At 38.8% G+C, this 288,358-nt stretch overlaps 13 protein-coding genes and 1 long non-coding RNA gene across 26 annotated transcripts in view; 5 read left to right on the top strand and 9 right to left on the bottom strand.

The window, feature by feature from the left end:
* Window positions 1-26,877, top strand: part of LOC109852233 (repressed by EFG1 protein 1-like) — a 35,759-nt gene extending 8,882 nt beyond the window's left edge. For 2 of the 4 annotated variants that reach the window (XM_020423199.1, XM_020423200.1), the window contains exons 3-9: window positions 17,972-18,232; window positions 22,706-22,886; window positions 24,933-25,067; window positions 25,279-25,430; window positions 25,604-25,973; window positions 26,117-26,306; window positions 26,555-26,877. In XM_020423199.1, the coding sequence (XP_020278788.1) occupies window positions 17,972-18,232; window positions 22,706-22,886; window positions 24,933-25,067; window positions 25,279-25,430; window positions 25,604-25,973; window positions 26,117-26,306; window positions 26,555-26,715 (1,450 nt within the window). In that variant the 3' untranslated portion in view covers window positions 26,716-26,877. Of the gene's footprint in view, window positions 1-6,764; window positions 8,236-15,823; window positions 16,045-17,971; window positions 18,233-22,705; window positions 22,887-24,932; window positions 25,068-25,278; window positions 25,431-25,603; window positions 25,974-26,116; window positions 26,307-26,554 lie in introns of those variants that run through there. The other 2 variants (XM_020423201.1, XM_020423202.1) reach the window with 2 other exon arrangements.
* LOC109852234 lies at window positions 3,459-6,168 on the bottom strand. Of its 2 annotated transcripts, none has more exons than XM_020423203.1 (3): window positions 6,090-6,168; window positions 5,881-5,987; window positions 3,459-5,588 (listed from the first exon to the last, which is right to left on the bottom strand). In XM_020423203.1, the coding sequence occupies exon 3, from the start codon at window positions 5,389-5,391 to the stop codon at window positions 4,489-4,491; it is 903 nt and encodes a 300-aa protein (XP_020278792.1). In that variant the 5' UTR covers window positions 5,392-5,588; window positions 5,881-5,987; window positions 6,090-6,168; the 3' UTR covers window positions 3,459-4,488. The 2 variants fall into 2 exon arrangements, with proteins under 2 accessions (XP_020278792.1, XP_020278793.1); XM_020423204.1 differs by having other exon boundaries at window positions 5,869-5,987.
* Window positions 26,878-29,698: 2,821 nt separating the features above from the next.
* LOC109852235 (potassium channel subfamily T member 2) lies at window positions 29,699-146,670 on the bottom strand. The gene is made up of 24 exons (XM_020423205.1): window positions 144,532-146,670; window positions 69,747-69,826; window positions 66,936-67,035; window positions 65,438-65,636; window positions 59,078-59,152; window positions 57,616-57,699; window positions 57,427-57,521; window positions 50,171-50,354; window positions 47,796-47,960; window positions 47,180-47,400; window positions 46,279-46,476; window positions 45,715-45,941; window positions 44,928-45,470; window positions 42,957-43,121; window positions 42,112-42,265; window positions 39,977-39,985; window positions 38,814-38,919; window positions 38,579-38,706; window positions 38,117-38,368; window positions 37,544-37,715; window positions 35,429-35,614; window positions 35,011-35,142; window positions 34,124-34,240; window positions 29,699-33,198 (listed from the first exon to the last, which is right to left on the bottom strand). The coding sequence occupies exons 1-24, from the start codon at window positions 144,990-144,992 to the stop codon at window positions 32,281-32,283; spliced, it is 4,971 nt and encodes a 1,656-aa protein (XP_020278794.1). The 5' UTR covers window positions 144,993-146,670; the 3' UTR covers window positions 29,699-32,280.
* A 54,898-nt stretch (window positions 146,671-201,568) lies between these two features.
* LOC109852237 (LON peptidase N-terminal domain and RING finger protein 1) lies at window positions 201,569-233,209 on the top strand. 2 transcript variants are annotated; one of them, XM_020423210.1, is made up of 9 exons: window positions 201,569-202,540; window positions 225,671-225,789; window positions 226,061-226,183; window positions 228,409-228,603; window positions 228,852-228,951; window positions 229,039-229,238; window positions 230,417-230,718; window positions 230,794-231,001; window positions 231,259-233,209. In XM_020423210.1, exons 1-9 carry the CDS (start codon window positions 201,979-201,981, stop codon window positions 231,619-231,621), a joined length of 2,172 nt encoding a protein of 723 aa, XP_020278799.1. In that variant the 5' UTR covers window positions 201,569-201,978; the 3' UTR covers window positions 231,622-233,209. The 2 variants fall into 2 exon arrangements, with proteins under 2 accessions (XP_020278799.1, XP_020278798.1); XM_020423209.1 differs by having other exon boundaries at window positions 228,852-229,238.
* Window positions 233,210-236,107: 2,898 nt separating this feature from the next.
* LOC109852231 lies at window positions 236,108-238,430 on the top strand. Its single transcript, XM_020423196.1, has 5 exons — window positions 236,108-236,278; window positions 236,337-236,457; window positions 236,592-236,743; window positions 236,810-236,959; window positions 237,036-238,430. Exons 1-5 carry the CDS (start codon window positions 236,189-236,191, stop codon window positions 238,281-238,283), a joined length of 1,761 nt encoding a protein of 586 aa, XP_020278785.1. The 5' UTR covers window positions 236,108-236,188; the 3' UTR covers window positions 238,284-238,430.
* A 442-nt stretch (window positions 238,431-238,872) lies between these two features.
* LOC109852263 (uncharacterized protein KIAA0513) lies at window positions 238,873-248,462 on the bottom strand. Of its 3 annotated transcripts, none has more exons than XM_020423262.1 (10): window positions 248,350-248,462; window positions 243,992-244,266; window positions 243,356-243,639; window positions 243,102-243,143; window positions 240,846-240,947; window positions 240,579-240,739; window positions 240,238-240,424; window positions 239,915-240,137; window positions 239,739-239,833; window positions 238,873-239,649 (listed from the first exon to the last, which is right to left on the bottom strand). In XM_020423262.1, exons 2-10 carry the CDS (start codon window positions 244,261-244,263, stop codon window positions 239,585-239,587), a joined length of 1,431 nt encoding a protein of 476 aa, XP_020278851.1. In that variant the 5' UTR covers window positions 244,264-244,266; window positions 248,350-248,462; the 3' UTR covers window positions 238,873-239,584. The 3 variants fall into 3 exon arrangements, with proteins under 3 accessions (XP_020278851.1, XP_020278852.1, XP_020278853.1); XM_020423263.1 differs by lacking the exon at window positions 248,350-248,462 and adding an exon at window positions 246,405-246,495; XM_020423264.1 differs by lacking the exon at window positions 243,102-243,143.
* Window positions 248,463-249,142: 680 nt separating this feature from the next.
* On the bottom strand, window positions 249,143-252,007 carry LOC109852261 (maltase 1-like). The gene is made up of 8 exons (XM_020423259.1): window positions 251,822-252,007; window positions 251,526-251,713; window positions 251,174-251,443; window positions 250,817-251,059; window positions 250,537-250,719; window positions 250,137-250,392; window positions 249,651-249,990; window positions 249,143-249,516 (listed from the first exon to the last, which is right to left on the bottom strand). Exons 1-8 carry the CDS (start codon window positions 251,976-251,978, stop codon window positions 249,438-249,440), a joined length of 1,716 nt encoding a protein of 571 aa, XP_020278848.1. The 5' UTR covers window positions 251,979-252,007; the 3' UTR covers window positions 249,143-249,437.
* A 1,596-nt stretch (window positions 252,008-253,603) lies between these two features.
* Window positions 253,604-256,343, bottom strand: LOC109852228 (maltase 1-like). The gene is made up of 8 exons (XM_020423193.1): window positions 256,166-256,343; window positions 255,888-256,075; window positions 255,522-255,791; window positions 255,173-255,415; window positions 254,894-255,076; window positions 254,498-254,753; window positions 254,012-254,351; window positions 253,604-253,904 (listed from the first exon to the last, which is right to left on the bottom strand). Exons 1-8 carry the CDS (start codon window positions 256,317-256,319, stop codon window positions 253,838-253,840), a joined length of 1,701 nt encoding a protein of 566 aa, XP_020278782.1. The 5' UTR covers window positions 256,320-256,343; the 3' UTR covers window positions 253,604-253,837.
* Window positions 256,344-257,163: 820 nt separating this feature from the next.
* On the bottom strand, window positions 257,164-260,505 carry LOC109852227 (maltase 1-like). The gene is made up of 8 exons (XM_020423192.1): window positions 260,322-260,505; window positions 259,990-260,177; window positions 259,610-259,879; window positions 259,269-259,511; window positions 258,977-259,162; window positions 258,129-258,384; window positions 257,541-257,880; window positions 257,164-257,426 (listed from the first exon to the last, which is right to left on the bottom strand). Exons 1-8 carry the CDS (start codon window positions 260,476-260,478, stop codon window positions 257,363-257,365), a joined length of 1,704 nt encoding a protein of 567 aa, XP_020278781.1. The 5' UTR covers window positions 260,479-260,505; the 3' UTR covers window positions 257,164-257,362.
* Window positions 260,506-261,148: 643 nt separating this feature from the next.
* On the top strand, window positions 261,149-265,740 carry LOC109852204 (arylsulfatase B-like). Of its 3 annotated transcripts, none has more exons than XM_020423148.1 (9): window positions 261,149-261,198; window positions 262,101-262,287; window positions 262,662-262,892; window positions 263,018-263,173; window positions 263,590-263,857; window positions 264,039-264,196; window positions 264,286-264,421; window positions 264,534-264,943; window positions 265,046-265,740. In XM_020423148.1, exons 2-9 carry the CDS (start codon window positions 262,108-262,110, stop codon window positions 265,523-265,525), a joined length of 2,019 nt encoding a protein of 672 aa, XP_020278737.1. In that variant the 5' UTR covers window positions 261,149-261,198; window positions 262,101-262,107; the 3' UTR covers window positions 265,526-265,740. The 3 variants fall into 3 exon arrangements, with proteins under 3 accessions (XP_020278737.1, XP_020278736.1, XP_020278735.1); XM_020423147.1 differs by lacking the exon at window positions 261,149-261,198 and adding an exon at window positions 261,878-261,984; XM_020423146.1 differs by lacking the exon at window positions 261,149-261,198 and having other exon boundaries at window positions 261,878-262,287.
* Window positions 264,799-265,300, bottom strand: LOC109852213. 2 transcript variants are annotated; one of them, XR_002249978.1, is made up of 3 exons: window positions 265,212-265,300; window positions 264,966-265,097; window positions 264,799-264,889 (listed from the first exon to the last, which is right to left on the bottom strand). It is a non-coding gene; the product is annotated as an uncharacterized LOC109852213 (long non-coding RNA). The 2 variants fall into 2 exon arrangements; XR_002249979.1 differs by having other exon boundaries at window positions 264,966-265,126; window positions 265,212-265,290.
* Window positions 265,741-266,315: 575 nt separating the features above from the next.
* LOC109852199 (protein lava lamp-like) lies at window positions 266,316-282,718 on the bottom strand. Of its 3 annotated transcripts, XM_020423132.1 has the most exons (12): window positions 282,674-282,711; window positions 282,489-282,581; window positions 281,074-281,247; window positions 280,448-280,810; window positions 279,987-280,339; window positions 279,085-279,850; window positions 278,810-278,918; window positions 277,064-277,192; window positions 268,261-276,949; window positions 267,499-267,662; window positions 267,360-267,414; window positions 266,316-267,181 (listed from the first exon to the last, which is right to left on the bottom strand). In XM_020423132.1, the coding sequence occupies exons 3-12, from the start codon at window positions 281,239-281,241 to the stop codon at window positions 267,157-267,159; spliced, it is 10,821 nt and encodes a 3,606-aa protein (XP_020278721.1). In that variant the 5' UTR covers window positions 281,242-281,247; window positions 282,489-282,581; window positions 282,674-282,711; the 3' UTR covers window positions 266,316-267,156. The 3 variants fall into 3 exon arrangements, with proteins under 3 accessions (XP_020278721.1, XP_020278722.1, XP_020278720.1); XM_020423133.1 differs by having other exon boundaries at window positions 278,852-278,918; window positions 282,489-282,718; XM_020423131.1 differs by lacking the exons at window positions 282,489-282,581; window positions 282,674-282,711 and having other exon boundaries at window positions 281,074-281,280.
* Window positions 282,719-282,983: 265 nt separating this feature from the next.
* LOC109852208 lies at window positions 282,984-284,461 on the top strand. The gene is made up of 5 exons (XM_020423152.1): window positions 282,984-282,991; window positions 283,297-283,414; window positions 283,506-283,773; window positions 283,906-284,123; window positions 284,228-284,461. The coding sequence occupies exons 2-5, from the start codon at window positions 283,298-283,300 to the stop codon at window positions 284,435-284,437; spliced, it is 813 nt and encodes a 270-aa protein (XP_020278741.1). The 5' UTR covers window positions 282,984-282,991; window position 283,297; the 3' UTR covers window positions 284,438-284,461.
* A 31-nt stretch (window positions 284,462-284,492) lies between these two features.
* The window catches only part of LOC109852200 (chaoptin), a 6,087-nt gene continuing 2,221 nt past the window's right edge, over window positions 284,493-288,358 (bottom strand). Inside the window, exons 5-15 of the mRNA XM_020423135.1 lie at window positions 288,170-288,358; window positions 287,759-287,983; window positions 287,468-287,689; window positions 287,122-287,290; window positions 286,499-287,031; window positions 286,213-286,407; window positions 285,866-286,150; window positions 285,648-285,773; window positions 285,448-285,561; window positions 285,105-285,340; window positions 284,493-285,006 (exon numbers count right to left, since the gene is read on the bottom strand). The exon at window positions 288,170-288,358 is cut by the window's right edge and continues 122 nt beyond it. Coding sequence (XP_020278724.1) covers window positions 284,718-285,006; window positions 285,105-285,340; window positions 285,448-285,561; window positions 285,648-285,773; window positions 285,866-286,150; window positions 286,213-286,407; window positions 286,499-287,031; window positions 287,122-287,290; window positions 287,468-287,689; window positions 287,759-287,983; window positions 288,170-288,358 — 2,583 coding nt within the window. The 3' untranslated portion in view covers window positions 284,493-284,717. The remainder of the gene's footprint in view (window positions 285,007-285,104; window positions 285,341-285,447; window positions 285,562-285,647; window positions 285,774-285,865; window positions 286,151-286,212; window positions 286,408-286,498; window positions 287,032-287,121; window positions 287,291-287,467; window positions 287,690-287,758; window positions 287,984-288,169) is intronic.

Genomic DNA, 288,358 nt, shown 5'->3' on the forward strand with positions numbered 1-288,358 from the left:
TCTCTTCGCGATATGTGACTTCGAGATTTTTTCCACACTTACGGTGATTGAATAACCGACCCCCGTGATCGAAAACTGTTAACAGATTTTTGTCTCGCGAGATGTGGCGCGCGAATACACCGCGCATCCCTCGTCAATTATTCAATTATCCACTTACGTGAATAACTGTAAAACTTACAAGAGCCTATATTAAAACGAACACGCGTACATCCGTAACGAAATTCTATTATCCACATAGTAAAAATATTCTACAACGGCGAACAAAAATATTCTATGCGGTTTCTTTGTGCAAACAAAAAAAGTGTGTTTACTTTATCTTTACAGTAATAAAAATATCCATTGTGAGAAGATCAACACAATGCGGCTTAGTTTCTTTCGACACTCGAAAGTGATCTTTGATCAGACATCGCTCGTTACTGGCATTTCAGATCGGAAAGAATAGTCTTTTGTATATTGACGGACTGACTGCGCCTCTCTCGATATAAAGGCGAAAGGCGATCGCTGCGCTCAACCTTATTTCCAAGTTAAAAAGCCGATTTATCTTATTTGACCACACCTGCAACTGGATTGATGAAGAAATAAGAGGCTTTCGCGGTGTTTGTGTGTTCTCTCTCGATCGTTCTTTCGAGGAACAATATAAACCTGTTCACCTTTTCAGGAGGGAAACCTTTCGTTGTTTTCTCTGTGCGCGCATCGCAAATATAATCAAATAGTTGAGAGACGAAAGGTTAAGCAGTCACGATAGGTCGCATTTGCATTACAACTTGTGTTTTACGTTCCTCTTCCTTTTTCGGGACAAGTTAGATATTTGATAAACGAAATGCGAGCTGATGCTTCTTAATTGGAAGATTATTAGTAATATCGTTGTTAATATATTAAAAATTAATAGAAACAGAAATTGTGGACTTGTTTCTCTTCTCGTTGCTACATTGTAGACCTCAGTGATAGTGGACGGTTCTGAATATTGGTACAGACAGGTTTATCGTGACGCGGACTGAATAAATCCGAGATCAATGTCTCTTGCACCGTTAACCCTGCGGCCTTTTCACGCGGCTTCGCTTGATCGAGAATCCGATCTACCTACCATCCAACGAACTCCGCTGGTTTCACGCCTGAATGACCGCGTAGATCGACAATCTTTCTTCTTCCGTCGCTTCCTTGAGAAATCCCGACGAATGTGGCTATCCGGCAATTTCACGACGAGAATCGGAGAGATCCGTTCGAGATTTCTAAAAAAAACGGACTTGATTTGAAAACAATTTTGACCTGATAAAAGTATCTTTTTTTTCATATCAAGACGGAATTAATTTTTGAAAGAAATAGATTGATAATAGATAATAATTAATAATAAATCTTGAAAACGTTTTTTTTTTTTCATCGCATTTTTCCCAAGAGCTTGAATATGCAATACTTATGATTTTCATCGATCTGTGAAGATAAAATTGCGGCTACCGGCAATTCGGCCCTTAAGGTAGTCGACGGAACACCAGCAGCGGAAGCGACGATTTTAAGTGCGGACTGAAAGACATATTTCGGGACGCGTTCTATATTTACGCGCGGGATGTGCGCACCTATGCGCACGAGAGAGCGCCGAGCGATTTACGCGTCTGCGACTCTCTTGGCATTCCACGCGACTTTCTTTGTGGTTCCCCCGAGTGCACGCGCACGCACGCACGCACGCACGCACGCCACACGCGCCGCTTCGGAATCTCGCTCGCCGGAATGCGCGCGAAACTCATCGTCAGGCACAGAGACTTCATCTTTGACCACCGACCGGCAACATTCGCGAATTTATGTGGCGCCTAAATTACGTCGCGCTGTCGCCTAATATGAATTAGCATTGTCGCTGACCGAGACGTTGTCCCAGCCTGTGTATATATCAATTGCCGGAATTAAGCCGTCGATCTATTCGTGAACGTGCGATACGAAGATATTGTAGACAAATCTATAAAAAAAGAAAACTACAAAGTCAATATTTTTGTTTGGTAGTACATCGCTTCTTTCTAAAAAAAAAGAAAAAAAATACAGGAAACTAAGGCACTTTTTCTTCTAAAAATAATTTTAGAATCCACTAGAGATCTAAAAGACACGTGTGCTCATTCGTGTCTACGATTTACTAAAAGTTCGGTCCAATGTTAGGTTTTTGTTTTTACACGTAGTACGCGTGAAATAGAAATGTGAATTTCAAGTTGAGAAACGCAAATGCTTATTCGAATTCAGTCGACCTTTACGAGCGCAACAAACCGCCAAGAAGGAGATTGCGATCATAATTCAAGAGAGCATCCGCCTTGGCGATCTGCGGCAACATTCCGCATAGTTTCAGCTCGTACGCGCCGTTTTCAGTCTAGCATCATTACGCGTAATTTATAATGATCGTACGGTAGACATCCTGCACGCTTCGCGGCTAATAAAGGCAACTTATCGTTGCCGCATATCACGAGAAATGACGCCCAAATCTTGTAAGCTTTCAACATGGCTTAAAACTTACGTGTCATCAATTTCAAATCTACTCACCGTGAAATCTAACCCTCCAGAAATCGATCGTGCACACATCTTGGCACAAACGGATTTATTCGACTTTTTCTTTCGCAGTTGCAGTAACAGCGCGTGATTTTTACGATGTTTTCTCGATAACGTAATAAACAAAAAAACAACAATTGATATAAACAATAATTATACTATATCATATAATTATGTTTTACAATACCGTTTTGCTCCCGATTTTTTTAGTTTTATAATTTTACACACGATGCACATTCTCAAACTGAACGGAACTGACGAATCGCCACGCGGTCGTCTTTCGAAGCAATTTGTACACGACGACTTGGGCTTCAGCTGACAACTCGCATATGTCGCAAGTTTCGATTCCCCGGCTGAAGTAGCTCGACGCTCTCTACGTCGTTTGCAAAGTGCCAGTTAGACGGAGAGATCCCTCTCGGGTCAGAAATTCATTCGTGACATTCTCCGCGTAATCTCGCACTGGCAGCGTTGTTTTCGGGCACACATACCGTAACGTTGCTGCACGCCGCGCGCGATTTAGAATCACTCGGCGAGCGAAATCGGCAGCGCGCTCCGCTGATGTCGTCGGGATTATCCGCGAGACAGAGTCTTATCGCGTGCGGAAACACGCCCTCTTCGGACACTTTGAGCTCCCGTATTGCGAGTACACCCTCTCGACGGAAATTTATGCGAACTGTAATTCATGTTTACGTTTGACGTGTTTCGTTCCGCTTGAGTTTTCTCGCTCCCGTTCTCGACATCTCGCGAAAGACTTGGAGTTTCGGCTGTTATGTACGAATAAACGAAATCTTAACAAGAGAGGAGAGAGATATTTATAACAATTAGATACAAAAGTTGGTTCTTTGCACATCTAATTTAATTACTCTGAAAAAAAAATACTACAAAGTTTCGAGCAAATAATAATATAAAAATATATCAAGTTTGTTACAAAAAACACTTTTCGTTTTACGCTAAAGCTATATTATTTACTAGCGGAAACAGTTTTTATAATTCGAGTAAGTTCATTCGAGTAAGTAACATAAAAATATATCAAATTTGTTACAACTTCTTGTTTTACACTAAAGCAGTTATATTATTTACTAGTGGAAAGTTTTCATAACGTTTTTTGCAGGCAAGAAATCTTTGTTACTTTTTTCGTTATATAACGCTTGTTTTACTATACTATAGTATGAGTACATAAATATATAGGATGTTCAAAAAAAATATAAAATATTTTAAAGACATTTAGTAAGCTACAAAATAAGTCGAAAAATCGTAATAAATATCTTGCGTTTCCTTCAATAAAAGGGGCAAAACAACAACTGTGTTATTTTTTTGCATAAATCATAATAAACATATAAAACAAAAATAAAAATAAAAATAAATCAAAGTTTACAATTAAGCTTATATATAGTATAAAGCAAAGATCTTTTTGATCGATGTAAACGTGCTAAATGTTTGTGCACGATATATTGTGAAAAAATAAAACAAAAAATAAAAATATCAAGAATGGCTCATTTGGGAAACAAATCGAATCTACTTGTTTACTGATACTTTTTGACTCTTTTTGCAGCGTACTAAAAATGTCTTTCTTTGAAATTTTTTAACCAGAAAAAAAAATTTTTACTCTTTAAAATATTTTATCTTTTTTTTAAACATTTTTATGTACATATTATGAGTATGTACTGACTCTCTCATATGTCATCTCGATAAATCGAAAGTTACTGAAATCATTTTGCTAACTTTCTTTACTTCTGCGGATAATTACGCGCAATTACAATTACAAAAATAAAACTAATAATAATGATGCAAAATAAAATATGTGTATAGTTATTACTATAATATAACTAATAATTGTATTAGTATAGAAAACTTACTACTTTGATCAATAATAAAAGCCTGCAGTGTTTCTTTTTATACGTGTTGGTGTACATGTCAATTTTGATTTACAAAGTTTGTAACAAAAACGAAAACATTTGCAGTTTTGATTTACATTTCGCATTTTATATCTTGCAAGTACTCATCATGTTGTTTGTGAAACTGAAGTATATGCTGAACTATATGTTTATATCGTGTAGGAGAATAGACAAGTTGCGTTATACCGTCGTTTTCGACGATAATGCACAGCTGCTTGCATATCGCGTATTTTAAAGACTCGGGAATGACGAGTAGGTTTGCGTGACAGTCGTACAGATATCTTGAAGCTTCCAAGTCCTGTTTTTTCAAATTTGACGCCAGACGGATGGCCACAAGCAACGGCAACGACTGCTGCACATATTCATCGGGAAGAATCAAGAGAAATATGGGCGAGAAGAGCATTCTCGGAAGATTGGGAAACAAATCAAAAGGCATGTGAGAAATACCCGGGATATTGAACTTGAGCATCCACAGCATTATGCTCGGGAAGCACTTAGCTATCTTTTGAAATGTGAGATCCTCGTTGAACAACTTCAATGGGTCATTGCAATACTTGTCGAAAAAAAGTTGCTTCAAAGCTTGTATGGTTCTTGCGTTCGAACTTACGGACAGATTGTACTCTTGTTCCAGATAATAAAAATAGCATATAGCAACGATATCTTTGTGTATTGCCATATTGTTTGAGAATACGATGTTGCGTATGCAATTATTATTGCGCGCGTAGTTGTAAGACAATCGGAAAAGCGCGTTGGGATAATTTGCTACGCGAAGACTTATCATGCGATGCTTTAAAATAATTTTCTTGATAACGGTACTCGAATTGACAAGAAACACCGAAGTGAACTTTTCATTCGGATGAGCTCTCACAAAGTCAAATTCGAGAAGTCTCTTTTGCGGACGGATGTTTTTTCTCAAAAAGCCGTTCATTAAGTCTATTAGTTGACGCATAAAAATGGTCTCGTCTGTGATTTCCATTATTGTTCGCAGTGCTCGAATATCAAGCGAGTGCAAATGTTCAACTTCGAATCGAAGGATAATTGCATTTCGTATGATCTTTGATTTTGAAGAATCACGATCTTCAATTGTATGTATGTCAAAACAATTGTCCGGAGCGTCCTTTTACATGCTGTAAGTCAGTCCGAGTTAAGCGCACACGCACCTATAGTTACGATCTGCGCATAAAAATCCGTGTAATATGTTAGTTTCACGTAGGTAGGTAGGTAATTCACAGCACAACGATATGTATATAATGGGTTATTATTATTACGTGTTAATATTATTGCGTTAAATCGTTGTTATTAAAACGATAATTGAGACTATGTAACGAGAGAGGCAGTAATTATATAGTATTCGAGAACGTTATTTGCGTCTCAAAAAATATTTACAACCGCGCAAATTATACGTGTAACATTTATATAAAGTTAAAAATTATATAAAAAAACATGGATTTACATTTTGCTGTACCTGTGCGACTATTATTCCGCAAGGAGAGTAGAAAAAGCGATTCTATGTGTGTAGGTTATTCCCGCATCATGTGTTTGTGTATCTCTAACGGTCACCTTTGCTAACTTCTGATGTTTCGAACCAGGTAAAAAATAAATACGTTAATCACTATAATACATGTGATAAGTACGTAGAATTAACACTCATCAATGCAATGTGCAATGTTGTACCTGTAATAATTCACCAAAAAGAAAACTGAAATAGAGAGAGAATCTTTCTCGCACGTGTTGTATGATTAAGACTTGTCGACCTACAGAACTAAACTAACTGTCGCTTCGTTACCACATGTATACGCTTGTATATGTATCATACATTGTGTGTGTGTGTGTGTGTGTGTATGTGTATTGTTTATATAGAATGTAGTCGGATTGTGTGCCGCGTCAGTAAGTTTCTTATTATTTGAATAGCGAGAATTTCAAATAATTTTCAATCGATCAATTGTACGAAAAATTAATGCAAATAAAAAATTGGTAACAATAGCAATTGTTAACAATAGCGCATGTAAAGTTGATTTAACATGTACTCTCGGCACGACAATCGAGAAAAACGATCAAAAATCGATAGATTTCAGCAGCATTTGTTTTATCAAATGATTATGTTTGAGCGATTCCGATTTATTCTGTATAATCGATATTTTCGTACAATCAATATTTTTGTTACTATCGCTTTTACTTCTCAGAAAATCTGAGTTTCGAGAGAAGGTCTCGAGATATTATGGTACATCTATAAGCATCTAATTCGGCGCCACCTGCGCTTCCTAGCTCGAGCGTGCGCGGCCGCTAGGCACTTATGAAACCTGCGCGGCACGCGGCTCGACGGCCAGTCCGATTCCTCGTCGCAGTGCGATACGGTCGATAGAAGCAAGCCACGTCGCGCAACCCACGGTGGTTGCAGTAAAATGCAGTGACGAACGCGCCATCGACGCGTGGCCACGCGAGGAATCATCCCCCCGTGAATGACCCGCTTTTCTTTCCCTCTCGCGCGAGAAGATTCGTTCATTCCGCTCGTAAATGTCGACGAAACCGCGACCACGTGAACGAAATGTCATTGTGAATTTCGGAGCACTCTTGAAAATTCGCGCATACGTCGAGTAAAATCTTAACGCGTGTGTTGGTGCGAAATTATATTCTGATTCTCGCAAAAAACAGCTGTTTGACATCAAAAGTTTCGCAGAGGTCTTCGACAATCGTCGGCTCTTGCAAAAAACTCTGATAATTTTTTTGAGACTTCGTTTATCATCGACCTCATATGCATAACAGCTGTTCGGAGATTTTTTGAATTTCTGAAGGTGATTTTGTTTGAGACAAAGATTTATACAGAATCATTAACAAGCTCGCAGATAATCATCCGCGAAATCGGACCGATTCATCGCGATCACGTGAATCGTATTTTTATTTTTTATTTTTTTACGTTTCTGCAAGTCTCGACAGTCGAAAAATTACGGCCGGAGAGAGTTTGCACAGATTGTCTCCATCGATCACTCTCTCTCGTCAGAATTTCCCGACGTAAAGAGTCGCGACACTAGCTACCGATCTGAGAGAGACCGGCGCAAAAGGAGGCAAAAAAAATTATCAAAAAAGTACAGGAAGGCGGATTGCAAACAAACACGCTTGAACGAACATCAGCCAACTATAAAACCGCGAGCAAACAGAACTGAAGCGTCACCATCGCCGTGACATTGGACGTTGCTGCAAAAACTGTTTACGTGTCAAGTCGATACCACGACAAAGATACTCTCTGTCGAATTCACGCGGCGAGCACTTATCCGACTCGTGCCACGTGTGAATCGAAGATTAAAGAGGAACATGTCTCCTCACGGTCTCACATTTTTTGACTATTGTACAAATTTATTGTGACGTATCAGTTGAAACTCGAAAGACAATGCTGTTTATTTCTAAACCTCTCCATCAGAAAGATATCGCAAAATTATCTTCGAGTCGACGCGAAGAGGAACGAGCGTTGACGCATGAAGAGACTGCAGTTTGAAAGTCGGAGGATCAAGGCGGACGAAGTAGAGGGTTGTAAACTATCGATTGACCCGTGTATCTTGAAGAGGATGCTCTCTTTGGTATCGTGAGGAAAGCGGAGTTCACGTCGCAGTCACGTGCGAAGAAGACGAGTAGAGCGAAGGAGAGAGAGAGAGTCGAAGTGCGCGAGGGAGGAAGAAAGACCGACCTTCACACACAGGCGGAGCAGGCGACGCCACGACGTCGTCGTCATGGAAAATCGATTCGCCGCCGACCATCATCACCACCCCGCTACAACCACCCGTCGCGGTGCAATGACCTCCAAACCGGGAAAATCCTATAGCGTGAGGTAAGTGGCTTCGTGGTTAGAAATCAGAGGGCGAATCGCGCGCGCGCTGACTCGAGGAGAAGGCGGGGGAGGAAGAACGGCGAACTGACAGAGTGAAGAAAGAGCCCACGAAGAAAATAACCGACGGCTTCACCCGCCGATGTCTCGACGTCTACGACTTTCGCGACGTTTTTCTCTATTTTACTTCCGGCCCCCGCGTGGCTTTCCGACGATTTTAAACGCGCGACGGGATGAGCGCCGCGCGCGTTGCTGCTTTTTTGACGGAAAGAGAAAGTAATGGTTTTTCTCTCTCTCTCTCTCTTTCTCTTTCGGGAAGCTTTGATGCTTCACACGCGATTGGAGATCTTGTCGAGGCGCAATTGAGGAAATGCATTGTAATATGCATAAATTATGGTCGTTGTAATTATATATTTTTTAATATATTTCTTGTCTCGTTGTACTATATATTTTTTTAATTTTTAAAGAATTTGTTTAAATTTTATAAAAGAGTAAAGTAAGTTTCGATGCGGAACACTTTTTCTAAGCGCATGTCGAATGGAAGTCTCGAGGTTGTTTTCCAAGAAACGTACAATTGTTCTTTTGAATCAATTTTACAATTTCGCGGAATAAATAACTGAAAGAGTCCGCAGAGCAATCATTGTTCATCAATTGCAACGATAATGAGGCTGTTGAAAGCGCTTGCTTAAATCGCTTTATGCTTCACGTGTTTTCGCGAAGCCCGAGTTTTTTAAACCGAACGTCGAAAGACAAGGTCGTCTTTCGTTCGCGCGACGCACGCACGATTCCGCAAAAATTCGCGTCGTCTCGCACGCAGCGCCTATAATTCGCGTGTTCGTAAACATGCTGCCGTCGCAGCAAAACGCCGCTGTTGTCGCATTTGATTCTGCATTCAAGAGAATAAAGAACTCATTCTCACATTGGCCATGTGTCGCTGCTAAATGCAGCTGTTTTAATTTTAGTTCTTTTGTGCGACTTGAGGCGTTTTATGACGTTATCGCATTCTGTTGTCAAACGCGTTGTCGAGCGCGTTGAGAGCGCGTTTTCCTCGCAATAATTTCTCGTTGCGTTTGTTTTTTTTTTTTTTATTCGATAAAGAAATGAGAGAAGATAATTAGCTATTTTCGATATTCTAAATACGTCGGCGATGTAAACTGAAGCATGTGCGCGCACATACACGCCGTTGCGCCGCCGATTTCGCGCGTCGCATCGTTCCAGAAGATTCCGAGCTGGCGTAGCCGGACCAGAGATACATAACTGACAGGCATAGTTATTATTTCGAACTCAGAGACTCCTTTGTGCGCGAGTGAGCGCACAGTCTTTGAATTCTCTTGGGAATTGAGATCGCCACCCCTTTTGCCGAGAGATCGCCGGAATTGCGCGTTCCGTAAATGCGCACGCACAACCAGTTTCAAGCATCGCATTGAAGTTTATACGCGCGATAGTCGAGCAAGATAAGGAAGAGAGATACGTTGCGGTTCGCTTTTTCCTCCGCGAATACGAAATAATAATTACAGTGTCTCGTACGTGAAACAGAAACGGATAAAATAAATAAAATCGGCAAAGTTAATAATAATTACACACAGTGATTTTAGTAATTAGAATAATGCTAATGGCTTTGTGATAAAAAGAAAGCAAAACAATTAGCTCTGAACAATGTTTGCTCCTTAGACTCTCGAGATTTTTTTACGTCATAAAATCCGATCGTGTCTCGCTCGTCGACTGCAAGAATCAAAGACAATTGGGAACGAAAAGTAATTGCTCTTGGTTCGGCAGAGCGTCGAGTCTGATTTTCAGTCCTTATTCCGATGTTCTTCGACTTACTCTCGATTTATAGCTCGGCGATCGAAATCGGAGCAACATGTGCTCGGAACTGTTTGATTCACCCACTTTTCAAGACCTTCGAAGCGACTTAAGTGGACTTTATTGTACGTAACGGCGAGTTACCGTTGTTTGTTCTACGCCCGATGATGTTAATTTTTTTTTAGCGACATCTTATGTAACACAATTGTGAAGACGCGCGATGGAAAAGACAAGAGAGGATTTGTTTTATAAATAGAACATTAAGATGGATCAACCTTGAAAAACAACAATGATAAGCATAAAAGAAACTTGGAGAGCGCTGAGTTGACAAGAAATTTAAACGCAATGCGTGTGCGTAGTAGAAATGAAAAGTATCCGAAGAAAAACTTTATCTTATTGACTCAATTAACAAACAATTCGGAGAATTATCGCGAACTTTAATTTGCACAATTAAATTTTACATCTATCGCAATCTTTTTTAGACGAATATCAAAAACTCGATGTCTAATAGTAATGTGCCATTAATCAAACAACGAACATTGTACGCCGCGTTACGTGATGAATGTTACATCGGCAATTACGTGAAAACGATGAAAAACACACGACCACGTGGGTTGTCGCGCGTATAAATAAATATTTAAGGTTCGCATTATCGTTCTCGGAAATTACAATTTTTTTTTTTTTTTTTAATAGATAGAACGGATACAGCCTTATATGTGGAATAGATTCAAAGCGATCTTTTATGCGTATGTTCTACGTATTATCGGCGAAAAAATAGACGCATAATCCGTACCACACCCTTTCGCTGTAATGATAAGTTTGCGCTGGAATAAGAAAAGGAGCAATCGCGCGCCAATGTAAACTCCGTTGTAGATAAGTTCTATCTGCTACGAGACACGAAGAGAGGAACACGCGCCGATGGGACGTTCGATAAGAAATCTGTAAATATCATCTTCTTAATAGAGAGGATTACTCTTCATTGATTACAACCGTTTGCTTTGTACGTAAAAATATCTCTCTATAATTGTGTAACGTGTGTGCGTCAGAAAAATAATTGACATCAAATGTTTTCACTCGAAAAAAATCAATTAAAAGAAAAAAATTATACGAAGTTAAAAAAAAAAAAATTTACTTGAAAAATCAATTGTTACTCGACAAATGTTTCAAAATGTGAGTTAGATGACGTAAATAGTTTGTTTCTTTAGACAGAGATATTTCCAAGGATGACATAATATATCGTGGAGTTATGAGAAAATATTAAAATACGATAAGATCTCTCTCTTAACGCGCATGCTAATGTAATTTATATCTTCGCACGAATAGAACGTTAAGTTTTTAACGACCTTTCTCTTTTTGCGGCAATTAGATGGCGTATTGCGGAATATGAAATTTAAAGGTTACGCATCAATAAATTGGTTTACAAGCAATTAAACCGAATTAAAAATCAAATATCTTTCTCTTTTGAACAAACACACGTAATTATGAGCGCATAAATCACGCGTGTGCGTCTGCGCAATATGTCGCTTTGATGTATTTTTCATCACGATTCGATTACATTCGTTACTTTCCGCGAAATAACATTTCGCGTGTTTTTTCAAACAGCGTGTTTCAGAATTCAGCGTGTGTGCGCTTTGTCAAAATACAGATGAAACGTATAAATCGTAAATATAGTATAAAAATAACACACGTTTTTGCGAACACACACGCACGGTCTACGCAAGATTCGAAGCGTTTCTTATCTTGTTCAAACTTTAATCAGGTGTGCGTATGACATGTCAAGGTGATATAAAGTGTTAATTGTCGTTGAGACACGTCTTCGTATATATCTGACGCAGTTGTACGTACATGCGAATGAAACATGTGAGTCACTAGAAATAGGACACTCTAGACGACGGTTCCGAAGGATGATTATTACGTACATATTGTTTTTTCCTCAAAGCTATTTTGGTAATTATATGCATTAGTATTGTTTCCTGCGCTATGGAAAATATTCTTATGTTGTAATCTCACGTGAGGACAATTTTGATGACACGCCCATCGTTAATTACTCTTCGAATACGACTCGAGGAAGTCGTTGTTACGGACGAAAAATATCAATTCTTTTGTTTTCTCAATTTTATGCCAAACAGCGTTCCAAAATATTCTCGCCGTCGCATTGAAAATTCGCGGAACGATGCGTCTTCAAAGCGGAATATTGGTTGACAATGGTGCGCCGTTGCGCAAACTGACTAATTATCGACTATTACGTCGGGCTAATGGCGCGTTCCCGAGTTGCGTCATTAAACCATTTGTACGGTCGCTTATAAAGTCAGATCAAAGAGAAAATTCAATGTAGGATCTGGAAGCCCCTGTGAGGGTCGAGGTCGTCCAGAAAATGTCAGCTTTCTGATAAAAACGCTCGCGTTCGCGGGTTCGTGTTAATTGAGTTCCGCTAATACAGTAAAGGCGTTGTAAAATATTCTCGAACTCAGAGATGAAGCTTGCATGAAGGTTTATTGCATATCGTAAAAGTTAGTGGATTTTGAAAGATGAGTTACTGTTTCTTTTGTTTTTTTTTTAAATTAACGGAATTGTATCAAACGTTTTCTCTCAGAACATCTTGGAATTAGCACACAATCGAGAAAAAATTGTGTGTCCTTTAGATTTTAGATGATGTTTGACTTTTACGAAGAAGTTTGTTTATATTTTTATTATTTTTTGGTTACTCTCTCTCTCTCTATAATTATACTATTATGATATTTAAATTTTCTGTTGCATTACTCTCGTGTGTGTGTATGCATTAAAATTAATAATTAAGTTGCCTGATGCGTTCAATTAATTTCTCAAGGCAACGCAATTCGAAACAAATTAATCTCAATCGCAAAGAGCGAGCAATTAAGATAATTATTCTGTTTCTTTTGTCAAGGCCGTACGAAGTGATAATTACGTGATAACATACGTTTTGATCGCATAAAGACATCTTTGATATCTCGCGGATTTTTCTGGCGCGAGAGTCTGCGCGTTTTTTTTCTGTCTCACGAGCGACCTCGTGTATCGAATTACTATGAAGTCGTAATTGATCGTCACCGGAAGCTGACCGCGATGATCTTGATCGTGTCATCCTCGCGCGTGCAACACACCGTTCGACGTGTAAAACAAGCAAAGAAATGACGTCATTTTCGGGAAAATCCGTACAAAACTTTAATCACGCGAGATTCGACGATGCACGTATGTATATATTGTATACATGAAATTGCTCAATTAAAAACTTTGCTAAAATCGATACAAACAAACTACTTAGCAGCTAATTAAGAGAAGATTTACTGTGCGATTTGCGGAAATCGTGGCGTGACGATGTTCGTTCCGTCGTTGTTTTACGCGCGGATTCGGCTACGCTGATAAGAGTTGCAACTGATTTTTCCGTTCGACGTGAAGCGTTTAGCGACGCCATATTTACGTAATCACCGTTTATTGCTCGCCGCGGGCATCGCCAATGAGGCGGTTATTATACCGCGGGTTTATTCCGCGTTTCGACTGACAACCGGCGACATTGTGATGCAGATTGTCTGATTGAAGCGATCTGTGTGTGACTCCCGGCCTTGAACAAACATCGGTATACTGTTTCGTGTGCGCTTGCCGGCGAAAAATTATGCAACGCTTATCAACCCTTGAACAGTCCTGACGAGGACGCGACGACGCGCTCGCTTGTATTGTACAGTGCGTTTCATATTACGCAACTGCAGTGCACTCAGAGAGAAAACGTGTCAGTCTGAATCTCATTTTTGTTTGTCACGCAAAAAGTTTGCGCAACTTAAACGCAGACTTTATACTTTACAACAGACTTTATTTTATTTTACAATTACAAACAGAAAATTAAGTAAATACGAATGTGAATACAACATCTATCACTTTCTCTTCGCAAGGTAATTTACTTTTTTTTCGTTGCAACATGATTCATCGAGTTTTACGTGAACTTTTTGTGTTCATCGAGCGCACTTGCACCATGCACCTCAATCGTCCCGTTAAATTTTAGATCGCCACTCGAGATTACTACTTTCCTTCGAGCAAATTGCCACTGAAAGTAGGTTTCTTTTCTTTTTACGGAAGAATACAAATGCATCAAAGCGATGAACGTCGGGTCCGTAATCTTATCCTATAATAAAGTATTCAAAAATGCAGATGGAGCACTCCGAAGGTTACCGGAAAATGAACTACGTGTCGACGAAGAAGAATAACAGTCGGATCGAAGGTCGCGATGATGCAACGAAAAGAAGTCTGGAGGATGACCGCATCGATCGTGTCTGATATTGAGATTATAGCACAATAGATTCTTTCTCTCGACGAGGAAGAACGATCGTTCAAAGAGACGGCCGTTCTTTGAACGCAAATGAAAGTAGCGTGCGAACTCGGAGTCTTTCTCTCTCTCTCTTTCTTTCTCCTCCCGGCCGGAAACGACCGGTTCTTCCTACGCGATTTCGTAAGGCTTCCTGTTGTGTCCTGTTGTTAATTGGCCGCGCCAAGTGTCAGCACGTTTCGGTGTCTTGCACGTCAGCTGTACGTGAAGCCGCACGCCAGCACGTGCCGTTGCTGTAAATTAAGTTCGTCGATAAATCGTTCAGATAACGAGAGAGTCACGGGTGGGAGTGCGGCGCTTGCTTGTTTCACTGCTGTGGTTTTTCGTACGTGAAAGTCATGCGCGAATTCGAAAATAATGTAAAATACGATCTCGCGACAAGATTCGAAAAACTTTCTTCCACAAAGATTTGCTTATTATAATTAAAAAAATTGCAAATCAAACCAATTAATTAGTACAATAATTTAATTTAGGATAAATTTTAATTAATCTCCAAATAAAAAAGTAAATTAAATATTGTTACAGCTTTCGCGTGTAGTAAATTCGGAGCTCTGTGTAGCGGTCGACACACCGCTATTATATTCGATCACGGCGGAGATCAATGCGCTTCCATTGGTCGCGAGCCGAGCGAAAGAGACGATACCGTGTTGTTCCAGAGCAGTGATTCCGGTCAGCCGGAATAGCGGTACACGCTCGGCCGTGCGTCTTTGAGTTCTCGAATTATTACGTTGCCGCTTTCCGCGAGGCGTACAGTAGCACGCTTTGTCGCGAAAGCGGAAGAAACCAAACGTGCATCGTGCACGAGAAGCTATTTTTTACCATCATTTCGCGGCCTTTCTTCTTTGTCACACTTTCCTTGCGTTGCAAACACAATCCAAATTGCGTTTCGCATCTTGTGGAGTAGACCGCATAAAGTAGAAAACAAAATGCGCATCTTTAGAACTTTATTTCATAAAATCCGGTACGTATTTCCGCAAATAAAAGTGCGATTCAAACGTGTTTCTTTTCAAGTGTCAACAAAAAGATTACAAAGAAAAAAATATAGATAAAACTAAGAATAAAAAAACTAATAAATATTAAATACAATAAACTTTGAATAAAAAATATAAATACAACTACGAAAAGAATGAAAAAAAAAAAAAAAAAAAAAAAAAAAAGAAAGACTAAATACAATAAACTTTGAATAAAAAATATAAATACAACTACGAAAAGAATGAAAAAAAAAAAAAAAAAAAAAAGAAAGAAAGACAGAGGGTGAGAGAAACCGTTTATGCGCTAACTTGGCAAATAGTAGCCGAACGAATTGCAACTCGCAAGGCAGAAACTGTCGGAAGAGTTCGTGCGCTTATGAACGCGCGCTCGCCGTAGCGCACGGGCAGTGCAGTCGCGGCGCAGCGACGCGGTACAGCGCACTGCTGCAGCTGCGCCGGGATAGTTGGTCGAGGCATGTGCGCCGAGTAACGGCTAATTGGCCACCTTTCCTCTCCGCGGGAGAGGAACCGTCTCTCTCTTTCGCCTGTGTCGTGGCCGACTCGTGCCAGTTTTGTTCGTTCTGTCGTGCAGTTTATACCGCGAGCGCAGACTTATTCCGACGCCGCGGGAGAGAACACCATGAAGTCCCGTCGGGAGCTTCGTTCGTACTAACTTTTTGACTGTCAGTCGGACACATTTACATCGTAAGTCTCGTTGTTCGTTGAGATCGATTTTCTTTCGAATCGAAGACTGAAAATAAAATAACTTGTTTGTCAACATTATGACAGAAAAAATATTCACGGAATATTAGGCGTTTTGGTAAAGTATTTTTGTATTTATTAAATATAATTTTTGTTGTTTTTAAATATACATGCTGCTTGTGTTATGTTAAAAATGTGAAAGACAAGAGGCTAACTTTGTGAAGACGAGAACGGGAGAGATAAAATGTCGAGAAATGAAATTCTTTTCATATCGGTTGCGAATTTGTGCGCGAATAACGCAGCCGCGAAAAAAGTGCCTTTGAAACTGACCGAGTGAGTGATCGTCGTGAAAGTGCATTCGAACAGGAAGTCTAATTGTGCGCTTCGGACTTTTATTTAACGTAACGCAACCGGTCATCGGAAGCCATGGACTTTCTTTGTAAGAAACAAAATCTCGGCGATAATCCACGAACTCGAATATTAAATTTACATATCGATTCTTGTGTTAAATTCGCGTTCCGTCGCGACGTAAATAATATATAAAATTCAAGCAAATGCACTGAGCAGTTGCATCGCGCCACTCGGCTATGTTTCTCAATTTCTCCACCGAATACCGCGAATTCTCGTTAAAATCTAGAAATTGCTCGGTATTTTCTTGACGACTTTCTTTCTTAATTGATTCGTGGTTAAATATTCCGCTTATGTTTTTTTTTAAACAAAACGATGCTATAGCTTGAAACCAATTCTGAAAACGCACGAGTTGTTAATTTTCCTCGCGAACTTGTGTGTGTGTGTGTGTGTGAAACCGCTACAGGAATAATATTTTCCAGAAAATTGGTCGTGAATTTTTTTCAAGCACAGAGAAAACAACGGTGGCCAAAAAAATTATTGGTAAAATAACGATTATCTCTCTCATGAGGAAACTCAATCTCGATGTTGCGCAAGGTTAAGAGCAGGTTAATGAGGCGACGCTTTCGATATAATGAGGGAGATCTGCCTCTCCTCGGCAGTCACGCCGGTCTCGACGTGCGGGCTTAATCGTCCGTCTAATTCATAGTTTCGCACGCGAGCGACGATTTACGTCGAAAGGGAATTTTGTTCTAATTATTCCGTTCTAGTTGCAAACGGCCTCGAACGTGCGCATCAACATTTCAAGTGCGACACTGCAGCGTCGGATTACACGTTGCAAGAATTAAAGTTTCTCTCTATCGATCTATCAGAGTCTCTATTAAATTTTATCAAACATTAAGAGAAACAAAAAACTTCATCGATGATTCGATCGCGGAGCTCGCGACGATCGAAAAAGACCACAGATCGTAAATCTCATTTCCGTGTGCAACAGCAGTACGCACGTATATAAGATTTAAATATCTACCGCTGTCTCAAACCGCGGAAGATATACACAAGCTGTGTTAATCGTTCGCGACACGCGTCAACGCGCAACGAGGAAACGAGATATTGATTTACACATCGTAAGAAAGTCCAGAAGCGTTCGTAGAGAGAAGGTGGTTAATAATTAAAGTTACCGGCGATCGGCGTTAATTGCACGTATCGGGGAACCGGTTCGCAGCGTGAGTTGTGTGATCGATCGTGAAGAGGAAACGGCAGCGGTCTTTATCAGCGCTTAGTTAAAACTGTTTTATAGCGCACATCGGTTCGCGCAGCCGAAGATCCTCTCTCGCGTTCTCCTGAAGAGCGTGCGATGCAAAGTAAGCAAAAAAATCTCAATAGTCGACTGTAATATTCCTGATGACGAGATGAGAACGTGACATGTAAAATATCAGACGCGTATCAATTACAATTGCGCGGATGTAAACATAATTTCAAATACTGTGGTGCAGCGCAGTGTAACAGGATCGATCATATTTTATAATTAATACATGCCGCGCGCATAACGCGTCGTTGATTGTTTTACTAATCAATGTTCCAGGTCTCCGCGAATCGGAGGGCCTCTTTCGCAATCGCTAGCTATGATCCCGCCTACCATGCACGGGCACGAGTTCAACCAGCCCCTGTCGAGGGTGGTCATGGTCCGTAAAACGGATCAAAGGACTTTCAGCAAGGGAAGACGGGGTGGCGAGCCTCTCCTGGAAACCGTTACCAGGGAAACCGTCGAACTCTTCAACGGCGGCCGAGCCGAGAGAAAATATACCTCCGAAACCAGAGACATCGTTACACCCAAGTCGAACAGGTTTGTCAGTTTTTTTTCGATCATCATTAAGTGTGTACGGATACGCTCCAAAGTTTCAAGCTTTGTCTCACTCGCGATATTAATTGAAGTGTTTACAGACGCGAGGAAGACATATATATATATATATTTTTTTTCTTATTTAAAAAAACTGTATAACATATATTTTTCAAAACATAAAAAATAATGTTTTGTTAATTTTCAATTTTTTTAAAGTTGGAAAATTTATTTCAAAGACACGATATGTTCGAGATAGACAAGCAAAATTAAGACGCGTACACGATTGAGAATTTAATGTTACATAACTTTAATATCGGCAAAACTGATGCTTTAGAAGGTAATGAATAACTCGTTTCTCAGCCGCAATTATCCTGAACGTCATTATATAGCTGTGTATGCGTCTCTGACAGAAGAAAAAAATATATACATATTCAAGCAGAGAAATAAATTGTTGGATGCGATTCGCGTAGCGTATCGAAGCAAGTGTACCGCTGTGTAAAAGTATAGATTTATGAACTCAGGCGGTGGTTATAACGCGATCTATAAATATATGTGTTTCAGTGTGATTTTTTTGTTCGTCTCTTACGTCTAAGAATTTTATGTTCCGAGTTTATTACGAAAACCAATTACCGTGTAACCCGAGAAAAAGAGTTCGAAAACCATTAATGTACACGGTAGATGCATGTAGTAATGTTCCGAACAAATTGATGTGCGTAGCGTAGTATTATCTCCCGCATTAGAAGTATTTCTTCTCGATGTACATACGTGACGATGAGGTTGCGCGTCTCCTCCCTGCACACAAACGTGTGTACCGGAAACTTGTTACACAGTTCGAAGTAGACAAAACTTTATCCGTCGTAAAGTTAGCTAGTCTATAGTGTGTTTCTCAGTTCCTTTCTCTTGGTGTACACAGCGTTTCAGTTTCGCTCGTCTCTTTTCCCCCCGTTTTTTTTTTGTCAATTTAATTTGTGACCGATTTAGCGTTTTTACTCCGATATTCACTGTGATAATGTGCGCGATAATAACAAAATTGTTTTCAAAAACGGAGAACTCGGCGAACGTTTTTCTCTGTATAAATAAGAAATAAGAAAAGAACTATTTCGAGAAAAACCGCAGAGACCGCAGGTTTTCAAGCGTGTGCTAAAAACGGAAGAGTGATACTTTGTGTTCTTTCCTTTTACCTTCTCCGTCGGTTACGAAAAACAAATCGAAGAAACATATCGTCCGACAAGTTTTCCACATTATTGCGGGGCGCACAATTAATTTCTCTCGGCACAGTCTCTCGCGAGTATAACGCTGGAAAACATCAATTGAGATAACTGATATTTTTTAATAGAACGTCGAAGTTCGAGTAATGAGAAATATTAGTAAAAGTAAGTAGGTAATTTTTTCTTTTTTTTTTTGTTAAACTTTAATTTAATATTTATCATGTTGTGTGTACCAATTGCCCTTGTAGTATGCCGTCGCTGAACGTGCACGGAACGAAAAAGAAGGTGGTCGGTTTTGTCGATCAGGTGTCGCCCGTCAGGTACAATCGCCTATGCGGCGCTGATCCGCTCAGTCTAATTGCCAAATTCCGATTCCAGTGAAGCGAGAGTAAGCATAGACTTGTCGCAAGACACAAGCGGCAGCACTGATAGTATTTTTTTATCAATGCCAGTTTACTTAGATGCTTTTTTTCGAAACTTCACTAGAATCGGTAAGTGGTCCTATAGTTTACTAGCGTACGACACGTAGTAGGTGGTGTAGAAAGCCGAGTGACAGCTGAAAGTTCGCGTGTTTGCGCTTCAAACGTAAGAAGATGGCAATTCTGACAAGAACGCCGTAAATTGCCGGCTTTCACAATGGCGTAACAGGACGATCGTTTCCGCGCGCCGCAGAAAAGAGATTTAAAGTTGTTGCTCAAATTGAAAGTATGAAAATCCCGGGAGAACTTTGGTTTTGTTTTTAAATAAACTATTGTTGCTGCATCTGATACTCGTATCTGATATTTAGATTTTAACGACAGAAAAAAACAATACAAGATATTTGGATTACGTAACGCACGTCGTCGATAAACCGATAATTTTGCGAGAAAAAAATGTTCTCGAGCCGTTTAAGAAAATGATTAATCGCCTTGAGGTACACTTTGTTGGGATTAAATTCTTATCTGCGAGGAGGAACACGTCGACGATATATACGATTCCGCCTACGCCGAGCAGCGCGGTCGAGAAAAAGTTTCTTCTCGACGCGACTTGCCTGAACGTATGGGGAATGAAATGCAGCGAGGTATAAAAATATATGAGATGAGGAATATGCAATAAAATACAATGCGCCTCGGGTCCATTATATCTCATTTCATCTCAGAATTTTCGACGATATATACTTGGATTTCAATTTTTCTCTTGACTCGTTTCTCTTTTTATGAAAATAATAATCAACAGTAAAAAGTGATTTTAAGATCGTAATAATTTGTAATTTGAAACAAAAAAATGTCAGAGTTGAATTTTATGTTTTTTGTATTTTTTAATTTGTACGTATAGATATTTTGTTTTTTTTTTTTACGTACAGATATTCAATTTTGAGTGTGTCAGATCATTTTACAATTTCAAAGTTATAAAAATAAAGATTTTCTTAAACAATAAAAGGAAACTAATATTAAAATGTTTGTTATGTAAACATTTATCATATTTGACAAATTGTTGTGTCAAAATCTTTTTATAAGATATACGGTAGAGTGTTGTACTGCGAGGCATGTCGTATTTCATTGTGATCGGGCCCTTAATGACATCACGGAGACTCATTCAGTCTCCTGTCTCTCTGGGCACGGACATAACAAAGGAGACGACAACCTTTCTCCCACGGCGACCATGGCCGTGGACGCGTTGCGACGACTCATAGGAAGAAGGAAGTACGTCCGCGAAAGCACTTATGACGATACACGCGTAGATAAAACGTGCGGTTCAAGTCGCTCACGTGGTCTTTAACAAGATCCGCCGTGCGAAAATTCTGAAATTTTCAGCTGTTTCTTGACATTCTGACGTTCTCACCATCTTCGAGCTGAATACTGACTCTCTGTGAATCAATCGTTGTCCGTTCCAAAAAATACGTTTTCCTGACACATCGATCGCGCGTAAAAATTTGATCGACGCCTGAACACACGTTACTTCGAAACGCGCGTTTAATATTCTCCGAACTGTTTTAAATTTCGAAACACGTTCGCATCATAAACGTACGACAATAAACAAACGACTCCTCGAATTCGAATAATCTCGGGTGTCTGAAAATTGGTTGTCTTTTTCAATCGACGCGTTTATTACGCGACAAAATTATACGGCACGATTGGCGACGGTCGTTTTCTGCTCGCATCCTAATGCGAAGTTAACAGCATCCGTCCGGCGGAATTGCCATTCATTAGTCGACGTGTAATCTTACGCGAAACGATCGCGCGGATTTTCATTAGCGAGCGCACAATGATTGGACTATCCGCGACACGAATTGTTTTACACGAGCGGGACAGTATTCAGCCTGATGTGAAAAAAAAAAAAAACACTACGGCGATGAGACTAGATTAGTGGCACCGTTGTAATCACGCGGCATTGCTCTTAGATGCCCTCACGATCATCGATTGTGCACGCCAAAATGACCGTGTCCAGGTGATCCGGACACTGATCGGGATCACCGATCATTTCATTGCCTCTTTTGCCTGCTCGCATCTCATGGAAAATGCATAGAATATCAAAAAATCATATTTGGAATGTTACATTTACACATCGTATGTGTTTTTTTTTAAATAAAAGATAATTCCTGCGAAAATAAATATTATATATATATATATAATTGTGATAAAATAATATAAATATAATATATAAAATGTTATTGGTCTTTATCACTTTACATTTTTAAATTATCAGAGAAAAGAAATTATCAGAATTTACGATAAACGCGTAATCTCGAATTACAATTTATTAGATCTTCAGCGTAAAAAAAATATGCGGATTATATTCGCACAATTCATTTGACTCATTCTGACTCACGAAGCTTGATGTCACACGTATATCAATGTTATCATTTATGGCATTTATTGCTCCTCTTTCTAATCGAATTTTTTTCATCCTCGAGCTTATTTATTTGTCTGTTTTCTCTCGTTATCGCTTATTCTATAACGTGCATCGATCGGCGTCTAACTTCGAAGTGAATGTTTTCTGCTTACACAATGTGAGTTTTTTATTTTTATTTTTTCTACGGTTTTTTTGTGAACTTCATTTCACAATTCTTGCAATTAAAATTACATACATTTGAAAGAAAATTATATTAAATAAAATTTGATTTACACATTCGCGCTCACAGTTGGAAACTTGGCTTTTAGTGCAAAACAAGCATCAAAAGACTCTCGATCTGCTTGTTTAAAAACGTTCAATGTTCATTGCGCGTTGCTGTCCGGAGCAAAAAGGAGCGTTTGTTTCTTCGAATACCATGTGATCGGTCTACTTCCAGGTCGAGGCCAGACTCGGTAAGGTCGAAGTCCCCGTTGACGGCGTCGCCGGCGTCACCGGGTCCGTTGTCGAATTCTTTGCACGGCAGTTTCCACGGCAGTCTAGGAAGCGACGGCATGTCCTGCAGCAGCGCCAGATCCTCCTCGGCGTCTCCCGATTCCGCAAGATACTCGTCCGCACAGGTAAAAAACGCGTCGACATTTTAACACGTCACATCCGTGTGAAAATTTATTTAGCCACGAAAAGCGAGGAAAATTCGCTCGGAAGATATGCGAACGCTTTTGAAGTTCAAAATATTTCCAAGGTTCTTTAAAGTTGAAAAATAAGGTTCTTCTTCTTGAACTTCTACCATCTAAAATTTTGAGATCTGAATAAGAGTTGAAGAGTGAAAAGGTTACAATTTCAAAATCTGAACGCGAAGAATGCGAAGAAAATTATATATTGCAACTGGCAGTAGAAACTTTCTTCAGCTCCGCATGCAAATGCGCGAAACAAAATGTTTTTATCACGCATCCGAATAAGGAAAGCAAATAGCATCACGACGCGAGCTGCGGATCGAGCTAACAACATCGCACGCAACGCTAATAAGCAATTAGATCGTGCTACTTGTGCTATATGCGATAGATCGCGCGTTTAAGATAGATGTTTTATTCATCGCTAAAATTACATTTTACGCCGTTTTATATTTTTATTCTTACATGTATGTTTTTTTTTTTTTTTTTTAATTATTTCAAACAATAACAGACGCGATTCTCACATTGAAAATATCAAGGAACGTGTATGTCCCTTCTTGATTGTAAGAAAATACGATTAGAAGCGAGGATGTTAATCGGCTACGTGACGATTTCTTCGCCGAGAGTTTCCTATTAATCAGTCCGCTGCGATCTTTCTTTATCGCGAGGTTTAGTTTCACCCTACTTGGTAAATTAGCCGCAGATCTCGCTTGGAAAGCGCAGCTTTGGCGGTCTCGCTACGCGTCGCGTGCGAGGCGGTGTGAAAGGAGCCTAAACACTAGAAGTTTCTTCTGCCGGCGGAGAAGTGCATTGCCACCTCGTGCGATGACTCAGAATCGACCCTTTTTCGAGAGTCACGTTTGACCGTTTGACCGTCCGTCGGAAAGGACCGGGCAGATCGGTGCGCCACAATTGTGCGGTTTACTTACGCGCGATGACTAATCCGTCAGAAGAGAGCTCATAGATTGCAACTCGCAAAATCAATCTTTCCGCTCCATTTTTCGCGCGCGCGCGCGCGCGTGTTGTCGCGTTCCCATTCGCTCGTCTTGTTTCCTCGTGTATGGTATATATAATGCGCGCGAAAAAAGTTCTTGCACTTCGGTTAACAGCCTTGCCCGGCAATTTATTAAACGCGCGGTTTGCCTTAATTATCACCGCAGACTACGTGCAGTTCCTGATTAATTAAAGAAATCCGTTCGAGTTTTGTTTCACCTAATTCAATGACAGCAGTTTCTCTTTTTTTTTATTTCGTTCCTTCAAACTCTACTAGTATAAAAAAATTGCTTCATTATTAACAAGAGTTAACAAGAATTATCAGAAAGTAAACATTAATATTACGCACGCATTTTAATTTTTTAAGTCGTTGATATTAGGTCTGTTCGTGTTGCTCGCACTTTTTGTACTTGTCTTTCGTTCTCCTTTTCTCACCAAAATATGAAACGTACATATCTTGTATCTTATTGTTAAATGCGCTGGGTGTAAGCAACGCGAACGGAGCCACTGACTCACTGCCTATTCTACACATGCGTCATGTGATAAGATATGGTATATATAAATAAGAACGGTCGTTAAAAAGCTCTGAAGCTATCGTCAGTTCGAGTTCTGCGAGAGGAAGTATCGCCGGTCAACGTTGTCGTGCATTTACGTCAAATCGTCATCTCTAATTTTATTCTTTCTTTGTAAGATACGTATGTAATTTCTTCTTGTTGTTCGCAATTGCGCACAGTGTCAGTAACATTTCGCAAAACAAATAGTGTGCGAATGTTTACGAACAGATTTTCTGATCGCGTGCACGACGATCGTACGAGATTCTATCTGTAGAACAATGGGAAATCGATATTCTCGGTTAGTATTGCCAAGCAAATTGTCCCACGTTTGAGAGATTGCACCTGATTTTTATTTATTTATTGATTTTTTTTTTCAAATTTTTATCAAAAAATTTGAAAGTTTATTTAGCTTTGATCCGTCATACGGTGTTCTCTCTATATGTTATAGATAACAAAGTCTGACACGCGTAAACCGTCTGTGCGCAGATCGGGGCCTCCGAAGGAATTCATCAACGTCTGCCTCGACACGCACAATTTCTACCGATCGCGGCATGGAGCACCGCCATTACGACTCAGCAAGCAGGTTACCGTTGATCTTTTTGCGCCGCAATAAAATCGCGGCCCCTTTCCCTCAAACCGAACAGCTTCCGAGAACGCAGGAAACTCGATTTTTTTATGTCCTCATTCGATCTTTTTACTTCTGGACGTTCTCGGAAACGTGGAACGGTCTCCCGCTAGCTATCTTTCCACGCCAGAAGCGCGGTGAGTAAACCTGACGATTTATATTTTTCCAGCTATGCAAAACAAGTCAAGACTGGGCAAACATACTGGCGGCTAGGGGTAGGTTAGAACACAGAGCGAATATCGATTATGGAGAGAATCTCTATTGCATGTGGAGCTCCAATCCAAAGACCGTCGTCGGTGGTGAAGAGCCGGTGAACGAATGGTACAAGTTTTTAAATTACATTATACGCACACGCGTAAAAGTATATAATAACATTTTATTTTATTATATTGTTTTTACTCAAATTAATAAATTTTATTTTTTCTCTATATTTCTCTCTTCCACAAACATAAAAAAAAACTCAACTCTAAAATGTAAGAAATTTTTTTACGCAGGTACGCAGAAGAGGCTCAACACCAGTACGGAAAGGAGCCCACAACGCTGAAGACTGGTCACTTCACGCAAGTGATCTGGAGAGACAGTACCGAATTGGGGGTGGGAATGGCCAGGAACCGGAACGGCGAGGTATACGTCGTGTGTAACTACAATCCCGCCGGGAACTTCCTGGGCAGTTTCACGGAGAACGTGCTTCCACCCGTGGATGCTAGTCCTACGAAACGAATTACCTTTACTGACCTGAAACAACAGAACGCGTTAGACGAGCAAGCGTGGCAGCAGGAGGCATTATTGGTTCACAACGAATACAGGAGAAAACATCGAGTGCCCGACTTGAGGTTGAGTCCGGAATTGACAGCTGCTGCCAAGGTACTTTTGTGAAAGTTACGATAATATCACAAGTACAATTGCTTCAGTGTCATGTATAATGGACTTGACATGAAGGAGGATAGTAAAAGAAGAAACAACAAATAAAAGCAATTGTTACGTATGTTTTTTTTTTTAATCCACAGGCTTGGGCGAATACATTACTAAATACAAACAAACTGTTACCTCAGTCGTCGTCTCCGTACGGCGAAAATATTTATTCGATGCAATGTTCCGATCCGAAATTGATCGTCTCTGCGAGAGAAGTCATTTCGAAGTGGTATTCCGAGAAGAAGGAGCACAAATTCGGCGTCGAGCCGAAAGTGCTCAACACATGTACGTATACTTTATAAAATATGATATTATGAACACACACATATAAGGCTCTTGTTTAAAAATATTAATAAAATAAATAAAGTATCAACAAGAAAAACTTCAAAGTCAAATTAGAACTTAAGTCGAATTTTGAAAATGAATGTTACAAGCATTCTCTTTAGATAAAACTCCGTTTTTAATTAATTTAAAACTCGTGACAAAATCAAGAGAATGTATTTGCTCAATGTCTATATCTCGTTTTCTCACAGGCCACTTCACTCAAATTGTCTGGAAAAACACGACCGAGATGGGTATTGCTATGGCAAAGCGAAACGGCACGTGCGTTATAGTGGCATGTTACCATCCGAGGGGTAACATAGTCGGCCAGTTCACCGAGAATGTACTAAAACCTGTGAAAAATCCCTGTTAACGCTTGATTAAGTAATTTCTGTCAATAATGTATTTATCAAATCGTGTATTTATATATCGTGCGTATATACCATGACGCAAATTACGCGAAATATATATATGATGTAAATATGATGATGATACTTGTGCATAGAGACGTAGAATAAAACACATTCCATATATACACACTTATGTTTGTAATTTTTCTGGGAGTTCTTTAATTTTATTTTAAATAATATAACTTAATTAAAATTTCTTTATAAATTAAATGCAATAAAAAAACGTCGAGACAAGGATAATTTTGATGGAAATTTTAAAATTGCTTATTTGCTTTATAATAATTTATTTATAATAAATTTACATGCACATCGCACGCATCGCGTTACAACGTCGCACATATATATATATATATATATTTTTTTTTTATATATATAGATACATTCTCTCTCTCTGTTTTTTTCTGCTTTAATTATTTTTACATTACGTACAGCCGTTTACAGTTGTATTTGTGGTCGAGGAATGCTTAATTACTTAAATCTTATCGTAAGAACCTGCTGGACGCTTCTGTAAGACTCGTGCCATTCGAAGAGAGCTCGCTCGAGGTGCGTCAAGCTCTTGCATAAACTTTCGAACTTACACGTCCATTTGCATTCGTGAGAAAACGTGTGCGCGTCTCTTTTCGACATGGAAAATAATATAGAATTATATCGCGATTTTATAAACATGGTTACGTCTAATCGCAAACCGGTGTGATAATCATTTAAAACGTGTAGATCTGTGTGAATATTATTCAAGAAAATGTGATTGTTTCACTATTTTTTCAAACCAAAATAAGTGTACGTTTAATCTTGCCTTCCAATTCGCTTTTTCAACTGTATTGTTTATCACCAATACAAGTGGAAAAAAACACGCTGCGTAAAATTTTCATGATATATAGACATCGACACAAAAATGTCAATTAAACTTAAATATACGCATTACAATTCTGCGAAAATCGCGAGAAAAAAATGATTAGTATATTTTCCTTCATCTCACATACTTAAATATAATTTATCTATAACTTCTTACATGATATCAATCTTGATATTGTAACTTCTGTTTTCTCACGTGATATCAATCTTGATATTGCAAACAAGTCAGACGGTTGCTACAATGCAACAGTCAATACAAGAGAACGTACAATATCCAACGGTGTTGATGAATATTTAAAGTAATCACCGTGTTCTCCAAACAATTTGTTTGCACGTCTCAAAGAAGTTGTGCAGATAAATGGCGGTACTCTCGCGTTATAAAGGCACGAGAATTTTAAGGAGCGATCTAAGAAAAATCTTGTGCTCTACGAGTTTTACATCACGAATGTGGGAAATAATTTCTATATTTCGTGAGATATGACAAAAAAGACGGTCTTAAATTTCAACTGTGTCAATTTCGTAATTTTGTTTTTTTTACATGACGATTTTATGTTCCAAAACGAAAAATGGGAGAAAAAAATTCGATCTTTCGCTTTTCGAAGAGTCGAGCGCACGTTGCACACGCGACAAGTAATTGTACAAAATGTTTGCACGTACGTTCATTTCGCAATTCTTCTGCGTGACTTGAGAAGATAACTTTTACGCAAGGATTCGCGGAATCGATCGTGCCCTCATTCGAGACGTAATTCAAACAATCTTCCTCGAGAGCAGCAAGCACCTCGCGAGAGATCGCCGTAACTTCGCCGCATTTAAATTGTTAAACGTGATACTCTATAGATTATAGATTTTTTGAATTCAGCTATGAAGAGTCAGGTCACACATCATATTGGGCTGATCCTATAAGTAATTAAGTATATATATACATTTTTCCCGATTAACATTATAACCGTTGTTTACCTCGCTTTTTTTCATGAGGAGAAAAACACAAACGCCTTCGATGCATCTTCTAAAAAATTCTCTCACCTTGGTGAAATCTTTGCAATTTTGTTTTCTCTTAAAGAACAAAACAAAATTTAGATTCTGTAATATTTTCGTGTTGTACTTGAAAAATTAAAAAAAAAGAGAACGTTTTTACGGATTTTCATCGAGATTACATTTGTCAAAAAAAAAAATAAAAGATATAACAAAAACACTGGATCACGATAAAAATTTAGAAATTGATGGCTCATACGCGAACTGATATTTATCTCTAAATAAAAGTGTCAATTCGATAATTATCCAATTGCATCGGACGTCTTTGCACAAATCTTTTTTCGTTTATATAAAACTGTCGAGCTTTTTATCTAAGGCGATTACTGTTTTTTTTTTTGGTTTTTTTGTTTTTGAGGGGGACGAGCTCGCGGTCATCAACATTGGGACCAGGAACCTGTTCTACTTACGACATAGAAAAACTCTTTGCCATCTTTCACTCGCTCTATCTACGTATATAAAAGTCTGCAGATCGTCATCGCCGGCGAAGGTGACGCGGTCTTTTTTGCGCTAACAATCGAAGAGAGAAAAGGATAAAGAGCTAACGAAGGAAAAAGAGCGATACAGAGGGAGAGAGAACAATTTGAGATTAAAAATTCAAACGAGCGACCAGATGTTGAAGAAGAGAGATCGATATTTCGTCTCGCGATCAGATACTTTGCGAGATAAATAAATACGATAACTCGAGACGCTGGACACGACACTGGATAGACTTGAATTTCCGATATTCTCGATCAAAGAGCGCAAAACGAGCCGCAAGCGAAAGAATTGGCGCGTTACTTATCTTACATTTTGATTTTTGTACAAAGTGCATTCAAAGACTCGTCTCGCGCGTTTTATCTCGTGCGAACGAATTACCGTATTAGTTTTCGTTAAAATCCGTTTAAATCTCTCTCTCCGACGAAGCGACTTTTTAACGCACATATTGTTTTTTTAATTAATTGTACGTTTGAAATTTAAATAATCGATGAGTTTTTGATTTTATGCTTTTTTCAGTTGCACTTTGTAATATTTATATTAAAAAATTAAATATTAAAAGTAAACGACATTATTTCATTGAAAATTATAGTTTAAACATCAATATATTAGATAATAATTTAATCAAAAATTAATATAAATACTAAATAAGCAAAGTTTTTGTTACAGAAGATTATTAAATGTTCTCTTTCAATGTTAAAATTAGAACTCAAATAGAAGTTTCTTTGTTACTTATTAAAAAGTTGTTTCATGGACTACTTCTGGTCGCGTAACTAATCGAGCATCTAACTTATTATTAGGCTCAACGAGAAAGCAATATATCGAAGCAGGTACGATAATACGACTCGATTGGTCGAAGAAACGTGTAAATTGGTCAACGAATGATTGCATTTGGCTGCGAGTGCCGTGATCGCGGCACGTCGCATCGAAAAATTAGATTCTAAGTATATTACGGCCAGTTGCACCAATCTGGCGATTATTATCAACCGTGATGCGTTTGTTCATTTGAAGAAACTAAGTGGTATATTAATCTTTCAAGCTGTCGTCGACTTCAAGCGTCCATTCAAATTTCATATAGTGTTGACAAAACTGCTGTGTTAAAACTACTTGGAGAGAAAATATTATTCGCTGTAAGATATATCTATAATCCAGTCGGTGCAACTTGTCTTCATCAATCGTGAATAAACGACTCTCGTGTTCGACTAACTAATTTAATTGATTAAAGCGCGAAAAATCACGCTTGCTCATCGCTAAGAATAACTGATCTTCCTCGATACGATACCCAGGAAACACGAATCGAGGCTTGAAACTGACACACGAGAGTAAATGAAGAAAAAGTCAATAGTAACGATAGTAATAGTAGTAGTAAAGAGATAAGTTTTCGTGCAGTTAATTTGCGATCGACTCTCGTCTATACCTCTCGTGATTTTCACGATAACCTTTTTTTATTCTTTCTGTCTACGTCGGTTTCAAATATCGGCCGTAAATCCTTGACGTCACATCGGAGAATCGTGCATGCGTGATCGTCAATCGTTCTGCGACTCGACATCAAAATCCACCACGTGGACGATGATTCGTCGTCATTCGCGCGACTAAAAGTCAATGACAAATACTTTTCCAAGCACTTAAATATCTCTCTCTCTTTCTCGCACGCTTAAAATACTCTTCCTCTCTATTTACGGTAGGATATTAATTTAACGTTGACTTCCGCGCGAGCGGCACTCTCGCAATGATATGATTAAAATGGTCATACATCGTATCTATAATACGTATCTATATAATAGACTCTCTTTCTCTCGCCGCGTAAATCTTTCTAATATAAAAGTACACTCGCGCTCGACCGCTGAGCGCGACGTAGGAATTGGGAAGGAAATGTTGTGTTTTTGCGAAACATTGTGCAAACCCTGTGTGCTGATGCGCGTCATCTCGTGTCACGAGAACGTGTGGAAGCGAAACGACAAAGCGGCCATTTCGAGTCATTTGTTTGCAATTTTTAATAAGCGACAAAACATTTCTAAAGAAAAAACTTTGATCTGACAACAAAAAGGTAATTTTTTTATCGTATACACGATATTTCACGACCTACAGGTAGATAATAAATATTTTGGAGTTTTTCAATTTTTTAACGAACTGGAAAAAAATATTTAACACAATTTTAATTTCTGTTATCATGAAACAAACGATTCAAAACGTACGCTCAACGTCGGTCAACACGCGACACGCCATTCCGAGTATCTTTCGCACACGCAACAAGTTGAATCGCGCGGTATTTTTGGTTTTTTTTTTTTAATCTATTTCCCATAAATATGAAATCATATGCACGAACGTCGGGACGCTAGAGGCGACCTAGAGAGCAAAACGTTTTAAGAACGCGGTGTATACTTAGGAATTACGAGACAACGTAATTAAATATCGTCCGAACAAATGCATATTGATTTCTCTGACACGACTCCTGTCGACGATCGCGGGTAGCACAGAACTATATCTGCGACGAGATTTTCCGTGAACATAAACTTCCGCGAGAAATCGACAAATCTGATCATTATCACAGTTTACTATTTGATATACCTGCGCTTATAGATTCACGAATTGTCATAAATCGCGCCGCTTCAAAGGGTAACTACCGAAAGGGTAAACTGGAGTGAGAATACGAGAGTATCAACTTGGCACTAAAAAACTGTAATTTTTAAGATTATTTTAATTGTTAAATACCAAATTATGTATTTTCGTGAACATCAGAAATTAATCGCGACAATTTGGGTGACTTATAAACTACATTAAGAAAATGCTTCGGATAATCAACGCTTACTGCTGTCAATTCAATAAAAATTGATTAATTCAATTGGATACACTGCCAAAGTATATTCTCGTCCCAAACTTGGAAACGCGAACTCGAAAATGACCTTCAACGAAAGGTCAATGACCTTTAACAAAAATGCGATATTCGAAACAGTCGTTGGTTCGACGTGAAACACCTTGCTCTCCGGCCGTCTCGTTCATCAGGCTTTTGGTCAGTCCCACGAGATACGCAGCTCGTACACGCTCTACCGATTCTCTAGATCGCTAGAGACGCCGCTCTCGGCGCCCAGCTCCTGAACGCCATGTGGGAACGCTTACAGCCACTTGTTTCGCGCCACGCCGGAGAGCCTGCGTCCCCACATAAGGTTATATCATACTATTGTTCCTTGAATGTGCTGTAGATCTTGCGCGCCGCCCTGCAACTGCGGGGACTGGCAGGGCGAGCCCATCGGACACTGAATCGAGGGTGGGTCGTAAAGACCGCCCAGAGAACCACCGAGACCGGCGCCGAGACCGGCACTCAGATTGGGTCCCAAAGCGGCGTTGAGCTCCGGCATCGAAGGTAAGCCCACATCGAGGATACCGGTGTTACTGGCGCCACCTCCGCCCTGCGAGCCCTCTTCGGGAGGTGTCACTTCCAGGCCAATCGAACCGTTCAGAGCGATCTTGATTGGATTGTGATTTGAAGGATGCGAGAGCGCACCCAAACCGATGTCCTCGAGACTGCTCTTTCGCCTGGTCGTTGCCGACAAGCCCTGCCTCAGAGAATTGCTACGTCGCAGGAGAATGTCGTCGACCACTCTAAGCGAATTGGAGCGACCGCGCAGTGTGCCGGCCACAGTAGGACTGTCCGGTAGAGACAAGGAGTTCGATTTGGTTGTACCCAACGGTGGCGCTCTGGCCAAACCTATGGTGGAGCCACGACGGCTTCCCGGACCGCCGGTTTGCAGACCCGCGGCCGCGACCGCCGCGCTCATTTGGGACACCAGCTGCGCCGAGCAAAAGCTGATGTTGCTCTTGCGCCGGGAATTGTGTCGCTCGAAGGTCTTCTGCGCGGAGAACGGACTGGGTCGCACCAGGTAAACGATGTCGCCCTCCTCGAGCTTAAGATCGCAGCTCGGATTGATGATCACGTACGACAGGCTGTTGCGCTTCTCCGACACGTCGTCGTAATCGGCGACCGGCAGATTCAACGACTCCATCCGCGAGCGCACCAGGTTCGCGATCTCCGCTCGTTCGATCTGCTGCGCGTGGTTGTCGCGCGCCTCGTCGCCGAGACTCACCGAGTACTGGCGAAAGAAACAATAGAATGTTAGAGCGGATCTGCGCCGATCGAGAGAGGTAATATGTTGCAATGATCAGCATATCACCGAGGTGGCCTGAATTTAATTGCGTAAATGCGACAATGAAAATTGTGCGTCGAAATTGTGCTACTGTAAAATGTGCGATGAAAAGTAAAAATACTGCACTCCGAGAAGATAACTTTGCGACGTTGTTCAGGATCCAACGCTTCCTGGTTGTGATAGAGAATAGCTTGATTAATATAAATATAAAATTGCAAGCTTTTCGAAATAAAAGACATTGTCAATAATCTACACATGTAAGTTAATATAAAAAGAAATAACAAAGCCAATTGGACAAATATATATACATGTTTCTCTTCGCTTGGGGGGGTGCCACGTGCAACAAGTGGCTCGATAAATATATATATATATATATATATATATATGTATGTACATATGCAGCTTTCGGGATTATTACAAAGCCGTTAGCATCTTCCATCTTTACAACAGCCACCTTCACGATATATCTGAACACCACAATCGATCAATCTTAAAATCTAAGCAATAGATAAAAAAACGGCTTCGGCACATGTCTGCGAAGGCCAATATCGAAAATCCTTGGCACGAGCACAATCGAGTGGAAGGATGCAATGACACGGCGTTCTTGGTTATTTTTTTGTTTTTTTTTTTGTTTTGTTTTTTACATGCGCTGCTGGTGCTGGCGGTAGACGAGTCTGGACGTCCATCAGACAGAGCGTGAGTGACAGAAAGAAAGAGGGAGAAAGAGAGAGAAAGAGAGAAAAAGAGAGAGAGAAAGAAACAAAGAGCGACAGTGAGAGAGGCGAAGGAGCAGAAAAATGAGAGGCGGAAGATTTGCACAAAAAATTGCCGAAAGAGAGAAGAACAGCCACCACGTCGACGTTTTACTCACAGCAGATGCACCCTTGTCACGGGTGGCGCAATTCGCAAGGCACGATGCTGCCGCCGAATGACGCACCTTGTACGTCACACCGACGCCGGCGTCGCTTTCCGCGTCTGAGTCGCCCTGCTAAAACGACAAGCAATTTCTACCCTTACTTATGATTTGCGCATCGCCAATAACCGCGATTTCGTTTTTGTTTTTTGTTCCGTACGCGTCGCTCGACCGTAACGCGATTAGATCGACCGGACAGCCGTTGGACTCCTCCCATCGACGTGTATAAGTACGCACGTGAGCGCTTCTCGCTGGAGACACGAACGCTCCCCGGAAACTCACGTAAACAAGTGTATGAAACCCTTTATATTCTTTCGTCGGAGCAATTTTTTTTCAATTTTTGGTTTTTATTTTGCAACGATCTTTGTCGCAGACAAATTTTTTATCAGAGATTCACAACATTTTTAAGATAGTAGAATTTTTTGTTACACTTTGTACATTTTTAGCTTGTTCGTCAAACTATTATATAGTCACTGAAAGCAGCGTTGTGAGCACACTAAAGTCTAGCACAATGCAAAGTTCAGAGACGCAAAAGACCGATGAAGTTGGGAAATGAAGATAACGTGCTATGAAAGTCAGTTTGTCAGAGGATGCAACAACGGCCCCGATTTTATCTACGCGCGCGGGAATCACAGACCGAGAGAATTACAAAAAATGTGTATATGCCGCGAGAAAAGATGGAACAGGAAATGAGGTCGAAAAAGAAGAGAGCACACAATCATGCGCTACTCACAGCCTCCCATTCAAAGAAAATTTTCCTGTCTTCAAAGAGACAAATATGAAACAAACTACTTCGGCTATGGATTTCTCGTTTTGAAAACGTGGAAATCAAAAATTGCACTCACATGCGAGGAGTCGGACATGGTCGTGTCCTGCGTCCTGTATATGCCGATCGGGATCTCGCAAGTGGTCGAGCAGAGTTTCTGATACAATCTGCCGTACGTTCTTATCCACATGTCGTCCTTCGTTATGCGCATCTGCAATGGTCATCATCGAAAATTCTTTCGATAACATCTGCTACGTAAATAAAACTTACAACGAAAAACAGATGTTTGCAAATCTGTTATAAATTCTTGTTTTCTGTTTTTTTAATAAAAAGATTAGATGAGAAGATGTTTTTTAGTTTTATATTTAGCAAGTTTAGAAATTGATAAAATGTCGAAAATTAATAAACTTCGGAATGAAAATTCATTGTAGCAAAACTAGAAAAAATATTTCGGAACATTTTAAAATATAACAAAATGTATTTTTGCGATTGCTTACCGATGTGAGAAATCCAGATCCTGGCGCTTGATCGACTCCCAGTAAGAGCCTCACAAATGTTATCACGTAGTCTTTGACGAACGCTTGATAAAGTAGAGTGTCCAACATCGATGCGCTGAAGACACTGCCTGCCGCGAACGGCAATCGAAACATGTACGATATGTGGGAACCTCTTTCCTTTTCTCTCTGCAAGTATTAAATCGTCAGTTAGTAAATATGTATGTAAATTATATAGTAAACTTTTTGTGCTTTTGTATACATTTGTATACAATTGTGGTTTTAAATAAAACCTGTTGCACAAACATTTAGAATTTTTATTTATATACATCTGGCGTAAAAATTATATCAACCTTCAAATTCCTCGATAAATATTTATGCAGCAAACACATCATGCAGTTGCTAAAATCGTTATTAAAATATATCAATATTATAAAATGTTTATTTAATCAATACTGATCGTCCGCAATCGTTTTAAATTGTTTAATTTTTATTTTATTTTATATTTACAATATATTCGACTATTTTAAATATTTGTGCAACTTTTCAAACATTCATGTCACATCATGCAACATAAAAAAAAGAGTGATGTGAATCTTCTATTCTTTTGTCAGAAAAAAATATATAGAAAATGGAAGATTGGAGATTTTTTGAAGCTCTGTTATCGCGTAAGTGCACGGCATGACAGTAGAAAAAAAATGAAAGACTCTTCCGACTCTTTGTAAAAAAAAAGATAATTTTTAATTTTCATAAAACTGATGGTTAATGGATATTGAGATATCGATTTATAAGATGCGATAGTTAGAAAGAATGTCATGCTTTTGATAAGATAAAGAGATAAAATAATACATACGCTTGCAGATAAAAGTATATATATGTATATATGATAAAATGAAAGTATTTATAGTATTTTAAAAAAGAAATTTACTCCAAAATCTACTAAGCAGTGTAGTATCGAGGCATGAGTCACCGTGCTATAACGTTTGCTATATAATTTACATTTGATAATATAGTAAAGAAAACAGTCGTATATCGACTTTCTGAATGTCACGGTAAAACAAGCATGTACAAAATATGTTAGAAAGTCAACACAGTCTTGTTAAAAGTTAACACAGTCTATTCATTCGTGTCTCTAAGCAGCGACTACTCACTAGTTGTGACTCTATAAAGTTATCAGTATTTTCCACGTTCTCGTCGCTCTCGCGAGATATTCATGAATCACTCTCTCTCTATGTAAAATTCGCGTTTTTCTCAATATTTATTTAAATTTATATCTGATATTTTCTCATGTTGATACTTTTTTTTTTTGAATACTTTTTGAGATAATCGACGTTAAATCTCAATAACACACAAACTGATGAATAAATCACATCTTTCAACCAGCGAATATATTCGATAATGTATCAATATTCATAAAGCTTTCATTAAAAAGAAACACTAATTACGCACTTTCTCAAAGTTGTCGTTACTTCCGTTACTTTATCGCGGATCAAAGGACAAAAGCAAACTCGCGAAAGTGTTGGTAAAGTTGACAAACGACGCAACGAGGGATGCATACGGAAAGGAGCACTTAGGAAAGTGGAGGAAAGTAGGTTTCCGCGCGCGGAGCGACTTTGGCCTCGTAATTTCTTTCCGCTTATTTCTAACAGCGCGGCTTTATGAGGTCGGAGATCGCAAATCTCGGGAGGAGATGCTTTTTAAGTTTTATGCAGCCTCGCATGCGCTGCATTCGCCAAAATGAGATTTGTGTAAAAGCCGGTTGAAAAATATTTTGCATCGCATTAGCACGCGCGACGTAAGATGAAATAAACAATTTTACACAAAGAATGTCACACATGGACAATCAAAAAACAATTTTTTTTCTCTTTCTTTTTCTCTTTCACGAACACTCTTTGCTATAATATTTTATAAATCGCTCATTTTTGATTGTGTGTAAACAATTACCGCGACAATTTTGAACTAGGTCAAGCAGATCGCGCGTATGTAAAATCGGGACATAATATATTAAAATACGAGACCGACGACAACGTTGGAGATACGTGGCAGTCAGTCGATCAATCAATTCAACAATCAATCAATCATCATTTAAAGACCGGGGAGTGAGTGATGTCGTGTTACCGGGGAGCCCATCGAAGGCTCATCTGAGTAGTCGTCATCGGTAGTAGCACTGAAGAGTACCTTTTCCATTTTGCTGAGATGCAAGGCGTACTTGTCGTGCGCCCGGAACTGCATGAAACGCATATTGCTCGATTGGGACAGCTCCGTGATACTCTTTATGCTCGGAAAGAATCTACAGAACAGATGAAAAATCATTTTTCGTTGAAGAAAAGAAACGTTTATGTAATTTTATGAGAATTGTAGTTTTTTATATATTTCTATTTCATTTCAACTTTGACTTACTTTTTGTTTCCATTATAATTTTTATATAAAGGAAAGGATTTAAATTTTATTGAAGTTTTGTTGGAGTTTGAAGTTGCAAGTATATAAATTTAATTTAAAAAGTATTTACACACAGTTGTGTAAATATTTTTACAAAAGACATTTCGAGATTCAAACATTTTAGAATATATAAATAAATAAGTATTAAAAAAGTGCACGGCTTTCTGAGAATATTCTTGCGTTTTGTGCTGCAAACTACATTGAAGTCTCTCTCGCTAAAAAATAATTTCTGCTACATATACAAACGCTCACTTGAACATGGTCTGAACCGCAACGATTGTGTTGCAATCAGCCAGAGTATCTTCCTCGGCGGAATTGTTGAGCTCTTTGTTTACGACCACAACGTTCTCCGCTAAGGTGATACCGGCCCGGAGAAGGTCATCCAGGCAGTCGATGGAGCCGAGCATCCAGTAAACCAACGGAAAGTAGGACACCGCGTCGAGAAACGCGATTTCCGGCTTTCTTTCCAGCAGAAGGATGATCGGATTTAACGAAGTTTTCGACCTGATAAATGTTTCTGCTCGTTAATCACTCGCAAAAACCACCTGTCTGTGCCAGTAAATTTAATTCCGAACTGGCGACGCAAAATATATTTTTTGCAACTCGATTAGAAAAAATGCTCAAATAGAAAAAAATTGCATGATTTCTTAATTGGAAACATTGCGTAGCCAAATTACGAATTAAAAGCGCAGCTTTTAACAACGCGACGTGTACCTAAAATGCGCCCTTAACGGTATTATGAAGTTGTAAATCCCATTGCTGGCGTAATCCGCCGCCAATATGATAGTTTTGTTCTGCCAGTTGTACTCTTTGGCGTTCCTGTAGCTGCAATGCTGGCAAACCTGATAGATCGACGAAAAAAAAAAGAAGAAATTTCTCCTTTACTTTTTATTCACAATTTTTATTTGCAATTCTCAGAGATTTTTATTTGCCGTGAAATCAGACGTACCTGAGCCAGTTGAAGGCAACAGAGCGGCTTCTTCTCCTTAAGGAGGTAACACAAAGTCGGCGAAACACCAATAAAAGGCGAAACCGGCGGGAATCCCTTGACAATCCTGTAACATTGTTGAAACTCGATTATCTCGCTTGGAGTGATACGCCTCTGTATGTATGTGTGTATTTGGTTGAATTTAAGCGCCGTGGTTTTTATTAAATATCTAGCCAGATGATAACGCAGCTACTTAAAAAGACGCGACGTCAGCCGATGGAACCGCCGACACACAGAGTTTTTGAAAGTAAATCAAAAATGGAATCGATCTTATCGCACTTTGTACGGTAGTCGGTGACGCTGTCGGTGCGCGGCCACGATTTTTACGCGAGGACACATATCCTGAGGATACGCCGGCTTCTTCACAGACAGTCCTCGCTCTCTCAAATGTCGTTTCCTGATTCTCAAGATTTCCTGAAAGCCAGGAATGGGTCTCATGGAGCAGATGAAAGGAGGCAAGTCGTTTTACACCACTCTTGGCTCCCGTGAGTATCATCGCGCGTCACGCGATCTAAACGACCAACGGGGGATAGTGGCCCCGATATTGGATAAGCGTCCGGAAGCATTTATCACGCTCATAGCTGTATTTGTTTGTAATTTATAATATCTACGATTATAATCGCTCTAAAATTGCTCGATGTTGTTTTTATGACTATGTTGATAATTATTTGAGATACGAATTTTATGACAGAGAGTTTATTTTTATTTTTAGATGTTTATCGTGTGTTTTCTCTCTCTCTCTCTCTCTCTCTCTCTCTCTCTTTTTCTCCGTGAACAATTTTTATGCTGCGTCAAAAATGTATTATTTCGTAATTATTTCTTATTTTGTAGTTTTAACGCATGTTTGTGGCACATATTCAAGTTTCAGATGAGAAACTAAATTTTTGGAAAGTTTTAAAAATAGTTTGCGTTAAAAAACCAAATCGCGTGTTTTACACCGCTACTTTCGACGTGTACTTACGACGCTTCGCAAACGGATCTCTAAATTCAGCTAAAATGTATTATAAATAAATTGTATATTGGAATAAAACAAGATAAAAATTAAAAAAAAAACAGGACAAACTGTGTTCTAATAAATAAGCAAATAAATCGAGATGTGTAGAAGCGTAAAACGAGAGACTCACCCTTTGAAGCTGCTGGTCGTGCGGCAAGACGGCAGTGCACAAGGACGATGCAAGAAGGAAGACATCGAAAACATCCATGAGAACATATTAGGGTGTCAGGCAGGACAGCATCGAGCAGCGATTTTCAACGGCACCGTCCGGTGCCGTTTTAGTGAAACAGGCATCGAGAGACATTGAGACAGGACACATCGAGCATTGACTTGCACGATTATATAATAATTAAGTAATTAAAAATAAATCAAAACATCGATGTGCGTCATCAAGACATTCGTGTCGCGCATCGAACGTTTGAAAAAACGATTTGACAATTTTCGCGTATTCGGTGTCGCGCACGAGAACTAGGTGGAAAAACACAATAAAAAAAAAAAATTAAACAAACTCGGAATCTTCGATGTATTCTTAGGATTCTATTTTGATGTATATATGTTCGTCTTGCAAAATTATGTTCTAAAAATTCCATTTGCTATGTATAGAGATATCAGAGACAGTACCTTTGCGTGTTGCTAGCACAATACAGATTGTTGCACAGCACTAACGCTACATCTAATATAGAGGAAAGAAAAATATGTCGAGATGTTCTATGAGAGTTGAAGAAAATTGACAGATTGATAATATCAATAACAAAAAATTCTCTTGGAATTAAGATTATTAGACCGCAGCAGAAGTTGTTGCGCCACGTTAATGACGCATAAAAAAATTGACGCACGGATCGACATTAGTTGTTCTGACTATTGAGGCAATGACGGCGTCAGGGGACAATCCAAGAGATAAGAGTGCGTCAGAGGGAATCGAGGCGTGCACGGGGTGCATGTTCGCGCGCAACACAAGGGACCATAAATGCCTCCCTCTTCCGATGATAAAGGATGAACGATACGATCGCGATGGCTCCTGTCGCGCTCGCGTTTTAACGCTAACGACGTTATTAAATTAAAAGTGCGCCGAGCCATGCGACTGTACTGTTCTCCTCGGTGAAATATGGATAATCTCCCGACTCTCTGGAGACCTTTTTGCAGAATTTCGCGTTAATGTGAGACGGGAAATTTGGACAGAAAATAGCAAAACTAGACAAAATAAAAATGACAGTTATTTTAATGAGACTTACTATGTACATGTACTCTGTTGTCGAAATTTGAGAAAATATAGAAAATACTTTGACAAAGTTCGGTATATTTTATATGGCAATCCCCGCAAGATCGAGCTTGAGGCTGATAAATGGAATTTCGCGAGTTAATAATTGATGCATTCTCGCTTGGAAGTGCTATACGACTGATAAAATTAGTTGTAGAGCTTACCAGAAAGAACTAAAATAATTGAATAAAAACTTGCATGAAAAATTAATCATTTTTTTCAAAGGTCGCTTTAAATTTTTCCTTCTGATCTGCTAAAGCCGATCTATTTGATCTCTATATCGCGCTTTTATATATATATATATATATACATATGTATATGTATATATAAAAATTCTCTCTTGATTTACTTCTTTCTGAATTTCATATAAAAGTTAAAAAGTAACTGTATACGTAATCTAACGTGCGTGTAAATAAAAAAGAAAACAATCGCGAATACATCTCTCTGAACTTTATAAAATATTTTTATTTTAACCTTTTATATAATAAACTGAACTACTATTTTTTTTAAGCTTTTGAATTAAACTTTAAAATATTTCTCTTGTCAGTGAAAGAGATTATCTCTATCTCTTTTCAAAAGTTTTTCAATTATTGTGCAAATACGAAAAAACCGATAAAAATACATACAATATGCAGAGGAATAAAATATAATATAATGCACATTTATAACAAAGTCGATGCACAAGACCGCGTCATGCAGGTGCACGAGACAAAGTGCGTGATCATCCTTATGTAAAAAGGATCACATGATCGTGCTAGAAATTGATGTGTGTTCACAATAAATATTGAAAAAGATTGGAAGAAAGATAAAAACGAACACAAGAGAAAAATCCCGCTAAAATAATTTCCTCTACTCATTTGACTTCTCTAAATCTTAACGAACTGTTCTCCGTGCTGCATTAATTGTCAAGGATCACGTTGTGAAGATCCTTCTACGATCCTTGAACGTAATGCATAATATCACGATGGCTTGACGAGAAAAAAAAAAGAAAGAAAAAACATACTTACGCGATCTTCTCGCTTGGCGATCTCCAGGGAACATCGTCGTCCATTTCGTCCTCCGACTCGTCACCTTCGTGATCTAAGGATTCCTGGCCAGGAAGGTGCAGAGTCGAGCTCGTCAGCATGTCGGGCACTGGTAAAATGCTCGGTCTTCTACTTCCTGAAAAAAAATTGCAAAGTAAAAGAATCGACATAAAACCGTGTGTCTTTAACTGTCAATTATTTTGCGAATATAATTTTAAATTTACGGAAAAACGAAACTTGTATAAAACAAGAACTTGTATAAAAATTTTAATATCATCTGCAAACTCTTATATCTTTTTATATGTAAGAAATATATAATTTAAATCTCAAAATAAAATCTGTCATAAAAAAATCTTCCATTTGAATCATTCACTGTAAGCCATAAAAAAAAAACTATGATTGATTTATACCAGTAACTAGACGTTCTAAATTTGTCAGTTTTATGCAGACATTATCGCATAATAAAAATGAAACACGGTCGTCTATTTGTGGAAACGACTTTTAAGAAAGTCGTACTCGAAACTAGTTATCAGAAATAACTTTAAATTACTTTACGTTGCACACATCGAAAACACTTTATCAAGTAAATAAAAAGACAGAAATATCCGATGAAATTATCCTACAGAGATAAATAATTCAAATGTTTTTAAATATCACTTGGCCTTCAACTTCAAGTTTATAGTTTGCTCGCTTGAGTTTTCATCGTTTAATAAATGCTTTCTTTACGTTTATATTTCAGCAAACACAAAAGATACGTAAAATTAATACTTATTAATTAATAATTCCGATACTAAGTGAATTAAATGAGATAAAACATTACGACCAACCTCTCCTTTGAGTAAGGATTTCCGGGCTAAGCAGATTGGGATTCGGATCAAGAGATCGCGGCACGTCGAGAAGATGATTTCCCGTAATCGGTGTTTGTGGCGTTGATTCACCTTCTTTCAAGCACTGTCTCGAGTCTCCGAATCCCCCGGGATCGAGATAAGTAGCTGAAACATATATAAAGCCCGACCGCGCGATGAGTGACTCTCTCTCTAATATCGAGATTATATCCTCACAATATTCAATGGCTCTACAAAATCGCGGCTCGTCGTAAAAGAGAATGGTCTCCGATAAACGTGAATGAAGAAGATGGCGACACGTGAGAGAAGATTCACCACATATTATTCGCATCAAAGAACGACGAGGAAAAAGCAAGGAGGTTATTTGATCTAACGCTTTTATACTCTATTTTACATGTTTTATATACGTACATTATTTAAAAAAATATATACAATATTAAAATTAAAAAAAAAAAACTTCGATAAATCAACTAAATTCACACGAAACTGCAAATTTATTTTTACTACTTATATTATTTCTATTTCTATTCAAACAAGTTTTATTCTCGGAAAATACGTCAATTAAACCAATGACCTTTCAGCTTATCGCTCAAATTCGTATCAATTCTCTGAAGCAATCGAGATTTATTACGGTGGTTTAAGTTCAAATGTCAGACGATGTAGATCTCGCATCGCGAAGCGAGGAATATATATTTTGCGTAACGACATTCGCGCGCAGTTTCCTCATTCAGAAACCGCGCTTATCGAGAGTTGTTGATGGCGGCTGAACTGAATGGCGGATGAACACAGTAGCGCACATAACACACACACATACACAGATTACACGTAAAGCGACGTGCAACTATAAACTGCGACAAGAAAGACGCGGATACATGAAAAGGAAGGAACGGTTTATAACACATTTCGTATGCGGTTTATCTTCCGTTAACATTGTGCATGAAAATTTAATCGCGCATCTAATTCAGTGCGCGCATTATTATCTTCACTCTTCCGCATAATTTCACTTCATAATATGAAACAGGAGATAAATTTACGATAAAAACAATGGAGAAAGAATCTTGTCGCAAAATTAAATCACAAAATTTGCTCAAATACACTAACGACAATTTTGTTGTTATTAATTTTTAATTTCTCAAGTAGTGAGTGGATATTTGGTAAACAAAAATACTGAAATCGTCAAGAAAATAAATTTGGAAACAAAAGAAAAAAATAATTGAGTAACTAGAAATCATTATCGGTTCCTTCTTTTTCTTCAAAAACCCACTGGTTTTGCTATGTTGTATTAACTTTATCACACAACTTTGATTTCTAATTTATTCATAGCTAGAAAAGCATTTGTGTCTTGTGTATTATGTACGTGTTCGTGTGTGTGTATGTGTGTATGCGTTTGATGAAATTCGATCAAGCGTTACGGATGATTTTCTAAAGCCTAAGCGACACTTAACTACACTGACTATTAGTGCGACAAATACGTGTGCAACGAAAAATAGATATGACCAGAAAATTAAAAATATTTTCAAATTGATACCGGTGTGAGTTGGTGCTTCTTTTCAATCGTTAATCTTTGCGTGTCCAATAGTTTTACTCTATATTTCTTCACAAAGCCTCAATTTTCAAAAAATCCTCAAGAAATCAATTTCGAAGTGAACGTACTGATATCCAAAGAGCTAAAATTATTCAATCCAAAAAATCTTTGCGACAAAAACGTGACGTTCAATTATTATTAAAGAAAACACCAATCTCTCTCAAGAGTCTCGACAGATCGCGCGAAGTTACGTGCCGAAAAAAAGTTTTTACGTTTTCTGTTTCTGCACGATCCGGCGAAGACCGATAATATCGTGTCGAGAAATCGAAATATTAGAACGATAGAGAAGTTAAGATCACAAAATAGACGAAGAGAAAAAGAAGAAAAAGATAAAGAAGAAGCAGCAGCGAGGCGCATGCGACACTCACGGTGGACATCGGATGCGAGTAAGTTGTGGTGTTGGTTTGGTGTGGGCGTGCTAGGGGGGACCTGCAAAATAACCTGCGGCGGCATTAACGGGGCCCTGTGACCTTGGGGACCGTTCTGGGAGCGGTCTTGCGCACGGGGCCCCGTGCAGGTCTCCTGTCTGCGCAGTGTTTCGCTCAGCGCAACGTTACAACTGTTGGAAAATCGCTGGTGCGCGTCGGCACCGTTGCTGATTGCTGTACCGTTCCCGTCGCCACCGCCGCCGCCGCCGCAGCTGGTGGATATCGTCGTGGTGGTTGTGGTGGTCGTCGTTGCGGAAGTCGCCCCCGTAGAGTTAATCGTCGTTGTCGTCGTTGTGTTGTTGGTCGTCGCGTTGCTCGTCGAGCCGTTGCTCGCGGTCGTCGCGTCCGTCTTGGTTTCGACGATCACCTGCGTACCTTCGCCAATCCCGCTTTGATTGTTCGCGACCACGAAGGCGGAATTTTCCTCCTTCGTGATGCTCATGTAGTAGCACGTGTCGGTTTTCTTCATTATATGCCGGGGTCCTGCCGTGTAAACAAAAGGTCCGTGATTCGGTAACGTTTTGACATTTCGCGTAAAGTGAAGCAAAAATACCGAGTCGTAAATTGTGTGGTTTAGCTTTTATAGTTTCTTTTTATTTCTCAAGTAAACGCAAAAAGTGAACTCTTTAAAACTTTCAAAATTCCTGTTTTTATTTATTAAACCAACGAACAGCTGGAAGTGACTAAAAAGCTCTTGAAAACACCCAGCAGTGTTTTGCGAGATTACCGGGATTCAGGAGGATGGTGTCCTCGTAAAACTCCGGAAGTTCCGCTGGTCTGACTGCGACGAGAGCAACTCCGTATTTCCGATGACTGTGGAACGACGCGTAAGTGAAGGATTTTCCCTCGTACTCTCCGAAAAAGCGAGAGTCGCCGAGAATTATGTGATAAATCTCGTTGCCGGAACATTTGCCGTACAGTCTGTGCCACTCTTCCTGCGACTGTTGACCCTCTCTGCGAAACAGAAAGGTTCTAATTCAGAATCTTCCTGTATTGCTTGACGTACTCGACGCAACAATTATGACGTTAAGGCAAGGTTTTTATTTCGTGAGAAAAATTTAATTCTCGTTACGATATACATTTTATACTTACGTAATATGTGCATTTTGTTGAATATATTATATAAAATATATTTTTAAAATATTTTAATATATTAAATATACGTGTAAAATACGCTTAAATAAATAATGATTGAAATAAAGAGAGAAAAAACAGGCCACGTAGAAAATCCGCACGTGTTCGTCGTTAAATCCATTAAGTAATTACGTTCGGTGATAGTTGCAGAACTTACTGTCCTCGAGACGTGTGCAACAACAGGGTGACCAACGTCGACGCGCCGGGACACGTGCAGTTGTTCGCTAAAAGGGCGTACTTAAATTCATCCTCGCACACCACGTGCTCCGCAAATTTCACGTGAAGCTTGTTTTCCGGACGGAAGATTTGAACGTATTGAGGAACGTTAGGCGCGAAGTCTTTGACCGCCCACGATCTACAAAATATAGATCCTCATCAAATTCTCTTTATAAAAACACACACCCACGTGCATTCGAATTTAATTTGGCAAGAGATTGTAAAGTGGAATAAAGTTTAATCTATTAAACAAAAACGAATAAGTTTCTCAAAGCTCGATGTAAAGTCGTAATCGCTAAGCCAAATATAAGTAAAAATTCGCAAAAAGAAAAAATACGCGGTTATATTTTATATTGACATATTTAAATTTTCCATATGCCTATTTTATTCTCTATTAAAAAAAAAAAAATTGCATCTAGAATATATACTTAAAGTTTCTCGTACTTCTTTTCGTCTGTAAATTCTTTGTGAGTTCCGATCTCGAAATTTAATTGAACTGTCGAAACGGAAACTGAATAAGCGAGTTTACTACTTCGAATATCGAAATTACGCCGAAGAGAAGCGCTCATTTACAAGAGATAGGTGCTGTACTTTACAGTTGCACACAACGAGAATTAGAGAAAGTTATGCGATTACGATCAAATCAGAACGTTTACTCTAAACTTCACGGAAAAACTGAAAGATGTTCGATGTTTTTTTAAACAGACCGTCGAGAAAAATATCAAGATTACAACGTTCTTGCAATAAAGAGAGTTCATTACGGCGCAAGAAAGATGAGAAGAAAATCGACCTTTACGCCGGATTATTAAGCTTCGTTAACGATTCTAATTGATCGTTCGTACCTGAGTATCGTGTGTTCGTCAGCAGCGGTTTTGTCGGCATAATTTCTCGCCGCCAATACAAAACAGGCTTCCGCTTCGTTCATTCTGGCTCTCGCGAGATCGCCATCCTTCAGACACGAACCTTGTATGTAGATGACTCTCTGCGCCCAGATCGGCACTTGCAGAATCATCCGCATCGTCGTGTCAAGCTCCATCGGCGACAACAACACCACGTAATAGTCCTGCGTGTATTCAGTTCGTTCTCGCGATTAACAAATTATTATAATTAATAAATAAATAAGAGAAAGAGAAAGAAAAAATAGTGTGTGTACAATTTTAATGTAACATTCACGTGTTAAAAATGTTTTCTCTATAAAAACCAAAACCTTAAATCTTTACAAAGAAATAAATTTTTTTTCGAATTATTTTGTAAAAAACAAACTTTTAATACAAAAAGTGCATTTCTAAGTTCCGGGTTGATCGAGAAAGAGAAAAGGAAACTGAAAAAAACAAGGGTTTGAGATTACAAACGTTCTCTTTAAGTGACAAACCGATAATTTTTACGAAATCAGAAGCTGCGTCTAGAGTAACAAAGCGAGTAAACTATTCGGGAAAGTGTAAACGTTCGTTGCCTAACCTGTAGCAAGGGATGGGCGTAAAATTCGTTTAGAAAATCCATGATGGTATCGGCTTGCAGCGTCGTGCTGCAAACCACCACGTGTTTTTCGCTCTGCGCTCGATGCGATGAATACGAGCCGCCCAGCTTCTGCCGCTCCATCCACGTGAAAGCTAACTGTTCAAACTGCAACCAATACGAGATAACCGATTGTGCAATCGGCTAATGTGTCTGCAAGCCGTAATGAGGTAGCGTTTCTATCCGTATGCTTGCGAGATTAAAGGACTTGCGAAAGCGCTCACTCGCCCTCAATGAGAAAGTAAAACGTTTCATCGAATATTATTAAATAAAATCTCACACAATTAAAATGTATTCATTAATTTTACGTTCGTTATACTTTTAATTGGAAAAAACCGCTTCGGAAATTATGTTTCTTATTTTCTCTTTTTTTTTTTTTTTTTTTCTTATCGCGCACAGTGTCTAAGATTTGTTGTATTTTTGGAATTATTACGAGTAAAATATAGGTTTTATTTTGAATATTTAAAATGTGAGAGGAAAAGATTATACGTGTTAATTTTTTGCAATTTCTTCTGCAAACGTTACTCTATGCCGTGTACAAATTTAATATATATATTGAGTCGTTTATGTCGTTTCAATGACTACTCAACTCTCCGTCACTCTAATCGCTCGAACTTGAATCTAAACGAGTAAAAAAAACACACACGAAGAAACGGGCACAAAGAGAATTGACACATCGTGTTGATCACACACGAGTAGGGAATGCACGTGCATCTCGTGTGCGATTGGCAGGCAATTTGACAGACAAATTACGGCAATCGACGAGGCTTTTCTACGTTGGATGAAAATGCAATCAGTCAACGCTGACGAGCGACAAGTAGACACTAGGCGTTCATGTCGCTTTGTACAATTAATACTATTTTTCGTTCAATTAAATTCGCGTTTAAACGCCAAAATCGCAATTGCAGTAATTAATCAGCTTGTCGTTCATAAGTTTATCGTTTTTCCTCCGCACGTAGTCGCTCGATCTTTTGATATTACGTAAAAAAAAAAAAAAAAAAAAACCTAGCTCTCACAATAGGCAAGTTTGTGTTGTGTATAAAGTTGCGCGGGAAAAGTACCTACGGAGAAAAGCACATTTCCCATATAATGCGCGATGTACGACGTGATATGAAGTAAAGTAATTTTCGAATAACATCGTTAACGAGACTTTGACGTACAGTAATGTGAAAGGCTCATGGAAGAAAGTTTTCCTTCGTGCTAGACCGCGATCAATTGCGAAAGAAAAGTTGCCATAGTAACGCGCATCCTGCAGGACACACAAATCTTTGTTAGCGACTGCAGTTATCACCTCGTTCGCTCTTGTTTTTTCTTGCGGAGATTGCCGGCATACGTGCGCAAATATGTATCCAACCTGCGCTCAGCTTCTTTATAGTCTCCGCGGGACGCAGCGAGAGAATATTGCAAAGCCAGAAATATACCGCGAGAAATCGCTTTTTATTAAACGTTGAATTCAATGTGAATTCGGACTTAGCGTTTGAGTCGAGTCGAATTTTTTTAACCGACGATATGAGAACTTCGCGTTGAATTTGTACCTAACGACGGTTATCGTTTTTTTTTTTTTTTTTTTTATCGTTTACTTAAAATTGTCGAAACGTGTGAATGTTCGAGAAAAGATGCGAGTTTTTATCGCGCGCGACATGTGATACCGGAATTTTAATTTACGTTAAAAAAGAAAATTGATGAGAGATTCTCCGGCGTATCAGCTACGTGAGAAATAAACATTTTATGTGCTCGGCGGCTGGACTAGAAAGAATAATAAATATCAGTAAAAAAAAAACGAGTCAACCCGCGCAATATGGTCAGGCAAGTCTTGTTTCGGTACATTTACGAGCTTCCCTCGGGGTGACTCGAAAATAACGTCTATAAAAGAAGTCTATGAGGCGAGCATCACTGTAACGACCGCGACTGACTCGCGCATTAAACGAAATGAATACGAGTTTAGTGCGGCGCGCTGTACGCCTTCACGAATGTTTTAGGATACTTTGATTTTCTATGAAATATTATTCACGCAGTCACCAAAAAAATTATTCTTGCAGAAAGTTGTTCCAAATCGACTAACCGTAGCTTTTGTTACAGATAAATAAAAGTTTCGAGTTGAAAAGATTCGCGATTTTCTTCTTCGAGACTCAGTTTCAATGTCTAGCAGATCTCTAACAGACTCAATTGTGACATGTTTTATTGATTATTTACATAGGATCGATAATTTATACAGTAAAAAAAAAGTCAAAATTTCTCTTTGATAAACGAAGTAAAAAATTGATCGATCATATCAATATCGTAATCGAAGTTCTTTGTGAAGACACATGCGTACGCACCTGCGTTGGTAGCACTATGAGCGCCACGCAGATCATGATGACCATGTAGAGCTGCGAAGGCCAGATGTCCGGTACGAAATCGCCGTAGCCCACCGTGGAAAACGTCACCACGACGAAATACGTGCTTTGAAACAAATTCAAATGTCTGTGCCCCGCTCTCTGAAAGTGCTGGATCCCGCATACGCTGCAAACGGAAAATTTCATTTCGGGGTCACCTCACCGAGGATTGATCGAGGATGGTCGCGCGCACGGAAACGGGACGAGAAGGAAATCGTTTTGCATACGTCCGTGGCGTAAATCTATGTCGTCTATAATTGTTTTACCGGGGCGAACTGCGGCCAACGTAAATTTACGCTTTCCATAGTTCGCGCCGTACTGCAGGCGATGTCGCCTGCACTAAATTACCGGCTATCGAGAATCGGGAGTTTGTCGTCATTTTCCCGAGCGAACACGACACACACAAAATCTCGATTCGGGACATTATAACGATAATTCGGGATAATTCCTTTGCCTATAACGATAGTAAAAGATTTTGTTTTTCGAATAATAGAATAGAAGTAGTTTCGTGTAAATTGACTTCCGTGAATTGTTGACTTCCGTGTAAATTATACAACAATAATACATATGCAAACATAACCATCTATTAGATGTCTAATTAACATTCATAACTTTAATAAAGATAAGATCTATAACGTCTAATGAAGATTATGTATAGCATATGTTGTTCCGCACGTACATATCTTTCTTTATTTTTTCTAATGTTCTTGTCTTTTAATACACGCTTTTTTACACTAAAAAATCGCTCTTTTGTTTTTATCGTGTCACAAAATACTAGTTTTTTTATCTTCATACTAGTTTTATAATCTAGTTAAAAAAAGATATAACAGTGACATGGTTTTCGCACAGTATAAATTGCAGATGCGAAAGTTTTACAATTTTTTTTTATTACTCAATGACAAAGCTCATTCGTGCATGTAAGATAGTCCGTTGAACAAATTACAATTACAAACAAAAACGCTGTTTGCAAACGCTCGTCAAACTGTGTGCGCAAATCATGTGTTATTTTAAATTCGATTAATCTTTTAACGCGAAGAGCATGAATCCAGAAACAACGAGTCGCAGCTTTCTCGCATCGTCAATTTTCATTGCTACCGTCATATCCTATGCAATTATTTTGCGAGCAAAAATTGTGTTACTGAACTTTTACTCGTTAAAAATTCCGTTGTTTGATAAAACCGTCCAATTGACGAACTCTTTTCTATCAGATCGATTAACGCGTGTGTGTTAGCAGTTTGATAAAAAAAAAATAAAAATAAAAAGAACCAGTCGCAATTAGCGTAACGAACTATCATGGCGGCTTAATCAATCAGACATTGACTTTTGAGCTGAGCGGACGAATTTACGTTACTCGACGATGGAAGCGCTTCCGCAATTTTTCATTCGACCGTAATGAAACGAATGCACAATTAGCCCGAACCACTCGAGACAAGATAAAACCGGTAGTCTCCGCCCTTCTCTTCTCTCACTTGTTCTTTTCCTTCGGTCGTAACGGAATTGATGTAACAGTTCGAGAAAAGAGAAGAGATTGAACTCGGAAAACCGTCGCCGCTGCCACAGCCGCCGCATATACCGGTCGTCGTTTATAAACGGCCGGCATCTATTATGCATGCGGCCCCGTTCCTATATCTATATCGACGCGTATATTTGTGCACCCTGTTCATTTTTCCTCCCTTTCTTCCGTCCGTCTGCGCCGCCGCATCATCGCGCTTCCGTTCGACGTCTCGTGACAGTCGAGCGTGCCCCATCACATTAATTAACAATAGACGGATCGATTCCGCTTAATACGTTGCGCCGCTACGGTTATACAATGCAATTTGTCGACGAACTAATTAACCCCACAACCCCTCAGCTAATGAAACTCATTTCGAACTGCATTTTGTTAAAAATAAAATTTTAAGGTAACAAAAAAATAAGAATCAAATTTTAAGGTAACAAAAAAATGTCTGCGCAAAAAAAAATGTCCGTGAAATAAGTAATATATCTCTCGCGAGATTTTCTCTTCTAATACAATTCAAATAAAAGTATAATTGAAATATTGCGGTAGATGAGGGCATTCAAGATTTTGTTTTACGCGCGGAAAACGCGTCGAAGGCGCGAATATTATGTTAAAAATAAAAAAGTTTCTCTTTCTCACTTGTCTGTCTTCCGGCGTTTTTCCGCGCGCACGAACTGCGAGTGATAAAAAATCCACGCATTTTCGTTAAAAATTTCATTGTTCTCTCGATTCAAGTGCTGTCGTTTGTTAGTGACGCTAACGAATCTCTTCCGTATTCAATTCAATTGAACATTATTTTCTCGGAAACAAACGACGTAGTCGAGAGATAGACCGTTTGCTCTAGCCAGTAAAAACTCGCAAAAATTGTGCGTATCTCACGAAGGTGTTTCACAAAGAGAAAAGAACTCAATTTTAGTACAAAGATTATTTTTACAATAAAGTTTCGACAGTCTAAGGTTTAATTAAACGCGTGTGAGATTTTTATTATAAAAATTGATATCTGAATAAAAATAAAATATTTGGAATTGCTATTTAATGTTAACCACTTTTATAAATAATTTATCCTAATATAATATGTAAAAGAGCACTTGATGTAAAAAAAGTTAAAATTCGAAGTTAAAAATTAGTAAAATCGAAATTAGATGCTAAGAATATATATAACAAAAGCGACAGTGCCCAGCCGATATCGTGTCGTGTTAAGTAACAGGTGTTACAATAACACAAACGTCAAAGCGATAAAAAAGTACAATTTGCATTTCATTAAAAGTAATAAAACGTAAGTATACAAAGATGACGTAAAGCGTAAAGGTTACTGGCACGAGAGATTTTCGTTCCTGTACACATTGTCAAAATCTCAAACATGTTTTTTCAAGCAAAAACCTTTTGCAAACACTTAAGCAAATCTTCGCTAATTTAGACACGGAACCAAAATAAAACTGGCCTAATTGTTTAGTATTTATTTAAAAAAACAGAATATAATTCAGCAAGTTTTTGAAAAAAAAAAGGTACGAAGAAAATTCTTCGATTGTCTGAATCTTGACATTGTTTCGTACGTGACTTTAAATGTTTGAACTGAATCTTCGCCAGCAATTTGGCACCAATGTTAAAGTCAATCTTAGACTTAAGTAATAAAAAGTATTAAATTTATAAAAACGCGGAAATTGTACAAAAAGTTAGCAAGATCGGTGCAACGCGAGCTTAGTTAGCGGTTTAAATCTGCAGATGCGATAGCGCCATAGCGTGCAACTGTAGCGCTTATCGCTGTGCTTACTACATTCACGGCACGGAAATCAAGCGACCCGCACGGCCCAATGCAGGCAATAATTAAACATTCTGAAGCGAAGAGAATCGCGTGAATCCCGCGACAGCGCAGCCACGTACACGCGTTACTTAGATATAGATATCTGATGTATGTGTGTCATGAGAAACCTGACTATAGAAAATCCAACGCACGTGTTTTCCTTTTAATTGAATTATAAAATTAATTTAATGTGTAGAGTTATAAGAAAGTAGTAATATTAAATCATATTTTCTTTCTCATATTTTAAATAAATTTTATTGCATAGTTTATTTCTACAGAATGTCAATCTCTTCTCGCGCCAAACAATTTTTTCATTTCACTTTTGTTATTTCCGGTCAAGCTGGAACATCTCTTAATGTCTTTCACAGAATCTCTTATTTCGTTTGTTTTTTTGTTTTTGTTCAGCTTTTTTTGTATCCTAGCAATGCACCTTTTTTCGGTGCATTTTTTCCGCGTCTCAAAGATATCGTCGCGACACTTTTACACCGCGCGCGTGTCCTTGTCGGCGCAGATAACACCGCCGTGCAAGGGCGAGCTAGCCAAGTGCGCCGCTCTAGAATCACACCGTAAATAATAAAGCTGCCGCGATCGATGGCGATACCAATCCATCTGCACAAGCCGGCGTGCGATTATTTATTAACACATGTCCCACATTGCGATCTGGGTCGATCAGACGTATTTCGTCATTTTCTCGCTCGTCCCTAACATTGTGGAAGGACAGCTGCAGCTTGGTTACAGGGATTTCCACTTTGTTTTTTTTTTTTTTTTTTTTTTTTTTTATGCGTCGACCTTTCGGCGTATTAAAACAGGCTGCGAGATATGAGAATGTGTATCCGAAATATCTCCGCATAGTTCTTTATTCTTAGTCTTCTATAATCACAAAAAACAGGTTAGATGAAATCTTTCAAGTTTGCGCGTTTAATATATATACGTATGTCTCATTTCAATTTTCCAAAATGGACGAAATGTCATTTTTCCAGGAATCGTGCGACACGAATTGTGTATTTTGTTACACTTGGCGCTAATGCTGCGCGTGAAAGTCTCATTGTCGCTGATTGCTACAAATTGCAACACGTCCGCGTTCGACACAATCCGTTATTTTTACTTTTTTGTTTTTTTTTTACAACCGCGCAACACAGATCGCCGCATATATATATATATATATATCCAAAGTCTGCGTAGATTTTCCGGTAGAATTATTTTTTTCACGACCCGTGTAGAACGACAGCTGCAAATTACCCGTGATTTGCAGCGCTCGCGCGCCGCGATGTGCGGTGGCGATTGAAGCTGCAAATCGCACCGTCTGCGTGTGACAGGTAATTGTTTCTTTCACATCTGCACCTGGTCGATTTTTGAGAAAGGTCCGCGGGTGAAGCTTTTCTATCAAATTGCGCTTGATTTTTATTTTTCAGATTGCAAATTGCTCGCGGTGTTTCGTTTTTTTTTGTTCATCGCGTCGCAGGAAAAATACGCGCGTATATTGTTTTTCTTATTGCAGATTTATATCGTACTTACAAGATACAGATTTTATGTAAATATGTCACACTCTCTGATCTGTTGGGATCAGACATTTGCATAAATAAATTTATGCGGTCAAATCAATATACAAGTTAATTTCCGGCTTCTCGCCGCACAGAATTTGTTGCAAAACCTTAACATATTTTAATTATCCAATTAATATTTCCGTCTCGTATCGCGCAATCAATATATTTTTATTTTCGCTTTCTTGATTTTTTCTCATTAACGAACGTTCGTTAAAGTTTCAGACGACAACTCGCGCCCTTTGATCTTCGCGCGAGAATTGCAGGAAGATCTCTCAACCATATATGAAAACTCGACTCGTTTACATCCGCAATCTAGGATTCTTCCTTCTCGCGCCGTCGTTTACAGGTTTTATTAGAAGATTAAACAAGACGAACTGCAGAGAGTCATCCACGGCTTGGATTCGTAAATGGGAACTCCCACCTACCAAGTCGGGAAACTTTTCTCGTTATTCGGATAATACAATAAGTCCCGCACGAGAGACGGGACAAATGAAATACGTTCGTTGTGTAAACTTAAATAACGCGTCCCGCGAATGCTATAACGGAAACTTCATCACGGTGGTGTCACGACACAAGTTCGCGGCGAATATCAATCTGCAATTATCTTATATTCACGGAAATATTTGCAAATTTTTACGGGATTAAATCGATTCTTCGGACAATAACGTCATTTTTCCATTATTGACGAAGCGTTATACAAGTTAGATTTTTCAAAGTTGTTTTCTCTAACTCGACATGTGTACAAATTTCAATTCCAATAAAAACAAACGTATTTATCAGGACTTAAAAAATAAAAAACAGAAATATTTGCAATTACCGAGAATAAAAGATACAAGTCTCACATAAAAATTAACATAAAAATCATCCGCGAATTAGCTTTTGCTAATTAATATAGACGCGAAGACAAACGTTTACTTTTTTTTCACTTTTTCAGCATGAACATTGTTTCTCGCTTTTCAATTATCATTCGGTCAAATTAAGCGAGAGAAAAAATTGTTGTCTGCACTCTCTCGTGTTTCGCAAACCGCGTGACGAGCGAAACACGTGAGAACAATATCGAGAGAAATGTGAAACGGCTGTGTGCGCGCGCGCGCGCGCGACAATTTGCCGTAATTCATTTACTCTCATAACGAAGCTAACAGATGACGTCGATCGTCTAGCGGTTTATTGTTGATCGATCGTGGAAAAGCGAAATTGATATTTTGCATAGGTACACACGTACTGCGATTTAATATCAATTCAAATAAAGTTGTCTGTTATTGCATACGTTCTCTCCGCCGTCAATTAAAATATTACAATGTTTGCTCCGCATATTAAATCCTCTCGGCAGTTTATATGCAATTAAACAATGTAGTTTTTTTTTTTTTTTTTTTTACATCTACTTTATACACAATCGTTTTAAATTGTTCGAACGAATCGAGTAATTGCACAGAGTTTTATTACTTGTACAAGTAATGGCCGACCGAAAGTTCAAGAAGTTGAAGCGCTCCTCAGCTAAGTTCACTTTACTTTAGAATGAGAACTTACTCTCCGGAAACTTAACCTGTCCCGCTAAGAATGTTCATCTTTGACGAACGAGGTAAGAAGTAGAACGGAGCAAACATTGCCGTCTTATTTTTCGCTTAATTACTTCTGTTAATTGTTGCGCACATGGCTTTGAGACATTCGCGAAGCTTGAAAAAACGTGCATTTGTATTGTTTATAATGTAACAAAAATTTTTTCGAACATCTCCGAACGGAATTTTCTAAGTATTACGACAATGTTATTACGAGACACGCGACAAAAACAAATGTGCATCATCGGTATTAATTACAGAAAACATTATTAAAACGTTATTCGGCCTTTGACCTTACATTGCCGTTATTAATTAACACCATCTGTGATTTTCGTTCCGATGAATGATTTAAATGCAGATATGTACACACGTGAGATTCTCATATAGTGCCAGCACGAGAAAGCTGTAGTAATTAGATGTGCGCGGTTTGCCAAACATTTACTCTGGCTCTATCCAAATTTATCCCCATAACAATATCGTCCACGAAATTTAGCCCGTATTAAACGGGACAAATATTGACTGCAATTTGGTAAACAGTCCACTCGGTGTGGAATCATGTTTCCGCAAAGGTGCGTTCTTTCTTCTTAAATTAATATTACATAACTTTCTACTAGTTACTCGGTATCGCATCGTCAATCGCTTGTGTTCAACACTCGAATAAGACAAAATACAATTATTTTCTTTTAATCAATGGTTTTCTTTTTTTCTTCAGAACTTTTTAAAGTGTTTTTGAGAGAATAACAGACACAAAAAAGAAACAAACAAATTGAATTCTATTTGTAGTCTTCGAAAGTACTTACCTAGTAAAGACAAGGCACAGTAACGTAGCGCTAAGGATCATCAGCTGCTGACTCAATGCGGATTGGGACTTTTGCATCGCCCTGTGTAGGTCGTTCTGAAATAGAATTACCAATTACCGTCGCTCGCGAATCGAATTTAAGCTCAACGTTAAATTAGGGATACGATCGGTTTGGAGATGAGCTACTTACAAACATATTCTCCAGGGAATGCTTTGCCAGCCAGCAATTTAGGAACACGGGAATGAACAGATTTCTCATTGGCGGGTACAGTAACTGCAAATACAACCCATCGATATCGTCAGTTACAGCGTTACGACAAATATGCTGCAGGTTTAATTATTTATAACTAATTACCTACATAATTCTATAATATCTCGGGAGAGAAAGCGAAATAACGTTTTAATTTGACAATCTTACAAATATTTTATTTCTGAAGAAAACCAAAATTGGCAAATGAAAATAACATTCTTACAATCAAATAAAATATTGAGAACGCAAAATTATAACCAATTAAAGAAAGAAAAATTATATTGCTTCGAATATACAATAAAATTTTGAACACACTTGTATTTATGTCGCAATTCTGATTCTTTAGGAATAGCTCTTGAGACATCTCGAATTTCAATAATTAACTCATTGGTTGAGCAATCGTTCGTCATTTGCAAACTGTACGATGATTTATAAATATCTGGCGTCTGTTTATATCAGGCAGTCGCAGATATTTATGGTGCAAGCACGGGGCTGCTCGGTCTGAGATCGAGTTTACTCGTCGTGCAAGCATCAAAGCACCGACTGTTACAGGATAGACAAATTTGCGTACGTGTTTATATGCAAATTCACCGAGCGCGATGGAAATGATCAAACGTAAGTCCGAACATAGGTATCGGTGAAAAACATTCCTTGTTTTTGTATCTCGCGGCCAGAAGATTGCCGATGCAAAAATAAATTTTGGAAATGAAGTTTTAACTTGCAGCAATTTAATTTTGCAGCATATTTGCCGTTATATAACTTTAAGACAATTTTAATTTATTGAGACAGACAATGTTTTAAACACGTTCGACTGATAATTAGTTTCCTTAAGAGACGTAGTTATTTTCTTTAAGAGAAAATAACTACGCGCAAAACCAGCGGTTTAACAGTTTACAATGTGTTATATCAATGTCACCGCGTGATCCAAAACTAATGAGGTTAAACTAATTAAATTCTACACTACCGAGTGCGCGTCACATAATGTCATTACGTACTGTCCACTGTGAGATAAAGGTTATTCCCTATGGGGCATGCAAAAAATCAATACATCATAGTGTCAAACGTGTATACAACTTGTTTTTCAAGTTAGCGTGGCTTCGCATAAAACAAACGCGTTTTCTGCGTGTAATTCTGAAAATGGTTTTTTTTTTTTTTTTTAAATTACGTTTTCATCAATTATTTTTATCCTTGCGCAATTTTAATTAATAACATTCTGTTTTTATATAAGATTTTGCGTAACTTCAATTTAATATAAAATCCAAGAAAAAAAATATGCGAGAGAAAATTATGTCGTTAGAACGGAGCAACGTGTGTAAACGTTGTTTTTTTATTTCAACCGTCAACCCAAATGCCAAAAGTAAGTAACAAATGCGTAAAATACATGATCCTCTTAGTGACTCACCGTGATTGTGAATGGGATAGTGTTGACCAATTCCAGGATGAAGTGGAAGGATAGGAGCTGCTGCCAGACATTTCCCTGTGAACATTACGAGGACAGCTCAACACACCCAGTGACAATTTTATCAGCGTAGCAACTGTGAGTTTCAAAAAATAAATGCGCCATGTTTCGCCGTCCTGTCTACAAGAATTACTAAAGCGATCTCGCGCGTAAACGTATTAAAAAAATGGAAAAAAAGCACTTTGACGACTTTAAGAAAATTCTTCTTTTTTTTTTTTTTTTTTCAATCGCTTTGCCTTCACATTCGTTACGTCGCGTTTATTTCCCTAAGAAAATTTATACTTGTTATCTCGGGACTGTGTTAAAACACTTTTTCCGGAAATCGTTTAAACTCGCGAATGCAGCGTTAAAAAACGCACAGCGAGTTGCACTCAGAGAAAACTAAACGGAAGTTAATAGACTCTTAGATTGCCTCATAAAAACTATCATTTGCCGCGGGCGGTAATTAACTTTGAGACAGAAAGGGTGAATACGAGCGTAATCGGATCAGGAAACTTCTTCGTCTCGCTTCTCCGGAAACTGTTGGCTGGCTTGACGCACATCTCATCGCCGTGGGAGAACGTGACGCGCATATTGCAATTTTTGCTCGGACCACGATCTTTCATCGCATTATGCATCCTTCCTTTGACGTTAACGACCGGCTCTTTATCCTGATAAAAGTTTCGCATTCACGGGAAGCAGCTGCTTAATTAGAACGGGAAATATTCCTCATTTATACGAAATTATTTACGCTAGGGTTTTCTTCCAACGAATCTCCTCTCTCGTTCGAAAGAACGTTGTTTGCCACGACTCTCTAGAATTTTCCATATAATTTATTAAAACAGAACGTGTGTAGGCACTTAGGCTACACGTTCGCGCACACACATGTGCGTTACACGTGTTCGGGAGAATATTAAATTAGAGAAGCATGTTCTGTGAAAAAAAAATGGCGTGTTTTAAAACAATTTTTTATTTACCGTCTCGTTTTATCATGGAATATTCAATAGGAATCATCATTATCGTACACGTTGTATGTTCATTTGCCGTATCGCAATTTTTTTATGTAGGCTAAACACACATCGAGAGCATTTTACGCTCATTAGCATTTTACAACTAATAACACACCGTCGTACAAATTAAATGCGCAACTTTCATGACAATGAAACTATTTTCTCTCTTTATCTTGAAAAATTATCACTTGGAAAATTGCTTCCATGCACGTCCGGCTTCGTGAGCAAACTAAATTATTAAACTTTTCACTTTGTGTGTTACACGAGTATTCAGTTTTACTTCGGGAAAAAGAAACTCGCGAGAATCAAAAATTTTATTTTTGACATAGTTCATAAAGAAAGAGAGAAAGAGAGGAATCGCGCGTTAAGTCTAATAAACTATTACATTTTTTTCGTACGCACGGTCTCTATACGCACGATTTTTCAAAAGTGCTGTTTCAATGGTAAAATTTCCTCGATCTCTTTTCTTTTTAGTAAAGTTTTTCTCGTTATACGTACGTTGCACATCGTATTATCGCAAATGGTACGGCAAATAGTACAAAAAAGCCGCAAGCGACGCAACATCGAGGATTGCAATCAGGCCAGCGACGTTGCGCAAATGCTCTCAACGATCATTGATCCTGCTTTTATTCTTTGTTCGGTTCTCTTTATACGGGGGATAGAATTTTTGTAACAAAAAATCTGCGCGAGCTACACGCGACACACACACACACACACATTTCTGTATCGGATTACCACGGTGTAAAGGACTCTCCGCACGCGCGTCACGGCAAATCCTTCACCTTGGCTCTAAAGCGAGTTGAAATTCCTTTGGAAAAGCATGTCCGATGAGCCGCTGTATACAGAAACGCGTGCCTGCACCCCAAGTGACTAAGGAAAGCCCGAACAAACGTTTACGAGAGGAACGTGGGAGTCTCATGACGAGGGATTCCTTTGGATCTAGACGACTAGTGGGTAAATTTTCATTTATATGCGGCTTTCATATATGTATCTCTGTCTTTTTGCTCGCGCGCCCGCGCAAAATAAGCTCAATTTAGATTTCCTGACGTGTCTTTCGATATCGCTTTATGCAATTAACCCTCGAACGCTAAATGATATTGCGTCCCATTTTACCAATAGACACGCTCCGCATAATAATAGCAAAGGGACGCGATAAGAGCTTCACGTAGATATGGCAATAAAAATATAAATAAATAATTTTTTTTTTTTAAATGTCATTGACAAAAATATTAGACGTGAGTTTCGAACGAAAATTGATTAATTTGTACGAGAAAATCTGAAATTTATTCATTAAATTTACTTCTTAAACGCAACTGCATATTGCGTCGCAAAAATTCAAAACAAAAGCAATTTTCCTTGTATCGAAGGTAATCGCTTTGTGTAACTTTTGTGTTTTGTATTGGTTCCATGATCAACTTCCGGACAACAATCACCGTCGTTGCGTCGCAGAAGGAGCATCAAGACAGCGCAGCATGAGCAAAGAATCTCGAGGAAAACATAAATCTTCGTCAGCTCTGCGACCGACGAAGTTTTTTTTCTTTTAACGTGTCGGGATTTAATATTATAAGGGCTGCTGCATGGGTTTACATACAACGCGCGGAATAATTTGTAACTTCGTAAGAAAGTAAGAAATACAAAAATGTCTAACGTGTAAGACAAGAAGACATTAAGCTCGAATAAAACACAATATAAAATAGCAAAGTGATTTTTCTCAGTTAAAAATATAACTTTTAATTATTCCGTTTAATTGTATTCGTTTTATTATCTTACCGTCTATTTAAAATATAACTTGTTTGTATATTTAGAACACAACTCTGTTATATTTTTATTCGTTTATTAGCAATAAAGTTTTTATAAGCACTTGCATACAGAACATTCATAATAGAACGCTCTTATTTCTTTTTTCTTTCTTAGAGCAAAAAATTGTCAATGCCGGAAAGACATCAGCGACGCATCCGTGCGGAAATATCGGAAGTGACAAGACGCACTTCTTCAACGGGAAAAATCTCCACGGGCTAATTTTCCCGTCGGTGTTTATATTCATCGAGAACACGAACGTGAATCTAAAGCTCCGCGAGGACCGGGTACGGTACAATAACCGGATAAACTGTTTCGAAAAACTCGACGACGATTAATATCCACCTCTCCCCCAAGGATTACGCGAACCGTTTCTTGCGTCGGCAATTTCAGAAAGTGTTCAAGAGAAGAAGCAAAATAAGATGTGTCTCAAAAACTTTCCGACGTCATCGTGACGCGCGAATTAAAATTTGAATGCGTAACACGTGAAGCATTTTTCGTGATGAAATTTTCATAGTAAAAAACGACTGCGAAAGACGGCCTTCATTATTTTTCTTCTTTCTTTTCGTCCGTCCCGTTGAATCCGCGAGATAACTTTAAGAAAATTTTAGATTATACAGCGCGCTTAAGAAATCGTCTTCAAAACGGATTCGCAAAAGCCTGCTTTTAGCGAAATGAACATTACACGATAGTCTTTCTCGCGAATTAGAAAATTTTACCTAATTTGCCGCAAAGATAATCACAATATAAGCTCGCGTATCCGACCAAGAAAACGACTTCTTGCATTCTACTTGCAACTTGGGTTTTTCCTCTTTGCGAAACAGAACTTTGAAACATTTCAAATAACGAGCGGAGAGATACTGTCGTTATATAAAAGAAACGTGGAAACGTTCTCGAGAGCATCGGGAAGAGATGTGCTCGTCGATCTCTGTATAATGATGGAACGTGCAATCAGCTTGTTACGGAATCCCATTACAATTTGTTTCCTTTCTGATCCACTAAGAGACGAGAGACGAGATCCACGTCGCGTGGTATCGCGACTGATACTACGTCGACTACTCTACTAATTTTCGAATCCGGCAAATCCCGAAGGATATCTCCTTCGACACGGTGCGCACTCCGCAACTCGCGGTTAAACTTTCAACACAAGAAAGCTTGATACGATTTTGCGAAGCGCACCGCTGCTTCCAAAATTGAAAGTGACTCCGAAACTATCGCCACACCGTTCGTGAGATATTCCGAGGGATAGAATTTAATTCACCATTGACATTTTCACGTAATCCAGTTAATTTTCTCAAATAATATCGACATTGAATCGAGATTTTTTGAATTATTTTTTGTTTGCTTATTATATTTATATGATATAAAGTGTAATTAAATATATAAAGTGCAATTAATTTTTACAGACAAACTTCGTTAAATGTGTCGAATAATATTTAGAATCGATATTTCATATCAAATGATTAAAACAGTATCTATAACTGTTTCAATGGCACTGTTTATACGAGCATCGTGCGGAGATTTCAACAATTGTCGCGTCTGTCGGAGACTTCGATGATTGGAAACATTTCGAAGGCTGATAAGAAGAATTCGCAAAAAATTCCATCGATCTAAAATCTCACGTGAGCAGTTGAAAATCTTGTTCGAATTTTATCAGATATACGTTGTATTTTTCGTCCATCCGGAATTTTCTTTCTAAATCGCAACGTGAAAAGAAATCAATCTACGATAAAGAATTGTTTTCGCAACGTTAGATTTGACGAGGGATTGTCTTACATGGAGGGAGAGAAGGTCGGAACAATCATTTCCGAGAAATTTGAAACGGAGTTTGAGTTACATAGCAAAACAAACCCATCAACCTCCCCAAGAGAAATATTGTGTTGCGAAGTTTAATAACGGCATATTCGATTAATCCGCTTGAGCGCTATCGACGAAACATTATCGGCTTATCGCCGGAACGCTCGATTAGAGAACGAATAGCGTGACGGACCTGTTATACACACCGTTGCAGATTATATCGCGAATTTTGCACACGCGTGCGAATGGAAACTTGCCGTTGGCTAAAACCGCGGAGATCGGATAATCATTTTCGATATAATCTTTACATCAGATATTTTTCTTATTTCAAACGTTATTAGTTATATTATTCCCGCGTACACAAATTTCCGTACAATAAATTCAAAATTTCACATTGTATAGTTTTACGTCGATCATATCGAATTAGATTTAAGCATAAAACTGGGACATGGAAAAAATGTCTTTTTGTCCATATGCAAAAACATATGTTCTGACAAATCGCTTCTGACTCGCTTGAACAGAAAAGAAAAGATTGTTGCTTCGTGTTTCACAAAGAAACACGTGTTTTGAAAAACTTTTGTCGTCGAGTGTTTAAATGTCAAAGAGAAAATCAATTCGAGATCGTCGACAAGAAAGAGATAACAACTTAGTGAAAGACACACACACATCGCGTCGTGTGCTTACTTTAATGAATTTTCTTTGAAGTCGCGAGCGCACGAGTGTAAAACTTTTTTGTGAAATTTCAGGCAAAACTCGACGGAACTTCTTTTTCTGAGAGCGAGAGTGAATAAAATAGTTTTCGCGAAATATACGTCAGTTTCTCGATATATGACCAAATCGATTCGAAATACTGGCTTAGTGAACCGTGCGAACGTATACACGTATTCCGAACGAATAAAAATAAAAATAAAATAAAATTCACACATTTATATTAATTCGTCCTCAATATGTTCATAAATACAACACGGTAGAGAGATTAGACAGGACGACGAAGAGATATAGCGAATCTGACAAAGCGCGCATATACTTTACTTATATACATGCAGAAACATGCAGCGGAATTTACCATTCGATGAAAATAAATATATCTTCTAAAGATGGCAAACAACGCTTAGTATAATTCAAGAATATTATATATATAATATTAAGTGTATGCAAAAGTTTTAGTCTTTTTTTTTTCATTTCCCTAGTAAAATTATTCTAAATTGAAATATCTTCCTATCCTTTTGTGTTTCTATAACACAAAAATAAAAGTGGCAGAAAATTACAGAAAATGAGAAAAAATATTTCCCAAATTGATTTGTGGTCACTGAATTTTATGATTAACAAGTAAAAGTAAAAAAAAAAGACTAAAACTTTTGCATACACCTAATATAAAGAATATTATATAAACATATATAGGTAATATCAAAATACTGCACAATATATATACATGTATATATATATATATACAAAATTATTTTAAGATTCGCGGAGAGCTTCGTGACTCGATAAAACTATTTTTATCAATTACAAAATATTTGATATAAAAAGCATCTAATTTTGCGAGGAAAGAGAATTGATTTAAAAAAAGAAATATCTCATGTAAATCCTACGAAGCTTTCCGACGATCAAGCTTATAAAATAACGTGCCTGTATATATAAAATAGATAATCCACCCATGAAATATTAAATAATAACAAGGAAACAATTTACTTGTAAAAAGTGTAGAAGAACGTACCTTGTAACCGAGATAGGCGAGCAGCAAGGCCTCGGTCAGCGACACCATCGCCAAAATCACTTGGACCACCCACAACTCGAGCGATCTCCTGACCCAGAGGATCGCGTCCCAATTGATGGTCGGATGTTCCTGGAACTCCTCCTCCGTCAGGTTCTGCGACGCGAGGAACTCGGTCTTGTTGCCAGGTGTGCAACCGTAACTAAGGAGAGAAATCGAGAAAAAAAAGATGGTGAGCAAGTGACGGACGAATGCGTCGATAGAGCGGGACAGATTGTCGCGCGATATTTGCGTGCACGAGTCGAACGGGTTCGATAGCTTTTTCGATATCGAGTGTGGGTCGTTTCGAAGAAATATATCCGTCATATCGCATGGAAAGGTCGCGAAAAAAGTCCGAAACAAGTTTGTGCAAACATATATGAGCGGAGAAAAAGAGAGAGAAAGAGAGAAAGAAAGAGAGAGAGAAAGAGAGAAAGAGAGAGACACGTCTTTCTATTCTATTGAAAATTTCGACATCGACATGTGAAACTTGCATAATATGCCGTCGATCTCGTCAGCTCGACAGACAGTTTCCTCGCGCGAGCAGCTCGGAGTTGATGATACGTGAACGGAAATTTGATCGGAAGCGATCGTAATCACATAGAGTTACTTCGAGTATTGAGAAATTTTACCCGGAACTGAATTTAAAAGGATATTTCAGAGAACACTTTCATCAAGAAATGTTAAATCTATTGATTCGACGGAGAATTCGCGGAAAAAGAAATCAATATAATTTCAAAAATTACTACAAAAAAAAACTAAACAAAGATGCCATGTAAAATTTCTTGGAAATACTGGAAATAACGGAAATCTTCTTGAAAACGCAAGTAATGTGAGTTACTTGCACCGTTACGTGTTATCTTATTCCGGATCGTGATAGGAATGTCATATGATATCATAATCAGACATGAATATTGCGCGACACTCTTTCCGCAAAGATAAAAATTTATTCGGAAAAGTATTCGTCGGCGATAGAACAGAAGAAAAGCAAACAAAGCAATTCGGATTTTGTTTACAATTTTTTTCAATTGTAAGATTTTTAAATATTTCTTCAACTTTTTTGTTTATTTTACTTTTTGATAAAATTAACGAGAGATATTGCATTTTAATAGTAAATAATGAACGGTTCTTATAGCGATCGAATTATTCAAGGAAAAGTAGTTTTAACAGTGACACGAGAAGCTGAAACAAAATTCTGCATATTGGTCCAACTACGCGGACGTATTCCCGCGAAGTAAATGAGACAAAAATGAACACGAGTCAGAATCGTGAATCGCAATATAAAAACAGACATTCAGCTTCAAAAGATAATGAAACAACAATACATTATAACGATATCCGTGTTTCCGCTTGAGCGATTGTTGATTTAATGCAGATGAAAATTCGATGCAAAACTCGCGTTTTTCCCGAGATACGAACCATTACATTCAAGCGTAAAGAATTTGCTCACGGCATCACTTACCATGCTGCAAACGTCGGATCGTTGTCGGTAATAACTCTGAATATGTACAGGAAGCATGTTAGCAGCTTGAAAAACAGATTTGCAAGTCGTATCCTCAAACCTGAAACAAGAAATTCGCATTTCTCTGTTCTCCGTAACTTTCTGATTTTAAAGTTCAATTGTTCCCATCTTGTATATGTAAAAACGTTTCCCATCAATATTTTTATTCCCCTTTTATAAGGTTTGCCGTTTCTTTCCGCGTGTCTTTCTTTTTTAATGTACGTCGAGAAATATACGTTCCAACTCTCTCCTACACAGAATTTACTAATGTCATTCGGTTCTCAAAAGAAAGAGATCCCTTATCAGCGCACAGCCGTGCGTTAAATTTCCTGTATAAATATCCACAAGGCATATATAATTTTTCCCGAGCGAATATCTTCGCGATATACCGCCAGTTCCGAAAAAACAACTTTGATTCAAAGTAACCCGACGTGAAATTTCTTTTACGTGAAAGAGAACATCGCCTGTAAGGCGCGTTTTATGAGATAAATTTTTATTCAGAATGTTCCCGATGTTTTCTAACTTTCGATTATTCGCGCGTAAGAAAACTCTGTAACAATAATAATACTTATTGAATTTTTTATTAAGATTCCCAACCGATGGTCTAAATATTATTTAGTGCTGTCTAAATAATGTGGCATGATATATTAAAGCTCGGTCGCGGATTATTGTGTGTCTCTTCAAAGTTACGTAATATAGTTTTCATCGAGACTTTCGACCGAAGGCCGGGCCTGTGCTTGCCTTCGCTCAACTCTATCGACCGTTCGGAGGCGGCTTTAACGATATGCTTTAACCAGTTGCCCGCGACAAACTTCACAAAGGGCAGCAAAGCGTTGACCTGTTGGGTTCACGACGTCCTAATGCAGGAGGTCAGGTACAAAGGTCAACGCCGATCCGAGAGAAGAATCCTCGCTCGCTCTGGCAACAATATCTATTATCGGCCGTCGCCATCAGCGGTCACAGAAAGTACGGAATCGCGCGCTCTTACGCGATATCCGCGGGGATGATGACGGCGACGATATCCGACGAGATTGCCTTTAAAATGTCCCCGCCATTTCGAAAGGAAGCAATCGAGACCGACGCGTTTCCGGCGAAACGTTTCACGACAATCCGACTATTTCCGACACAAATTTCGTCTCGAGAAGAAGATTCTTGTTTGTCGCATCTCGGAAGAAAAAATTACGTAATATTTTAGTTCTCGTTGTTATTGTTAACGTATTAAAGTGATCATCGTGTAGAGTTTACGGACGGAATTTTTAGAACGACGCTGCGCGATATTTCGACAAACAAGCTGCGATTGAAGATATCAGAATAATATATACAAATAATATATACAAATAAAAATGTAAAAAACATGTTCGTGTAATAATCGCTACTGTGCTAGCGCGTTACGATACAACGCAGATAGTAATACACAGCGCTATCAAATTATACGAGATAGAACTGCAGATATGAATTCACATGATTTCTCTCCCTCGTCGTATGTACGACGTGAGACACGTACGATCAAATGTATCGATATTAAAACGCGTGATATCACACGCAAAGCGTAACAAACGATTTCCCGACGACAATTGTGATCGAATATTATCTTGCGATAAATTCTTAGCAACGAAACAAAAACACACAAGACCAAAGACTGATCGCAGAATAAACTAATCCACAACTATAATTAGAACTTGCAATTTTTTTAATGCCGCTATCGAAGGAACAGGCGGCTAAATAAAGCGCTTGTGGACTCCCACTCGATTCATAATCTTAAGTGTTCGGGGAATCAATTTATGTTTATTCTTATTTGCAGTTATGTAATACGAATCGATCGTGATCGCTGTAACGTTCCGGTCAACGTGAATGAGAAATACTGACCTGAAATAATATGACGTGTCGAAACATTGATAGTTATCACAAATAACTTTTAAAAATATTACGCAGAACTTGTTTTCCACATTTATATGAAATCTTTTATATCTAAAAATTCTAAATGGATTTACATTAAAATTGACCTCAAAAGTTGTGAGCCACAGATGTGACACATAATATTTAGTAAACAGCGTTTTTAACAATGTTTTTAATTTTGAAACGTTTCGATTATTTATTTCTTTTTGATCATCATCAATCAATTTGTACGATTAAGTCAAAACTATTTTTATGTATTTTTTGCATGACGTTCTAGAAAATTTAATACAAAGTCAACTTGTTAATGAATGTTAATATTAACAAGAGCCTTGATTTATTCACGTTAATATCAAAATATTTAACTACGAAAACAGAAAGCCATCAGTCAAGCCAAACAAATTTAAATCAAAATTAAATCAAAACGTAAAAGTGATTATTTCGTTTATCACATAAAGTCAATTAACGAAGAAGAGAAAAAATTCAAAGTAAAACACGAAATCACGTATTTATTTTATCGATTACACTCATTCCGTGTGTCTTTTATTTTTCAAATTCGAGTAGTTTGACATATCGATATATTTTAGATGAATTTTTTTCCAACTATTAATTTTACTCTCAGTTTTTAATGTTAGAAATGTGTATATTTCCTCAAAAAAATATTTTGTCAATTTTTTATCATCAAATGTTATTGTAAAATCTCCCGCGTTTTTATGTTCACTTTTTTATTCAAATTTGACAATATGTCTCGTGTCGATTTTCACGTTTGTCATTGTTAAGAATATCACCCTTTAGATTTTTTTTTCATCAAAAATATTCCGAAAAATATAATTTAGAAAATATATAAAATTTATTTGCCCCATAAATCTCTCTACTCACTCGAACGTTGGTTCTTGATGAAGTACAGCTGCAGCCGTTCCTTGAACGTGTTCTCGTTCACATAATACTCGACGCGAACTCTGAAAACAGACAGACAATATTACCGCTAACTGATTTCGCAAACTTTCCGTAAGTGCTAACTAGATCGTTATCTCTAACTTTACATATACACGACTGCGCGTCCGACCGTAGTCGCAGCCGATAAACTTCAGCAACTTCCACATATTTGTTTGCAGTGACACATTGCGAAGCTAGCTTATCGCTAGTTGTTGCTGTTATTATCATTTTTGCGAGCGAACTTTTGCAACAATTTTCTAATATTTTCCAAGAATCCCGGATATCGATACGTAAGATGTGACGCATAACGTCACGCTAGTGAACACTCATATCTATTTCCGCACGGAAAGAACTTGTTGTTCCGCGGCTATTTCGAGATCAAAAAGCCCGACAAGACATGTCGTTTTATTATTAGGCTCGCATGACTAATCGAACAGTGCAACAGGACGGCGCGCGCATACGCCACTCAAATTCTCATTATTGCTATCTGCTCCGTATATGACTTGAATCATTTCTATTCAACTGACAAGCGTTAGTGAGAGAGAAAGAGAGAGGAGTGGTGTTTTTTGCAATATTCATTATAAAAATTAGCACATTGATTACAAATTACATGACGACGCGATGTCAAAGATATTCAAGCCATATTTCTCTTGTAATTCATTATGTTTCTGTCTTGTTATGTGTGTGTGTGTGTGCGTGGAAATGTGTAAGCGCATTGCGCAAAAAACTTAATTCATATTTTTTTCGAGAAACTTCAACTGTCGACAATGTTTAAGATCTCGACTTTTTTGTGGGAGAAACAACCTCACGGTTTAGATTAGAGTGAAAACCGTGAAAGGTCACTAAATTTAGTACACGTGAGAGATAATACGCGCATACAATCTTCATATAATTAAACTGTCAATCTACTCAAACGCGCGGGCATATAATTGTCTCGTTTATCAGTTTCATCGTGTCCATTATCGTCGCTCGCGTCCTCGCGTTCGTGCGCGCGTCCAAATTGAACCGGCAGCGGGGGTCAGGGAACGGAATCGCGAGCGTGCAACAATCATTGTTGTTATTGTTACTACTGCATCGAGGCGAACAAGTCGATCTCATTGGTCGACCGTTATTTTGCTCGGTCGTGCACCGCCGCAGTACCTATTTTTAGCCGCGGCAAATGCGTCGGCGTTGCCGAGAATAGCGTCGCGTGACGTCACTGGGCCGGCGTCGACAGGCGGTCTGTCGTACGCGATCGTTCCCAGTTGTTGAACTGGTTCTTTGACCCACATAACGTCACGAATGCCTGACCTAGGCTATCCGTCCTCGGCGAACGCCGAGAAACGGAAGGAAACGATATGGCGCGCGCGATCGAGAAGAACGAGCCGCGGTTGAGCGACTTCTTCCACTTTTTCTGATTCTGACGAGACGCAAAGTGTCAAGAAACGTTCACGAACCGCAACAGATGTTTTTTTCGCGAATCGCGATACGTTGGCGCGAGTTGCGATAAAAATAATTAATCGAAGTCGTTTTTCATCATCACGCGCGCTTTATTCTTTTGATGATTCAAGACCGATGCGATTGGTTTATATTTTGCAATCGAAAAAATAAATAGATACGTGTAAAAGTTCGACAAGTGTTCTTTTTTTCGAGAACAAGTTTTTCTATTTAGTCGTCGTAATTTTTCTAAATGAAATGTATTTTTTTTTTTTTTTTTTTTTTTAATATGTACGATGTTATCGCGCATTAAATACGTGTGCTGCATAATTAACGCTCTAGGCAAGCGCGTTTATGGAAAATAAGAAATAAATGTAAGAGATTGACGATATGCACGATTAATTATAAAAAAAAAGTTTGCGATAAGAAGTAGATGCGTCACGACGGGCGTGTCGAATTTTCTCTCTCTCTCTCTCTCTCTCTCTTTCTCTCTCTCTTTCTCTCTTTCTCTCTCTCTCCTTCTCTTTCTCTTTTTCTCGCACAGAGTTATTCAGATAATAAAACAATTTTTTAAATTAAAGGTTTTGGTTTACCAAAAACATTTAACACAAATTTGATCAAAATAACTTGTCGCATTGTAACGAGTTGAGTCGTAATTTTTATATTTTTTGACACAAAAAGTATAACGGATAAAGCAAAGAGTGTCTGACACACAAACTGTTTCTCGACGTAAGAGAGATATCGCGTATCGAACACACAACTCGCCGTTTCAAAATCATCCAGCCCGAAAGATCTAACGCAAAGTGACACGTATTGCCGTACTTCGCCGAAGCGTGAAAATTTTGTGGAACATCGGCGCGTAACGACGCGATCGTGAAAAATCGGCCGACCTCGGAGAAGAATTCGATACGCAAAATGCGAAATCCTTCAAGCTTCCGCGGGAGTGGTTATCGGAACAGCGCGAGCGATACAAAGCAAAATGTATCAGCGCGCGAGGTTTGTGTAGACCGAATATCGTTGCAGTTTCCGCGACGCGCGGTGCCTCACCGTGATCGGCCGTGCGAACGAGAAAGCGGCCGCGCACGTTTAGCAGGCCGTAAATAATGCACTGTTGAAATATGTGGGTCGGTGCAGTCGATGCTTTCGTTTCGAGGATAGCAGAGAGACCGCATTAACACACTCTGCCGATTGAATTTGTTAATAATGTTCGAAAGTGAATCTTCATTCGCGGCTGTTAATTTTAACGATCGAATAATGTTGAAAATACAGGTAAGCGCGACAAGAGACGCGCGTAATTTTACGTTGTATCTCTCGTCGACAAGCGCGACATCTAAAGAGAAAAAAAAACTACACGCGTGGAAGAAAAATCAGATCGCTGTTTGAGACTATCGCCACATTGAGAGAAGATCATAAATCACAGAGTTAATGGACATCAATCAGTCGTCATTTGGGATCGCTTTGACGCGGCGACAAATCGAGAACGGAAACGACGCGCTGCATCGTCGCGCGATAATTGACAGCTTCATTACGACGCCGTTTCTAATTACATCGCATGGGAATGCGGTTCACAGCGATCGTCAGCAATTTCCAATTGAAATTGCGTCCCGGGAGGTATCGCGAGGGGTGACAGTTGCGAGCCGTGCATCGAGCTTTGCATCTGTAAAACCGACGCAACTCATCTCATCGACGGAATTGATCGCAGCTCCGCGAAGTAAAGTCGGTCTTTTTAGATTGGTTCATTGTTGACGTTTACTTTCGGACCGGAGATTAGACCGGTTTATATAGTGCGTCTTAAATGACTTTGTCTTGAGCCGCAGCGTGAGAGAAGATAATATTTGCACAGCAATCGAATTAAAATAAAAAATAAAAAAAAAAAAATGTTTATTCAGCTTCGAAATAGAGGAAGCAGAAAGCACGTCGTTCCTGCGATTCCAATTAGTAGAAGAGATCGGTGGCAGTTCGTTAATTTTGAAATTGCAACATAATTTTAATAAAAACGTTTAGGTGAAACGTTCCTTCTCGGTCTAATTATTTTGAATCTAAAAAAAATCTAAATTAAAATCTCTCATTTATATATGTATTTATATATGTAGTCATTTAATTAAACTAAACCATCGCAAATAGTGAACATCTACAACAGAGAAACAAATTTTACTTATAATTTGATTTACATTCTATCCAGATGTAATTTGTACAAATTATTATCGTTAATAATTCTCTGTGTATATATTTGTGTCCAATAATCAGCGTAATAAAAAGCGGTTTAGCAAGCAATTAGGTTCGGATAAATTAAACTTGTATCGGCCTACTGAATTGTGGATTAATATGTATACGTTTGGGATCGGTGAACATGAATCGTCGGTTTTTAAACAGGATCACAAATCACTTTTATTTTAATGTAACGAATGTCTATATACCGTCCGGATTGGATCATCGCCGAAAGGTCAATCCGCAGTAATGAGTTCCGGAAAGTGTCGTCCCGACTTTTACGAACTTTCAGCGTTCCGCAAAGTATATAACGCTTTTACGTGATAGTGACGTAAATTTATTATTACGCTTTTAGCACACGTAAATGACGACACGCCCGATTATATAACTCTGATTTCAATAATTGAGTTATCAAATAGCAGAAAGAAACATTTACTCGTTCATGAGTTATTCATATTTGGATTGTCGCAATATTTATATACACATATATATATACATAAATACAAGATAGAGAGAAAGTTTGGTGTAATTAAAATAGATGAAAAATACAAAATATTTAAACAGAAATTAAATGTATCGTCGCACGTACTGGTATCGCATAAATGAACGATATGGTCGTACAAATGAATTTCGCGCTCTAAATTCTGTTTTCGCGAAGCACAGTAATTCGTTAAAAACCACATCTGTGAGAATTCAATTCGCGTTGCTCCTCAATTATCCTTGAGCTATTATTAGCTTCTAGTTTGTGTATACCGACGTATTAAAGTATTTGGTGTGGAATAAGCTGCGATTGCCGGTTAATTAAACTCCCGACAAGGAACAAGTGGCACACAGGCAATTCCGGGTCTTCCTCCACTCAATTGAGATACAATCGCGAGACGGGACCGCCATTTTCCGCTAGAATCATTAACAATCTTTGTGGTGGATTCACTCTCATTACTATGTACAAAAATATTATTTTGGCGTTTAAATTACATCGCAATTTAATTCAATATCGTTGATTCATTATCGGTGATTGTATTTTTTTATTATATATATAAAAAAATTCATAAAACTGACGCTTTATTTATTTATGATCTCTCTCCGAGCTAATTGATAATCGCGTTTATGCAGACAAAAACGATGAACGAATCCAAGCCAAGTACGCGTTTCTTTTTATTATTTATGAATTATGCAACTGGATGTATTTTGCTTTCCTCCGCTACGCCGATCAACTTTTTCACTTGTAACAATATTGATTTTATGGAAATAAAAAGCGCCATATATGTATGGATATGCATGAAATTATCCATCGTCAAATATATGTATCGGCAATGAGAGAGAGAGAGAGAGGGTGAAAATTTTCGAAGCCTTGGTTAAGCATAAATAATCTGGAAAGCAATTTGCATAAACATATATACATATATATTATGTGAGAAGTATGTACAAAGAAAAAATACGAGCATGCGTCGTATTCATAAGCTGCACTGCAGCTTAGCAAAACCCAAAGAATGTGTGTTACAGTTTTATACGTCAGTAATTTACATCATAGACGTCTAATAAGTACAATTAATAACTGAACAGGTAGATTGTACACTCGGTTGTACGCTAAAATGACTCATATCTACGCGGAATAATTGATAGCACATTTGCGATTGCCAGTTGATTCAGTTCAGCAACTGAATTTTGAATGTGAATCGATTACTTCTCGCGTGAGAAAAAAACCTCAACATACATTTTCGACATGTAAAAGATTTTATAGTATAAAAAATTTGCTAACAATGAATATCTCTTTTCTTTTCGTCGAAAAAAAAACCAAAGAATTTAATGAACGACCCATCTTGTGTGACTTCTCTCTGAAAATTTCGCATCATATACGACGTATTATAATTTATTCGGGTAGTAAGAGATAAGAGCTCGGTTTCGGAGTGGAGAGCATTCGGTCTCATGAATGTTAATCTTTCGCAAAGCAAGGACACGGGCTAGAAACTGTTCGCCATCTATATAATCAAAATGCATTACCGATTTCTTCGGTGTGTCTATAATTATACACCGACCTGTCTTTCATGTGAGTCGCGAATAGAACTAAGCCAATTGTCGCATAAAAATATCCATCGACAACCTTGCACTCCACTGACCGCTTTATTTACCGCAATATGTCATAACGTGTTTCCACGTACGTAAAGTACGGCCTTAACATGTACTCGACTCGAAACTGGATGGAACGGCCAAGTGTACGTCACAGAGTCCGCGATATAGTTCATATCTATATATATACATATATATATATATATATATACACGTAGATTGCGCTAGATTCCGAAAATTGTACAAGAGTTACACGTAGCAGATTGAAAAGTTCTTTTATATTTTCGCTGCGCTTCAATAAAAAAACACTCTTAACGTTCTTTGCGCAAGATTGCGACAAGAAAAGAAAATATAAACTTATCTTGCACAGCTAAGAGATACAAAAAATTAAATGATCAAATACATGTATGTATGTTATTTATTCTGAAAATACAGAGGTCGACAACTGGATCCAAGTTAATCTCAACATTATTTTATTTGATTAAAATACATTTGCATTTAATCCGAGTTTTTGCAATTCTTCTCTCTTTCCTATCTCGGAATAAAATATATGATATCTGTTTATTTTTTCAGTGTCCTAGGAGAGACTTCTTAAAAAGAACTACGGGAAATAAATTCAACAACATTCTCGTCTAATGACAAATAACAAAACAAAGCTGGATCTACCGAATTGTGGAGGATTTGCTAAAGTCTGAACTGATTGCGTCAGACCTCAAGAAGAGATTTTTTTCTTTAAGATTAAGGATGTGTAATCTCCTCATCTGGCATATATTGCAGAGAAAAAATCGGCTGTTACTTATCGTGGCGGCACACGTATAACATACGTGCCGTGGAAACAAAACGGTTGAATATTTTTATAACCGCAACTATATAAATGTTGGTTAAATTCGAAATTATTAAATTGTTGCATTAGTAATAATATATTGTATTTTGTAATATATTATACAGTTTGGTGTGTATATGCAAGAGTTTATTATTACGCAATAATTAACACACACCGATATGGTTCGCCACTGCGAATATTATCTGTCACAGTATCAAAATACGAATATTATCTGTTCGAAATCCACGGCCGATTAAACTATCGTGCCATCACGCGCAAATCTGATGTTTAATTACGATTAAACATTTTGAGCTCATATAAAACACGTAAATACAAAACTACTCGCTTGATAGCACTGCTCCACTAAAAGCAACTGGAAATAAATAAACGTAAAAAACAACCTTCAAAATTTATTTCTTAAAGAAACAAAAAATAACATAATTTTTACGTAAATATAATAATACGGAAAAAATTTTCATTTTTATTTGTTCTCATAAACAGCCGAATTTGAATCTTGCGAATAAATTCGTGGCGTGTTCGATATACGCAAAGGACGAGTGGCTTTTGCGTTCGCAAAAATACACATCCCGGCGTAAAACGGGGGTGAGAGTAAAAAATCCAAGCGCGTGGTTGGGTTAACACCGCGTATGTTTTGCAATATTTATTTCAGAACACACGGATTGGACCGCGGAAAAATCTACGTGTCGCTTGCAACGAGCGTCGAAAAACCGCGAGTGGTCGAAGCGAAATTTGTTTTTTCTCGGGGTCGCAGTTTCTTGCCGATATGCGCGTTTTCCAATTAGCCGTGATAATAATTAATCGCTTGACAGGAAAACGGTAATTATATAATAAACCGAATGCATTTACTTATTAGGCGCTAGTCGAAGTTTCGCGAGTGATCGCGAATTTAACTAATTTCCGTCGACGCTGCAATGTAATTAATTATTTTAATGCTCTATAGAGAAAATCAAACGAACCGCCCGAGTAACCGCTAAAAAGTAAGTCCAGCAAAAAAGCAGACGAGGGGATAATAACACTAGAGAAACTTAACGCGCAAAAAAAACGCCGGTGGGAAAACCACTTTACAGGAAACGACAAAGTGTAATTAATTTCGCGCGTTTATTTAACATCATACAAGTACCAAACTATTTTGTCTAATACATCATAAAAAAAAAAAAAACGTTTTTTTCTTGCAATTTTTGACAGGAAGTCACATATGTGCGGCAAGCGCACAACAGTAAATCCGCATCAAATAAACAAACATCGCTGACGAATATTGCTTGGAACAAGCAAACATTGTATCATACCCTCAAGTTCACTTTTCACTGCGGGAAGATCTCTCGTGACATTTGCCACATCCGATTGCGGGATGAAGAAAAGACATTGTTGACGGGTTTTCTCTCTTCCCATCTGCGCACGTATCTACACATGTGTATCTTTAAAGAGCGCTTCTCACACGTACGTAGAGAGAATTGCGTGCCGGACGGCTATCTCTCCCGAGAGAGCGTATAAATAATTTAGGGAGCCTTCGCGCGTCAGCGTCGTGACGACACACGGCGCAGTAATTAAGATAATACGGTGGCATATGCATTACGGGGTCACGTCGAGGGAGTGTCCTTGGCTTGACACGCCGGGATATGACACACGAATGTTGAGCGCGAGCTGTGAGCTGATTATGTGTGTCTAGGAAAATTTCGGTGACAGGAAGTAGGATCCGAAATATGCGCGTCAGATCTGTTTTCTTGAGTCTGGGAAACATTTCGAGAACAAATATCTTCTCGGGAAGTTTGTCGTCGCGGAGCGCTTGAATAAAATAGATTATGTCGGAAAATATAAATTATTCTTGTAAGGAAAAAAAATTTAAACTCACTTAGGAAACACACTTTCGCGTCTCCTGGAGGAGAACATTAACGAGAATAAAAAAAAAGGTAATTGACTGTAGACATTTCCTCGCAAGAGAAGGTCTACTTAATCCTAATGATCGCTCATTGTTGTGAATTAGAATCGTTCAATGTAAAGGCAATTACTTAATGACCGCTAATGACAAGAGACTACGACTTTTTTTTGTCACCGCGATGACAACAATTATATACGTCTTACAAACTATATAATACACATTAGAGAGATGTTAGAAATAACGCATAAAAATCAAAATAAAAAAATAATGAGAGAAAAGAGTGGAAAAACAACACGTGCTTGTACTGGTCACGTTTTTAAAAATACGTGACTAAAGTAAAGTCACGTGACAGTGAAAAGTGGAAAAACAATATGTGAGTAAAATCACGTGATTTTACTTTAGTCACGTGTCTTTAAAAACGTGACTAAAGTAAAGTCACGTGACAGGAAGAAGTGGAAAAACAACACGTGACTGTACTTTAGTCACGTGTCTTTAAAAACATTAGTTACGTTTTTAAAGACACGCACAACAAAGTCGCGCTTGAACGGCGCGAGGCAATACCGTGCCTCTTGATTCGTACGACATAAATCGAGAAACACATCCGAGAAACGTTCAATCAGCGTCGAGATAAAAGCGGCAACAATCATCATGAACGATAGAATCGATTATGATTATTTACACACGCTTTTTCTAGTAGAATGAGTCTAAAAAAAAAGAGACAGTGTGATAAATTATATCACAAATGAAACTAGTGTACATTTACGAGATCAACTTTCGATGTGATAGCCGTGTGCACGTGTCTTTTTTTTTTTTTACTCTCAAAATTATTCCTGTTGAAATCTCCGATGACGCGGTTATTATTTTGTGGTGTCGTTTTTTTTCGAGAATGCATTTCTCTGAGAATGATCGCGGAATTTCGTTTTACGAGACCTTAGAGAGAAGCTCTCATAAAACATTCGTGCTCACGATGACATTTAAGAATCACGCCACCGTGGAAGAAGCACTTTTCGTTTGGCGGTAAAACGAAAGAGGATATTGTATTATAAAGTCGACGTCGCGTCGCGTCGGTGTGACAATGCGGTGAATCAATTTCTATGACAGTCGACTGTGTTGATTATTATCTCGCGCCGAAAACAATCCACGCGATTTATTTGAAATAAATATAATTCTATTATACAAAAATGTCTTTTGTTCAAACAATACTTCTTGTTTCTTTATTCATTGTGGCAATTGACGTTAATTAAAAATATATACACGCACGTTGTTGTGCACATTGAATTCTTATACGTCAAATGCAAGTTTAATTAAACAAGTTTTCGACAGCACTCCACGAAATCTAAGCAGAAGTTTCGTCCGCTCGCTTCGTGAAACGCGGGTCAATTACGGGCATGTTTCGCAGAGCCGCGCTGATCGACGGAAACGCAAAATCGACTTTCTGGGCGTGGACTTTCGTGTCGTGCAGTTTGTTACGGGAACGGCGGATTCGCGAGACACGTTACGGAACTTCGCAGCAGGGTGTATCAGGCTGTAAAGTCGTAAACGCGGTCAAATCGAAATGAACAGCCAGCGCGGGACGGCACACAAACGTGACAATGCCTTCCTCGAGGTCGACAATATCGATTCGTAAACTGCCGGCGTTGTTGCGCTACGCCCAAGTCTAAAGCGGATACAGTGTGGACACATCGATAAATACAATCCGCGTGGCTTTCCACCTGTGATTTATATACTCGAGATTCAACAACCGCGCAAAATCGCGATAAAATCGGTTTGAAACAGTGGTAAGATATCACGAACGTGGCAACACTCTAACACAATTTAAATATATAGTTTGTTGAATTAAAAAATTTCGACTTTTACTTTTTATTTAAGTTGAAAAATATAGAATAAAAAAGTAGAATAAAAAAAAACAATAAAAAATATAGAAAAAATATATTTATATTTTCTAGAAATGTTTTTTTTATCTTTGGCGCATTTTTTTCAAACACAAATATACTAAATCTGATTAACAAAATTCTTTTAAAGAAAATAAAAAGTAACGGATATTTTCATACATATAAATACTATTATTTGATATTTTATTTAATGTTATTTGACTTTCTAATTATTTCGAGAAAAAGTTCACTGACATTCGCGCGATTAATCTACGGTCGTCGTCACGTTGTGCGAGATTCCATAAAACTTGAACGCGGAAGCTCCTTTCGTTTCTTTTTTTTTTTGCTAAGGAATCCGCGCGCGAGCGTTCGTGGCTAACTCCGCGCATTAAGTACGATATGTACTTAAGTATATACTATGTACTTAGATACGTATAATATACTATGTACTTATGTATGCTATGCGATACGACTGTCCGTTCCCGCCGATGCAACGTGACAAATTGACTTTCATGACGTAACTCTCCGTGCGGCCAACATTCCGGGGACGTGGGTGGCCGAGAGAGAGTTCTAAGAGGAAAAAAGGGTGAGCCGAAGGTGGTCTCGGTAATTGAGCGAAGGGATTTAGACGTCACGCGTCACTCGCACGCCTAGGGCTGAAAGAAGAAACTTCCCCCGTAAAACGTGGCGGCGTCAAAAGATTGTTCGATCGCTCGCTACAAGTCCGCCGAGATTCTTGCTTCTCCAGCTTTCCGTCAATCTGACGAATACTGTGCGAAGAAAAAGCCTCGCGCACTAACAATCGAATTCTTTCGGACATTATAAAGTGCGCTGTTTGGATATTATCAAGAAATGTTATTAACATAAAAGAAAAACCATTAAGTTTGCATCTTTGTGTTAAAAGAAAATTTCCCTATTTCTCTTCCTCTTGTAATTTGTAATGTATAACATTAGAGAAAAAAAGATATATAAACACATAAGATTGTTGTTGCTTAGAAAGTAAAATTGTGTGTGTATAATATTCTATATTTTTGTCTTCTTAAAATAAAAATCCGCGATTGAAAGGTTGTATTCAAGTTTAAGTGTGCGGAAGAACTGAAAAGTTTCGCAAGTTTTGAAAGAGTCGCGAGAAGAGCCCCGTTATTCTGTCGATTGTCTCCGCAGTAGTACGAGCGCTCTCTGATCGGACAGGCCCGAGTGTATGATCCGCCAAAACCTATTTCCCGCGGGTGCTATGATTCGATTCGGTACTCCATCCTTTCTCCCTTCTCTTCCTCCTCCCAATTCGGTTGCACGCGAGAGTTACCGCTCTACTTTTCCCTCTGGTGACTTTTTTCTTCGCGACCGCGTCACGTTTCTTCCTTCTTTTTTTTCTTACCTCGAGCATCACCGTGAAAGTCTCAACCCTCTTGAGATCTGTTTGCGAGCGGGAGAATGACGGAGAAGAACAGCGAGATACACAACTGCGAAATCTGGAAGAGAACGTGTCATGGAGAGCGCACAAGTTTTTTGATTAGTATTTCGCGCGGGAGATCGTCTCGCGCACAACGAAAAGAAAATTGTATAACGAGGATTCGGTGAACACGTTTAACCTTTTTTTCCCCCCTCGGTTTTTCAATCATACGCGACAAACACATGTCGGAGAATTGTAGAGACCGTAAAGCTTTTGTGCTTCTTCCTCGCGTCTCGAAATCAGATTCTCCAATCTCGTCTGCTGCGAGTAGTTGCTGTTCTAGTTTGAAATAAATCTCGCAATGTGAATCATGTGGGATTAGAAATGCAACTATGTAGCGCGATCCGTCAACTAGATTAATTTAATATTATTAAATATTAATAATTAATATTTTTTGTTAGAAATATATTGAAAATTATATTGTTAATAGATGGACGGAAAAAGAAAAAGCATGTTTTATACATTTAAAAAAAAATAAAATAATTCATACGAGTTATAAAAATAAATTTTATATAACTTATTAAGATTTACATTTTTATGTCATAAAGTAAAATATCAATTAAATCTGATCATGTAGATATGCACAAATAGAAAAAAAAAGATATAAAAACCTTTTGTGGGAATTTCTTGTGTGTGTATTTATAATTACATTATCTATATTTAAAATATAATTTATTACCGTTTTTATTTTTTTTTATTATTATTCTCATTTTAAATTACATAAAAAAAGAGAGAGCAATAAATAAAATATATTAAAATAACCATTTTTGCTTATTACAACAAATGAATGTTATTATTTTCTGATATATAACGTTGTAGTAACTCAAAATTTCAATAAAGCTTGTTTCGTCCCAATTGATTTAATGTGACCTTTGTATTTTGCAAATTAATCGGAAAACTGTTAATATTCCATCGTAATATTAATACATCAAAGTCTATTGTTATTATAATGTCATGATAGTAAATCAACTGTCGGAAAAGCCCGGATGTTGTCGCTTTTGTGCACATGGCACTTAGACTTTTGACAAATTAAACTTGTAAAATATGGAAATACCAGAAATATTTCTTTGTTGCACAATTACGGTTTGCACCGTAATCAAAGCTGTTAGGTGAAGGGCAAGACTTTGCAATGTACTGTGGTATATCTGTAGACAACATTTTTATTAGCCTTTCCCTCAAATTAAATAAGCTTTTTTCATCTCGCATTAGAATTCTTCTGAGAATCACTTGTCCTTTGAACCGCGCGTTATTTTTAAAACGGTTCGGTTTTTTTCAAAGATCTCTTTGCAAACCGCGATCAAAAAGACGAGATAGAAGAGGAACGCGTGTTCGCACCTCTTCGTGTTCGTTTGCTTGACGATGAGCGAGGTCGAAAGAGCATCGAATTTCATTTGGGTTTGCGAAAGCGCTGAAGGCGTTTTGTCCTCTTGTCCGACGATGTTCTAACGAGTTTTCGTCGAAGAAAACTCGTGTTTTCTCACGACATCGCTCACTTTAAGACGCCATAAAGCAGAAAATAGTCGACGTCAGTCCGTGCTGTTGTCGTGATATTTTGCAGAGCGGTAAGTAATATGTGGAACGCAGAATCTTGTCAAGGTGAATTTACAGTAATGCTTCGCTTGCTGTAGCGCGCGTGCACACACACACACACACACACACACAACACTGACTTTATCTTGGAAATGTCGTGTAAATTTTATTTACGCGATATTTTATATATTATTTACAATAAACGCCAGCTTTTACGCGTCAATTGCGGCTACGTCAATATGGCTACGTCTTCTCTAGATTAAAAATTAATTTGACAAAGTTTTGTTCTTACGTTTGGGTATAACAGATATCATAGAGTATAGGCAATATTTATCAATGGTGTCAAACAGATCGAGATTTTACAAGAACAAGATGTGAAATAAAAAAATTCTTTGTTACTTTTTTTCATCAACACAATTTTTACAAAAACCGTCTTTAAATATTACAATGGTGACCTAGAATCGGAGAATTCTAATTAGACATTTTTTGTTAATTAATTCACTTTCGAGCTCCGCGTAGACGGTCAAAAAAGCTGTCGTATAAATATTACGAACAGACCGAGAAAGTGAATTCTCACGTGACAGAGAGAAGTTTTTTCCGCTCGCGTAATATCCAATGCTGTTTTATCTCAACTCTTATGAGAACGCTGATAAGTTACATATTTATAAAGACCGAGCGCGAGGATATTTTCTCAATCGTTTGTTGAAATGTATTCCGATTGTGAGAGAAGAATCTTAATCACTGTCGCTTTGCTCCATATGTTTCAAGAATAAGTCGGTGAATGCTAATTCATTGTCACTCGCCCGAAGTAACGTTTTAACGAGACTGATCTACGACCTCTTTTTTACGAGGAATAGAATATTCGTGCCGCCTGAAGCAAGCGGCAAAACTGCAAAAGAAGCTTTGAAAAAGTTGAGAAAAATGTCAACGATACAAGAAATTAGAGGAGGAGAAAGAAAAATTTATTCACATCAACGCGAAAATTATTGAAAGAATTATACGTTCGATAATCTTCTTTAGCGTCAATAATTTCATTGTGTAACTGCAACAGGTGACGCATCCATTTCATACGTTATACTTCGCAGATGATTCGATTTTAAAGTTCCCGAAGCTTCTTAATGCCCGTCGGGCCGAAATTATTCCCAGACATGCGAACCATTCAATTCCCCTATTTTCTATCTTTCCGTTCCATCTCTTTACACGTCGAGGCAATCTCTCAAATGCGTTCTCTCTTTTTCGAAAAGCACGAAGTGCGCTTCGTGATTTATGTATGTACGCGTATGTACTGACAACGCGCGTGCGTAAACAACTCGCGATAATTAATCCGAGGAGGTTTGTTTGTGATCTTCCACGTCACGTTGGTTCTTTATCTGCTTTCCGGACGAGTACGATCGGTCGATTATATATAAGATGATCGATATACATTATCCAAAGCGACATTATGGCAATAACGAATCAATAAGTTCGCGAAGTTAAACCCGTCAAAGAGGAAAACCTATTGGAAATGAGGTTTTTGCGCTCGGGGCGAAAGTGCGAGGCGAATCTTGTAACAGAATTTGCAAAACTCGTTATAATCAGACGGGAGGGAATAATTTCGAGAACTCATTACCGATATTAACGACATAACGAGACGGATATTACGTTAAATTTTAATACCGTTTCTTGCTTTGATGGGATTTCGAGATATACACGCTGACCGTGTCGAGAGATCGAAGCGGCTGCCTCTTCTCGCGCTCGCGGAGATTGCGCTTCTCGTTATAATTGAATTGGATTTGTAAAAGTGTGATAAAAGTATTTCGCGTCAAATCTCGCGGCGCGCGATTTATTTATTAATTAATACGCGAACCACTCGCGTGTTGAAAAGACAAAAACGCGTGAAGCGCACGTTAATAATTCCGTCGCGAACTATTTTGTTTTGTTTTGTTTTGTTTTGTTTTATTTTTTGCGCGTCTCTCGAATAAATCTCGTGTACTCGAACTTAAACTCTTCGAAACCAACCACGCGTACTTGAATACACGCGCGTGTCATAGAAAATCACGCCCAATCAAGTATTTCACTTGTGTGTGTGTTTTGGCGCTCTCATAAATTAAATTAAAAAATACTTCATTTAATGACACTCCCGCTTACCAACAGAAATATGACACTTGCGAGCGACTCTTCATTTCGCGCGGTTATCTGTAAGCGATTCATTATGCTTATCAGAGCGCAACTGATACGGAATGGCAAATAGCGTGTAATGATCGACACGCGTAATTTCCCGTTGTTCAAAGGTGCATGAGTTGCTCGCTGGAATCTGTCGCACTGTACTGTCGTCGTATGTGTACGCGTGTAACGCATTTTTGATGTAACGAGTCGTCTTGTATAAATTATTTTGTTATAGAATTAAAATGTGCGAACCATTTTGGATAAAATTCGCACGCATCGAATGTTTCTTTAATTTAATAAACTTAATTATTAACACAACAATGGATATATAATTAAACTGACATATATAAATTCCGGACAGTCGAATTACATGTGCGTTGTCGTGTAACTCGTTTTACACACATCAAAATTTCAATGCTGCCGAACTTTACGTTCCAAATTATCGCGCTACAAATTAATTTGTAATCAATAAATAATAAGGATTTGGAATATAATTGTAAATTATTAAAGTGAGAGACTCGCTAGTAACGTTACTGACTTTAGAAACGTAACTGCCTCTTTCGAAAGATCAAAAGAGTTGGCATTAAAAAAAAAAAAAAAAAAAAACAATAAATAGAACTTGAAAGAAGAGAATTTTTAATTTTAAAGCTTGACTCTCGGCCTTAATATTATTTATTCTCTTGTCGGTGTACTCTTCTTCAATCACGAATATTTTTAATTTAGAGCCAACAGAAATTAAATTACATGTCATTTTTCTTCGTCTCAATTTTACTTTCTTGTGTAAAACACCTCGCTGATTAAGAGCCAAAGAAAATTTAGTTGGACAGATAATCTCACGGGGAATTACGTGGAGATTTTCAAGCTCAAAGTCTACTTCAAACGCAACACTTTTCTATCGTTTATACAAGCAAAAGATGTTGTTTGCTTTTTATTGTAAAGTAAAAACTTACGTTTTTAAAATACATGTCTCGTTTTTTGTCCTAAACTCTGCGATTAATTAGATATATTATGTCACGGGACGAACAAATGTGACACTTCTGGGACTTCGTGTTCCTCGCGAGAGGATTGGTCTAAGATCGAATTCACGAGAGATACTTGTGTGCTCGCGGCAGGTATATCCGTGGCAGTTGAGAATTGTCAGCTCGTCGCCCGAAACGTGCTGGCTGTCGCTTTTACGATCAATTTGCCGTCCGGGTTCGAAGCTCGAGAGAAACTGCCACTCGGCCGTGTTTCATTAACAGGACAAGAAGCGAGGTCCTGACGGGCCGCGTTGGATTTCCGGTTAGATGACGGCAGAAACGGCTGTTTGCGGGAACAAGGCATTTCGATTACCACGAACGGTCCTCTGATGTCGGTACAAGGACCGACTTTACGTCAGCACAAATTTGAATGTCCGCAAGTAATCGCATTCTCTACTATGTCACCCAACGACGCTATTTGGTGACAACATTGCGATTGATGTACTTACATTGTCGTTTTATACGTATTGTTGTCTAACTGTATTATCGTATCGCAACGTTTATTGCAGCAAACAATTGTTATTCAAGATATAGAAAATATTATAAATCACACCAGTATGAGAAATTGCATAGAAAAAAAAACCCCGGATTATTGCTTCGCGAGAAATGTTTTGTGATATTATTAGCGCGGAAAAGTTTAAAGTGGTATCGAAATTTCACGCGCGAATTGAACGGAGAGATCAATATGTGTACATCCGCGTTCCTGAGTTTGTCACGATAATTAAAACTCTCGAGATTATGGCTTCAAGCACAGCAATTAAGACCCGACGGAACTTGTATGGATAAACCCCCTTGCGTGTCCTCTTTCTTTCTCCTTCACTCACTCACTCACTCACTCACTCACTCTCTCTCTCTCTCTCTCTCTCTCTCTCTCTCTTTGCTATTTTGCGTTCTTCTAGTGTTGCGTTTTAGTTTCTGAACGCCAAAAGTTTTGAAACACGTTATACAGACCAGAGACAATTTAAGTATCTACGTGAAAACAAATTTGCTAGGAATCGTAATACAATCTACGTTATACCGCGAATGTTGTACAAAAATGATGAACAATAATAAATTACACCGCTCTTCACGGTTGTTTTTATCAGAAGAACTTTCGTATCGAGCAGAAAATCTCGCACGCGAACGTCAATGTGTATGAGTGATAACGCGAAGGATTACCTATTAAAAATATATATATACAATTTTCTAATTGAGCTGGCATTTCTGTAATGCACAATTTATTTTGCTTAGAACCGTAACTCGTAATTTTACCTACTTTCGCACTGATATACAATTCGCGCGAATTCCGCGAAGAAAAAATTAGAATAACAATTTGCCTGAAGAATAGCATTTCGCCGAAAGAAATTTCACGTTGAACGAAATCTGTCACGCGAACGGCGCTTGCGCGAACAAAAAAAATAGCGCGAGTTTATCCAACCGTAAATTAGAAAAGCAAGCAAGAACGTGGGGAAACACTTTTATTAATTCCGAAGAAATGCCTTGTATTTCTCTTTTTTTTTTTACATCTGCATACTCTGTAACAGAAGAATAAATTGGAAGTGGGACTTTTGTGAGGTGTTTTGTCGGAAGAAACTCCGTGTCGGGGGTGATATCTAACACGCGATCAGGGGGCGTGAGCAAAACACGGCGATGGTGAGTTAAGAAAGTAATAACAGTATAAATCGAGAGAGAGAAAAAGAGAGAAAGAACGTAGTTCTCTCAAATTGGGAAAACGTCATCACTGATGCAAATTGAAGAAACCAGAGAGACTAATTTGATTATCCACAGACGAAAGATCTGCTTGTTTAGGATCCATTCTTTGCTTCATTACGCGCGGAGAAAATACGCAGCAAGAGATATTAAATGATTATACGATACACGTATGTTATTTAGATTGTATTTGTACAAAAGACTGAATAGTAGGAGAGGCTTCGCGTGGGAGAGAATAGACCGTACAAATGTTCGTTACGCGGCCAAAAAGAAATCAAAGAATAAGTAGAGAGTCAATAGCACGCGCGCGCGCGCGCGCACACACACACACACACACACACACACACATTCGAAATGAAAAAATCCATCCGGCCAGTTACTTTAATTCTCGTTCGTAAATCCGGCTGTGAATGGCTCGCAAAACTTCAATTAGCCGCCAATTTCGCCGGAGTGACAAAGTAACCCTTTTTTTTTTTTTGCGCGCGCGCGGAATAAAAAGCGCACGCCACGTGTTGAAATGAGAAGAAAGGCACGTCGTCGCGCGCGTCATAATGGAAAACTTCCGCGAACAAAAATTCACGCGAATAAAAATTTGATAGCAGCTCGGGCGCGAGAGATTGTCATTATGTTTTCCGACCTATAGAAAGAAAGAAAAAAAAACTGTTCGTCCGATCTCTCGCCAACTTTGACAATTCTCTTTTTTTTCTCTTTCTCTCTCGTTGGAGAAAATCAAAGATTTTTACGATCAATCGAATATATATATATGTATGTATATATATTCGTGAAGAAAATCGTTCTTCAATTTTTCATTTCAATGAAATCGTACGTATCTCGATTCCGTATCAAAAGTCCGACGAAGTACGTCTTTCGAAATCTATATCTCAAATGTCTACGCGTGATGGTATTTTATTTACTTAGCATATATATATATATATCGCTTTCTTGATGCGAAAAGACTGTAGGAAATTTATTATGAACAAAATACATCACATTTGAAAGGGATTGTGTAAAGAAGCTTCGTCGGGATTCTCGCGTAACTGAAGGAAAAGTTCCTTCAGCTGTGAGCACATTTAAATCCACCTTTATCTCAACTTCCTATTTATCAGCGAAATCGGGACACTTTCTGTTTGAAAAACGAAATATCTCGAATTCGTCACACGAGAGAGGAAAATTGACGCCAACTTGGACACACACACACACCGATGATATTGTCTCAAAGACCTAATTCTCTCTCTCAATATTCTCGTATTTGCTAGAATGAATTACATACAATTCAGATGATGTTCAACGGTGCGCATGCACGCGACACGCGATATCTTGCGCATCGGCATTCGAGCAGCACACCAGATAAAACCTCGTTCCGCGCTCGGAAGAGCGCTATGACGTCTCTCTTGTTATTGATATACTCGCGATCGCGTCGTGTAACGGGATAGCCGGCGCTAAATACCGCATGAAATCAAAATGACTGTCGTTTGCTGTGTTTTAACGAGGGGCCGACTCATTTGCCGTTCAATAAAAACTTGCGGTCGTTATTTTCATATTCTCGTGAATTGAAAATAAAACGGCGGATCGCGAAATTAATTTCTTTTCTTTTTTGCGAAAGTCTCTTTTTCTTTTGATTTTACCTCTCGAACTATAGCGTAGTTAAGTGTGGATTGCGCGCGAGAAGATTCAGAATCACGCGGATTGCCGGACAAATATTTACTCGTTTGTCCGGACAACGCGGATCCAACGCGGTACATATGTCAGAATCAACCTCCTCCGCTCTGCCGGCAGAAAACAGTCGCGCGATTACGGTTGGTGCGAGCAAAGTAAATCGAGCGAGACTGCGACGCAAAATGGAAGGTAAAATGCGCGACGAAGAGAGGTAAGGATCCGAAAATCAACACCATGATTCTCGTAATTGAACGTTCGGGAAGGGGGATAATCGCGATTATATATAGAGTTTATTGAAGCTGTCGTTAATTATTCACGGAACCACGCACGGCGGAAGTGCAAGATGAATGGTTGCGTGCGCGAGTGCGAGTAAGGGATTAGATGCAAATTGCAAATTGGGTTAATCGTGTCGTCGCACAATTAATAGCGCGACGACTCTTTGTCGTGCTTCGTTAAAATTAACGAGACTTCAACAGATATCCGTTAGCGGATATCGTAATTATGCTAAGAATTGCGGTATGATATTTCATTGAGAACACAGACGTTTTTCTTTTTGCGAACGTAAAGCGCGTTGCGCGCAATATTTGTTACATTAAAAATTAACGCGAGCGATCGTCAAAGATCGGATACCTCGGAATGCGATCGTAGCTATCCCAACTGGTGAGGCAGTTGTAGCTGCTGTATCTGCTGGACGTCGTCATTGTTAGCGTCTTTCTCGCTGCGACATCTCGGATCCGTTCGGCCGCGTTATTCCACAGTGTCACCACAAACGTTCTCCATCGTTTCACCACACCGAAACTGGCGCTCATCTATGGTCGGACTTTTGGGATACAGTTCCGCGTCTCACCGCGTATCAATTCTCTTCAATATTTCTCTCTCCGCTCGTTCGTTGCTTCTTCCTTGAACGCGATTAACCAGACCGGATACTACTCTCGTCGAGGTCTTTGGTTTCTTGATCGCAAAAAAACTATCATCCAACGAAGTTGAACGTGTGTCGGTCCGATCGTGGTCGCGAGGCTACGTGTGCAAGTAGTGTGCCCCGCGGCAGCGCCAACGACGACGTTGGTTACCGTCTGGTAACACGCACAATCGGCCCCGTGGTGGGTTAACGAACCGCAAAGAAACTTCTGGAACACGAGCGCGCCTAACCGCGCTCGGTACCGTTCGTGGCACGATACATGTGTGTGCGAGGAGAGCACTACCCCACTCTTCGCGTACACCACCCTCTACGTACGCGTGCTCCGCGAGATCGCTCGTCGAGAAAATAATAAGGGAGGATTGAGAGAAAGACGGAGAAATCACGTCTAAGTCACTTGTACAGAACTTTGGACCACGTACGCCGCTAAACTTCGCTAAAATTGGACCGCCGTTTCAAACTCTCCCTTTCGTGGTTTTTTTCTTTTTTTTTTTTTTTTTTTAATTGCGTTAAGTTACCGATTAATTACAACAATAATTACATTACTGTACTCTTAAAATTATCCATCACCCTGGAATACAGATATGATACGACGCACGTGCGTAACAACTAATGGCATGCGTGCGTGCGTACGTGTGTGTGTGTGTGTGTGTGTGCGCGCGCGCGCGTATTAAAAATACTTCTACATTTTTTGGACCCGCCAACCAGCGTGCTCAATTAAGTATCTCGTAATTAGAAGGAAGGTGTGCCCGACGTGCTTGTTTACTCGACGTGTAATGTCGGGCGTCACATCTCCCCCTACGTGTCCTCCTCCCGTTTACCCCCACTTTCTCGTCGCCGCTCGCCACCCTGATATTGCTCCCTTAATCGAATACACTTATGCAAACTTCCCGCCCGCCGACGTCGCCAATTGTAATCTGCTTCTCCCTCGTTGCTACAATACTAATCTCGTTCCCCCCCTTGGGAAAAAGTTCATCCGGTATCTTCTTTCGATGCGCGAGAGGTTTTTTTCTCTCGGGTTCTCTTGCGTGACCTCTTCACTCTCGCGCGAAGCTCTTCGTAGAAAAAAAAGTCCGGCGAAAATCAGGCGGAGAAAAAAACCGCGGAAAGAAAACAGCCAACTTCTCTACTTTGATGCGCACTTTGCGCGCTTTCCCACAAAATGATGAACGATTACCGCGAGAACGTCGAAAAAAGTTCGTTAGTTCGGAAAAGCGATGGAAAAGCTGATGATGATGATGATGATGTCGACAAGACAATCGATTTCGCAGCAAATTGCCTCAACAGCGAAGAGTTGTTAAGATTTCTATCTAAGGTTTGAGCTTCGCCGTAAACTTGGCCAGCGACTAGTTGGTAGCCGCGGTGTGATTACCCAGGGAGACTCGACGTCGTGTTTCTCAAAGGAATTCTCCACATTGGAACTCGAAGACATCGAAAACTCGTTGAAGTCTCCTCGCGAACTCGCTCCGTGGGAACAAACTCGTGGAAGATTTCTTGCTCCTCGCGCGGTCCACCGCGTCTTTTTCTTTATCCTACCAATTCCTCCCCGCCGTGTCTTGCATGTTCCCCGAAGGGTATTCCCGAAACAACTTCGTGTTGTTTCTTGCACGAGTCAATCTCTATCTAACATTTCTGTTTCGTCACAAGGCGCTTCGAACATTTCATTAATTTCCTGAAGAACGTTTGGTCCTGATTTCAAAAGCTCTTCGACGTTGGTTTTGTGTTGGTCCTTTTGTTTTACGAACTTTCGCCGAGGTTTCACTCTCGAGTACGCGCGGATTTCTTTTTCTTTTTTTTTTCTTTCAAAGTTCCTCGTCGTGTTGATACTTGTTGGTTCTGCTTCGGGAATCGCTCGATTTGCCGATGTAAAAAGACGTAAGCGATTTTATCCCGGATTTGTAAACGTCACGGACGTGCGACGCGATCTCTCACTACGAGGCAACGCGATTTTCTCTTCAGGTACCGCATCTTCCGGAAGCCGCCGCTTCCCAGTCGCCGCGGTTGCTCGCGTCCTGTGCGGGCCGTTGTTTGACTAGGGAACGCCGCGCGGTACCACCATCGGCCCGCCTTGGTCCGCGCGTGCACCACCGGCCTGGCAGATCCTCCCCCGTGAAAGCTTCGCAAGCACAACGCGCTTCGCGTGGCCTGGCCTAGCGCCGACTAGCGGAATCAGCTACAACCTCGCCGCCGGGACAACGCGCACCCCCAGCACCGCGCAAGCTCCGCAAACTCTGGTCGCCCTCCCTTGATTCTTCTTCGCGCACCGCGACTCCTACAACGGGACACATTCGTGGTTCGTTTTCCCCTCCCCCTCGGGGGATAGCTGATAAACAAGGAGGAGTCGCGGTATAGGGGGATAGGATGAAAAATAGTAATTCGCGCGGTCGCGACGTCCGATATGATTTGCTCTTCTTTTTTTCACGGCGGCCTCCTCGTTCTCTCTTTTCTCCTTTGACTACCGTCAGATAGTGAAATATGAAGAGCGAGATGAACAAGGAATTTATCTCGAAATATGTACGTACATATGCTTGCTTATCTCGCGGAATTAGAATCAGCGTTAGATCGCACATGTGTGTGAAGAGATTCTTTTTTTCTTCGTATCAATGCGAGCGTTGTACGGCCATTGATTATTGTGACAATGCGATAACCATCGTTCTTTATTTCGCTCGAGGATAATGAAGATAACTCCCGTCTACTTTGTAAAGCTGCGGATAAATAACGGTAAAAAAAAAGAGAGAGAAGAACGGATGTATTTTTTTTTTTTTTTTTTTGGATTATCTTCGAAATGAAAAATTTGAAACTTACAATCGCGCTTGCAAAATGTAAAGCTGCGTCTGTCGGCGAAAATAAATTTAATTACAATAGGTTTTTTTAAAAATGAGAATGTACGCAATTCAAGATTTTTTAATCTACTATTTTTTTTTTTTTATTTACGTCGCTCTTGCGCTCGGTTATGACAAAACACACGTGTGTAGTTCGCAAATATCGAAAAACGTTTCGTTTGTAAGCGAGATATTGAAATGATTCGAACGAAAAAAAGCGAAAGAGCAAGTTATTAGTAAAAACGTGATAAAATCGCTTCTGATACATGCTATCTTTTTTTTTTTCTATCTTTTTTTTCGCTAACCATATTGCGTGTATGCAACGGGAAAAATATTGGGGACAGTTCATGTGTCTTATTGAAATAGTTTGAGACGGAGAGAAAAGTTGCGCGCGCGCGGAAACAACGAGATGAGAAATAACAACTCGCTTGTTGTGTTCACATATCCTGTGTGTACGGTAATTTCTTTACTCTACTAGAAATTAGTCGCTCTTCCCTTTCAAATAGCGAGTACGGCGGATGCACACACGTGTGTACGTTCGATCGCGCGAATTTTGTGAATTGCACTTCGACAATCCGCACGTTTCACATTTCTTGTGTTTCGTCGTTCACCGATACACGTTTTTCGAAATAACTCTCCAAGCTGAGATATATGTCAACGAATATGTTAAATATACTTGCCGCTGTAATATCAGACGCACCGACGGCATGTAATGAAAGAAGAAGTTATTTAATATTCCTACAATGTATAATAAATTATCTCTTTGTTATAATATCAAAGCGCATATCGCGCCGTGCGGATATATTAAACTGCATTCGCCGAAAACGACGTCAGAGTGGTATGATCTACGCGTGTTGTTGTACAGATCTCACTTCAATAGGACATTTTTCAGGATGTCTAATTTTAACTCTCTGTGAGAAAATTCGTATAAATGAGAAAATTCTCTCATTAACGAGAAAAAATTAAATATAATAGAATGAACGTTTATAGCAAAACAAATTTATTATTTCTTCAACAAAACGCGTGTTCGTTGAACGAACTTGTGGAACGCGAGAATCTGTGATGCATTTCGCGAGCAAAACGCACGTGTAAGCACATGATCCGTCTTTTACATCGCGCGCGATCGGACGACTGAATGCGACTCCGGTTTTCAACGGTGTTCAAGAACTTGCGGAAAGCCGCGATGATTTACGACCGATGTATAACTTACGCTCGGTGTGTGTAAAACATCTCGATATCAGAGATACAGATATTGTGAAAGAAAGTTGCACGAAAATGTCCGTCTTTTTTCACGTTTGCGTGTAAATTATTCAGACGCGGTTTATTTCCACAGAAATATTAAAAATGTTAGTTTAAAAATATAACATTTGTTTATTTATATTGAGACTAAAAGAGCGACTATAAATTTCGCGTTGTTCGATAAAATCTTATGTAGGTTCCTTTTCACACACAATGTAAAAAACGAACGGTTTGCTTTTAGAACAAGCACGTTTGACGTAACGCGCGTCATAGAATGAGAGAATTCTCAGTATTTAATTTCATTTAAATACTGATGAAGATGTGTGATGGAATTCCATAGTTCGCGCTCGCTATTATGTACATATCCGCGGTATAAATGAATATTCAATTAATGTCACGATTAATAACCCAATTATATGCGGATATATCACCTACGCGACACCTCGTTGTGACGCGTACATTCGATCTGAAAACCTTTTGAATAATATCCTTTCTTGATTGCACACGTTTTCTATTCCGTCACATTTTTCCGCAAATATACACGTTAAATTAACAGACACAGCGCAGAGAAATATTTATTACAAACATTGAATGCACAAAATTGTATTTCTCCGAAAAGTCAAACCCTTTTATTAAATTTTATAAGTTATTAATTAGTGGGAAAACTATGTTGAAATCGATTAAATTATCGCAAAACGAGCTAAACTCGGTCATACTAATTTACACCTTGAATTTTCCTCATTAGTAGTTCATAATTTAATTCTCGTAGTTTTTTATATTCTGGTTTTTACGAATTAAATCGTAATATGTTAAGAACACTTAAAGTGCTTCATAAAAAATGTGTGACCGCAAAAACTCGTTGATTTAAATACAGAGATCGATTAGATATATTTTCAATTTAAATGTTCCGAAAAAATGTTCGTGCTTACTGCGGCGCGTAAATAAAAGATGCCCGAGACCACTTTTCGTTATCGAAAAACCTCGAACCTTACGGGATTATTGCAAGCAAAGTTAATTTCTTCCAGGTCTTTTTGACGGATTGCTTTAACTTATACGTCGCGTCATGTATAACCAATGAACGTTCGATATTTGTTTCAGTAAAACTAAAAAAACAAATACGTAGAGTCTATAGTTCTCGTTCTAAAGTTCCAATGTCCCGAACTTACGAATGCGTATTTAAAACTGTCCGTAAAATATTGACGCCGTCGACCGTAAAACAAGGGTACAATACGAGAAGGGGATGACAATTCGTCGTTAAATACATCTTCAAGGATGCTCGACCACGAGGTGTGCGTAGAAGAAATTTTTCTTCGCACAGTCTCGGGAGAAATTTTCAATACCAGTTGCAATTCTAAACTACTTTCTTCTTGTGTTTATATTATTTATTATTTATCAATGGATTTTCTTAGAATGATAAATTTGTTCGTGTTTTCTTTTCCAATTTTATAGCGAAGTTCAATAAAAATCAAAATGTAATTTGCGGAGCAATACAAGTTCGATCGCAATTCGCATCCTCTTTTTTAATAAACTATTTAATTATGATATAATTGTGTTTGACAATAATAATCGTGCAAAAATTCACGTTTACTTCTAGTACATCGTGCTGAGTTCAACGTCAATGAAGACGCGCAGTCGCTAATATTCCGCTAATCGAAAATCAATAAAAACTGATAAGGTTACTTGGGAGAAAGCAATAATGGGAAATGCGGTCGCATTTTTCTCGAAACGAAAGTTAACGATATCTTGCGAATTGCAAGTTTCGCAATTTGGAAATCAAATTGTTCGAATAAAATCGATCTCAATTGTCGTACACGTGTACTTCGCAGATTCAATGAGATTGTCAACGAGCAAAGAGGCACATATTCGCTATTGTGATCTTATTGTGGGAATTTTTCCCGGACGCATTTTTCTGTCGCTAATAAATATTTTGTAATGTTTGCAGAGAATCGAGAGAGAAAGAGAAAAAGAGAGAGAGAAAAAGAACTGTCAAGAGGATAATGCTAATAACAAAGTTGCGCGTCAAGACGGGAAAACTTATTAACAACTTTCTTCATAATACTGACTTTCAGGGTACATGCAACTTTATATTACACGCGATATATCGGTGTGTGCCGCATACGTGTCCCGAGATAAAGTTTTTAAGGCCTAGTTTTTGAAGGCTTTCTACGTGTCGTCTGTTCTTAATTCAGCGAAAAGTACACGTTGTAAAAAAATTATATAAGTACGTAATATAAACTATAAAAAGTATAAAATACACATAACTAAAAGTACGCGTTATAAAATAAACGTTAAAAACTTGCGTAGTTACTTTTTAGAAAGTTATTATTTATGACAAATTAGTCAAGCAAAACATTTTTTTGCGAGAAAGAGAGAGAGAGAGAGAGAGAGAGACTGACTTCGAGACTCAAAGCACAGATATTGTATTTCTCGACCTCTATCGTTCTAATGATTAAAATGTCGCGTGTATATATTCTACCTACAATCGTAGAGCTATTCCCTCGAGTTCCTTTGACCCGGTCGCGTTCATCATTCACAATGCAAACCGAGTAGATCACTGTCATCTTTCTCGAAGGAGACGGTACAAAGCGAATCACGTCCTTGAAGACTCGTTCCGATGATCGTGAAACGACGCGCAAAATACAAAAACCGATGCGATTAAAGATGTAACCCGATTGAGAATCCACTCCCGCCGCATTAACTTCCAAAGTGATGGCGTAGAAAATTATATTATAAAGAAAACAAGCGTAAAAGTTCTAAGTTAGTTTGCACAACTGATTTTACACATTTGCATACACTTATGCATACAGTTAAGATCACGTGTCAGTCAAAACTGGCAAAAATACTTTTTGAAAATTGTTAAATTCTTTTTTGCTCGTAAAAATGCTTGTTTTGTATGTCGATTATTTTTTCCAAGTTGAAATAATCGATATTTTTTGCAAAAGAAGATAAAAACAATAAAATATATTTAAAAAAAAATCCATTTATTTGAAATAAATATATTCTCTCTATGCGCATCCTTCAAAAAAAAAAGAAGATGCAAATGCGAGAATGTCGGTGATTATCACCAGTCTTACCGATGATAGATGCGAGTGATTTATAAATCTTTTTTCTCGCATCTCTGCATCCGTTCTTACAATTCCATGCGCCATGTTCTCTCGTTGCAACGAAATCACGGTGGCGTCTCGTTTGTGTTCTTGACGAAGAGACGAGCTCAGAGGGTGAGTTACCCCCTTGCACTCTCTCAGGTTCACAAGACGTCCGTCACGATATCGCGGCGGCAGCACTCGCCGCAGCTTTTCAGAGCCGGCTCTTTGAACTGTTGCGAGGCGCCACCTGAACAGTATCTAACGCAGACGCTTGGCGAACATTCAGCTTGTTCGATTTCCCGCGTTTTCTCCATTTCAAGTTCCGCCGCCAATATATAAAGAGAAATGTTTCCTTTAGAAAGTTCGTATAGAGAAGTATGTGAGTTTTTTGCTCATCTCTCAGACAGTGTGTTTTTCATTCGCGATGCGGAATAAAATCATAACTTCGTGTGTATTTTTTTGCTCAGCGCAAATGTCATTATATTCCGTTTTGAAATTTTCACAAATGTACTTTTAAAATGTCTATCAATTTTTTTAAATAATTTGCTTATTTACAGATAAAATATACATTTTATTCTCTATTGTGCAAAATACACTTTACTTTTGCGGATAAAATATAAAATGTGCTTTTCACATAAAATACACATTTTGCTACACGTGAAAAGAAGAGAGAGAGATTCTATCACTTTTTTACAAAAAAAATAGAAATAATGTACGTGAAAATATGCATGTTTAAACAGTTTAATTCGATATATTTCTACAGCTGTGATGAATAATGTATTTTTTTAAGGTTTAGTCTTTATTTACATATAGATATGTTCATCGGGGAAAACGTGCGATATGATATATTATTATAATATTTCTTTGTCGCCGCGAACTTTAATCTCATTTATTTCCCAAATCCTGTTCACCCCTCCGGTTCTTACGTAGCTATAAAAGGGATTCTCGGCGTAATCGAAACTAATTGAGGCGCGCAACGGGAATTAGACCGCAATTAAAACAAACCGGCGAGGTCACGTTACGTTGAACGTGAGAGGAAAACGATAAGATTCCGTCGTGTTGTACCGAGAAATTAAATTGTAAATGTAAATTGTAATGGCTTATTGAGTAGTAAGTTACACGAAGTTACATTCTCTCAATGTTTGTTTAATAACATCGAAGAAAGTGATGCGTTGAATCACCATAATTTTTCTCTCGCATTTTTACCAGCAAAGATTATATCTCATTACACAGTGACTCGAAAATTACATATATTTCTTTAATTGCGTATAAACAATGTTTAACCTATCTTTACGTATTATCTGCAGAAATTTTATTTAATATCGAATTATAAAAGTTTTAATCGCAGATTTGATCAAATTTGTTGTAATTACTAAGTGAAATATGTCAGACACTTGACTCGCCCCAAGAAGAAGTTGCTTTCATGCTGAACAGCAGCTCGTGAAAAGTCTTAAGTGCTACAACGAGATGCTCAATCATACTTCGTCGACATATCTCATATCATCGTTCTCTCCTTGAGCTTTACTATCACTTCGTTACGAGTGTCTGTCAATGCGGCGATAGTAGTAAATCGACTTTACGAGCTCTCAGAAGTAAAGGCATTTATTCTGATATCGAGCGAAAATATACGAGCGGCTTCGCTGTCTGCGCCTTAACGAAACGATCTGAGCACTTCCGTTCTTTCTTTTCCCAGCTTCGAGGGATCCCCGCGGCAATAAAGGAGATTTGAGCCTCGTCGTGTTCGGTATCTCAAATTGCCTAAACTCACCCTCCGAAGATGACACAATAACGCGCTTCCTTATAGCGTTAAAAATATTTTGAAGCAAATATCGATATAAAAAAAACATATATACAATATAACATTTTAATAACATTCAGCGTAAAGTAAGCAACTCTCTATTAAGATTTTTATTAAAACTGTCACAACACAGGCTGTATTTTAGTCACGTTTTTAATAACACGTGACCAAGGTCAGTGACCTTAGTGTAATATTATAAATATACAATAACAAACGTGACCAAGATCAGTGATCTTACTATAGTATATATATAATACAATATAAAGTATAATATTATAAATATATAATAAATTATATACATATAATATATAATATATATATTTAATCATGTGACTGTAGTCACGTGGTGTTTTTCTTCTTTTCTCTGTCACATGTACATATAAGAGATGTCAGAAAGAACGCATGAAAATCAAACTCAAAAGTAAAAGGAAGAGAGGAGAATAGAAAAACAACACGTGACTAAAGTCAAGTGACAGGAAAAAGAATAAAAAAAAGAATATTATATATATTATATATAATATTCTATATCTATATATAATACACACACACACATATATACATACATATCGTAGTCACCGAGGTCAGTGACCTCTTTGCGTGACCACAGTCAGTGACCCCGCCAAGATCGCGCGACCGAGGTCATTAACCCCGCCAAGATCGCGCGGCCGAGGTCAGTGCCCCGCCAAGGCCGCGCGCCCGCGGTTAGTGACCCTCCCCCACCAAGGCCGCGCGCCCGCGGTCAGTGACCCCCCCCCACCAAGGCCGCGCGGCCGAGGTCAGTGCCCCGCCAAGGCCGCGCGCCCGCGGTCAGTGACCCTCCCCCACCAAGGCCGCGCGGCCGAGGTCAGTGACCCGTAAGTCACGTTATTTTAGTCACGTGTTGTTTTTCTACCTTTCCTGTCACGTGATTTTACTTTAGTCACGTTTTTAATTTTCTCTACGTATACGACGAACTGTCAAAATCGCTTTTCTGTCGTTATTTACTTTCTCGATCTTACCGATTCGATTCGACTCGACTCGACTCGACTCGATCAACCAACCAATCGGCAACGCGGAAAAGAGACAACAATAGATGCGATATATTCGATATCAAAACGCGCGCTTCGCGGTACAAAAGAATTTTTTTTATAAAGAAGGATATAGAAAGATACAATTTACATATAAAATGTTTGATTGTAAATCTTTTACATTTTTCTTATTTTTAATTTGAAATTTAATTTGCGAAAAATCCTCTATATTGTATGATTTCTTTATACGAATAGACATATATACGCCGGAAGCATTATATTTTTTATTTTCTGACATCTACGAAACGACGCAATATATTTTTGCCTCTGCCTGCGGTAACGAGACACTTATGACGCGCAGTTATCCTACCACGGCGAAGCAAATTCCAGAGACTGCCATTCGCTATCCCTTTGCACTATCGCGCGGCCGTACATGTCTGAAGAATGAATCACTAAAATTGTGTTTATGATGGCGTTTAACGCTTGTCTGTGTGAGAGTCGACCTTTTTTCTCTTATCTCCGATTCTCAGTTTATTATGTATATCCCTGAGACAAAAGCGTCTCCTTCTTTTTTGGGTTTGCCAAAGAGAAAGCGATAAGTACTTTAAGAGAAAGGGCAGAAAATCCTCGACGATGCTTCTCGCGAGATACATGCACGCTCGACGACGTATTTGGAACACACGTGCACACGATCATTCTTGATTACGTTAAAAACGCAAAAGCCGAAATACACTCGACTACTCCTCTTCGTCCGAAAGAGCGCGTGCTCTTCTTTCTGTGTATGGGCCTCTCTCTCTCTCTCTCTTCAAAACAACATTATTCTTTATTATCGTTTAATATGTTCCTCTTACGTACGAAGAAAACCAATTCGATGTTAATCGCCAACAATTATCTTACGTTCGCATCGTTCCCGTTATTTGCTGAGCGATCACCTGCTAATGACCATTTAAGTGTTAAGAGTTTATCTATTTAGATGAACAATATTGAACGACAAACACGTGGCAATTTTATTTTCCACAGTTACTTTCACTTTTTCTATGTCTCAATATAAATTCAACATTTTATTTCTAGCGCTTTCGACTTTGTTCGATGTTTCTCTGAACATTTATCATACGCACGCGCGCGCTCGTCTACTTACAATTTAGATTTAATGAGAAGTTTACGATTTGTTTATCCACGTAGCAAGCGGAACTTATTTTGCATAACGAGTTAACGCTAGTTTCAAGCGCGTTGTCAAATTAACGAGCTACAAAAAACAACGACTCTCATTAAATATTTAAAACATTCCAGTCACAGGGAGAGAGAAAAGCAATTAAGTGTTACTTCAGTATCGCAGTGTAAGTAAATAATAAAGTAATGTAAGAAACGTGTGCGTTGGAGGAATCATTCGCGCGACGTGCGAAATTGATTTAGTTCTAACAAAATACAGAAAAGTATTCCTCATTTATCGAGCGCGACATTTCTGGGTCACTGTCAATTGACGTGTGTGTATATATCGATTAATCACATCGAGCACGTCTCGAGCATGTCTCTCTTTGTCGATATCCACAATGCGGTCGTACACATCGCGAGTTATTGGCAATTTAGGAAGACAGATAATGAGAGAAAAATTAAAGATGAGAAATAAATAGGTTTCTCGTTCTCTTGAATATTCATTAACTAATTAATTGTTACTTCCATTCTTATTCCCGTCACGTTATCTCGCTTGATAATTTGCTTTGTTCAGACGCTAAACTATCCGATTCTCGGTTCTTTTCGATGTGATAAATAGAAGTAATCCCCGAGCTATTCTATCTAACAACCCCAGAATTATCGTCATCGTGTCGCGCCGTCATGCTCGTTAGACGAAGATAGTTCGACATAAATTCACCGCCAATGTAAACCGCACGGGCAAGCTTTGACAAAGGGGTGTGTTCGCGATTGGTTCTCATGGACGCGACGGAACAGACGACAATAGAGATTATCTATTCACTTCTCGCTTCTTCCAGACCTCTCAAATCGTCTCGTTACGCAATCTCTCGGTATTGGAGTCCTTTATCACGCGTATCGCACATTTAAACGTGTGAATTGCTCGATTAGAAAGAGCGCGATTAAAATTGTACAATAGTTGACGAAAAACTTAGCCGACGTGAAAATTTTATTAAAACAATTAATTAAAAAAAAATATACTGAAATTAATACGTTAAATTTTTTAATATTATTTTTATGCGCGAGTTGTTTTCTCGTGTATAAATATGGAATTAATTAAAATTGCGCGTTGATCGTTAAAAAGATCTGATATAAGTGACGGCTCGTCCCTTTGTGTGTTTCTTTAATAGTTTCTTTAATATTTTTTTTGATATAAAAATGTGAAAACTAGAAAGTGTCAATACAGTTACCGCGCTTTCCGCTTTGCGAGATGCGCGGTGGCGACAATCTCGATGCGATCAAAAGTTTTGCCGGTCGAGAAAAACGCGGTTGGCGTATCCAAAGCGTAATCCAATTCCGTCTACCGTCATTTTCCATCTCCGCGTTTTCCAGCCAGTTAATCGCGACTCGGTCTCGGAAATTCCGCCTATTAGGCGATTTTCTTTCGCCCGTTCGAAACAAGGAAGCGCGACTAATTTTCGACGAGGATCGCCGTCCGCGATGGCACACCCTCCGGGAGCCAAACGCAATTAAACAAGTTAAAAGTTTTGTCTTCCATATGGCGCGAAGTTATATATCTGCGTGGGAGCGGTAACTCTCCTTCTGTCACTGTGCGTTTCATTTTTGCTAAATGAGGCGTAATGAACAAAACTTAACAGCACTTCGCAATTTCCAAAGTGCATTTGTCGTAATTCTTGCGGCAAATAATTCGCCATTTGCGCAATTGATGTTCCAACGGAAATTATTAGATAAATAGAAATGTGTGTGTCATTGAATCTCATCATACTGATAAACAAAATCGATTCATCAAATAAATACATGAAATCAAATAGTCATGATAAAACTATGCTATATAATAATAGAAGATACTTAGAAAAGCTAAAAATCGAAAGAAAGTTTAATTTGTAAATTTTCTAATTAAAGCAAACTGATTCAAATTCACTGAAGTTGCGAACGTGCTTTTCTTTAAGTAAAATTTTATCAATTTGTAAACATTTGCGAATATTATTTGAAATTTTAATTATTATTTTGTAATAGATTTTGGAAATTTATTTATTCATTTGTATAGTGTATAAATATAACGTCTCTGATAATGTTTCCTATAATATAACACGCGTGTGAAAGACCTACGTATAATCCCTTTCATATCGCGCTTTAGTCGCTCGCGCTTAAATAAAACCGAATGGACAGGACTAATGCCCAACTATTGTGTTACGAGAATAATCACGCAGATACGAATTCGTATTAGCTTTAAATAAAGATTGATTGTATTTTATTGATACAGAGACGCGGGTAAATCTCACATGTAAACTTGATTTATCTTCTACAACTTTTAATCACCAATTAAAACTAACTTGCACACGCATAATATTTCAGAAAAGTTCCTGGAAAAATTTGTAAAATTAAACGGTAGAAAATTGCAGCAAAAGTTATATTACTCTTTTGTAATTAAATAGTTGAAAATGAGGATTCCTTCGAAATAGTTTCCAGCAAGAAAATCTGGAGTAGATCATTTTATATCTGTAACACATTCGTTACCGTGTTTTCATTCTTATCCTTTTCCACTCGTTTTCTGTCTAAGAGACAAGGCCGCACGACGAAGACGACGACACGAGTTTGCATTGGCGAGATAATGAGGCTTACATTTATTTCGAGATTCATCATATCTTTACAAGCCTCTCTTCCTTAAGTAGCGCAGCGTCTCTTGACCTTTGACCCTTAGGAAGTGGAGCGCACCTTACTGTTGTCCCGACTGCGTCTCGCTACTTCCATTTTACACAAAGATCAAGATGAGACTGACATTTGAATCGTAAAGATGCTACCGAGATGAGCTTCCGCGAGCTGACATTTCAAAATTGCGTGAATCATTTTATCGTCTTCTCTCTCTCTTGAGAGAGAGAGAGAGAGAGAGAAAGGTTTTTCATTTGCGCGATTATCATTTTACCGGAAATTATCGCGTAAGATGAAAATCGCTCAGCAACACGAAATAGAAACTGACTACGTTCTACCGGTAAATTGTAACAAGAGGGAAATTGCAGTGCACTATTTTTGGAAAGTTAATTAACTATAAACTCTTCTACTTAAAAACAAATGTTTTACAACAACTGATAAAACAGACACGTCATTCACGTTCAAAAGTTAAATGATAAAACACTGTAAACAAATTAGACCTTGAACTATGCAGGTGCACGAGAGATTCACACATGCATCAGATCGTGTAAAATATAAACGTTGAAATGTAATATTTAAACTTAACCAGAACGTGTCGAGAAACTAAGAAGATGCGCGACGAGAGTTCTTCTCGTAAATTTCGAGCTGCCGATGCTCTCGAGGGACGCTTCGAGCGGAAAGAAAGGCGGACACGTGGAACAAAAGTTTCAAGGAGGAAATGTTGCGGAACGTAAAGTTTACCTCGGTATCTGGAAGGCGATTTCGTCGAGCGAGTCGCTGGGTTGCAGAGGAGCCCGCTCGAAGAGTTTACTCGGGCCCCGATGGACCCGGTTGCAGCACTGCATGGACCCAGCCGTTGGATGGGACTGGTCCGTCCGATTGGTCCCAAGTTGATTGGCCTGGTTGCTACGGTTGCGTTTCTGCCGCTTCTTGCGTACCTCCTCCGCCTGACGGCGCAGGTTGTGCAGCCGGAAGAAGTACATCGACATGTCTGTGTCCGAGCACGCGAATAGTATTCGCAATCAAAATGACCGCTTCGTTGATTACGCGAAGTATTTCGAAGAGAGAGTAACGCGACAATTGTCGCATCGTCATCAAAGACTTTTGCAATTTCGTTTGTGATACGTTGAGAGAAATCTTTAATTACACGAGTTACGTATCGAAAAAGTATGGATTTTATTCTTGACACGTAAAAGAAAAGAGACTCTTCGCGCGAATAACTCTTGCGAGCATTTACATTTATACAATAGAAGTTGTATTTCGATGAAATTATTTGCTCGCGATAAGAACGGGATCCCGAAACGTGTCAGAGAAACGTTCTCCGCTCAGAAAATTTATTCTCCGCGGCGCGAGAATAGAAGAGAGAAAGAATACAAAATGCTAAAATGCAGTCTCTATCATAAAGGTTCTGAAGGGAAAGAATACGTTTATTCTTTCGCGTCACTTTTCGAACTCCTGATAGCAGAACGTCAGAGATAGTTTATTTTCAGAGCGAAATAAAGCGGTTGCGTTGATGAAAAGTAATTCGCACGGATGTGAGTCTCAAGTCGCTCCCGCGAAAATTTCTTTGCTTCTAATGTCACAATGTGTCAAGATGACGAAGGGAAAGGGTTGCGCCTTCGTCGTGAGCCTTCAGCTCTCGATGTCACTTACACAGTCGTGAAGTTTTTCTCAGAGACAAGTGTCTTTGCGAGTGTCTTTAGATTGTAAGTTTGAACAACTTGCAAATGACATCGGACATAAAAGCCGTTTCTTTAAAAAATAGAGAAAAAATATGAACAACAAGACTTGTTGTAAAAATTATATTTGAGTTTAGTAAAAACAAAAAAAAATGTGTCGCGAAACTCTCTCTTTGTTTACAATACTTCGTGAACTTAAAGGTCGGGATAACAAACGGTGACATTATAAAAATATAAACATGCGCACAACAATGATATTTACAAAAAGCGTTCTACAAGACTGCATTTAATAATATCACAACAATTATTTTCGTGTCGTGTACAAACAAGCAGATATTTTTGTTTTAATTTAACACACACATGCGTACATAAAAAATTAAACACTCATAGATTTCAATTTCCGCAATTTCTTTTAAAAATGTTAACATCTGTTTCAATTTCAAACGTTTTATTTTTATTCACGTGAAGGAACACATGTGTGTTGCTATCTCACAATCAGAATTACTAGCGGCATGGAACACATATCGTACAGAGAGACAAAAAAACACATCGTTCCATATGCAATAATTCACATAGCTCATCACAATCCTGTGAAATTCCTCGAAATTTAATATTCTCCGCTTTGGTACTTCGCTCTTTTTTATTTATTCAGATTTATGATCCTATAATATGCAGCGCGTATGTGCAAAAAATAATTATTACGACGGCGAGTTTTTAGCAAAATAAAATAAGTGTGTTTTTATTCAGCATCATGTTGCAAAAAGTTTTATATAAAAAAGATTTAAATAAAAAACAAATTGTTTAAGAAGTAGAACGTTTCTTTCAATCAAAATGTTTTAAAAACCGCAAAGAAACCACCGCAAAGAAACCACTTGACTTCGATACTGACAATTCATAGAAACTAGAAGAAAAAATAATTGTGTTTTTATTCGCTGCTAAGTAACTATTTGCTCGCAATATAAATTACTAGCGCAAGCAGAACAACTCTTATTTAAGTGGCGATTTTCAACACACTTCACATGCGACATATTTTACTCTATTGTGTACAGACAAAACAAGTAATAACTTCTCTCTCTATACAAGTTTTCTTTTTTTTAGATGTTTGATCTATTTTGGCAATGGCACAAAAAGAAAATTAATCAGTGGGTTCGAGGGAAGTTTAACTAGAGCTCTACCAGGGTTAGAACACATCAATTTGCGGAGTCGCAAAGTCCGGTCCAATCAGGATGAGCAAATTGAATTAGATGACATTTGCAGAAAAAGACGTACCTACGTGCGTAGAGATCTGTGTGGTCGTTACGTCCACATTTTATTAGAAAGACGTCATAGTGTCAAGACAAAGGCTTTTTTTGTCTTTCGCGTGTCTCTCCTTGTATTTGTTCGGATTTATGTGAAAACGTAAGTATAAAAATTGAATTAATATTATTATTTTTTTCAATAAAACTCTCACTCTCTTTAATTTAAATATTATGATAAAAACTTTATAAACTTTCGAGTCTTCTGAAAAAAAACGCGTGTGATAGTTTCGTATAAATAAATATTTACATAAAAAAACATATATATTTCTGTTATTTTTATCAGGACATTATCTTAATTATTTATACGTAACTGCTTTTATACGCTACAAAACTATTTGAATATTTTTTTTAACATTCAACGAGTGTAGTAAAACTTAATTAAAAAGTTTCAAAATTTTCTTTTAACTCGTTTTTTCTCGATATTACGTCTTCGCACTTGAACGCGAACTCCGCGCACTTCCTGAAGACTTTTCAATTGCAAGAGTGGTAAAGTTGCGTAACGGGATGAGGCGTTACGAAAGCAGAAAGATAGATGTTCGAGGCCGCGTTCATCATGTAGTGAAGTAAGAAAGCGGATATGTAGGTAACCCTAGTCTGGTCTAAGTAGTATCGTAAATTCACATCCACACCACCTTCATCTTGACCCCACGCGAGAGTAAGGATGTTGAATCCTTCGTCTTTCGTCCCCGCCGCAAATAGCTGTTTTACGAGCTACGGACTTTATGTCTTTCACGAAGATGACTGCCATCGTTTACTCCAAACTTTAAAACTGCGCGATTTATTTATCACAAATCAGTTTATTGTGACAGATAATAAATTTTGTAAGTTTTAATAAATTTTCGAAACAAAACTCCAACAAGAAAAATGTATAACTAGACTCACGTCGTGATATCGTAAAAAGCAGAAGAACATATTTTAGATTAAAAAAAAAAGAGGCACACACTCGAGAAAGACTTGATCAACATTTTTGTTTAACTTTTATTACTTATATAAAATAATTTTAATGTATAAATTGAATTTATTTCTATGTTAAATTAAAAGATCTTCAAAGTGTCCAAATTTATTATCTAAATAATTGTTGAAAAATAATTTTCGACGTTTCGATCAAAATATACATACACATCAAAGCGTTGCGGTGAATAGTAAGTGTCCACTTAACTATCATCAGAAGCATTCAGGTCAATTGCCGGCTGACGGTACGAATTGATATTTGTCGTTCGATATTCGCCTACGATACAATATCAAAAAAGTTTTCGTGTTTGTCACCGCGGTTGAAAAAAAAATAATCGTTTTCGATATTTCGTGTTTCGTATCTAGACCTTTCCGACAGATTAGGCAATCTCTCATCGAACTGAAACCTGAATTGATAAGAGCCGGAATGTCCAGGCGACTGCTAACCCAAGCCAATAAGGTTTCGATTTGTCCTTCATCTATATGCACAACTTCGGCAAGCTGCGAAGCGCAAATTCCAGATAGGATTAAATCATTTCTGTTTGTGCGCGCGCGCGCTTCAACCAACCCGTTTCATTTTGTCTTCCACGTGCATGTGACCTCGTTTCTCGGAAGTAAGCGTAGATGCGCAAACGCGCGCGCACGAAGAAGATGCTGATGATCTCAAATTTATTTACACTTAGAGATGCCGGTTCAATCTTTCTCTCGTTTTCTCGAGATTTTATATATTTGTCGAAGCGTCACTTGCAACATGTTTCTCTCGCTGCGTGTTGAAATCATCGAGGTGCTTGCTCGGAAAGACGTAAACAGAAAACGCTGCGCTGCACTTCGAGACTGATCAGAGAAGATTTAATTCATTTAGGATATAAATATTTAAGCGACGACTCCTGCCGTGCGCCGCGCCGTTGCGCATCGGATAAATAAACGATTACGTTCACCGGATCGGATGAAGATAAATGCAATAAGAAGTGAGTAACCGGAATCACGTTTATGGAATGGATAAGAGTAAAAAAAAAAAAAAAAAGAATTAAAACGAATATACATAGTTGCACACAAAGTGTAACTACTTCTTGTTATAGAGAGACAGGAGATAATGAAGTAAATTGATACAGATGAACTATGTCGTCATTTGATTCGATATCCTTTTCATTTACAACACAGAAAGTGTTTCAGCTTTATCGTCTTTCCCTTTTTAATTAAAAAAAATCTTTCAATCAATTTTTAACAAACAGGTAAATTTTCTCAAACTTACTCGATATTAAAAACCGCATTAAAACAACACACAAGATGTGAGATTAAATGGAAAGTAAATTTGCTTATTCGCATTTTGTAAGAGAAGTATTTTAACTTGTGAGGAGTATTTTAAATTTACAATTAAATCAATAAACGGAAATAATTCTACGAACAGACATTTCGAATAATTCTACTAACAGACATTTTGATGAAATTCTACTGTACGTGAATAATATTCGTAATATTCCAGTTTCCGTTTCGGAGAACGAATAAACAAACTGAACCGTAATTAATATTTAATCAATACGTTCAATTGATAAAAGCTCCTCGAAGATAATTAATAATGCATTTGATATATGTATTATTTTCTCAGAAATGTTAAATTATACAGTTAAAGAGAGAAAAAAGAGAGAAAGAAAGAGGGTGAAAGAGAGAGAGAGAGAGAGAGAGAGAGAGAGAGCAAAATCTGTGCAAATCCATTAATCAGTGAATTTTGTACAAAAAAAGAAAAAACAGCAAGAACGAAAATTTCGTTCTTTTGTCGAAAAAAATCAGCAGCACAACACAATTTGCTGAAGAGAATAACGAGAATGACTACAAAGCAATATAACAATGTGTGCAACCTTGTCAAAGTCTTCACTTCACGCTAACTAGACTTAATCCGAATTCCGTGAATAGCGACACTTCTCTACAAGAAAAGGGGATGAAGTCGAGAGATGCAGACAAGAGGGCGAATGTCTTCCAGAGATTCGTTTCTACTCTCTCTCGTAGATCCTGAGACGCGACAGGAAGGCACCAAGTGGTAAACTTCCCTCCTAGGCGCCAAAGATGGCCGCCGGCAATCAAAGCGCAGTTCTCTTCAGTAAGATTTTACTCTTGCATAATGCAAATTTAATTAAATTGCCTACGGACACCGGCTATTTCCTTTACTAAATGATTGATAAACGAGTGTTACCAAAAGTTTCTTTCTAAATCAATATAAAATACGTAATACGTTTTCGCAATCAAAAATGAAACATGTAAAAATTCAAATCTAATAAAGTCCTTGGATCAGTTTAGAAAAAAATCCAATTAAGAAAAACTCGCTGTTTCTACTTGCGTCTACGCAAATTGCAACTCACGTTGGGTCTTCTTATCTTTTCAGAAATTAAAAAATTTGTGAATAAAAAAAAAAGTTAACAAATTGATTTTCACGTTAACATTCTTATGTAAGATGCATTTATGTAAATACACACACCGTATTATGCAAATACACTTTTTAAATCAAAATATTTTAGTTTTACATTTTTATCTGCTCTCACAATTTTGTTTCTTTTGCTCTCTAGACTCTAAATTTGATCATACCTTTCCGACGTCTGCATAATATAGTTGATGGATTAAAACAACAACAAATATCGCAAGTTGAAGTTTTCCACTGGAAATTTCATGAGACACATGACTAATGTTGGTTCAACTAGATCTATTTTAGGATTCAGCAGACAATGGTGAAACTGAGTCTCTTGGGAGCACTGACCAAGATATAGAACAGCAAGTGTCAAGAGACCTCTGCAACACTCTTGTAAATACCAGTATCAAGCTGTGTGTTTGTATACACTTTGTAGCTTTTGAATTATTTAAGACAAAGCACATAAAACTATTAAAAACGTTTCATTTCTAAATTTGTAAATCCGTAATTCGGAAATTGTTGCCGCGATAACGTGACAAATTTTTGATAAACTAAGTAAAAATATTATTTGAAAACTTAAACTTCATCTACCAATTAGAGACAAGTCGAGAAGAGATCTTTTAACCATTTCAAAGGAATGTGAAATAATTCACAAAACTTTATCGCGTAAATTTTTCTGTCCTCTCCTATTATTTTTTTCTTCCTATTACTTTTCTCTTCTCCTTTTTTCTTTTTTTCTTTTCTGCTACACGTAACTCGTGCGGGTCATATAACTCGCACGGGTCATATAATTCGTGCGGGTCACGCTAAATTCCGGCGATAAATCTTAAAAAGGCGGCAAACAGTCGAAAATTGCCGGTTGCCGTGAATAAATCCTTGAAATTAATCCATTGTTCTCGACTTCGCTCTCAGCGAAGTGGCATGCAGTTTAATTCGGTTTAATTGTGAGTACGTACGTGCATACGTGCATTATGAACTCTATTACGTACCTACTTACATCATCTTTCACGATTATTTAAAAATCATCGGGAATACGAATAACAAAACGAAATGATATGCATTGTGCACGATACTTTGTTGTGTTACAACGTATTCTCTTTGCGACTTCAAAACGTGACTTTTATTGTTACACACACACACATACACCACGGCATGTGAACAAACTCAAAAACATTTAAACGTGAATTTCGCTGAGTCGAGAGAGAGTTGTGCATATCGAGAAATATTTTAGCAGGGTGGACAAAGAAAATACAAAGAAGAATACAAGCTCCTTCGATAGATATACTATTCCTCATTGCGAAGACGAAAATGCAATACATAAAAGTGCTTTTCGCGAGAGCTACTTGAGCGGATCGATGCGCGCGCTACTTTCGTCACCGTTGTCGTTTCAATGGAAAAATTCTTGGCGAAGCAATCATTTTACATTTGCGCGAGAGACGTACATTTACGCGACCAAATAAATCTTGTAGAAACGGAAAAAAACGTACGTAACAAGCAACCTCGTTGATTGACAATTTCAGCCATTTGGCGGTCTCTCGTCAAGGACATTTCGCTTCGCGTTTTTATTCGCGCGCGCGAGTAATGAATAAAATCGTGAAGTATATTACAACAATATATTTACATATTGTATATAAATATTTATATCTCTCTGTGTGTGGAATATATACGATAATATTTATATCTGCGAAGAGTGTAAAACCGCAACGTAAACAACACAAACAAAGACCAACAAGTAAAACATTATAAATTCAATAGGCTGTAACGGATACGGGGGGACTTAATTGTGAAAACACGTGAAAACGTGAGTTCGCATAAAACGTGATCAATTGTGTTCCTCAGGAATAACTGTGACACGCGCGCATTTAATGCATCACCGTGAACCAGCGTGTAAAAACTCTGTGTAACAGTTTAATTAAAGTACTCGAAAAACTCACGTAAATCCGAAACGAGGCCGCAGCACGTAATTGAGTAGTTTTCGTAACAATTTTTTCCGAAAAACGCGTCGTGTCCGAATCAACGGCAAAGAGCACGTACGCTCCGGACATGTGAAGCGACGAATTGCTGATAAGTACTGTTTTGTTTTGCGACGCAAGATTTTGCAGATCTCTCGTAATTAAAAAAAACTTGATTGCACAATAACGCGATGTCAACTCTTGTGCGTTGCAATTTTGAGTTTACGTTTATAATTACGTTAAAAAATTTTAACTGTAAATCTTAAACGGTTTTACAACAGTCACGGTGTCGGGTGGCGTTAAATTTAAATTTCTTGCAAAATCTCGCAACTGGGGGATTACCCAGTTGATGTTCCGTGTCAGCAAGAAGCGAAATCCGGTTACTTTGACTGTATATACAAAGCGGTCGTTGATGCGCGCGATATTTTCAGCGGAAAATGAGAAGAAAACAAAATACATCTCCTTGTACCGCATTTTCACAAAATGTCAGGTTTCTTTTTCGGGTCTCCGGAGAGCGGAGCCCATTTCGGCCCAGTTATCGACCCCTTTACGTTCGTCGACAGATGGCATTTCCCTTGCTCTCTCTCTCTCTCTCACAGGAACCGCGAACTCTGCCCTTTCATCTCATTTTCTCGGTTACGCGATTCTCAGGCCGATGCTTTATGGTCTCGCGGCTTCATTTGCGAGACATGCGAGATGTACGAGAGAGATGGCGGAGAGAGCCGAGGCGCGTGAGTGAGGTTCGAGTGCTGTTTTGCGCGCGCGCGCGCGCACACACATGCATACACTCTCCATCGCGATAACAGAACGCGCTCCTGGAGTGTACATCGATACGTGAAATTCCATGTTCAACTTCTCCCAGCAGAGTTAGATCTCTCGGAGAATTCGAGCGTTACACATAAATTCGAATTATATCGCCAATATTGCCGTCAATTTTACCTAGAAATTACCTAGAAATTACCGCGACTGATATCCCATCCACAGCTAAAAGAAAATCTACTTTCCGAATCTACTTATTTCCGCATTAGCTTATTGAAATTCTGAGAAATCGACGTCGGAAGAGATTCTTCTTCCACCAGAAATTATATATTGGCAAGGATTTGACTTACTATTTTTGATTCGCTACCTTCCGCAAATCGAGCGGAAGAGGAAATTATTGAATATAATAAAAAAACCTGTAATTAGAAGATCAGTTTTCATACGTTACTTAATAAATTTTCCCCAGTTTCTTCGACGCAAGAGAATTTCACCCACACTTGAAAAGTTATACCCAAAGTTACAACATAATCCGCCAAATAATTCACATGTGTTTAAATAACTTTCGATGGCGTGCGAGAGAAACACCACGTGTACTGTACTTATGAAATTTAAATATCGGGTCGGAATAACTTAGTCTCTAAACTTCTACCATCCCGTCTACCCTATTCGCGATGTAGATTCCAAAATTCGGCAAGGAAGAGAACCGTGTTTATATCCGCAATACGCAATGCGGTACGATGTGCGGCAATCTGCGAACGATCGAATAAATTTTCGAGAAGAAACTGGCAACTCGCTTTGCGGGTTTTTAAACGTTCAAAATCAAGAAGAAAATGTGAGAAACAAAAAGAACTATGTCGCATTACGAAACCTCTCTTTGTATGGTGAGCGTTGCCCGAACCGAGCTGTAATTGTTCAAAAGTTTCGGGCACATCGCTCTTGCTGCCGCAATGCGGAAGTGTCGTTAATACCGCGTGCTGCAGCAGAGAATGTTTACACGCGAGTTGATCTACCGATGTAATATAATCCGCTCCGCACAGTAAAAATGTAAATTCTACACAGTTGTCTTCAAAATTCGTGAAAAATTTTATCCAAATAAAGAACTCGTCAAATATTTCACGGTGCCGTGATCTCATGAAAAAGTAATTTAAAAAAATTCGGTCGAAGCGACTGTACCGTGAAGAAACTCTATCGAGAATTGCAAAAGAACTTTTCGAGAACTTTATGATGATTTTATGACTAAAGTAACGATTTTTATCTGAAGTTTTCACGGAACACTTCGGATGTTTCGTCCACCAGGTCTTACGGCTCGATCGACGAAGACTGTTAATGGCGTCTATCAGAAACGTAGAAACATTGTATATCGAAGATCTGTAAAGTTTTTAATTTTTTTTTTTTTTTTTTTGTTTAACGTGCGCGATGTCAAACTTACGTCGGTTGTGAATTTTGCACGATTATCGTATCACAAGCGAAGTATCGTTACTTAAAGTTTTACGACCGTTCGTACGAGCGGAGATTACCTGCTTTTAGTCTAGTCGAGATATCCACAAAGCTGTATATGACATAGCCGCGGCATGCACACATGTGGAAACACACACACACACAGAGAGAGCATTTCGAAAAAGCTTACAGTGTGAGATAAGCCTGCTGCTAAATCTCCCCTCGAATCGGGAAAGCTGTATGTGAAAATACGGCAGATCTCGGCAACAACTTCCTCTCACGTATTTATAGCTTTTCCTAATGCGCGACATAAAATAATCACGGCGGTACAACGAGAACCCTTCTGCGCAAGGAATCAATTTTGAAACGGAGCAAAAATATTGCATGTTCTTGTTCCTTCCAATTGTTTGTGTTTTGTGGGTAAAATACATGAACCTCGATATCTCGATAAAGCGCGTCGAGAATTTATGTAGCGTTGCTTCTTGCGAGAAACTCTTAAATTCGCAACTATATTCTCTCTCGGAGAAAATTTCCTTTTTCAAGATTAGCTGTCACGTCTTTTTTTAACATTTTACACAATTTCTACATTTACGGAAAATTCTCTGAATGTCGCTAAATTTTCGGAAGAAAGAAATAATAGTGAATTTCAGACTGCCATTTATCTCTCTTCCTTTCTCACAAATAAATGTATTTTTTATAATATTTACACCAAAATGCATATCGATTAAGCGAATTCAAAGTACAAATACTTGCAAGGTTCTCGTGTCTAGGTTAACATCAAAATATTTATTTCGCATCCATCAAAAATGTCTTTCATACACTTAACCGCTAATGTCATTACCAAACATAGGCGTAACCGAAAAGCCTTAGAGAAGACAGAAAGTCGATATTCTTGAGAAACTCACAAACAAGTTTGGTCATCAAATTTATATGCATTCCATATATTATAATATGTATATATATAGCCATGCACGAGACAAAAACATCAAACATCCAACCGGGCGTTCAATAAGCCGTCGAGCACAGGCTCGCCTTAGCTAATCAGTAATTAATCAAGGTGCTCGGACGCATGCTACACGTCAATGTGAAACATCGGCACTTACACTCAAGACATTTCGTGCAACAAGTACAACACACTGTCTCTGTTGAAGGTGGCTGTGTGCACTGTACCTGCCGATCGTTTCGCACTTAACACTTCGAATCGCACGCCGAGCTTATAGGGGCTTCTCCCGAAGAAGAAGTCACCTCGGTGTCGCGTGCCTGCTTAATGGCGGCGTAATCACGCCGCGCTATTCCGTCAACCGGGATTTGTTATTTCGCGATGAAAAATATCGTCGGACATACATCCGTGAATTCGGATTTGTAAAATGTCTACAAAAAATATCTCGATTTCCCGCGGCTTTCTTCTCCTGCGTCTTCCGTTTAAGAGGTAATTGACTTGGTTTGTTTCTCTAGAGAATGGCCCCAAAAATTAATTAAATAAAAACGACAGATGAACAGTTAACAGCGGCTCTGTAATGTCGTAATTTATTTAGGAATTGATCGAGGTTTCGCGCAACGAGACTCCTTCGTCGAAAAAATACAGTTTGTTTTTTCTTGATTTGGTCCACTCGTTGATCCACTTGATGCAGTCGGGTCGACTTTGATATGATGATTATGAGTAATGAGAGTTCTTTCAATTTCGTTTCGTGTCGTGCCTCTTGTTGATTTCTTAAGATACATAAATAGTCTAAAGCAACGCCGAGTGAAAGGTAACTGTAATAAAGGAAAAGAGAGTGACGTGTCATTCGTAATATGCAATAAAATCTAAAGCAATTACATTAACTTATTTTCTTTTTAAAAAATATTTGACGCGATATGTTTTATTTCGAACTACATTGAAATTAAAATATCTTGAAAATTATTATTTACGCGCGTTTTATATTAAAATACTCAGACATACAAAATAAAAATTGAATTGTAAATCACAATATTGAGATGCAACGAAATTCGATGATAATTAAACAAAATGTAATTGTTTCATCGTTGATACCGCGAATTTCTTTGTGTCTATTCCGACATCGCGATTTCTCTTATCTCTCAAACGAGAGTTAATCAAATGTTTAATCTGTAATACAATTTTTTTTGTTTAATCTGTAGTACAATTAATAAAGCAACAATTTGCTATCGAGCAAAATATAACAAATAAACGTACAAAACTATATCCGTCTTTCTCGACGAGTGATGCGAATTGATAAAGTGGCGCAAGAAGATAACGCGTTCTTAATCGCAAACTCAGTGGCGGCGTTTAAGCAGCTTTCCGAATTAAAGTGGCAGATATATTGCAAGTAAGAGCAAATATGACTGCCAATGTGGTTTCTACTATATGCACTTAGCATACTGACGCAAGTAGCTATCCATACTGACGCAAGGAGCTATCTGCATCAAAGGAGCCAGATAGTTCGAATGATATTAGGATGATATAATGTAAGTTAGTAAATTTGCGAAGAGAGAAACGAAGAACCGGCGTTCGTCATAGTGCACTTAATTTTATAAGGTATATATATATCATATGTATACATTATGCATTTTTATAATTTTTTTAATATTTAAGGGTCCAGCAGTTCCTTTTCTCCTTCTACCCGGACTGAATTTTTTCACAGATTATCGTTTTAGCAATTGAAACTATTTTAGAGAGTGTCGCAAAACAAATTCAAAAGTCGAAAGCAAGAGTCACCCTAACGTGTATAAATTATGCATTTAAATTCTTTTTTTTAATGTTTATGGATTCAAGGACTTTCTTCACCCTTATCCAATCGAGCTAAACTTTTTCGCACATTATTTGTTTAGCCATTGGAACCATGCTGGAGGGTGCCGCAAAACAAATCTAAAGGTCTAAAATAAGAACCACCCTAATGTATATAAATTGTGCATTTAAATCTTTTTTTAATGTTTAAAGGTTCGGATGCCCTTATATATTAATATATATATATATATTAATATATTATATATTAATACATATACCTCCCAAGAGAGAATGAAGAGCTTTATTGCGTTTCAGTATTACTCGCAGAAGTGAGGAAATTTGAGGGATGCCTTCGGTTAGCTAGGGACTAAACTGTCAACTGCAGGTGCAAAGTTTCACCGCATTATTTTATCAGTAATTAAGCTACAAATTATTCAATATCTATTAAATAGTGATTGTGGCCTAGGGGACAGGAAGTTTCCTCTTTCTCTCTTGCTCTCTCCGCATAAATAATTTTAATAAACTTGCATGTAGGATTGCGTGTAAAATATTCTAGCGTACGACAATTTGTGTCAAAATTACGATCGAGACCGACACGACGGTTCCTCGCATTGTTTAGCTTACGTTGTTATTAATTTTTACTTGTAAAAATACCTACAACACGTTCCAGAGTGAAAATTAACGCTTACATTCGCGTGTATTTATATTCTGGACAATGTAAACGCGTTGCGACCTTCGGCGTTTTGCAAAATCTGACTCACTTCTGACCTGTTAAAGAAACTAATTCGTTCGGAGGAAATTGTGGCCGCGAACTGTCACGTCAGTCAATACATATGTACATATATATGTATGTACTTTATTCCTGATATCAAGAAACGTTCCTCAAGAAAAGCTTCGGTTCGATAACGCGGCACAGTTAACCGTCAACAAGAAATTGCGATCCAAGAACGTAACAGTTGCGATTTCTGATGATGTGAAAATTGAGAGAAAGTGTCACTCGAATATGATATCGATACAAAACGTGAATGTCTAGACGTGAATTTCTACGTAAATCAATATAAATTTACAAACTTGAAATGTGTCACGTCGAGTATTGAAAATTTCGCACAGTCTTTGATATTTACGCGAAAAGATTCTAATTTAAGTTTGAGAACGTGGACTACGTTCTATTTGTAGTATTCTTAGACCAAATTTTGTTGTTACACGACACCGTGACCAATGCAGCAAACTCGATCGGCGATTCTGCATTGTTATTGCAACAGTTGCGAGCAAACGCTTTTCACGCATTAAAGAAGTTTTAGTTCGTCGTTGCCGAAGAAGAATTTTCGCCGAAGTCGTTCTCCAACGTTTATGGAGAATAAAATCTTCAATTTTACATTACCGAAACAAATTGCGTTTTAACGCTTATTTCTTTTACTTCGTTTCGACGTTCCAGGTATTTGCGTAGCTAAAATACCTCATCTCGCTAAAATCATATTTTGTAAAATTCTCTTTGCGAGACGATCGATCGATAATATTCAAAATAACATAGACGTCGCAAAACCGATACGAGATATTTTACGAGAATATCCCGATCTCTCGTTTTACTGATGTTTTTATCGGAACCGACAAATCTTCCTTGCAATAACGAGGTGTCTGACATTTTTACGCATTTATCGCATAAAATATGTAATATTTCGGACTTCTGTTTGAATTTAAGTTAGTTTGTTAAACGCAAACTAATCCACAAAAAGCGAATTTAATTTATATAATTGCGAGCAAGTTTTTTATCTTTTCTACGATTTGATGTTTTCAACGGGAATATTTCGCACGCGCGTTTGATAAAAAAACCAATCGTTTCGCACTGAAATAGGTTACATGATCGCTATCTCAACGAATTTGTACGAAAACTCTCAATGTTTGCTCTACAATGACAGCAGAAATGTGTTGATAAATTTTTATAGATAAATAAATGGAATTTTTTCAATTTTTTCGTTCTTTCTATTATTTTACTTAAAATAACAGTGTTTTTCAGAAAAAAGAAAGAAAGAGACGAACAAAATATTTAATTCGTCTTTTCAGACAAAAATAAGAAATCAAATGTTTTGATTATGAACAGTGTGTAGTTTCGCATTATCATACATGAACGGGACATTTGATCCTTATTATAATCTTTGAAATAAGACGATGAGAAATAAAAATCCCAATATCAAAATTAAAGAACTACAACGCGAGTTTCATGAATACCAAGTAATTTCGACGCGACGTCCGTATAATTAACTTTTCCCATCGTCGCATCTCGAAAGGGAGTTCCTCGCCCGCAACAAGCGGGAACCACGAAAGCACTTCAGAAACCATGAAAATTAGCTTCGGCCATCTGTCTTGGTCGTATTTTCGACAGAGAGTACTCAATTTTCTGAGAGCCACTTCGGGATTAGTCAAATTACAACGAGAAGCAATCTCAGATTATACCGCAAGAACAGAGAAAGTGAAGTGATTTGCTACACAGAGCGTGTATACGTTACTACACACAAGTCCGTGGATTCCGAATAAGATTGACACCAATTTTCCAAAATTATCTCTATAAAAAAAAGAGAAAAAAAAACGTCAAAGTAGAAGCTCCTCCCGCTTTGTGCAGTCTGTAAATAAAAATAAATAAACAAACTTTTCTTCAGAGTTCATTATCTGTAAACAATTTTCTGTCTAACTTGTATTCTCTGTCTTGTTTGTAATGAGAAAGCATGTAATGTAATATCTTATGTTTCTTCGATGAAGCAGCAAGAAAATTGGCTTCTCTTTGTCATCTGTAATCTACAAACAACTGTACGACGAAGAATTCGAGAGAATCACAAACCTGATATTCTGTCCTTTGATTACCCTAATACGTACAAAGGGGAAAGACGATGCCTTTCCCGCTTTGTAGCACGTTAGTTGCGCGCGATCGTGCTAACTGAACTTCTAACGAATCCGAAGCGGAAAGCGTATTAGGGGGATCGCAAATGACGCTTTTGTGGTAGGATGCGCGGAATGCGGCATCGAATCGGATTATTAGATTACGCGCGTACATCTGATGATCTCGCTGTTTCGAAAGGTCAAGCAACGGGAAGTTGCTTGATATTACCGTTGGTCGAACTGTTGCTGACGATCAGTTTTCCCGTCCAACCAATTCCACGGCGACAAAATCGCGTCGAAAAAAAAAACGATGACGGGGGGAATATCCGATTAATTGCGAGACTTTTCATTCGATCCCGTTGTCTCTCGCAAAAAAAAAGCACCACAACGTCGACGACGAGAGCGCGACGTGTTCGAGTGGGTCGAATAAAATGATTGAAGTCGGCGAGAGTCGCGCAAACGATAACAACGCCTACAACTACCATTAGTTGTAAGCGATATCGCACGCATCCAGTAATGATACATCTATATATATATATATATATATATGTTTCTTTTTGCGAAGTCGAACATTTCTCTTTTAACGATACTTTTTGTTTGCACAAGAAAAATAGTAGATAAACGAACTACTAATCGGACATGTATCAATGAGCGGACACTTAAAGAAATTAGTAGATATGTAATTGTCAATCACAGAACATTTTTCAATATTTTAAGTATTTTTTTAAGACATACTTTTAATTATTAGTTTCTAACTTTACGTAGATAAATATTTTGTTATAATTATTTCTTTCGTTACTCCTTTAAACGTCCGGTTAGAGATGCACTTCGTCCAGAGGTCTCATTAAGATCTTTTGCGTTGCGAATGTGGTTGCAGAGTTTTGTATTTGCACGTTTTAGTGCAAGTGTTGCTGCCGCTCTAATTACACCCGTGCGATTATTGCAACAGGACAAAGCAACGAGGTTTGTCGTGAATCTTCGAGGCAACAAGATGGCAAGATAAAGCAATAAAGAAAAGCGGAGTAATGAGAAAACTTTTCTTCTTAAAACGCGAATCGCAAATTCGACGTTGTAAAATACTCTCGGCACACAATTATGTTAGCGTTCAGATTAGCGTTCAGACGCAAAATATGAATTGGGATTGAAAATATACAAAAGAAAAAGTACATCGTTGACTGAGGAAAATAAGGGGAAAAGCGGTTTAAACTTACTGTAAGATCGAGTGACGTTAGATCCCGACTTCTCGGGTAACCACGGAGAACCGATCTAACAAAAACAGATTTCATTTTCTCTCTCGAACAGATCTGTTTACATTATGGCGCTGAAAGCAAGCCGCGAAGAAGAGAATTTATTTAATTCCGTTCGTCTCCAACGAACTCCAAGAGCGATCGGAACACGAGATGCTACAAAGGCGAGATCAAATTGATCTCGCAGGTATTATTGCGCGAGGGACGGAAACAAGAAACTATACGCGCGTGCATAAATTAAACGAAGCGGAAACAATATCTCGCGAAATTTCTCCGACGTTTAGTGAGCGAGATATAATCTCTCTCTTTCTCTCTCTCTCTCTCTCTCTCTCNTCTCTCTCTCTCTCTCTCTCTCTCTCTCTCTCTCTCTCTCTGTCTCTCTCCCTCTCTCTTTCTCTCTGTGTAATATTTTTCTTAGACTTGTAATATTTTTAAGTAACGTTAGTGAACCGTTTTTTCTCACTTAAATTTAATTTTTCTATTTAAAGTCGGGTGGCTTTCGCGTTATTATTATTACCGTCAGATAACTCATATCGTGCATTATGAAAATACACCTCCGTGGTCGTTGCAACGCAAACGCAACGACACGTTGAAATGAAACTGCTGCTTTTAAATGGGACCGCGCACATTTATATGAGAACACACCGCGTCGATGAAGACACGGTCGGTTCTTTCGTCGCGTAATCTCGCTCCGCGAAAATCTAGGTCACGAGTTAACATTCAAATCGACCGGATGTACACCTAATCCCGGCAATAATGGGATACCTTCAAAGTACGAAAGCTGCCACAATCTCGCTAGCTGAGGAATTAAGCGAGGACTCAATTATCGCGGCGATATAATGACGTCGTTTGTACACAATTCATGATTTGTCATTCGCTTGATTACAACTTCATCGTCCGAGCTGTTAATTTGCATGCCGTCACAGTCGGTCAGAGCGAAAGAGAGAGAGAGAGAGAGAGAGAGAGAGAGAGAGAGAGAGAGAGACCAAGAGGAGCGGTAAAATCTAGGCGCAAATCTCATTCGACGCACCACCTCAAAGGATATTTCTCGAATAAACGAGCAGAAAGGAACGTCAATACGATTTCACGGAATAACCTTAACGCTCAACGTACCGATGATCATTGATCAGTATACCGCACGTAATTTCCATGTAAATCGCATTTGTGTCCCCATCGTGATATACACAGTCGAGTTCGCAATTAAAGAGAATATTTCTTTCAACGAATTTGATTGAATGCACTAGTGCGCACTGAGTGCGTCTTCTTTCAGTGTGTAGTAAAATACTGAAATATTCTAACACTGAAATATTCTACTACACATTGAAAGAAGACGCACTCAGTGCGCACTAGTGCGTCCGATCGAATTCGTCGTTTGACATTTAAAGATGTCTCGATTCATCGGAATTAAAGTTTACGTGCGGTATGAAACAACATTTCGCGTAAACGGAAAACAATCGCGATGTAAAGTTCCAAGTAAATATATTTTGCAATACACTGTTGCCGTTAAAACTCATACCGATAATTGTTAAATGTGAATTTCGCAAAATTCACAGCGGACAGAATTACGCGTAAACAAATCCGTATAAACCGCACGCCCCGCACAGTAAATGTTCGATTGTTCTGTCCGGCGCAAATTTCGAGAATTTCTCGTAATTTTAACGCAACATGCAAATTGCCGGCTGCGCTCTAAAAAAAAAAAAAAAAAAAACACGTGTTAGAGGATACGCGCATGCGAAATGAGTTAACTATTTGCCAGAAAATCGAGCACCATCCAAACAAATGCGAGAATTATTAGAACGCGCAAAACACACGATAACTCGCGATAACTATAAAACTGTTATTCATTTCAAAAAATTAAAAAAAAAAAAAAATTGTTAGCAATCTTGATGAAATAAAAATGACCTTTTCTTTATCCATCGGTTTTCCGTTTTCAGAGCTTGTTTTTTTTTAAATCGCAAAATTGCCGTAAAATAAACTGTTAATTGACAAATTTTGCAAAACTGAAGCGTTCATCACGTTTCGCGCGCAGGTTTTATAATAAATTAAATTTTTCGCTGTATTAAATCATATTGCGCGTATACGCGAGTTGCAGGAGTACGGAATGAATATTTTTTTTCCAGAATCTCTCTATCAAGCGTGAAATAACAAAGAGTATTCAAAAACGATCGCGAACTTTTTGCTTTGCGTTTTGCCATTTTTTTTTTTCCCCTATTTTCTCCGTGCTCGTTAGCCGTCGGTGATTTCCCCCGAGCAGAAGTGGTTCGTTCATCGGACGCAATTGTCCGTCTCCGACCTCGCTAAGGAACGACAACTTTTGGTGCTCGAACGGATTTCCAAAGGAAATACGTCGAATGCAACTGCCGCCGCGAAAGCAAGAAAGAAACCACGGTAGGTTCGATCATAAATGTAATAAGTCGAACACGGTGTGTGTGTGTGTGTGTGTGTGTGTGTGTGTGTGTGTGTGTGTGTGTGTGTGTGTGTGTGTGTGTGTGTGTGTGTGTGTGTGTGTGTGCATGTGTGTGCGCGCGCGCGTGCTATCGACCAAGATGACGATAGAATATCAAAGGGATCGCCACGCACGAAGAAAAAGAGCAAACCGCAAGGGCAAGTCTCATGAACGCGCTGGCTTGATTGCGAAAGTGCCAATTAGCGAAAGTGTATCATCCCGCAAAGGCATTCCGCCGACCTCGTTCTTGTCCGTCCACTGCGGCAAGATTGAGACGCTTATAGCGTCAGCGACTTGCGACACGCAAGTCGTTTGAGTGTGAGACTCGCACGAGTCCTTGCCTCAAAGATCGATTTGCCACAACGTCAAACATCATTCAAAGGAATTACTGTGTACAGCCACAATTGTTTGTTTGATCATATAGACAGAAATAGTTGGACGTGGGAGTAAACCATAACGAAATAACGATGACAACACGCGATAAGAAATATTAACGTTTACTTTATTTAGCGTGTCCGAAAGACGTAAATTCTACAATACACTAATTACTAGAGAGAAAAAGAGTAATTTTATCTCGGTCAATTTTTGATATTGTGTGTATTTTTTTCACGTTTTTGGAGGTTTAGCTCTGCTCGAGGTTTTCTCTTCGGTTCGCATGGCGTATCGTAAACCCTCGAAAGCTACAAATAGATCAAAAGAATCCGCAGTTAAAACGGTGGTGTACACCACAACAGACAAGCGGAAATTGAAAATCGTATCTGCTTTTTTGAGTTGATAAACAGATAAAAACATTTTAACACGTTTAATTTGTTTAAGCTGATAAAAACACTTTTTATTCATTTAACTTATAACAACATACTGTTCGCGTTGTTTTGTAAACATCGGAATTTTAATTTTTGTTTTTACGTCTTTTCTCGCATTTTCATTAATTCTCTCAAAAAATTTTTTTTACAGAAGCTTCAGTTGAATTTCAAAAGATAAACTGCATAATTTACAAAAACTAATTTTAATTATTTTCATTTAATAAAAACTACAGACAGAAAGCCTTTTATAATTTAATATGCGCAAAGCGAGTCACAAGCTGCTCGGAGGCTCGTACAAATTCCATTTGCAATCTCGTCGAGATCATTAAAACTATCGGGTATTCATCTTCCCCGTTGGAAATTCACGCACGGATTATTCAACAACGCGTAATTTGGTCAGTCTACTTATGCCATGTATAAATAACATAGTGCCATGAGGAAGTACACAGTTTCACGTGCGTACGCGTCGCGAATTGTACAATCGAACGCAACACATGTGCGTTTCGCACACAAGAGAATATAATTTTGACGAAGTGCATATGCACAAAGCACAGAGAGATCTATTAACAAGTATTAAAGTACCAGAGAGAACATCACGCGTGGGCGTTAAAATAAAATTGCCTGGTCACAGACGCAATTTTAAGTACGAGAGAGAGAGAGAGAGAGAGAGAGAGAGAGAGAGAGAGAGAGAGAGAGAGACAGTAAATGTAATTATAAATTTTTACATTAGAATAATTTCATAGTCATTAAAAGATACTCCAAAAGTTCTACATATGCAAAGGATATTTTACATAACAAATTTTACATAATAAATTAGTAATAAACGATTAATTGGTTTAGTTTAATTTGCTTTTACATGTCATTATCGTGTATCGTTATTATTATATTAAATTAATATTTTTTCTACTGTTTTTTTTTTTTTTTTTTTAATGTGTTACATATCGATCCGTGTAGCAAGTTACGATTTAAGTTTTACGGTGACAACATATCTGCATATAAACATCAAATTAAACACTCGCTGTGAGCAATTTAATACATTTGTTACAAATGCATTGAATTTATACATGTCCTAGAGTGACTCTGAGCGCGTAATTGCAAATAAAAGCTATGTTTCACATGTCAGCTTAATTACACTTTTAACGTCACCGGTGCATGTGTGATACAGTTAAGTATGTCATAAAAAGAAGGAAGACACTCCTTAGTTTACTTTTAGCCCCATACGCGTTCTGAAATTCAAACTTCATTAATTCTAATTAAAAACAAAAAAAGAATATTTTACATGTATATTTGACTTTTTTCTGTAACATGAATTTTTTTATATCGCAGATTGTAAGATTCGAACGTTATTATTACGTGTAACGCGCATTTGTGCACAAATTTTTTACTATAATGAAACATTTCGATCTCATTTCGAATTATCGCCACTGCCGTTTTGCAAAATGAATTTTTTTTTCTTTACATCAAACCTTACTCGGGACAAATTTGCGCACAATGACCAATGTACTTACGCATTTATCATCCGTTAATACCCCGCGTTTATTTGTACAGATGTACAAATGCCGTATTTTCTCCGATTACCAAACACACACAGTATGTTCCGATTTTAGCGGAATTTTCGAAAACAAACTTATCAATTGACATTTGCAGATCGAAAACGCGACTGATGCATCCCACTCGACGGCGCGAGAATATACGAGTATACGTTACGCACGTAACTGAAGAAACTCGATACGCGCACTTATCTTGCGTTTTCAATTCGTCGTTTCCACGTTCTCAGGTTATCTCGCGCCCTCTGACCTTTCGTTTTCAATGACACAAAAAAAAAAAAAAACTACAACCGAATTCTCGAGATATCATAGTTGAAAAAAATATTCGACGTACATTACAACGTATGCACACGTGAGAGATTTTTACGTTTTCACTCAAGCGTGAAAAAAGCTGTGAAAAACTTTCGTTCGATTCAAGAATTAAAAAACACATCAGAGTCGTTCGACGATTTCACGAATTACCGCTCCAATACGCGCCATCGTTGAGAGTATTAACGTCGAATTCATTCGGCTTTTCTATCGTCTTTATCCGACGCTTCCATATTTACGTCGTGCTTTCATTGGCCCGAACAATGAGCGTGGCAGTTACTTTAGACCGAGACCGGATTAATTATCCGCGAGTCAATCTGATTTATCGTCGACTCTGGTCCTCAACGACGATTTTCAATTTGTTACTTCTGTTTTCCCGTTCTCATTGTTCATTTCCAACGACAGCGTTTATATTCTTCATTCCGCAAAGTTACCTTTTTATTATCTTTTTGAAATGTCACACGCAAAAGCACTCTAATTATTTAATTAATTTTTATCAAAGATTTTTACAAAATGTAAACAACAGTGTTACAAAATACATTATTTTATTTTTCACTTTGTTTATAATATATATATTTTTCTACGCTCTGTTTTTTATTCTTTAATTTATTTAAAGAATCAAAATTAAAATAATATAATTTATTTAAAGGATTAAAATTTTTTTCAGATTACATTGATAAAATATTTCGCCTCGTCGATATGGATTTTGTCGAAAAGACTTGCAAGATATTCGCATCGAGTTACAATAGCTTGGAATATAAAGTGAGAGCGGAAATAAAAATATGGTAATTTTTTAGGGAACCACATTACTCGCGAATTTGATAGTCAAAGGTAGGTTATCCGCGTATTGATGCGGAGAATCAAAAAGCGCCAATCGAAATCCGTCGTAGAATCTTATAGAGTCATTTTAAACGAAGCAAAAACAAGTGTTATTTTTGCATCACACACACATTCGAACTTTTTTTTTTTCATCGCCGCAATCATCACGCGTAGCAATTTCACTGATCCTCCTTCTAATAAAACGCGCTGCGAAATCTCGAGGGGTGACGAATTGTCAGCCAAAATATACTGCCCTCGTTATACAACTGGTAATGTCTCTCCGTTGCTAAAGCTCTTCGCACTTTAAAATTGAAATACAGCATCTCGTAAAAAACTCACCCTTGTTGACGAAGACTACGTACGTTTAATTTAATTTTTTCCAGGGAACAAAGCTTTATTTTAATCGAAAGACCAAAACATGATTACAAATTTGTGTGCCTCTCTCGCGTTTTCTTAGTATAAAAGTCATCAATGTTATTTAATTTGTCAATATGTCGATACTTCAAAACACAGTTTGTTGTACAATTTACGTGTTGCGTACAATTTTTTTTAGCGAACTTCATATTTTCGCGTAAGTATTTTGACAATACGATAAAAGAGTAATATGTTATATACGTATGTTTGCGCAGTCGCATATGTTTCAGATGAACGTTTCCGTTCTTCTGAAATCTGGAACACAAACGAGGATCGGTCGTTGTGATTTATCTTGTCTAATATTGTCTCTCCTCTTCCACCTGTTGATTTAGTCTCTCTCTCTCTCTCTTTCTCTCTTATATATATAATAATAATTAAATAATATAATAAATTACTGCAAGTTATACAAAGTGCTGCGTGCTATTGATACTAGAAAATATATCTAATTATATTCGCACACACACACACGTAAATTTTGAAATTATGTTCCTAATGTAATTATGTTTTCCAAATGTATATGTGTTGTGTACAATAACACATATTGTGTACATATACACGAAACTCGTGCGCCAGACTTGCTTTTCATACATAAATATATCGCATAAATTATACTGAATCTGACGTTTAATATTCATATCCATACTCAATTGTTATTATTTTCGTAATAAAATTTCGTTCTCGAATTACTTGCGAAGAAACAACTTTCAAACTCCGTAATTAATTGAAGCTCACGTACAATATACGCCTCTCAAGTGAATTATTAACTCCAACTTGCATCAAAGATTCGCCAAAAAAACCCCATCCAAAAAAGCAATGCACAGACGCGTTATACATCTACTCGTTTTTACACGGCGTGATCTTGATATTATAAAATTAAACAAAAACTACTGCCATTGAAATTAATAGTCACACACGCAAAATGTAGCAAGCTATAACACGTTACAACAATCTAATCTCTCTCCGTGTTCTAGTTCTAATCTTCTCTTCTAGGGCTCGAGAATAAAACTAAACAGCAGAGAGTGTAATAAGCTTTTAGCAGAAAGTGTAATAAGTTTAATTATACATCCACCAAAAATTGATTTCGTCTATTAAAGCACGATTTGGAAAGGTGGGGAGGAGAATGAAGCATTCCTAATCTAATCACCGTAACGCGCGTTCGAAAACAAAGAGTGCGCCGTGATTAAAAGAAACTTTTCGAAACACGCGAACTTTTCGAATAAACGTTGCAAACCTGTAATGCACTTTGCCTCGTGTAAATTAGTTCTCGGAAGTGATAAACTTTCGAAAATATTTGCCTCATTTAATCGAAACGAAATGTTGTCTTTGCGCTCCAATTCTTTTGAGGAACAGACGTACACTACATATCGAAAGCAATTATTGCGTGTGTTTCGAATATTTTCAAACCTCCGAGCTCGCTATCAAAATAGACTGCAACGTTTTTTTTTTTTTTTTTGTTCCTTTTACTCAAAGTGTGTTACGTCGACATCACTCTCGGATACCGTCAAAAAATCATAGAAAACAAATATTTCAAGATTAAAGATAACTGCACATCCGCACTATGAAAACACAATCAGCCGCGATCTGACTTGATTTAATCGGCGTATCGTCAATTTAAAACGAAATGTATATCAATTTCTCGATATTTTTTCAATGTATACACGTCGAATAGCGTGGAAACATCGTTATCTCTATCTGAGTGATATCTCACCAGAGATAAATTTTACAACAGAGAGACACGTGCAACACGTGCGCGGGTATTATATGGCAAAATAAATCTTATTATACGCTCGCAAAAATAAAATGTTAACGCGAATATTGCCAATGTAAAATAACAAATTGAAGTTTTACAAAACAAAATATGTTATAGGTACTTTAATACAAATCTTTCGCTCTTATCCTTGTGAAATTGTTAAAAATTTTAGTTTAACCGTGTCTCTCTTGTTTGTTACCCCCTTACGCTATTATAAATTATTTAAATATGATGCGCGCGATATACAAATTAATTAATCAAACCGTCACAACGCGAATTATCAACGTTTTACCTGTACAAAAGTGAGTTTGCGACATGTGTCAAAGAGTTCAGACCGGTGTCACATTGAGTTTTCTGAATATTTTAATTCCCATTATAGCGCATTTAGTTTGAGAGAGTAAGTGTTGGCCTAACTTCGATTTAATTCAATTAATCTTGGTTGCAACAGCCAGTGAACGTGAAAGTCGGTCTGTGCTCCATTAATTATGCATCGTATAAACTTGGGCCGCGCGTCCGTCATGTTACATCGTCTTCATCGACGGTCCGTGCTCCGATTTGCAAGTTACACGAAACGAAGATGTTCGCAAATTGCGTGCAAGATATTTCTTATGTCGAGTAATCGCATAAATAACAATTTTAAATATACGCGCTGCGCAAATAGCGTGCGTGTATCTTTTATTCATAAATTTGCGTTTGAGATTTGAGATTTATGAGCGGTTTAGCGCTAAGAGAAAAAGCAGTTGCGAGTATAACCGAGCGCTGACGTGTGAATACATAAAATAATGGTTTCTAGTTTAAATCTATTCAGATATTTCCAACATATTTTAAAAAGCTACGTAAAAAAATATAACTCCGTTGTGCATTTTGTATAATCGACGTTGCTTGACCTCTTAATTAAGATAAGTTTTTTATTGCGTGCAAAGCTTGTTAATTAAAAATTAGATCATTATATTTTATTTTTCATTAAATATCTACGTGTACGTGTGTTTGTGTGTTTGGATATATCTGATTAAAACTAAATTTAATGACGGAATGCGAACAAATTACGGCAAATTCGATATTCGCAAATTGGTATACGTGACGAGATGCAATCGTTTTCTCGAAGTGTTTATATTGAGAGACCAATTAATCGACTATTTAATGGGTGAGACTTTTTCGCGAGAGTTCACAGAACCCTTTTTGTGGGAATTCACTTTCCGCACTGTAATTGGCACTATCGCCGGGATTAAGTTTCTGCGATATAGCGATCGTGATTGGACCTCGTCGTCGTCGAGTCGTATATCCGTCTTGGCGGAACAAATCCAATCGTTACGTCCATCGTACTAATTGATTTCGACCGCTCGAACCTCTCTCCCGATATAATCTTCCTCCCCGAGATCTGCGTTTCATTACAATCACGCTGCTGTAAGCATCTTTACGGACTCACGCGTTTAAATATATCATCGTATATATAGAACGAAATAAATAAACTTACATTTTAACAACGTCATGTAAACGATTTAGAAGAACCACGCACACGCAATACATTTTAGTTGAAAGATCAAGGCGCAAGTATAACTACATCTAATTTTATTGAATTATTTACATATGATTAAAGTTATCATATAAGTAATAATTTTAATACTTTTATACGTATAAATCGGCGAAACTTCAATAAATATAAAGACATCCGCGACATCCTTGATCTTTCGCAGCTGCAGCTGCTGTTCGCGCGACACGAGAAAATCTTGGAGATATTTTTAGTCACGTACAACTCCCGGAAACGTGAAATATTAGTCGCTTGTTTTGACGAATGGAAGCATTTGTCGAAAAACAAACGCCAGAAGAGTTACATTTTGCCCCTCGCTGTCTATTCTATTGTGAAGAGAAAATCTGCATATTTATATTAAAATTCTTTCTCTCTCTCTCTCGCTGCAGATACATGCGAATAATCATGGTGGATGACCATTACAGAAACTGCGCAACGTTGAAAGCTGCTTACTCGACACAAATATATATATATATATATATATATATATATATATATATATATATATATATATATATATATATATATATATATATATATANATATATATATATATATATATATATGTATATATACAGCGTAAAACATAATTCCGAGTTATTTTCACGATGACCATATCGTCGGAGTTCTCGTAAAGGCTTTTGTGCCGGGAACACTGTTAATCGCAATAAACTAGTTAGTTTATAGTTGCTAATTAGCTTCGTAACAAAATGCGTACTCAAGATACGTGACGTGCGTAGCACGGAGGATAGATTTAACTGCTTCGTCTCGAAAAGATAACAAGTATCTCTCCATATCGCGAGATTTTCACGGAAATATCGTCGAGCGGAAACTAGCATCTCTTGCGGGAATTTTGCGCAAAACAAAAATTTAAATAAAAATGTTCGATATACATATGTATATATGCGATGTACACGATGTACTGTAACATGATAAAAGGTAGTAGCTAGTAGCTAGTATTACAAGGTGACGACATTCGTCTCATCTGAGACGTACTTAGATTTCGTTGAAAGAAGAAGATCCTGAGCTTCATGTTTTCTTGTCGCGAAAAATTGAGTTAAAAAATATGTACAAGTTTACTATTCGCATTTGAATATTCGCGCATAAATATCGCGACAATTATGTTAAACTAATTCTTTAGATTCTTTAAATTAAATAAAAAATAGTTTTGTCGCTCTCAGAAATTTGAATTTTGCTTCACTTTTCGTAATTTTTACACTTTATTTTGAACTAGTCTAAATCGACATGATTTGTACAAAAAAACTTTCAATTAGACGTAATTGAAAAACTATCTGCAATGTAGCAAAATCCTCGAAGTGCAATATTTTCTTTAATGATCAATGTTGCGTAAGAGACGGTAAAGTATAAAGGGGCAAAATATCTGCAGCAACAGGGCAAAAAAGATACCAGAATACGTCAGATACCCAGTGCACTCTTGTGTCTCAAGATGGCGCTCACGCGCACGTGCAAAGTATTTGAATGAAATATATCGCTCTCTCAATGTCAATAGCTATCAGTTAAAGTTTGATTGATCGACTTAATTACGCGATAAGTAGACTCTAATTCAAAAGTTAACATCTCAATGCACCACTTTATCTCCTAATTGAAAAGCGCGTTTTATTTCCAAAAATAAGAGCGAAGTCGGAAGTTTTTTCGCACGGAGAACTATATTTCGAGCTTTTCTACAGGATTCTTTAAGTACTTCGTTAATTTGAGTCGAACTTTGTTTGTTGAAGATCGAAAGCAAGTGTGTTAATGAATAAAAATCAAGCTAATACTTGTTAAAACGCGAGAGTTATCACGACAAAAATATACGTGAAACTCTGCTAAATATAATATCAAAAATTTACGTTTTGGTTACGCAAATGAATAAAAACAATGATATGAAAATAAATAATGTGAGAAACGTTTGCTGATACAGCAGTAAGTAAACATGTGACGAAGAATTGCGGAGATTTGTAAGAACGAGGTTTACAAGAGTTACGATCGTTTAGATGTACCTCGAAGTCTTGTCTCTTCCCCGCGGGACCTCCGATTAGTCACCGGGAGCACCTGGTCGCAGGAATCAGGTGCCATTATCTCTTTCTTTTTCTCTCTCTTTCTCTCTCTCTCTCTCTCTCTCTCTCGAGATCCTGACCCGTCAGAATGTCGCGACCGGCAAAAGCAGCGACGGATCACAGCGAGAGACGCGACACTGAGGTGACTGACCCAGTCTCTTCTTTTTCTCCCGAGTGATATATCGTCACACGTCGCGCTCTTCTTTCGTGATCGCTATCGCGCGATCGCTCGTTGATCACTGAAGGAGAGGTTTTCCGCATAGAATCGCTCACGTGCGTGACACCACCGCTTCTTCCGGCGCGCCGACAGAGACCTGCGTGCGCCGCCGCCGATCGTGCGCGCTCGCGTGCCAGCGACTGCCGATCGACAAAGGGTGGTGGCACGAATCGACGAGGGTGAAGACGACGTCGGTGATGCACGAGGTCGGACGCCGGCGATGTTCGTGAAACGCGAGGGCTGGCATCTCCACCGCACGACGGCTCGGAGGCGACTGGCATCCCGAAGGCTTCCGCGCCTCCTCCTGGTTGGTCGGTTCGTTGGATGGTTGGTTAGTTGGTTGGTTGGCTGGTTGGTTGGGTCGGCCGGTCGACGGTCGTTTGAAAGGCTAGTCGCACGATAACCCGCCTGCTAGTTTCCATTATCGCACCAGGCGCAGACGCTCTTCCAAAAAAAAAAAAAAACAATCAAAAAAACAATCAAAACACAACGCCCGGCTATTTTTCTTTCCAAATTTTCTTTCAATCGCTGCCCGTTTTTGTTGCCTCTCGAAATCGAGCGGATTATCGGCAGCTCATGATTATGATGGACAAATGGATGGTCGGATGAATGAAGGCTATTAAATGTACGGTTGCGCAGCTTTGTATAGTTTTTGTCGTACCACATGACATGCAATTTAAATGGAAATTTTGTATTGAGAGCAACGCAATTTTTCTCGTTAGACGTATAATCTCTTTGAGAGGAAGCAGTAGAGCGAGAGAAGCATTGATCGGACGTTAGACGAACTAACGATGTTTAATTTTGTGATTGTGTAATGTATATAAATTTTAATGTAAACTTTAATATATATTCCACTAACGTGCATACCAATAGAATTTAAACAATATCCCGATCCGATATAAGTATTTTAAAAACATAGACAATGCAGATAATATAATATTTATTTTATTGTAATCGTTATTTATCGATACAAAAAACTGTAAATATTTGTTTGCAATGCTTTGATACTTTTTTATGATAACGAAGAAGATCATAAAGACTACAAATGACATTAATGAAATTGAGTTTTCTCGCGCAAACTACTCGCAGGACGATACATCCTGTTTGTAAAGAAGAGTGTTTGTTGTGAAGTATACCATTTTTATGTTTGTAATAAAGATTTCCCGACGCTATACTTTTCGTCGAGCAAACGTGTCGCACGACTCTTACGATGCTCCGCGTGTTCTTTGATGTATTCGCGCTTTCCTTCTAGTGTCATATCACCCTTTTGACTTTTTTTTTTTTTTTTTAGATTCATAGCATTTCTCAAAGCATTTGCGAATTCATCCATCTCGAGTCTGCTCTTTGAGAAGCATGACCGTATTCTATTCAAACTCGTTCCGCATTCATATTATTCTTATTTTCTTTGGTCAATTTTATTTTATTTTAATTTAGTAATATCGAAAATGTATCTTCTCTTATTTTCTTGTAACAATTCAGCGATTTGTTGTTTTTTATGTTTGGTAATATTTTCTATTACTTTTATCACTTGTAAAATATTAAAATAAATGTTAACTCTCTCTCTTCTTAGTTGTATTTTCACGTGTTCCAACAAATGGAAAACGTATGTAGATACGATCGGTGGTAATGTATGAATTGTAGACGCCTGTACGAGGATAGATCAATATAGCTGTTGCGCACGAATCTCATGAGTATATTGCGAATGCAAGATATTACCCAGTTTATTCGTGAAATTGCAGAACTAATGACATCGTTATCTTTGATCTCATCTTACATTTACACAATGTAAAGTAGATAAAGATATTATTTATTTCTCTCTCTCTCTCTCTCTCTCTCTCTCTCTCTCTTTCTCAAAACACACAGAAAACTTCGTCTCTTTTTCATTTAAGTTTTCAAATGAGATTTATTACTTGTTACGCGATACTGTCGACTTTTATAGTCTGTCTTGGAATTTTTACTACAATTTAGTAGATGAAAGGGTGAATGTTAAAAACAGTGGCTCTTTTATTTTAAAATGCCTTCTTTGTCACTCTTGCAACGTTTATTCCGCGAGAATAGCGGCGACGGTTTTTAAGCAACTTAACTCGAAGAATCGGCGAAGTACCTACCTACACAAGAAATGTCGTCGCAATTTAAAATTTCATTAAGTGTACTTACAAAAGTTAAACGCGCCACGCGATATGCTGAGACATCTCCACTACATCTGAACTAGTATTGATTCAAACTTATTTAAATTAAAATTTATGATATTGCATGGTATTCAGTTTTTTTTTTTTTTTTTTAACTCTATAAATAAGCAATGTTTGCAATGCAAACAGTTGAAGATAAAATTTCCATCAAAATTGTTTTACGATTCTACTTGTAATTCGGAAAGCAACTTCGTTTATTTTCATTGGCAATAATCGCGGCAACAATCAGAATGCGAGACGCGTCATACGAAAGAAAGTCAACCGCTCAAATTTCGTCTCTTTTCGCCAAATCGATAAAGCTCGATCGACTAAATCCCAATAAACGCACGCACAAACCCTTTTCACCCTTTGCTGTTCTCAGCACGTTTCTTATAACGCGTTCGGGTTTTCTTCCGTTCTTTTTTCATGGCTTTGTCTTTGGAAGTTTTTTTTTTCGAAGTTTCACCCATAATCCCAAGATTCGCACAAATCCCCTTCGCTGACCTTCTTTGTGTATCGATATCTCGGATCACCGATCAACCGATCTCAGTTTCTATCAATCCGTTCTTTTTTTTTAAATACAAAGACAATTCAAACACGAACAAAAACCATCCGTCACGAACGTATCTCAAGATCGTCTTTTCGGCGAATAGGATAGAAGAATTTTATTTGACTTATCTCTCCCGAGGAAATACGTCAACGACGAAAACGATAAGAAAAGAGAAAGAAAGGATATCACACTATATATCACATCTATATAATATAGAGAGCTTACATATTTATGTCGGGGCCAAAGGCTATGATCCGAAACTCGCTCTTTGACCTTTTGCGATATTACAAAAGCGCTTAAATCTCGTACGCGCGGTCATCTAAAGAGATTAACGAAGAACGAGCTTCCAAAAAAAAAGGAGAAAGAGAAAAAAAATATGATGCTCAGATTATCCGACAATTTTGCCGGTGAGTTAATGTTGCGCTAGGGCATGAGAACGCGCGAGTAATTCTCCTTTATATGAAAAAGAAACCGAAAAAGCTTTAAATGAACACTCGTGTGTGTTCGAACGGCTCTGGAAGAATCCAGTTAACATTCAACGAAATGATGCGCGGTTTGCGTGTGACTTTTAAAGTTCAAAGTTAGTTAAGTTGAAACGCACACACAAAGCGGTCCCCCTTCGTACTCTTGCCGACAACTCCATTATTTCCAGGGTATAACTCACTCTTTACTCAAGTATCATAAAATTTGCCGTTAATTGCAAATGACAGAGAGAGAGAGAGAGAGATGTATGAAATTAGCAAGCAATTTAACCTGAGCTGAGTTATCGAAACGTTAAACGTATATACGCAATTAAAAGTTGCTTTTTTGCTCGAGTTTTTAATAGAGAAAAAATAAATAAATCCATCTAAAGCTATTTTGCGTCTGTAAGTAAGTACTAAGTACATAAATGTACGCGATGTATATTTGTACAGTCAAAAAGATCTCGAAGAAAAAGTTTTACGAAGTAGAAACGCCATGGCAAGACACATGGAACGATAAAATGGAACAATTTGTCTTTTATCAAATTGAGAAAAATAATAATACACACACAAAAGTGTTGTGTGAGAATAATTTTGTAATTTATAATTGACACATACATTTGCGTGTACAATAAAATAATGCTTTCATTTTTTTCCTAATTGTATAAAGAAACCAGAAATCTCTAAACAATATATGTATTTTTTCATCATTGACATGTTCAATTATTATTAAAACAGATGTCACACACGTGGAATGTTTTTTTTTTTTTTTCAATCCGTTATTCTTGTAGTTATCTTTCTATTCTTATCTTCTAGCAGCGATAGTCCTCTTTATTATTTTTCGATATCGTATCGAGCAGGGGATGCAGGATCATCAATTTATGACATAATTCAATGACAGAAGCACAATTTCTGCTTCGATGTGTCGGCTACAGACTTTCCAAAGCGCTTTAATAACCCTCTTTTATAATATAAAAGTGATTTTAATCTATTTTCACCGCTAGGAGAGTAACACGTTAAAAGAAACTGAAATAGGCAATTTAACGTGAAAATGAAGTAATAATGTATTCAAACAACGTTGTAAATGACCCGGACATAAAGCGGTTAACAGCATGTAACGTCTAAATGCGTTCTCACGTAAAACGTTTAACCGTCCATGTGTAAACAGTTCACGTAAATTATTTCCTTCGATATTTGTTTATCGTTTCGTGGCGTTTCTACTTCGTAAAATTTTTTCACTGAGATCTTTTCGGCTGTACAAATATACATCGCGTACGTTTATCTACTGCTTACGAGCGCAAAATAGCTTTGAGTAAATTTATTTAACATCTCATCGTCGAAAAATCAATCACGCAACATTGTCGATTAATTAATGTTAAGAAAAAAGTTAATGCAGTCGGGAGATAAAATTTGTTTTGCACCAACATATCTACTAGCGCTAAATAAAACAGTCACGGAAGATCTCAGGGAATCCGTGAAACAGAAAGTGGAAGCATAATTAGCAATATTTCAAGTCTGATTTAATTGCGAAGCTCGGAACAAACAAGCCGGGTTAAAGTCAAATTAACTGCGATATTTGCGAGATAATCACATTGAAAGTCGTTTAAATAATACCGAGAGAATCTTTTAATGAGATCGTCGTGTCAAGAATTAAATTCATCGAATGATGAGAATAGAATTACAACGACGTGATAGCTCAGAAAAACGCATTTTCCGTTTTATTCGGGACGCGATAATTTATTTTGCTCTCGCGTAATAAATCGGAAATAAATCCGGTATTTTTTCAGTGACCTTTTGAAATACGACGAAGAATTCTACGAGTATCAGGATAATTGCTGAAAGTGTTTATTATGGTGAATTAATCTGCATAATAATATTTTTTTACAACTTCATATATATAACTAACCTGCATAATAATATTTTTTATATATAACTTCATATATGTATATAAAAATTTATCACTACTAGCTTATATTTTCTCATGTATATATGTGTGTATTATAACATAATATATTACAAATTGTTTTACAATATGTTTAGAACCCCAGAGAAATCCCTCTTTTCTATTATACTCCCAAGATAAGACGGAGGAACATCTTAATAGAATCGATTATACATGAATGAGAAAATCTTTTACCTCACAGTTCCGACAGTCAATAAGAAAAGATCGATTACCCTGACTTTTCAGAAGGAAAGTTCATAGAATAAAGCGATAAAATATTCATTAATTCTCCGGATGAGTCATCATAGACAAGCTTTACACACTGCGCAAAAAATATGATACAGTGTTAAGCACACTTGTGTAATGTTTGCAAGGTTCTGTGAATTATCATCGGATTGCTAGTGCATTGCTTCCTGACAATTGATTTGTAAAACGATTAATTAAATTTTTTGTTTAAATTTTAGCACATTTGTAAATACACTATTCAATTGTATTCAAATACAGTGCTTTTGTAGAACAAACGTGAAATTGTTGGATGTCGGTTCTCACATTAGATTAAACTACTTCAATTTTCGTCGAGGAAACTGCACTCGACGTTAGCGCGAGACTTCTCGAAAGCTCATCGAGCTTTCCATTCCAGTCGGTAAGGTAGAAAAGAAAGCTCGATCAGATCATGATATGGAACTAGAAAAAAGCTCACGAGGCATCTACTTTACCAACCGAAGCGAGGAATTTTCATAATGATCGATGACGGCAAAATTTTTTATATAAATTTTGCAACTTTCGCGCAGATAAAGTCTCGCGCACTTCCAGCTGATGATAAGCGACGAATTGTCATCTTGCACGTATAAATATTTAATTATATTATATGCGTAATTATATGCAAAAGAGATAATAACTTTGAGTCTCATTAAACAGAAAAAAAATAATCGCGATTTAAATGCAGAACTATTTATTACAGAACTTTTGCTTAAGTTAAATAAAAGTCAGAACATTTTGTAGAATAAGACAAATGCTTGTAGTTGAAAGACAGAGATTTTCCTCTGAGATATGTACAAAACTATATTTTCTTCATTTTGTGCACGAACATTGCACGTGAAGAATGTAAATATCTCGTGAGTCGTGACAATGTGTCAACTGTTATTTCGCAAAATATATTTCTTTATTTAATGTTCGCTATATTTTTATATAAAAAGAAAAAATCTATAAAACATTGAAAAATGTTAAAAGTTTATTCGAGATCAAGAGGTGAAATACGTCCTTCGATTACGAAGAGTACGACGAAAGCAGCGGAATGACATACAAGTGAAAACAAATATTGTTACTTGCAGGCGACGCGATAAAAATAAACTTTTTTTTTCTTCCATATAGTCGAAGACATTTTTCTAAAGTAAATATCTTTGTATGTGTCACACTTGTATAAGACACAATGATGATCGAGTATAGCTTTACGTGTAAACTCGTATATAAGAAGACAGGTCGTTCAATTTATACGGTTCGTCATCCGCGGCATAATCGACCTAAGGCACCTAATCGAGACTTACTTCGCGTAAGTAATGTTATTAAGCAAAGCTCTTCACAGATTTAAAAACGGTACGAGGGGAGGAAACCGCATTAAACTCGACAGAATGAACATAGAACGCGACGAGGGAAGACATCAAGCAGTTGATAACGCCAATACCGATATGAGAGATACCTCGTCTTTTTTTATTGGCCATTAAACACGAAATACAAACTTGAATTACTTTCAGCGAGTGGCACATTTTATTGCGTGCGTTGCGATGAATTTTTATCTCTCTCTTTTTTTTTAATTTGTTTGTCACTTTTCCGCGAGAGCAGCGTCTTGCCAACTCGTGTGCCACAGCTCGTACTGTCTGTAATTGCGTAATTATTGTTCTTTTTTTACGACCGACGGTTCGCGAGTCGTTTCTCTATTTTGTCACATCTCGTTTATTCAAACGTCGTGTCGCTTTCACGCTAAATTGCATCGCAACGACGTTTACATGCGACGGCGTATGTCTAATGCAATTGTCATGTTGCTGGATTGACCTCAATATCGCGTAGAGATGGCTGGAAGGATTCGAATCCATCTGAGCGCAAACGCTTCGCGGGAGACATGTGTGATCCTAGTTGAAAAGCGGATGGATCGAAAGTAGATGGTAATCCATGATAACAAGCAGTATAAAAACCGACGTCAATGGAAAGGATACGATTGCAGACCTATGACATTTGTTTCCACCAAAAATAGCAATAAATTGAGAAATTATTCGCGTTTTTTGCAACCACACACACACACACACACACAGGATTGTATGTTTCGGAATTTTAATTTCATTTTTGACATAATTCTTAATTTGTTGAAATACAAATTTAGCAAACTCGCTTTATACAATTTAGATTTTAAAATATGTCTTACAATCTTTTTTGTAATTATTGCGAATATATGTGTTTTTCATTTCCGTCAGAGAGAAACAGCGCGCCAAAAAAAAATACAAACACGTTTCTCGAATTAATTCCTCTTAAATAAATGTCTCCCGTTTCTTTCACAAATATTAAGTTTTATTATTGCGCTGTTTACGAGCGACTTTACAACTCTTTTCAGCGAGCGATATTACGTACGAGCGAATATACAAATGCGTTTCTTTTGTTTGTTTTGTAAGTAAATTTCCGTCCGCCCTTTGATTTCCGAGCGAACGTTTTCGAGAGCGAATCTATATATATTTTATGTAGTTAAAACTTGCACGCAGTATATAAACATTTCGCTCCCGTAGTGACTTCCCGAAATATTTTTCTATTGGAATTTAGCCGTAAAAGCGAAACCACACGGAAACAGTGCGGTGGTAGATGGAGAGGACTAGCGATAAAGCGATATTCGCCACAAAGCGAGGCTTCCTCGCAACAAAGATGTTCTCTCTCTCTCTCTCTCTCTCTCTCTCTCTCTCTCTCTCTCTCTCTCTCTTGTAAATACCAATTCACGCAATATTCTGTGAAAGTCTGCGTGTTTCCTGAATATAAACATAGTTTTCTATCACGCGAAATTAACTTTACGATAATCGATTCCGGAGAATTTCCGAACGCGAATGTAATTGAATTCGGTTTGTTCTACTCGCTCGTCATAGTATCGATAATCTTGCTGATAACATTAATTTCAATTACTTACGTGCGGCTCGGAATAAAAGTAGCACAAGAGTGCCGGAGGTGCACTTACCTGAAACAAAGAAAACATAGATGTGAACACGTAATGAGAAAAATGCAATATAACAACGGCAGTAGTGTAGAAAGTTTTTTACTTGAACTCTCAAATTAAAAAAAGACCTTTAATTCACACTCAAGTTTGTGAACTCATTGTAATTAAATAGCATCCCAATTTCAAATATATAAATACTTTTTCGAATTACATTAATGCAAGCCACTTTCATTTTAATCCCGTGATTGCTAATACGCAGCTGCGGCTTTGACTAGCCGCGCAGAACTAGATTAATAGAAATTAGCATAACGGTTCGACCGTGAAGATGAGAAGAGAGAGCAAGAGAGAGTAAGCTCAGAGAGAAAGAGAGAGAGCAAGAGAGAGAGAAGCTGGCACGAAATATCCATCGTTCACGAAAAATCTCATTTTAATTTAACGACGAGGGAAAGAAGAAAGCACACTCGCAAGCTTCCCGTTGTTGCTCTCCCTAGAAGCGCGACGTAATGATCCCTTTGCGGTTAAAAAAAAAAAAAAAAAGAAATAAAACATCCTATCTTCTCTCTCGATCCGAGAATATTTTTAGAAAACTCATCAACTGACACACTTAAAAGCTAAAAAACTTCCACCAAAAAACAAACGGGAAAATTCCCCCGTGAAGGGTAAAGAAATGAGCATTGGGGTGAAATAAAACCCCCGACAAAGTCCGGCTTATGCATGATGTAAGATCTCGAAATTACTCCAGTTTTGTCATTTTCGCCGGAGCCGATCTATTCTCCCGAGAGAGAAATCCTAACCGCATATAAGACAATGTAAACCTATTTGTTTTAACTTTGTCGTTAAAAGCAAATATAAGCGAAAATGACCACACATTCGTTTTAATGCGCGCCACACCGATAAAGTTGTGAATTTTGCCCACTATCGTGTTGCCCAAACGAGAGACATTTATTTTGGCTCGCTATTGTAACAAATTTGAATGTAATGACCAAAAGATTTGCGCGGTAGTTAAGCGATTTACGACGTCGGGCGCAAAGTTTATTTGCGTAACAGTCATGAATATATAACAGATTGTCTGCGCAAAGTTCTCCGGAAATTGCTTTCTGAGAACCTGTATGGATGTATCTCTCTCTCTCTCTCTCTCTCTCTCTCTTTCTCTCTATTTTCTTATCACGGCTTATCTTAATATTAAAATCTAATGTATGTCTACGCATTTAATATGTATGTAAATTAGTGTTGAATTTGCAGGTTCTGTCTTTTGCTTTATTTCTGTCTTTTACAATATGCAATACAATTGCAAAGTATTAAAAAAACATCATGAAACCGGTCGTGTATTTAACTTAAGAAATTTGCATAGATTTCGTTGAAACTACAGTGAAAAAAACTGAATACTTCATGTTTCAAACATAAAGTTGAAATTTTTTCATTTTTCCATTTAGTTAAAATAGAATTTCTCTTCGATGTCGATGTATTTTTAAAAAAACATCAGAAATTGTTATTTTATTGTACGCGATTTAATAGGAAACTTGTGTGCCGCACACGAACTTCTTGAATGAACGTTTTTCTCATTTTTGCGATAAAATGTTTCACGTAACTAAAATCAATATGTTTCAATTTAAAAAATAGATATTATTGGTTTTTACTAGTTAATACCTTGTTATTCTATAACTGCGGCGAATCGTTTCGATAGCTTTTTTTGAGAAAAATAGATATTACATGTACAGATGTGCAATAATTCGTCAATTTCTGCAAAATTTTATACCAGGATTGCTCACAGCATTTACGCTAAATTTTCATATATATATATATATATATATAAATATATTGCACGTCACAAAGTGCAGCCGCAGTTTTATTTCTCGACATATCGTAGCAATCAATATTGGTTTTCGATGAAATAACGATGCAGACACGTTGTCGACATCGACACCGATGATCGATCATTGAAAGCTTATTCGTTGCACGCTCGTTTACGATGCATTCACGAGACAAAGCTTGACGATGAAAAAAGACAGTAATGGTATTATTAACCCACCATTACTCTTTTAACATTTTTATTTAAAAAAATAAAAATAGTCGGTTCCTTATGTTGTCTATTTTATCTGTATCAAAACTTAATATTACTAAGATCACGCGATCTCTTTATTGCATCAAACAAAAACTCAATTGTTTTAAAGAAATTAAATCAGGCAATATTAAATCGTGGAGTAAAAATATTAAAAAATAAAAATATTAAAAACAATGTTTGCCTTTTGTCATATAATTTTTATATGAAATTTGTAAATTATTTTTACAATAATTGGGAAAATTTCGCAAAATTACAACATTAGTAAAAACGTAACAAAAACATACAATATGTATAAATTGAAAATTAAGCTTAATTGCGAATAAATAAAAGCTTTGTTGAGTAAAATCATTGTTAAAAAAATAATAAAACATATCATATTTGCAAGCATTCGTTTCGATGACGTAAACCTTGATAATTGCCGCGTCGAGAAATTGAGTGTGCAAGATAATTTCAGGTTTCAAGATGAGTGATTTCATTTTCTCGGATCCTAAAGAGAATTAATCTCTTGTCTGTGTGACAAAAAATGTAATAAAGAATAGGTGTGTTCAGATGCAAAAACGTAGATAAAACATTCATGTTGCTCAAATTAAAAAAAAAAGAATCCTATTTGTGTTATTAATCTACAAGAGTTGCAATTTTTTTTTAGATTGAGGCCGTAATTATACAAAAATTAGACCCGCAAGATTGGAGCAAATAGGTTTCCCAACCAACCTTTCTTCCAGCTTGAAGGACGACCTGGACAGATCGCTCCATGCGCTCATACTCCGACTGCGCCTCCTGCAGGTCGGCTGCGGCGCCAGCAGTTTGCTGCTGCTCCGTCTCCTAGTGGACGCCAGATTATCGGCCTGAAAGTACACTCTGGGCGCCTTTTGCTGGGAAGTGGGCGGCGTGGAGGTCGGCGTGACCGCCGTCGAGGTGTGGAGTTCCGGCAGTGCCTCGTAGTCCCATGCTCTGGCGCCCATGTCGAGCAGGGGCACCGACGAGGCAGTGCTGGATCCGCGAAGGGGATCCCGAGGCTTGCGGTGATGAAACAGGGCGAGGAACTTGTGACACACCGACTTGTTTTCAGTCTCGCCTTTTTTCTTCTTCCTCTTCTTCTTCGTCGTAGCCGGCAGCTTCACTTTGAGGCGCTCGTGAAACACGCGAGATCTGCCGGCGGCGTCCGGCCACATCGTCGTCCCGTCGACCACATATCACCGTGAAGATTGGAAAGATCTCTCTTAGGAATAGTTGCGAGTGATTGAGCAAACGCGACGAGCGAGTCTCGAGAAACGACGAGAAGGAAACGACGTCGACGAGTCTTCGATGAGCATTTTGAATTATTCGTGCAATTACGAGATCGGTTCGTGTGACAAAGGATTTAGAATTATTTTGACTTGTCCCGGCTTGTCACTTTGTCGTGATTTGCGGTATAGCGTCGTGTTATTTTTTTTTTCCTATGTATTTTTAAAATCTCGCATTTTTTCTTCTCGCAAACAATTCGTTAATTTTGCACGAGTAAAATTTCGCGTAAATGCGCATTTCGTCAGCTCATTTTCAATTATTCGAGTCGCTCTCAGAGAAGCCGTTAATGTCGTAATATCTTCACGTTTCCTGAATTCGAAATGCGTACAGCGTGCAATAAATTAACAAAGTTCTCTCGCTCTTCGAGTTGTCTGTGTTTTTTAATTCCTCAGGAATTTCCTGTCGCTTGTTGCGCGTATCAAGGAGACAAGGCTACAAACGCGACTAATCGCTTGAAGACGTTTTCTTCGCTGATTGCAATCTAACGGAAAGTTTTGTCCTCTGTTAAAGGAGGCGAGTCGCTTAGCTGCGAGTAATAAAGCAAAAATAATTCAACAAAGGAAGAGCGACGGAAATAAATATCCGTATATCTCTCGTACTTCGCGAGAAGAGCTCTCAAACGAATCCGCTTTTGTCTATTGTTTTTATTTGTCAAATAGCTTTGCGTCAGAAGAAATTTGTGACAAAGTTTTTGCGAAAAATTTGATTGAGCTCTTTCGTTTCCTTCTCTCGAGAATGCGATGGAAGACAATGTCGCTTACAAATGCGATATTTTGCATTTTTTTTTTTTTTTTGCATCATTAACATTTCAAATCGCAACAACCGATGTTAGTTCAACAGATGATGTTTCCAACACCATTAACAATAATTCGTAAAAATTCCTGAAAACTTTTGTAACATTAAGTATATTCGCTTCGTTCAATCGATTTTCAACAAGTCACGTGATCACATTGTTTATTAAAAGCAACTTCTCTCAAAATTCGAAGTTTCAACAAGTTTTTTGTATTTACGTAACTTCTGTGTTATATTTTTACATTGTTACTACGTTTCTTACTATTTTTTCTTTTCTTGGATTCAAACTACGAAAATAACGTGTTTGTGTCGGCCACTTTTGATCATTCAAAAAAGCATCGAAAACATTTCTTTTTTGTCAGACGATAACTTCAGACGACAGTCGAGCGCGCACAGAAAGTGTCACACGTTTTATTTTTGCACGACTGTTACAAGAATTCCGATAGCAAAAAGAGAAGCTTAACTTTGCCACGCAAACTGCATCAAGTGACGCTCGTATCAAGTGCCATGTTTGTGGTTAGATAATAATAACAACAGTGACCGACCGCAAATACAAACGACGCAATCATTAACAACGCACCACGCGCGCAACTGCGCGAAAGAAAATCGTGCTCTCTCTCTCCGCGATTCTTTTTCCCTCGCGGAATCGTTTTGTATCGATTCGCACCTCGCTGGCGGAATGTCACTCGATGATATCTTGGAGCAAACTTAACATACGAGCACTTTGCGGTTGTACGTTGAAAGTTTTGACTCAACAATTTAGCAACTTTTAAAGTTGAGACGTTTTTCGACGCGTTTATCTTATAATTAATGTAAACCAACGTTTTTTTTTTTTTTTTTTTTTTTTTTTTTTTTTTTTTTTTTTTATCTTTTCTCAACCCTTATTCATTTTTTTGACTTTACATATTTTTTCATACAACTACTTTTGCAAATGTTGAATTTTGAGGTAACAATATTTGATCTTGTACAGAGCACCGGAGCGCAACGNCACTCGATGATATCTTGGAGCAAACTTAACATACGAGCACTTTGCGGTTGTACGTTGAAAGTTTTGACTCAACAATTTAGCAACTTTTAAAGTTGTTTCAACGCGCATAAAACTTCTCTCGTAATTAAATGACGACACACGCGCGCTCCGTTTTTTTTTTTTTTTTTTTTTTTTTTTTTTTTTATCTTTTCTCAACCCTTATTCACTTATTTGACTTTACATATTTTTTCATACAACTACTTTTGCAAATGTTGAATTTTGAGGTAACAATATTTGATCTTGTACAGAGCACCGGAGCGCAACGAAACGAGATAATATACATCGTTCGTATTATCTTTTCAGATAAATGCTCTATTTCACGTGAACTAGATACGACGTTCGACGAAAAAGTCCTCGAATCCCTCCCGGAGCTAAAGAAGTACAGCGTTACGTCTGATGATGCACATTTGATTGATCGCGATATTGTCGTTTGCACAACACGTTTCCGTGTGACCTGGATGACGTCACGTAATGACCGAAGGTCACGGTCGACGGATTTCTATAATGACGAGAGAACGCGCTACTGTGTCTGTAAAAGTGTTGTACGAGAAACGTACGCGATGTTGCATCAGCCAATTGAACAATTTCATACAACGTCGTATCGTTTGTAGAAAAAAAAAATGTTGTTTGGTTGTTAATTTAAACAACCGAAAAAAAAAATTGTTCAGAATCTGCTTCAAATGTTTGTCTGTTCTCTCTCTCTCTCTCTCTTTCTAATCTAGTCGCTAAAAATGTTCACTCGAGATCGCGGTCGCACAGATCGACCGGGAACATCCACTCGCTCGTTTCTTAAACTTCGGCTCGCGAAGATGCAACAAAACAACAACGTCGCGCAAGCACTTTGAAATCCCCGAGTGAAGAACAAAATCCCCGGATCGCGTAGAGAGGCGTGAGGATTTGATTCTGTATGTCTCCGCGCTAATCCCGTTTATAAAATATGTTAAACTCAGCTGTTCTTCGAGGATTCACGGTGACAAACTTAAAACCACCGCTTTTTTCACGCACTTGTGCGAATAAGTTTTTTCTTTGCACCATTTTTCTCTCACATTTTAAATTCGTGTATTACTCAAACCAGTCCAGTTTCTTAAATCTTTCTTCGCGGAGCAACTGACGAAGATGTGTGTATGTGTGTGTGTATGTGTGTGTGTGTGAAAAAATCTTTATCAAAGACGTGTTCATCAAGAGAATGTCAAGAAAACCTCTCGAGCACCTTCGTTTACAAAGTACAAGCAACACATACACACACACACTTGACACAGGTGGCAGCGTCTCACGAGGATAATGTCGTGTCGTCGCTTCGAGAAGGAAACAGATCGTTATCCACTTCGTCGTCTTCCGAATCGCTACACTCCGGAACAGGTGTCTGCATTGTCGGGATAGTCAGTCACGCGTGTCACCCAAGAACGCGACGAAGTCAAGTGATGCGACAACACTTTGTTCCTCGAAAGACGAACCTTTCGAAGGAAAACCGCAGCCCACGCAGGGAGATTACGCTCGGTCGTGATTCTCGCGCGCGCAACCCTCGCGGATTGTCTTGTCTCTCTAACCCGCCGGCCAGCAGAAAAGCTCGTGAATCTATCGGGTGTCGCGGCGAAGCGAAACGGCGAAGTGCCGCATCGTCCTTGACATTCGACGAACGCGCGTCGCGACGGACTCACAATAAGAAACACGATTCACGATCACACCCTGATAACTGGCCCGGACTGAGTTCGTGGAGTAATCGCGCGTGAATACGACGACGACTATCGCTCTCTCGCAGACACATGCACACACACGCGCGCGCACATACACACACTCTGACTGAAGTGGAAACACAGAAACAGATATATCGCAATCCCGAACATCCCCTAACGATCTATCTGATAAAAAGAGTAGAACGGAAAGGGAGCAAACGATATGGGCTGGATTATCGATGGGGTAACTTTTTCGCTGCGAGAGAGGAGGCTAGCTCGTAGCTCACTATCCCGTACTGCGGTACACGCTAGCGGTTTTCTCTCGCGCGCCACCCCCTCACTGCCGACCTTCCAACCCCCGTATTCCACCCTCCGCTCTCAAGCGAGCCAGCACCATCAAACGCGCTCTCTCATGCACCCTCTCTTTATCTGTCTTTCTCTCTCTCTCGCGCGCGCAGAATGTATTATCGTTGTACATCTCGCTCGCTCTCGTCGATGTTGTCCTCCTACTCCTCTCTTCGCCGTCCGTCCGTCCGTCGTTCTTACCGTCGTCGTCGTCGTCGTCGTCGTGAAAGGGCGCGCATACACGCACGTGGCGCCGCCGTTGTCAAGGCGACTGCGCCACTTCGGGATACGTCGGGAATCTACCTCTCATCATCTCGTTCCTGTACTGCTCTTCGTCGTGTACGAGTTTCTCGCAGATTGCTCCTCCGGGTGACGAATGCTCGCTAGGATAAATGGCGATGACACGTGCGATTTATTTGCCCAACGGCGATCGTGCTCGCTCCTTGCTTCTTCATCGTAAAATCGACCTCTTTAAGAAGACAAATGCTCTCGACTATTTCCAACGAGCTGTTTGCAAGTATCCTTATCGAGAGAAAGAGAGAAAAGAAACACGAGCTTTTGTCTATTCGTCATCTCGTTTTTCGAGATTCGCAACGCAAAAATTGTAAGAAATTGCATTCTATTTTTCGTAGTAAAAAAGCCTCGTGTTAGCTTTACGCTCGGATAAAAAAAAGTTTTTATCAACCTACGCTCTTTCTCGTAAAACGTATAGCTGTCTCAATCACAGTTTGTTAATTAAATCATTTGTCCGGACTAATTTTTCAATTGAGCACCTCTGCTCGAATTGCCGGAATAACCTGTGCTCCGTTAAGGATACGTTTGCGCAGTTTTGGGGCGTTGTTGTGCTATTTTGAAGCAACGGATAGAATGAATGGGATGACGGCAGCTTTCAGAGAGACAGCATCGATTCGCAGCCAAGCCAAACTTGCGTGACGAGCTTGCGCTGTAACACGAGCGGAGGGTTTGAATTCTGTATGAGCCACGTGGTTCAAGTATTTGCGCGCCCACCCTTTCTCGCGGAGCTTGCGTATTATGAAAAAAGTGTGACGTTACTAATGGGAACTTTTCATGCTCTTTTGTAATCTCGTAATCGCCATTTTAATGAAGTTTCGTATATTTATAGTATAACGACTTGTTACGTGCAAAAGTTTGAAACGTAAAAACCGTACACAACTGTACGACACGCGAAATAACATGGTACCTTATAATTTCTCGTGTTGCAAATGCAATTTAATGAGAGGGAATGATAGATGCGAAAATTTTGTTATTTACAAATTATGAAATAATTTTTTCAGTTTGTTTTTATGTTTGAGAGCTACGATACTTAACTTGTTTAAAATAAATGAAGGAGAAAATTGAATGAACGTGGAAAAATCCTCTTCTCAAATTTTCTTCTCTCTCTTTATTCTCTTCCTCTACAAATTTTTTAGAAAAAAAATTTGAAATTTGTTTCCAATCAAGAAAAATACTCATTTGCACGTGTAACACGCCACTCTTGTTTTAAAATGTTTCTCTAAATTGAAGCAGAATTAATTGTAGATTTAAAAAACCGCTCCGCTGTGCGCACTTATCGAAATTATCAAAAAGATTCAATTCCCGAAGAGCAGAGATGAATGCAAATAACGTAATTGGTAATCGATCGATCGACGGTTTTACCGAAAGCGCCCGCTTTTGCGTACTGTACAACACACTCAGCTCTATATACGTAATAGCGCGAAAACCACCACGTGAATAACGAACAAATGAGATGCGCGCTCGGTATATCGCATTTCACAGAAAATATATCGTTCCTTTGCCGCACATCTATTACTTTCCCCCGACTTGAATGGATTACTCTACTTGCGCAAATAGAAGAGAATTTTATGTCCGTTTGCATCAGGAGAGATGTACGTCCGAGATATCAAAGAAATATAAAGTTGTAATAGTGATCGAGTGCAACTAGTTTAGCCGCGACAGCTATTACTTTATGTATGATGGTTATTTGCATACTATATGTACGTAAAGCGTTTTGCATACTATATGTACGTAAAGCGTTTTAAGTAGATTGTGCGCGAAATTGCAGTCTCTCCCTCTTGTGATTTTGCGGGCTCTTATTGCTAATTTTACGTCGCGCCAAGTGATGCTATTCAGAATTTAATTATATCAAGCGAACCATACAGCGAGATTCAATGCATGATTAATTCGGTTTCTAAGCGGTAAGTTGCTTTCCAAGTGAGAGAGAGAGACGTGCGCCGAAGCACGAACCCGAATTTCATTAATACATTTTGACGATCCACGTGCGACGTAACGAGAGCAATTTGAGAATATCAACAAAACATCATCTCTTGACGTCAAAGTTTGTAACTTAATTTATAGTTTGTAACTAGCAAAATACATGTAAAGATTTATTTGCGTAAATATAAAGTGAAAACTGGCAAAGAGATTTGAACACAATTAAATGTTGATTTTTTTTTATAAATAAAAAAAAATTGGTATTGATTTTTAATCCTATTTTTATAATATGCAGAGAGAGAGAGAGAGAGAGAGAGAGAGAGAGAGAGAGAGATCGTATACACAGAGCTAATCTAGTACAATATGTGATATTAAAAATCATTATTTTTTGTTACAAATTATCTGCGATAAGTGAATGAGAGATCAAGGTGTATCTTCAAAATATCTACAGATAAAAAAAGTAAGTATAATACGACCTATTTTTTTTTTACAGAACTCACTTAGAGCTCTTCGAAACTCTCTTTCTCTGAGACTCGAGAGTATCAGAAAGAAAATTTATCTTTCGCGAAAAGAAAGATAAATCATGTAGGATTTGGGGTGAAGAAAAAATTTGTATTAAGATTCTCTCGGGAATGAAGCTTCTACAAGTATCTCGTAGAAAGATCCCGTGACATGTTTTTTTTATGCGACACCGCAATGAAATATGCATCTTGAATATAAATTATGTAAAACAAACGTATTTTACATTTTAGAAACTTCAAAAATTAAAAACTACATATTTTATGCAATATTTAAAGAATTTTATGTAATACATATTTTATGCAATTTACATGTGTATTTGAATACCAAAAATATGGAAAAAAAACACAGTTTTTAATTCTAATAAAATCTTTTTGCGAACTTTTCTCTTGTCTCTGTAAGACAAGAGAACTCTAACAAACGAATTTACATAAACTAATCAAATGCCTCTGAGAAGAGGTAGTGAATATAATTCATCGTTGTGTATAATTGTACTTTATTATTTTAAATTGCAAACTGTTACGAAAACGAAAGGAGCGCAATCTGTAGATTGGCGAGAGCATCCGCAGCGGAATACGAAGACGGAGCTTAAACACGCAAAAGCTCCAAAGGATGTTGAGCAGTCGATAAGGTAGCTTAGTGGAGAACCGGTTGTATATAGAGTGACCCTTTTCCGGTCGGACGGGGGTGACAATGCGCCTGTTGTTGACCCACAAAGCACATGTCTCGCCTCGTGCAGCAACTTCAGTGAGAGTAGCAAGCACGTGACGGTAAACGAATATGGGCTAAGCACGCTTCCTATATATATGAGACTGTTGAGTGGTCACAAATAGGCCAACCCGTATAGAATAGAATAGCGCCCGGCAAGTTCTCTCAAGTAATAAAATTTTGTATCGAAAGTTTCTACCTTACCTACGTTGAAATTGTTACTAAACTAAAAAAGCGAAAAGATGGAGAAACACAAAATACGTAACAATGCAAAATCAAACTCTCTAGATATCTCAAAATTTTTTTCTAAATTGAAAAATTTTTACAATTTAATCATTTTTATTACTTTTCTATATTTTTTTTCTATGATATAAATCGATCTGGAATGTAGAAATTCTTTTTACGTTAAAAATAATGTGCTCAACAGTTGAAATTGAAGAAAATATTCAAAACTGTATGTACTATAAGCACACATAAATTATATATTCTATCCTCTGTTAAAACACTAAAACCACATTGTAAAGTATAATTTAAAATAAATTTGCACTAGTGTGAAAAATTATTATTATTCGTGACGTAATTACGTGTGACAAGTAGACAAGATAACAAGGTAATTTTCACCGCTACAAACTTCATTTTATTTGCATGTTAATAATGTTGGTAATAATTAAAAATTCATTGAAAACATTAGTCGTTTTTGTGAAACATTAAAATCTGATGCGCAACGCGCAATTTACCGAATTGTGCGTGTTTATTGAACCAAACACATCGAATAATCGCTAAATGTTATGTCAAGTAATACGCGCGCGTGTGACGAACAAAACTAAAGATTAATATAATTTCAAAATATTCAAATTTTTTCAAATTTCATATTAATTGTTTAGTCACAACGGCAATGAAAAAACATGATGATGACAGCATTTTCATACTTCAAATAAACTTAGAAGAAAGCCCCTGAAAAAAAATCAAGATAGTTTTGAAGTTTTCCGTGTGAAAGAGCACCCTTATCGAGGCAGTAAAGTAATTATCGCGATAGAGCCATGTGTCGCGCTCGATCTTGTCGAATACTTTTAGATATTTCAACTATCAAAGTTCTTCTCTCTCTCTCTAGAGAGAGAGAGAGAGAGAATATTGCCTTTCACGAAATATCTTGATGATACACGTGTGTGCCACTTTACTCAAAAGAACGTTGCTTTTAAGTAAAGTGCAATAACTTACACTCTTAGAGGCACGCACGTACACGTTTAATATTTAATTAATAAGATACACAGAAAAAGGAAAAAAGAGAGAGAAACGTTATATATATATATACAGGGTGTCCCAGAATTGGTGTAACATCTCTCGTAGATAGGTAGAAGGAGTAAAACTGAGTCAATAGATCCTATATCATTTTGCTAGATTTGCAATAATTATCGAGATCTTAATTAACAAAGATCCGCGGATCGGGCTGTCTTACGCGCGTAGGACAGCTCAGCGCGCTTCGCACGATTACATTTTAATATGCATACGTTATAGAGAGAGAATATGCTTATATTAGCTCCACCCCCATATATTGCCACGGGTAAACACCGTAAGCGCACTAGGCTGTCTTACGCGCGTAAGACGGCTCGATGCATGCTTATTCGCTGATCTTTGTTAATTAAGATCTGGGTAACTATTGCGAATCTAGCAAAATGGTGTAGGACTTATCGGCTCAGTTTTACTGCTTCTACCTGTCTACGAGAGATGTTACACCAATTCTGGAACACCCTGTATATATAAAGTTGACGGTAAAAAGCAATACTTTTTAATGTTAATTAACACATGTTATTAGATTAATAAAACTTACGTGTACACTAAAAATAATCTGATTATATTGCAAATGCTAATTAGTTTTTTAAAATAATCTATAGCAAAAATGTCGCATTATATACATATAAATATATAATATATAATCAGATTATTTTTAGTGTACACGTAAGTTCTGTTAATTTAATAACATTTAATAACATTTGTTAATTAACATTAAAAGGTATTGCTATCTATTTCTACGCGACACTTTTATAATTGCGATTAGCGACTCAAACAATTGGAAACCATCTTGTGAATGTAAATAGTTGTTCGCAATAATGAAATAAATTTTTAATTTTCTGACCTAGATAGTTTCTGTTGTCTACTTCGATAGAATTGCTAAATTAATTGATGAATTAGTGATGCACTTCACAAACCTGTTCAAAGAGCACGCTCGCGAGAGCATAAATTCTTCAGTTGTTGCCAGTAAGTGTATCCGTTCTGTTTGTTTTGCCGATCGTATAAACTTTAAGTATTTTTTTTTTTTTTATCTAGGACATCTCTCTAGTAAAACCTAAATAATATTTTATATCTTGAAAAAACAAAACACGTTTTGTGTCACACAGTTCACGTAGTTCCAATACGTAGAAAGAAGAGATGTGAACACAGCTTTTTTTTTCAACTTCTTAATTAACGCCTTAATTATTAAAGACATTAAGGATAATTTGTTCGCACGTTTCGCCGAGATCCCGCAAAAATATATAAATTAGTTTTCTTTACAGTGTGTTGGCGTTCTTTCACAGAAACACGGTTTGATTATAAGAATTCAATTACCGTCGTTTCTCTCTCTCTCTCTCTCTCTTTCTCTCTCCCTCTCTCTCTCTCTGTCTGTATGCCGTTGAAATTCTTTTTTTAATACGCAGCATTACTCGGACGAGCTAATTAATAGAGAGAGAACAGTAGAGAGAAATATTATCTATTGTTTTCAAGAAAATATAATTACATAAGCACAATGTGCGTAAGAAAATTACTCGAAGAATCGTTTTAACCGCTCGCGAACACGTTTTTCCAAACTACGCTCGTTAATAATGCGGCAATATCGGTCGATTGTGAAACGAGAGAGAGAGAGAGACGCATAACGAAGAAATGAGATGTGGTAAGTGCATCGGTTTGATCAAAACACTGACGAGATTATTAAGACGATGCGTTTTAATGAACGATAATTACTTTCTCGTCGGATATAGCTATTAAGGATACACCCATGTCGATTCGCGTCGTAGAAAATTACGATCGTTCGGAAACGAAGTACAGGAGGAAGCAAAAGACTCTACGGTAATATCGATCCTGAAGTCGCGCAACATCCGTTCTCCCGTCTTGTTGACGTCCGATGATATTACACACAAACGAACTTTAATCCACAACAGATATATTACGAACAACAAAGTCGCACAACAATGACGTCGATATTGTGAAACAATGAGTTATTATCGCGACGATTAAAAGCTCGGGTAAGTAAACAAACGCGAAATCAAATTAATATGATGTAATTTCGATAGAGCATATCGACGGAGACGGACGCGACCGAATACAAGATTCTCACAGAGAAAAAATATTGCGCGCCGAATATATACAAAAGAGAAACTACACACGAAACGCACACGCGGAAGCTGCGCAAAGCTTTTCCATACTCGAGCGAGAGAGGAGACTCCAACCCGAAGGAAACAACAAAAATAGAAACGCTGATCGATATTAATCGTGTCAAGTGAGTCTTCTTTGCCCTCTACGTGAGCATAAAACCACGACGATTTGACTATAATTAATTGTCTAAGATTTCTGAGACGAAGACTTCTTTTCTTTTCATTAATTTTTTGCTCACAAAACCGATACACAGCACACTCGTGATATGTACAATAATTTTATATATAATATCTGAAATATCCGCATTTTATTCTCTCTCATTTCGTTCCAATTTCCTTTTAATCCTTTATCCTTCTGATACTTTATTTCGCGTGTATTTGACCGTTCGAGCGAACGACTTCGTTGTGTAAATAAGGTTTCGTAAAATGAAATAATTTGTTTGTCGTGTATACATACAAAAAAATAAATAAAAACAAAATACTATTCAACAATATTGTAAATATTACCGCAAATATTAAAGCGTTTTGTTTTATGCGTAACGTTTCATAATAAATTTTCCACGAACACTTGCCGAAACAAATAGAGATCAACGTGCATGCGCAGAAATATTATTTATATTTTATACATTTATATTCTATAAATACATTTATGTTCTATACAAAGCAACAAAGTAGCAAATATTATTCGACGACTTGAATGAAGCAAAATTCTCATTTATGTAAAATATTTAGAAGCGAATACGATGAAAATCATCTCTTCTTGATAACTAAATTAAACCGAAATTACGTTCGAAATTCTTGAGATATAAATTACTGGTAAAAAAAAAAAGTAACACAAACAGAAGAAAAATTGTTACTTTTTTTTTGATAGCATCGCCGGAAACGTAATAAACCTTCTAATGTCTAAGCAAACGGAGAGAAAATGTAAAACAAGCACAAAGTCTGCGCGTCTATCGTGAGAAACTAAACCTGGAACGTAAATATAAATCCCACACACAGAAGGGATCATTCATTTGTACACATTTTATTGTACAGACTCGCGTTATTAATAGAGAGTTTCTTACAAAGTAGCGTTGAAATATCAATAGTATTGAAATAAAAATGTTGATTTAAGAAATGATCAACTCGACAATTGCTCACAGTTTCATACGTAACGAGTAACTAGAAATTAATTTGTCGATCTCTCAAGGTTCTTTGAAAAATTATTTTAATTATGTAATTAATTACGCAAAATCGTGAAAATTACAAGAATTAAAACCGTCACTTTCGTAACAATACGCGAGCAATGACAAGGAGAAGCGACTTGCTATAATTTTCACGTAAAACAGAGAACCGCGCCGCGCACCGGTGGGTGTCTATCCACTATATCGCGAATAGCTCAGTCTAATCGCGACTGTAACTCTCGACAGGCAAAACTACACAGAGAAGAGGAAGTTGTGTGTTGCACTTGCACTTCCGACAAGGAGAAAATACTATCTCCCCCCGAAAGCAGGTCAAACCGCCCGCAGTGAGATTTTAACCGATGTTTCTCTCTGCCAGAACGCGACGGATAAATGTATCACGGGAAAAAGAGTGACGCGCCACACACGTACGCGTAACACACACTCCAACTTTGATCTTTTAATAAGCGCCGAAATCTAATTACATGTTTCCGCAAGAAAAATGCGAAAGATCCGCTCGCGTTTTCTCACGTCAAATGTAATAATAAGTTTGTTTAACGTAGTTTTTTTATCACGTAGACGAGAGACGTAAAAATTCGATACTCGTCACGTTGAGTCGGGACTTAAATACAAATGTAATAATGTTATTATTTAGACAGAAGCTATACAGATCGTAGAACTAAGAAATCTAAAGAAATTTGAAAGAGAGAAAACTTTTTATCGAATGAGTTTTCGTCACTGGTTTTGTGTGTTTCAAAAAAGGTTAATGTCTCTTCTGATATAGACCTGCGCTACTAACTATAGATATTGACTGAAAACTATTCGCGTCGCGGATTCCAGTTTTGTAAAAAAAAAAAGACTAATAAAAGATTTACATGATATAGGGTTATATACTGTAATGCTCGATCTGTTGCTCTGATTTAAGTATCTCTTCGTATGTCCGCACTTAGAACTCTTGTAATGTCGCGGATCGTGATAGACGCGCGCCATGTGTGTATAACCGTAATGGTTCTGTTGCCAACATGATATTGATTCACTCAACGTGAATATATGTCTCTTTTTCTTTCGATTCTCGCGTTTATCAGATCTGTCTTATGAAATCTGAATGTGTGTGTGTGTGTGTGTGTGTGTGTGTGTGTGTGTGCGTAGACAACAATGATATCTTGAATTATCATCACAATTAGAAAATTACTTTTTGACTACACGGTTTTATTTGCCCAGCAGATATCAAATTTTTGTAGACTTGAAACTAAAATATTTTAAACATTGTATACAGATTTATTTTAAATGTTTTCTTTAAACTATATCAAGTAAATTGTTATAACTATTTTAAATATAACTAATGATCAAAATTAAGCGAGAATTCAAATCATTAATTTTTCAAACTTGTCATTTGAAAAGAATTCGAGGTGTTGACGATCGCAAAATATTTGATAGTGTGTATAATTAAAGATATATGTAAAATGTAACGCTATCCCGCCTTATAGCCTGACCCTTTCTCCTAGTTGACTGTATGTAGTAACGGGTTTATTATTAGATTAATTATACAAAATATTTAATTGTAATAAATATTAGAAAAAGCGCACATGTGTTCGACAAAAATATACAGACGATGAATAAAAATTGCTTATATATTAAAAGCCGCGGTTAAAAAAAAGTTAAAACCGTTCGATTCTCTGACTTTCTAATTACCTCGCAAACCAAAGTAATTGGCAAAAGAATGTCTATATAAAACGTTGAGAAGTTTACTTCTCAAAGTTTCTCCTTTGATAAAAAGAAGATCAACGTACATACAAAAAATTTTAAAATTCGTTAAGACTTTAGAGTAGAAGAGATCGCGCGATTTTCAGATTACATAATGCGCACTAGTGTATAGTGAACATAATTCTCAGACGTCCGTAATAATTTACGATTTCAATTCACCGCGATAAAAAAAAAATCACGTTTCATATTTGGAGACACAAAATATATAGTCGCTACAAAGTGTGCGAAGTCAATCGAAGATACGTACGTTATTACCTTCGCCACCTAGTATCTCCTTTTGTTTCTATCGATTTCGCTCTTAGACGCTTGTCTTGTTATAAACTGTTAACATACCGTAATTACATTTTTTTTTTACTTTAACGCCAGCGAAAAGTTTGATAGAAAAGAGAACATTGGTGTATTTGTACTGGCAGGTCACAACGTACGTTTGCTAAAAAAAAACAAAAAAAAACAAAAAGAGACATGCAAAAAGCCAAGTGGTTTCAATGTTGTTCCACGCAGTTTTATTTGAATGACTTTCTATAGGACACTCCACCAAAATTCAATAAATATATCTCAATGCGAAGCTCAGAAGAATCGAGTTTACAAGCAACTTTGCGCATAAAAATATCGGGAAGAGAAAATTTTCGAAAAATACACGAAATATACACGAAAAGAGAAATGTTTTGTATCGTGTATTTTTACTGAATATTTGGGATATATTATATTTGAATATAAAGTACGCGAACGCAAATATATGCGCGAAAGAGACGGGAAAGCTGATCGATGAAATCACATTTGACACCCGCTTCACACAAAGCTCACTTCATGAGCACCGAAAAGTGCAAATCACTTTTACATATATTTTTATTTGTTACGTGATGCGTTACCACATAAGCACATTTGTTAAAATCAAATTTATCTAACTTTTAGACACAACGCGTGTAGTTCTTTTTTAAGTGCTACGAAACTCAGCAAACTGACAAACAATTTAAATAATAATCTTGTCTCCAACAACTGAAGCAACCGTAACGAGAAAAATATCACCCACAACATACACAAGAAAAATGAATCTTTTTTGATCAAATATATGAACACGACAAACCACAAATATATAAACATCACGGTAAAATTTTCTGTATATTTTATTCATAAATTACGCAGTGATATACCGAAAACAAGAGAGATGATAAAGCTAGAAATCTCCAAGTATTTATGGAAAACCTTTGTTACAATATATTTTCATACATATATTGAAATTTATGTACGATATATGCGCCGTCCCGCACTTTAAGATATTTACATATATGACATGTATTAAAGAGAAGAGAATATGATCATCTCTAAAATTTATATCACGAGATGCCGCGTATGTGTCACGATCTCGAGTGAGATATCTCTTATACGAGACGTGTCATAATTCAAAATATCGTTATTATAAATGCCACTCATTTTGCGCAATCTTGACACGACGTCGTGATTTCTCTCAGACAGCACGTATCTCTGAAAGAGATTTAAAAACGTCTTATATTGTATTTTATACGTTTTTAAAATATCTTTTGACTTTTTTGTGCTCTGTCTGAGTTAACGAGATTTCACACGCGTAGAGATCGTGCCTCGTGATACGCGAATTCGATTACATTTTTAGACCTGTTCTACAATACAGTCGTAAGCTGTAAGTCGTAAGAAATTAATCACAGATGATGACTAATCACAGATGAATAATCGATTGTGATTGATTAATTTCTCACGACTTACAGCTTACGACTTTATTGTAGAACAGGCCCTTAGAGAAAATGTGCAAGAATCTTTTTTCTCTTTTAGTGTCGATGTTTCAACGGATTTGTGCAAAATTTGCAAACGTGTACTCACCGTTCGCCGTCATCGTTGAAAGCATAATCGCCTAAGATGAGGTCGCGAAGTCTATACCTCGGCGGCAGGATGAGAGGCAGACAAGGATCAGGCTCGTTCATTTTGCTCCTCTTTTACGGTTTTTAAATGAATAATGTTGCGTAAAACCTTCTCTATACACCGTGTGGGAAATCGCGAGAGAAAACACTAAAGCGCGTCGCCACAAAATGTGTGAAAACCGTCTTTTTTAAACTGTCAGTTAATTATTATTTTTTCTGTACACGTTGCATGTGTTCGTCCTCTTCTACTTAAACTCACTATGTGTTAAGAAAATTATTACAATATTGTAAAAAAAACTTTTTCTTTTACAGAAATTAGTCTAATAAATTTACAAGATAAATTAATCAGTGACAAAAAGAGAGAAATTAAAAAACTGTAACTAATCAAATTATTTATATTTAAAGGTAACATTTTTGTGACAATTACATCTAGAAGTATAAATGTTAAATCTGACAATTGATATTTCAATTTAATACAAATATTTATAATAATTGCAATTAACGTTCCATAAATAAGGGAAGTGAAGAGCAGTAATGAGAATTTCCGCTCTCATTAAATTGATATTAATCACTAATATAAGAAATGTTGAGAAAAAAAGATCAATTGTAATCTTCTTTAGAACTCTGTGTGTTCTCCAAGTACTAATTGATTACAATCGCAAGGATAATCGCGACGTCATCTTCGTCTAATCGTCTTTCTAATTCGCAGTGCAATTTCGTTTTAATTTCTTTAAAATAACCGGCAAATTGCAGTTAACAGAAGCGTGTTCCAATTTGTTTAATTATTCAAATAGATCCGTAAATGCTGATACGCATACCAAGAATACTGATGAATTTCACAGAACTGAATTCCATCAATTTGCGCCAAAACAATAATGCTCATCCAAAGAAGCGATGTAAAAGCAGCTTAAATTAGTAATATACCGAACGCACAGAAATATTGTAAATAACGTTGTCAAAATTTTTACGCAACTAAAATTACATTAAGTTTTCGTTAATTACGGTAATTTTGGTATCTCTTAAATTATGTTAGATTTTACGTTAATTATGATGTCGTATATTATATTAGATTTGAAAGAGAGAGAGAAAGAGAGAGAGAGAGAGAGAAAGAGATAAAGAAAAATGAAATAAACGAGTTGGCACGGTAATTTCAAGATTATCTTTCTTCTTCTGGAAAATGTACGATCGAAGTGCAATCCATTTTATGCAGCACGGGTGCGCTTCAATTCTCATTCGATATCGAATTGTGAATACGTGTCGGAAAGTAGGAAAAGACACGAAGAAATGGCGTTTTCGAATCGCGAATATGTCCGTTGTAATAAGGCGCGTGAATTTCGATGCGCGCTACAAAATGATTCACATCGCGCTAACAAGCGTTATTGTGTCACAGAAACATCGCAAAAAAACTCTAAAATTCGACAAAAGCTTTTCTCCGTGACACAGATTCTTTGTCGCGAAAAAATACGGGGATTAAACTCATTAAAATTCATACGGACGACCGCGCTTATCGTTGACGCGCGTATCGTCAGAAGATGGCGAAAAGCAACAGATTTCATCTTTCGAACAATGTTCCGTTTCATCAATTTCACAAGTGCACATCTCGCTGAGATGTTGTACACGCAAATTGAGAGAGTTAATTTACACGCGGTGTATCTCAAGATAACCCACAAATTTTTCTTGCCGGCCGTGTAATAATAAAAGTTTTTTTTTCTGTGTAACATTATACATATCTGAGAGTAAACTTTTTAACTTATCAACTTTGACCATAACTTGAAAAGTAACAAACCGTTTTGTTCTCGCATCGCGATAAAAACTTGAATAAGTACTTTATTTTATACCCAAAATTTTTTATATTTCAATCTAATTTATTCAAAAGATTTTTCTCAACTATTTACGCCCAGCATGTTAAAAAAATTCTCAACTACAGTTTAAACAGTCTGATTAAAAAGATTATACGAGAATTTCAATTCATTTTTTATTCGTTCATTTTCACCTACAAAATTTTCGGTTGCAAAACAATATTGTCGTGATTCAGTGTTTTTTTTTTTTTTTATGAAAATACATAAAAGCAGGGATCGTAGGAAAAATCGTAGGGTTCGGTCGAACTTTATTTTCAATTTATCGCGAGAAAGGGTCTGGATAATCCCTTACCCGTGTATCGTCCACCTACGGCGATGACTGTGAAATCCTCCGCCCGGAACGGAAGCATACAGATTTTCCCGCCGCGGCTCTCAAGGAGAAACCGGGAAATTTAAAAGAAGTTATACCAGACGTGTCGCGATTTGCATTCTTTATGCTCGCCTGGCTCGCGCGATGGAAATTCTGTAGGAAGTTTTTTCATCCTTCGTGGGAATTCCCATCTGGCGTTGAGAGAGCAAGAGAGCGAGATATTCCTCCTACGACATCTTAACTTGAAATTTATCTGCTTTTGCCGACGAAATATCTCGCTTAGCTACACGGCTCAATTGCGAGCTCTATTTTTTTTTCTCAAAGAACAACTCGTTTGCGGTGTCGTCGTTAAGCCCCTCGTCGTGTTCTCATCGTGTGATAATAACGTACACACCATTAAAATTGCTTTTTTTTTTAAGTAAAATAGGAAGATCGATAAAATGATACATTATGATATGTTATGACACGGAATCGTAATAATAACGCTAATAAGTGAAGATTAAACGTTATGTCGCGTTTGTGAAAGAGAAAACAAAATTTCACTCCCAAAGCAAACCGTTTACGTTTGTCCTTTCCTTTTTTTCTATCTTTCTCCCTTTCTTTCTTTCTTTGTTCTTTCCTTACCGCGGAGTCGAATCAAACAAATTAACATTATTTCGACACACATATGTATGTATACGTACATATGTGTGTGTACATATATATATGTAGCACGAAAAGAGAGCGTCTTGATTTCCGTTCCAATTTCTTGGCATTCCAGGTTTCGAATCGTATTGATCGATGAGTGTAATATTTTTCAAGGATTTGCCACGACGTTATTTTGTGAGAGAACGGGAGAAGTAACAAACCGCGATAAACAATTGAACAGCATTCTGTCGGATCGATCGCATCCAGAACTCGACCACGAGCGGAATTTCATCGGTCGCGAGCAACGACACACGCTCCTTGAAATCATCGTTCGAGGTTTAATCGTTTGACCGCTCGGGAATCGATTCTTACTGAATAAGAACTACCGTGGAATCTAGTAAAGCACGCGAAGGCGGATTCTCCTTCCTACGCATTATATTTATCAAAGATGAAAAACGTATAAAAAAATTTTCACGTATGTTTTTCCAATTCTATGCATGTTTTCTTTTCTTGGAACGTCAATTGCATTACTTTGTACACATGTATTAATTTATTAAAATTATCTTTTGTCTCATCTGTAGCAATTAATTTTATAATTTTTCTCATTTATATATGCACTCTGATAAATTCTATCAAACTCAACGTGATATATCACAAATATAAGCTAGAATTTTTAAACTCAAAGAAGATACAGCTTTATAAAAATTTCTTTTTCTATCATCAGATGCTTCTATTATTAGAAAAATTTGTTTTATCTTGTAAAGTAAACAAAAACAAAGAAACTTGTGTAATTTTCCAATATAACATCAACAACACAATTTCAATTTTTTCTAATGAAAATCCATTAGTTACCGCGCACTTTCCGCTCTTGCTCAGTCATCGACGATCCGCGTCCACAGATTCGATTCGCCTTCGATCACCCAATCGTATAAACCTCCGCGGAAACTATCGTCATAAAAGTCCACAGAGTACCGCGGCACGTGCGTGAAAACCAAACACCACTACTTGAATCTACCGCGATCTTCCTCCCGGCGTGCATTTCCGTTCGAAATTTCCACGAAAAGACGTGCGTTCTAACGCAGATCGCGACGTTTCATGCTGTTTTCGAATTTCGCGTGAATTTTCGCTCGATCGCAACACCTTGGGTTTGTACAAATCGCACACGTGTTTTGCGCGTTCGAAGCGCGCGCCGGTCGACGTTTATCCGACGCTGTCTCGCGCTTAAATGACGCGGCTCGCCGCCCCCGACGATAGCCGCCGCGACGATACTGCCTAACGTCGCCCACCCTCGCAATGCCACCCTTGCCGATCGGTAGTCGCACCTGTTTGTTCTGAAGTACCGACGACAAAAAATAACGTCGTAAACCTTCTCGGTGGGAAAAAAACGTATCTCCGTCTATCTTGTTACTATCCCTTTTAGTAAATACCTTTTTACCTTTACTGTTACACTGTTGCGTCTGTTCGAGACCATCACACCTTTTTTCGCAAATTTATTTCCTGTAGTATCGTTTTTGCTTCATTATTAGTATATTTTGTCTTGCTTTTTTTTTCAGAATTACATTTTCTGGACTGTAATTACAGTCGCGACCTAATGTTTACATTAAGTGTATTCCCACTCCCAGGTCTTACGTACTGCAGCGTGTTCTCTATTTTTGCTCGCTCAGTGAAACTGCTTTAGCTTAGCCCCACCTTTCCCATTAATTATGTCGTAACGTAATGACGTGACGTTTTATGACTTTCTTTTTTTTATTTATTTTCTTTTGCATCAGACTTTTTTTCATATACGTGACGATATGGTAGCGTAATTACAAAGAAATCAAACAGAAAAAATGAGCATGAAATAAATGCGTAATGCTGTTATTAAAAGAATAATAAAAATATGTATAAATACATAAATATTTATGTTTTAAACTGGACAGTTTAATTAAAACCTATATATTTTATCGAAAATCCGTTCTTTTTTATTCTTCTAATCAACAAAGTGGATCGTTTATCTTTCATAACTAACAAAAATACAGGCTTCTATTTTCACACAAAACAACATACCGTACAAATTTCCATTAAACGTTACCACATAAAGAGAGTTACAGCTTTAATTATAATTTCTCTTGAAAATTTTTTTTACATTTTTTCAAAATACCTAACAAATATGTACCGCACTATTATTTAATATTGAAACTGACGTTGTAAAACTAATAACATCTATAAAAATACTTATATACGTGTACGTAGATGAATATTTGTTTATCGTAATAAACTTTTGTTTGTTTGTTTTTTTTTTTAGTTCTTTTATTATATCGGTTGCGACGTAAAACGAGAGATTCGTTACACTGACAGATGAATATTAAAACAAATGTTTTACAAGTAAGAGAGGGATCCGAGAGATATAGAAATATTTTTGTGAAAAATGCGGAAGTTCTTATGTGTTGCGATCGGAAAAAAAAGAGAGAATTGTCGATCCTTCGCAATAACAATGGCGGCAATTTGCTGCCTGTCGTGAGGAGATCGTGTGAAAATTTACATTCGCCTCGAGTCGCGTTACGGAGACACATTGACGAAGAATTATTATACCTACTAAAAAAAAACACTCTTCTTGAGTAAGAAGAATGTATGCGCGAAACGACTACGAACTTCTGAGGATGTATCGATAAAGTTGCGCAATAAGTTTCTGCGATTTTCTTATGTTAGAATGACATCGGCTTTACTTACTTCTTGTGACATTAAGTACGAAAGACATTAATCATTTGTGACATTAAACGTGACATTACGAAAATTAAATAATTTTATCAAAATCAATAGGGCTTTCTCAACTATTTTTATGTATATATATATATATATATTATATATATATATATATATATATATATATATATAGCGATAAGTTCTCAATAAGTAGTTATAAACATAAATTTTTTTTTATATCTTCAATGATAAAAGAGAGAGAGGAATTGTTACTGCGTAAAAAAAAACTTATAATGACATTGAGGCTTACAGTTGTAAGAAGCTTTTTCTGGTACGTAATCTTTTACGTTATGAATAATAGATTCAGGCTCTCAGAATACAACATTTTCTAAGCTTCCTTCTTAAGCTTTCGTCTCATCTTTTTTTCTACTTTCGTGCTTGCTATTTGTCGTAATGCTTATTTGTAGGCATTATATGCGCGTACAAAGAAACCTCTTCGTCATTCACTAGAAAGCCGATTTCCATTAAAAATATTAGAACACGTTCACGGGAAACTCTTCGAAAAAAAACAGCTTCGCTTCGAAAAGAAAAAAACATCAATTTCCTCTTTAAACGAAAATTTAAATGATTTTCTTTGTTTCTCGTTGATTTGTTTCGCGATCTCTTACCGCATTCCCATCCCGCTTTGAATAAATGCAAAACTTGAAATTGCACAAAATCCAATGTGCGATCACGTGTTCTAAGAAACGCATTTTAAAAAAGTATTTTTTTAAAAAAAAAACCATTTTCTAAATACTGTTCCAAGCAATCGAAAGGACTGTATAATACATATAAAAAACAATTGATAAGATTTTAATAGATAAATAACAAGCAATTATATAAACATGTGAGTGAATGTGCGCGGCGTCGTCTTAATATGCATGTTGTGCGTTGATGAGTCACGAATAGGTAATAAATTTTAATGATTACATCGTGATATACACTACGTAGCTTTTCATGCAATTATATCGATTTTTAGGTACAAAAAGATGGACGAGATGCAGCGTGCTGAAATACGTGCGAGCACGTACTTCGCACCACCATATCTGCATCGCGTCTCACCCACATCTTTTCTTAATGTCGTCGCATTTTATAAAACCAAGCAACGTCGCCAGACTGTCCCGACGTCATGACATGTAATATCAAAATGAGCCAATCTTTTTTGTAATATATATATATATCTCTCTAGATGCGCAAAATGGAACATTCGAGTTCATAAATCATATTTAAAAAAAAGATTAGTTCGTATTTCCGGAAGCTTGAAAAGTTTAAAAAAAAAAATTACTACAGAAAAACAAAAAATAACTCTATAAAACAATTAACAAAAATATATACGTTGCTTTTTTAGAACTAAATTACTCTAAATAATATGTGAATAGTTTAAATAATGGCAAGATTAAACAAATGCGTTTTTTATAATCCGTCTCTTTCTCAGGGAGTGATAAAATAAATAATAAACATTGTATAAAAAAAATTCAAACAACAGCAACCGATTATTCTATTCCTATTACTTTAAAGATGTTTTTGCCATCTACCGCGTCACTCGCATAGACCGAGTATCGAAGCCATTTCGATCAGCCTCTCGATCATAGGTCACGTCTAAAAGAGGAATGTCACGGTGCGAATATAGAGAATTTAATCGAATTCGCAAAATAAAGAGCTATATTCGTGTGGAGAATGAGGTCGCTATACATGTAGTGTCGCATTCGCGGGATTAAACTTTAAAGAAACAATTCTTCTCAATCACGGATTGTTATTTTCTCGTCAATATCTATCAATATCTACGTGAAAATACATAGATTGTTAATCGAATAAAGAGATAACTGTGTTTTAATACCACTTGTTTACATAAAATTTTACGACTGACTACATGATTGCGAAATCTGTATTTCTGTGTGTATGAAGTGGTTTTTAGACAAAACATTTTCAAAAGCGCGTTATAAATTAACGTGGAAAATTTTAAAGCGCACGTTCGCGTGTACACGTTGTACAAGTTGTGTACCACTATAAACAGCATAAATCGCAAACTCTCTATAAATATGCAAATTACTGTAGAAACTGTGCGTAAACATTTGGAAGCAATCAGTTGGAGTGCGCACTCGAAATTCGAGTTACACTCGAGAATCGACAATTCGCGTTTAAATGACCATGATATAAGGACCTTCCCACTTGTATCCGTCGTATCCGCAACATTATTTACTCTCTTTTTCTTAGCTATTTTGTAAAACGATAATGTCACGTTATCTTGTGACGTTGTTGTGTTATTGTGTGTGTGTACACACGCTCAGAAAAATAATATTACCAGTATTTTTTAATAAAAACATTACTGGCTAATTAAACTTTTACCGAAATAATTTATGCTCGGTATTAAAGAGAAAAATTACTTATAATATTGCATCCGTATTTATAGATTAAAACTTTTTTCGCAACACCAATATCATCATAAAAAAAGATTTCAATAAAACTATCAATTTTGTAAAACAATTTACGTGCAATATCACCACATAACTTATAGATATATAATATATATTACAAAGCTATATATGACGGGCGGTATGCCGCAAAGTCCAAAATCGATCATTTAACTTTATGAAGCATCTATTACGGAGGCTTGCAACTCTCTGAACTTTGCTCTCTAAAATCTTTGCTTTCCATCAGAGAAAGAGAAAAAGAGATTCGAGTTAAATTGCATTTAAATCTGAAGTCAACTTGAGGAAGAGAGATGGTACAGTTCTTAAGAAATTGTGATAAATTTTATCGCAGCAATTCGAGAAGGCTTTCTTTTACAAAAATAGTTTTTATCTTCTATCATTTTTCAACGATTCTTTTTTTTATCTCTCTTTTTCTCATCTGTCTGTTTTAGCAAATGGAATAAAAATTTACAACAGAGAAGGAGATATAAATTAAGAAAATCTTGCTCGCGTAAGCATGTATATAGTTGAGTTAAATGCAACGTGAGATTTAAGAATACCAATTAAGAATTGCTTGCAATTAAAACTGCGCTCGTAAAATTATATTGTGAAAATTGATCCTTAGCTTTTTTCGAAAACACCTCTTTACAGAAGAAGTACCCCCATCTCTATTAAAAACGTTCACCTATCTCTACCGTCAGTAGATAATTCGTCTACCTCGACAAGTAGTAACAGAGAAAAGACTGAGAGCGGCCAGACCCGTAAGAGAATGCGTAATTGCTTTTCCTGTAAGCCAGCGCAATGTCCATGAGTGGTGCACATTGGCAACTACGTAGCCATATCCACGAACGACTTGTCGGTACGTTATGTTCAAACGTAGACATGGTTTTATTCCGTGCTATGTACACAAGTCCAAGTATCGAGTTGAGAACGATCACGTGATCAAAGTCACGTGATTTAATTTGGTCACGAGACGTCAAAACAACGTGACTAAAGTAACGTCACGTGACAGGGAAAAAAGAAAAACCAACACGAGACTACAATCACGTGACTTTACTTTAGTCACGTGTTTTTAAAAACGTGACTAAAGTAACGTCACGTGACAGAGAGAAAAAAAACAACACGTGACTAAAGTCACATGACTTTACTTTAGTCACGTGTTTTCAAAAAAGTTCACTTTCTGTACAGTTAGGTTAGGTTAGGGTTAGGTTCACATCTTGAATCAGTTAAGGTTGACTGGTCTTGACTGATTCAAGATGTGAACCCTAACCAACTGAGATTTGAACCTAACTGGTCGTGGATGTGTCCACGTTTGAACACAACGTACGTACCGACAAGTCGTTCGTGGACATGACTACTAGTTGCCAATATGCACCATCCATGGACATTGCGCTGGCTTACAGAACGGAAAAGCTTATTACACATTCTCTTATGAGCCTGACCGCTCTCAATCTTCTCTCTGGTAACAGTATTTATACCACCTAGTACGTACAGTCGGTAAAGTGTAAGTATCGAGTACTGGTACTTGCAAGTAGCGTAAGCGAGAATTAAGAATACATATACTCTAGCGTATATAGAGATATAAGCTTCATTATCGATTGAGCAACAACGTGCGCGTCGAGAACACCGGTATTTTCAAATACGCGTTCCGCTCCGTGGATGCATCTCGCGCGTTTCCTCCGTCGACATGTTCTTTGATGCCTGCCCTTCCAGGTCAACGAAGACGCCGCGGACGACGACGGCGACGCCTGATTTCGTCGATAATGCGCCACAATGACGACGACAACGACGATGTTACATAAACGTCAAACGTCGCCGCCGCTTACGTAACGGAAAGACGTTCGAGGCGGCAGCGACGAGCGACGGACGGCGAGAAGACGACAACAAGGCGAGCCACAGGCGCGTAACGTAACATGTAAACTGCCGGTGTAAGTGAAATATTTACACGCTCATGTAATCGGGCTCTTATGCGCGTGAACGGATACTTACTTGCGTGCGCTTATGTTCTCTTTCACTCCTACGTACGAACACACGCCACAAAGGTAAGAAGCGTCGTTTCGTAATACGAGAGCATGAGCTGTTTCAAAGTCAGCAAGTACCGCCCCGGCTTTGTGTGCGAGTACACCGTACGGTGGAACTCGTGTGTAACAAGAGCTCGACGGAGATGCTGGAGGAAGCTGGAACAAAGGGCTCGAAATGAGAGACGTACGCGGCAGTATAGTCGCAAGGAACATCCTGTGAGCGCGCGCGTCGCGAATAACACGCAGGAAATAATATCCGCGACAACATAAGGGATATAACGGACAATGGTAAAAGGGCCATTGTTTTTCTGACGTAACAGATGACACGCGAATAAAACCGTCTGGTTTCGAAATAGCCAAACCCTCCTCTTGCGAAATCAAACAATACAAACAGATCTGTTTCTCAAGTTTTACTTAAGAAACCAAACAAAAAAAACTCACTTCACCGGACAACGAATTATAAATTGCGTAATGTTTTCTCTGAAATTTCTCAGAAAACGATTACAATTTGTATAAGCTGACCCTCAATACGAAAACATCCGTTCGCGCGAGATTAAGAGACGAGAGATTAAGTTTTAGTTTGGTGTAATAAATATATACAATTACACCAAATTTATTACACCAAACTTATATAAATATATACAAGTTTTAGTTTGGTGTAATAAATATATAGAATTACATTTACTTAGTTAAGACGCATTTGAATTGTTTTTATCGAAAGAGACGCGAATAAAAAACAAATAAATACATTATAAAAAACACATTGGAGATATTTAGGAAAAAAGCGTCAGCATTTCCTCAGATCCGTTGAGAAAATTCACGCGCCCACGAGAGCGCCGTCGTTTTCTCTTCACGCCCCGTATTTCCTCGCTCGAAATATCGATTAATATGTAATTCTTATCTCTTGCCTTTTCGCGTCTCCTCTCCCTCCTCCCGTAATTCGCTTTACGTAATGACAGTAATGTAACCAAATGTATGTAACGCTTGCATAAGATAGAGCCCCTCTACTCTTGCCTACTACACGTCGAGCGCCGGCACGGTATAATCTATTGTTTGGCAATAGTTATGGTTCGTTGTGTAACGGACTAGTTAACGGAGGCGATCGATAAGTAACGCGGCATTGCGTCGCACAATGAGACACGAGGCTGCGGGGGAAGATATCTTGAGGAGAGAATCGGGAGGGAAGTGAATTAAAAGAAATCCCTCACAGATTCTTCGACACGATTTTTTTGTTCTTTCTCATTTTTCTTTCTTTTGTTTTTGTTTTTGTTGAGGGGGCATAAGAAAAAATAGAACTACAACTTCGCGAGAGAGAGATCAATATTTATTGTATTTTCTGACACATACGAATAATAATTCGTTTATCTTCGGAACGATATCGACGAGCTACGCTAATAAGTTCTGCTAGCTCGTAGATATGAGAATAAGTAGATAAAACTGCGCAATCAACAAAACACAAAATAGATCAACTTTGTATTTAACTTGACACTCAAAACTGATTTTTTTTTTTTCTGCGCGTATTAAACATCTTTTGCTTTCCAAATGACGATTTTTTTCAATTTCAGTTTGCTACTGTGTGTCTTTTTTTAGACACTCTTATTTCAGCACATTACGTCAAGAGTTATTACTCGCATACACAATCAGAGCGACTATAAAAGGAAGGTTGACCTGTGTGCTACGACTATTTTAACACATAAAAGTGTGTAACCTCCTTGTGTCACAGTCTCTCAACAGAGAGTTGGCCGTATTATTAAAATAACCACATATATCTTTGTACAGATCGATCATTAAACTTTCATCTGATTAAAAAATTCAACAGAGTTTTTTTTAACAAAAACCTTGTGCAACTTTCTGTCGACGATAAAGTAATTCTTCGAGAGTCAAATATTGAAATATTTTATGAACTATTGAGCACAAAACGCGCTGTTAACGTATCGCGTTTTCTTTAGATGCCGCGGATGTTGCGGCATAGAAGGGCCCCGTTTCAACGAGTCGCGTCTCAGTCGATTCACAGATCGTTTGTAAAGGGAAGGAGAGTTTATCGGTTCCAATTTTCTCGCGGGATCGCTCGACAGTTTGTCACGGTTTAATCAATTTGCGTCGGGTACGTAATGAAATCTTAATGAGTTTTATTATCTGGATGAGAATCACGTAATCCGCTCTCGCAATAAGCGTTGCGGGGAAGGCGCGATATGTAACTTCTCGCAATCGCTCGAACGACACACACGTATCGTGCGACTATTCTGAAATCGTTCGCGAGTGTGAATACCACCTATGTACCTGTATCTCGCGCGCGCGCTGTGTGCGATGCCTTTCACCCCTCAAATATGGATTTTTGTGCGCGAAATAATTGCACAGCAATTTAAATTAATCATTTGAGAGTAAAAAATTGCAATTTCAAAAAAAGTAAGCGGAATTTTCTAGCGTCAAGTTATTCAATTGCAATGGGATATTTTTAGCGAATGAATTTATCTCACGGACGTTAATGAAAGAGTACAGCCACTCGCTTCGTATACGCGTCTACACTGATAACACTTTTATATCGCAAGAGATATATTCAATGATAATTATCAATCCGGAACAACAATATTGAAGCCGCATTTCAGTTTTTCACAACCGTGTGCACGCGTCTGTCTCGGTCACTATAAGTGACTATAAATATCGCGTCTTCGATAAGTTATAATCCTCAAGATAAGCATCAATCTGGCTGTGCATGACTGTAATACAGAATGATCGATACTTGCGAGAGAGAGGGAGAGAGAGACGTCGACTGTCCTTCTCCGAGAAAGAAAAAAATCTTTGTTGTAACCCCGAGACGTCGAATCGCAGTAATGTAATGTTGCGATTGCGATAAGTTACGATAAACATGTGTGTACACATATTTTTTTAAAACTTTCCTTCATCGATAAAATTTGTTTCGATCGTGGGTTAAAATCGTCCATAAATTATATCAACGCACAGAAGTATCGCTAAGTGGAGACTGATGTATGTATGAAGTCTAATCGTAGACCAGCGTTTTATCCGACTATCTTAATTTGTGTCGCGTTAAATTAAATTGACGCTCGTATCAACTCGTGCGCATCTCAATGTGGCGAGTATATCATGTAAAAGAGTTGACGAATATTATTTTTGACGCGTTTGAAACAATGTTGAAATGAGAGATTAATCGAGCGTGTCACTAACAATGAACATTTGTTTACGCTGGTCAGTGAATAAACTGATATCGCAAATCAATAACGAAATAAATAAGCGAAGTACAAAAAACGCTAATAACAAGGTCGCCAATGAGCAAGCTGAGATATTGACATATCACGCACACATTTATTATCATTTGTTTATTTAATGAAAATACTTGTGCAATCGTTAAACTGTGCTTTGCGCGTCTTAAAATGCGCACTCGCGTTTCTTCCATGCATCTCTCTCGATCGATAATTGCGGACAAAGAAAACAATTAAATCACATTATCTCGTCACGTTATCTCTCACCTCCGGCTTTGTTTCGAACATTTTTCACTCTGAAATGTTTATCCGACACATCGATTACTCACGCCTCTGCTATCGATAAAAGTTTCACGTAATCATCAGACAAGTAATACCAGTACGCGTGATGTGTAACAAAACATTTATCATTTTTAAGTGCTATTATAACTTTCAGATACCTCCAATAAATTCATCTTTGCTTAACGATATTTGTATGTTTTTTTACGGTTCTTTGTTTTGCAACGTCGTAAAAATAACGATATTAATAATTAATTTATCGAGGGATACAAGTCAGTCTTTTATTTCTTTGAATACCTTTTGTAATAGTTTTTTACTTGACAAAAACTAGTCAAACTGTAACTTCCCGCACTCTAACGTAACGTGATTGCTCGCGCGCTTAACGGTCGGTATCTCACGCATCGACGGCACGCGACAGACAATGCGCGCACGACGCGTGATTTCCTTCTTTTGTTTTTTTTTTTTTTTTTTTTTGTCACCTACTCGACGAAAACACACCCGCAGATCTCACACTTTGCACGGCTGCTTTTCCTTCTGGAGTCTATTACGTAAATTGAATAGCGTAAGCGCGTAAAGAACCAAGATCTTATCATATTAAAAAAGGAATTTCGCGATCATCATGTCCGTATAGTGAATATCGTGTTAAGCGAAAAAAATGTGCCGCTCTCATGACGTTGATTACATTGTACTACGTCAAGCAGACATTAGACGCCTATTACAAATCCAGAGAAATTACATTAGCAGTACACAAAATTATAATGGCATTAATTTGAGCTTCTTTTTTGAGAATATCCAAAAAAAGAAGTTAGATTAACGTTACTATGAGTAATTAATCAGATATTAATGTTACTATAAGTAATTTACAGAAATTACATTTTATCTTATATGACATCACCAATAGTGGCGTACTTGTATCTGTGTCGGGCACGTGCTCAGGCCGACGTGACTGTGACCGCTTTTGTGGGAAGAGAATTAATTCGAGATTACACTCGAATTTAATTAATTATCGGAGTCTCGATTCAGTTCGCCAAATCAATTCGCTCAATTCCACTGAAAGGAAATCACTTTGGGAAAAAATCCCAAGATGATGAGCGAATTCGAAGAACTCGGGACCTTCATTGTTCGCAGACCCCTGCACTCACAGACCGCGAGACCAGTAAGCCGACGATCACACGACGTGTGTGTTGTTTAAACGATCTGTCTTGCCGTTCGATGAAGAATGCGTCGGTTCAACTGCCAAGGCAGACTGCGAGAATTTTCGGTTGCGAATTCCTGTCGCCGTTCCAGCGCGAGCTGCAATCGCGTACCTAGTTCGGCCACGGTCGATTGCCGCAAGTATGCAGTCGAAGTTGCGCACATTCGTGCTTCGACACGCGCGAATGTATGCGCGCGTCTACATAATGTCGCGAATGTATTTAAACTTTACACTTAAGTTGGCATTTATTTGATCGTCAGGCATTGTAAAAAGAACACGTTGGTTTGAGAAAAATAATCGCGCGACGCTTCTCTCGGCAGAGAGGTGCGTCTGGTATTTGGAATTTGACTTTAAATGCGCGAAGAATCCTCGGGGAAAAATGTGACTGGGAGAATTGTAAATAATTTGTTTATTTATCGCGAAGTATATGCATACGTTTGCACTGTCGGCATTTATACTTCAACATTGTTTTTCTTTTTTTTTTCTTTTTTTTTTGAGAAAGAAACGCTTTTTGTTTTAACAAATTAATACAAACTGCACATTATTTAGTTCGCGTTTTTTCACACACACACATTCGCTCTTGAATATACATTTACTTTATATACATTTACTTTTCCCCCCTCTTTTGCCACAGCAGAACCATTCATTATGTAAATTATCTATTGCGCCATGTGTCAATTCGCGGACGGCATTACGCCACTTCGCGCGAGATATTTTTCTCTCTTCGATCACGTTGCATTGTGCACGCAATTTTCAGGGAGAAACGCGCACCACACAGAACGCGCGATTCCGAGTGTAAACGAGATCACTTTTCAATAGGCTGTGCAAATAAATGGACCGCGCTCGTGTCGTAAAGAAGATTTAATATCTCGGGCAGCGAGCGTGAAATATCTCGCTGCTTTATTGCTGGGGTAACTCGAACCCGTTCTCTCTCTTTTCGCGTGAACAAACGACTGATTTTTTTCCAATGAAAACATGTGAAAATTTTCGCGATGTCTCGCTACGAAACGCAAATTAACACTTTGTAAAAATGTTCAGCTACACTTCAACAACGTGTGTGTGTGTGTGTGTGTGTTGCTTGCCTCATTAAACGCGGTAAAGAATTTATTTCTCACGACGCAAGTCGCGCGTCAATCTCGACTCAACTGTATGTCGCTGTATTTTATTGACAACCGGACGTCGACACTTAGACGTGCGAATTTTAAATAACGAGGAAAAGTTACAACGCATGCAACGAGTTAATTGATTATAAAATTCTCCGCGCGCAACACGAAACTTGCGACGCGCATACGTTTAATGAAAGTCGGGTAAATAAACACTGGAAAACATTTACGAGAAAAAACAACAACAATAAACTTTGACAAAATATTTCAAAAAATAAAAAACTCGTTAAAAATATTTGTGGGAAAACTGATAGAAAAAAATTCAATCTTCTATCAAAATATACACACGTCTAACTGTACGCGGTATCAAGTTGCGCAAAAGTCTGAGATTAAATTACGGCGCGAATATTTGGACGTAGGTATCACATAATGAGATAAAATAGCCAAACTAACCTAGTTTATACGGTAGTAAGTCTCTCCCCTTTGCGTATAAGCCGGCTCCGATTTATCGCCGTTCCGAGTAACCGTTTCGAGGAGCGTCACAGTGCGCTCGCACGTGTCGGCTTCCGTCAGTTTTTAACGATCGCCATTTCCGGCGCTGCTTCTAATGTTGCGGCGCGTAACGCATTATTCAGATATGATTTTTTTCTCGCGCGGCCTCTTTCAGAATCATCGGCCATAAAAGTGACTAAATTGACCGTCGCTTTGTTCGCGCTTTCCGGTGCGCGCGCGTCTTTCTCTGTCTCTCTTTGCGTTTTGTTATTGTTTAAAGCGTTATGTCTCTCTCTCTTTCTCTCTCTTTCTTTGTTTAAATGCGCGCGCCTATTTTCGCGCGCGCTTACGCAACGATTATAGGGCCTCCGCGTTTTATTACACGAATATACGTACCTTGCGCAACTGTTAACTGGAATATATCGTCCGTGTATCATCCGTTTCTGGCGCGCGATGATATAACTTGAGGACTTACAGATATATTTATTTCACTATTTACTCAAACGCTAAACGTATAAAATATACATAACTTGTACACGTTCGAATCGTGAAAGAGAGATCTATTTATATGCAAAATGTCATGTACTAGATAACTTTTTTGTCTACGTATATCAAAAATTTTGTCACGCATGCGAATATAAGTTGTCGCCTGTTCCTGTAAGGTGTTACACTAAAATATGATAATTACACCGATTCTCACAAGGACGTCGGATGTTGAGCCGCAGGCAACCGTTAAATTTTCACTATGGCGTGTCGTAATTCGTTGTAATTGGTGAGTTGCACGCGCGGGAAGACACGCGGCTTTCTCAACCCACGGATCGATCAACGCAGGAAGCGTCGATTGACAAATCGGCGAGTTCAGCGCCACGGTTTACTGCCGATAATTACGTACAATCAGAGAGAAGGAGGCATTGTCCGAGCAAGTCAAGCCGCAATGACAATAGCGGGAGATCTCATTAACGGTGTTCCCCGTTAATGAGAATGAGCGGCGCTCGTCCGATTTCGACATTACCGCGCAGCCGGATGCGCTATTATGATGCGCGGAGTCGGCTCGGCGATTTCCTCACAACCGGCAAATCGACAACCGATCGTATCGCGCGCACAGGTCGCGCGCGATCAAAGCCAGTCATTGTTTGCCGATCGAAACATCGTTTCAAAATGAAACGTCACGGGTCGAGCAAAAATCTCGAGTTTTTTTATGCAAAACTATTCAGGGAAATTAAATGTTTATATAAAATACAATTCGATAACGATTTTATTTTAATTCGTCATTTGAAAAACCGACAGTAAAAAAAACTGTTTCTTTCTTTGTTTTCAGTTTGTAATTTAATTACGCTTCATTTTGAAGTAATAAATTGTCTCTTTGGCAATTGCCGCATAAAGAAAATGTGATGGAGAACACCGGATTAGGCGGCACAGTTACGGCACGGCCACGTGTGCCAACGAAACTACGTCGCGTGTCGTAAGAGTAGGTTGCTGAAAAACGAGCGGTTTCCAAGTATCGCAATTTTATGTTCTTGCGTCCTGTTCGAATTTTTCTAAAGGATCGGACGATGAAAATTAAAAACAAAAAAAAAACAAATCTGCGATCTTTATACTAAAGAGATTAAAAATTGTATTTATATATCGTTAATCTTGTTACGTAAACGTGTGTGTGTGTGTGTGAAAATTGCGTAACAGCTGCCGGCTGACGACACCTAACAGATAATCGTATTTTTCGATGTATATATTTTTTAAAGTACAATAATTTACGAATTTAAATAAATCACACATCTCGTGATGTGCGCATTACATCACGGACAATTATTAACGGGCACCGTCGCGCGCAAAGATGTAATAACGCGAATCGGGTCGTTCGCTTGTTACGGGTCATGAGTGAGACAATGCGACAATGTACTTTCTATCCAGCGCGAGAGATTCATAAATCTCCGCGAGCCGCTAATAAAACTATCCGGCCGTGAAGCGGCCGATTTTCCAGAGACGGGAGATGGCAACGTCATAATTCCGCGTCTTACTTACGTCGGGATCGCGACGACAAGAGCGCAAAAAAGATCGCCGCGCGATTTACGACGGGACGTGCTCACGGTGGCGCTCATTATGACGCTAAAACTCAAAACCACGTAATATACGATAACGTAAGAGTCGTTAAACGCATTAATGGCCATTGCGCAACGGATCTCACAATCTATTTAATCTTACGTAATATCGTGTCGGGTTTGGTGGTACATCGTCGCGCTGTGTTACGAAAAAATTCGACGAATATTTTGTTTATATAAAATAACAAACAAAAATCCATATTTCTCTCTCCTCTTTTTCTCTTTGACAAAAATAAAAGAGATATTTCTTGAATTTCTTCGAGATCTTTCTCGTGAAATTTTCTGACCTAACTGGTTAATTTTGCAACGTGGCGAGAGATGCGCGTTTCAAAATATTCCACAGTAGTCTAAAATCGAAACTCGAAGCCGAGCAAGCCGGTGGACTCGCGGCAACTCTCCGTACCGGAGTTTCCGTTTCGAGCGTTGCGCAGAATATTTCCACGAACTGTTGAATTGCGCGTAACCGAGAGAGCCGCCAGGTGTGACCGATGACTGTACACCGCGTTTCCTGGGTAACACCATCAAAATCTTTCTTTTTTTTTCTCTCTCACATCTTTCTCTCTCTATTTTCTCTTCTCTTCCCAACGACAACGTTACGACTTGCTCTTACTCCCCGTGAGCGTTAAAGTAAAGCTCGCTCCTCTCTCGGCGGCGTCTAATTCACGGCGCGTTACTCAACCTGCCGAAGTTACGTGACCGATCGTTCTGTAACAAGGCGTTACAGCGTCCCTCGTTACGAATTCGTCGGATCGAGCGTGAAACGCAGGCAACGTGCCGCGAATGTCTGCCGCCGCGATCCGCTTGCGCTGCATCCTCGTATGTTTTCCCCGGCAATGTGTACACCGTCGGGACGCGCCGTTATGCAATATGCATGTCTCTTCTTTCCGCATCCGTTTCTGGTCAGGAATCGACCGCAAATGATGAATCATAGCTCCGCGAGCTCGCCTCTCTCGAATAAATTCCTAATCGCGCGGTTTTAAAGTTCGAGTGAGACCGAATAAAAAAAACGTAAATGCATCGCGATGAAATCAAGCCTGCGATCGTAAATCGCGATCGGTGCAGATTTATTGATGTATCGCAATTTCATTGAGAAATGCGCCATTTTCATTTTTTTTTTTTGTTGTGATCTCTCTTGCGAATTTAATGGCTTCACATTTAGTTGCTACACTTTTTACGTGGCGAGAGAGAGAGAGAGAGAGAGAGAGAGAGAGAGAGAGAGAGAGAAATGTAAATGACAAAGAGGCGGTAAATGTTAATTAAGTAGAACTACTAAAACGATCTCTCGACTCGATACAGCATCTATAAAACCGCTGCAAGAAACCGATCGATTATTGCATAACGATTACAGATAACACTATTATCGCGTTACATTATAAACGTGTGTTCGAAGTGCGCGTAACGATATAACTGGTTTTTTTCTCTGATGCAATTATTATTCCTGATCGACGGACAGAAATCTTTTGAAAATGTTGTCAGAAGCAAATTTCTGTCTTATATCTCTCTGACCAAACAAGTGAAAAAAATTTGGTGTTATTTTAAAAAATTCTTCTTCTCGTCTGCGACGCACCGCGCTCGGCAATTGGCAGAGACATGCATTTGGTTGACAAAAAGCAATTCGAAAAATATGTCGAGATGAAGATACAATTTTTTCAGGTACATTTATTTTGGTTTTTACAAGCGTGCGCCGAGTGAGATAAAAGAAACGTGTCATATAACAGCCTGCATAAATATACACTGTATATACGCAGTTTTAATGTTATCTTGTATTAAAATATTTTGCATTACAAATAAATTTTCAATAAATTACTACTTTCGACACATACCGTGTCGTCGCTGTTTTTCGGCTCCTATGTTATTTAACGTCTACATTATTTATAATGCGCATATTATTATTTATATAATAATACGAATAATAATAACTTTGTGTTAATATACATCGTCTATTTCATTTTTACGTGTTCAATTTGCAAAATTGACTGTAAAAAAAAAAAAAAACTATCAGCGACAAGATCATCTCTCGAAAAAGCCTTGAACTCTTTTAGGATTAACTACTCGTGATGAAGTGCCGTAATAGCGCGCGAAGAGGATGCGCGCGAATGATATTTATTGTTGCTCGTCGCCGTGTAATGCACAAGTGTAAATCACGCGTAACTGCAAGTGCTTTAACGCTACGTGGGAAAATGTGTGTAATATGAAGACTCGGAGGTGTGATATAAAGGTCTCTCGCGCGAGCGAGAAGCGGGTGGGAGAGTCAAACGGCCGATAGATCATACTCGTAACTAATTAAATCCTTTCCCCGTTCGACGCGGTCGTCAAGGATAAAGCCAGCCGGGGCAATGTCCTGCGAGATTAGTTTGCGTAACGCGAGCGGCGATGTTACTTTTCTATTGTAAGCCATCTAAGGCCGGCAGCTGGAAAGATCGATTCCCCTCGGAGAGCAAAATAATTGTAATAAAGCAAGAGCAAACGGAGCTTGAAAATTTGATGATATCGCGCAAAATTGCACAACGTTCAATGTTTATTCTGTCTTCATACTTGCGTCGTAACTTAAGACAATTATTTAAGAACATTTTAGTAGAACTTTATATATATGTACATATACATATTGTGTTCTAGTATATATATATATATATATATATATATATATATATACTAGAACACAATTTAGATTACTCCCGTATATTCACAGAGAAGAGAGAGGGGGCCTATTTTAGACGTCAGGATATCAAGGACTGCGCTCGAGGCAACGTCCTGCGCCAGTTATTACGTAAGATAAGTTGGAAAACAGCGCGACCGTGAATTTATCGATTCGCCGCTTATCGTCGACCGCTTTGATATCTCTCGTTTGCTAATTCGTCCTCGTCCGCGAGCTCTCTGTGCTAACCGTTTCAAGAGTAAAAAAAACAATTTTATCTCTTCACGGAATCATGTTGTATAATGATCGATTCTTGGATTTCAAAATATATTATATTGCAACATTTTAAAGAGCGTGATCGTTTCGGAAGATAACGAAAAATATTCGCAAAACATAATTTTTTCGTCTCGCTTACGTACTTATCGTCCGTTTAGAAAAATCGAGTTTGCAACTTTTTTCTCGCGCAAATATTTTTATGTCGTTAAGCGCGCAGGAAAGAGTTGCGCGCAGGGCGCGATACTGGATGTTCGCGTGCGTTGCGGGATTAATCGGTTCTAAATATAGAGCGTGTAATAATAATACGCGCGTGTGCTCACGCGGTTCATCAGCACGTTAATGTCACACGATGCGGGCGCGATACTGGAAATGAAAACTCCCGGAGAGAAAAATAAAAGGCGAAAAGAAATTGCGAAATTTGTGAAACGCGAACAATCTTGAAAAGTTTATTTTCGTCCGCATAAGACACATTGCCGTTCATATCCCACATTGTGTACCACCACATTGTGTACATATTTATCCAAATTTATTTATCAAAACAGTGTGAAGATTTTTCGAGAGACGAGATAAAAAGAACTTAACATGAGATGCATTTATCTTCTCACACGTTTAACTTAATCTCTAACATTTATTCGGAACTTTCACCGAAAGGTTTCTTCTTCTTCTTCTTCTTCTTCGGTCTTCTTCTTCCACGTGCGATTTTCATTTCGCGGCAACGAGACTCGTCGTCGAGAAGCGACCGATTCCGTTGTATGTATCCGCGACGCGGATTAGGCAATCATTCGACATTCTCAGCGCGAGGCGTTATAAAACCCACCTTAAAAACAGACACGAAATAGGAGGGCAGAGCGACCAAGCGAGCGAGCGAGCGCGCGCGGCGCGCAAAAGAGAGAAGGAGGAGGAATCTCGTAATATGGTAATACCACACGTTCGGTGGGGCATTGACGTTACATAATGGTACACGAGAGTATATACGAGAGAGAGACATCGCGATACACAAACTGGCTGGCTATCAGAAACCTCGGGAGCCATTATGCAACGGAGACGCGGCTAACAAAGAACGACGCGCGCGCCTATTCCCTCGCCTCCTGATCCGGAATGCGAAATACGCGAATTATACTTTACAATTGCGAACGAAGACGTTTCGCGGAATGGATTCTCCGAATCGAACGACCACAAGACGAGACAGACGACTATCGAGAACCGACCGCGAACGAGATGCTGCTGCTGCTGCTGCTGTTCGCTTGACTTGTAAACTCGTTAGTTGAACGAGAGAGACCGTCCGTTGATCGAAGAAGGGCGAAAAGTGAATTCAGTCGTGACGTAATCTCGAGACGGCGACAATTCTGCCCGATGTCGTTTCTGCCCCCGCGCGCGCGCGCGCTTCTTTTTAACATCTTTATTATTCAACAATTAGAGAAAGCGCAACGAGAACGGAAGGCGCATGCACAACAATCGCCGTTACGGTAATCGGCTTGTGTGCGTGCGGTCTCCTCCTCCTCCGTTCGCGAATTCCTTTCATTCGATACGCGTTAATTATCGCGCAAATACCTCGGGTTAATCTTCTCGCGAGCATTATGACGACCATACAAGAATCCTTTGTGAGAACTTCGTACATATGAGAGAATCTCGCTATTACACGAACACATTGCACATTTGCGCAACGCGATTTTCTATCTCACATCTCTCCGCGGCGAATATAACAGATTGTAATACAAGATGTTTCTTCGAGATGTAAAAAAAAATATATTTGAATACAATATCTGATCATGAAAACGCTCAGTCATATAAACGGAGATAAAAAAAAAAAAAAAAAAAAATAAGAAACTCTTAACAGACACTCAAGACGCTTTAGAGTTTCCTTACCAGTTCGAGAATTCTGTTTTATTTTACCTTCATGTGAACACTCGTCCACGAATCGAAGAAACACGCAATTATGTATTTGCACACACACACACACACACACATACATCTCTATCTCGACTCTCTTTTATATATATATGAAAATTACCTTCAACACTTGTCAAAGAAATTGCTAGCGAGCGGGAGGACAAATAAGGGAGACCGGGCTCTCTTACAGAAGAGCGCATGTATGCCGTTGTATTTCGTAACGTTTGATTTCGCGTAGTCGCGAGGTGCCTCAATCTGAGGTCGGGTCGATTCGCGCACCTAACGATACGTAAGCAGTTGTTATAATGTGTACGGCGGCGATTTCGTCACCCGTGTCGACAATAGGAAAGCGCGCGCATGAAAGGTTACTTATACCCTTTCGACGTTGGAACAGTTATGAAATGCGGGGCTCTCGCGCGCCCGTCGATTTCTCGCCTCCGCGGCGAGATCGTCCCACGTCGTGTAGCGACAGACACACGTGCACACAGAGACACAGAGAGAGAATTTTAAGGACTGCATCTTACAGACGCTCGAGGTTTTATCAGATTTTTGAAAGTTATTTTTTCGGTAAGAGGAATCTTACATTTAAACAAACGCAATAGACTCCCAAAGAGAGAGAGAGAGAGAGAACGTACGTAAATAAATTATTACGAAACTTGCAAATACAATACAGCGACGACGAATATCACCGTGTGCGAAGTAACAAACACAGTCACACGCCGTAAACTACGCCGTTAATTTACTCCCGCGCGAGGGAAAATGGCGGTAAATTATGGATTGCAAAATTTTTGATAAGATTCCTGCGGTCGATACGGCGCGCAGGAATGATGCGGCAACACCGAGAACTTCCGGTGCGGTGGCCGAATTAACGACGCGGTTTCGAGAAGCGCGTCCCGTGTTATTTCGCATCGAAGAAGAAACAAAAAATTAGGTGTTGTTGCACATTTTTCTCTCCGAAGAGCCGAATTTTTGTATTACTAATTCTTTGCTTTCTGCGAAACGAAACACGCGTGAAATGAAAGCCGCGATTGCACGAAATTTCGGCGCGAACGAATGCGCTTCCGGAGCGATTCTAATTTTAACCCGTCACGGCCAGATCGGATTACATAAAACGTTTGCTTCTCGTAAATTCCGTTCTTCTTACGATCGGTCGATCTTTGAAAAAAAAAAAAAAACGAGAAGAAACGACTTTTATGTCCCGCCGCTGACGATGGCCGACACGATCCACCTTGCCGAGCGCTTTTATCCGCGGCGCTAAACGTTTGTTTTCTCGCGCGAGATCTCGCATCACGGAAAAACAGACTGCGCACGCCTAACGTTCGTTAAACGCGGCGTATCGGTAGCGGTGTTGTTTACACATTTTCTTGCGAATGACAGCAAGTGTGCGATGTTTTTTTCTCGTTTGTTTTCCTTCTTACGTTTGATCGTGCCGGAAATGCGATTGTCAACAACGCGGATGAGACGCGTTATCGATAGGGCGAGGCGAGAAAAATCTATTTCCGCGAGAGACACGCTTCGTTACGTAGAGGTAAGAGACAAAAGTAATCAAATAATTGCGATTTAATACCTGGCAATATTTCGTCAAAGCTATTTTATTGACGAGCGCGTTTGTTTCGCGACATCGGTGAAAATAAGAATGACGATGATTTGCTCACACACGAGTGATTTCTCAATACAAGCCGCAAATCAAACGCGAATCGCGAACTGCGCGGGCTCTGTGCAAATAGCACGAATTGTTTGCGACATCAATCGCAGAATTAACAAAAACTTTTGTACGTACATATGAAAGAGTTAAGCGGATAACAAATTAACGCGACAAATACACAATTCGGATCCGCAGAAAACGTACATAAGCGATGCTAAATAATGCACGTTTATTTTAACTTGCCTCCAAAGTAAACTTAGATAATTCATAAAAATAAAATACGAGTCACCTTTTTTTTTAAAAAAAAAAAAAAAAAAGATGTTTTAATCAACATCGCGAGCTTGCATTTGTGCAACCAAACTTCCTTTCCTGCCACGTCTGTTCGAAATTTTCTCGACAATCGAGAACGGAGGTATACACTCGTGAGGTATACAACAATGCAAAGGATCGAGATCGCGTTCCCGTCCGTGTGTGCGATCGCACTTCGTGCCCGTAGACGAGTCGATTGTCGAGTGGTTCGGCGTGGCGGAGAAAGGCGGGCACTCTTTTCGGCTGCCTGGCCGTGACCCGTTTCTCATTACATAAGCGAGCAAGCGCGAAATCGTCGTTGCCTCAGCGGCGGCGGCGGCGGCGGCGGCGGCGGCAGCAACGACGACGACGACGAACCAGCGCTTGTGCGATCCGGACGAACAAGCTGACGCCGAGTGAACATCCAGACAAGGTCAGACTCAAGCCAGCAGGATGCAGCTATGCAATCCGGCGAGAGATGCGCGCGTCTCTCCTTCTTCTTCTTCTTCTCTTTTCGTTCTTTTTTCTTCTTTTTTTCTCGCGCGCTTCTCGAGATCGCGGAGAACGAGTCTTTGTTCGAGAGAAGGACGCTCGAAGGCTGCCGAGGGATGACCAGGCAGAGAACGCTAGATGGAATATCGCTAGAACATTATTTCACGTTGATTTGCACACACACACACACACATAACAAATGTTGCAAAAGTGTACGAAACAAAATTGACTTTCAATTTTCTCAAATGAAAAAATATTTTAGCTTCACTAATATTTATTTCACAGTTGTTTGTAAGCTCTCTCGCAAAATAAATACATCGACAATACTTCAAACGTCCGACAGAGCGGCGATACAAAAATATATTCGACGCGAGTACACTTCTCGGAGAGATTTCTTAATTTCGTATTTTTAGATTGCTCGCGCGGAGAGAACCGATCTGGTTAATAACTCCTTCGAGCGAGAATCGAGTTTTATTTTTTTCTCTCTCTACTTGAACTTGTTTGTTAATATCGCGCTTAACGCTCTAAATTACGTACAAAACTATACGAAAGATCAAATCTGTCTTTCCTACGCGAATGGAAATCAGCACGACTGTAACGAAACGTTTCTGAGTTTTTTTTTTTTTTATATTCGCACTTATTTCTCGTCGATTGAAAATTACGAGCGGGATCTCGGGTAATTAATTCCGTACCACGGGTGAAAGACTTAGTTACGACACAATTTTGCATTTCGAGAGACGCGCGCGGAATGCAGATGCGGGTAATGCGCGAGAAAATTGCGCGACGGTCGGGAATACGATGAAGTAACGTTGATGTAGGGGAAGAAAATCGCGTTTAGGACACTTTAATAGCAACGTTTCGCATAACGAGAAACGAACGTGTATATATATATACGGCACGATACGGTCGTTTTAATCGCGCGGCGCGAGTCGCGGTAAAGCCGACGCACGGATTTGTCCCGTAGTTCTTTAATCTCGTGCGCGCGCGGGAAGCACTTACGTAACGCGCGCGATCCAATTTAGCCCGTTTCTTCGTCCGTTCTCCGGTGATACCGCGCTGGAGCAAGCGCGCGCGCGCGCGCGCCCGCCGTTTTCGCAATTACGAGGCAATCGCCCGAGAAATCTGCCGACTCGCCAAACGAAACGCTGTGTATTAACAACACACAGCTCTAATAACGTATTATCGCGCGAGCTATTATCTCGATCTCGATGTTCACGACGACGAGCGAACGTTGCGTATCGATTATGTGTGTCGTTCGTCGCAAATGAATCATCAAACGTGACCGAATATTAACGTAAATTACGAGCAACACGTTTTTGTCGCGTAATAAACACACAGGAGAGAAAATGACAAATCTCGAACATTTCCTTTCGAAATGAAGTCCTCGTAGAAAAATGTGCGGAATATGTGTGCGTTTTAATTTTTCTTTTTGTTTTTTAACACTTAACAAGATTTTCGCATTGTAAATTACGTTCACGTTCGTATTGCGCATTCGCGCGCCGCGCACGATAAATATAAATTGCGCGATTTCAGTCGACGCGTATCTCGTTTCCGGCGAACGATAGCGACGATTTTCGTCAGACGATATGTGTCGTCCGAACTCTTTGACAAAATGTTTCCTCTGAAAGTGATTTAAAAAAAATCAACGCTTTCTCGAAACAAAGAGAATTTGCGAGAATTTGTATTCACATTTCGCGCGTGCGCGTCATAATTTAAAATTCTACTCTCAAGACATATACTTAAATGCATGAAAAATTATTCACATTTGTTGAATACATTTTATTTTCAATGCAAAACGTGATTTGTCTGCTGCCGTGATTTTTACTAAAACAAAAATAAAAAAGGAAAGAAATCGTTCCTTCAAATTGGTCCTGGAATATCAGCCGCAACTTTCGGCTCGGCAAATTAGTGACATCCTGCAATCACGCACGCGAATTTTGGTGCTCCCTTCGCACCACCTTCCCGTCCGGTCTCGTTTCCTTTCAACGTGGATCTACTTTTAGACCGGATACTTGCATTGAACGAGCCCTTGTATGGCGTGCGAAACGTTTCGAATTCACGACATACTTCCATCCAGCTAAGTATGCGATGGCATTTGCGTAGCGCCGATAGTCTTCTTCCTCAAAATACAGACATAAAGCGAATTTTCCGTGAGGAAGAAAACTCCCTAAAATAAATCGCAGAAACCTACTTTGCAAAATCTGTATATGTGTGTGTTCGAGTTAATTATCTTCGTCCGCGCTGTGAGAGCTCGTAATTTCGCTATTAAATTCCTCGATTACACTTGCGTTTCATCCGTCAATGTCAACGTTGTCCCGTCGGCGTGTGACAGATTTTTCGACGCAATCGCGCGCTTATCCTCGGACGCGAGATAGTGACATAATCCGGCGAAACTTTGTGTGCTCAGAAACTTTGCGCGATGTATCGGCGCTAAACAAACAAATTCGCTGCGATTAATTACCCATCTGGATTGCGCGCGGAATCTGGTATCGACGCAAAATTCTCAAACGCATTCGCGGGGATATACGGGGAGAATGATTTGCGCAAGTTTTCAACGTTACCTCAAGTTTAGTCAACCTTGATGTTACATACGCTCGCTCGTGCGCGCGCGCACATTGCGTAGATGTTAAACGGACCATTACGTAACGATTAAGTCTAGCGTTAGTCAGCGGCCACGTAAGTCCCTAATCGTCTTGGCTTACAAATTGCAAAATCGACCGTACTAAATTCCGGCGCAACTGCAATAATTGCGAAAATAATAACAGCGAGATAGTGCAATCGCGAATTTCTCATATCGCAACTTCAAATTTTATTAATTTAAATAATGAGCGAGAAAATAAAGTACGACACGTCCAAGTCACAGAAAGAGATATAGGAAAAATTAAAAAAATCCATCAAAGAATATGTAAGTTTTTATAATATGTTGTACGATAAAAATAAGGTCGTGTAGTGTCGATAAAAAAATAAACCGATTTGATGAGCAAGCCTCGTAAACTTCGGAGGGATACGTGTCCGTCGAAACACTTGCACGTAATCGCTTAGCCGATTATGTAACGAGCATGATGGCTAAACTCGCGTATATTCAACGAATATTCAACTTTGTGGTTCGCGGCTGCATACTTCGCAGCCCATCTCAGCGAGAAATCAAGATGACACAATATGAGTACCTACCGCTCCGGGCTTTCGTAAAAGATTTCACCAATCGTTTGCAACTTGATATGACTGTAAATAACATATATATATATATATATATTCTTCAGATGATTTGTTGACATTGGATGAAAAATTCTATCGTTTATCAAATAAAATACTCGACGTATTTATCGACAAGTTACGAGCTGGTCATATCCGGTTAGAGATATGAACCTACGAACTTCACAGGACACAAAAACCTCAATTGTATTAATATAACTCTATCGTCAATTTTAATTTTTTTTCAAAAACCTAAAAATTAAAAGACACCCCAAGAACACGTAAAAACTATATTCGTACAATTTTGTATCGTTACTTTTTTAATCAGACATATTTGTCAAATTGTAATTATTCTGAAAGAGATGCAGATGTAAAACGATTGATATTAAAAAAATATTTTAATTTTCATCTCAACTCTTGCGCTTAACTTTATTGAAAAGTAACATTCGTGTTACGATCATTCGAATGCAGTCTGCGACGACCGTATATTTTATCGAACACGCTAGGTATTCGCGCAACTATTTGGGCGGGGAAACGTCGTTATCATGTTAGCGGCAATGCTCGCGACTGATCGCGCTTTTGCGATAAATCAACCGCTCCCGCGGCGAAACGGTAATAGCGGATGCTGGAGGAGGGTGAGATCGATGCGAATTGATTTTCGCACACGCCCGATATCGTCGAATACCCGCCCGTTTTGCCCACGCAGAAACCGCGCCAGCGCGCTATGTAAATCACATGCCTACGTATGCATCCGACGCGACGTGTGCATTGTGGGAGAAAATTGATCTAGAGAGGAGAAAATTGCAACGACTCTCTCGCGAGATGAGGGGTAAATTCACGCGTTGTGTGAAGCGAGTGCGCGGTGTGTAATAATAACAGCGCGAACGTGTCTCCGCGCAACACGCGAAACGACCCGGAGAATGATGAAGGTTCGCAATTAGTGAAAATTGCAATGGGCGATGATCAAGCGCAATTAGTTACGTATGGATGAATTGCGTTCTGCTGATAGGTCAGGACGTTTCGGCGCGACGACAAGAGTTGCAAATCAGTTGAAAAACCGATTTCTCCGAGAAAGAGAGAGAGAGAGAGAGAGAGAGAGAGAGAGAGAGAGAGAAATAGAGATTTTTCATTTCAATTAATTAGCAATTACTCTCTCCTTGCATAAACATCGGATTACCACACACGAGATAGAAGTACGTGAAGTCATCACGTGAATTATTGTACAACGCCAGATGTACAGATATGATTGCAATTGTAAGTTAAAAGTGATTAAGAAGATTTTAGAAGCTTGTTTTATGAATTACTGAAATACTACGCGCAAGATGACACAAACGAAGTTGTGAAAACCTAAGTTAACCTAAGTTAACGTAACACGTGCGCGTAAAACTCGAAGAATTTATTAGATTGTCACGATCACGAATCGTCGTATATATACGTGCCAGATGTTTCTCTCTCTCTCTCTCTCTCTCTCTCTCTCTCTCTCTCTCTCTCTCTCTCTCTCTTTCTCTAAGTTCACAGACTATGTAATTCTCAACATTTCGCAAAAATCATTTCGGCAACATAATTTCGCGTTGCCGCGACGTAAGAGTATATTTTCATTGCAGTTGCGCAAATTCGGGTCATAAAGCGAAATCGCTACACACGGCCCACACTTGAATTTTATTGGAGACGCGAGATGTGATTACGCAATAATAAAATAAGATGTTTCCATCTCGTATGAGAATGCCAACTATTTCAAATGCGGTTTTGATTTATCGGTTTACTTTTTTTTTCGCACATTTCCTGGCGCCCGCGTTTCTATTTGGTCGAGAAAATATCGACTGAATATCTCAATAAGATAAGTACACGTTTTTACAATAACTAGCACAATACAGACGCGCGTTAAGCGCACGCTGTTATTGTTTTTATTTTAACATGTTGTGTTAGTAAATTTAACCTGTCACCGCTGTGACAGCTAGTATATACGTCTTACAAACCATATGATACACATGATGTACATATGAGAGATATCAGAAATAACGCATAAAAATCAAATTCAACAAAAGGGGAACAGTAGAAAAACAACACGTGTCCAAAGTCAGTGACCTCACCGCGGTCACGCGACCGAGGTCAGTGACCCCGCCGCGGTCACGCGACCGAGGGCAGTGACCCCGCCGCGGTCACGCGACCGAGGGCAGTGACCCCGCCGCGGTCACGCGACCGAGGGCAGTGACCCCGCCGCAGTCACGTGATCAAGGTCATTAACTTTACCTTTATATATTTATAATATATATAATTACAATATAAGATATAATATTATAGATATATAATAAATTATATGTATAAGATATATTATATTATATATATGATATATTATATAATATATATTATATACTTTAGTCACGTGGTGATTTTTCTCTCCTAGAAACGTCCCCAATAAGTGTCGAGATAAAAGTGGCAACAATCAATATTGAGAGAATTGATTGTGATTGACACACGCTCTTTTTCTGGTAGGATAAGCCATTCGAATGTCGAAAAAAAAGGCACCGTTATTCACAAGAAACAGAAATGTCGGCGTTACGTCGTTCCCGTAAGACGCCCCATAGTCGCGCTCGTCTACTAAGGAGGCGTAATCGCGCCATTTTCGTAATTGCATTATTACGAGGATAGGCGTAAGCATCTAGGCGCGCATTGTGCAAGCGCGGCCGCGCGGCTTTATTCATTACATCGCGCGCGCGACGACAAGTCAACAATCGGATGCTTCACAAAAAACACTTAATCAGAAAAACGGCGGGTTGGGAAATCAGACGCCGCAACAAAGTCTCGTTAAAATTTGCTAACAAATTGCAACACGCGCATCGCGTTGAAAAATTACTACAAATCTTTTATAGAGATATTCAAAATTATATAATTGCTAATACAATTGCTAATGGACAATACATTTTTCTTTTTCAATTAATTTTTATTTAATTCGATTAAACTTTTGCCGTACGGTATATGTAAAAAAATGTGGTTTCGAATTTTCTAGAAAATTTATCATCGAAAGATGGCGAGATTGTAACGGTTCAGTGTTTGCGAACGTCAATTCGCAAATGTCACTTCTCACAAATAAACAGACTATCTCCGCTTCTGTGAAAAAAAAAAAAAAAAAAAAAAATTACAGTGACAAACACAAACATTGAAATATTGTAAACCAATATGCGTATCAGCGTTGTCGCGCGTTTATATAATCGTCGTAATCGATGACGAGGCGGTCACCGCTTCGCAACATTGACGTCTATCGTTGCAAATGATCGTATTTGCAACCGGCGCGCGTCCTAGAATATCACGCTTGTTAGATAATAGGAATGCTACGCTTGTCGTGCTTGCGACATATTTTATCTTGTTCGACGCGATCGGCTAAAATTTATCGATACTGTTTTATCGAAATTACCTCTCTGAAGGGAGTCTTAAACGTATAAACCTCTTAATTACATGCGGCAAGACACAACGTGACGTGTGTGCTTGATCCGATAAGAATTTGCAGTTGAGAGATCACTGCGCTTTAACTTGCCTTGTAGGGACATTCGCGCGTGAACTGAAATCCGAGTTCAGTTCGGTAAACTGGAAATAGATCGCAGTGTGCATGTGTGCATGTGTGTGTGTGTGTTTTAGCGTTTACGTGAACTACTTATGCGCTCGCGAACGTAATAATATACGGTTCCACCAAACGTCAGGCGATCACGATAATTTGCGCAGAACAAAGATCCAAATACGTTTACATAAAAAAATTATATGAATTTTTGCGCGAGATTAGATCTCGCGTACTATTGTCCGAGCAGAAGGCAAACACATATTATTATTTCTCGTTTGCTTTTAACAGAACGAATATGATTCGAATTGAAGTTCAAAGAGTGTCGATTGTTTTATCAACAATATTATCAACGATTTTATCGCAGTATCAACTCAATCGCAACAAACGGCTTGTGACCTTTCTGGGAAGATAAAGCTCGTACAAACAACAACAAGTTAATAAAAATCAATACAAGTAATTAATACGCAAACAATGCGTAATTATCGCGCTCATATACGCTATTTTTTATATATTTATCGTCGCTGCGCTAAGCACATTTTTACACTCGACGTCCGACGTGTTAAACGACCAACCGTAGTTGTCAAAACTACAACGAGTAAAATTGTCTTAAGTAGAAAAAGACATAACAATTCTTCTTCTCACACACAGTAGAGAGAAATGTCAAGTCAGACGGAAAAGTGGGAAAAAGTTGACACGGTCAGACTTGAATTACACGACGACAGTGGACGACGACGCGTCGTCGTGTCGCTCGTAACGGACGATATATCGCAACAAAAGACACGAGAGCAGCTTCCTTTGTTTAAACGATACGGCCTAAGTTTAGCGTGCGAAAGCGCTAAACACTCATTATTCTCGGAACTGTAAAACGCCGGGTCGTCATCTTGGCAAAGCCGTCGTGTTGCGATCTTGTGGCTCGTTGTTCTCGCACGGGGCAGTGACATAACGTTGTTGCGCGCCGAACACACGCACACACACGCGCGCGCGCGCGCGGCGCGTATGAGCGTGTGCGAAGCCACGATAAACCGCCTCGTAATGGATGTAAAGAAGATATCAGAGATAGCTCTTATAAAAGAGAAACGAGACGAAACAGGGGACGGGTGAGACAGAAATCGTGTTCTGTGACGTTTCCGCACAGTAAAAAATAAAAAAAAGATACTGTCTTCAAAAACGTTATTTTTCTTTTTCGTGTAAAGAGAGAAGCACATATATCTTTCTTTACCTTTAAATAAAAACATAAATTTAAAGACTGTAAAAGTATTAAAATCTAAAAACTTATCTCTGATATTTAAACGTTGTATCGACTTGTGTTACACATTTACGGAGTGTTTCAAAACGCAATACATTGTGTAGATAAAAATAAATAAGAGAATTCACAAATCATAATAACATTACACAAGTAATTTTGAAAACATTAATACTTTTTTATATTACTTGTAAAAATTATTAATGTTGAACATAAAAAACGACATAAGAATCAACTTTGTTAGATAAATATACTTACTGTAAATATATTTACTTAGATTCGGCATTGCTGGTGAAGAAAGAGACAAAGAGGAAGAAGACAGAGAGAGAAGAAGAGATTCATTTAGCGCAATTTCCGATTACATTAAGTGTGCTCTGATTTGAGTTGAGTGCGACGGCTTCTACGACGTCGTGAGTGTGTGTGTGTCGCGTCCCTATCCCTCCTTTCGCGTGCACGCGTGTGGTACATGCGTGCGACGTACGCTTGCGCGTCGCGGCCGACGTTACGTAAACCCCCTCTACTCTAGTGGCGTTGCACGTGGTCGATCGCGGCATACACACGTGTTTACCCCGTTAGCGAAGACGCGAAGTGGTACAAGTAATTTCAGCTGTGTAATTCAATTTTCTTTTTAATCCGCTCGTCAACTTGTTTATGTAATGTATGTTTAATTACAACGTAATAGTACAACGCGCGTTTGTTCATTGTCTAGAAATCTTACATCTACGTCTGACGACAAAAAGAGTGCTTCTGTCTCTTTTTTTTTTTTTTTTTATTTTATTTTTTTTTTCACATTAGAACGTCAGACCGATCAGGTGATTTGGAGCGACCACAAGACGCTGACTTTGAGCGATAGTTGACGCGATACTTGACATGTTCTTGCAAGTTCTGTATATTTCAACTCGCAAAAGTGACGTGTTTACGGCGGGAACGAAAGATACGATGAAGTTTTGACGAGCGGTCGCTCGATTAAACTCGTCAAAGAGAGACGTTAATGTGTCAGCAAGCTCGATTTCTTGCGAGAGAGAGAGAGAGAGAGAGAGAGAGAGAGAGAGAGAGAAAGATGCGTCGCGCTTGCATCCCGCGACACTGTGCATAATTTTGCAGTCGAAAATACAGCCGGCTACCACCTCCCTCGACAATACTTATAGCAAGTACCGTCCGACTCGTGTGTTTATAGTTGGACGGAGTTGTTTGTCCGTCGTAAACAAGTTTACATCGCTGTCTAATTAACTGCGCAGTGAAATTCACACTTGATATACATGCTTCATGCGTCATTGCGCTTCGACGCGTAATTTTCCCACGTCGTTTTTTTTTTTTTTTCGAATCGCAACGCGTAATTTTTTTCTTCTTCTTTCTTTCGAGCGGAAAAACGCAAACGTATTTTTGTCGGTATGTTCGGAGACGTCGCGACGTCTCGTTCTCAACGGTCGCTTTATCGCGACAAAGAAATATTTGGAGAAGCCTGTGAATTACGCGGCTCTGTACAAATACACAGTAGCGCACGGAAAGGATGATGTATCGGAGTCGGCTTTAACGTTGGTATAAATCTCGCGACCCAAACTTCCGCGAAACATCGCGCGCTCTCTGAATCGCGCGCTTTGATACGTAACCAACACGTTACGTCACCGCGCAAGTGTGCTTTTATTTGTGTGTGCACGAAAAGCTCCGCCGTTTTAATTAAATAACGGAGGAAATCTCAACTGAATCAGCTATGCGGAGAATCTAGAATCAGATCACGTGATAGCGTGTATCCTTGCGGTACTCGGTTTCTCCGCGGTACGGAACAAAAATCTTCTTATTCGCCACTGAATTAACATTTGCAATGTGAATACGTTAAATTGAAAAAAAACAAAAAAAAAAAAAAGAAAAAAAACAGCACGTTATTCGATAACCGTGAGTGTATTTATAGCAAATAAAGTCAAGTACGGTGCGGATTTATGTAATATACATTTATGTAAATGCACAATCGTTTTGTGGTTCGCACACACAAACGCACACAAGTACTCGTAAATAAAAATCACACTCGTGACAGTTCGGAGAAAAAGATGTTATTAAACACATAAATTACTCGCGCGCATCATATTCAAAATAACAGATTCGAGAGAAGCAATTACATCTTTAACGATGTTATGTAATTATTATTTTTTTTTTTTCTGTTTCTCAACGTCACGATAGTGCGTGTATATTTACTCGTGTCCAAACTCATATGTCACGTATAAATCATGGACCATCTCTCGATTGCGATTTTCTAAGCCATCTTTTTTCGTCACATGTGATTGAACGATCTGTCTCGTGACGATATCGGAAAGATGTTCGTGTAACTATCATTCATATACTCGTCGAGAGATTACGCACGTAGGCCAAATCGGCGACGCGATTTACGCTCATTCATTATATAAAGCTAGGCTCCGCTGTCTAATGAGAGCCCGATTTATTTTTAGTCATCACCGTGTTGCTTTTATGCGCGACGTCCACCGATTTTGTTGAGACCGCGCACAGTCCGTCCGGATCGCGGTTCTCGCGCGGTCAAGTCACGTTTACGCAATCGCGTCGCGTCTAGCACACAGAGAGAAAGAGATATATATATATATATATATACATATATACATATACGTCCTCGGCGCGTGTGTGCGGGATCCGCGCGTGCGTCCACGCGCGATCCCTTCCGATCCGATCGCGCCCCACTCGTGTTTCTTCTGATAACGCGCGTCGGGAAATCATCGTTTAGCATAAAGCGTTTATATAACAAATTACGCTACGCAGCATGTGTAATTTTAGATGAACTAATGGGAATTTTCCTTCTCGTAAAAACAACCATTACAGCGCGATGTCAAACTAGCGCAACAAACGAGGATTTGAAATGTGTTTACTCGCCGACTTCGCGTTACATTCTACAACGATAAAAACTCGAGAAAAATTAGATTGCGCCAGTTATGTGTGTTTTAGCGCGCATCCGGATTGCGCGAGTTTCGCACGTCGTCCCGTTCGCGTCCGTCGTCGCGTTTTAGTTTTTTTTCTCCTTTTTTGATCTCCTATTTGTAAATTAATTAATCGACGGAGCAAAGGAGCCGTTTACATAACGGCGTTTTACCTCCTCTCCCAGAGCTAGTTCTAACCGCATTTTTGTAAAATGGCGCAACCTCTCTCTCTCTCTTTCTCTCTCTCTCTCTTTCTCCGCGAGCGAGACGTTTCGGTCGTGAGTATCCGGTCCGATCGAGGAATCCGAGCCGCCGTAAATATCAATTGGTTTTTTGATCAAATGTGTGTATTGAACTCGTTGCTCAACGCTCTAGTAAACGCGCGGCCACGTAAGACGCCTAATTGCGAAACGCCGTATTTAATAACGAACGCACGCCGACTGAGAGTTGTTATGTCAGACAACTTCGCGACGCGAAGTATAAATCGTCGTTGTCTCTTTTGAGAGTATACGTATAAATTAACAAACAAAAGCGATGGCCGGCGGCGCGACACGTTCACTTTGTTATCCGTCTACTTCGATGACATGAAAAACAACAGTGATTTACACAAACCTGAAGAGCACGATAACAAGATATTTGTTTTTTTTTTTTTTTTTTCTGTCGTATACTGGACGAATTTTCGGGACAATTTTTAAATTTATATAATTCTCTCCTGAAACGTTGGAATACAAATTTTTTTACGATATTACATAAGACGGGAGCGAGAAAATGATAAAGGAAATGAATTTAAGAAATTATGCGTGTCAATTAATTATCGATAAATATATAATCAGATAGTACCGAATTTATTTTTATCCGTTACGTTCCTAGTGTATGTAATCGCGATTCTATTCGAGAACGAGATTCAAATACTAACGCAAAAACCTCGCCTCGGAAGGCTTCGCGATGTTACCACACGATTTTCACAACGATGACAATCACGTTTCGGCCACGTCGTCAATATACATGTACGTATATACGTACTTGACGACGAATTCGGTTTTGCATTATGCATAAATAAAAAAAATCCGGCGTTTCGTCCGCGCCGCGCTTAAAGGAGCGGGTTATACGACAACGACGACGACGATGCGCGGTCGCTCGCGCGCCTCACCGACCGTGTGTAAACCATTTACGTAACGGCAAGAGATACGCCGTATTTCGATGATTAACAATTTGTTTTGCGATCGGCAAAGGTGACTCTTTGTACGACACAAATACCTTACGTAAGTCGTCAGATAAACGTGCGAATGCAGCTGGAGATTAAGCACGCGGTGGCTTTTCGGATTTCGAGACGAGGAAATTGGTGTTTTTTTTTTTTTTTTTCTTCGTTCGCATCCTCCGCGCCGCCCCGATTGTCGTGCTTGCTTTTATCAGAATCGACTGCGACGTTGCAACGCGCCAGACGTCTGAAGATGTCATACACTTATCATCGGCTTTCTCTCTCTCTCTCTCTTTTGTGTTTTTGTTCGATTTGTATCGATGTACCGTGTACTTGTTTTCGTTTCTTATTTATATCGTTATCAATTTTAATTTTCCTTGTAGCAATGTACTTACTTTTGAAAAACATCCGCGTTCCGTCTCGACGGAACAACACACTTTTAACATAAATTCTCGCTGCCCAATTACATACGCGCATACGTACGATGCGTGTATAGCGGTACGGTCATCATCAATGATGTACGGGTATGTATTACGCGTGTTATTTCTCGGTACACGTACCGTTACGCAGAAACTGGAAACAATTTCGAATATCACACAGCTTCGAAGAAACGAATTTCGTTTATGAATATTATCTCGTTTCTGTAATCGCGCGCGCATTTGCCTGCAAAATTATTCTTAACGCAATTTTTTCGTTTTTTTTTCGATCTTTACATTTTTCCTGTTTATCTTTTTTCAGCTACGCAATCTGTGATATTTAACGACACACTTGCATAATTGGTGAAACAAAAGTAAATAAAACTTGATACTTGAAATTTCTCACGCAATCGCCAAATATTTTTATTCGTGACACATTTTGCTGAGAGAGTCACAAGGTGGCTTCATCGCGTCGTTTGTTATGTTATGTTGGCACTCTACGCAAACGCCGTAATCCAAATACGCGAGTATGGTCACGTAAGAATATATATGCGGCATCATTATAACGCGCGCGTTTGTCATTCCGAACGGACAGCTATTGACTGTCATTTACCTCACATTCTGACGCAACATACGTGTGATTACGCGCATAATTTTTAAGCGCGATTTGGTCGCGCTGCAAATGGCGAACGTGCGCGACAAACGACGCGAATTAACATCGTGGCCAAGATAACACCGTCAGAAAAGACGGTGAGAAAGAGGAAGAGAAAGAGAGGAAGAACGGAATTTCACAGAATATTTTCACGTGGAATAATACAACAATATATTTTTATAAACAAATCTTTGAAGTGCTCGATGAGAACCAACGCGTCTAAAAAAAGAAACGAGGGAAGACACCCTGTAGATAGGGTGGCGGATCCGAGGGGTTAATCACCCCGTGAGCCCGCCATATATTGATCTCCCATTCTTCGCCGCCCTTACCCTTGTCGCTCTCACGACAAGGTAGTGGTTCTCTCCCTTCATTTTCGAATATTCTCCCTTCGGCGCGTCTGCGTACTTCCCCGCACGTACCACGCACGTTACTCACACGCATCGCGGACGAACGAGAGAGACAGAGAGAATATCCTCAGGATCGGAGCCACTGCTCATGCTCGGTGAAAACTCCGGAGCTCAGAAGACCGACATCCGCCGTCGAATACAAAGCGGGATATTTCGTCCCAATTGAAAATTCGCGTTATTTTACGCGCGCGTCATTTTCCGTATGCATTTCGTGCGCATCAACTGTGGCAGTTGCGTACGTTCTCGTTACAACGCAATTCGTGATCGAACACTCACGGCGGTGAGAGACCAGAGGGAGATTCGTTTTCACACAGAAGCACCCCCGGTCGATCGAGCCAAGGTTGCGCCAACAAGTGTCCGGGAAGATATTTCGAACGAGGGTTCCGTCCGTAAGAGATGAAAGCGGTGAGTTTCGCGAGTGAAACAGGGCGACAATATTTTTCGATGAAAATGAAAGCGTGCATGATGAAGAAGAGAATGACGAAGGTAAATAAAAACATCGTACACTCGATACGTCGTTAGACTAATCGATAAGTCGGAACACAAAATTGACTGACGCTATTGATGCCAAGGCGATATCGATAACTACTTACGTAATCGTGTGTATATATATATGTGTGTGTGTGTGTGTGTGTGTGTGTGTGTGTACGCGCGTGCGATAAGAAAGTGCGGATTTGTGTAACTCGACGTACTTATATAAACTTTGAGAGATTTTTCGAAGAGTGTGAGAGGGCATTTCAATGAGTTGATTTTTTCACGCGCTCTCATAACAATCGCGTGATGATAAGAAAACTCGAGACCGTGTTGTGTACACGTAACGTTCTCAGATCGAAGGTAACGTAAAACTGACGAGTTAAAAAAACATTTTATTTCAATAATTAAATGCTTAACGTTAACGTACAAAAATATTTACACATTAAATACTTTAACAAGATAAAAAAAAAAAAAAACGATAAAAAAGCAATTTAGTGAGAATTTATTGTACAAACACGACCAAAGTAATATTTAATGTACGTAACAATCATGTGTTCTAAATTATAATTGAGCAATAATTGTTTACCCGATCGTAACACACAATCAGATAGAACCTCAAGACAAAGGAAGATTAATCTTGAGCGAAGAAACTTAAGACTGAATAAAGACCCTTGCTATATTTTCCTTTACGATATATAGAGCCGATAATAGATAAAGCAATAAGAGTCTCCTATCAATCCACAACACCGCGAGCGGACGCGACAAGAACCATAGAAGAACATTAAAAAAAAAAAAAAAAAAGACAAAGACCAGAGAAGAGCATCAACAAGTTCACAAAGCTTTCGTATGAGGAAAGAAATCCTAACCGCGCCACAGTGCGCGACAATAACAATTTGCTCAATCGTCTGAGCGGTCCCGAGATCAGGAGGCACTCCGACAGACAAAGGAGACGTGACGCGACGACGCCCGGTCGAGTGGGAGCACAGAGCGTGTGCGGCAACAACACCTACGCATATCGCGGCAGACACAACTCCGAGTTGAACTCGAAGCTATGCGCAGCGTGCTCCGTAATTCCCTCCACGGTTCCCACCCCACGTAAGAGAACACGCGTGGCGCTGGCTTCGTGTTTCGGAGCGTGCTGCTGCACTTCCACCACCGCTGCGCCGACGCCACCACCACCACCACCACCACCATCACCACCACCACCACTGTCACAATCGCCGCCGCCAGCATATCGTCATCACCACCCCCGGCTGACGGCCAACCGACCGATCGGCCCCCCCGACTCTCTGACAGTGGCTCGGCCGACCGATGACAGCCGAGGAGGCGTCAGTTCTCAGTGCGCCAGCGTGCCGTGTAGAGCGGTCGCGCGCGTGTTACGTGCCAGTGGAGCACGGCGGTCGTCGCGTGGACGATCAACTGTCAAACTTGACGCGTGTCGCTCCGACTACTCCGGTGAATCCTATTTCCAACCGGTGACTCGTCCGATTCGCAAAGTTGGAATTAAGTGATCGGTGATTCTTTCCGCGAATTTCTGTCGCGGAATTCCCACGAGCGATCTTCGGGAAATTTTCTCATTCTCGTAAGATGCGCGTGGTCGAGTGGCTCGTACCGTGCGGACGTCCGTTATACTGCCGCGAGTGATTCATAGAAAAATTCCGCGTCTAAGGGGGGAAAACTATATAGTCCATAGAGTTCAACTTTTTTTTTTCTCGTGTGTATAAAGTGATACGTACGCGCGCGAACACACACGCGGACACAACGCGCGATGACCGAGCTCGCCGAGGAGGCGTTCACCTCGCGCAACTACCACCTGGCGGTCGAGCTGTACGAGCGATGCCTGAAACAGCAGGGACCGACGTGCGAGGTGCTGCTCGGTTACGGCGATTCTCTGACCAAGTGCGGCCGCGTAAAGGAGTCCATCGGGATCTACTCCAGGTGTTTGGCCACGACCTCCGTGCCGATGGAGAGACTCAAGCATCTGGCGAGCGCGCTTCTCGAGGATGTGGTCGGTACCGGGACGACCTCCCGACGGAGAACCGAGACGTCCTTCGCGTGTCCGCTGTGCGAAGGCACCCTATGCCAGCCGGTGACCGCCGGTTGCGGTCATACGTACTGCAGGAACTGCGCGGACTCGGCGAAGAGCTGTCGGGTGTGCGGGGCGAAGATCGTTTCCGCGGGTGAGACAAACGTGCTCGTGCAGAGACTCGTGGAAAGATGGTGGCCACGCGAATTGGAGGCCAGTCGGGCCAGACACGAGGGTGATATCCTCCTGAGAAAGGGTCACCTGGGTCAGGCGCTCGAGAGATACAACCTGGCGGTTCATCTCGGTGAGTAAAAAATCCGCCGCCTATCCCGCCAATGATGAGGTTTTATTTCGCGTTCGTTTCCTTTTATCGGTAACACGATGTGATTACCGAGCTCTCTTCTTGTTGCGCAAAATGACGAGAATAACTTCGAACTTTGATGCAAATATGTGGAATTGCGCGACACATTTTGTTTGATAAATACATTACGAGCGCCGACTAAGTAAGTAGTAGCGAGATAATTGAAGTCGATGGACGTAAAAGTAACTGAATGAGAACGTTAATGGAGGCGGCGGTTAAGAGAGTTTATACGAACTCGTGGCGCAATATCCGGGGGTGGCGTATTATTTGGATATTACGTAACGATTATGAGTCACGCGGCACAGACTCGACTAATCGAGTTTTTTTTTTTTTTTATGCCGTTCGTTCAAATTATTTTGTGTATCGCTCGTCACAGAGGCGACGTTGCTGTCAAAATCAATTTATTGCGCGTCACGTCACGTTTTTCTCTGCGTAAAATAAAATAAACAACAAATTGGAATCGATTCGCGTTTTTCAAAAATCAAGTCATCATTCGCGCGAGAGGACGATGACAATCGTTCGGAAGCAGATGTTCTCGATTCCTGATAAATCGAACAGACGGTGCCGTTTTTGATTCGCGAGAGCGAAGGTTCACGACACACACGTGCGGTTACATAATGATTATTACGAAACATCTAATCTGAATAAACGTTTTAGCCGAGTCGGTAAACCAGAAGTGTGCGCTAGTTTATATATCACGTGTGTGAGAGATACTATGCGCGAATTAATCAAAATCACGAGCGTTTAGCGTTCATAAAGTCATACTTGTCGGTGGTGAAGGCACCGAGAGAGTTTGCTTTATATAATCCGCGGATTAAAACGGATAGATCATTTGCTGAAGCGCGCGGCACGTTTGAAGATCTATATAATAGAGAGACGAATGCAAACATAAACATATGAGAGAGAGAGAGAGAGGGAGAGAGAGAGAGAGAGAGCAATTTAAGCAAATACGCAATAATAATAATTTTAACAACCTTTTTGCACGTAACAATTTATCATGTAGGACTCGAACAATTTACGTGAGACTCTTGGAACGTTAAGAAAATAATTTCATTACTTTTTTCTTTACTAATATTTTAGTGATAATTTTGTTTATTTACATGATGTTATAAAATGTGCGCGATGTGTGTGTGATTTTATGTAATTATTGCGCTTTTATGTAATTCTTACGACGCGCGTATAGAACACGATAACGCGATGAAAGAAGCGCATTATAATATTTCGCGCTTTTTTCCCAGAGTTTTTTTTTTTCTAATTAAGAAGCAAACTCAAAGAGAAGCGGAATATCTCGCAGATGCGTATTGATTTTCTGTTTTTTTTCCCCAATAACAAGAGAGCAATCGCTTTCTTGCTCTTCCCGCGCGCGTTACTCACTTCTCTACAAGTTTCGTTCTTTTTATCACTTTGTGTGTTGAATAGAACGCGATTATTGACCCCTTGGCGCGAAACGATTCATAAACATCTGTCTGCTTTTATCTCCCCGCTCAGGTTCTTTGACATTGAAACATGTGATTTCAACGTATTAGTCGCTCTACGCGCGCACATAGTTTCTCTCGTTTGTTAAACAAATAAAAAATCTAATGATTTGTGTTTCACCTTTGACTCCACCTTTTACTATATTCGAGAGAGTGTCTCTCAGTGATTAATTCCGTGACAAAGCTCGCGAAATCTCGGATTTGTCGAAAACACGCGAGTCTTTCGATCCGCGTCGTTTATTGTCGCGCGGAACGAATTTTCAGAACGCGGTTATTGCCGATATCCGGATATTTCAATGAAACAATGATGAATTTCTCTGAGAAACGAGAGAATCAAAATGTTCCCGAGAAGCAACAGTCAGCGTGTCACGATAACCAGAGATGCGATGTGCATTAATCGTTTCGCGCGTAGGAGAACATCAGATAAATTTCGATAAACGAGATAAACTTTTATCAAGAGAGTTTAGTTTCGCAGAAACTGAAGATTTACGCGAAAACAAATACACACACGTGTTGCGAGATGCAATTAGAAGAATTAAAGGTTAAGAACGATTCATTCGGGTGCGCGCGCGAGCAGAGAGTGAGTTGTAGCCGAGATAGGTCGACGCACGACGCTCGCGCGTCTCTAGATATATACTTGATAATCGTTCAGCTCTATTAATATACCTGACGAGAGCGTGCGAGGGCGAGAAAGAGAAAAAGACAGACGATAATTCAGCGAAAGTTAGGAAAGCCCGAGAGTTTCTTCAGAAAGTCTCTTACCTTATTTCTCTGCTTGAATTATTCTAAACATCGGTTTTAATTCGATTCAAAAGTGTGTCCTTATCTCATTTTTTTTTTATTTTTTTACAATTAGTAATTATTTTCATTTAAACTTTTCGTGACGTTGCGAGTATTTTTCCCGACGTAGAAAATGCGACCGAGTGTGAATGTCCTGAATATCGCGCGCGTTTTCTTTCGAGCTTATGTACATCAAAGCGCACGAAACGCGGTGTGTGTAGTAAAGTGCGTGGAAAGGAAAACGTCGACCGCGCGTTCAACCACGACGACAACGACAACGACGACGACGACGACGACGACGACGACGACGACAACGACGCCGTTAAGTTCACGGCCAGTCCGAGGCGGTTCTTGCATAACGTCTCTCTTGGAGAGATCGGTCTGAATCGACGAGCGTTCGGAAGAGACACACGCTATATCCACCCGTGATATATCCCCGATAAATGTTTTACCCGCGGTTTTGAATCAATCGTGTCGCGCGTCACCCCGAACATCATACGAATTGCAAAACCGTCACGGAGAAAACAAAGTTTTGCTATTATACGACCAGCGGAAAGACCTTGCTGAATTGTTTTTTTTTTTTTTTTTTTTTGGTTTATTGACAAAACAGTTTGTTGGGAAAATCAAAAGTTCAATAATCTTAGTCCAGTGTTTTTCTTGGCGACAATGTAGCAACTAATGTTGTTTGTGCTGTTTCAGTAAATTCTGTTTTTTTCTCCCCCATTATGTTTCGAAATTTTGAATTCTCTCTCTTTCGTCCTCGAGCGATAATATATGCGCGTACGCAATACTAGTTTAATATTCTTAATACTAGTTTAGTATTCGTTTTTAATATTCGACGACTTTTGCGTTCTCCGATTATTTTTGATAAAAAATAGCCTCATCGGCTCTCCATTAAGTCGAATAGTTTCAGAAGATGCAAAGAGAAATCAAAACGCGAAATAAACTTCATAGTTTCACGGAAACGAGAAATCATTTTGAGAATTTATTAATGATTTAAAGTAACAGAATTTATCGCAGTTCTCAGCGAACAGGTGTTAAATATTCGTCGTTAGGTTACGACGAACGACGCACGGGATTATCGATCATCTCGAGATCGTTTCGATCGTCGACTCGCGCCGATTTTCGAAACGGATTTGCAGAAGTTTATCGACGATTTCTCGCGAGGTTGAGTCGCGAGCGAGGGAATTACGAAGAACAATGACGCGTATGTGCGATAACAAGCGAGTCTTCGTGACTAATCGACCTTGCCAAGATCGTCCTTGTTATCTTCGTCATCGCGTTGAATAAGACTGTGTGTTCGCACGGAGAAAATGTTTTCAAAGTGTATAATCGCGCGTGTTTGCGACACGTGTGACAAGCGATTAAATTTCTTGTTGCCCGTTGAAACGTGCGTGCATTTTTTTTCGCGATCAATAAGATCCACTTTGGCAAATGAAAACTTGGGGGAAGAGAGCGCGCGATTTTTGCGTGTTTTGAGGAAGTTCTCGTGACCGTGAGAGAGAATTGAACGTGTGCTGAATGTGAACAAGAGATGTGAAATAAATTAAATAAAATTAATTAACGTAAAGAGAAGAAAGAGATACACAGCGGCACAAGACAAACGACTAGTGCGCGATGTATTTTTATATTTGAATGAAATTACTGCGCAAAAGAGAAGAAAATCACAAAAAACAATGTCTCTCCTAGCGTGCGATTATTTTCGGCGAACACAATAACGTACGTACGTAACGAATTAATCTAGTATCTTTGTAACGGATCAACAAAAATGACGTAGTTATTTACATGTGTAAGCGATGCGTAAATTCTGCGCGCAAAGCAAATCGGAGTCTATTCGGAGAACGTATCGAGCGTAATACAAATATAATCGTCGAGAGTTGAAAACACGGAAATTACGCAACGCGACGTTATCATTCGCATTGTGTTTACTAATGTACGTTCAGCAAATGAGCGGTCTTGATGTGAAAATGAAATTTTGAGAGATGCGAACAAAGATTTCGCGCTACGTAGCGAGCCATCTGCTGCGTTATTCTCGTGCGCTTGCACCTGTATCGAGTTCACCTGGCCCGTCGGATCGATTGCGATAATTTTAATAACGCTCTTTTAATTACGTCGCATGTTCTATTTTAAGAGAAACACTTTTTCAGCATACGTCGAAAAAAAAGGAGACGAACGAAATCGTTCCTCCGTTTCGCCGGGAAATTATGTAACACAAATTAAAACTTTGTTGTACACGCTTGTAAAAAAGAATCGAATATTGTAACGACGAAGATGGTGTTTGTTCTTTTACTCGGATTTTCGGAAAATTTAACAGATATTTAAAATACATTGCAAATTGCTAGAAATAATGACAAAATTAATGAAAAGTGAGTTGAAACAATTACAAGTGAGTTAAAGCAATTAAACGCGTATTTGTTATCTGCAATTTTGTCGCGTACAATTAATTCTTAAAATCATTAATAATTTTCACGCGCGACGACGTGTTCGCACGTTGTCTCGAAATCGCGCTCGTTTTCCCGTCCCCATTGAAATAACTTGTCCGCTAATAGTCGGGACGGATTGCTGTTTAGAGGGAGAGAATGTGCCACTCACGGAGTTGCATCTCGCATAAGCCGGCCCACGTTTCTCTCCTCCGCGTGTGTATTCACGAATCCGCGGAGTTTCGCTTCTCTAAAGACGGCTATAATTAAATGCGACGCGTCGCTGCGCTTATATAGTACAAATTTAGCGCGCGCGTCGCCGGTGCAACGCGCTCGACGAAATAAAAGCGACGAACTGCGAAAAGGAGCGCTGGGGTTTTGACTCAACTTGTGCATGCGAGCCCCACACACATATTGGGAGTGGCTTATATAATGATCGCCGACGTTTGCTTTTCTCGTTTAGTCCCCCGTCTCGTCTCTTTTCTCGCTCGCTTATCGTCAACGATAAGCTCTCCGCGAAATTGCTCCCGTGAAACCGATGGACAATGGCTTTTAACGTCACGTTCGATGACGCTGTCACACGAGGCAAAAAGACTGTGTAAAAAGAAATTGAATTTCTCACTCTTCTCTCTGTATTAGCGTCTGTTTTTGTTTTTTTTTTTTTGCAAAATATATTTTATCTTTTTTTATACGTATATTATTTCAAAAATGTTAAACTTGTCTGACTCGAGCGTGTTCATTGTTCGAACTATTTGTCGCAACGTTTACTGATATGATACGCGATATCAGGAGCTTCAATATAAAGCGCTTATGCAAGATGAAACGTGATATTAAGCGGTGTAGGTGGCGATAAAGCAGAGTGTTTTTTTTCGTGGAACGCTATTTTGGATCGAATCGGTACACACACATCTGCGGTTTTTACTCGCAAGTTGCTAATAAAAGTTAGAATGAAAAGAAGAGAGAAATGTTGAAATTGTCTGAAAATATCACAAAATAATTTGAATAATTTTTTTTTTTTTTTACTGTTGCATATTACGAAGATTTTTATCGTGCAATTAGAGACAAAACTTCACTTGTTTTTGCCGAAGCGCTAATAGCTGTTTTGAAGCGGTGCAAATTAGAATCATTGTAGAACATTCGTTTGATGATCCAATTCACTGCAATTTAATTTCTACCAGCTAGCAAGTCACAAATAGCCGTTCATTTTCTACCGTAACCAATGCTGCGACGACGGTTGGGCACGACATAGTTGCTCAGCGCACAGTTTCGAACTTTACTCTATAAATAACATAACAATAGTCTAATGCTTCGCTAAAACGTGCTGTTAGAATCTCTTCAATCTTTTCAGACGAATTTCCATCGCGTCATTGCGTTATATTATATTGAAAAACGCAAAAAAAATTTTAATTTCCAGAATTAATTACAAAAAAGAGAAAAATATATATAAAAAAAAAAAACGTTAACGTACCAGTGCCAACCTCGATTCAGTGCTAGCCTCGATTTCAGTTATTGCTTAGCAACTACATTAGATATCAAAACGCAGTCATTTTTTGTTTTGTCAAATTATCAAGAGACGCCAGATTGAAAACACACTCGGGTGTCTCTTGCGCCAAGTTCATGCGCGCAACAACACGTATACACCCACACACGTGTACGTAATATAGCACAAAATGCGAATTAAACGAAACATATCGCACAGCTATTTGTCGTGCGCATAATCCGCGGCGCGTTTACCGCATTAACCTGAAGAAGGTGTGAAAATTGCCTCGCATTCGCGTGGGTGATATGGAAATAGGAACGTTAACCTTCCGGTCAGCGGCTGCCGTTACGTGTGTGGCACATCTTCGCAATTCCGCGTTGCAGATCGTCGTCGCGATATATGAATTCCTCATTGCCGCGATCGCGTCATGTCGCCCAGGAAAACACTTGCTTTTTCTTGAAAGAAAAGTTTTCCCGGATTAGCGAGAAGATTTATTAGAGTTACTACACGGGACAGGCAAAATTTGCTGACCCTGTTGAATTTCGTGTTTCGTCGGCAAAACAAAGAAGACTCGGCAAATTTTTCCGAGCCGGCCGTATTGGAACAAAACTCTTTTTTTTTTTTTTACCGATCGAGAAATCGACTTTTATAAACCGATGTGAAAATTCGCGTCTTCGCCGAATGATTCGAATAATTAGTTTTGAGCGAAAGAGAGAGAAGTGACAAAACGGAACATTGACAATAGAGGAAGTTCGAAGTTTCGCTACCGCAGTTCCGCTAATAGTTCAGATGTCCTCGACATTGCTGCCAATGTTTGCATATAAGCAAGTAAGTTTATAGTTATCAGAGAGAGATTATACATTTCCTGTCCGCTATTCCGGGGATCCGTTCCCGAGAAGTAGACATTTTTAGCGAGAGAACTTCTTTCCGTTGCCGAAAGAAGTCGCTTCGTTCTTTTCGTCGCGTGGCTCGATTTAAACTACTCGGTATTGAAAATCTAACTCGTAACTCGATCGATTCAGCAGTGTTAAATTTCTCGGCGAACTAGTCGCACAAGTGAAAGACTTTTTTTTTTTTTTTTTTTTTTTTTTATAAAAGTGCCAGCGCACTTCTGTCGTATGTGTGTCGAATATTTTTCACTGTGTGAAAAATACCACACGCGAGCTTGAAAATGACAAATAGTGGCAAAAAGTTTCGTCAATATATGATTCTGATCGCGACCTCGCGAAGGTAAAATTCATTAATAATTGCCGAGCTCAATGATACGTCAATTTCTTTAAAAGTTGAGTTTTTCTTAGCTTCGAAGTATCGAAGAAGTTCTTATCGCTTATCTTCTATACGATTGCGTATTTGTTTTTATTTCCAACTCCGCAAGACATTGCGATATTATTATCGAGGACAATCTCCGTGAAAGAGTGTAACTCCATCATCTAAATTGTCCAAACTTTATACTCGGGAGCCGCGAACTTCAAATAGAACTATAATTAGATGGAGAACTGATGGTTTGACCCAAGAAACTTTAACTTGGAGAGAAACGCGGTGGGAAAAATGAGAAAAGCGTCTTATCGAGAAAACATATTGGGTCGCGAAACACACGCGCGCGCGTCCCGAGAAGAAACTCTCTCGCGAATAGTCCCTCGACGAGTACTCGACCCCAGCACGTGTATGGATCTCTGCCAAATCCGAGATGTCATCGTCAATTTGAGACGCGCCCGAGTCCCGCAGGAGAATTCGCGCGAGGACGCGCGCGCATACGGGTCCTATCCGTATCAAGGACGCCACGGCTTGCTCCGACGATGATTCGCCAAAAAGGAGCAACGAAACTGATTTTCGGGTCAGGGCCGATCTTCGGTGTGGGGGGGGGGAAGGAAACTTATTTCCGAGCGAACACTCTCTCGGTGTTTCTCTTTTCTTTGTTTCGCGATTGTTTCTTTGTACGGTGAATCACAATTATAGCGGTGCGTTAGAGTGTGAATGTCTTTCTAAGTGCTCAAGTGCTTTTATTTTTTTTTTTTGACATCAAGATCGTTTTGCATTAAGTCTGAGATTTTTTTTCGTTTGTTTCGCGGACGAGTCTCTTTGCGTTTCACGACTTTCTGGAACACAACAGGTGCGCGTCGCGTCATCGATGACACATGTGTTTTCATGTTCTTGAAGAAAATTTAATCTTACCCGCGAATCATAACAAACGTAATTCCGAATTCGATTTGTATTCGATTTCGATCAAAGTTGCGACACAAATAATCAAAAATCAATCAGCGTCGCGTAAAAGCGGCGGTAACAAACATCGAGACAAGCCGAGAGAGAGAGAGAGAGACGTCCGATTCTGAACACGTACATTTTATTGTAGATAAGAGAATAAAATGTACGAGTTAACGTAGAAACACGCGTTTGAGACAATTTATCGGATAGTAAAGTTTCAGTCGTAACTCACGCGAGATATGAATCTATAAAAGTATGAAGTCTGCGATTTTGCGCGATTTATTTTCAAGCTGAAACAGCTCTTTTTTATTATCGTGTCTCCGTTTCCTCTCGGAGTTCTTTATCAGATTCATTTGTAATTAATATCGTTAACCGACTCTTTTGTTCTCGCTAGAGCAAGTGGTTCGGGCGGTCGCTGAAATTCTCAACGCAGTTTAATTCCATTACAAAATGCGAAGAAGGAAATTAAAAATAATTGATGAAAATTAACGCGATACAAATCTCCCCCCCTCTCTCTCTCTCTCTCTCTCTCTCTTTCTCTTTTGACCTTGCGGATACACAATATTAACATTTGAAGTGTTATTCGCAAATGGTTAATTTTAAACTTTTAAGAAGTGTTCACGTCTACATAAAAGTTCCAGTTTACATAAAAATTACGGAAATAACATTGGTGGCGTTCGTGAAGATTTCGCCGATTAAAAAGTGGGTCGCGTCCTCGATTCTTACGATCGCGTCTATCCATCAATCGGAACTTGACTCGTTTTATATATCCCGTTGAGTCATCAGTCACCAAACGTATCTTTCCGTTGATAAATGACGTTCATTTGTGCATTGTCTCTTTCTCTTTCTCGGCAACTTATCAGAAAAACTTCAGAAAAAAAGGACACGTGTTTGTTCGATATTAAACTTGTACGAAGGATAAGAGAGAGGGGGAGAAGGGAAAGATAAGAGGTTTGATCACATGTAGAATATATTTTCTTACACGTTCTATTCCTCTCCGTGTTGTGGAACGATGAAATGTAGGTTAGTAGGTTTTCCTTGTAAATTCTGAAATAAGTTTATGTCCTTACATTTATTAAGGCAAGCCGTGCATGCCAACTTCTTGCTGTGTGTTTAGATCTTTAATTCAACGTTTCTCTTTTTAGTTTATTCAACCTTGATCTCTTTATTTTGCTTATATTCGCGTCTTGATTAAATACGTACATATACATGTACATAAATCTTGCTCTTTTTTTTTTTTGTCCCCGAATCCCTGACGCTGTTTATGTATTTTTTATTGCAATTTCTGCTCGAGCGCGTCTACAACGTAATCTCTCTCTCTCTCTCTTTCTCTCTCCCACGACATTTGCCCCCGGATATATTTTTTTAATTCACATGTAATTATCGATCTTTTTCCGAGACCCCACGCATAGGGTCGCTTTGCGTTCTCCCACGACTGTTTTGCCCGCGCGCGAGTTACGCGATCGATGCATAATATCGGCGTCGGTCGGTCACGCCTGAGCGAGCTCTCGCGCGGCAAATCCGCGAGCGCGTTTCGGTTGTGCAATTACCGCAGAGCGAAATTAATCCGTCGCAGGCGCAGCCGATTTGTGTCAAGGCGAAGCAGAGACGGCAGTCTGCGCGCCGCTTTCCTCGCGTTCGAGGGTGGCGTTGCGCGCGGAGATGCGAAAGCGCCGAGAACAATGTGTACATGTATCACGCGCGAGATGCGAAACGCATCACTGCGCATCATCGGTTTTTCTCACATCATGATTTTTTGAATCCCGCCGTCACTCCGGTACAGCAACATTTTGACAGGATTTCCCGACGGTTTTCCCGACGGAATTATCGCGCGTCGGAAGATGTTTCGCAGCGGTGCGAACATGATAATACGACAAAACGATAAATAGATTTTCAAGTAGGACATCTGTCGTACAGATGTTACAATAGTTCGTTTTTTTAAGACTATCGTAACTTTATTTTAAGATGAGAACATTCCAGCGGCTTCCAGGCCACGGTAGCTCGAAATGCGCGCGCTTACCGTCCCGCTATCTTATTTTAAGAATCTGGCAGATAAAAATACGATATCAAGATAAATGTGAATTCCATCTTAATCATTTTTTGTGACATAATATATACTTTTTTTAAACACAAATTTTATTTTATAATAGATTAGATTCATACGATTTTTAATTTGTACGTGCGAATAAATACGTATGTACAATATCACAATTCCGGTCTCCGCTATGTGACAACGAGGAGTTATGAAGTTCCGTGAATGAAGCGATTATCGACGGCCACGCAGAGGGTCTCACGAGGTTGCTTCTATCAATGCGGGGTGCTTAAATTGATTTAGTTGCTTGAACTCTTACGTATTTTCTAATTGAGCCCGATTACAGTTCGCTTCGCCGAGAGAGGCGTGAATATACCGAGTGATAAAACTTTACACGGTACGTTGACTGAAAACTTCTGCGAGTATAGTCTTAGATTTAGCAAGCAGTACTAGCTTTTGTCAAAACGTCGCATCTTCTAATGGAAGACGACAATTCTCGAACGAGCGGATGCGGCAAATTATCGAATCGGTCGAAAGCAAGTCGACCGAAAATACAAAACCCGAGCGTGCAATTGTCGTGAATGTACGACGTGATCCAAGAACAATAGAAGAAATAGAATGCGCGAACGAGCTTAAATACGACTTTCGCAACGGCGGTATTTGTTTTTGACTGTCGACTCTCTCGACTGTGAGTCACCGCGGGACAATCCGGATGACGACCTGGCGGAACGACGGAAATTCGGGTGATTCGATGCTAAATAGGAAATCCACGTCAAGCGCGCAGACCGCGCGCTTACAAAGTCGATTCGGATCCCAAGTCGCGGCGCCCACATCGCGACTTTCGCGACCAACCGGGACGAATTACGTAAGACACGCGCGAGATAGATTCGCTCTTACTCACTCGCAACTCGAGTTGCAAGCGCGGTCAATTCGCGTGATTCACCGTTTATAATCCGGATGGGAAGCTTTTCCTTCAAATTGAGAGAGGGAGAGAGAAAGAGACAGAGCGATACGCCAAAAAAATATATCGCTCCATCTCGCCTGTCGAGATAAACGCGGTGAATTGCGTTCGCAATTAAATAATGGCTTAGCAAGCGAAATTTTTATCCGAAAAGTGATTTACAATTTCTGCGCGAGAGATCCGTGATTTACTTGGGGAATTTATTTCTTCGCCTTATCGAACTTGGAAGTTATGTATGTTGTTGCTCGCGATGATAAAGAAAAGGTCGAGTACGCTCTCGGCGTTTTCCGATATTCTCGACGATAAAGAGAGGTTCGGGAAACGCAAATGGAAACTGGGTCACAGCGCGCGCGCACACACACACACACACACATACACACACGCAACTCGCCTTTTTACTCCGTCCCGATTCGTGTCCTTTTCTGTATACATGCAGGTATTTAACATTCTCCATGTTGTAATAGATCGTCGAGAAACCGGAATCGACTATTGTGAGAAATTTCGAATAGCTGAGATATAATGTATATCTAGATGAGATTATCTACGTGGTCTCAATAAAGGGAGTATCGATACGGTGTGATGTCGAAAATCGTGAGTGTCAGCGGTGATTCACGTGTGTTTCAAATTCGTTAGCTCGACCGCTTCTGACGAGCGGTCGATTCTTAAAGACCGATTTCAAAATCTGCTAAATCCAAGTTTTATTTGAACATATATCATTACTGATCGCGGCCGTGAACATTTTCGATGGTTCGCGCCGCGCGAGCGTGCGATTAATATTTAATTATTCAAATTAACTTCTTTTTTTTTTTTTTTTTATCTTCTTTAGCGCGTCTCATTTATTAACTCTCAGAACGTAGAGCGAACATTGGTCCATTAGTCCATCTTTGATCTGTTTCGATCACTCTTGCACCGTTAAAATCTTTTGCTCGCCTTTAAAGCCAGAAAAAGAAACGTCTAAAACACACCTACTTTATGCAGATTACTCCATCTTCTCTCTTTCGCACTTTTAACATTGCATAATAAGGTAGAATGTGAACAACGAGAGACGATTATGTAAAATTTACGAAGGAATTCGACGAGCAATAACAGTTTAATGCGTCGTAACAAGAACAATTTTAGCATTAATTCAGACGATTGTTTCGAAAAAATGCGTGAAAATATACTTAAAGATGTGATTATGATATTGAATTTTGAAAATTGTTTTTTTTTTTTTTTTTTTTAATTTGGTTAAACGTGAGATTTGTTCCTGAGCTGCAAAAATATTTTTATTTTTATACAATTGAAATCACATTTCTATTTATTTAACGATACTTATTTTCTCGCACGCGCAATTGTTACTCGATTCGTTTGTTTTCGAACAGGCGAAATTCCAAGCTGGCATTTGAAGATACTCGTTACAGTTGACAGCGAAGAGTTTCATTATACAATCGGTATTGCGAACCGCCAATGATAACAATACTACCCGTTAGAATCTTCTACCTAATCGTATTCAGCGCGAGTGCCTCTTTCGCGAACGACATTTGCTCTCGTACACGTGATTCCCACCACGTAAGCTTGTTGTATAACTTATGCGCTACGCAAAACGGCGTGCTTCACATCGTCGTAACAGCTCTATCCACACGTGCCAAATTACGACCGCGACTCTTATCAACGCGCCGCGTTTACGTAACGACCTTCTCCTCCTTCTCTTCCTCCTCCTCCTCTCCTCCTCTTCCTCGATACCTTTTCCGCCAACGAGGATCCCCACGGTTTATCGCCCCCGAACTTTTAATCACTTCCTGCGCAAAGCGGGAGAACAAATTGTCAACTATTGCGTCACGTTACGCGGGCTCGACATTATGTGTTATAAACTTGTTTAAAAAAAAAAACAAAATCGGAAAATAACTGTTTTTACACACTAAAAACTTGACGCGCGCATACTGTTTTTTTTTTTTTTTTTTTTTTTTTTTTTTGTTCGATTTACGGACGTTGATACGAGAAAACAGGCGCGAACTCACTCGCAGACGCATCCGGTGGGGTTAATTATCTTATCTCCGCCGTCGGAGAGAACGTCCGGAAGCTCCTGGATGCTCCGGTGACGGAAACCGCGGAGCTGGTTGGCGGGAAACGCCCCAGAGCCCTGGGATGGCCGGTCGATACGCGCGCAACCGACGACGGTTACGTAAAAGGGAATAATAAGAGCGACGTGTGCACACATGTGGGACTTTGCCGGCCGGCTCTGGGCGCAAGTCTCTCCCCCTCCTTCCCGCGTATTCGCCGAGATAAGATAGAGAGTCCGCGGTCACGTGTCCGGCGTACTGTCAAACTTCTCTGTTATGTAAACTTTGCGCGCTCTCCTGGCGAGCGGCCATATGCCTCCCGCCGCGTTTGTGTCGCGACGCGCCGCGTCGCTTTCGCGCCATCGGGGACCCCGATTTATTTTCGGTGGAGCGTGCCCTCCGATCGCGCGACGGATACATCGCGCGTTTCCTCCTTTCGTCGACGTTGTGCATCGGAAAAGGGGAGAAAAAAAGCCCTCCCGTAACTCGCGCGAACATTTTTGTCTCGTCTCTCCCCGTGTCGCGCTCCGTTTTGGGATTCCCATGCAGAATCCGAATCGGAAGCGGATCTAACACGTGTGCGCGTTTTAAAAATATAAAAAGCGGGATTTTCGTTTTTTTAAGTCTCGCGCGTACGTGAAGGTAAAATTGTTTACTTGTGTGCGTATTGGGAATTATGTGTCGCTTTGTCATTTGAATAACGTGTTCAGCGTTGATAAATATAAATTTCAATTATCCATATATTATTTCTCTCGGACGTGCCGCTCTCGTCACTGTGCATAGCGCACGTCGTGTCGTGTGCGAGTTACAACGCACCGCGAAGGCGGCGATTCTACACGTACGATAAAGTCAATCTGCCGTAACACACGTACATATGACAACTACACAATAACCGATATGAAATACAATGTGTCGCCCACGCCGCTCTCAAACTGTCTCGTCGGTTCTCCACGGTTTTAAACTGAACACGCGTAAATATCCGTCGGCAGAAAAATCTGGAGAGTTTCTATATCGCAAGAGAGAGAGAGAGAGAGAGAGAGAGAGAGAGAGAGAGAGAGAGAGAGAGAGAGAGANTCCGTCGGCAGAAAAATCTGGAGAGTTTCTATATCGCAAGAGAGAGAGAGAGAGAGAGAGAGAGAGAGAGAGAGAGAGAGAGAGAGAGAGAGAGAAAGAAAGAGAGAGGGAGAGAGAAAGAAAGAGAGAGAGAAAGATAAAGAAATAGAGATCGCGCCACCGACAGTGCATAAAAAATAAATTTGTAAAATAAAAACAAATTTTTATTTCTAACCATAAAGAAACTAAAATTTTTTTTTAGAAACTAAAATTACTATATTCTCTTGATAATGTAATAATAATATTCGTTTACAACCAACGCGTATCGCGTAACGCGTGGCTCGGTTAAATCCATCTGCTCGTGAAGATCGGCCGATTGTGTGTGTGTGCGCGCGCATAACGATAGATTTATATAAATGGTTACGTTGACACCGTGCGCGCGCGGAGCGCCCCGACCGCAGTCATTACATTATCTAACGAGGAGCGCATCGCGTTAGGTAGGCGGAGATATTGTACCCGTCTATTTTGCCACGCACAGATTTCGAATTATGTCGCGGGAACGATCCTATGTAACCAAAAACGATCGTGAACTAAAATTAGAAAACGAAGACGAGTTTTACATGTGTGACGATACTTTGCGCGTTACGTAACGATATAAAATTTAAGCGTCATGACCGGAGGAAAATGAGATGTGAAAAGAAACAGACAGGCGGATGTTACGGATTACGTTAAAAAATCGCTTTTTTGTTTAATTAAGAGCCTGAACAAATAGCGGTCGATATGATAAACATTGCGAGTTTCTCTGGAAACTGTGAGTTGTCGATTGTTCAAAACATCGATTGTGAATTTCTTAATTTGGAAAGAATAGCACATGAAGAGAGATTACATAACACACACACACACACACACAGTGTGATTATGTAATGTGTACACCAGTATTATATCATTAAATTGAGAAAATGTGTATTATTACGCCAGACGAGTGCTAATTATTTCGCGTTACAAAAGCGATTCTAATTCTCCTCATTTACGCGCGATTGAAGCCGCGCATCGAATCTACATTTCAAATTCGCACCGCGTAATATCACGGTAAGATTTATATTTACATTTTCGATCGCGTTCGTCTTGATTTGACACCTGTCGCGTACAGATAAGATATACGCAAAAATTGTGGGACATCACAAAATTTCCGAATAACAAACAAAACAAACACAACCGGATCTTTTGTTCTGTTCTCTCGCCGTGAAACTCGTTCGATCGACGAAATCGCGATCTCGCGGATGTGCTTCGGATCCGCCGAAAATTCGCTGGTTTCCCCTTCGATTTTTCTCGAGATACGAAACTTTCGCCCGGGACGTGCGCGCGCGCAGGGTCGGCGCGTTTCTGTCAATTACATAATAAAAACCCGTTATGTAAGGACTAGCGCTACGCATAATCGTATAGGCAGCGCTCCCGGCTCTTCTGCTCGTCTCGACACGAAATTGATTGATCGATTCTCCGCGTGTGTCGAGCTTTGCGTTATATTGATACCGCGCGTCGACGCGCACAGGTATATGCGTGTGTGTGTAACGACAAATATTTTTGGACGCGCGCCGAATGATTTGAGAACGAACCGAATTGAGAGATTTCTCGGGATTCGGTAATTAGGGAACGTTGCGTTTATTGGTATATCGTCGATGATGCATCGAGACCTTGAAATTTTATTGGCTGTACGTAGTGAGATATTACGCAAGAGTCCGCGATTGCATGTGCGAAAGAAGAAAAAAAGGTTAAGTAATTTATTCCACAATTTTTTTTTTGTTTTTTATTTCTCCAATCACAGATATGTGTAACAATTTTTTTGTATAAATAATCACGAGATTAATTAATCGAATATACCTCACGCCGGTGTTGGAAACCGGAGATCAATAACTGCGGAGCACGTGGTATAAAAATATTTGATAAAACTGGTAAAAACTGACACGAAATAATAATAAAAATTATCTAATCTTGAATGTCGATTACGCGTCGAAATCTTATCTACGTGCATACGCAATGCAACGCGCTGCATATTTCAAACTTCACGGCGTTTCTGATGTGTTTCAAGTGCATTCATATTTTTTTTCGAGAAAAATTGTTTCAACGAATCGAAGATTAAAGATTGTTTTCAGCTACTCACACTTAGTAACTTCCTTCTGAACCGAGTCGCTCGATCCGTTGCGAGCGCCTCGAATCAATCAAAGACAGGAGAAAATGAAGAAGTATGTTAATGTCAAGAAAAAGAGAGAGTAGGTCTCGGGAGATAGTCTCGGGAAACTCGATCGAGAGGAAGTATCGGTGGCTGCGGTACTTGACCATGAAAAAGCAAGCCTTGACTATGCGCGAAGCCGCGGATGAAGGTTACTATCCGCGCGTCGTGGAACGCGAGAGACCGCTTTCTGCGACCGAGAGAAAGTCCGGGCACTTTCCAAGGATAATTTCCGAACAAGCTAATTGCACCGAAACTGGGACGCAGAGATATCTGCCTCGCCGTGATATATTTATACAGAGAATTACTAAAATAATTATTGAGATACGAGGTGTTGCACACGCGAATAATTAATAATTCATTACGTAACACACCACACGTCGCGAAAAATACACGTTGTAAATTTATGTTCTTCGTTTAAAGCAGATGTGTCACAGCGACGAGGTGTATCTCGGCTTAATGACGAAGCTGACGAGAGAGAGAAAGAGAGAGAGAGAGAGAGAGAGAATTGATTTTGTTTGCAACAAAACCGGATATTAAATTTATCGAGGAAAAAACAGTGGGCGTCGTCGAGGCGAGCCTCTTTAGATTCGTACCTATCGTCTGTTACATACGTCGCCCGAGACATCTATTTTATATATATATATATATGTCCCGCGTTACATAATATTACCGTTTACAATGTGAGCTCTCGGCACGCCGGCGAGACGTGTCAGCCAGCGATAAACAATGATTTCCGTGCTCTCGTTCGAGGAATTGCGCGCGGTCATAGCGCGATCGTAATTTCCTACACGTATCTCACTTGAGTTATCTATTTTCCACTTAAACTCCATTTAGTCCGGTTACAATGTATACGTTTATAAATATACATAGTGTGTAACTCCGGGGAAAAGGAAGAGATTACGTGCGACTCAATGAATGAATTAATTAAGTGGAGCAATTAAATGAGAAGATTTTACATATATTTAGATTAATTGCGCAATTTGAAAAGCGAAAAAAGAAACGCGTTGGAATTGAATCAAAGAACGTATCGCGTTAATTGATCGCGTCATTATTTTTTTTACGTAATATCCCCCGCATTGAACTGATTTCTGCTTCTTAAAGAGATAACCGACAAATTTCGTTTAGAGATATATTTGAAGATTTCCAATCGCGGAGACCGCAATTAATTAGCCATCTGTTTTTCCGGAAATCCGATTTCAATTTGCTGGGAGACACCCTGTATATTAAATCGCAGTTTGGCAAACGGCTCTCGCGCGCTGTGATACCGCGCCGGGAATCATTTCGTTCTTACGTAACTCTCAGCTGGAACCGCTGACTGGATCGGGAGCGTTCGGGGGCTATTTCAGACGCACAACTGAATTTCCGTAAAATTATTGTTTGAAGTTGTCATTCGTGCATTAACTTTTACTTGCGAAACATCTCTCTCTCTCTCTCTCTCTCAACGATAGGAGATTGTGTCGAAGAAATTTTTTTTATCGCTCGAGCTTCGATAAAAAGAAGCTGCGAACGTCGAAAAGTCGCGATCGCAGAAATTCGTAAAAATTTCGCAAGTTTCTCACGAAGTATATAAGAGGCGATGAAGATAAACTATGCGAGTTAATGAGAATAACAACTTCGCTCTGTGACAAATTATCATTGATTCGCCGTTAAAACTCGATTAACATAAATGATGCAAGACGAGACATTCCGAGAGAAATACTCGGAACGAATAATTTGGCAGATGACGCGCGGCGAAGAGGATTCGCGCGACGACGTACGTTCGCGCTTGATACGTGTCGTGCGACACGTGGAGCTTTATTGATCGTTGCCAGAATAGAAAGGCGAGATATATGTGAGTCCTATAACCCTCCCCTTCACCGCGGCACATAGATAACCGAGAGATGTCACACACATCGTGGATACATTGTGCATCCTCCCGCTAGCAGATGAATAATACCTGCCGAAATGACTCGAAACGAAGCATCTTTGCGACCACAGTTGATCTAATAGGTGCACACGCATCTATTCGACACACAGTTTAGAGATTGTGTGTGTGTATGTGTGTATATGTGTGTGAGCAATACTTTACTGTATTTTCACGCAGAACTCGGACTACGCGATGTGCAGCGTTCCCCGAAGATTGTTTTATAAATATCTTGTTGTTACCGCGGGAGGACCTTACTTCTCTCTTCTCTCTTGTTCTCTATCTCTCTCTTTTTGCGTAAATAAAGTCATAACTCGTACGTGTCAATGCGCACAAAAATTTCAATGCAGATTCTTTTCGTTTTCACTGCGGAGAAATTCATTAAATTTTATTAGATAATAGAATCTCTCTCTCTCTACGTCGAGATCACTTCTAAATCGAGATCCGGTGACATGCGAACTTCTCTCTCTCGTTTCCTTAAAGACGTAATTGCACGTGGCAAGTAGCATCCAACGACGCCAGCAACAATCCGACGGCGACGGCGGCGGTGGCGGTGGCGGTGGTGGTGGCGGCGGCGGCGGCGGCGGCGGCGGCGGCGGCGCAATGGAGTAGTACGCGCCGACGGGTGACCGACCTTTACGTAACGCGCGGCTGTTTGCTGCGCGCCGCGTCGCGTCTGCACGGATGACGTCTACTCCGCTGCTGCAACGACGACGATGCGCCGAACGTTGCAGCTGCATCGACGCGGCGCGCCGCGACTCAGCCCGCGCGACGCGTTCGCTTGTTCGGCTCGACTTATATGCGCCTGTATTTCTTTTCCCTTCCCGCTTTTCGCTTCTGCTCCCGTGTGTGTTATTGTCGCGGTTGGTCGCCGCCGGCCGGCCGGCAGGCCAGCCGGATGCAGGTCGCGTTCCACATGCAACAACGCGAGAAAGACCGTCGCAATATTTCCACACTCCCGTAAATCAGCCGTTGTTTGCCAACGCGGAATTTTGGATGAGGTAACGTTTTGAAAACTGAAGAGAGAGAAAATTATTTGGGATTTGTTTTTCTTCATTTTTAAACGTTGCAAAATTCACTGATTTTTGTGTTTTTTTTTTTTTTAACTGACACTCTTTTCATATGTTTCTAAAGATTTGTCGTAATTTTTTGTCACGACTGGTTCAGTTAAAATGGCGATGCGAGTAAGAAAATTGGCAGCGTGTTTGCAGCAACAGTTCTTGCTCCGGTTCTCACGTGCGAGCGCTCACAATGCAATACGGCATACGTATCCGCATGACGCCCGTTAACTCGAGGGGGGTTCTCGAACTCGGCATCCCCCCGGCGACCGCCGTTCCCCTCCTCTTTCTCTTTTACCCCCGTACCCGCTCGTCTTCTTTCCCAACGAAGGTCAGCAGCCGTCTGTCGCGCCTGGTTGCGCACGCGGCATCGAACCTCACTCTTTCTCTCTCTCTCTCTCTCTTTCTCTCACACGGCGCGCATCGGTGCACTTTCGTGCGCGATTTAGGCATCTGTGGCATAAACGCGCGCGCGCGCGAAGAAGATTTTGCTTGAATCTCATGCGCGCGAGAATCTCTCCTGAGGAATTTGTTTCAAATGCTTTGTTCTCGTGTTTGCGTCGAAACAAAATGAAAAAAAAAAAGCTGACGACAAGCGAATATTTTTCCTTTTATTTCTGGAAACGAGAGATTTGAATAAATTTCTTTTTTATACATTTTGTTTTGCTTGGTTATAGCGATGAAAAAAATATACACGCGAAATATTTTATCCTCTAAATGTGTTTATCTGGAGATAAAAAGAAAAATATAATGTGATTTTTATTGTCAACTCAAGTGGAGTCGTCACATGTCGTTATATAGAAGTGATTTATATTTTTAACCGAGGCTACGCGAAAGAATTAGTCATGTGTACGTGTCCTTCCTGCTACGTATACTTTATCGGTATTTAAAATGATATGAAAGTTTGTCGTGTAAATATGTCACTTCAATACGAGAGAGGGAGAGAGAGAGAAAGAGAGAGAGAGAGAGAGAGAAGTTTCAAATGCAAATTTAGATTTATTTAATCGGCATATTTCTAATAAAAAAAAAAAAAAAGAAACCGGTTTTAGCTTCAACTTAGTTATATCAACCATTCACATTCCTCCGTCGCTACAACAGAATTCTATTCTTAGTTCAAGCTCTGTGTGTTGCTCTCTTTGAAAGAAAAAGATTTTGTTAAAGAAAACACAAGCGGGATGGGGAAAAAAAGCACAGGCGTGAGTTTGTTCTCGCGCATTTAAATATTTTGACGTTGCTCAAGACCAACTACGAAAATCCCTTGGCTCTCTTTGAGTGGTTCGAGTATATCTCGCGAAGGTTTGAAGGCACACTCGAGAGAGATACGGAAAGACACGAAACGGCTCTTTTCCAACGGCGACCGTGTTTTATGGAGATTATTAACTAGGAGTGACTAATAAACACTAGTTATATACGTGTGTTAATTAAGAATTGATTTAGTTATCTTAAAAGACAGATCGGGTCGTTAGATCTCTAACGATCACCGGTTTGATCGCCGTGAGCGATCGATTGATCATCCGCGATGCTGGAACCTTGGCATTCGATTCGAGCAGACAGGAAGAGCGTGTTTTTTTATCTTTTTTTTTTTTTTCATGGCGTTTCATTCGAAGAACGACCGGCGCTAATGAATGAACTTGTTCGTTGGTATCCCGTTGTACCGTATTTCTTGCTGCTTGGCAGTTCACGCGGAAAATTGCGTTCTCTCGCACGCACTTTGTAATCGCGCGCGGATGCTTACGTAATTGAAATCGTGACTCGATTTGCCGACGAATAATCTCGTCAATTGTGCGCTTATTGCTATTAAATGTTGTTAATAATCATTTCGCCGGAAATGGAACAATTTCACACGCACGCACGCACACACACACACACAGAGAGAGGTTTCAATTGGAATTGAATCGTTTTAAAGCGAATTTTCTCCGAATGTAATTGATTCAGAACGAGAGAAATTATTATACGAGATGTGTGTGAAATCGCTCGCATTTAAAACAACGACGCGCTTAAACATCAGATTTAACGCGGTTAAATATCCGCAACGCGTTTTGCACAACAACCTCGAATGCAATATAATCGAATTTTAAAGCCTGTCTCTCTCGCTAAGACAACAATCGCATTTAACTCGAACATGATGATATAACACTTGTAGGATGAGTCGTAGACGGATAAATTCAAACATAACGCGCGCAATTCGACGAACAACTTTCATGGGATTCTTAAGATCCGATTTAGGTTACTTTCAAAACAATGTTCGCGCAGCGATTAGGTTTCTTCGAGTCGCGTCTCCAAAGTAAAGCGAACCGTCGTAGTGGCGTTCAAAGACAAGTTACGTAAGCCGATTTATGAGAATCGCCCCACGTATTTATCTGATGTGTACCGGGTGTTCGAGAAACGCGGCAATTTTATTTTTTTTTTTTTTCTCGAAATAACACACACGATTTATCGGCGGATGTTTCGAGCGCGATTACGCGCGCGTCCTAACTCCGTCTGGGAAAAGAACGCGCGGAAACAAGCAGGCAAGTCGCTCTTGAGTTACTATTTTATTGTTTTTCTGATAAGCGATATTGTGTAGTTTATATTTTCGGGGTGGAGTTAGTTTACACGTGTCTCATTTTTGCTTAATTGTTTTTTTGTTTTTTTTACATGATATTTCGTAGTTTATTCAGTCAAATAAAACTTTCTCCGACGATAGCGCTATATAACGCTCGGCATTCGCGATGGTGACGCGACGCACCGGAAATTCGTATCCGACCAACCAAGGGATCGCAGCCGCGAAGGCAATGACATTGCTCACAATGCCAGGATGCGCCGCCGCCGCCACCGCCGCCGCCGCCGCCGCCGCCGCCGCCGCCGTTTGCATCGGCCGATGGCATCACTGTCGCGTCGTTTCCATGAAATGCGCCGCGCTCGTAAATGAACTGCATTTTTTTTTTTTTCCTGCAAGACGACGAGTTCTCCCGCGGAATGAAACGAATCAGAATACCGTTGTTAATCGTAAAAAACCAGATTTCTCAGAACGCATGCGTATATAAAATGATCTTTTGTTTACAAAAAATGTTCTTTCGAATACTGTGATTTAAATATCGCGCAAATATGTGTAAAGTTACTGCGTATTGCGTTGTGTTACAAGTTTACAATTAAATTATATTGCCATCAATAACATACAAACAAATACGTGAAATTTATACACCTTTATTTATTTAATTTATTTATTTACAAAATATTATTTGCGTTTCTCTTCTCTTTCATGCAACATTTAATTAAACAAATATAATCGGAGATCGAATTGATTCGGTTAGTGTTTCGCAATGTAGAACATTTTACATTCACTAGAGTATTTCCTGATATTCCCACAAGACAAGTTTCACATTGTTCCGATCTGGAAATCTCGTTCGCCAGATTTGATAAAGCATTTTACGAGCTTGTGTTTCCTCTTCGTGTTTCAGCACCGAATAGTCCGCTGCATCTTAGCAACAGGGCTCACGTATTGCTCCTGTTGAACAGGCCTTCAGCCGCTCTCACGGACGCTGATCATGCAGTTAGATTGCGGCCAGACTGGGGCAAGGTGAGGAGGCACAGGACCAACGCCTACGTATAATCGGTGCATGCGTCAGATAAACCACAAAAAATTTATATTACATTTGAACTTTACAAAAACAAACAAAAATGCACATCCCGATTTAAAAAAATTCCACACAGAGCTGTGTGCTTAAAAACATTTTTAATTGTTATAAAAATTGTTAGAAATTATTACACTCTAAATTATTATTTTATGTTTGAATTTAATTTAATATGTTAAAAGACAATCGTATTTTTATACTATTTTTGTGATTTAGGGACACTATAGAAGAGGAATCGCTTTGTCGGCGCTCGGAAGACACGAGGAGGCGCTCTACGCCCTTTGCATGAGCGTGGCGATTGACAAAAATCCGCAAGCTGTGCGTCACGAGTTGACCAAGGTATGTTCGCGATCTTCATTCAAAAATTTCTAAAGAACTTTAATTTGCCCAATTAAACATTTCGAAACGAAACAGTAATCAAACTTTGTACAAATTTATCGTGTACTCGCGTACATACGTACATCAGCCGTTGCGGAACGAGGGCGCGCGATTGAGAGGAAAAGAGAGAGGATGAGAGAGAGAGACAGACAGCAAGACGTTGATCGCCAGATCACGAGCGTGGAATTCGCGTTGCTCGCGCGCGCGGAGATCGCGATCGCGCTGCCGGTGGAATGCATCCGAAGGCTGTGCTCGATGCACCGTCTCTATCCGGAAAGCATCAGTTACACAAAAGAAACGCGTGCCGCGCGCTGTAACGTTTCCGGCACGACCGCTGCCGGCCGTGCCGCCGCGGCTTAATGACTCGGGTACGATCGTCGTCAGGTGAGTGACCCGCACTCGCCGGGGGCAACAATAACTATATATTCGCGCGAGCAAGCGAGCGAGCGAGCGTGCAATCGAGCGATCCGCGATGCCGCGGCGTTCTCGCGAGCGAGCAATTGCGCCGTTTTCCACGTGTTGTTCTTTGCGCTGTGCACACGACACAGCGTCGATATATCGATTCTTCCGCCGCGAAGTGACGCACAACCCCGCGCCGCTGCGTTTCCCACCCTCCTTCTCTGCTGCATAATGCAGAACTCTCCTTCTGCGTCGAATTTTTTTAACTGTCGTGCGCTCCTTTTCTTTCTCTTTTTCTCTCTCTTTTGTTTTTTCTCTCACTCTCTCTCTCTCTCTGTCTCTTTTCTTGAATATAAATTCTCCTCCGATTTCCCCCGCCTCCGTCGAGACCTCTCATCTCGCGATTTCGTAACGTGTCTCTTGAAAACTTCGACGTACATGTGGCGTAGAGTTTTTTTTTTTTTACGTTAAGAGAATCTCAGATCGCGCCTTGGAAATGGTATTTAAAAACAAACGCAGTTTACTTACGTAATCGCGTATGATCGATAATCTATTTGAGTTTTTTGCTCGTTTTTTTTTTTTTTTTTTTAAGGTTTCTCTCGCGAACAACAACTTGTCTCGTCTGATTTTAAAGAGAATTCGCGCGTTTGGATTTTTCAAAAATCAAAATTGTTATCTCAAAAACGCGCGCGCGCGCGCGCGCGTCGTGAACGTCACGTCTTGATTCTTGTCTCACGTCGCGAAAAATTATCCGATCGTCGCTCGCGCGCGTTGCGAGCACCGCAATGTTGCGTCATACATCCGCGAGGTCCAAAACGCGCGTTTGAAACAATCGATGAGCGTTAAATAATTCAAATCGTGATAAAGCAACGCGCGTCAAATTTCGATGCTAAATAATTGAAAAATAAGAAACTGTGTTGAATTTCGATCGCACGGCGATTACATAAGGCCGAAGCAGCCCGATGGCGGAATCATTGACGCAAGCTGCACACTGCCATTATGTAAGATCGGAGAATCATTCTTTCCCGGTGCTGCTGAATTCAACGATCGAGTCCGCATTACGGAAAGCGCACTTTTACTTTTCTCATCCCGAAAACTCGTCCCACAAATCGATTAAACCACGTTATTTCGCGAACAAATTGTCTCGATTAATCGACCGAACACTCTCTCGTTATGGAGCGTTTTTTTTGTACACACGCGAGACGCGTAAAACAAAATGCACACGCGCCGAAGTTACCAAAGAAAGAACGAACGGTTGCCCGTACCTGGCAAGAGTTTCGTCTAGAATTTCTGCTTACTTGTCGCGGTCTATTAATTTTCAATGTTAATCCTCCGCGTTTGAAGCAACACACACAGTTTACGTTCGTGCTCCGCGTAATAATAACGATTCTGTTTCGTAACCTCGATTGAAATCTCGCAGATGCAGCTTCAATGAAGGATGTAATGCGCCGTGAAATTATTTTAGCTGTCGTGTGTTTTTCACATCTTATACAAATTTGATATTTAAAAATTCAGAACTTGAACATCAGATGTTAAATCATCGAACGTTAGACTTTACAATTATGTAACACAAGTGTGTGTACAAAGTTACATTATATATTTCGCGGAAAACACAATATGTTTAAATCGCAAAAATGTGAATCACACATTTATGTTACGCTTATAACACACGTTAATCGGACATTTCGTCGAATAATTAATTTGCGATAATTGCTGCGCTGTGTTGGATTTCCCACACAATTCAATTAGTGCGTACGTTAGCGAAGTTCGCGGTCGTGTGTTCGCAGATCCTGCACAGAGTGCTGTCACCTGGGGTTCGTCGACAGAATGTCCTGTCGTCACGCACGTCGTACAATCTAACGAAGAGCGCGTCACGCACGAGAAACCGTCACCAGTTAATGAATCCCAAGCGTAGCCGACGCTCCACCCCGAACAGGTCCGATTGCGAGGACAATAGCAGCGACGAAGAAGAATTCAGTCAGGTGCGCAAAAGTTCTTCGCACAAGTTTTTTATTTTTTTTTTTTATTTTGTTCGTTGAAAATCTTTTGGAATATTTTTTTTTTTTTTTTGTAAAGTTGAAAAGTTTGTTCACGTGATTGAAAAACCAAGTATTCAATCGCACGAGATAACAATGTGCAAAAAACTTGAAAAAAAAAAAAAAAAAACCCGACTTACTCGTTTAATTACGCGCGTATATAAACGCCGTTTGGTTTTTATCGTATTTTGCAGACGATAAATAGAAGACTCCGATCCTCGATCGCGCCGCACGTCAACACGAAGTTACAAGCGAGTCTGGATCGTCTCTACCAAGATCTGGAGAAACTGAGAAGTAAGTTTTTGCGTATTCCGACGTACGAGCGTCTGTTTTATATTCCTGAAAAAAAAAACATATCTCGTGAGACGACGTCGTTTGCAGGAGTTGAACTGAGGCCCGCCGAAATCCTCCTGCCGCCTCTTTCCGGCGGCGCTGCCGGAGAATTGGATTGCATTCTGTGTTGCCGCCTGCTCTGGAAACCCGTCACGACACCGTGCGGTCACACCTACTGCTGGATGTGCTTGGACCGTTGCCTGGATTATTCCTCCGCGTGTCCTCTGTGCGTCACGTCTCTGGCTGACGTAAGAAGAGCTTCTCTTTTAATCAGTTTCAATTAAATTCATAAAAAAAAAAAAAAAAAAAAAAAACAACAAGTTTCGAAGAGACTCCGTCACGCATTTGCATGCTCCGCCTTAATGCGGAGGAAATTGCAGCTGCTACAAAAGTTTACTCGACTAAAGAACATTTTGATATCTTTTTTTAAATAGCAGAGAGAAAGGGGGAGAACAAAAAAGAAAAATTTTATTTATTCAAATGTAAAGAATTTACAATTAAAAAATTTACAGTAAAATTAAAAAAAAAAAACTGACGTTGGAATCGAAGCATTTGCTGTGCACTTTCTGCATCCGATGTGTGCGAACATACTTGGTTTAATGAGATAAAGCTTCGACGTGAAGTCCCTTCGAAAGCTCTCGTGTCTTAAAAGCTGCTTGTTAATCACGAGTCGTTGATCCCAAAGAAATTGGCTGGGAAAAGCACGTAGACACGAGAGATTCTGCAACACCTGTCCGTAAATGAGACGTGATGCTTCCTAGCGGTTAACGATGATGCTGGCAGATTGAAATGATTATTGTTTGCGGTCACCGAGACCATCATCGGTGGTCTTCCGCGTTCGTGGCGTCATTATACGATTCCACGGTGTGCAAGCGCATTATATTTAATGACGATAAGGACAACGATGGCGAGAGATCATGCGGCGCGCCGCTCCTTGTTTCCTTGTGCCATCTCCGGCACAATATCGATAATTTACTTGCTTGATTGTCTAGAAAGACAGTAACTCTTCTTACGAAGAGACGCTCTCTTTGCTATTGGGGAAGCGCGATTAACGGTATTGCGTAAATCGCCGCGTTGTAATTTTATCACAGGCCGTTATACCGAGATGTATTTAAAATATCCGTTATGTGACTGCAAAAATATATCCTCGAGAAAATTAAATAAATTAGCTTAGTCATATATCTGTTAAACAAATTATTTTAACGATATATCTATAGAGTATTAATTGGGATACGATAATTATTTTTACTTTCATTTGTTTTTTTTTTTTTTAATCTTATTTTTACCACGAGCTTCTATATTTGTGGCCATATATTCGGGAATACAACCCGTTTGTCCCGTTTGAAGACGTTTATACGATCGTTTATACGACGCGACAACGCAAGTGACAACTCGTAAAACCAATTATCTTCTCGTCTGCTTTCAGTATCTAGCCAGTAGTCAGAAAATCGTGACGGACTTTGTGGAGAGAGCGCTGAAAATCGTTGCGCCCGCAGAATATACCTCCAGAGCGGTGAGTCACCAACTCGAACTGGTCCAGGGACTGGGTCTTCTCGGTAACGAGCAGATTGCCGTCTTCATCTGTACGACCGCCTTTCCCTGCGTCGCCTGTCCCCTCTTCGTCTACGAGCCTAGGTACAGGCTGATGGTCAGAAGATGCGTGGAGAGCGGAGTGCGTCAGTTCGGAATCGCCGCGTGTCTCAACAAGGAGGCGACCGGCACTAAAAGGTAGGCATCAAATGGTGGTTTTTTTTTACGACACGAGTTTAAAAACGACGCGATTGTAAACTTTGGTGTTTACAGATACGCGGAATACGGCACCATTCTCGACATTCGAGATCGAGTATTGCTCAAAGACGGGTGTAGTATTCTCAGCACGGTCGGCGGTAGAAGATTCAGGGTGCTTTCCGGCGGGGAAAAAGATGGCTACGACACGGCGCAAGTGGAATTTCTCAGGGACACGGTCGTGCAGGAGGATCAGTTATTGAATCTCCTGGAGCTTCACGATAAGGTGTGAAATTTCAGGCGAGCCCGAATCCGATGAAATAAAATTGAATTTCAAACGTTATTTTTCTCGCAACTTAGTGCCACTTGCTTCAAATTGATTTTTCGAAAAATTTTATTGTCATTTTATTCTCAACAAACTTTGTATTATTTATTTTTTACTTTTATAATTTCATTATTTTATTTTATTTTCTTAAGATAAAGAAATTAAAATTCTTCTCTTCAGAAGAAAGAACGTATAGATATATCGTCACGATGATGTAGGTACGAGCCAAGGGCCGAAGATGGTGGGACACCGTGCCGAGTTCTCAGAAATCCGAGATCCAACGTGTATTCGGACGCATGCCGGACACTGAAGAGGACTGGACGCGTCTGCCGGACGGTCCCGCGTGGGCGTGGTGGCTGCTCGCGATCCTGCCGTTGGGGCCGCAGCTGCAGGTAGGCATTCTGGGCACCACCAGTCTGGAAAAGCGACTGCGAGCCATCGAGAAAACCCTCGACCATATGGAGCAGAGGCAGTTGACCGTCGCGGCCGCTCTTTCCGAACAGACGACGACGTCGTCGAGCATCTGCAGGGACGGTCGAGCGATCACGGAGACCGCGATGTCGGTCGTTCAGCAATCGTAGAGAGCAACGATACGACTCTCGACACTTCGGAAGCAACCGATGTCGTTCTGTGGCCTGGAGAAATAGGACCGCAAATTTTTTTTGTACTTCACAATGAAAGAAGGTTCGATAGCAATCTTGAATATTAGAGTTGACTGTTTTGAAAAAAAAATCCTAAAAAACTAATTTCTTGAGAAAATCGATTAAGACACACACACACGTACACTCACACTCACACAATATGACTATATAAAAAATAAATACAATAAAAATATACAAAATACAGAGATTTTCCCAGCGATTGCGAATCTTGAAATCTGCATTTACTTCAATTCTTATATTCTCAATATCTTATTGCATTCTGAGCGCGAGACACGAATTTTCTCTACATCCAAGTCACAGGAGGACATTCTTGTCTGTTTACGCTGTCACAATTGGCCGAATCTTTTCTATATGTATATGTCGATCTCCCGTTCGTCGCCGGCGCGACGTAATTTTTCGATTGACCCTTCGACTTCACTCGACGTACAAAGTACCTAGTAGGACACGTAAAAACTCTTGAAATGCCGCGTAAGAAAAATGGGTCGATCGATCGGCAAACGCTGTCTCTCCCAATTTCGCCGGAAATTTTGAGCGTTTCTTCTTCTCTCTTTGTAGATCTAATAAGGAAACGTTTAAACGTGTCTCTCGTCGATTTGAATGAGTTTCGGGTGAAGTTTTGAATTTTCAATCTCCAAACGCGAATTAAGCAATCAATATTTCATCGGCAAATAATTTAGAATATATATTTTTTATTTTTATCTCGTATTTAATAAATACTTTGTTAATAAATCTAAACCAAAAACTAGACTTACTGTTACAAACTACACTTATATACAAAGCAAATGTCTAGCAGATTTTATTGTGAGCTATTTCACAACAGCATATTCGAAATATGTCGAATTTGAGAGAGACACTTTTAACGTGTTTTTTTTATATGTTAAGTTCCAACCTCTCCGAGCATCGTGCTCGTTAAACTTTCTGCAGGACACCTTATCGAAAGAACAATAAAAGTAACGATAAAACTTCTCAAATGTGCCGAAAATAATATTCATTATTTTTTAGTTTTACAACTTGAAATTTGTGTTAACACTTTTTTTACTACAGTAAATACATCTTTTTTATTACAGTAATACATCTATGGAATGTAGAAACTTATATGAAAAATTATATAAACATTATTGGCGCACGTAATTTGTCTCATCAACATTTCTCCGGAATTAGAATTGATTTCGGCCGGAAATAATTAATTACGACAACATATCTTAGAACAATCGAACATGTTTTTCGATAAGGCGTTCCGATCCTTTTTGCGCTGTTGCAATACGCAAATCTGTTCTTCCAAAATATTATATAAAAATATATATTATGTATACCTACATATATATATATATATGTATACACACATATTTATGTATACACATTCGAAATACGCGTATACGTGACAATCGGAAGCAAGTCTCGTCCCGTTTTAAAGCGAGTTTACAATATAAACCTTTTTGTGTCTCACACATAACGCGGAAATACTTAAAAACCTACGTAAGCGTCTTATTTGTAATATAGAAAAAAATTAATTAAAAAAAAACAGGCACACCGAATTCTTATAATGTGATAGGAATGAGGCTTTAGTCTCTTTTTTAAAATCTGCCGTATACGAGAACATCGTCGAAGGATTTTACTCGCGAATGTGAGAAAAACTTCGCTGTCTGACAAATAACAATACGCAACACGTCATATTTATGCACGACAGGGAGCTTGCTTCCTTTTCACGTAAATACGTCAAAACCTCGTGCACGAAAATTCGTCGGTGAGCGAATGCATCAGACAAAACGTCAACAGCTGTGTGTGTATTGTCAGCAAAAGAAGACTATAGGACAAAATATGTCTGTGAAGTGCGTATACTCCATATGATATAAATTTATATGAAAACTAAAACGTTGAAGAAAATTGTTCGTTAATTTTTGCGACGCCGCGATTATATAGCGCGCGCAATTTCCACTGGTGCCATCGCTCTGCGAACGTTCCACGAGTTCTGCCGGTACAATCACGCGCGAAAGCGCGATTGTAGAGAGAAATTTGATATATATATATATATATCTCTGAAACGTGTTATTTACTCTCGGGAAAAAAAAAAGCGCAAACAATAAAGAACCAGGAGATCCTTTTCCGTTCTTCGTTGTCATTGCACAATCGCGGATCAAGCGGGCGAATCTCTCCCAGATCGGACTTACTGACGGGTTATACGTGTATAATTGTCCGTGCGAGATTCACACAACAATTGATGATACCGATCCGCGCGTGTCCCCGCGGCTCGAAATCCTGAAATCTTTTTTATACCGCTTAGGTTTACTTCTTAGATTTTTCTTAGAGATATATTATATATATACGACTTTTTAATTACGCGCTAGCACATAATAATTTATTTTTCACATCGGCTTTTCGTACCGTCGAGACACAGCGATCGTCTGTGAGGAGCTAGAAACGTCATATCAATCGCGCAATCAAATATGAGAAGAAACATAAGTAGTAAGATTGTGTCGTTATTATTATTGCTTATTTACATGAAGTTTAAATATTTCAAATAACTTGATTAATTAAAAGGAAAAAAAATTTTAACCTGTCACATTTTCTTCAGATACGCACTTTTCACTTTCTAAGAAGAGTTAAAAAGTGAATTTTTTTTCTCTCTTCGTTACGAACGTTAAATTTAGCACTGCTTATTTGTTATTACAAAATATGCGTGGAGGTGTGTTTGAATCGATAAAAAGAAATCAAAGAATTATTACGTTTAACGTAATTACAATTAAACGCAAGATTGGCACAGCCTTAGTGTATGTAAATGTCTCCGATAATAATGACGACATTCTCTACAAAATGATGTACCTCGAGTATGTCCGTTTGCGAAAGTATAAGGTAAAACAAAAAAGTACGATATAAGAAGTTTTTTAATCGATCGACATATTAACACGCGATTTAATGTAAAACACTCTCCGTTCGTCTCTACGGTAATTAAAATGATGAGAAGCACATCCTCTACCTAGATTTATATTCTATTCTCTAGACTTTTATGAAATTGTGAATCATGCATTGTGATATTACTATATAGCCTATCTCTTGTATATTGTTATTATTGCTACGTTACTACTACTACTACTACTACTATTATACGTAATGCCACAATTTTCCATTTTTACTTCAACATTTCTATATTTATCTTCATCTCTTCATATTAAAAAAAAAAACTATTGTATAATAAAATATCACAAAGCCAAATTGTTGTCGAATTGTTCTTCTTGCGTTTCCTGCACTTTTGTAATAATTTTTTTTTTTAGCACAATATTATGCTAGAAAAAGAATTCTCGAAAAATATTTTCAAAGATATTTTTTATTACATCTTACACGCAGTAAATAATATATTAACTAATATATTACTATGGTAATAATATTTTTCTCTGAATTTTATTTTTTTTTCTAATTTATTTGTTGCGTTTCCTCCTCCTATATAAAAAATGTGTACCGCGAAGTGCGCGTTTTGATATCGAATGTATCGCATCTATTGTTGTCTCTTTTTCGCGTTGCCGATTAGTTGGTTGATCGAGTCGAGTCGAGTCGAATCGAATCGGTAAGATCGAGAGAGTAAATTAATGACAGAAAAGCGATTTTGACAGTTCGTCGTATGCGTGGAGAAAATTAAAAACGTGACTAAAATAAAGTCACTTGACAGAAAAGAGTAGAAAAACAACACGTGACTATTTAAAGTAACGTGATTGTAATTTATATTATATATAATATTAAATATATAATATATATTATACATATAATTTATTATATATTTATAATATTATACTTTATATTGTATTATATGTATTATATATATACTACAGTAAAAGGTGACAGCGGCGGGGTCACTGACCTCGTCCGCGCGGCCGCGACGGGGTCACTGACCTCGGCCGCGCGACCTTGGGCGGTCACTGACCTCGGCTAAGCGACCGTGGTGGGGGGAGGTCACTGACCCGGCCGCGCGACCGCGGCGAGGTCACTGACTTTAATTACGTGATTATGGTATATATATAGATATGTGTGTGTATGTATTATATATAGATATAGAATATTATATATAATATATATAATATTCTCTGTTTTACTCTTGTCCCTGTCATGTGACTTTAGTCACATGGTGTTTTTCTACTCCTTTCTGTCACTAGACTTCAGTCAGTGTTGTTTTTCCATTCTCCCTTTTTTCTTTTATTTTTTGAGTTTGATTTTCATGCGTTATTTCTGACATCTCTCACATGTACATCATGTGTATTATATTGTTTGTAGGACGTATATATTAGCTGTCATTGCGGTGACAGGTTAAGTTCACTCACACTACACGTTAAAATAAAAGCAACAATAGCGTGCGCGTAGCGCGCGCCTGTGTTGTGCTAGTCTATTAAAAAAACACACATTTTATATACGTTGCTAATCACATGCATATCGATTTTTTTTAAATCGATTAACCGCAATATTCAGGGTGAACTTTTTTTCTCGACGAAGTCGCGAGACTATGAGCAACAAAATTGAATACTTAGCGAAGTATTCGGTTGCACCTCCGCCCAGCAGAGATTATTACGGACTGGTAGTTCTTCAAGACGAGGTATGTTGATAAAACTTGACATTTAATTTGCCGCCTTTCGTTAATTTCACGTTTCTAGGTAATTCTGTATTTGTGGAAAATCTCTCACGGACCTCATAGAGCACCGATCGAACATCGCGTCAAATTTGTTGATTTCGGTCAGAACAAAATCTTGCACGATAAAATATGTCACGGATTTGGTGAGACGTTTTACCTTCCAAAAGGAATGTTCATTTCAACAGATTCTGTTCAAATTTCTTGACAACAAGAATATAATTAATTTAGTTCAATTTTATGAACAGTTTTTTTTTCAATCTTGTGCGATTGGTTGCAGGTGAACATTTATTTAAATACGTGAGAGATATCGTCGAAGGGAACAGAAACACGTTTTTGACTCTGCCAATATCTTTGGTCGAAAAAATATCAAACTATTTGTCATTCAGAGATATTCTAAATCTATCTTCGTTGTCGCGCGTTTCCTACGAGGTGTTCAAATCTTGTTTTCGAAACGATAAAACTTTAGCAATGCTTTAATTTTACACATTGGCTTAGATATTCAACAACGATTCCATCTGGAAGATACTTTACGACAGAGACAAAACAGTCAGAATCAGCTTGGAGGAGAACGAGAGAGCTAAAGTATATGGTTGGAAGCAGTTATATAAAATTAGACAAATGCAGACGTCAATCAAAGGCCAAAAGGTGAAAGTTAACGAGTAAAGTCGAATAAAAACACTTTTTTTATTAAAAAAATATAAATAATATTTATATTCTCCAGAATTCTCGGACTCAGTCATCGATGAAATCTGCGAACTATGTGAAAATCACTAACTCGTCGCTAAAACTCACTACTGGCGCGTCGAAACCCGCTTCGAAGACATCTCCAACCATCACCACGGTGATGAAGAAACGTTCAGAATCTTTGAACGTCGTAACGATTCCGCTGTCTAAAACGATATCCAGTACTCGAGTCGGCGCAATCGCGGACGACGAAAAATCGATCTCGCAAAAGAAATCCGTTAGAAACGTTAATTCTGTCAACGCGCACCAGAAAAAAAATGTTCAAAAAGATCTCGTCGCGTCAAAGACAAAATCGAAGAAAAAAGAAGCAAAAAGTACTGCCAAATACGGCGAAGTGTCTGACAGACAGCAATCTAAGGCGGAAAAATATGCTGATAAGATCGATAACGTCATTAGTAAGATGCAAGAAGAAACGTCGAAGCCACGGACTTCGAAGGTGTCATCTTCAAAGAGTTCCGCAGAGAACGTCGCGACATCTTCGAGTTCGGTGCAGAATTCGCGTAAGAAAAGTCTTCGATCGGGAACGAAGACCAAGTCTGACAAGGTGGCCGCGTCGAATTCCGAGACGTTTAACACCGACAAGGATGATCTGTTTCCCGTGAAAAATAACGATTTCGAGCTAGCCGATCTGATCGAGGCGAGTTTGAAGAACATTCGAAGTCCGCGGACCATATTCGATCCCAATTTTAGTTACGTGCAACAATCGGATGCAACAAAGTACGCTTCAAGGACCAAAAACGTGATTCAAAGCATCCCCAAAGTAAAATATCCCAAAGGTATCAGAAACGACGTTCCTTCGAGCAACTTTTCCAACAAAATAATTCGAGGCGACGGGATTCTCGACAAGCTTTCCGAAAAATCGGAGGCGTTCAGCGCGTCATCCGTCGAGTCTCTTGTGAACAACAAAAACTCATTACCGAGCGGGGACAACAAACCCGTTAGATTGACCGAGAAATTTCTGCAGACTCAAGCGGAACTGCGAGATGTTTTAGATTGGAAACGGAGCGACTCGGCGTCATCTGAAAAACGATGGGATTTATCGAACTTCCGAAATAAATCCTTCAGTCCGAGAAAGACGATCGATGAGAAATTTCCCATTGCCAAAGGACCGTTGAAAAACATCTCCTTACTGAACGCGTACGCCTCGAATAGTTTGGAGAGTAGAAAGGACAATCCGAGAAAGAGCGTCGCCTTGAAAAATCAAATTTGTTCTGCGAACAAATAGTTCAACACAACTCGCCTAAATGAAACTAATGAAAAATTGGTCTTTCTAATAATTTCAAGAATTCGAAGAACAATTGCACGTTAAATGAAATATAATATATTGTGAATTTAAAAATTGATAAAGATATAATTGTTAAAAATTGATTTTATAAAATTATTCTGTGACATTAGGAATATTATTTACAAACTTGATGAAATGTGAGATGATGAAATTTATTTATCTTTTATACTTTCCGAGTGTATTATATATATATGTATAATATATATATATTCCATGTTTGCAGATATATAAAATAAAATACAGCATTAATTTGCACTTGATGATATGTGTTTAGGTACAAGCTTTTGTTTTTTTTTTTTTTTTTTGCAGATATTTAGGTATATTGCATGATGTAATGATGATCTTTTGATAATCAAGCGTTGGACAATGCGCAAATTACAGATTACAATTAGCTGGTACACTCGTTATTACAGGAAGAAATGTCGAATGCTTACTAGTTTACGCATCTTTCGTGTGTATATAAAAGTCTCGGTTACAAAAAAAATCATAATTTTCAAAATTACACGTTTTTTTTTTTTAACACGCGTGTGACACGCGGACTACCGTATAATATAAATTTTACGTTGGTTGTCTCTACTACATAATAAAAACATTTTCTTCTCTCACTCTGCACGTTATAAGAAATCGCACTCGATAAACCACGTTTAAGTCGAACCGCCAGAGACTCCCATGGCAGTCCCGACATTTTCAAAAGTTTATTGTCATTTCTGTAACTTTATCGTTGCAATATAAATTTCAACATTTTATAACTCGAACATCGAAACTGTTCTTCTTCTTCTCTTTTTTTCAAAGACGACTTTCCGCTTCTCTTGCGGACTTTTTTCTTTTGCTATTTTTTTTTTCTGCGACATTAGCATTGTGAGATATTGTTTTTCTTAACGCATAAATTTTTGTAGAAGAACTTTTACATTAGAATCGTAAAAGAGAGCTTTAATATTGTTACATATATAGTAAGACTCGGTGTACGCTCTTTCGAATTTAAGGCGCAAAACTGTGCAGTGTTTGCTTCTCTGAAATTGACGTGTCCAGCGTCGAAGGTGACATAAGATTCAACAAACGTCGAATTTTTACATCAACAACAGCAACAAGATTTTGTTCGTGATTGACGAACTCGCCACGCTTCTCTCTCGGTATGTCGAAAATACAGTTCGGTTTGTCGGAAACATTTTCGAGAAGATGAAACATTGCTTGAATGACTTCAACTCCAAAGCGATTTCCGATATCGACGCGCTATCTCTTCATTACCGCCACGGTTCCGTCTCGTCGAACATTCGATCTATGTTATCTTGCAGCATCTTCTCTTGTTCTGCATAAAAAACAATTTTTTTATTTTTGAAAATTTATTTGTTATTTATTTGTTATTGTTTTAAAAAAAAAGGATATAAAAGTGATCACCTTTCGTTAAATTCGCTATGGTGCATTGTTTTCGTAGGAACTCTGTGCATAAAGTTCGCGACAGGCCGAAAGCATGCATGTTGCACGTAAAAGTCCTGGAAGAAATTATCAAACGATAAATATATACGAATAAAAAACACAACCGTATTTAATTAGATAACAATTAATATTTATACCCTAATTGTCCGAAGACGATATTTGCTTGGAACTTTCGATCCTCGGTGGCGATGCTTTCCTGATCCAAGGATTTCGGTCGCGGAGGCACCGGTCTCGACGCTCGCTCGCACTGAACCGCGTCGAAAAAAGCAGCCGTCCAAAATCGCATGGACGTCCATATCGGCTGAACACGCAAATGCGTATAGAGGTATTCGCGATAAGGCTCTAATCCCGGAACCTCGACTAAAAAATATTTAAACAAATATATATGAGCCCATAGCTGCGCTAAATCTCGTTAGCTGTGACACAGTTGATAAATTTTTTTTTCATTAAAGCTCGTTACCTTCGTGGTAGAAAGTGAAGCACATGTTCATGAGGCTTTTAGCGGGCGCGAAGTCGTCCGCCTCGTGACATTCGAATAACGCGACCGCGAAGTGTTGCGCTAACGAATAAAACGAAGCTTCCGAGACACACGCGCGCGCCCTTCTCGCGTTCACCACTCTGGAGAACCATATTCTTCCCGATTCTGTCTGCAATCGCATCGAAAGAATCGTTAAAAATCGGTCTCGCAAACGTTTTCTCAATGTTTTAGCACCTTAAACTTATAACGTTCAATGAATATTTAAATACATTTTTTTTTTATGTATTATTTATGCGCTTTTGGAAGATCTGTTTGATGCGTACTAGAACCATTTGTCCGAAATTAGCCTTCTGCTCTTGATCGATACTGTTAGGCGCGTCGAAAAGCAGAGGAACGAAGGCCTTCATGAACTCAGCGGCCGCTTCTTCCGACTGGCTGTCGGCCGACAAACTCGAAGCCCATGACTGAACGGAACACGACGATCCTGGAAAAAAAACAAAATTTTGTTTTACTTTTTAGCATTTTCTTCGTCAAATTGTCAGTGAAAAATGGCGTTAAGTGACACGGATATAAAAACCAAACCACGTTACCCGATCTCTGCCACATTCTGCGACCGTCCATGTTCGAATCCAAACTGGTGCTGGGCCCGTATCCGTCCTGATCGCTTGTGGAATCGCTACTACAGGGCATGTCTACAATAAGACGCGAAACTTTAGTCGCGGGCATTCGTTGAAACGTAAATTGTGATCAAGCTGATTAATGCTTCGCGCTCGCAAAGGCGACACTCAAACTTGCAGTCGAATCTAATCTAAACGACTTATTGTATACATGTACAGAAAATAAAAAACGACAAAGGACGAGTTTGTACTATACTACGCACCAAAGTGTTTTAGCCGCTCTTGCGTATACAATTGCAACGCTACGATATTTACAACTAATTCCGCGGGAATAATCGGAGATACAGAAATACAGAAATTATATATATATATATATATATATCTACATATAATATATATAAAATTGCTAGTTACAAGCGTTACTTTTTCCATGTTTTACCTCGTAATCAGCNTGTAAAATATATTATATTTTACATATATACATATATATACATGTAAATATATGTATATTTCAAATTACTATTTTCCCGGGGAAAAAAAGTTCTTCGTATAAAGACAAATTCTATATCTGATATAGTTACATGTAAATCACAAAATTGAGACGATCTCATTGTGTATTTGATCATTACCGGATACAGAATTTGTTCACATGTGGAGAACTTTTTTTTCCCTTTTGTTATATAAAAAATTTTATCAACTTTGTCTCCGGTATTGTTTCTCTTGTTTAATGTGTTAGATTTTAATATATTATTTTATATGAAGTGAATGTGTGTGTGTGTGTATTAAAGTGAATGTTATGATGATGTCTAGAGTTACCTGTGGTAACTTGACGATGTAAATTTCGCAGATGTTTACGTGAAGGTGAAAAACATTTCTCGAGTGAAATATGACAACGCACTTATTGTTTGTGCAAATTCCTATCATTATTGCGCGCGTAATAGTAACGTTAACTACTATCTCCGTATTATGTACGTTCTTGTCAATTATGTGATAAATTGCGCAACATTACGGAAACAGCGGACACAATGGCGCCCGGCATTTATATGATGATAAAAAGTGTGTGCGCGCGCGTTGAACTATTACTGTATTTGTGTCACGCGAAGAAAAGTGTGTGGCGCAACTTCTTTCCACCTACGTGTGACAAAAAACAACTGAAAGGAAGAACCTTCGTCGGGGAGGTTAATACACATTGGATGCAATCGAAGTGCACAGGCGAATCGCGTGATCATATATATGAGGCACACATACACACACAAGTATAACAACATCTTATTGCCAACAATATCTGGATGCAACAATATCTGGCAAGAAACTACTGGTAGTGTTCCGGCGTGTGTTCGAATATATAAGTGTGTCGAAGAGGGAGCGTGTTGTCACAAACTGTCTGTTGTATTGTCAGTCGATTGTCGTGAATACGGAATAAATTTATTTGCAATAATTGTTTTTTTTTTTAATTGTTTTTTCTTTCTCTTTTGTGTCTCGGTAGCATGTGGTAAAATCATCGAGGTGACCTGAATTCTGACTTATTCAAGATCGCTCGAGAGAGAGAGAGAAAGAGAGAGAGAAAGAGAGAGACTCCTTTTCTCCGTGGAGTGCTTCGTAAAATGTTCAAAATCAATATTTACAGGTCAAACAGCCGCGAGAGCTTGTCAGTATCGACCCACGAGAATATTCGAACATCGGGTTGCTCGGGGCAAATCGATTGTTCTAGTTCGCTAATCACATTCAATATGACGAAGGAATCTGGATCGGAAATTCGAGCGTGTGATGAAGGAAAATGCTTTATGCGATGGTGATCAAAGTATCGAGACTTTTTACATATAATTGGTAATTAATTTCGCAATTAGAATTGCCGAGATAATTGGAATTGCACGAGGATCATGAATATTTTATCAGATTTTCCAGAATCACGAGTAATATTTTCTCTGAAAACTACCGTTTGAAGTAGCTGATAAATCGGCGCACAATTAATTATTGAAATTTATTTATTTTTCATTTGTTTGTAGATATTATAAAATATAAACATGGATGTTTATTTTTACTTTTTAAGCAGAGACTATTAACACAGTAGTTTAGTAATTGGCGCTTTATTGGTGTATATTAAAAAACTGCGGTGAAGTATCGATACTTTAAGGTGAAGTATAATCTCTACGTGTAGGGGACTGAAGAGACTCGTGAGAGATCACAGGGGGCAGTCTGCACACACTGACTGACTGTGTTTGCATTTACCTAAACGGAAAACAACCGTCTGATAGCGGGTCGGCGCCCTCGCTTCGTGAAAAAAAAGAAGAGCACATCATTATTTCCATTTCGAGTTCTCAGATAGAGCTGTGTGTGTGTGATCGCGACAACCGCGCGAGAGAGAGATAAACGCGCAGCTGACGACGTCGAGGATGAAGTAAGTCTCGCACTGAGAGAGACTCTCTCCGATTCTCGTTTTCGTCGCTCGCCGCGCGAGTTAATTGGACGCGCGGTCTAATTACCTGCTTTGTAATTCAACTTCTCGTAAGGATCGGGCCCGGTCGCTTTGATGTCCTGCTCTTGAAGGGGCTCTATACTTTCCTGACTGTCCCGATCGGGACTGATGTCGTCCTGCTCCGTGCGGCTCTCCTGTTTCTTGCTCGAGGCCGATCTCGACGAGGCTATCTCCTCGTAGGTCATACCGGGCGGATACTTGCGCGACCGCGACATATTGGCGCTTCCCTGTCGCTCCAATTTGTGCCGCGCCATCGCCTCGTAATCTTCGTACGACAATCCCGCGCCGAATCTGCGAACGAGAGATATCTCGTGTCGTGATATTCGTGAGAAACAAATATCACGACTTCTATCTATTTCGTGGCGCGCGCGCGTGCGAGCCACGTTACGATATACGCTCGATAAACATGCTAATCGCTTGCTAACGGGTTGTGCGTGTAATTAGAATTTATATTGCGAGAAACTTCTGTTTGCGATAAAAACCGCTGTGACACGTACTTTTATACAGTAGCTTGTGTGTAATAATTTAATTTATATATACACAGAGTACAACGTACATATATCACATCGCAATGCCTGAAGACACGTTTGCATGTGTCCTTTATGTAATTGGAGAAACGTTTCGGGATAACAAAAACGCTTACCTGGGAAGTCGGAGTTTCCGTCGTCCTAATTGCTCCTCCGGCTTAACGGCCTGAGGTGGAGCCTGCGGTGACGACGGTGGCGTAGAAGGGGTTGTGGTCAGCTCGCTTTCCTCTAAGCTACTACTAAGAGCGGATCCTATTCTGTTTCCTAGGCCCTGAAGGTACTCGCCGCTCTCGCCCAAAGCGGATCGTACCGACCTGAGAGCACCTCTGGTACGTCCAATTAACGAACCTCCCCCATTGGTCGGCAAAGCCGTCGTGACGTCTACCATATTCTGCAACGAGCAATGTAGATATTATTCTATTTATCTCTGCGTTACACAAGCATCTCGTTGTTATACAAGAACCGTTGCTGTTCATCAGCGCACGGAGGAGTGCCTTTCTGGCTCGATAACGAGTTATTTGTTTCAGCCATCAATTGCCTATCATATAATCCACATCCGATAAATATGCAAGGAAATATGTAAATGCGAACTGAAATTAATGATTGAAAATTAGAATGTGTTAGTTACGCGCGACACAGCTGGCGGAGATCAACAGGTAATATGTAATTTGATAATTTATCTGTCACGTATTTGCAATTTTAATTGAAACAAGTGTTTTGTGACGCAAACAAAATTGAATCTGAGATCTCTCTCAGAAGTCTTCGATGTTTTCGCACGCGCCGTAGTATTTGCTTTATCGAACTTATATTCATCGTTATATCATCTCGCAAATATTGCGCTGTTTCAAGCAATTAATAAAAATTCACTATAAAGTAAAACTGATTTCTCTGCGTATATAAATTTGAGCGTATAAATTTGACAAATGGGCGAGTTTAACGAATAAACTTTTAAACGATATTCTAAAAGCTTTTTAATCAGAGCTGCAAGCGAGTTTTTTAAACACCGTATCAAAGTCAGTAACAACACACAAAACAAACGCACGCGGCACGAAAACGAATTGAATTTTCGCTTCGAACAGCACACAGCGCGGTGAAAAGAAATCTCAACAATCTGATTTCGCTCCCGAGACCTCGTTTGACTGCGAAAGGGCTTCACCGAGAAAATCGGCTCGGCGCCGATTTCTCGTAGTTTCGCGGCGAGGCGAATTTGCTTGAAAACTCGCGACCTACCTCGCCGATCGTAGGCTCAATGTCGCTCCTGCGAACAAACGAGTACGGCTGAAAGTAATCTGAGATAAGAGACACTCTCATTTTCAATGTATATAGGCCACCTACAACCACCCACGCGCGCCTATGCGCACCTGTGCGTAAAGCGATAACACGATGTGAAACGCGGTGAAAAGCGGAAGGTAATTGAAAGAAAGAAATCGACTGGAAGTGATATTGATATTTCTGCTGGTTATGTAATTTGAAATCGCTTCGATTTGCGGTCGAAGAGAAAAACAAACAAAATGTGCACATTGTTTGAAAAAGCGATAAACATCGTGGGTGTGCGAGGGAAAAAGTAGTGAATTGCACATTGCGTTGTGATAATAATTAATATAACTATAATATATAACTATAATAATTAATATCTATAATAGAAACGCAAAGGATGTCATTAAATATAACAATATACAATGGCGTGTATTTTTAATGAGAAAGAAACGCTCTTTATGTTTTCTACATGTTTAAAAAGAATTTACGTCAATCAAGACGCGACTTATCGATCGATTCATCGGCGACGTAATTGCAATAAGCATCTTGACTGTGCGTTTTTTTTGTTTTTACGCTCGTTCATTCAATTATCATCGTATTACACAGCTTGCGATCTTTTGCATTCGAATTTCTCACTTCAAAAAAAAGCGCGACGGAGAAAGGACATTTATATGTCGTGTTCTACTTTTTTTTTTTTTTTCGTTGACGTAGAGTTTCTTTCAAACGCTTTATTTGACGCCCCCGGAATTTTGCGCAAGAAAAGCAGCGTCACGAGTGCGACATTAAACTTTGAAATAATAATCTCTCTCTCTCTTTCTCTCTCTTTGTGTGTGTGTGTGTACGCAAAATTACCTCGTGTACTTCAGTCTGTTTGAATTAAATATTGTAACACGCTACTCCAGATTTTTTTTATGTTTAAATATTCACGTAGAAAAAAATCGCAATACGTAAAGGAAGTAACAAAAAATAAATAGGCGATTTATCGAATACGGATATTGTGCGACGCACATACGTGGTCGACTGGGTGTGTGTGTGTTACAGATTGCAGAGAAACTTCTGCTATTGTGGAACTAAAAACTGTATGGTGTTGACCGCAGAAGATAAAAAAAATCTGACGGATATCCTTTCGAGCGTGCTGGTTTTAATTACACAACCGCATGTGAGTATTTTTTTTATAAAAAAAAAAACTTACTTTTGCTTTATTTTGCAAAGATTCTTTTTGATTTTTAATTTATACACAACATTAATATGTAATTAATCACAGTAACTTACACGTTAAAAAAGAAGCGCTCACAAGATATCGATCGAAATATCACCTGAAACTGTACTCTTGAATATCGAACGTGTGACATTTATGTGCGTGTTTTGTATCGCCATTGCGCGGGAGGATGCGCAAGCGGTGCGATTATAAGAGAAATTCACAATAAGGTTTCTACGAACGTTGTCGTGCGAAACTGCCGAAGCGGAGCTCTCATCGCGATGTCTAAAGATAGATCATCGATTAGGTCCACATGTCTATGGCAAAGTTTGACGGCGCGGCAACAATTTTCGATGTGGGTGGGAATTAGCGTGGGAGGCGGGAAGGCGCATAACATCTCGTGAAAATCGTGTCAAGGATCGTTTGCATCTCGGATGCAATCGAGATTCGAATACGTTAATCAGCTCAGAGGTAGTAAAGACTGTAAATCAATTATTCGCGAAAAAACGTTACGCAAGCGATTTCGTCACTTCGGAAGTCGCGAAATGCGCGCGCGTACGTGCACTGCAATCGCTATCGTTTTTATTTAGGTTCAACGACCCAATAGGAACAATAAACGACTGGTAAACAATAAAAAAACAATGAGAAATTCATCGTGTCACGCGGATTATGCGGGAAACTGTCGCGATGTCGCGCGGGCGTATGTGGGCGATTGTGTTACGCGGTGGAACACAACTGCATTGCAGCCGTTATCTATATTATGCAGTTTCGCGCTATGCGGGAAACGCGTGCTCGTTCGCGTGCGGACATTTCTGAGTGTGTTTGCGGCGCACGAGGGAGAAAGTGACACGAGAGAAACAAACGACTTGCAGTTTGCAATATAGTATATTTCGGAAGCGGAAGCTCTGTGACGTCACGAAATAAATAGAAACGTATATTGACGTTTATATATTCACAAAGCAAAAAAAGAAATACAATAAAACCGAGAAAGAAAATAAGAAAGACCTAAAAAACTAAAGTCAATAAAAATGTACGAGAAACTTTTTTTTTGAACCGATTATAAATATCTTTCACCGACAGTGTATTATTGGCAACACGGGCAATTGCCATAAAAAAAAACGCGGTATGTGTCGAGAGCGAGACAGCGAGAATGCGGTTTTTTAAAGAATAAAAAGCAGTGCGAGACACAATATTGCACTCGATATAACAAACGACATCTCGTCGCTGTCCAGTCGAGGCGTCATTATGAGCGCGCGACACACATGATTTAAATGCATTCAAACCGGAAAAAAAAATGTCAAGCGCAAAGAAACGTCGCAAAGTAATCAACTTACGAGTCGAGTCGCCGTGTGATTGCATTTGCGAAACTCAAGTTTGCCACGTAATTAGTGACAATATCATAGAAATGAATGAGATACCATCGAAATTAATTAGATTTATGTCTGCGTCTGTCGTGATTGTAAGTCTGTTTTAAATTATCGTCCGAATCTCTCTCACATTTTACGACATATGTTTCGCTCGTCGAATAAGTCTGATATTAAAAAAAAAAAAACTATCCCGCAAGTAGATTGAAAATTTTAATTAACACTTCTTCAAAACAAAATTCAATGACACTACTGTATCCAAATATAAACATTGTAAAATGAAGAGCATTGGCGCGTTACAAAAATACTCCGAGAAACAGACAAACTGGAGTCGAATATAACTCTCTCGAGAACGAGATGTGCAGCTGTCAAAACATACGTTTGTTATCGTCCTCGGTAAACTGTTTTTCGGATCACATTTATATAACAAAATTTATTAATTCCGCGATAAAAAAAAAAAAAAACAACCGCGAGATAACGAATAACGTGTACGCGCAGATAATAATTATTTTAATTATCGCAAACGTATATAAAAAACATAATGAAAAAAATGCAGATACATAAAACGATGACACGAGTGGGATTGCAGGCGCAACGTGCGGCTTTCGCGAATCGAATTTCGGTGTATTTTTTTTTATGTCAGATCTGCACTTACCGTGCAGGGATGAAGACTAGAATTTGGAGGGCGATCACTGTCACCCTCGCCGAACGTTCGTGGACACGTGCGACAGTGCTCTTGACATACTACTATGGACTTGCATTATCACGAGCCTTGCAGCTGCCTCAGGGACTATTCGCTCGTATCGTTGCATCGCCCCACCACCTTGCACGATCGGATTAATAAACGCGCATGCGTTTATTGCGATCAATACGAGGTCTCGATTTACCGGCCTGTTGATTAATTCCCGGTCGTGACAAAATTCGCCATCCCGCGCGCGCATACTGGCGGTCGGTATTATGCCAGCCAACAATACATTACGTCGCCAAATTCAATTGTTCAATACCTATGTGAAAATTAAACGACAAAAATTACGAAAATGTGGAATTCAATAAAACACAATGCTTTTGAAATTAATTTTTATTACAAATCCAAGTTAAGCAATTATGTTTTTAATTTAAACAATTATAAGTAATACACAACGTGATTGTTTCATTCTACACTTTTGAGAGATTTTCACCTATACAATCTCAAAATTTTGTAAACCTTGATGCAACGACAGATGGGAATTCTTACAAGAGTAATACTAATTAAGAGCTTATCATTTTTTTTTTTTCTTTAAGAGTTGGTATCGTTCTATGCAACTGAACCAAAGTCTTGTAGATCTTGTAGTGCGATTCGCTGTCCACCTACTCGTTCGCCAAATTCTCTGCTCATCTCTTTCTCTCTTTTAATTAAATATTATTTACGTAATAAAAAAAAACAGGAAAGTGAATATAGAAAAAGCAAGTGAGTTTTTATATTTGCTTTATTTTACTACTGTAGAAGTCATATAGAATGTACTTGATAATGGAAGCGTAGGTTTTATATTAACCTATTTTCAAGATTACGTTTATCATATATTTTCTTGTATTCTAAGAAAAAAATTACAATTTATACATACAACCTCCATCTATATTTAATAAAAAATTTCTAGTAATAGCTATTGCTTATGTAAAACTGATTGATCAAAATTTTTCATATTTTTCTTGCTCTGACAACAGAATCCTCAAAAAGCGAAATTATTCCCATCGAAAACAAGCATATCATGAAAAGAGTACTGGAAATGTTAAGACTATAGCAGCTTTCGCAGGCAGATATATCTCGTTCGAGAAAACCAGCGATCTGTAATACAAAATATTAGATTATAGATTACTTGCGTTGTAGACTTATCGTAATGTCAAAAAACAAAACATTCTGCCATTAATTCAACATTTATACATAAATAGTTTAGTGAAATTAATATTTTGAAAACATACCCTTCTTTCACACCGGAATTCAAACTGGCAACCTTTACTTTAAACACAGCCGGAAGCTTTTCGCTCGATAAATTTACGGTTTGGTTCTTCTGGTCACTGAAATTGATCAAAAGCAGCACGTAGCGCAAACCATAGTTTCGAATAATGACAAGAACGCTGTCATCATTCGTTGTAATCGATCGGTAGCTTCCTTCCCTAAGAGCTGGTTCCGTTCTATGCAACTGAGTCAAAGTCGTGTAGATCTTGTAGTGCGACTCGCTGGCCGCCTTTTCGTTTGCCAAATTCAATTCCTTNTAATTTTNATTCACCGGCAGCCACGTCGAGTTGGCCGTGCTGAAACCTGCAGTAAAGAACAAGGGCGATCGATAATGACGATCGATTTTAAAATGTCAGCAGAAATATATATTAATCACGTATTTCTTATTTTTGTATTAGAAATATATTATAAGTGTTTTCATAAAAAATTAAATAAGAAAAATCTTGTACCTGCGTTTTTCGTCGCGTCCCATTGGAACGGCGTGCGTTCGGGATCGCGAGATATAGTCGCGTACGAAGCTTTGCCGGCGAGACACGCCTGAGGATCTTGCGTGTTTTCCCAGGTAATGTCTCTCTTGTCTACCATGCCGATTTCGTCACCGTTGTACGTCACCGCCATGCCTGGCAAGATCATGGACAACATGGTCATCTGATCCGATCTGCCAGGAAAACGAGAAGCTACGCGCGGATTGTCATGATTTCCTAACTGGAACGGTCATAAGTAAAAACCATTTAATTGCAATATATTAATTATATTAGTGTATAATATATGTATAATTTTGTATGACGCATGTTCTCTTATATCGGCAATAATTTTTATTTAGAAGAAGGGATTTTGATAAGTACGTACCACCCAATTAGCGACTTCGCCATCCGGCATTGCGTTCATCCAGAGATCTATTTCATATTTGTAATCCAGAGCGGATGACTCATTAGTTATATTTCGAATAAACTCGAAATTGAAGGGCAAGACATCGTATTTGTAAAACTCTATTGCCTTTTCCAAACTGGTATACGCCTCTATTATTATTAACTGAAAAAAGACAAAACATTTTACGTCGTGTAGAAAAATCAAGTTTTAGAATAAAAAAAGTAAAATGAATTTTATTTGAAGAAAGAAAAGGTTTTACCTTCTGATCCTCATTGCGTTCATCAGCGTACTGGTCTACGTATTGCCGCCATGTTCCGAATAACTCGTAATTACGTTGGTCATTAAAAGTATAAACGTGGTCTAGATATGTGTAATCGTACGGTGTAGCGTCTTGTGCGTAGGACCTAGGCTCATCCCTCAATTGTGAATCTTCGAAAATGAACCCGGCGGAATCGACACGGAATCCGTCAACACCCAAGTCCAACCAGTATTTCAAAACATTCTATAACAAAATACAAGAAATTCCAATACAAAAAGCACGAACCTACCGTTATTAAGTTGTAAAAAAAACTTGGAAGAAAGAAAGAAAGATGATACAAATATTTTTCGAACTTACTAGCATTTCTTCTTTCACTTCGGGATTGACGTAGTTCAAATCAGGTTGTCTGTATTCGAATTGATGAAGATACCATTGTTTCAGTGACTCGACGTATGTCCACGCTGGGCCATTGAAAACACTGATCCAATTGTTGGGTGGCGTTACACCGTCGTTGTTTGTACCGTTTGCCCACACAAAATAGTTCTTGTACTTCTCGTCACCTTGAAGAGCCTTTTGGAACCAGACGTGTTTGTCGGATGTGTGATTCGGCACAACATCTAAGACTACCTACAAAAATAAGTGGAATTGGTTTTTTTTTTTTTTTTTAATATGTTAAAATACTATGGTAAATTATTAAATGATATCATACTCTTAGACCAAGTTCCTTAGCACGCGCCAAAAGTGTCTTGAAGTCGCTTAGAGAGCCGTAAATTGGATCGATTTCGGTGAAGTTGGAGATATCGTATCCGAAGTCGACCATGGGACTTGTGTATATAGGTGATAGCCAGATCGCATCGATACCACTTTCCACGAAATACGGCAATTTGGATGTTATTCCTAACAACACACGGAGAAATCAAAATTTTATAAATTGATATTTTCGTACTAGGTAACAGTTTCTTGTATATAATTATAGTTATTTTTCTTTATCAGAAAAATATTTACCCGGTAAATCTCCTACACCATCGGCGTTCGAATCGAGCAAGCTTCTGGGATAAACCTGATAGAAAACTGTGTTTTTCCACCAGGCCTTGTTGTAAATTGCGGCAAGAGAACTTCCGCTCACAAGGAGCAGAAGTGCGCACAACGTGAACGACAACATGATACCGTTTGCATTTGGACAGATTCAAAAGTGTTTATATACTAAAGTAGAAGTCGCAAAATCAGTTGTTATGACGTATTTGCCTGTGTTATATACGTATAATAAATCATTATTTCATTAAAATAAACAATAAATCATAATTATGTAGCATGACAGTCATAACAGTGAAATTACTTAAAGAATTTTTCTATTATTGAGACAAAAATAGTAACACAAGTCAGTAGCTGTCAAAGCTGCATAGACTGTAAAAGATCATCGCTATAACAAATAAGTAATGTATTTTTGATTGACAAATAGTGACGTTTTTTTTTTTAATTAACATGCACACATAAAGTGTTCACTAATAACACATAAATAATGATCTAATGTTGCTTAAGCATGACATATTTCTATTAATTAATTTTTCTAGGAAAGAGATATTCTACCATTGTAAATTAAGTATTTCCTGTAAAAACATATGTAAAAAATATATGTAAAAATTACGTATGTATTACGTTACGTATGTATTACGTTACGTATGTAAAAATAGTCATGCGTTTCAAACAAATTAATTGATAAATTGAATTTTGCATTGATAAATTAATTAAATTAATTTTTATTTAAAATATTTTGTTATGACATGTTGTTTATAAAAGTAAAACATTTCTGATAACAATAAAAAAATAGAATAACTTAAAAAGTCTAAATAAAATATTATGAAAAATGTTAAACTCTTTGAATTTATAATATATTTACAAAATATATCAAAAATATGCGAAATAAATATTAAAATATGTATAATAAATTTCGAATATAATCGTATATTAAGCACATTTACATTTTAATATTGAAGTTAATACAAAAAAATTTATTTCTAAACTTTTTATTTTTATAAATTTTTATTTTCTTTTTCTGTTTTGAGCAAAATTTCTACATAGATTATAATAAGTATAATATTTAAAAGTTGTAAAGTTTTTAAAGGTACTTTTATATTTAATTGAAACAAAAGTCTGAAGAATTATATTTACTTCTGAAAATATAGGATATATCCGCTCAGACTAAGACGTTCGCCGTAGTTGTCTAATGACAACTATAATATAATTTGCTCGACAAAAACTGTTGCTGCGATCTGCCATCAGACATTATCCGTCGGCTCTGAATGATATGTTTGCTATGATCTACTAGTGAGTATACGCGCTCGGCAATTCTCATATCTGATTTTCCACAACATAATAATAATATACAATTTAAAATAATTGAAGTCTATAGAATTGGACGCAGAGTCAAACAATTAATAACTAAGTTCAATCATATGTTGCGCAATCACTCAATAGTTTACGACCGAACAGAAAGTACTAGCTACAATGTTATTTTTAAATAAGTACCGGTATACGGAGTACTTAGCTGCGTTGCGTTCAGTATATTTTAAAAATTAAAAAGCTTTTATGAAGGTAAATTATAAAAAGTGGAAGACTTTATTTATTTCTTTCTTTCTTACAATTAATAATATTTAAGAAATAATAAAAACAGGAAAGTAAACATAGAAAAAGCAAGTGAGTTTTTATATTTATTTCATTTTATTATTGAAGTCTTATAAAATTTACTTGATATAATAAAAGAGTAGGTTTTATATTACATTTACAAGATTACCTTTCTTTATCGTTTATTGGTCTTTATTACAGGAAAAAGATTACAATTTATGTACGCAAGGCAGTCTTTTAAAAACTTTGTTGGTGCTTTCAGGATAGCTACTGCCTGTGTAAAAATGTTTGAAATTGTTACATGATTTTTTTGCTTTTACATCAAGATATTCAAAAAGCGAAGTTATTTCCATCGTGATCGATTGTGAAAAATTGCATATTGGCATATTAAAATGGTATTCATGAAGAAACGTAGACTACGGCAGCTTTCGCAGGCAGAGATATCTTCTTCGAGTCAACCAGCGTTCTACGAAATATAAAAAATAAACAATTTATTACGTCATCAATTTCTCTTGTTGCTAGCAAACAAAATTTCTTTGAGTACTTTAGAAAGATAAGATTTTAAAAACGTACCCTGCTTTCACACCGGAATCCAAGCTGGCAACTTTCACCGTAAGTAGAGCTGGAAGTCCTTTATTTGATAAATCTACGATTTGGTCCTCGTCGTCCTTGAAATTGATTAGAAGCAGCACGAAGCGCGAAGCAGAGTTTCGAATGATACCGAGAACATTGTCATTATTCGTTGTAATCGATCGGTAGCTTCCTTCCCTAAGAGCTGGTTCCGTTCTATGCAACTGAGTCAAAGTCGTGTAGATCTTGTAGTGCGACTCGCTGGCCGCCTTTTCGTTTGCCAAATTCAATTCCTTNTAATTTTTATTCACCGGCAGCCACGTCGAGTTGGCCGTGCTGAAACCTGCAGTAAAGAACAAGGGCGATCGATAATGACGATCGATTTNAAAATGTCAGCAGAAATATATATTAATCACGTATTTCTTATTTTTATATTAGAAATATATTATAAGTGTTTTCATAAAAAATCAAATAAGAAAAATCTCGTACCTGCGTTTTTTGTCGCGTCCCATTGGAACGGCGTGCGTTCGGGATCGCGAGATACAGTCGCGTACGAAGCTTTGCCGGCGATACACGCCTGAGGATCTTGCGTGTTTTCCCAGGTAATGTCTCTCTTGTCTACCATGCCGATTTCGTCACCGTTGTACGTCACCGCCATGCCTGGCAAGATCATGGACAACATGGTCATCTGATCCGATCTGCCAGGATAACGAGAAGCCACGCGCGGATTGTCGTGATTTCCTAACTAGAAGAGTCATAAGTAAAAACTATTTAATTGCAATACATTAATTATATATTGTTGCATAATAAGTACTTTTGTGTGACGTATTTCATTTTTTTGATTATACAAATCGTTACTGAAGTACTTTCTGTCTGAATACGTACCACCCAATTAGCGACTTCGCCAACCGGCAATGAATTCATCCAGAGATCTATTTCGTGCTTGTAGTCTAACGCAGACGAGTGGCTAGTTACATTTATGATAAATTCGAAATTGAAGGGCAGAACACCATACTCATAAAACTTCATGGTGTTGTCGAAACTGGCATACGCCTCCATCACTAGCAACTGAAAACAGAATATTTACATGCTTACGTTGCGCGGAAGAGACAATTTGACTAGAAAACAAAACGAAATAAACTGTTCAAAGTGTAAGTTTAGCACCTTCTGATCCTGATCGTGTTCGGCAGAATACTGATCCAAGTATTGTCGCCACGTTCTGTACAATTCGTAAGTAAGAGGCTGATTTTCAGTGTGAATGTGGTTCAGATATGCGTAATTGCTGGGTGTAACGCCCGGCGCGTAGGATCTAGGGTCGTCTCTCAATTCTGAGTCTTCATAAAGGAATATGGCGGAATCGACGCGAAATCCGTCGATACCCAAGTCCAACCAGAATTTCAAGACATTCTATGATCAAATACAAGAAAAGATTGACACACATGTAAAAAGCTGGGAATTATTTTAATTATCAGTAACAGGATATGAAGGTTGTAGAAATATTCTCATTGCTTACTATTAATTCTTTCCTCACGTCAGGATTGTAGTAATTCAAGTCAGGCTGCCTATATTCGAATGCATGAAAATACCATTGTTTCAGTGACGCGACGTATTTCCACGCGGAACCACCGAACACACTGAGCCAATTGTTGGGTGGCGTAATGCCGTCGTTGTTTTTACCATTTGCCCACACGTAATAGTTCTTGTACTTCTTGTCACCTTGAAGAGCCTTTTGGAACCAGATGTGTTTGTCGGATGTGTGATTCGGCACAAGATCCAGGACCACCTGCAAAATTAAATATTAAAAAAGAAAAAGAAATAATTGACAGCGATGTAATTTGTTTTTTTAAATATATTGAGAAATTACTAAATAATATCATACTTTTAGACCAAGTTCCTTAGCACGCGCCAAAAGTGCCTTGAAGTCGTTTAGAGTACCGTAAATTGGATCGATTGCGGTGAAGTTGGAGATGTCGTATCCGAAGTCGACCATGGGACTTGTGTATATAGGTGATAGCCAGATCGCATCGATACCACTTTCCACGAAATACGGCAATTTGGATGTTATTCCTGGCAACACACGAAAAAATAAAATTTTATAGATTGACATTTTTGTACTATGTAAGTTTTTCTTACGATGTATGTAAGAAAAAGACTCACCCGGTAAATCGCCTACGCCATCGGCGTTCGTATCGAGCAAGCTTCTGGGATAAACCTGATAGAAAACTGTATTGTTCCACCAGGCCTTGTTGTGAATTGCGGCAAGAGAACCGCTCACAAGGAGCAAAAGTGCGCACAACGTGAACGACAACATAATGCGGTTTGCATTTGCATAGATTCAAAGGTGTTTATATACAGAAAATTAATTGTTATCGCACGATACTTGCATCTTAATCAAGTGTAATAAACATTATGTTATCTTAATACTACGAAAAACGGAAGCAAACAACAAAGGTGTCGTGGAAATGAAATGAAAAATTGAGCTGACTTATGACAAATAGATGAAAAACAGCTGAAGCAAAGTTTGAAGTAACGATAATGTGCGCACGTAGTATTTTTTGTATTATAATATTATTTATATTATATTTATTTATATTATAATATTATTTTTCAGTGTAAATCCGGTTAAGAGATCTCTCTGAAAGAAATTAATCCACGATCCTGAGATCTATGAAAATTTTTCTCATTGACGGCATATTAAATTGATAACGTTTCGATAAAAAAATCATTACAGTTCTTTGTACAGATATAAAGTGTTTTTATTTTGACAATGTACAACTAACAATGTCTGCGTAAAAAAAATAAGTTTCTTCTCTTTAAAGAAAATAAGTTTCTAGGGATTGTGCTTGACGTAGTTTGCGTTGTTATCGTGAAATAATTATTTTTCGCATGTGGAAGTGTGTTATACGTGAGTTTCAAGTAAACAATCTAACGGATTTCTGCGATTATGCGGAATAATAAATTAAGACTTAGTCAACTCGCGACATACGATTTGCCTCAGTTAATTAGCGTGTAGTGTCATTTGTAATGTTAAAGTCAGTATAAGCAAAACAATAATTATAATATATAAAACTACAATAATTATATAAGATATTTTATTATGTAACAGAGAAAAAAAGAAAATCTCATTATGAGATTCTCTCATTATAATAGCAAAATTATTAGAATGTACATTTATTTTTTGACAATTGGTCATGTCGTATAAACTTGAGATATGTAAGTAAATTATATTACATAATATAAATATATTAAGAAATATATTCTTATATACACAATATATGTATACATTAATACTTTAAATGCTGCTGTAATTTACGTGACGAGAGTTAAATTATATATTCTTCAATAACGTACAGATTACGAAATGAGAACGAGAGCAGCTTTGGCAGGCAGATTCACTGCTTGCGTTTTTACAGTCGTTCTGAAATAAATATTTTTGTTATCATTGTTCCAGAATTAATTAACGTTACGAATTGCAACATATGTATAACGTCAGTCTTTTATATATTAAATTAGAAAATATTTTTGTTCTTACCCAGCTTTGACCGGAGAACCGATAGTGGCAACTCTAACCGTGAGTATGGACGGAAGTCCCTCGCCTGACAAATTGACCACTTGTGCGACTTTATCGTCGAAATTCATGAGGAGTATTACACTGTCCACACCGTAACGTCGAATCACCGTCAAGACTTTGTTGTTATTTTGTACCAAAGTTTTAAGCGTGCCACGTTGAAGCGCCAGTCTAGTTCGACGGAGTGTGGTTAAAGAAGTGTAGATTTTATAGTGCGATTCCTTGGCCGCCTTTTGATTTGCCAAGTTGAGTGTCTTGTAATTTTCATGCACCGGAAGCCACGTGCGATTGCCTTTATTAAAACCTTGGAAAATGAGAATAAAAAAAAAAAACTTGAAGTGATCAGGCTGCTCTTCAAACCCTGATGAAGTGAGCTGTAATGTTCACGAAACGTCGGTATAAAAATGACACTAACGCGGTTCAAACCCGAAAAAACATCTTTGTATGTTAATACTACACACCGCGAAAGCATCAAATATCAACTTGAAGTGAATTGATTATTTCTTACAGTATAAGTTAATTCATTATTTCTTGCGTTATGGGATAAGTTACCAGCGTTTATCGTGCCGTCCCACTGGAACGGTGTGCGATTAGGATCGCGCGATTGACTCTGATATTTGTCTTTGCCCGCGTTGCAAGCCTGAGGATCTTTCGTGTCCTCCCAGGATATGTCTCGTTTGTCCAGCATGCCGATTTCTTCGCCATTGTACGTGACCGCAACGCCAGGCAGTATCATTTCCAGCATCGTCATCTGATCTCCTCTTCCAGGATAACGAGACGCAGTTCGGCTGCGATCGTGATTTCCCATCTAGAAGATTATTGTCTCTCATTATCGATGTACACAATAATATCTCGTTATCTCATTTCATATCCGTTGTACATATATGACATAACGTGTCATTTGAATGCGAAAATGTTGTTTTTTTGCAAATTTTAGAATCTTTATTATATAATCTAATTGCGAAATCACGGAATCAAAAGATAAAAAATATACGTGACTAGTGAAAATGCCTTTAAAGATCTAAGCTATCGATCATCAAGATAAGTGCAATGACTGTAGATTTCGAGAGAGTTTTATCTAAGTCGTGTGATCGCTCTTGTTAAGTAAGTTTATTTATCAATAAGGCCAGTACAAGCTAAAATACTGGATGTTTATGTACAAAAACGTGATTTATTTAAATATTGCAGTCAAACGTTTCGATCGATACGATCTTCGTATCTTTTTCATTGAAACACGGTATCAGTTCTTCAAATATTCTCTACATTTGATGTGCAACCTATCATCTATATAATTGTCACTGAAAAAGATCCGATACAAGGATCGAAACGTTTGACTGCAATGTTTAAATAAACGTTAATTATGAATTTTTTAATTAACATATAAATGTGATTCTGCTTACCACCCAATTCGGGCTTCCATCGCTGGGTGTGTTAGCCATCCAGTCATCGATGATGCGTTTGAATTCCGTTGGCTTGGAGTTGTTGTTCACGTCGGTAATGAATTTGAAGTTGAAAGGCACTTGAGCACCAAATTTGTAATATTTCGTGGTGTTCGCCAAATTAGTGTAAGCCTCGGTCATCATTACCTGAGTTAAAGCACATTCGTCAAACGTATATCGTTTTGTTTCTCGATATCGTTAACTAAATAAAAAATTTTACAATGCACGTCGAAGAAAAATACAATGTACTTACTTTTTCGTCCTCATTGTGATAATCTGCATAATCATCCAGGACTTTTCGCCAGCTCGCAACCATATCGTACGTGCGCTGATCATCTTTCGTGTAAATGTGATCTAAATACGTGTAATCTCGTTCGGTGGCTCCTGGCGCGTAGCTTCTCGGTTCGTCCGGGAAGTTCGAATTTTCGAACAAGTGCGGAATGGCGTCCACGCGGAATCCGTCGATGCCTTTTCGCAGCCAGTACTTGATTACGTCCTGAAAAAAAAAAAAGTTAGATGAACCACCACTGTCGTTCAAGACGTTCATTTTTGTTACGATTCAGTCTTTGGTAATAAAAAAAAAATATTACGCACCTCCATTTCGTCTCTCACTTCAGGATTGCTGTAATTCAAGTCCGGTTGTCTGTAATCAAACTGATGGAAGTAACACTGATTGCGAACGGAATTGCTGCAATTCCAAGCTGAACCGCTGAACACGCTGATCCAGTTGTTGGGCGGTAATCTGTTATTATTTTTGCCGTTTTTCCATACGTAATAATCCTTGTACTTGCCCTCGCCGACGAGACTTTTTTGGAACCACTCGTGCTTGTCGGAAGTATGATTCGGGACCAGATCCAGAATCACCTTTGAAATATTCAGAGTGCGTTTTACATTTTCTTGAAGACAAAACAGAGGAAACAGACCGAAAGAGAAGAAAGAATATCTCTAGGAGTTTATTTTTTTTTTTTTTTTACCTTCACACCGAGTTTCTTCGCTTTAGCGATTAACTCTTCGAGATCTTGCATCGTGCCGAATCTTTTGTCGACGTCCTTAAAGTCCGATATGTCGTATCCGAAATCGACCATCGGGCTCGCGTAAATCGGCGACAGCCAGATTCCGCCTATTCCCGAGTCCACGAAATGTTGTAATTTCGAAGTTATTCCTAGTTGGGACAAAATATGAAAGAGAGAAGTATTGTAAAAACCGAAGTGTTTGTACAATACGCGAGGATTTTTCACACACCTGCAATTTTATCTCACGAACAAAAGAAAAGTCTATAGAAAAATGCCATTCTTCAGATACTCACCTTTCAAGTCGCCTACGCCATCGTTATCTGAATCCATGAAACTTCGCGGATAAACCTGATAGAACACGGTGTTTTTCCACCATCCTTTGTTCTTGATTACAGCGAATGTGTTGCTCGCAAGAAGCAGAACAATCCACGCACACGTCGCTCGCGACATGTTGGTGACTGATAATGTATATCGTAAGTTTAGATTACTTATATAGAAGATGCGTTATAAAAATGCACGATAAACTATCTTACAATACTGTCTGAAATTTGAAAAATCAGCGATATAAATCTGAGAATGCAATTTTTTATCGAGATAAGTGTTATTGATCAAAGAGATTGCGAAAACATTTATCTCCAACGTGTGTGTGTGTGTGTATGTGTGTGTTTGAAAAGAATTCATGTTATTGTAATTTGCGATTAAACATAAGTGCTCCGTGAATTTCATAGATTTATAATTGATTCTATCTCACGGTCGGAAAAACCGATTTATTTATCGATTCAGTTTACATATTCAGCTTCGTGTGTTTTGATAAGAAAATGTTAAAAAAGTAAATTTGTTCGAAGAGAATGTTTCAAAATAAAAAATTGTTTAAATAAATTTGTTTTGAAAAAAAATTGTATTTTTTCTTGATTCTTTTCCTTTTAACGAAGACAAGAAAAAAAAGAGCGAATTCTGCATTTACAATAAATCCAGAAAAATAGATTTTTTGCAAACAATAAGCAGAAAGCGCTGAACTCTGTTTAACGTGGCCAATATCAAGATCGCGAACTTTCGATGTGGTTACGATGCTTGCTATTCAAAATTCCCCCGTCGTGTTTGTCGGTACATTTCAGTATAAGCCTTCGTACATGTGAGTCGTGACTATTCACACTAGACACACAATTACAGGTAAAAAGCTTCTTTCTTTTTGTTCTCATGTATTTTATAATTTTTATTATATAGTTTTTTCGATACATATGTTGCAAATTTATTTTTTTTTTTTTAATATATATAGCTAACATTCACATAATATATATACAAGAGACTAGCACACATAAGAAATTAAATGTTAAATGTGTACAATTAAACTCTGAAATTGAATTGTGCTCGCTTTAAAAAAAAGAGAAAATATTTTCTAAAGAAGCGATAATTTCCGAGAGTGATTTTCCAAGTGGTAAAGATACGATAGAGATACGATAGTGATATAAAGTAAATGTTTGATTTTAATAGTGTGTGATTCCCCGAATATTTCGATTTAATTTGTGAATTCTGCTGATCTCTTTACATGTAACAAAAACGTGTTCAATAAAAAGTTTAAAAAAGTGTACTACTACTGCATAAAGATAATTTTTCTTTGAGTTTTAAGAACTGCGCGGATGGAATTGTAGGAAAAATATTGTTGACCTTGTGGACTGTATTATCTTCAATACTAGGTAGCTAATCTATGCGCTGATAATGAGAAAGCGAGAAAGAGATATGAAGAGAATATTTATTTACGTATTGTTTTTCATAACAATATTATGTGTTTTCAAGTGCAATATTAAATATTGTGTATGTTAAATTTCTTCCGAAAGTATAATACCCCTTTAAAAGCATCTGACAAATACTGCTTGCAGATATTATTACATAAAGCGAGAAGTTATTCACAGACTAGGCACAGCGTATTGTTCAACTTCTGTCTATTTTATATTTTATGTATGTATTTCATAATTTTACACTGTGCTAAATCCTAGACAATAAGTCTACTTCTGACAAAGTTTCGAAACCGTACTGAGGTTTACGACATGATCCTAATCTCTAGTTGCGTCAAGTTTCCAGATGAGCAAGTTCTTCTTGGTGAAGCTGCTCGCCGCGCTGTGTCTTGTAGATTATGTTGGACTGTTTATCGCGGTTGCAACTTCGTCGACATCAAACGATGACGATTATACGAATAACGTGCGATATAACAAAGAAAAACGAAAAAGACCTCACATTGTGATCATCCTCGCGGATGATATGGTGAGTAACTGCGCGGTGTATTTTCGTCTACACCTTTCAAAAAATTTACATCAAATGTGTTCTATATACAATATGTTTTTACATTTATATACAAACGTGTATAGAGAGTACAATATATACATTTTATATTTTATAATATAGATTTAATATATAAAATAACATATATAAAATATACGCCCACATACATTATTTTTATATCTCGTTTATATTATTTTATTATAATACAATAATTTTTTTTCTCTTTTCAACAATATCTGTTTATTTGTAACAATAAACTTGCGCAAACTGAAAGACGCAGAAAAAGTAGGCGGTCAAGCATCAAAGATCAAAGACATTTCGTTCTCGTCACATTTGTACGCGTGTCATGTTTTCAGGGTTGGAACGACGTAAGCTTTCATGGATCGAATCAGATTTTGACACCGAATATTGACGCGCTCGCGTACAACGGAGTCATTCTGAATCGTCATTACGTGTTACCGCTGGGCACGCAGAGCAGATCGTCTTTAATGACCGGAAAGTACGCGTTTCATTTGGGCATGCAACACGACGTTATTCATCCGTCGGAGCCACGTGGTCTTCCGTTGAGTGAAAAATTATTGCCACAGGTATGCTCAAAGTCCGTCTCAGCTGTTGCGCAATGCAAAATAACAAAAATCGTGAAAATTTTTACAACATCAAATTAACACACTTGTCTTAAAATCGAGATATCAGATCTGATATTTTGTTACAGTATTTGAAAGAAGTCGGTTACAAGACGCACATAGTAGGCAAGTGGCACTTGGGTTCGCACAAGAAGGAGTACACTCCGACCTTTCGCGGTTTCGACACGCATTTCGGCTGCTGGAACGGTTTTCAGGACTATTATAGCCACGTTGCGACAGAGTCAGTAAGTTAATTAACTCGTTTGCCGCGGCAAGATCTAATGCAGAGCGCGCCTGACGGACGGCGCGAAACTTTTCGGGCGCAAATTATAAAAGTTCCGTGTAAAATGTGTAAAAGTTGTGCGATATCGGTTGAGTGTCTACAGGCGCCTGCAGTATATTCTGAACGAACTTTCAAAGCGCTTGTAGCAATAATGAAAAAGTTAAAAAAAAAATCTGATAAATAAAAAAGAACAAAAATCTTGTACGAAGTTTAGACAAGATTTCTTACAAAAATTTATTGTCTTTGTGGCCAAAATAATATTTGAGTAATAAAAGCGGTAAACAGTGATTTTAATCTTCTCAAAGTGATTTTTTGACCACATCGAAAAATCAATTTCTGTAAGAAAAGAGCGAACAATAAATAAAAAAACCATCTTAGGTCGCGGAAATTGGCGAAGAAAGATTTGCACGCGGATTCGATATGAGACGAAACATGTCGGTCGCGTGGGACACGGCGGGCAAATATTCGACGGATCTCTTCACCGAGGAAGCTGTGCGGATAATCGACGCTCACAATCCGAACGATCCAATGTTCTTGTATTTGTCTCATCTTGCCCCGCACAGCGGAAACGGATTGTTGCAAGCTCCCGAGGAAGAAATCGCCAAGTTTTCGTACATCAAGAATCCAGAGAGAAAAATTTACGCAAGTGTGATATATTTTCAAATACAAATTTGAGATACGCCTCTCTCGGCGAGAGAGAAAAAAAAATAATGACTCACATCAAACGCACACTCTTTTTCGCTGCGATATTTTTAATAACATAACAATTCGCTGTACAATATATTTCAAATACATTCAAAGTGTCGCATTGTTTCTCGTTCGCACAGCTATGGTTTCTAAATTGGATCAGAGCGTTGGCGAGGTCATGGAAGCTCTGAAAAATCGTCGAATGTTGGAAAATAGTATCGTTCTCTTTATGTCCGATAACGGAGCACCGACTGACGGTATCTGGCAAAATTACGGCAGTAATTATCCTCTTCGTGGTGTGAGTGTATACAATTGACACGACAGTTTAATTGTTTAAAAAATACATATGACTCTTGTAATACCAGGTAATTCGATTAAAATTTTCAGATAAAGGCGTCTCCTTGGGAAGGTGGTGTGCGAGGGGTGGCCGCAATTTGGAGTCCTTTGATACAAGAACGCGAACGAGTCTCGAACACCTTGATGTTTGTAAGTGATTGGCTGCCCACTTTGTTGTTTGTTGCCGGTTAGTGAGTAAAGTAACTTTCTCTTTATCTCTGATGTAAAAACATTGTTACAAAGATAGTTAACTCCTGAAAAAAAAAGAGAATAACCGATAAAAATTTATTTTTACATAGGCGTGAGCGAGGAAAACATTTCTGTCGATGGCTTCAACATGTGGCCAGAATTGAGTATGAAATTGAATACGTTTACAAGAAGGTACGTGCCCTTAATCATTGACGACATTGAAGGATACGAGGTCATTTTTTATCACAACTGGAAGTTCGTAAACGGTACGAGCAAGTCGTCACGTTTCACCTGGTTGGGTGATTCCGGTCGGTCGCTTGACGAATCTCGTCCGCGGTACGTTCCCGAGAGAGTATTGGAGAGCAAAGCTGGAGCTGCCATCACCTCGGTGCGAACAAATCGACGATTATCAAAAATCAGAAAGAAGCGCGTCGATCGAATTGATAAACTGACACCGGCGAAGATTCTGCAATTAAGAAAAGAAGCGGAAATCCATTGCAACGTGACGGAAAAGGAAAGGGTGAGATAGGAAATTTGTTAACTTATTAGACTTCGGGCGAAATGCATTTTTCTTATTTTTCTTGATCGAAATAAATTATAGAGTTTGCATAATGTTTTTTAGGTTCCGTGCAATTTCTCGGCATCACCATGTATCTTTGATGTAAACAGAGATCCTTGCGAGATGAGAAACGAAGCATTACACCTTGGCATGGTAAATATAATAAAAGTACTGATGCAAAAGCACTTGAAACATTACAGATCGAGTGTAGTGCCACCTAATAACAAACCTCGTGACGCCCGAGCGAATCCAACGCATTGGAACAACACTTGGAGTTGTTGGAACGATCCACCGTTCTTGGTTCTTTGCAAAACACGCGGTAGTAACCGATCCGCAGTCTTGTCATTCGTGTTGGCATCCCTCGTCTTAATCGTCACCGGGATAACGATATTTATACTCTTTCGCTCTTTAAAGTTATGTCTGCACGAAAATTCTCGCGTAGAAGAAAGCTACGTGTTGTACGAGCTGAACTCAAAAATGGTACATTTTAACGAAATTAGTACAATCAATACAATCGAAAAGGCGCTCAAAACTCTGATGTGACAAATCTTGAAGATCTCATGACGATTTATGAGCGTGTTAGATGGAGCACCTAGAAAAAATATACGATCTAGTACAAATTTTACATGTGCGCGTGTTATTACAATACATCACGTTAGAAAGAATTTCTGCTCAAGTAAGCGTATTTATTACTTTTTTCCTATTACACGATAATATGCGATTTTTAAGTTTTCTTCTTTTTATATTTTACAGTTTTGTTTTTATGCGCTATTTATTTAAAATCTTAATGGTTTGTAATATCATTAATTATCAGTTTGTACTTAAAAAATAATTGTATCGTGTACATACATGTATACATATATACATATACACGCTTGTATAGATAAGATATATACAAGGTTATATATATATTCAAAACTTTTACATATACAATATTATATTTTTACATACTTTTCTTATTACGTGTTCTTCATTTGTTGAAATCTAGAATAGAATATTATATCCTCAAATCTCCAAAACTTTATATATCACCTTAAAACTTTTATTTTATATACATAATCAAAAGAACGGTAGTTCCTCGCGTCCTTTGAGCGCGTAACCTTGGTCACGTTTTTTAACAACGTTTTTAAAGAAACACGTGACCAAAGTATATATATACTACACTTTTTGAATATATTTTTTTTTGTATTTTCATTGTTACTCATAACCCAGTTTTTTTTAATTAACAGTTCTGGAATTTTTTTTCGTGTTCAAGAATTGAACACGAAAAACAAACTCATTTTAATATAATAATTCGTGTCATCAGGATAATAAATTTATAAAAAAAAAACACACATAATTTTCAATTACATTGCGCTTAGTATAGTTTGTAACTAGAGGAAATGTGTCTTGTTTCATATTTTTAATTTTTATTAATTCTTCTCTTTCTCTGTACAAAATTTTATGGAAATAGAATAGAATAATTTACAATCGCAAATAACTTTTCCGCATTATCTAAGATTTGTCTCTCGCGGTTTTTTTTTATTGTGTATGTGTATGTGTGTGTGTATGTGTGTATGTGTGTATGTGACTAAAAGTACAATTGCACCTGGAAAGTCGGAGAAGACAATCTTAGATAATTTACACAAAAAAAGATATACAACTTTACAATTAAGAAATGAGACTTTCTGACATACACGCGCATATTGTAACGCGGAATTCCGATACAATAATTTTGACGCAGAGTTTGGTGTACATAATTTTTAGTCACCGCATTAAAAAAAAAAAAAAAAAAAAGCATATATTTAAAATAAGGTTTTAAGGTTCATCATAAGTTTCGCGCACTTTAGCTCTATACAACGTTATAATACACTTTAGTCTACTCCCCGTATTCTCTTCTTTCTCGAAGAGGAGCGACTTTTTTTTTTCGAGAACGAGCACTACCTACACTCTGTACATGTGATTTAAAAAATATTTCTTTTCCCAACTCTATATATTCTGCAATATGTACTCACACAGGAAGCAATTCCTTATAACCGTCAGCGAGTAAACGATATTATCACTTAAAAAATACAATACAGACTGCACCGACTACGCGATAGTTAACTGCAGAAATAAGTCTTGGCAGTTGGCACTTGGCAGGAATGTCTCTAAAAGGCAAAAACGTTGGCCATTCCACTCCCGCTATTCGTTCATCACATGTGCACCACCTTCGGCGTGCTAAAATCATCACACATCACATGATATTAACGAGATATCATCTTTGCTACGTCCTGGAGAAGAACAACGAGATCTCTGACGGGACGTAACTTATGACGTAAAAATGTAAAATTGATAATTTCATGAAAGAGTTGTAAAAAAAAAAAAAAAAAAAGAGCACACATTTCGTACGACTCACCTCTTGCCCCACAACCAGTTCAAGAGAACGCTCGATTGGCTCTGAACGTCCCGAGCTGTGAACAAACAATTGATTAGTATTATCACGCAATTTACGCGCGTCTAATAATATTTGCTTCGACTTGTCAGTGAATACCTACAGAGTGTGTAATTAGCGTTGACAAGCCTCGCGGCTGCTTCGGGAGGCAATGTGCTTAAAACGTCTCTATGCGCTAATAAAGACATTTGCTGCGTATGCCTTAACTCCCGTTCGTCTTTTAATCGCACGTCCTTTGAATGGCTGACCGAATGCAACTGCGACAACCTAAGGGGAAAACTAGCATGTATCCAAGCTGCAAGCGGATTACAATTACGCGGAGAGAGACAGAGAGAGAGAGAGAGAGAGAGAGAATGAGTGAGACATTCAAACATCATGTTAAAGAACGAGTATCTTCTTTCAACGTTACTTGGACTCGGTAAGATACATCAAGTAAACAACCTAAACGAAGAAGCAATTTCGATTTCTACTTTAGAGGACGACAAAACAATGAAACTTCCGACTATAGTTTACAATACGACCGTAATGATCACTTTAAAGGCGACTCCGTCATTCACGCCAATGAGAAGCAATGTATCAGCGACTAGGATGGAAAACAACTCGATTAGTTCGACGGAAAACTGATTATTAAACGTGAACAAGCTGTCTTGCGTAAGTTTTTTTTGTTTTTTCTTATTCTCTCTCTAGAATAAAAAAAAAATACTAATTTGCTCAACAAAAGAACTAATTGAGGGACTTGTAAATACTGTGAGAAATATATGCACATAGCGTTAAATCTCTTCTGCGACTAACTGCAAAACTACATGTACCTAACAATATTTACGCATTTTTCGATTACATGATTGAAAAAAACAGTTTTACTCACTTCACGCTAAGAGCTTCCTTGTCCTCGAGCGGGGCACTGATGGCTTCTTTCGCTATCTCAACCGGACCTTCGGATTTCGAAGGCGAGGGTTGTTCTACGACAGGTTCAAGCAACGCTTGTGAGGCCGATGATGAATCTTTCGCTGGACTCTCTTCGATGTTACCTATTTCTTTTCTGAGCTCTTCGTTTATTCGTATCGCATTTGACAAACGCAGCTGCAACGTGTCGCGTTCCTCGAGCAACTGCATCAGCTCGTGGGTCAGCTCTTCGCATCTGACGTCTCTTTGATGAAGCATGTATAGCGCGAAATCCAACTGGCTGGAAACGGTCTCCTTATTATCTCCGGCCGTTTCAGCGGTTTCCGAATCGCTCTTCGGTATCGCCGCTTCGATGACGGACACATCTTTCTTCAAGGCGTGCTGTATCATCTCGTATTCCGATACCTTCTGCTCTAGCAACTCCTTCAACTTGTTTATCTCTTCTTCTTGGGCTGTTAAGGTCTGTCTTAGTTCGTCCGCTCGTTTCGCCTCTTCCATGGACAACGTAACGAGTTCCTCCACACGCGCATCCTTCTCGCGAATCTGCATTTTGAGATTGTGAAGTTCCGCGTCTTTAGTAATACTCAGCTCGGCCAGTCTTCTTTCTTTCTCGGCCAGATCGTCGAATACGTGCATAAGTTCGTCCTCTTTTTTCTGCAACTTGTCGCCTCGTTCGGTGGCGACTACTCGCAACTGTTCCAACTGCGTCTTTAGATTCTCGATATCATTGTCTCTCAATTGAAGTTCCGACATTAACTTCTTATTCTCCTCCGACAGCTTTTGCTTTATTTCGCCGATCTCCAATTCTTTCGTATGCAATTCCTTCCTCAAGAATTCTTCAGCCTCGACGCGAATTTGCTCTTTCTCCGAAGTTAGCCTCTCGATGGCGTTTCTGCTCTCTTCAGAAAGCCTTTCAAAGTTTTTGAGACGCAGAACCTCTTCTTCCAATTCCGCAATAGTCGATTTTAATCCCTGAACATCCTGCTCTTTTCCGTACAATTCTCCCGTCAGTCTTTGTATCGTCTCACGCAGCTCGAAGTCGTCCGACTGCGGTTCCATGGTCGCTTGAAGACTCAATTGCGAATCTTTCTCGGCGATGATGTACTTCAATTCGTTGATCTCTTGCTCCTTCGCGTGCACCTCGTTCTGCAACCTGCCGATCTCCTCCTGATCGTGCACGGATCTTCGATCTCTGGAGAGCGAACCCATTTCCTCCTTAGAAATATGTTCGTGACTCTGTCCGTGTATACACTGCGTTAGAAGATTCACTTGCTCTTGCTTCTCCGTCAAGGTCTGGGTAGTCGCTTGCAAAGTTGATTCTAACGTGATCTTTTCGTTGTACAAACAATTGATTCTATCTTGCATCTGTTGAATAATCGTTGGATACGTGCTCTCGCTCAAAATGTATTTGAGATGCTCCAATTCTTGCTGCTTGGCTTCCATTTGCGCTTTAAGTTCGTCTATTGTGCTTTGTAGATTGGCGTCGTCGTCTTTATCTATCTTAGACACAGAAGAAAGATTATCGGTTGTCTGAAAACTTTGTTCGTTACGCAGCATCTCCAGTTCGACTCGTTTCTCATTCAGTTTTTGATTCGCAACGTCCAACAAAGAATCTTTGTTACTCATCGCGGTCTCGATTTGTTCGAGTTCGTTCTTCTTGGCGCACAACTGCGAGTTCACCAAGTGCAATTGCTCGGTCTTCTCTTGCAGATCGCGTTTCAAAGCTGCGATTTCCTCTTTATCGTTTTCCAGATAAACTTGGTACGTCTTTGTCTCCTTATCGTATTCCAGCAAGATTGATTCTTTCTCTGACTTTAGAACTTGAATTTCTTGCTCCATTTTACTAATGCGCGCGTTGTGCTCTTCTATGTCGATTGTAGTTGCTTCCACTTCGCTCAGTTTACTCTGCAAACGTTGAAGATCAGCTAAGAACTTATCCATTTCTGCCGTGAGCTTTATCTTCTCTTCTTTGTACAGTGTCAATTCCTGTTCCTTTTCTCGCAATTTTTCGTTTATCGAGTTTATACCATCTTGAGTAGATCCTATTATTGAGTTTCGTTCCGTTAGATCTTCTTTCAGATACGCTATTTGTTCCTGCTGCGTTTCCAATTGAGATGTGCTAGCTTTCAACGTCTCGGTGTACTCGTCGACTGTCAATTGCAACGCCGTCAGTTTCTGCGTCAGATCGTGTATCTCCTTATTCCTCTCTTCAATCTCGATCGCGTGTTTTTGAACCAATTCCTGAGTAGCTTCGGTAACAATGGCGTTCACCGTTTCCACATTTTTCTGTTGCACCAATTCGTGTTCCTTGTCGCTGATCAATTGTCTCAAGACTCCCAATTCTTGCTTCTTCTCATCCAATTCTCTCGTCAAGTTCTGTATCTCCGATTGTAGCGTCGCTTCAGCCTGCTGTCTTTCTACATACTGAATCTGAAGCTCTTGCTTCAGATCAGCGACCTCTTGAACTCTGGCGTTAAGCAGTTCCGTAACCTCTATCAGAGATGTGTTAACGGTCGAGAGTTTTTCCTCCGAATTCATCAGAGACTTGATTTTGTTTTCCAAATCTTCTTTATCCCTTAAAGCTTCTTGTAGATTTTCCATCTTGGCTTGTAATTCGTCTATCGTCTCTTTAGATTCCGTCTTGAGAACATCATTGATATGGCGCATTGTTGTCACTTCGTCATGCGCATCTATCAGACTCTGCTCGTATTGCTTCCTCAGAACGTCGTATTCCTTCTTGCTTTTGTCTAGATCGGTTTGGAGTTGCGCGACTTGGTTCTTCAAGGTATTTACCTTCTCTATCAGTTCGGTATTGTCGGCTTTATTTGACTCCAAATTCGTTATCGTTGTTCTCTGTTCTTCCAAATAGTGCTGCAACTGTTCGTTTTCGGCCGCGAGCGCCTCCAGCTCGTCTTTCAAATCGTCTATCTCTTCTTTATACTTTTTCGACATAGCTTCGAAATTGTCAGCAGACTCCACCGATCTTTTCCGGGGTTGGCCATGTTGATCAACCTGATTTCCGACTTCACCAGACAATTCCACTTGGTCTTCGTGTTGTAAAGTAGAGGTAGTCTCTGAGATAGTTGCATTTTCCTGTAACTGCCATTCTAAGGATTGCACCTTGTTATTTAGTTCCTTATTTTGAATTCGCAATACTTCGACTTCCATATCCTGTTTTTCTTTCATCTCCATGTATCTGTCGTTAGCTGATACCAGCACATCCAGTCGCTTCAGTAAGGCTTCCTTCTCGGCAACGATATTTTTCTTCTCTTCCTTGATTTCGTTGAGACTTTTTTCCAAATTGGCGATCTGCGCTTTCAGTTCCTCTTCTATTGCCGTGTCCAGATTGAAAAAGCTATTGTTAGCTTGCTTCTGCGTCTTCAACTCTTGCTGCAAGCTCTCTATCTGCACTTTGTACTCTTTGACTTTTTTTATCAATTTAGCGCTCTTTATCTGCGCCGCTTTGTTCTCCTCAACGAGTTTTTCATTCTGCGCTACCAGATCTCTAATTTCATCTTGCAACTTTTCCACTTGTATGCGCAATTTTAGTTCCGTGCCTGAAATCAAATGCTCATCGCCACTCAATTGAATCTCCTCTGTGTTCCAGCCACAAGAGTCCTCGTCGTCGTTGACCTTCTCGGACGGGTCGTTGTCCCAACCCGAGCCAATGTCCAACTGCGCGTCTTGTACTTTCTTCTCGACAGAAGCCTGTGTTGCCTGTACGTATTTTGGTTGATTCATTTCTTCCATAGCCGCGTTAATATATTCTGAGATTTGTTGAGCAGTCATTTGGTTTTCAGAAGAGGTTTCGGACACTTTCAATTCCTGAGAGGGAACAGGTGCATGTTGAAATTGTTGCAGGAATCTTATCATATCTCTTTGCCTTCTATCTTTCTCATGTAAAGCGTTCTGCAGATCAACTTGTAAATATTGTTGAGTCTTAATACGTATCTCTGATTCTTTCAGTGTGCGTGTTAAGTCATTCAACTGTAGCTGCAACATGTCCCGCTCTTTTGTAATAGCTGAGACATGTTGTTGTAATTCTCGTATTACATCGATGTCGTCGACATTTTGTGTTTTACTCTTCAGATCATCAATCCAAGAAGAAGATTCCAAAATGCGACTTAGCTGATCCCGTTCTTCCGTCAACGCTTTCACAGTTTCTTTCGCGGAAGCCAGTTCCGCACTAATCACGTCTATGTCGATGTCCCTAGATGAAATTTCTTTTCTCAGATGAGCTTCTACATTCGCTTGTTGCTGCATTTGCGCGCTCATCTGTTGAATTACATTCTGATGATCCGCAATCAACGAATCTATCTGCTCATTCTTCTCGTTTAATAATTGCTGCATTTTTTCCGATTCGGCTGAAGCGACGCGGTACTGTTCCCGCAATTCCGTCAATTCATTCAGATCGAAAGACGACCTGTGCAATTGCGCACTCAACCAATCTATCTGCGCATTCCTCTCGTCTATCAATTGCTGGAAGTTTTCTAATTCCGCTCTAGCGGTGTGATATTGTTCCTGCGTCTTTATCAATTCGCCGATCTCAAAAGACATTCTATCTAATTCCACAATCAACGATTCGACCTGCGTGTTTTTTTCAGAAAGAATATGCTCCTTTCTCTTCAGCTCGTTTTGCAAGTCTTCAAACTGTTCCTGCAGTTTGTTGCCGCGCGATCTCTCTTCGTCTAAATTCTTGTGTAAAATATCGATTTCTTTCACGTGCTCGAAACATCGGAATTCCGTCTCGTTCAGTAAACTCTCCAGTCGCTCTATTTCCTTTTTGTCCGAAATATCAACATCCGAAGCAACAGATGTGTCGGCGACATCTTGCTCCTGCAGTTTTTCGTCGCTTTGGGTAGAAGTCTCAGCTGTTTCGGGAACTTCGACTTTGCTTTCTACGTTCTTACGTTTATACTCTTCCAACTCAGATTCCAATTCCGCGATTCTCTGTTCGCTCGCAGCTTTCTCTGTCTTCAAGGAATCGATTTCCTGTTGCAAGGAATTGGTTTGATCCATGAGTGATTGATTGAAGCGCTCTTGAGCGGTCTGTATCATCATGTTATTGTATCTCTGCGACTGGTCGTGAAGCAATACAATATTGCCGTACGAATTGGCCAGTTCGTTGTTCAGATTTTCAATCTCCGCTTGACGCTCTTGCAGACGCGCCTCCAAAGCTTGAACAAGATTCTGACATTGCTCGGAATGGTCGCAATGTTGCGTGACGTCGTCCTCCTTCGATTCCGAAGGTTGGCCAGTTGCTGCTGTTGTCATAATTGCAAGTTCCTTCTGTAACTGCTCGATCACGACACGACGTTTTTCCGATTCCTTCTCGGCGTTTTCGAGTTTTTCGTCGATTTGCGCCTGTTTGGACGACAAGAGACCGTTTTCCGCCATCAGATTCTTTATCGTGGCAAGTTGTTCCACATACTCGGTCTCCATTACTTGCATGCGCACTCTCAGTTCTCGCGCTTCTTCCTTTATCTCTTCCAGAATCGCCTGTTTCTGTTCGATCTCTTTGTTCGTAGTCTGTTTGTAGAGTTCGTACTCCCTGGCAATGTCTTCCCTCGCCGTTTCCTTCCTCGCCAACTCGTCAATGACTCGTTCGATCTCGGCGCGTTGTCTCTCGATCTCTTCGCCCATCTCCGCGTTCTGTTCCGTCAATATCGTTATCTTTTCCTTCAAACTGCTACACTCGTTTGAAAATTTGTCAGAACTCGTAAGAGCTTCCGCAGTGTCGTTTTGCGCTTGCACCAACTTCCCCTCCAGATCGGCGATCTTGTTGTCCTTCTCCCGCATGGAATTCTCCACCTCTTGTACTTGTTTGTTTTTGACTTCCTTCTCGTCTTTCTCTGTGGTCCATTTCTCTTCGAGTTCGGCGACTCGCGCTTCAAGTTCTTGACACGCTGCCTTCTTCTTATTGAAAGTCGCCACAATTTTCTTCATTTTATCAGATTGCACCTGCAATTTATTCTCCGATTCTGCAAGCGTCACTTCCAGTTCCGCAATCTTGTTTTCCAATTTTATCTTCATTTCTTCCGTGAAGATATTTTCTACCGGCTTCTCTTCCTGTTTCAAATTGATCTTCATAGCCTCATTTTCTTGCGTTTTCTCGACCAGTTCCTCGATAACGTCTTGCAATCTTCGATTCAGCATCGTTATTTCCTCTATGTGCTGTTTCTTAAGACCTTCCATCTGCTTGTATTCATCCGCCAGTTCTGATCGCAGTTCCTTAGCGTATGCGGTTTGATTGTCCAAAATCACTTGCAGTTCCCAGATTCGTTTTTCAGCTTCGGTCTCGTTGCTCTTCAAGTTTTCAATTTGTGCGTCCAAATTCTTTTTAGCTACAAGCAAACTATCGATTGTTTCTTCCTTCTTAATTAATTCGTTTTCAACGTCCTCAATCTTTTGCCGTAGCTCATTGTTTTCCTTCACGATTTCTTCGTATTTGTTCTGCAACTCGATATAATTTGTTTCCTTAACTCGTAAATTCTCTACTATTTCATTGAATTCTGTTAGTGGCTTTGATTGATGCAACGCCTCAGTGATTTGGCTAATATTGGATTTAAGATCATGAACTTCGTTATCTTTCTCTTGAGTTGTGTTCTGCAGTCTCGTGATCTCCGCTAACAGCGACGACATTGCGGCATCGTTTTCTTTAAGCTTGATCGAGCAATTGTTTAATTCCTCTTGCAAATTGTCTATTGCAATCATTCCGTTTTGCAACTGCACGTATTTGTTATACAATTCTTGATTTTTCTTCTCAAGTTCTGCCTTTAATTCCGCGATTTCGCTTTCTTTTGTGGTTACATTCGTTATTTCATTTTGCAACTTTGTCTCGAACGAATTCGTAACGTCTTGAAGCTGTTCCTGCAAAGTAAACGCCACTCTATCTTTCGCCTTTACAGTCTCCAACAGTTCTTTGTTATCGTTCTCCAGAGTTTTGAAGGTTTCTTCTATCGACGCCTTTCCTTGTTCCAGCGCTTGCATCTTTACTTGCATATCTTCGTACTTGAACTTCCATTCTTCCGCGGTGGCAAACATGTCCTTCAGTTCACGTTCCAAAGCTTCAAGCTTCTCAGTCGATTTCTCAAACTCGAGCGCTTGCTTGGTTTTCTCTTGCAACTCCGTCTCCATGCTCTGCAGTTTCAAATTCATCTCTTCTATTTGATTTTTATACTCCGCGATCAACAATTTACTGTTTTCCAGTTCCTCTTCCAAAGATTCTACGATCACGGTCTGTGTTTCCTGACTAACCGTCTCTTTTGCTTTTCGCTTTTCCGATATTTCCTCAGACGATTTACGTAAGAGAGTGCTGATTTGATCCTGCAACTCCTGCCTCTCACGAGCAACGTTGTCTTTCTCTTTACACAGATCTTCCAATTTCTTGATAAGTTCCATCCTCTCTTTGTGAAAATCGTCGCAGTCCAAACGCTTCAGTCTTTCGAGCATTGATTCATTCTCCTTGCCTAGTTTAACTAATTCTTCTCGCTGTAAATCGTTATACTGCTCCAGTTGTTCGATTTTTCCTCTCAACTGATACTTTTCTCTCTCCAGCGTCCTGACAATCGACTTCGCGTCATCGGTTTCGCACGACGTCACGTTGACCGACTGTTCTATCGCAGCTTCCTGCATCTGGTCCAGTTCCTTTTCAAGAACCTGTATCCTCTCTCTTAGAATATTAATTTGATCGTTAGACGCTATCACCTGCACCGACTGCAACAACTCCGCGTCAAGACGTTCCTTCATTAATTTCGTGTGATTTGTAGCCAATTCCTCATTCTCCGTCGTCAACTCTTCTACGCGATCTTGCAATCTGCTATTCTTCTCCGCTAGATCCGTCACCTGCGTCTGAAGATTGGAAATCTCCGCCATCAAGTTATGCTTCTCTTGTGCGAGCGTGTCGATCTGCGATCTTAAATCATCTTTAAGCTGATTCAAGTTGTCGATCTTACAGACGTCCAACGGAACGTTACTCTCCATTTGGCTCAACTGCTCTTCCAATTTTGTAAGTTTAACAACAAGCTCGTTATTCTCCTGAGTAAGTAATTCAATCTTGGTCGTGTTGTCGTTATGTTCCGGTATGCGTTCGAAAGATTCCGTGGAACCGGTGTCGGACGATCCCTTCTCTTCGATTCTGCTCAACTTAATGGTCAGGTCGCTGTTCTCCTGCGTCAGCTGCTCAATTTTCTTGAGCATCTCGTGACGATCGGTATCGTTTATAGTTTCGAATGACTCCGTGGAACCGGCGTGCGAGCCATCCTTCTCCTTCGTTAGCTTGAGCGTCAATTCGTTGTTCTTCTGCTCCAGATCTTCGATCTTCTTCAACAGATCGTTCCTGTCATTCACGTGAATGGCTTCGAAGGATTCGGTCGAGCCCGTGTCCGAAGCGCCTTTTTCCTCCAATTTGCTCAACTTGTTGTACAATTCAGAATTTTCTTGGGTGAGAGCATCGAGTTTCTTCAGAAGCTCGTTGTATTCGGACTCGGACAGAAACTCGAGTTTGTTATCCCTCGATTCCTTGCTCTGTTGCATAGCTTCCAACTGCTCCTCCAGTTCGACGACTTTCATCTCGGCGGTCACTCGAAGATTTTCAGACTCCGCGTTTTCGGCTTCCAGAGCCGAAACTTCCTGCTTCACCGTATGAAGTTCTGAAAGAAGACACACATAAATATCAGAATGTATATATATATAAACTTACGTCTTTTTTTACAAAAATGTAAACTAGATCTTATTTTGCGCAGATTGTTGCGACAAACATTTACCTTGCGTCAAGTCTAACTTTTGATTCTCTAAGATGGCGATCGCCTCGATATGCATCTGTATATCTTTTGTCTGAGACGCAACTTTACTTTCCAGGTCAGCAATGCGTTCTTGCCAATCTCCTGCCGAAGCTGTGCAAGATCGTATAATTTTGGCGATAACATACGTACAATTTTTAGTTTTGTTCGTAATAAGCTTAAAGCGAGCGAGTTGTTAAGCGACAAGCACAGTAAAATTGTTGCAAGACAATTCCACTTTTTATACAATCTGTTCCATTATCCATTTCTATAAATTGTTCAAGAAATGGTGAATTGTACTGGATTTAAATCGAGAAGAGAATTTTGTTTTCTGCGTATAGGGGAAGCGTACGAGGTAGGAATAACGTTGCGTACGGAATTGGCGGGACACTTGGGCTCTGGTTTGGTTATTACTCTGGCGGTACGAAAATCTATAGGTTCACGTTACGTACTCTATAGATTTTTCAGTACTGCCAGGTAATAACAAGGGTCTTGTTGACAGCCAATGGCTGTGGAGGCTCTCTGATCGGAAAGACGCGCGAAAGTTTTCGTCCATCCGGTTTCTCTTCTCGATTTGAACCTAGTATATAGCAGCGCAGATTCTTAAGTTTAAAAAGCAGAATTATACGACAGAAGTAAAGCGGTAGTTTTTTAGACACTGATACTAGAGATATCGAATCCTGAATATGAAGAAGAATATTTCGAATATTTCATCCCGAGCGAAAATAAATCTGGAATCTGCAGATGATGTGCATCTTCTTTGAAAACATCTTTTTGTATTTAGATCGCAAGATGTATTCTTCTTTTTTTTTTTTTTTTATTATTATCATTAAAAGCATATAACATGTAAATGTGGAATTAGTTTGATCAAGAAATTAATCTCGTTATTTGTTTAATTTACTTAACAAACCAAAAGCTAGTCATACGCGGTCATAAGATCACTTTCACTTAAATGATTTACCTCAATAAAAGTGCGTGATAACGATTGCACTAATATAGAGAACAAAATTCGTTGCTGTAAAAATGTCGTTACTGCAACCATGTATGCAATTCATGCATGTTAATAAATCAATTGTACTTCGTGTGAACATCAAATACATATATACTAAGAAAACGATAGATAGGAGCACTAACGATAAATCTACACTTATAAATAAGTGCGTAGCAAACTTTGACAAGTAAAGTAGGTACCATGTTACGCTCGATAATCGAGAAACGTCATTGATTATACAGTTATTGATTAGATAGTATAATTTGTTTCGTGAACAATTTAATTGCACATAGAAAAAAAAATTCTAATTGAGCACAAAGAGCGAAGAGATTCCATCACCAAAAACAATTAGCCTTGAAATATATCGTTTATTCCACAATTTTTCAAAGTGAGTATTCGCGGAGATAAAATTGCGCGATTAATTCGATATTTAACCCATTTACACACACCCGGTCATGTACACTCGTGTTTGTAAAACTGATATTGTCTCTTTGCAATATATTGATTTCTCTTTTGCAAAAAACAAATATGTACATGTAATTGCAACGACGATTAGGACGAATGCTTATTGTAGTAGAGGAAACGGGATTGTGGAAAAAAACAAGCTGTTCGATATAAAAAAAAAAAAAAGAAAAAAAAAACAAAGTACCAAAAAAATATTAACACAGATTGCATTGAAAATCCGACAATATAACTAAGACAACGGAAACGTCGGCGATAGAATTTTTCCTGGTTCCTACCTTTAAGCTCGTCAAAGTCTACCAGACTCAGCTGAAGATTACCTTTCTCTTCTTCCAATAATGCCACTTGATTGTCCAGTCTAACGAGTTCTGCATTCGTATCAGATACCTAAGCGGAATTCATTAGTTTTTAGAAAAAGTTTTATTTAAAATTTTTAACATCATATATGTATAAATTTATACGAATTTGTTCCCAACACAAGCATAAAACTATCGTAAAAAACATTTGAAATAATATTAAAACATTAAATTAACTCTATTTTAAAACAAGTTACCATTTTAAAGTTATCCAACTGCTTCTGCAGGTTTTTCACTTTGCTTTTATGTTGAGCCTTTAATTTAATCATATTTTTATTTAAATCCTCCAATTCCTTCGTCAACCTTTGGACCACGTCGTCTTCTTTAGGCGCCGTTTGCTCGGCTGACAATCTCGCTGCGATATCGTTCCTTTCCGTTTCGATTTCGTGAACTTGATTCTCGAGATCGGTAATCCTGTTGGAATATTCCTCGTTCTTAGACGACAAGTCGGTTATCTGCTTCTGCAGTTCAGCTTTTGATTCTTCTTTCAACAACTCGTTCGAGTGTTTAAGTTCCTCTATCAAATTTTCGAGTTCCGCTATTCTATTGTCTTTTTCAATAATCGCATCGTTACCGTGAACAGATTTCGTAGCGATAATCTTATCTTGCAATTCGGCCACATTTTTTTGCAACTCGTATTTTTCGTCTAAAAGCTGCCGGTTGTTTTGCTCCAATTTCTCTATCTTAAATTGCAGATCCTCGACCGTTGGAGATGCCGCTATGCCAGCACCCGATTCCAACTGAAATATTCTGTTTCTCGCTTCTGCGAGTTTCATCTCGTAATCTTCGAGTTGCTGAAGAAGATTGTCGTTCTTCATCTTCAACGAAGATTCGATAAGAACGAAAGTTTCCTGCATCGATTTCATCGCATCTTTGGTTTCCGCTAAAGTATCCATAGTGGAACGCGAGAAATCCGCACTTGCCGTTTCAGCTATTTTTTGTTCCTTCAGTTGGTCCTCGATTCTACAAAATTAAAAGAGTAGATAAAGAGATTAAACATCAACATATCTGTGTGCAAAGATCACTTCAAAGTAAAGTTTACATAGACATTTATTGTTTTTTTTAAACACATTCATAATGTTATATCAAAATACATTACCTAGTGATTGTATGCTCCAATTCTGATATTCTGTTGTCTCGTTCTTGCAATTGTTCAAGAAGACTGGTATTTTTAGTTTTTAAAGACGTTTCTATTAAGACAAAATTTTCTTGCATCGTTCGCATTTCGTCTTTCGTGTCTTCGAGAGTGTCCAGCGTTGTTTTACCCTTCTTGGAGAGATCTGCAGACATAAGAGTGACCGCTTTCGTCTTGGAATCAATCACGGAGTCCTTTTCTTTGATGTTTTCTTGAAGATCGAGAATGGTTGCTTCTAGCTCGAGGACTTTACTGTTCAATTCTTTAATCTTTTTGTCCTTTTCTTGAAGGTCTTGAGCTTGAACTGATGCCATCATCTTAAATAAAAAAGTAAAAATATATATTTTTTAAATATAATATTTATTTCTTAGATTTAATAAGATTAGTGAAAAGAATTGTTTATATAATTAATGTGATACACTTACATCGGAAGTGATCATGAGAGGCCTAATTGGTGTGGCAGCTAATTGATCTGCAGCAGCTAAATCTGTTTCATCTAATTTCTGTCTGATGGCTTCCACTTTTTCTTCCACTGCCCGTTTTGTTTCCGTTAGTTCTCTGCTACGTTGCTCGAACGCTTTTCTGTTTTCAGCCAATTTTCGCTGAAGCAAAGAAGACTTTGCTTTTGGGGTTTTTGCTTGACTTATATCATCGATCACTTCCTCCGGCACATTCTTTGTTTGAGATTCAGATTTATGCGCCGTATCTTTAGATGATGAGGCTCCTTCTTTGCTACGTCGTGATAGCTTTGCTCTAGATTTGATTTTTGACAATCTTCGTGCGTATTCCTAGGAAATGTTACATAAGATTCCATCACGTTGACACAAACACTTTTATTTCAATAAAGAATATAACTTGGATAATTATAAAAACACTTTTTTTAAAACATAATACATTTTCAGATTTATTTAAAACTTTTAATTCATAAAGTAAACAATGCGAGTGTGTGTTTACATAAATATTGAGATATCTCTCTTGGTTAATCCGCCGCAAAGCGGATGCTTAAAAAGGCAAGATTTCTGAAATATATTGCTTTAACAATCTCACATACCTGAACCTCTTCCTCTTTCTTCTTTAAACTTTGTTGATTCCTTATCATGATCTCCTTAAGAGACTCCAGTTGATTCTTGTTTTGCTCACATGTCTCTTTTGTATGTGCCACAGCCTCGGGTGGACTACTTTCCATCGTGCCTGATGGTTCCTCCGATGCACCCCACATGATGCACTGTGCAAACAAAAGCAACACAAACCACTGCATTATTGTATTTTTTTATGCTAAATAATTTAACTGCAGACACTTTGTGAAAGAAGAACAACCGATAAAATCAATGGCAGTGAAAGTTTTTTCTAATATGGCAAAACAGTATCACTCACTGCTCCATTTTCCAGATCTAATTGGATATAGTCTAGGTTCTAGACTGGGGTAAACTAATTGCATTAAGTCTCGACATAGATCTCGACAAAGACTTTCCACATTCTTCATCATTTTTACGCGATATCTAGTACAGGAAACTGTCTTTTCTTCAGTTTTTACTTCAGTGTAAAATATATTTTAAAAAATTATAAAAGTGTTTTAATGTAAAAAAAATTTAAAAGTGGCGTATAAAATCATAAAATTGTTATTGTTACTTTTCTGATTTTATTATACAGTGTCTTAGATTATTCTTAAAACAAAGTAGTTTTACTTTGTTTCTTGTATTATTATTAGTTGCAGTATTATTAATTTATGAATTTCACTATTGAAGTATATGTTCCCATTAGTTTTTTCTCATTTACTACTGATAATTATTTATTACATAATTCTGTAAAATTACATATTTTTCTTCCTGTTTGGTTTTATATACTATATATTTCTTTATTGTGAGGATAAAATTTTTCTGCAATGCTTCTAATAGTAGTACACTTAGCAAAATATGATATCTGCTCTTGAAGTTTGCAAATCTATAAAACTACGTGCATTATTTTTGTTAATAGTACTGGTGATGGTTACTGGTGCCCTTATGACTCAGTGGACCTTTGCAACTAGTCCATACGCCATTCTACGTGATTTTTTTGTTAATAGTAAACCAGAAACACATGAAATATGTTATCTACGAGAATTGTATGCAGCCTGGTGATAAAAGTAATGAAGAACGCAAAATTACAGGTTTTAGAAAATGTAGAAATCTGAAATTGCAATATATAAAAAAGTAAAAATAAATGAAACTCGCAAAATTCGAAAGTACATACATTGTATACACGCGAATACATGTATCATCACCATAAGCACCCCAACAAACGTATCAACTTCATTGAACACGTAGCAAAGTGACGTAATCGCGATGCGGAGACACACGTGAGAGAAATGCGAGAGCTTAATCTCTTGATGTCTCATTTGCTGGCACTTTTGTGAATGTTGTCAGACAGGATCGCAAAAACGCATATCGCACGTGGATCGAGAACACAGCTGGATCACGATTGATTTACCTCGTTACTTGGCGTTGCTCGGAAAAGTGTCAGGTGGGTAACAAGTCGCTGCTCATATTTAGGTCGCTTTGTTGCCGAACAATCTTCCTGGCGCTGCAAATTGAACGTGTCGTCAAACGCTCATAACTCCAGCAACGTAATTCGCAGATTTTTGTTGTAATTATTCCCGCCGAAATTTTACATACAAAAAGCAGCAAACCCACTTTTGGTTACCGTCGCCGTGCCATACTTTTCAGAGCCGGAAATAGATGACGTACACTCTTGCGCGCCACGTTACGGCGACAATCATCATCTTCTGAAGAACAAGATCTGAGAATTATCCGACGATAATTTGTTGACTGCTGATACAACAAATTGCAACAATGGGCTCTCGATCGAATTTTGAATTATAGCGTTGCGACAATAATAAACAAAGATACACCATTGTTTTGTACAACAAAAATGTAGAAATATAAAATTCACACCATATTCGATCATTTGCGCAAATATCAAAGCATAAACATGTAAGTATATGGGTTTTTTAGAGTTCATATAGCTTTTTACGAATTTACAAAATACTTTTTTGATAACTTCATATTTTTTTCATAACAAAAATACATATATTACGTTCACAGAGAACAAAGAGAATGATTCACGACAGTGTTCACACTATTCATGGGGATTGATAAAAATTGATATCTAAGTCCATGGAGTCTGATAAAACTTGATTAAAATCGTTCAGTTTTTGCTGTTATGACACGTGCGTGTATTAGATTCTTCTGTTAAAAATTTAAACGCTATAAACAATTTCTTTTCAAATTTTCGTCAGTATGGGGCTTGAAAACGAGCAAGTTGCGGAAATTCCGACCGTTTCATCTGAATTGAACGACATCACTCATCCTGTCAGATATCAACATCGAGTGGAAAATTCTCATCTGTACAGAAAAGTAAAACTAACGCGGAACGAAATAGTCACAAAACCTTACAAGAAATAATCAATGTAACAAAATCTAATAATTTAATTTAACTTTTACTTAGGTTTTAAATGAGTTCACGTCTAACAAAAAAGACAAATCCGTCACGGATCGTACAAATTTGTCTCTTGCGTCAGTTGACGCGATCAGTACGGAAGAATGTTCGAACACGTCGGTTAAAACCGAACAATATTTGAACGTGGAAAATTGCGACGGATCGTTTTTTGAGAATAACGCGATTCGACTTCCTCATGTCTCGTGGAAGCGTAAGACTCCCTACAGCATTTCCATCAGTAGCTGCACACGTTACAGAACATCCAGTACTGTTTTAGGTAGTCCTACGCGTATATAATTTACATAACAACAGTAATAATAATAATAATAATAATAATAATAATAATAAAAATAATAATAATAATAATAATACAGATTGTTTTTAATATTGCATGTGTTGAAATGCGCAGAGGATGTCCCCGGAAAGGACGAGCCGCGAGAGGGAAGAGCGGAGCGTAGCATACTCTCCGATTGTCGGGAGTATTTGGCTAATTATCAGGAATCTTGCGGTACGCCGCGTTACGCGGATTATTCCTACGCCGCTTTGATCACGACAATGGCTCAGGCTGCCGCACGATGTCTTTGGGCGTTGATATGCGTTATCGTTAATGTCGTTCCCGTGATTCAGGTGATGACTGTAAACAATGCAGCGTAGAGGTTCTTCTTCTCAATCCTCGTCCTTCGCGGGGAGATCGCAAATCGAAAGCGCATATTTTCGAACTTGAGTTCCAGATGTTCACCTTCGTGCTGAGATTTGTGTTGGACAAAACGATCGACATACGCGGGACCAAGGATTTCCAACGGGCATTGATAAAATTCGCGATACTCGCCGTGCAATTGTTCAGCGTGTACGTTTGCCTTTTATTTATTATTGACTTCATCGTTCTACCGATCGTACAAATGACGGTCAACATCGTAGCCAAACTTATAATACGCAAGTAGATCGTGCGCAGTAATAATATATTATATATATATATATAATACGTATATATATTAAAAACTGAATAAAGTTATGATAACGCCACCTTTACAAAAGGTTTTTCTTTAATTTCGAATTAGTCTTTCTTTTGTACAAACATTGTGTATGAGCATATAAATGACAACCAAGTTGTTATTTTGTAGCAAAGTAACTATATGTATATATATATATGTACTATTCCCTTCGATGTGAGAGAGATTCACACAAATTCGAGGACATTAGAGAGTAAAGTTGCGAAAGCGCTTAATAAATGTCAAACAGAGCAATCAAGAACAACAGCAGAATATAAGTGTTTGATACTGAGACGTGACTCGCCGCGCTCCATCCGCATTCAAGATCCTCCTTCAACGCGTTCGACAGCGATAAATTGTTCTTGTTCAAGCAGAACGTCTCGCGAAGATCGTCGTCCCAGCCGTTGTCCCAGCAACTGAACTCGTCGTCCTCCTCGCGCTCAAAGTTCTTGAATTCCTCGTAAGAGTTGCATCGATCCTCCTGATATTGTCTGTGTTTTCTCTGCCATACCTCGACCCATCTGCGTGAAAAGAAGCAAGAAAAGTTTTGTTTTGTCAATTAGCTTAAGTCAAAGCGTATCAAAGCATCTTCCGTATAAACAACGGATTATCCTCGTACCCGATGTCGCAATCGCAATTGATGTAACTGCCCGCTAATCGGAGCTTCATCAGGAAACGTTCGCCCGGCACTCCCGGTTTGTAACCGGACGACGGATTGTGCAACGTTCGAGTGTCGCTGTTGCGAATCTCCACCGTTATGTTGCGCACCCGATGAGCGTTAGTGAACACTTCCTGCGGCACGGTCGTCACGCTGGTATTGTACAATCCGAAGTGAAGATGTGGATTTCGCATGCCCTGAAAACAATTGGTTCAAAAAAATATGCTTTACAAAAGTCTGATGACAAAGAGAAATTTCTCATCAAATTTTACAAAAAGAGACAGGATAAAGGATGTACACTTACGCGCAGTATTTCCGAATGTATATTTCTCAAATTTCGACCGGTTAACGTAATATTGTATAACTTGCAGGGTAACTTGCCCTTCATTTCTTTCTGCAGATCGGTGTCATTTTGAACCTATAATTGTTATTGTCATAATTTGTTTTTTTCGATTGAGCAGAATTTTAAGGTCGTCCGACTTATTTATTATTCGATATACCTACATCAATAAGCAAGTGTTTCAGTCCGTGATTGTAATTTAAGATATTGGGAAAATTGAAGTTCTTCACACCGTTGTACGCGGTGATGTGCAGCTTTCGGAGCTTGGTGGCTTTGCAGAGCGCGCCCGCCTGTGAAGAAATCACACACACAGTTCGCGTCTCAGTGGCGAAGTTTCTCGAATATCGCGAATATATCGCGGAAGACAAAAGCGGGAACTTACTTCGAAGATCGACAGAGTGAGTCTACGTATGTCCAACTCCTCGAGACTATCGGCCACGCCCAGGAAACTCGTATTCGTGATGGCGGTTATAGGATTATCCGCTAAGTTGAAGGTCTTCAATTCTGGCAGCGTATGAGTGATCAATGGGACCACAGTCAAATCGTTGAAACTTAAATCTAAATAGTGAAGAGACGTAAGATTTGACGACATTTCGGCGGGTATTGACGCCAGCTCGTTATGCGCCAAATACAGGGTTTGCAGTCGTCTGAGAGGTAATTCCGGAACCTGCGTCGTATCAATTACAAATTATTATTGTTTTTCGCGATCACATAAAATATGATACTTACGCTCAAGAGAGAAATATTGCTCAGACTGAGACTCAGAAGAGTGTCCTCCAAACCGTAAAAGGTTCTTCCACGACTATCCAGAATAAGTTGCTTGTTGTGACTGAGATCGAGATGAGCTAAGTACGGTAAATCAGAAAACACACCGTCATCCAGTCTGACAAGTCGATTGTACGACAGATCTAGCCACACGAGACTCTACATGTGAAAAAAAGTTTTAGTTAAACAAGATGACAACTTGTTGAAGAAAGCAATCATCTGCAAGAGATACGTGAAAGATCGAACTTACTCTGAGTCTGAAAATTGTATCTGTGTTGTGGATGCCTGACAAGCTGTTCCAGGACAAGTCCAGATTCGCCAAATTCGCGGCAGAAGATAACGACATGCTCTTGATAGGCAATCTCGTAAATTGATTGTGCGACAGATCGAGACTTTCTATGTTAGAGTCGATGAATATGTTGTCTGGCAGTGTTCTCAGCTTGTTGTGAGACAAATCTACAATACGCAGCTTCTTCAACGGTCTAAATACTTCCGGCGGGATGTCCGTGATATCGTTCCAAGACAGAAGCAGCACTTGCAGGTTCTTTGTGTTCTTGAAGCAGTCGAAGTCCAACTCCAGCAGATCGTTGCGACTCAGATCAAGCCATTGCAAATGCGGCATGTTACCGAAGAGATACTGAGTGATGTTCCTCAGTTCATTGTTCGACAGATATAAATGGGTGAGCGAGAACTCGACCGGTTTGAAGTAATACTTCATAATGTCGGAAATGTTGTTGTAACTCAAATCCAAAACTTTGATGTTCGACTGAATATTGCCGCTAACTGGGAACAAAGATTCGGCAGATTTGAAAATTGAAAGAATCAATTAGCGATTTTCAACGTGATTTTCTGAACGTATAAGCGATAACTCACTGGCTGTCACTGGTGGAAAAGAAGTGCTGTTGATCCACAATCTCGGGATCTCGTTGTGGCTGACGTTAACTTTGAATGACGACAGAGTTCCTACTTGGTCGAATGAGGCGAAATCGAACTCGTTGAGGTCGTTATACGCGAGATCGAGAAACTCAAGATCCGGTAGATTCTGAAAAATTAACGATATTTATTTCACAGAAATTTTCCCCCGAACCCAAAATCACAAAAATCGTCTTTATGGTTGAGAACCATCTAATTATAGCTGGCCAAGCTAACGTTCTTCTACACACTCTGCGCACACATTGTGTCGCGCGCGAGTCACGCACGTATAAGTATATTAAATTACTTGAAAGGCTTCATCGGTGATGTCCTTAATCTTGTTGCCACGCAAGTTGATGTACTTAAGTCGGTTCATATTCATAAAAGCCCGTCTCTCGATTCTGTTGATGGCATTGTCCTCTAGATTGATTGTCATCAGAGACGACAAATCGACGAACGTGTGCGTTTGCAGATTTTTCACTTGATTGAACGCAAAATTGACTTCTTCCAGGGTCGAGTGTATATCACCCTACGAATTGAACGATGATACTCTTCTGAATCATATGACGCACATTTTTATCGTAAGAAACGAACTCACCTGGAAGGTACCCTTCGGTATACTGTCGATTTCGTTATCCTGGAGCTCGATACGCTTGATCCTTTTCAGAAAGTGGAACGACGTGGCGGGTAAAGATCGAATTCTGTTATTGCTGAAGTCAAGATGTTGCAGATTCGTCAGGGATTTGAACGATCGACTTGGTATCTCGGAAATTGAGGAGGAAAGACCGTGTGATATCCTCAACGTCAACAAAGAGTGACCCACCTAGGGCGCAAAAATAAAAGTCGAAAAAATAAAAAAAAAAACAAATGTCCTTCAAATTAATTTTCTCTACAAGTACACACGCAAGGAACATTTGAACCTTTGCAAGAGAGGTTTATATAAATTTTCTAAACATTTATATTTTTTTATTTATTGACGCTCGTCAGAAAAGTTGAAACAAGAGTTCACCTCTGAGAAAGCTTCGTCTTCTATCGTCGATATCGAATTTTCGGAGAAATCGAGATACTTGATTCCGCGTACGTGCATGAAGGCGTGATTTTTGATGTTGTTCAGATTACTGTGTGTTATTCGCAACTCCTTGATGTCCATGCCGAACTCGATGAAATTGTCCGCTGACAAAGTCGCCTGCGGCATTCG

The sequence above is a fragment of the Pseudomyrmex gracilis genome, unplaced genomic scaffold (assembly GCF_002006095.1).
Source record: "Pseudomyrmex gracilis isolate BER0280 unplaced genomic scaffold, ASM200609v1 scaffold_26, whole genome shotgun sequence".
Lineage (NCBI taxonomy): Eukaryota > Metazoa > Arthropoda > Insecta > Hymenoptera > Formicidae > Pseudomyrmex > Pseudomyrmex gracilis.

Excerpts from the sequence above, each read along its gene's own strand:
- LOC109852234 (XM_020423203.1), bottom strand. The coding sequence starts at position 5,391 with ATGGAAATCACAGACGAGACCATTTTTATGCGTCAACTAATAGACTTA.
- LOC109852235 (XM_020423205.1), bottom strand. The coding sequence starts at position 144,992 with ATGTGGCCGGACGCCGCCGGCAGATCTCGCGTGTTTCACGAGCGCCTC. Across the intron at positions 45,471-45,714 it reads CACCATCCTCCTGAATCCCG|GACCCCGGCATATAATGAAG; the intron begins GTAATCTCGCAA and ends TTTACACGGCAG. Across the intron at positions 38,707-38,813 it reads GTTGCCTTCAACTGGCTCAG|GTTTGCCAGCATTGCAGCTA; the intron begins GTACGTCTGATT and ends TCGATCTATCAG.
- LOC109852237 (XM_020423209.1), top strand. The coding sequence starts at position 201,979 with ATGACCGAGCTCGCCGAGGAGGCGTTCACCTCGCGCAACTACCACCTG. Across the intron at positions 229,239-230,416 it reads GCGTCACGTCTCTGGCTGAC|TATCTAGCCAGTAGTCAGAA; the intron begins GTAAGAAGAGCT and ends GTCTGCTTTCAG. Across the intron at positions 230,719-230,793 it reads GAGGCGACCGGCACTAAAAG|ATACGCGGAATACGGCACCA; the intron begins GTAGGCATCAAA and ends TGGTGTTTACAG.
- LOC109852231 (XM_020423196.1), top strand. The coding sequence starts at position 236,189 with ATGAGCAACAAAATTGAATACTTAGCGAAGTATTCGGTTGCACCTCCG. Across the intron at positions 236,279-236,336 it reads TGGTAGTTCTTCAAGACGAG|GTAATTCTGTATTTGTGGAA; the intron begins GTATGTTGATAA and ends TCACGTTTCTAG. Across the intron at positions 236,744-236,809 it reads TGTCGCGCGTTTCCTACGAG|ATATTCAACAACGATTCCAT; the intron begins GTGTTCAAATCT and ends ACATTGGCTTAG.
- LOC109852263 (XM_020423262.1), bottom strand. The coding sequence starts at position 244,263 with ATGGTAGACGTCACGACGGCTTTGCCGACCAATGGGGGAGGTTCGTTA. Across the intron at positions 240,740-240,845 it reads CAGAATGTGGCAGAGATCGG|GATCGTCGTGTTCCGTTCAG; the intron begins GTAACGTGGTTT and ends TTTTTTTTCCAG. Across the intron at positions 239,834-239,914 it reads ATCGTCTTCGGACAATTAGG|GACTTTTACGTGCAACATGC; the intron begins GTATAAATATTA and ends AATTTCTTCCAG.
- LOC109852227 (XM_020423192.1), bottom strand. The coding sequence starts at position 260,478 with ATGTCGCGAGCGACGTGTGCGTGGATTGTTCTGCTTCTTGCGAGCAAC. Across the intron at positions 260,178-260,321 it reads TGGCGTAGGCGACTTGAAAG|GAATAACTTCGAAATTACAA; the intron begins GTGAGTATCTGA and ends TGTCCCAACTAG. Across the intron at positions 259,512-259,609 it reads AAGTGAGAGACGAAATGGAG|GACGTAATCAAGTACTGGCT; the intron begins GTGCGTAATATT and ends TTTTTTTTTCAG.
- LOC109852204 (XM_020423148.1), top strand. The coding sequence starts at position 262,108 with ATGAGCAAGTTCTTCTTGGTGAAGCTGCTCGCCGCGCTGTGTCTTGTA. Across the intron at positions 264,422-264,533 it reads CACTTTGTTGTTTGTTGCCG|GCGTGAGCGAGGAAAACATT; the intron begins GTTAGTGAGTAA and ends ATTTTTACATAG. Across the intron at positions 264,944-265,045 it reads ACGTGACGGAAAAGGAAAGG|GTTCCGTGCAATTTCTCGGC; the intron begins GTGAGATAGGAA and ends AATGTTTTTTAG.
- LOC109852199 (XM_020423131.1), bottom strand. The coding sequence starts at position 281,280 with ATGCAGTGGTTTGTGTTGCTTTTGTTTGCACAGTGCATCATGTGGGGT. Across the intron at positions 276,950-277,063 it reads AAAGTTAGACTTGACGCAAG|AACTTCATACGGTGAAGCAG; the intron begins GTAAATGTTTGT and ends GTCTTCTTTCAG. Across the intron at positions 267,415-267,498 it reads CAACGCTAATTACACACTCT|CTCGGGACGTTCAGAGCCAA; the intron begins GTAGGTATTCAC and ends GTTTGTTCACAG.
- LOC109852208 (XM_020423152.1), top strand. The coding sequence starts at position 283,298 with ATGGGGCTTGAAAACGAGCAAGTTGCGGAAATTCCGACCGTTTCATCT. Across the intron at positions 283,415-283,505 it reads ATTCTCATCTGTACAGAAAA|GTTTTAAATGAGTTCACGTC; the intron begins GTAAAACTAACG and ends ACTTTTACTTAG. Across the intron at positions 284,124-284,227 it reads ATGTCGTTCCCGTGATTCAG|ATGTTCACCTTCGTGCTGAG; the intron begins GTGATGACTGTA and ends CTTGAGTTCCAG.